Below are 288,358 nucleotides of genomic sequence, written 5' to 3' on the forward strand. Positions count from 1 at the left end.
AAGTGAAAAACGTCATGTTCCCCAAAGACAATGAAAATAGAAGTTTCCATCCAACACACTACTGGCGTGAAATCCCCAAAGGTGACAAAATGGAGAAGCCATGGCTTATGTACTCAAAAACCCAGAATGCTGCATACTGTTTTTGTTGCAAACTTTTCCAGTCTAATGTTCCAGCCACATTGGGTTCTACAGAAACAAAGGACTGGAAAAATCTGGCTAGAAGTCTGGAATGCCATGAGAAGGCGGCAAATCAACAAAGAGCATTCCATAGGTGGAAAGAGCTTGAGATGAGACTAATGTTAAAGGCCAGCATAGATGACCAGCATCAAGAGAAGATTGCATCAGAGTCTCTTTACTGGCAAAATGTTCTGAAAAGGCTCATTGCCATTGTGAGAATGCTTGCTACCCAAAACCTAGCACTGCGTGGCACTTCAGATCAGCTGTATGTGGAGCTGATGGCTGAGTTTGATGCTGTACTCCAGGAGCATCTAAGAAGAGTCACCACCCAAGAAATGTACACACACCACCAATTTGGAAAAACACTTCAAAATGAGATCATACAGTTACTGGCAACAAAAGTCAAACAGAAGATTGTGGCAGATCTGAAGTCAGCAAGATATTACTCTATTATTCTGGACTGCACACCTGACATCAGCCATACGGAACAAATTACTTTAATGGTGCGTTCTGTAACAACAGAACCTAGTGAAAATGTCCCTGCAATGGTGACTGTCAGAGAGCATTTTCTAGAATTTATTGACATTGATGATACTACAGGAGCTGGTCTGACAAATGTGCTTCTTAAAAAGCTGGAAGATATGAGAATTGCGATAGCTGACATGAGAGATCAGGGCTACGATAATGGTGCCAACATGAGAGGAAAGAACAGAGGAGTGCAGACACCAATCCGAGAGTTAAACCCTCGTGCTTTTTTTGTCCCATGCAGTTCTCATTCATTGAACTTAATGGTCAGTGATGCAGCATCAGCTTCTAGTGAGGCTGCTGAATTTTTAAATGTAAATCAAAGCATCTATGTATTTTTCTCTGCATCAAGTCACGGATGGCAAATTTTGAAGCAACATCTGGGAACATCCTCTCTGACACTGAAACCACTGAGTGCCACATGATGGGAAAGTCGAGTGGCGGCGATAAAGCCTATCAAACACCAAATTGGGAAGATAGATAATGCCATAGTTGCCATTATGGAGGATAATGCTATGACAGGAGCTTTTCGTGGGAGAACAATGGCAGAGGGAAATGGAATCACCAGAAACATACATAGCTTCAAATTTCTGTGTGGCTTAGTGTTGTGGCATGACATACTGTCATGTTGTAAGCAAGAGACTCCAAGATGTTGACCTTGATATATCTGGAGCAATGGAACAACTGGACAAAGCAAAGTCATACCTACAATCTTACCACTCAGATGAGGGATTTCAAAACGTTCTGAAGAGTGCACAGAAGTTGGCAGAGGAACTTCACACTGAAGCTATTTTCCCACCCATTCAAAAATACAAAAGAGTCACTGAAGAAGAAGACATTTTGATTATGAGGCACGGGATAATCCCATAAGAGACCCCAAACAACAATTCAAAGGTGAATTCTTTAACCAGGTGCTAGATTGTGCAATACAGTCAGTTGAAGAATGTTTCATGCAGCTCAAGGAACACAGCAGTATAGTTGGGATGTTGTATGATATTCCAAAACTCCTCACTATACCTGAAGAAGACCTACACCAGCAATGCAGGGCACTAGAGACAGTGTTGACACATGATGACATGCGTGATATTGATGCGAGTGATTTAGGTGATGAACTGAAAGCCCTTTCAAGATACATTTCAGCAGGATCAACTCCAAAGGCTGTTCTGGAATATATGTGCACAAATAAGATGACCACCCTCTTTCCAAATGCTTTTGTTGCTCTGCGCATACTTCTAATACTTTCTGTAACAGTTGCCAGTGGAGAATGCAGCTTCTCCAAGCTGAAGTTAATAAAAACACATCTATGCTCCACAGTGACACAGGAGAGGCTGGTCAGCCTTGCGACCATCTCAATAGAGCATGACGTGGCCCAGACTGTGGACCTTCAGGAAGCAGTTCAAATCTTTGCAACCAAGAAGGCAGAATTGTGCCCTTTCAAAGTTTTTGCCCAAGTGAGGGGCCATGGGGGCAACATTTGAGCTCCCCACCTCAGGTGCCAAAATGTTGTGGGTCAGCCCTGCTAATATCACTACAAGCACTGGCAACTCCTCTTCAGAGCGTCCACCTCCAGCTTTGAAGGGCCAGCCATGACATGGTCACCAAAGCCAGTACTGCTCCTAAGTGAGTCTTTCTGCTGGGAAGGAAGGGAACTCAAAGCTTAAAACACAGAGGGGAAAGGACATCCCTGGGACATTCATTGAACTGCAGAGTTGAGTGCTGTTTTCACCACAGATCCTTTGGATCCACAGGATTTGTAGATGGACTCCTGCATGCACTGCAAGCCCCTCATCTTTGAAGGGACCATCAGGCGAGCAGACAACAAGATTCACTTTATGGAGATAATGAATTAATTTTTTCCCTCCAGCTGTGTTTTCCATGGGATCATGAGGACCATGAAACCAACTATTCAGTGGAAGCACAGAACTGCAAAATACATTCCAATATAAAATGGGGTCCTTTAGGGACTCCTAGAGTCAGTGCTGCAAAGACTGCATATTGGTTCCTAGAGCTACAGAGTACATTATTAATTATTGTTATTAACATAGGAATTGTCATACTACGTCAGGCTCATGGTCCACCTAGTCCATAGTCCTCCTGTCTGTGTACAGTGGCCAGCACCAGATGCTTCAGAGGCAGATACAACAAACACCACTGTAGGCAGTTGTGGGATACCCTCCCCCACCCCGCCTGTCCATGGAGACCTCCAAATTCTGACTAGTGAGAGATTGATTTGACCCCTGAAGCATGAGGTTTTTATCCCTTCCAAAACACTTTTTTTTTTGCATTAACTGTAATAACTTTGGCTATTCTTGTTATCTATACAAACAATTTCAGTTTATATTGTGGTAGCACCCAACATATGCAAAGTGTTTGGAAAGCTATAGGCAGATGGACTCTCTCCAAAGAGCTCATGTTCTAATGCTAGTCATGGCACAACATGAGGCAGTTAAAATAGGAAGGGAAGACAGGAGTAGAGGCAGATGAAGGTTACAAAGTAAGGCCACATGATTCCTTAGTTATTATGCACATTTATTCTGACAAAACATATGTTCCCTAATGTGTACAAGACTTCCCCCAGCCCCCTAAAAGCCCCTTCAAAAGCACAGTACTCCCTTACACCTGCCAATCTGTACACTGCTGTTGTAGCCATGTCGGTCCCAGGATATTAGATACAAGGTGGGTGAGGTAATATGTTTTATTGGACCAACGTCTGTTGGTGAGAGAAACAAGCTTTCGAGCTAGACAGCACTGAAGAAGAGCTCCGTGTAAGCTCAAAAGCTTGTCTCTCTCACAACAGAAGTTGGTCCAATAAAAGATATTTCCTCACCCACCTTCTCTCTCTAACCTGCTGTTCTAGTCCACTGTCTAGCCATCCTTCAATGTTGTCCAACCTTCCTTCCCACCCCCATCCTGCCAACCTTTGGCCTCTCTTCACTTGGCAACTACATGCAACTCATCCTATGAACCCTCCTCATGCTGCTTTGACTATCAATCTCCTCCCTCAGCACAAGTTCCTTTCCCTTCCTTCCCCCTCTTCCATTGCTCTCATGTCCCAGGCTCCCAATGGGGCAGAGGCTGTCACCATTCCTATCCTCTGCATGCCTCTACAGTGAAAAGACAGCTGGCAATGTCTCTCAGGCAGAGTTCACCCTCACGAGGTGCAAGGAGAGGCATTCCTGATTCATGTGGTGCCAAGGGGATCCACTTGAGCCTTCTCTTGTCCAATCCCTCTCCTCATGAGGAGGTTATCACAGAAAAAAACTGCAAAATCTCAGGTTCTAGTTCAGCTATAAAGCAGCAGGAGAGGAACTTGTTCCTTGGGCAAGGTTCTGCACCTACCATGCAGGTGCCTGGATCCTGGCTGGGGGACAGGGGATTACCCCAGCAGAGCTCCTCTGCCCCATGCCCCACTGATGCATCTGTGCTTGCTGCGACTGAAATTTCTGGCTTCTAACAGATTGTCCCTCACCTTTGTGATATTATGATCCTAAACTATTCTGACATATTACCATAAAAACAGACTAGGAAAAGAAATAGCAAATGGTCATAGCCAACAAAGTCGGAAGAAACGGTGAAGAGCAACATTCCATAAATATGCCATTGGCTGTGGCACCTGTAAGAAATTTGTTAAAGTGGCACATGCAAAAAGTAATAGAAAAATCCACTGCACACTAATTTCCTTTTTTTCCATCTTAAATCTGTCATAATTAAAAGGGGAACGTATGCCTGAACAGTTAGCAAGGGGATGGTTTAGTTGTTTTCATTTTATAAATTTCACTTGATGCAGAACTTCTATGAGTGATCTGCTTCTTTATTTGTGATAATATTCTAGAAGCAATGATGCAGATCAGTTTGTTTTGGCTTTGGCTTGCAGTTCGAATATGACTCAGTCCTTGCAGTTTAAATAGGACCTATCGAAAGGTTTATATTAGTGATTCCAAGCAATACCTCTGATGCATCCTGGGAATTATATATAAAGCACAATTTAAATGGTAAAATGATATTACTGAGAAAAAAGACTTTTAAGAAAAGCATAGTAATTATATTTGGCTGTTTTATGGATGGAATATAATGTGATCAGTAAACTATTATGGTTTGCAGTAATTAATGTTATGTTATTTAAATGATTCACTAAAGTTGGTAGGACATAGGGTGCACATTTTTTATTTATATTAGACAATTTTTTCTTAGCATTTTACAGAAGGTGTAAACTCTGGGAATAAGAAAATACTAATCAACACTGATCTGTAGAGTTTTAGTATGTTGGCATTTATATTTTAAGAAATGAAGGAGTATCTATATCTGGGATTTTCAAAAGCACCTAAGTGAGTTAGGTGCCCAAATTCCACGGATGCAATGGAAATTGTGCATCTAATTTCCTTGGGCTGTGTAAAAAAATCCCAATCTATAAAGTACAATTTTCTGGGCAACTTTTTTTTCAGGTTACTCTGCATTGAATGGATCATATTCCAATCATATATTTAGATTTTTAGAGTGGTTATTCTAGATTTACACTGGTTAACTGAGATCAGAATCTAACCCACTACAAGTCTGATGCAAAGCCCATTGACATTAGTGGAAAGACTCCCACTGGCTTCAATGGGCATCGTGCAGCACCTCTGGTCGTAAACCCATTGTGCACCCCCACATAAGAGTGATTAGGAGCAATGGGAAGCTGACCCCCCAGACTTGCGACACAAGCAATTCTATGACACATTTCTATTATAAACTAATATTTATCCCTATTACGGTCACAGTTTCTTCCAGTAAATATTGAGTTCAACCCTAATTCAAAGGCTCTACTTTTGAGGCAAGACTTAAAGTCTATGAGTCTATGAGATGGAGATTTTGGAGAAAACAGGAACATTTACTGCACCATAAAATATGCACTATTCTCTGTCCTGTGTTACACTAGGCTACTTTTCCTAATAACACAAAGAACCTCGTTCTATTGTCTAGGCAGTTTCAACTCTTTCCACTAAGTTGAAATTTGTGAACTGAGTATGAAAACTTTTCTCTCTCACCAACAGAAGTTGGTCCAATAAAAGATATTACCTCACACACACACACACCCAGACAAAGCTATATGCATAGATACCATGTTGCTTTAGAGCTTTGGTACTATACATATATTAATGTAAGTTTATTGCACAGAATGATGAATATTTGGGATGGACAGTTCAACTTCTATGAATCTAACCTCTGGAATGAAGATAAACATTTCACTTTGAGGCTCAATTTGTCTCACATAGAAGTGTTTAACACCAGCACTGAGTGAAGAGAAATCTTGCTTTCTCCCTGCTATTGCCCAGGGTGAATTTATAGATACCAGAAATTTCCAGTTAAAGAGTTTAGTTTTCAACAGTTTACACTGCAGCTATTCGTTGCCAATTTGTTTCACCATAGAATTGAATCCAGTGTAACTGAAGACATTTCTGCCTTTGTATCTGCAGGTCTATTAACTTTGGGCAATTACTCTGCAAACAGGTGACAATTCTTCTATGGGAGTTATTGAATTCTAATGCTGAAAACAGTGCACCAATAATGAAAGGTCAGTAGAAGAACACAACAGATCAGCTTCACTCTGACTGTTCCTGTGAGATGGCTAAGAAGTACTTCAAATGAATTATTTGTTAAGGAAAATAAATGTTTGATATTGCCTGACATTCTTTAGGTCTGGAATTCTTGAAGAAAATTTTCAGTAGTATTTAAATTTTCTGTTTGGGGGAAAATTAGAAACATGAACTACTAATTGGTGGGTCAATTTATCTGGGGGGATTATTGAGATGTCTTTGTGGAATTTATTGACTTTTACAAGAACTCCCAACTAATTAGCAAACTGGAACATTGATAGATTATAAAATGCTCGCTCAACCCATTCTCATTTTTTATTCATTCAGTTTTGTTCGACTGAATAACTTCTACTCTTCAAATACATATAGTATTGACTGGCTGTCTAAGGATTTGATAACATGATTCATTTTGACAAAAAACTATTATGGTATGTCTTGGCTATATTTGACCTAGTTGTTGGCGAAGTGCAGGTTGTTCATTGAGATGGTAAAAAAACCCAACAACAACCCAAAACAAAACATAAGACACACCATTACAGGGGTGGGTTTGCAATGAATGGAGAGATTTGTTTTCCATCATTCACATTCTTAGTTCTGAAGTACAAGTTGGGATGAAGTGTAAATGTTACTGTGCCTCGAAGAAGTGAAAAAAAAAAGTGAAGAGAATTTTTCCTTACGATCTTACCTTTGTCTTAGGGCCAAATCTGATCTCTGTGCATAACCCAAGCCAGATTACATGCAGAGAAAGTACATTGGAGGTTAGGGGGAACAGAATCCCAGCTCACGGAGAGGGCATAGAAAACCCTTCTAGCCTCTTTGTGGCTGGTATTACAGCTCCAGGGATGGAGTAATGCCCCAAGCCTGATACTTAAGCCTCACAAAGGGTGTTAAGCTAATGGATTCATGTAGTTGTGGACCAACTGGACAGACTCCCCCACCCCACTCACTTCCCCTGCATGACTCTTAAATCCCCTATCTCTGAGTCCAACATAAAGTGTGCTTGAAGCTGGGCTATGCATCTCCTGCCCCTTCTGTGCGCTAGTTTCACAGTGTTCATTCAGGGCTTTTTGTAGCCTTTTCTTGAGCTAGAGGATTTTGCCCTCAAGCAATATGTTAACTCATTCTTTTACCCTGCACAACAAAAAACAAATGGTCTGAGCTCTGTGTATTTCTAACACATTTTATAATGAAATCACAGCATAATCCCCAAACAGTAACACTGCCTGTCAAATCTGCCCTCGGATACAGGCACACAACTGCCATTGAAATCAACAGGAGATGTGCCTGTGTATCTGAGGGCAAAACATGACCCCTTGACAATTATTAGACAGGAAAACAGTGCATAAAACAGCCTCTTTTTAAGGCGCTAACATGCTTCTTCAAGAACATTGATTGTAGCTTGTCAGAAACTGTGGATAAAACAGAAAATCCCTTGACTAGCTATTATTTATGGACAAGGTCTTGAAGAGGAGAAAGATTTATTCAATTTGAAAACCTTCATAGCTTTAATGGTCCACTGTAGAATGTTGGACTGGTCCTTTTTTTCCTGAATATTTTTTAGATCTTTATTTTATTTGTATTCTTTTTTCCCCCTCTTATGTAGCACAACACAGCTTTGGTCATGTTGCCTCTTTTGTTTATTGTCACATCAGTAGTGAAAATAGGGTTTATTAAATTAAGTTTCCTCTGATGGCTGGATGACTGCCCTTGCATCAACAAAAATAAATTTATTGGGAGAATCATCACACATTTTTTATTACAAAAATATCGAAATCACCCAAGGGCGCTGGAACAATTTGTATAGTGGGGGTGCTGAGAGCCATTGAACCAAACTGTAAACCCTGATGGAAACCTCTTCAAGCCAGGGGTGTGGCAGCACCGCCAGCACTTCTAGTTCCAGCACCTATGAAATCAGCAAAGTTGTGGTGTTTAACAGCAACAAAAATAGGGCTTTGAATCTGAAGAGAATTTCCCACAAGTTAGAACAGCTTTAAGGAAGGTCAAATGTTGGCTCTAACCTGCTTGGAAGTATCCTATCAACATTTAGAATTTGATCCTTCAAACCTTTATGCACATGAATAGTCCTATCAAACTCAATGGGACTACTGACAGAAGTAAACTTACTCACATGCATAAGCATTTGCAAGATCGATTCCTTAAAGACTAGCACAAATATGAAATAATGTCACAACTTTGTGCCAGGTAGAAACATCTATATACAACCCTACTCACAAAGGAGAAACAGTCATCTATAATATATAAAAATATCATCTGTAACAGTGAAGGAGACTCAAAGCCAGAAATATTATAAGGTAAGAGAAATATTTATTTTAATTTTGCACAAGAACGAGCTTATACTGAACAAATTCAATCAAGAAATAGTAAGTGCAGTAAAACAAGGAAATATAGATGACTTTCCCCATCAGAAAACGTTAAGTAGCCATGCCGGTGCATCACTTTTTTTACAATAACTTATATCTTTTTTCAGAGCATGTACTGTACATAACACATCTTAGCTGCTATATTCTTTGTTCCTGAAGACATCCTCCCTTTATTCAAATTTCTGCTAGAGTCTGCAGTGAGCAATCAAACAAAATTTGTGCAGATTCAAATATTATTAGGTAAAAATCTCTGTGCCTATTGAAGTGTTGGACTTTCAAAGCTTCAGTAGGCTCAATGATCACTTCTATTTGTCTCTCGATCTTGACATCGTTAGGTACAATGTTACAATGTGTCACTTTACCACTAACCTAATATTCTGCATAATGATGCCAGACACATAAATAGCCAGAAGTTGAGCCTGACCTCAAAGAAAGGTTTACACATCTGAGCTTTTCTCCAGTTCCATAGATTTCATTCTGACTCAGGTAATTGAAAGCTCACTCAATTCAGAACATTTCTGCACTTTAGATGGACAAAACTGATGTGATTTCAGTTTTAGCTTTATACAATTTTTGGTCTAAAGGTCTTTTTGTGAAGGAAAATTCTGTAACCAGAAACTGCTTGTGAGACACGGTTGTTAGCTTCACAGTTCCTGAAGGCACTGTGGATCCACTGAGCAACAAACATGACCATTCTGTGAGAGGGGGAGGAAGGGGGAAAGAAGAGAGATTTAAATGGTTAGTATTTTGTAAAGTCAAATTAACAATCAGAATGACCATTTGCAAATACCTGCCCAGTAGAAGAACATTTCTAAATAAATATGTAAACTGTTTATTTTTTTAGCTCTATCTTCACTTCAGTCCCATACTCTATGTAAAAGGAATCTAATGATTTCACTCACTAATCAGTGTGTAATCCATATCATAAAACTAAGACATAGAATTGAAGTCATTTCGCAATATGCTATTTATTTCACATGGATCAGGATTTGGCCTAGTGTGCTCAATAAAGATGGCAAAGAGGACAAGGCATTAGAAGTTTTATTTAGATTTGACACAGGGGACCATGAGTTTTATTTAGCATTGAATATCTCAAGTTAATACTTTCAGGCTGTAACACTGTCAAAGGTTAATCTTTGAAGTTTCCCCTCCAGATCTTAGTATAGACATATTTCTATGAACATTAGCAATTAATGGAACAGGTTGCCTAGAAAAGTGATTAAAGTATTGAAGAAAAGATATATGTTGCATTTCCACCTCTTCTCCTCAGTAGGACTCTTAATGCAGATAGTGCATATAATTTTTAAATTACTGTAAATATATTTAGTCCATTGAAGAGTAGGGCTGATTAAAGATCAGGGATGTAAGAATCATTCATTCATTTTCTTGACTGTATGTGGCAGGAGACTAGACAACCATGGCAGAAATCCTAGAGTTCACCGTCTTTACTTGTGATTTGAAATGGTTTTGTGGCTAAGTCAGCTTTAGCTGATGCCTGGCTTTCTGAATTCTTAAAGGATTTTGTGTAAACCTATTTTGCAGTAGCTTGGTTAGAGAAGCTTATCCTAAAGCTTTGACCTGCCATGTGATGTACTGCTAGAAAACAGTGAAACGAAGCAGTACAAATGAGACACACAGTAGTATGGTATTTATATTTTGTGCTACAGACTCAAAACTATACAAGCTGTGCTATGGTACTCGCCTTGTTTGCTTGGATTAGACTGCTTGGATGGAAAACAAAGCTAAAATACTTACAGTACTGTCAAAAAAGAACATAGTATTGGAAAGAATCAAAATAGGTTTTGTTCTTTGGGGAACAAATAGAACATGTTAATTATTAAGAGTCTGTGGCTCTCATTATACTGTTATGCCTTGTGATATTTGAAAATTCCTAACATAGAATTATAGAATCATAGAATATTAGGGTTGGAAGAGATTTCAGGAGGTCATCTAGCTCAAAGCAGGACCAACACCAACTAAATCATCCCATCCAGGGCTTTGTCAAGCCGGGCCTTAAAAACCTCTAAGGATGGAGATACCACCACCTCCCTAGGTAACCCATTCCAGTGCTTCACCACCCTCCTAGTGAAATAGTTTTTCCTAATATCCAACCTAGACCTCCCCCACTGCAATTTGAGACCATTGCTCCTTGTTCTGTCATGGAAAACCTAAGGATAAATGGTGAATCTAGTTTAAACAGGCACAATGACTATTTGGCATTTCTGTTTCTGACTATCCTAAAAGGAAAGGATTACACCAATGTCCAACCAGTAGTTGGAATAATGTGGAGTATACTATCTTAATTGGTTTCCTCTGTAGATCTTAGAATGGATTCTGACATGAGGCATCGTGAGTCCATGGAGCTTGGCATAGTATCTATATTACTCATATAGGATCAAATCATGATCCGAGTTTACAAGGCAACAATTGGTACCAGTAGCCCATAGCTCTGTATAAACTGGTTGTAAAATAGAGAGACCTATCTTGGACCACAAGAGGGTAGAATAGATGGGACATGTTCCATAACTGACAACCAGTGGAATTTATACAAATAAGCTCCTTCTACATGCCCAGGCATCTCAACAGTATGGGATTCTGGTCCTGTTTCTTCTTCCAAGTGGAGCTTTAGGTGGTACTCTAGTCCTATGGGATGGACATGCAGGGCTGGCACAATCCATTAGGCGACCTACGTGGTCGCCTAGGGTGCTATAATTTGGGGGTGGCGACCGCGGCAGTATTTCGGCGGCGGGACCTTCTGCCGCCTCTGTGGGGGGCGGCATTTCAGGGCAGGACCTTCTGCCGCCTAGGGTGGCAGAAAAGCTGGAGGCGCTCCTGTGGACATGGGATGATATCTGAAATTATTTGGGAGGGTTACAGATCTCCATCCCAATGGATCCTGCTCTCTCTCTCTCGCCTCCTCCTGGCTGGTCACCTCTGTTGTGGAACTGCTACTGGTCATTCTTCAGTTATACACAATAGAAAAAACAGTTTCCCTCACGTGTGTGTGTGTGTGTGTGTGTGTGTGTGTGTGTGTGTGTATGTATAAAATGGAAACACTTTATTTTAGCGTCCCTTTTTTTACTTCTTTTAGAAGAGGCAGCAGAATTCACAGAAGCTTTTCACCATTAACCTTTCTTCTTGAGATAATGTGTGCCTTACCCCTGAGGAATATAAAAGGCCCAAATAATGTGGATTCTGCTGTCATTTTTAAACCATGGAAGAGCAGAATTTCCATTTTTGCCATTACAAAACTTAAAATATTTGGTCATCACAATCCTAAAGGAGAAAATAGCATTTCTGGTAATTTGATGCTCACTCTACAAAATATATTTCCTGTCTGAGGTCAGATCTTACAGACCTTTGGAAATTATTTGACACTATAAGTATCTGCAAAGTAGCAATGGGCTGGCAGGAGTAAGATCTGCCATCAAAGTCAAAGCAAGATGTTTCTGTGGAAAGGATACATTTGTTCACTTGCTCAAGGTGAGATACAACATGGGCTATGATGCTGTGAGATTTCTGTCCTGCTGGCACATTTAAAACATCATCTGGTTCTTGAAAGCTCTGCACCACTGACAGGAGAGGCTGCAACTAAAGCTGAACATTTCACACTGCGAACTTTGAACAGTAAATGTAGAAACTGACTTCCCACTGACCAGACTAAATGTATTAATATTTATAAGTTACAGAACCACCTGGTAAGAAGGCCTCTTGGCTTGATTTTTATGCTCTTTACCTTGCATTGGCAGAGGGTGCACTCTGTGCCGTGTTTAATCCATGAAGATCCAGTGAAGCGAATTACATTAATTTCATCCAGACACGTCTTAGTGATGTCATTACGAATGGTGTCTGCCTGGCAGGGGTCAGTGACGCAGCGTGGACAACACTCACTCTTGGGGAGTACACTGAATTCACATTCCACCTCTGGACAAGGCAAAGGCCAACAGTCAACTTCACCTTGCTATTAAAAAAAAAAAAAGAACAAAAAGAGATCACTTTAGGTATTCTGTGTTGTTTCTGATGTATTATTACATGTTTCTATGACTCAATGTGTTGTCTCTTTCTGCTGGCTGATTCTCCCATGTGGCTGTATTTAAAAGACAGTGAAAAGAATTCTGATGCTCATTTCCTGTTGACAATACCAGAAATTACATAGAACGTGTATGTGTTTTAAAAATCAGTGTGTCATTTTGGAGGGGTGTGGTGTTTTTGGAAGGGTGGATTGATTTAAATCAAAACAACTTAAATCACTGAATGTAATCAATTGAAATCAGCAATCAGGAAACTTGATTTAAATAAGGATGCATTCCTTATTTACCAGATTAATTTTTTACTTGTCATTTCTGTCTAGCTCTAGTTGGATGGAGATTCAAATTCAATTATAAATGAACCAAAACAGATTTTTTTTTATTTATTAAATAAAACTACCTTAAATATGCTGGATACATAAGAAAAAAAGTTTATCACAAAGTTCATTAAAATATATATTGCATTTAAAACTAACGGATTTATTTAAAAAAGGAAGTATTATCTGTAGTTAGTGAATTGAAATACATGTTTCTGGTCATCATGTCCTTCAAGATTTCAGAACTACTAGATTTCATCTTCTCACACCTAGTTTTTATTCATAGATTGGAAGAGGAAAATGAGTTTTCCTGCTTTTTCAACTCCCTATTGGTTTCTTAACTTTGAAGGAACTGGTCATTAAGCTGCACCAGTTGAATAAACTAGAATGAAGAAAATATTCTCTCTGCACCTGCTGAAGAGGCTGTGGCTGTCAAAAGCTGGTTTACTTCAACAATCTTTAGTTCCACATGGCTAGCCAGGGACTTTCACCAGTTCAGTGGTTTGACTTTCTTTAAAACTTGGCTGCAAACAAGTACTACTTAATATTATTTCTTGAATTTAATTTAAATGATTTTAATAGGTTATAAGAGGTTTGAGCCTTAACATAGGTTGTCATTATTTCAAACGTAACTTCAAATAGGTTTATTTTTTAATAAACTTGTATTTAATTTAAATTAAAACAATGATTTAAGTTAAAAAAATCCATTTTTTTTAAATGATCAGTTTTTATCCACCCTAGTAAATGGACATATTTCTGCCTGCCCCTTCCCTTTTCATTTAAACATCTTATTTTGTCCCTGCTATATTAGGGAGAAAATGCTACTCAGACATGCTGTGGATGTACAAGCTCAATGTGCAGCTGAATGAATGCATTTTGGCTGCATAGGAGATCTGGAATGCCAAGAAGCCATGAAAGGGGGTAGAATTGAAATATGGACAGAGATGTCTGCTTCCTTGGTAGCAGGACCATATCTGGGAGAACAAATGCAGTCTCCTGTGCTCGAGATGCAACCAATGTCATGCCACTGATCTCCACCAAAGTAATCCACTGATTACAAAGGAAATAGTCCTGATTTATGGTAGGGTAAGTACAAGGATAATCAGGCCACAAGTATGTAAAACTGTCCTTGATATCATTGACCATGAGGTACTGTTGATCCACACTGGATTCTAACAGCATATAGAGGCTTGATCTAGAGTCACCCCCTTCTTTTCTTCTGAGGGACCTCAGAGGGTAGTGCCAGGTGATTGTTCATTTGCCTTCAGGGTCTTCTCATGCAAGGCTTTATAGGGTTCTGTTCTATCACCTATCCCATTCAGTGTGACTGAGCAAGAAAATGGCAGATGAAATTCAGTGCTGGTAAGTACAAAGGAATGCACATTGGAAAACAATCCCAGCTGCACATATCAAATGATGGTGTCTACACTAGCTGTTAAAACTCAAGAAAGAGATCTTGGTCTTATCATAGATAGTTCTCTGAAAACATGCACTCAGTGGGCAGCAGCTGTCAAAAGAACTAACAGAATGTTAGGAACCATTAGGAAAGGGATAGATAATAAGACAGAAAATATCATAATGCCACCATATAAATTCATGGTACACCCACCCCTTGAACACTGGCTGGTAGCCCCATCACAAAAAAGATATAGTCAAATTCACAAAAGTACAGAGAAAGGCAACAAAAATGATTAGGGGTATGGAATAGCTTCTATTTGAAGAGAGATTAAAAAGACTGGGAACGTTCATCTTGGAATAAAGATGACTGAGGGGGGATATGATAGAGGTCTATAAAATCATGGATGATGTGGCGAAAGTGATGGGAAGTTTTATTTCCCTTCACATACCACAGGAACCAGGGGTCACCCAATGAAATTAAAAGTCAGCAATTTTAAAACAAACATAAGGAAATACTTCTTCACACAGCCAAGCTGTGGAGCTCATTGTCAGAGGATGTTGTGAAGGCCAAAAGCATGACTGGATTAAAAAAAAAGAATTAGATAAGTTCATGGAGGATAGGTCCACAAATGGCTATTAGCCAAGATGCTCAGGGACACAACCCCACACTTGAGGTGTCCCTAAACTTTTGACTACTAGCAATTGGGACTGGACAACTGGGGATGGATCACTCGATAAATTGCCCTGTTCTGTTCACTCCATCTGAAGCATCTGGCACCAGCCACTGCCGGAAGAAAGGATAATGGGTTACATGGACCTTTGGTGTGACCCAGTATGGCTATTCTTATGTTCTTACATGTTAGGGAAGTGCTCATTTGGGGAGTTAGCAAAGTGCTACAGGCTTTGATGCCTCCACTGTGTAGATGACAGCTTATACATCAATTTGACTGGACCATAGTACAGTTGAGCTTCTTATCCAGTGTCTATCCAACGGTGGGGCTTGGATGAGCATTAGCTGGATGAGGCATGACTAAAACCAAGAAGATGCTGCAGGTTTGGGGAAAGAACTGAAGATGTGGCAGAGATTTTATCATTTCTATCAATTAAGTGTGCTAGCCAAAGTGTGCTAGCCATTTGCTAATTATATTTTATACTCATATATTATATTTTATGCTTATATATTTACAACTGTGTGTTATCTTCAGCTGTTTATGATCCTTTTTCATCTGTGCTTGGATGTGGACCTCATCACAATGAGGTGGCCCTTGCCATCTCAAGACTAGATTACTCCAAAGCACTCTACATTGAGTTTCAACCAACGACCACTTGGAAACTTCATCTGGTGCAGAATGTGGCTACTTGCTTAGTAAATCACACTTTTGACAGTGACATAAGCCACAACAGACTACATTATACAAGTGCTTGGTAGTCTACTGGTGTTCCAATTTGTTTCTAATTACAGTGTAAACTGATGGTTTTGCCCTATAAAGCCCTAAACTGCTTAGCATCTGGCTACACTAGAAATCTGCTTTTGGTAGGATATTGAGCAGATACAATCAGCACAGGCAGTAAAGCTAATTCTCCCCAGTATAAAATGGAAGAGGCTGACATCACAGAATTTTCAGTGAAAGGTCCTCAACTCTGGAGCGTATTGCCCCTTTGGTCTGACCCAAGGACCAGATTAGTTGACTTCCTAAGCCTATTTTCCTAAGCTTCCCCTCAGGGGTTGGGTTGAAACAGGGCAGGAGTAACCCAAAACAGGGACTTTTATTTGTTTGTGGTTGAAGATTCTTCTGGGGATATTTTTCTATTTGTAATTTTGCATAAAAGTCATAAGATGCCTAGAGTATTAGTGCTCAATGGGGCCACAGGTGTTTCAGGCTGGAGCGTGGCCAAGGGATCAGTATGCTATCCAACACCGCCAATCAAAGTATGGACTTCACAGGGGCCAGAGCTGCTTGGTTGTCCTACCTGTATCACTAGGTTTTGGTTTTGGAGCAGGATTCCATCCCTGATCCAATACCTGTGCAGGTCCCGTGAGCTTGGCTGATCTATTCAGGACTTATGTGGGAAACCAGCATTGGCCCTAGGAAAGTAGTTTGTTTACAAAAATCACATATAATGCATTAAACAGTGGTGGTTTAAGTGGTCCCCAGAGCATGGAGCTGAGAAAGATCATGTAGGAATTTGCTATAGCTTTCGCTTTATTTTTTCCCTGGAGAAAATATTAGAAAGTTACTGTTTTTATACAAATCCCATCTGGCTCAAATTTCCCTTGTTCTTCAGAATCACATGATGCTGGGAATGAAAGTAATCTTAAGAAACAGTGACTGACCCTGGCATTTCAATTGATTTTCTTGGATTGAATGCAAGTACAAAGAGTAAACAAAAGAGATATCACCTAAAACATTCATTTGGTAATTGTATGGACGTTAAAAACTATAGGGTTTTATTTTTTAGGCATTTAATGAATCACATGGGGACCTATTTTATTGCATTTTAGCAAGAGTGACCTTGAAACCTACAAAAGTTTGTCCATCTGGAATTTGTTCCCTCCTATTATTATTCATGACTGTCAGAGAAAGCCACTGGATGGACCAGGATTTACTTCTGTAGATGAAACCAAGGTAAAACACCATTCGTTTTCATCTGGGGATTGTTTGTGACAGGGAAGTTACCCCTATATTGAGCCCAATGACTTCAGTTAGACTAAATTTATGTCAGCCATCAGGAGACTAAACCGTTGTGTGCCACAGACAGAGAACAAGACAGATCAAGATGGCACAAATGCCTGAAAACCCTGCAACAGCAGGGAATTGATTAGCTACAATATGCTCAGATGATCCTTGCAGATAAGCCATCTTCCATGCTGCAGAAGAAGGAGAAAAATCCGTCAAATCCTTGCCAATCTGACCTGAGGAAAAACACTTCCTGACCCCAAAAGTGGCACTCAATTTCACCCTAAGCATGTGAGCAAGATATATCAGCCAGGCACCTCTGTACTACCTCAGAGCACAGGTCCACCCTATTAGATGCCCCATCTCCAGCTGTGGCCAACTCCTGATGTTTCAGAATCCAGAATACATCTGGCCAATAGTTTATTGGGGAAAAATATTCTTCCCTGACCCTTAAAGGTGACTGCTTGAAGCCCTGAAGCATGAGATTTAATTACAATCATTGTCTTAATGCAGAGCTGAAAGTGTTATGAGCAAGTAGAGGGCAATGCAGAGCTTCTTGCTCTCTCTGTGCCCCATGAAGGAAGGGAATGAACAATGGAATTCATAGATTCACAGACTCTAAAATGAGAAGAGACCACTGTGACCGTTCAGCCTGATCCTCTGCACACACAGGCTGTAGGATTTCTCCAAGAAGCTGGATTAAAGCTTCTTTAGAAAGATATTTAATCTCATTTTAAAGACTCCAAGTGATGGTGAGTTCTCCACCTCCCCTGGTGAGATGTTCCAATGTTTAATTACCCTCAATGCTAGGAAATTGAGTATTATTTTAAGATTGAATTTGTCTAGCTTCAACTTCCAGCAACTGAATCTTGTTATGTCTTTGTCAACAAAATTGAAACGCTCTCTGATATCTTTTCCCTATACAAGTATTATACAGAGTGATCAAGCCACCTCTCAACGCTCTCCTCAATAATTAAGCTGAGCTCCTTTAGCCTCCTTTGAACTCTCTCCAGTATTTCTACATCCTTCTTGAAGTGTGGACATCAGAACTGGAATAGTATTCTAACATCTGTCTTAAAAATGCTGTGTACAAAGGCAAGATCACTTTCTTGCTCCTATTTAATATTTCCCCTTTTATTCATCCAAAGATAAAATTAGCCCTTTTTGCCACCCCACTGCACTGAGGCCTCATGTTGGGGTGGTTACCTTTGATGACCCCTAAGTCCCTTTCTGAGTCGCTGCTTTCTGAGACTGAATCTCCCATCCTGTAGCTATAGCCTGCATTCATTGTGACCAAATGTATTACCTTGTATTAAAATACATTTTGCTGAATTGTGTCCATCTAACCCAGGGATTCAGACCTCTCCATAACAGATATCTATCCTCATTATTTACTACCCAATCAATCTTTGTGTCATCTGCCAATTTTATATAATCATCTAAATCACTGATAAAAATACTGAATAGCAATGGACCAAGAACATACTCCTGGGCTACGCAACTAGAAATGGCCCTGCCAATTGATGTCTCCTCATTAACTACATTTTGAGATCTAATTGCACTGCACTATGTCTAAAAGACATAAGAAGTGATACCTCTTAAAACTTGCATGGGACATTCTTTCAAACCAATGCAGTAAAGTGCAGCTTGGTGAGCCATTCTCAAGAAATAATGTATTCAAGTAATTTAAGCTTTTTTCACATTTGTGAATTGGTCATGAACAGACTGAGTTTTTACCAACTTGTCTTCTATTTGAAGTTGTTCCACAAATATTTTAACAAACAAATTGCAGGCTATGAACTGATCAGAAATTGCTTGTGATAGTCATTTAAAAATTCAATATTCAGAATTCACTCTTCAGGATGTGATTGGTCACTTAAGCCATTGTTTAGCCTGCAATTTGTTTGTTAAATTATTTGTTGAACAATTTCAAATAGAAGACAAGTTGGTAAAAACTCAGTCTGTTCATGACCAATTCACAAACGTGAAAAAAGATTAAATTCCCTGAATACATTATTTCTTGAGAATTGCTCACCAAGCTGCATTTTACTGCATTGGTTTGAAAGAATGTCCCATGCAAGTTTTAAGAGATAACACTTCTTATGTCTTTAACTAGATGATGACCACTCTCCACTCAAAAGAATTTTTTTTCATAGTTGAACAAATTTCATTTTGCGATTACATTAATTTTGGCCATAGGCCTGAAATTTGCTGTTTGCAACATTTGTGCAAACCAAACTTTGATTACACAAATGTTAGCAAAAAGGAAACAGAAAAGGATTCATTCACAATACATTCAAAGTGAAATCCCATTTAGAGGTTGCCAAAATGCTTGGAGTTCATTTTTCTTAGCGCTAGTCTACATTTTAAGCACTACAAGTGCTGTAGCGCATCTGGTGAAGACACTTTCCCATTGGCATAATAAATCCACCTCCGTGAGAGACGGTAGTTAGAGAGATGGGAGAAGCTCACCGACATAGTGTTGTCCACACCGGTGCTTAGGTCGGTGTAATTTATGTCACTCAGGTGAGAGGTTTATTGACACCCCATAGCGATGTAAGTTATGCTGAAGTAAGTGGTAGCCGCTTCTCAGCTCTTTGAGCTCTGGTCAAGTGAAAAATTCTCTAAGTTAGACCTGGCCTTACTATAGACTCTGCTGTTGTAGGAAGACTTACCAAGCATCGACACTGCTGACAGTTCTGCACCCAGGTATCTCCACTGTTGTATGAGAGCTCCCCACTTTGATGTAGACATTGACTGCTGAGCCTTGAGTCACATTCAGGGCAACAAAACAGGTCAACAGTAGGGTTCTCACAGTCACAGACCATCCGCCGACACATCACATATCCACTCTGTTGTTCCAAGACAGATCAGCATATAGTGATAACAGAAATCTACATAACTCTGGTCACTATACAAAATTAGGCATGTTGGTTTAATTCTAAATCACATGTTAATTTGCATGTCCTTAATTTCCTTCATAACAGCAATTCTTCAATCAGCCCTCTCCTGAGGTGATGAAATATATAGGTTTTCCTGAGACAGTGAGGGTACGTCTATACTACCCGCCGGATCGGCGGGTAGTGTTCGATGTATTGGGGATCGATTTATCGTATCTCGTCTAGATGCAATAAATCGATCCCCAAATTGACACCCGTACTCCACTTCAGCAGGAGGAGTAAGCGGAGTCGTCGGGGGAGCCGCAGCGGTCAACTTGCCGCCGTGAGGATGGCCAGGTAAGTTGAACTAAGATACTTTAACTTCAACTACTGAAGTTGCGTATCTTAGTTCGAACCCCCGCCCCCCCCCCACTAGTGTAGCCCAGGCCTCAGATTAACAGATTTTACTCAGAGTATACTAATTTTTGTATGCATGTTAGTAAGTGTTGATAGAAACTTCCAGATCAATCCAGCTCTCCTACACCTATTGTAAAGTGTTCATATTGGAAAGACTAAACCAACCCAGGGTTCAACTTAAATGCTGGTGAAAACTTAGCTGTCAGGGAGTTGCCCCGGTTTTTGCCAGCAGCGAATTTGGCCTGGGTTCTGCTTCAACATTTTCAGCACTAAGCATGAGTTTAGGGGAAATAACAGCTTCACATTGAGATTTGAGGACAATGACCAGTATTACCTTGGGGTATATGAGAGGCAGGGAGCGGGGGGAAGACAGCTTTTTTCCTTCACATTTAATCAATTCTAGCCAATCTAATTCTGGGTCCAACTACATCTCAAAGATCAATGCACAGGGGAAATCTTCTGTGCACAAATTTCATCTCTCCCACATGGCTAAGGGAGATGGGTGTCTCTGATGGCTCTATCTTCCTTTTTGCAGGGTCGCACAGTAAAGCCTCCAAGGAACTATTATCCATCCAGGGGGAAACAGCTGGGATTGAGTAGGACTGGGATAGGGTGCTTGGTGTTGGGGAGAGGCAGGCCAGAAGGAAGCACACTGATCCCAAATGGTCCTGTCGAAATCACCTTTCCTGTGACATCACCTCCATGGTGGAGGGGGCCCAAGAAAAGCGGTAACAGAGTAATTTCACTGTAATCATAGTGTTTTCTTCCCATTTAGCAATCTCTCCCTTTTTCCCCACCAGTGATTAAAAAAACAGTGAACTTTATACTAACCTGGCATGAGCAGACGGAGCACCGGTCGTTCTCCAGCACCCAAATCTGCCCATTGTGTTTGATTTTGTCATCATGGATACAGTCTCCTGTGCAGTTTTTTCCATGAGGACATCGACAGTCATACCCACCATCCAAGTTAAAGCAAACAGTGTCATTGGCACAGCTGTGCCTTCCAGTCCCACATTCATCAATGTCTGTGAAAACATGCCGCATAATGCTTTTAGACCACATTCAATTAACAAAAATGGCCTTGCTACAGCCAGTATAAATGATTCTCAGCCATTAAAGCCTTCAGCTGAAAATTAATTTGCACTCCACCAGAATAGGGAGAAATAACTCACAAGTTCACACAATGTCTTTGAAAAACCCCTTCTTTGTTTTAAAAGAAAAAAATGTTATCATTTGAAATTTTTTATATCATTTTCTAAGGCCTTGGCTACACTTACCCGCTAGTTTGGCGGCTGGCAATCGAACTTCTGGGTTCGACTTATCGCGTCTAGTCTGGACGCGATAAGTCGAACCCGGAAGTGCTCGCTGTCGACTGCGGTACTCCAGCTCGGCGAGAGGAGTACCACGGAGTCGACGGGGGAGCCTGCCTGCCGAGTGTGGACCAAGGTAAGTTCGAACTAAGGTACTTCGACTTCAGCTACGTTATTCACGTAGCTGAAGTTGTGTACCTTAGTTCGAATTAGGGGGGTAGTGTAGACCAAGCCTTAGTGAAAGTTGTTGAGCTATTTAGCAAGAACAAGGCAACCACAACATCTAAACAAGAGGCACAAGAGATAATACTAAGCCCCAGAAAGACCATTGGTCTATGGAAGCCTGCATCCATGAGAAGTAAAAGGATACTTAACAAGCAAAGCAACAAACAACTGAATTTGCTTCCAAACTTTTTTGCTAACTCTGCCTAGTGCTTTTGAGTCACCTACACATCTACTGAAAAGTTAACATGAAAGGTGAAGTCTGATCTATAGTTTCATTCAGTAATAAGGGATCACATGATTTATCTAAGGTACCAACAGAGCATATTAGTTATTCGAGTTACAGAGGCATCTGTAGAGATCTTTGTGTCTAATATATGAACAAAATGAATCTCAACGGGGATTAAGCTGAACAACTTTGACACAATATTACATTTCAAAGATTTCAGAGTACTTTAGAGACACATTTCATTAATGCACACACACACATCTTTTGCAAAGACAAACTAACGGCATACACTGCCTTGCACTTCAATGATTTTATTTAGCTTTTCGAGCTGTCTGTCTCCTCCTATAGCTAGAGGGAAAATCCCACCCATTTCTCTCAGTTTAGGATTCTGAAAAAGCATATGGTAAATAGCACTACTCAATATAAATAAATTTTGGAATGTATCTGAAAAATCAAAGGCCACATCCTTGGCTGTGCAAATCTGGGTAGCTCCATTGACTTCAGTCATAAATCAAATTTTATGACAATCTGGCCCCATGTTTTTAATTACAGATTGCACTAAAATGTGATATTTGTGCTATATACTGGACAGCAGGCCAATAAAAAAAAACAGTATAGTTGTGTATCTTTTACAATCAATCTCAAAGCCTCATACAATACTCAACTACTTTTGGCTTCAAAGATGGAAAGGGAACCTTCTCCAGATCGGTCTTAAACCCAACTCTTAAAGCAAAACAGCTCAATTAAAACTCTAGCTCAATGTGCAGCTACAGTCAAAAAAGTAACAAGATGTTAGGATGCGTGGGAAATAAGATGGAGAATAACATGGAAAGTTATATGATGCCATTATCTGAATCAATGGTGTGGCTTCACCTATTGTGGTAACTCCATCTCAAGAAGGATACTGAAGAATTAAAGGGGGTTCAGACAAGGGTGACGAAAATGATTAGGAGCCTGGAAAAACTCTCATATGAAGAGAGATTGAAAAGACTAGAATTGTTTATCTTACAAAGGAGACAAATAAGGGGAAATGATAAAAGTATATCAAATAATGAATGGCCTAGATAAGTTAGATCAGGAGTTTCTGTTCTCCCAATCTCATGACACAAGAATAAGGGGATGTGCAATGAAATTGAAAGGTGACAAATTCAAATCTGATCAAAGGAAATACTTTTTCAAAGAACACATAAATAATAGAACTTGTTGCCACAGGATGTTGTTGAGGCCAAAAACTTATCAAGATCCAATATGCGATTGTACATTTATATGGATAACAAGAATATCTGGAGTTCCAATAGTTAATGCTAACAGATTTTGGAAGAGATATTAAATTTCATGCTTCAGGGTGTATGTAGACTAGTGTCTAACTATTAGGGATAGTAGGACAGTTAATGTGGGAGACAGATTATTTCACCCACTGTTTAAAGCAAGATTTCTTGTACTTCCCTTTGAATCATCTTGTACTGGTCACTGCCAGCAAAGGATATTGGATAAACTGGACCATGGATGTAATCCAGTGTGACAATCCCTATGTTCCTAAGTGAGTAAAACACCACACATCCTGAACCTATTATAAAAAAGAAATTACTGAACCCAATGTGAACCCAAACTGGTATTTTGGCATTATCTAACTACTCTGTAAACCAATTTCCAGTCTCCTGCAACATTGGCTGCCACAATAAGAAAAAAAACATTTAAATGTTTAATATTTTAAACAAAATGATTAATTTCTAACACTGGAATTCTCTTTATTATTGTTAAGCCATTTTTATGGAGGGACTTTTTCTCGTTTAAAATGTTCTCACACACAGGGCTCCCACACTGCCAGTATCACAAATAAGTAATGTCACTTCTCAAGCAAGTTGGTGACTACCTTCATTCAACTCAAAACTACCACCTTTAATAAGAAATGTTGGGTGAAATTCATATAAGTGTAAATGAGAATATCTCCATTACAGCAAGTGGAACTCTGCCCGTTTACACCAGGTCTGAATTTAGCTCTTCATATTCAGGCACATTTCACAACTTATTCATTGGGGTGGAATGTTCCAAAGGTTTCAATGACAGTTTAACTCTGCTTCCACAGAAGTCAGTGGGAGCTTTACCACTGACATTCCGACTCCAATGGGAGCAGAGTCTGGCCAACACTGAGCGCTTCTGACATTCCTACCCTTCTACTTCTGAACTTTCAGCTTGCTGAACTCAGAAAAATGAATACCCTGCACAAGACAGGTTAAATATCCTCAGTCCAAATCAGCGGGCATCCATATTGTCATTCTAATCCACTATGAAACAGCAACATGTTCAAAATGCAGAGAGAGAAACACAAACTTGCATACATGAAATTCATATCTGCATTATTCATCAGCATCAAACTTCATTCTTTATCTGCAAAGTGCTTAAGCACAAATCATCCTTCCCTGGCAAAAGCTTACTTCAGCGTTTTGATTTTGGACTTGCAACAAACCACCATAAACCATGAATTACATTGCTGACATTTTGTTTATAGCCATAACTGGGGCACCAAACGCCATAAACTACTGAGGCTGCTGGGGACTGAACTCGGTAGCTGTTACTGCTGAACACAATGAATGGGGGGAAAGTAGTCCAGGTTGCAAATTTACAGCAATCTCAGACCTAGGTGTTATATCACTATTATCACTCCGATGTCATCTTCCAAAAACACATAAACACACTGCAGCCAGTTTACAACACAGTGCTTAGGAAGCTAGTAGTTTGAAGGGTATAGATAGGGATGTGTGAGCCTCAAAAGATTTGGAGGATTGTGTTGGATAAATCTTGCAAAATGTGAATAGCTACCCAGAGCTTAACTGAGGGCCAAATTTTGCTTACCTAACCCATGTGAGATGTTGGATAGGATGTACATTTTAAGGTCTTTCTTCTCCCTCCTCCTATCCCACACCTCCCAACCCAATCACAGCACATGACCATAAAACTGCCTGATTTCCCCCCCCTTCCCCCCCCCCCCCCCCCCCCGCTCCCAGAGGCCTCCTGTCTTTCTGTTTCATTGAGAAAGGAATCAAGGCTGGAACACCCTTTCGTTTGGGCTCTGGCTGGTTCCTTTATACAAATTTTGTAAATTCCAGGCTTGCCCAGGTCAGAGATACCTCCAAACACACTGGTCCCTTGATATAGCAAAGAGCTCCTAAATTAGAAACTTGGAAGATGGGAGCCAATCCAGCAAAAATTGCCAGATGTGCTGAAATCCAAAGATATTTCAGCAACTGGGGAAGTTCTTAACCAAATGTTTCTGGACAAAAATGGCCTTGAGCTTTGGGTCAATTCTCTTTATTTTGCAGATCCTTTCTTGTAAAGGAATGTCAGTCAACTTACACCAGAGATGAATTTGCCCTAAACTGCTCAGACATGGGCAAAACCTCAAAATAAATGGTTTTCCTTACGTTCAAATAAATGTGGGTGCTTATCTAGACTGATAAAAACCCTTTGGGTCTAAGAGTTAGTCTAGAAATCTTGTACTTTTGTGACATTTCTCTTGCTTTCTTTTTCTGCACAGGTCAGACATAGTATTCTTTTGCTGCATTTGGGATCTTCCACTCCTGGTCCTGACATAAACCCGCCAAGTGAAGAGGCATCAGAAGAAAGGAAAAAATTAAAAAAATAAAAGGTTATAAACCTTTTAGAACTTCAGTTAGAGTTCTGGTTGGAGGTTTACCTTGGTTCTTAGTTTATCTGAGCAAGTTTGTCTAACTAATACTGGGCCCAAGATGTTCAACTTTCTGTATTCAATAAATTAGGTTGTCATATCATCACACTTTGTGTTGACTTTATGTCCTATTTGAAACACAATGCCATAGCTTCAGTCCAACAAAAAGTAATGCAGTGTGATATCAGCAGAATATCTAACCTCCCTTGTTCCCTTGAGCTGTTACATATTTTAAAGTTTAGAGTGGCAACCAGTCAATTTGAGAGTGTTCCACTGTTAGTGACTGGGGGTATCAACAGCATCCAGGTATTTTGCTAATACTTGTGAATTAATTCTAATCACTTGTCCCTTTCTGAATGTATTTACTAAAGAGCTGTTGATGCCTTGTAGAAAACCCTTAAAAGCTTTCTATTTAGCAGCAATTCTGTATTTCTTTTTCCTTGGCTTCTCACTTTTATAGAAATGGGATCACTGTTGCTTAGAAGAAGTTTAAATGCTCGTCTTTAGTGATGGACACACTGCAAAAAAATTTAGTACATCTAAGTTTTAAGTTGGTTGAACAGCCAAATGTCTAGTAGACAATCACCAAATCACAATGTTAAAGCTAGAAGGCAAATCCAGTATTACAGTCACAGATAAAACCTTGTGTTGGATGATTACTGACTAAATATTTTCATGGACAATTAGTGCATCACTTGTGTACAGACAATTTTTTCCAAATCTATTTGGCATGTTCTAAAATCTGTCTGACCAGCATTGAAATTTAGCCAGTTCTTGATGGAGAAGCCCAGCCCTACAAAGTCAGTAACTTGTTTAAATAGCCAGGTAGCTAATCCACCTGGGAGTACAGGCTTTTAAATGTGGTAAAAATGCTCTGAAGAAGTGGTAAGAGGGATACTGAAAAGGTCACCCTTGCTCTTAGTGGAGCGCATTCTTTGAGTCTGCATCACTGACATTAATTCCATTCCTTCCCTTTGGGATTGACACTGCCTACAGACCTGAGCTTAAATGAAGCTGAGCAGCTCACGCTGTGGGAGCGTTCCGAGTTTATAATTACCAAATATGAAGGAATATGCACAATTTTGGTCTAAACAAACCAGAACAGAACACGCAGCCTCGTTTGTCTTAAAATAGCCTTTAGAGTAGGGGCTCATAAATGCTTAAAGACTAAGTGCTTCATACTAGGGCAGCTGCATCTTTAAATAACTGTGTACCACTAACTTGCTGTTCCCATTTGCTAGAGCCTCTGGAATGATTCTACACAGCACCACCACCACCCCCCACTCCCGTGTTTCCAAGCTTCTAATGTTATTCCTCAAACTGCCGCTTTCTAAAGGCAGTAATTCTATGAGCAGTAAAAGCAACATCATAGTACCCTGGGGGTAAGCAATGGCTTATTAGACCCCCTGAATCATCCTTTGCAATAGGACAAGTTTCTTAAAGAGGAATATTTTAGTGTACAAAGTAATTGGAGAGGAGGAACTGGCTGGATAAGCTTCATTTCTGCATGTAAAAAAATAGTTTCCTCAGTCTACTTCACCCCCCTCCGTGATGTCACTGGTGAGAGAATGTAGTGATCTTTACAGCCTGCTAGTGTATATACAGGGGTCATCTGTTTAGTAGCATTTCATTTTGGAAAATCTCTCCCTAATCACTGGATTATCCTTCCTCTCTGTTACTCCCCTTTACAGCCAGCGAGTGAAGAAAGCCAGTCCACAGAGAGGCTAGAGCCAGCTCCTTGCTCTCTTTGGGATGGAGAGTAGGGAGAGAGAAGATCCTGGCTTCCCAAGAGCAGGGACTGCAATTTTGCCTGGCTTATACTGGCTGGGCAAAGAGGATGGGAGAAGGGCTGCACACAATCTGGCCCCGATTATTACTGCACACAAGCAAGTATGAAGCCAAAGAGATTCTGTTCCTGGCTCAGCCGCAGACTTCATATGTGACCTCAGACTAGTAGCTGAATCTCCTTGTGCTCTTCACTTCCCCATCTGTGCAATAGGGAAAATGATGCTTCCTTTCTCCCATTTTTGTTTGTCTTATCTATTCCCGCTCTAAGGTCTTTGGGGCAGGGACCGCCTCTCACTGTATGTCTAGACAGTGCCCAGCACAATGGATCCCCAATATCAGCCGGGACTCTGCACATTACTGTATTATGAATGATAATAACGTGTGACCTATTAGACATTTGCCCCTTTATTGGATACTGACCTTCACATGATTCTCCACTCGGTGAAAACATCCCATTGTCATGGTAGCCGTCCCTGCACTCACAGTGGTACCAGCCAGGCAGGTTAATGCAGTTAGCACGGCTGTCACATTGAACAAAGCCATCTGAGCATTCATCAATGTCTGTTCAACAACCAAAAAAGAAAACAGGAAGTCACACAGCTGAATCCGCTACATTAGTCTGCTGACAATACAGTATCTGCTGCATTACTAAAATGGTTTTAATCAATATTATTGGTTATTGCAATATTAAGTGCATCATGCTGTGTTGATTTCCAGTACCTTACATTACATCCAGTAGGCCAAATTCTACCCTTCCATACCTGTGCAACCCCATTCCCATTAAAGACTATTATAAAGTAGCACCTATTCTCAGTGATGTGGCTAAATGATGTTAATGAGCTGGGCATAGTAGGGCAGTGGAAACAAACAGAGATATAAAATATGACCTTCATTACCAAATCCAACATAAGTTTCTGGAAATCTGGAAGGAATTATGTTTTACACCACATGCGGCACAAAGCTCTAGAAACCAGCAGAGTGAGTCTAAGGTCATAGCAACCCTGCTGAAGATAAGGGGCCTATACCAGGTCCAGTAAAGGCATGCTTGCATCATATATATGTGATGGCCAGCATCTTGGCCAAAGCCAGAGACTAAACCAGGGACTTCCATTGCGAAAAGCATGAATCTCTCCAGCTGGAACTATAAAGCTAGGCCCACATCCTCTTTGGCTTAGGCACAGAGGAAGACACATAACACACACTGACTGGTGGGTTACACACTTCCTGTGTACATAGGCAGCTCATCTCAAGCATGCGAGTAACACTTCAATTCAAATGTCAGATACTCCCCCACATTTATGCTATGACTGACCAATGACTCTTGGCCAATGCTAGTGACTGAACTGGGGACCTCCAGTACTAGAAATATGAGTTATAGTTTGAGCTAGAGAGCAAGGATGTGAAGTATGCAGCTGTAATGGACCCGGTATCCTCTGTGGACTGGTCACAAAGGGGGACCCTGCAACACACTGAGCAGTGGGTCACATACAGTGGGTCAAAATCCTGCCCTCAAACCCTGTTGGCTCACATTAATGTGATCTGTTATTTCCATAGAGGACAGCCTACTATTGTTGAAGGAGCTAACTACGAGATGTAATAAGTATCATCTCCCTGTAACATTAGTATATATCGACAGGTTTCAGAGTAGCAGCCGTGTTAGTCTGTATCCGCAAAAAGAACAGGAGTACTTGTGGCACCTTAGAGACTAACAAATTTGGTCTCTAAGGTTAGTCTCTAAGGTGCCACAAGTACTCCTGTTCTTTTTATTAGTATATATCGCCACTCTACCCTCTCATGGAAACCATCCTTCGAAAAGTAAAGTTAAAAATCAAAGTTTCCTCATCCCTACACATCACCACCAGGTTGGAGGAGCTGAAGTAGCACAATATTTCAGGGACACCTGAGAACTTCATTGCATATTCCTCATTTAGCCAACCACATTCAGCCTTCTTGTTGCATTTTTTCTATTCATGCTGAGAGCAAATTGCTGTTTGGTGTTTTATTTATATATGAAATAGACTCAGATCTACCCTTTTGTATTAAAGGGCTGACATAGTTACTTTTTACAATTATATATATAGTAAAATTACCACCATATTGACTTTTAAATTAATCCGAGTCTCTATTTCTTCTCATTAATACATCTCTTCCTGATAATAGCACACACTCTGTTAAAACTCTCTTTAGTTACTCTACTTGGGTATTCACTAACAGCATCAAACTCTAGTGTAACGGGTCTCATTCAAAAATGCTTTTGCCTTTGTCTTAAAAGGATGGTGGCCACCCTGTGTATTAGGGACTTAGAAGGAAATATCCTCTGGTTCAAAAACCAGAACATTCAACTCTGAGCATATCCCAAGACAGGAGTTCTCAACCTTTTTCTCTAAGCCCCCCCCCCCCCCCCCATGAGGCCAGCATTAGGAGGTAGCCAGCAGAGCAATTGCCACAGGGGCCCCTGCAAAACTAAGTTGCTTTGGGATTCAGCTTCAGCCCGGGCAGCAGGGCTTGGGATATGGCTTTCTGCCTGGGCTGCAGTGAGTCTAATGCTGGCCCTGCTCTCTGGTTTATTTTGGCGGATCCCCTGAAACCTGCTTGCAGCTCCCAGGAGGCCCCGGACTCCAGGTTGAGAACTGCTGTCCTAAGACACCAATACAATAAGCCCTGCCATAGTACTCAAAAAAGACAATTCTTTACAACTTTCAGCTGCTCAGTTTGTCTAGCTCTCGGCCAATACAAAGCTTCTTTATAGTGAGGAGTCAGGAGACAGAAAAACTTCAGGAGATTTCAAGAGATCAGAGAAAGATCAACAAGAATTCTGTTGCTTAGGTGAGAAAAAGCTGGTTTGTAGTCTGTGCCTTATGCCACTGCTGTTCACTCAGATACTGGCAGATCATAAAAAAAGAAAAGACTGAAACCTTGGAACTTCGCATTTCACTGGGGAATGTGCAGTTTGAGAGCCAGCTTGCTTGCCAGTACATGATCTAAGGGCTTGTCTACTCTTACCAGGGGATCGACGAGCGGTGATCGATGCATCAGCAGTCAATTTAGCAGGTCTAGTGAAGACCCACTAAATCAACTGCAGATCGTTCTCCCGTCAACTCCAGTACTCCACTGGATCGAGGAGAGTGAGGGGAGTCGACGGGAAAGCGTTTCCTGTCGACATTGCATAGTGTGGACCCCACGGCAAGTAGATCTAAGCCACGTCAGCTTGAGTTATGCTATTCTGATAACTCAAATTGCATAGCTTAGATTGACCTTTCCCTGTAGTGTAGACAAGGTCTAAATCATTGTGCTAAAGGCTGGGGATCATATGTTCAATACACGACAGCTTGTTGGGGTGGGCTGAAGGTGCAAACCCCACAGAATCAATGAAGCGGCTAGTCTAAAAGGTGGAGGGGGTATAGAGTTGTTGTTCTGACTTGATGTAAATCTTTATAGCTGCTCTAAATAACATGCATTAAAATGACTTGATGGCACATTTCTCCTATTGAAAAGTCGAATTTACTTATTGGGGATAATGGGGAGGAAAGAGGGTTATTAAGGTCAAAGTAACACAGATGAATTAAAAGAGGGCTGTGTTCCTCTCTTCAGAACAATTTATTTGTGGATCTGTATGCTTTCTAATTATGAATACAGCATTGCAGGCACGGGTTTTATGCATCTTGATGAGCTCACTTACTGATTATTCAGGAAAAACAAGCCTTGAATGACATGTCAGTTTGGTAAATTGACAGCCAAAGTAGCTATTCTGTATTTATTTGCAAACTAACTGACAAAACCTATATCACAAAAAATATTATTTGGGATGAAATGCTTTTACAGATGTCAATAAGCACGAAAATACATTCTTCCAGTTTTCTTATGGCTGAATACAAGATGTTGAGAGGAGTTATGTATGAATCCCTAACATGAAATGTACTAATGGAAGCACTCTGTTGGTCTTTAGGAGATGTCATATTCTTGACTGATTGTTTGCCTTCAAATCATTTCATTGTAACCAATGCCTGCATCAGTGTTGAACCATGCATTATCCTTTAAATGGTTTTGCAGCAAACAAAAGACACCCCAAAGTTTCTCCTTTCAGCTAACCTTTTATGGAAAAAAATTCCAATGTGTCTTCTGGTGGTTTTTAAAACATAGATTTCTTTAAGTATGAAACCAGTTCCTAAGAAACTAAAAATTTTAAACATTAATTACAATAATGAGTCTCACTGCAGCAGGACAAAATACAATCACCACAACTCTGTGAAACAAGTAGAAAATGTGGAAGGAAAGCATTCAGAAGAGTTGAACTGCTTATTTCACAGAAATTCTTCTTGACATTTGGATAAAAGGATTTCTATTTTCAAATGGGCAAAAGATGGCTCAGGAAGGGCTCTGAAAGGATCTACAACTAACATGATCTTTTTAGCAAAGGAAAAGCAGCCAGAAGTAATTTTTTTCTCTGCCATAGTGAAATGTTCTCCGATGAATCATCTTGCAGCTGCTCACTGAGAGGTATTACTTGACAAAGGAAGAAGAACTGATTGAAAAGTTTTGCCTGGCCAGTGGCTATGGTAGATCAGTGGGCTTTGTGCAGCATTAACAGCTCTAATGAGCTCCTGTTTTATGCTGTACTGGATAGGCACAAGAAAACTGAATGCTACTTATATAAGGAGGTTACCAAAACAGACATTATACTACTTCTTTTATTTAAAAAAATCCCACTTACAAAGAATGGTATAATGCAAAGCAGGGCTATGCTTGGCATGTGCTTTGTTCAGAGGGGGCTGGTGACATCTGAAGGCAGGTAGGCAAAATAGACAAGTAAAAGTGCTGCTCAGAGCCAATTTATTTTAGCAGGAATGATCAAACTATATCTTATTCGAACAAGGCAGACAAATTCCTCTTGTGTCTATGCCGAAGAGACTGTTGGTTTTGTTTTGAGGAGTTCCTTGTATAATCAGTGAGACATTTTAAAGAATATTTAATTCCACGTCTTTCACTTTGGTCAACAAAATGTTTGGATGGTGGCATGCGAAATCATGGAGTGAGGGGCTGGCTTAAAGAGAAAAAAATCTACAATCCAACATGTGTGGGAGATAGGGTTGCCAGTTTTGGTTGGATGTATTCCTGGAGATTTCACCACATGACGTAATCTTTAATTAAAGATTAATCTTCAATTCCTGGACACTCCAGGCCAATCCCGGAGGGTTGGCAACCCTAGTGGGAGCAGACAGCATTAGAATCTACAACATGACAGGACACACACCCTTTGGCTCTGTGGGCCTATGGCTGAAATCCTCATAGAAATCAATGGCAAAACTCCCATTGACTTACATGGAGCTGGGATTTCACCCTATAACTTTTTCCTTTGTCAGATACATAGCACGACATGTACCAAATCCTCCATCCTGCCAGGCTTTATGTGTGGAATTATGTGGCAGCTGGGAAAGCAATCTTCATCCTCAGGCTGGGAGCAACCACAAAGCCCACAACTGCTACTGTAGTCCAAGACCGCAGCAGCCCCAGCTCCTGCTGCAGTTTAGCTCAATGGGCAGGGGTGTGGAGCTATTTGTATAGTGGGGGTGCTGAGAGCCATTGAACTAAACTGTAAACAATGGAAACCACTTCAAGCCAGGGGGTGCGGCAGCACCCCCAGCACCTCTAGTTCCAGCACCTATGTCAGTGGGATCTGCACAGTGACACATCTGCCACTAAAATTCCTGCTCTTCTGAAAGCCATCACTCTCCTGCCCCCAGGACATGGAGCTCCAGTAGGGCTGGATTCAGCAAAATGTGTGTGTGTGTGGAGGGGGTGAAGGCTCTGCCCGTGCTTCCTAAATACTCAGCCACCATGCAGCAGTACCACATTGGCTCTACTGTCACAAAATGTGGCAATTTGCCCCCAAACACTATTTTGTTTAAAAAATCCAAATGGAACCTACCTGTGATTTTAAAAACTAAAATGAGCCAAACAATTCATTTCTGCATTTCCTTAAGTTAGTTGGATGAAAAAATGCTTCCAAAATCTTGCAAACTGAAGCTATTCTAATAAAATACACGGGTAGCTACTATGCCTGGCATTTTGGAATTACGTACCACCAGGGCCGGCTCCAAGCACCAGCTTAACAAGCAGGTGCTTGGGGCGGCCAAGGGAGAGGGGCGGCACCTGCGGCAATTCGGGGGCGGCAGGTCCCTCACTCCCTCTAGGAGCGAAGGACCTGCCGCTGAACTGCCGCCACCGATCGCGGCTTTTTTTTTTTCCAAATTGCTGCCGCCGATCGCGATCGCGGCTTTTTTTTTTTTTTTTTTTTGCGCTTGGAGCGGCAGAAATGCTGGAGCCGGCCCTGCGTACCACATACATCTAACTTCCTTTAGCATAAAAAAACCCTTGCATCTTCTAAATCACCTATATTAATGCCTCATACGCACTTGTTTGTGGCGATAGCCTGCTGTAACTCTTCTCTATTGTGTCCCTTGCTTTTGGGAAGACTAAGAAAATTCTGCTTCCTGGAGAGCTGGAATGTAATAGACTATGTTGATAACTGATAAAATCTAAGTAAAATACAATCCTTTGCAAATTAGCGACTGGTACCACATACTATTGCTGCAGTAAAGGAAATGGAGTAGCTGGCAGCCCGATGAATATCATTAGAGAATGTCCCTATATAACAGCCTTTGAAGACTTACAATGGAATCAAATTGTCTTTTTAAAGGCAGGTTAATTCTTTCATCCAACTATAAGCCTCTTGTCTGGTCAGTCTATGCTCAACACAGGATGTGGGCAGAGGGGAGCAAAGATGGATTTACACCATCTTTGCATTCCTCTTACTTCAATGGTTGCTGGATCAGGCCCCTATTTAGTGGAGTTATTCATATTTAACATTAAGCACCAAATTCTGCTCTCAGAGACAGACACAGACATCAGTGGGGTTACACAGGTGTTACAGAGCAGAATTCAGCCCTAAAATTCTTCCATTTGTAAACAACTTGTTCATCTCGATACAAACTGAAGGTCTGGCAATCCTTTTCCCTCAAGGAGAAAATACCTCCAGATATCTGCAGGATATTTCAACTGAATTTTTTTCCATTCTCTAAGTTTTTCCAGGGAAGGGTAGCACAATACCCTACATTCTTAGGCTGTCAGTGGACCCTGCCAATTAGTAGAAACACGGTAACCAGTCCACTGGTAGCTGGACAAACACTACTAAATGTTTCACATGAGCTGATGAACAGCCAACAGGTGCTAATAACTTTTAGTCACTATTGACCTGGGCTAAATGTGAAATAGCAACTCAGAGGTGAAAGTCTTTCCACCCCAGTGCTAACTCCCAGAGCCACACAGTCCCCAGCCACTAACATACAGTACTGAAAATGAGGTTCATCTGGTGAAGACACTGAAATGGGAAATCATTTCAAAACTGATCACTGCAGAATAAGGAGAAACAGCAACTCTAGAGATACTTTAAAATAGTAGAAGGTGAATCTGAAATGGTCGTTACCTTCCAGTGTCCTTTGGCTCACCCAAATACTAACATGCCCATAGATACATCAACCCACTTAAAAAGGTGGCTTTTCTGCAGAGGACGCAAAGGACAGTGAGGGTGCTCACAGCAAATAGCAAGTTCTACATGGAAAACACAATACCCAGCTTAGGCTTGTTTGACAGGTTATTTGGCTCGTCAAGACTCAGAAAACACTGAGTGCAATAAGGAAAGGACTTTGTCCCATGCAGTGTTCAATACACTCGAAATCCATTGAATAATATACCTGCTGTATTAACTCAATATTTTAGAGCACCTGGGGGAATGTTTCATTTTCCCTGCAGCAAGTTCTAATTCACCAACTTTTATATTTAAAAATAGAAAATTGTTTTTGCTGTTTTCATGTGACAACAGAGTTCTAATACTTGAAGAGACCCTGCTGTTCAATTGGACCTATGATGTGAGATCTGACTTGGATCTCTGGCCCCAGTGGGAAACTAAACAGCCTGAAACTAGTTCGATATACAGCAACTATCTCTTTTAAAACACGGTATTAGCCTTTGGTATTCCCATCCTGTTAAACCACTGCTACATATTATTCGAATATAAACATCATACAGAGGGGTGAAAAACTGAAGAATACAGAGCTGAGGTAGCTGAACTAAGTCAGGAAGATTTCAGTTTTAGAAGAAAACCAACGTTATTTTGAATGCCTCTTAAATTTGTTTTATAAAGGCCAATCAGCTCTTTTCTTCTAATGCTGCTGCTTGTACCCAAAATAACTTCCCTTCTTAGTTATTAAAAATTCTACCACCTGTTTTCTTTTGGAATCTTATTCTGTCTATCCAGTTTGCTGCAAATGTTAAAAGATCTGACACCACATTCTGAGTACGATCAGAATTTCATTCACCATATGGGATCTCAAATCAAAGGTTCCACTGAATCACAGGATTTTCCTGATTGTTACTATATGTGGACTTCCACAGTGTACTGAAAGTTTATTTATTTTTTTAAATATAAAGGATCAGATTATGGCTGGCCTGTGGTACACAGAAGAAGAGAAAAGAGAGTTATGCATTCTCACCTTGCCCCATAGCTCAGCACAAACCCCTGAACACTCTTCACTATAGCACGACAGGTACTAGCCAAGTAAAAGAAGAGTTGAAGGAAGGGATTGAAGGTACTGCTATGGTCCCTCCCCCTGCACCACACTGGGGAACTGGGCCAGTGCAGGAGGAAGTGCACCTTGAACGCCTTGAAAGAGTGGTGAAATTGCTGCTTCTGTGTATCCTCCCCAGAGCTCCAGCAGAAATTCTGGTTGAGTCATCTTAAAGCCATAATCTAGCCCAAGGGGTAGGAAATTAGTTAGAGCAAAGAATACAAATGTAATTTTCAAATCTACTTCAAACAGGCTGAATTAATACTATAGGTTTGTTCTTCACCATAAATTTCCTACTGTCATGTTGCATGAAAGAATAAACCTATTCTTAAAACAGGTCAGTTTGTACCGTAGCACGAGTATGATTGCATTTTTTAAAGTACCCTGTCCATGGAAAACTAATTTAGTTCCATTAATGAAAAAGAAGCAAAATGTGATTGAGGATGTAATACAGAATTATAGTTCATTAATTCTTCAAGTGTGTAATTTTCCAGACTCCTGATCCCCCATTGATTTCTGCACACCCCCATAGGTCCTGCTAAATGCCAGCAAAAGGAAATTCAATCGTGTTGTTATTTCATGTGTGGCAGTGGCTGCACTCCAAAATTAGATAGAAACATTCCGAAAGGGATTTTTCCAGTTACTGCTTCACCATGCAGCCCTGTTAACATTTCTTTGTTGTCAAAAATTGATCAATCACAGACTCACAGACAACTGAGACTATGACAGTTTCTCATTATGCAGCCAATACCATCAAAGGACAAGACACTTGTAACAACTGAAGATGATAATTCAGAACACCTAATTAGGCATGATGAATTGGATGCAAGCTTGAATTGTTAAAAAAAAAATCTGGTAATATATTTTTTCCACTAGGATCTGTGAAATTGGTTACGGCAGTGCCCATTAAAGAGTTAGACTAATTGATAGTACTGAGGTTCTATTTTTAGATGTTGATTAAGATACAGTTTTGCTTTCAGTTTGTGTATATTCTGTAATGCAGCAACTAATCTTCAAAAATAATTGCATGCTTCTTCTTCACTGTTAACCTTTCCTCAAAAAAAGTAAATGATTTTCCTGAGAGAAAAAACATTTTCCCTTTCAAAGTATATGGAAATAGCCATTTTTGGACTACAAACTTGTCTTTGGGATTTATATTGCTTCATTTGCATATGTCAGTCAGAGGACAAATTTACTTGCAGTACTTTCTTAAAATGCTGTCAATTAGTGGCTATTGGGAACTGAAGCCTAAAGAACTTGCATAGGTACATTATGTCCAACAGAAAGGATTTCATTTCGAAAGCTGCTGTCTGAGTCTCGTTTCCAAAGGGCTATCCTCTGTCTTCAATCCACATAGTAGAGCCCTTATTGAAATGAATGGGAATTCCATGTGTGGATCAAGTATGTGTCCCTCAGTTTTTATACAATGTGCTTGATCCCAAACATTTCAGGTTAAATGCTGGCTACAGCATACAGTGGCACATGCTAGAAATCTTGCTTCCAATAGTAGGGCCAAACCCCACTGAAGCTTTTGAGTCTTTCCATCAACTCCAATAGCCTTTAGTTCAAGCTCTAGGAATGCAAGGCAGAAGTTTCGGATCCTTTTGAAGCACTTCAGGTACTTGTCCACATTCCTCCATGAAAGGAAACACTGAGTGACAATGACAAGGTGTCAAGGGATGTGATTGAAGTTAATGTGTGTGTTCCAATAGAGCCCAATTGTGGAATGGTACTCATGCTGGCAAGCACTTACTTACATAGTCCCATTGACATTATTAATGAATATTGAGATGTCCACTTGAGTGACATGGATGTAAACCTATGGTCTGAATCTCTACAGGGAAGGCACTTTCTGCCACCATCTATAGGTGAACCAGAGGAAGAGACAGAATGAGCCAGACCTTATTTGCATGTTTGTTTCCTGCCATCTCAGTGCAAATATTTTAGTTAAAATACATTTACGCTCTGAGTGTAGGGATAATGAAATGTTGTTATCCTTACTGTGTGACAAAAGGGTAACAGAATTGTACTTAATAGGCCCTGAGTAAGGAGTCACCCTAACCAAAGCCTTAGTCTTGCATCACTAGGTAATGGGACTTGGACAGACAGAGAGGAGGGTTCCTACTTTTGGCTAGGAATGAATCCCTTGTGGCAAGATCTCTGCTTAAGGATCATATATGACATGGAACCCCCTTCCATTGTGCAAAAATTGAGCTGCATGAACTCTAGTAAGGGCCCTTCTTCCTAGCACTACCAGAGCTGGGTTAGGTTGTGGCATGTCTGGACTAGGCCTGGTACAAAGAAGGCATTGTGGCAAGAGGCATAAGGTGTCTCTTCATGGAAACCAGACAGCACTTCCACCTTTAATGTTTGGCCCTGGCCGAGTGCACTAACAGACTCTAGAACTTCACTAACTAACCACAAACCATGAGTGGGATGCAGCCAAGGGGAAAAGGAGAAAATGGTGTGTTAAAGGGATATTTACTCATTGGATATTCACACAAGCAGGTGGGGAAAACTGAGGCAAAGGACTACTGGCAAAGACAGTGTGGGGATGGGTGTTTTATTATTTGTATAAAATATTGTTGATATATTGTTGTTGTGTTTTCCCATTCAATAAACCTTTCCTTGTTTTATACACAGATTCACAGCTTGTGAGAGGGCAAGTATTGCCTGTTAAGGGCATGCAGGGAAGGTGTTTAAATTTTCTTGTGTTCGTGACTGGTTGAAACATCATTGAACCTGGTGTGTGTGAAGCCTTTCATTTAAGATAGCTTTAGGAAACAGTTAAGCTTCTTTATGAAACAATAGCAGCCTCCATCCCAATCACTGACTCATGTGAGACCTCTCAAGAATTTGAAATATATGAGAAAGGGGCTTGGTTGAGTCTTGTTTTTGTAGAGGTGTGTATGTGTGTGAGAGAGAGAAACAGGAGACTCACATCGAAACACATACAAAGATAGAGCAGATAGCCAGACACAGCGTGAATAAGCACTGAGAGACTAGCCCCGAGAAAAGCCTAGAGAGAGTGCTTTTGAGCTGCGTGCTTGCTAAAGGACCTTGGAGCTGCAAACAAAGAAACTAATTCTTCTGGTTTGATTCCTCCTGTGTTCAGGGAAACTGGAGTTTGTACATTCTTTGTAAATGCATGGGATTGCATCAGATACCTGACTCCATCATTGTCCATTTCTCCTCCTAACAGAAAGAACCCAAAGGGCCCCAAACTTTAAGTTTGGCTAAACGCTCAGCTCAAAAGGGGGTTACACCAAGTTTCTGGGTGGGTGCTCAAGCCAGTACTGTTTGTTAATTTTAAGAGGAACTTCTGGATATTTGAATCCAGCTTTTTTTGCTGCAAACAACACCAGGTAGAAAGTATTTGATTAAAAATTGAGAATTTTTAAACATGTTTACAGAATTCAGTAAATCAGCATTTCCTAAACAGTTGACATACTCTGGACCCTCAGCCTGCACAGCTATTCTTCAGTGTGAAATCAACTAGATGTGGCACAAAACTGATGAACTATAGAAAGGGCGTGAACATACTGTACTATTTTGTTTTTCTTGGCTTACTTCTAAAAATACAAGTTTGCAAATTAATTTTGGCAGGTTTTTAGTGGTAAATAATAAATATCAATTTCAACTGGCGACTGAAGCCTTAGGAATATATTTGGTGCATACAGATACCCACACAATGACAACAAGAGAGAGAAAAAAAGATTTAAGGGTGGGAGGCATTATAAACCTTATTTCCACTAATAGTAGAATGTCTCATAATTCATAAAAGAAAGAGCTTAGAATGAGTTATGAAGGCCATTCCTTATTTCCTTCATATAGGGCAAGAAATTCTATTATAATACTGTCCAGCTTCATTGTACATGTTCTATTATGCCATACTCCATTTTAAGACGCTAATAATTCAAACGTTTGCTTTTATTTCTTTTAATAAACAAATCATATGATTTCCCAGAACAAAATAATAAATAAGTATCATAGAATCACAGAATATCAGGGTTGGAAGGGACCTCAGGAGGTCATCTAGTCCAACCCCCTGCTCAAAGGAGGACCAATTCCCAACTAAATCATCCCAGTCAGGGCTTTGTCAAGCCAGGCCTTAAAAATCTCCAAGGAAGGAGATTCCACCACCTCCCTAGGTAACGCATTCCAGTGCTTCACCACCCTCCTAGTGAAATAGTGTTTCCTAATATCCAACCTAGACCTCCCCCACTGCAACTTGAGACCATTGCTCCTTGTTCTGTCATCTACCACCACTGAGAACAGCCGAGCTCCATCCTCTTTGGAACCCCCCTTCAGATAGTTGAAAGCAGCGATCAAATCCCCCCTCATTCTTCTCTTCTGGAGATTAAACAATCCCAGTTCCCTCAGCCTCTTCTCATAAGTCATGTGCTCCAGCCCCCTAATCATTTTTGTTGCCCTCTGCTGGACTCTTTCCAATTTTTTCACATCCTTCTTGTAGTGTGGGGCCCAAAACTGGACACAGTACTCCAGATGAGGCCTCACCAATGTCGAATAAAGGGGAACGATCACATTCCTCGATCTGCTGGCAATGCCCCTACTTATACAGCCCAAAATGCCGTTAGCCTTCTTGGCAACAAGAGCACACTGTTGACTCATATCCAGCTTCTCATCCACTGTGACCCCTAGGTCCTTTTCTGCAGAACTGCTACCTAGCCGTTTGGTCCCTAGTCTGTAGCAGTGCATAGGATTCTTCCGTCCTAAGTGCAGGACTCTGCACTTGTCCTTGTTGAACCTCATCAGGTTTTTTTTGGCCGAATCCTCTAATTTGTCTAGGTTCCTCTGTATCCGATCCCTACCCTCCAGTGTATCTACCACGCCTCCCAGTTTAGTGTCATCTGCAAACTTGCTGAGAGTGCAGTCCACACCATCCTCCACATCATTAATAAAGATATTAAACAAAACTGGCCCCAGGACCGACCCTTGGGGCACTCCGCTTGAAACCGGCTGCCAACTAGACATGGAGCCATTGATCACTATCCGTTGAGCCTGACGATCTAGCCAGCTTTCTATCCACCTTACAGTCCATTCATCCAGCCCATACTTCTTTAACTTGTTGACAAGAATACTGTGGGAGACCGTATCAAAAGCTTTGCTAAAGTCAAGGAATAACACATCCACTGCTTTCCCCTCATCCACAGAGCCAGTTATCTCATCATAGAAGGCAATTAGGTTAGTCAGGTACGACTTCCCCTTGGTGAATCCATGCTGACTGTTCCTGATCACTTTCCTCTCTTCTAAGTGTTTCATAATTGATTCCTTGAGGATCTGCTCCATGATTTTTCCAGGGACTGAGGTGAGGCTGACTGGCCTGTAGTTCCCTGGATCCTCCTTCTTCCCTTTTTAAAAGATGGGCACTACATTAGCCTTTTTCCAGTCATCCGGGACCTCCCCCGATCGCCATGAGTTTTCAAAGATGATGGCCAATGGCTCCGCAATCACATCCGCCAACTCCTTTAGCACCCTCGGATGCAGCGCATCCGGCCCCATGGATTTGTGCTCATCCAGTTTTTCTAAATAGTCCCGAACCACTTCTTTCTCCACAGAGGGCTGGTCACCTCCTCCCCATACTGTGCTGCCCAGTCCAGCAGTCTGGGAGCTGACCTTGTTTGTGAAGATAGAGGCAAAAAAAGCATTGAGTACATTAGCTTTTTCCACATCCTCTGTCACTAGGATGCCTCCCTCATTCAGTAAGGGGCCCACACTTTCCTTGACTTTCTTCTTGTTGCTAACATACCTGAAGAAACCCTTCTTGTTACTCTTAACATCTCTTGCTAGCTGCAACTCCAAGTGCGATTTGGCCTTCCTGATTTCACTCTTGCATGCCTGAGCAATATTTTTATACTCCTCTCTGGTCATTTGTCCAATATTCCACTTCTTGTAAGCTTCTTTTTTGCGTTTAAGGTCAGCAAGGATTTCACTGTTAAGCCAAGCTGGTCGCCTGCCATATTTACTATTCTTTTTACACATCGGGATGGTTTGTTCCTGCAACCGCAATAAGGATTCTTTAAAATACAGCCAGTTCTCCTGGATCCCTTTGCCCTTCATGTTATTCTCCCAGGGGATCCTGCCCATCTGTTCCCTGAGGGAGTCAAAGTCTGCTTTTCTGAAGTCCAAGGTCCATATTCTGCTGCTCTACTTTCTTCCTTGTGTCAGGATCCTGAACTCGATCATCTCATGGTCACTGCCTCCCAGGTTCCCATCCACTTTTGCTTCCTCTACTAATTCTGCCTGGTTTGTGAGCAGCAGGTCTAGAAGAGCTCTGCCCCTAGTTGGTTCCTCCAGTACTTACACCAGGAAATTGTCCCCTACACTTTCCAAAAACTTCCTGGATTGTCTGTGCACCGCTGTATTGCTCTCCCAGCAGATATCAGGGTGATTAAAGTCTCCCATGAGAACCAGGGCCTGCGATCTAGCAACTTCTGTTAGTTGCCGGAAGAAAGCCTCGTCCACCTCATCCCCCTGGTCTGGTGGTCTATAGCAGACTCCGGCCACGACATCTCCCTTGTTGCTCACACTTCTCAACTTTGGACACTTCAAAACATCCCCCAAAGGCATATTTAAATAAAATATTAGAACTAACTTTCTCTTCACACATTTTTGCCTAAAATTACTTTTTCTGATCTCCTACTCGAGAGAGTATAAACTGGCTCAAGCCAAACAAAACACTTCCTCCCTTCTCTCCTAAAAAAGTAAACCGGGATAAAATTAGGCTTTCTAGCATTTCAGCCTTGGAGTAGAAAAAAGTCTTTTGTTATTTCACAAATATTCTGGGAAAGCAGAGAAAAAATATAGAAGTCAGTCAGAGTGTAACTCAGAAAGAAAAACTGGAGAGAAAAAAAGACCCAAATAAAAGCCAGCAGTGCAGGCCATGCTACAGGAAGAGACAGAGGAGATGAGGTATGTATGGTTCATGGCTAAAGGAATCATGGTTCATCCACATATGCTCTTTATGAGAGTATAATTCTCAGTTTCATTATCCTTTATATACATGGAAGTGGAATGCCCCTGTTTCAGCCCTGTGCTATAGCTCCCCTCTCAGTTTGTTTTTCCTCATCCCCAGTCCCTATTTTGAAAAATATAGAAATACACTTAGTACTTTTGGGACAGGCTACTTTTACCATTTTAAAATGTTACTGATGTCCTCCTTAGCAATGATCTTAGTACTCTGGATCTCCCCAGGATATCATTTAGGCCAAGAGCTTAGCAGGATTCAAGAAATGATTAGACATTTCTACAGATAATGAGAATATCCACACAGAAATATATATATGATAACTGACTATATATTTATATATATATGATGCTTATGCTTCAGGAGCTAAGCCAAACACTAAGCAATGGGGTCTAAAGTTAATCCATAAATGTCCACTGTCAGAGACAGGATACTGAAATAGATGGAACACTGCTCTGATCTGTATGGCAATTTCTAAGTTCCTGTGATCTAATTCTCTTTCTTTTGCATTTGGGTTGCAAAAGAGATTCCTGCAGAATTCCACAGAATTCTCTGTGCCTTCAAAACAGCAGCAAACAGTTTTTAACCCAGATAAAAATGGTCAGACATCACTAATAGCAGTAATACTACAATAACACTTGTCCTACTCTATTTACCACTTATTGATCAGTGAAAAATTAGGTGGGCAAGGATTTAAAAAAAAGGTTGTCTAAAGTTAGGTTCCAAATCCCTTAGTTAGGCTCTAAAATAAATGACCTCAATAAGAGCTAAGGTGTACTCTTAACTTTGAAAATCAGGTTACTGTGGTCCCAGTCCTGCAAAGACTTATGTGACGGATTAGCTTTCAGCATACAAGCGGTCCTGCTGAAGTCAAAGGGACTATTCGTGTGCCTAAAGTAAAATATCTGTGCAAGACTTTGCAAGATCTTTGGTCCTTATTTAGGTTCATAAATAAGGATTTAGTAGCCTAACTTTGCCAATACTTGCAAAAGTGGATGCCAAGAGGTTTATATTACAACTCTGTGAAGACAAAGGTTTATAACTATCAGACACTGGAGGCTTAGAGAAATTATTTGGAAAAGACCAGTACTAGAAAATCAATAATTTAAGAAGTTTCTCATAAATGACTAATTAAATGCTTATTTAGACTACATCACTCCATTTAATATTCAAATGTATGAACAAGGGGGCACTGAGTTACTGTATTCCCACCACTGAAATCAAGAAATATTCCTTATGGAGGTTGTATGTTTACATACTCAGGAAGAGGACACTGTATTTGTCTATATTTGGTCCATATTTTGAATTTTATCTTTGCAACTATAAGTAATGGAATCTTACATTAAGCTTAAATTCTGCAAAAAGTGAAGGCAAAGACACCCTTCCCCCTCACATACACCCACATCAGAGAAAGTTTTCCACCTGGCACTGGTAAATGGATCTTTCAATCCCTTGATAACAGAAAATTGGGGAATTAAAGGCAATTAATAAAGAAAATTATAATACTTAAAATGTATACATCACTTTCTATTTTCCAAGCACTGTGCAAATGTTACATAGCCAATCCTCACAACTTCTTGCATAGCAGGCATGCATTACTATCCATCGTTGTACAGAAGAGGAACATTCACAGATAGATTGTGTCACTTGCTCTAGCTCTATGGTACAGCCAGGAATAGAACTGAGGAGTTTGTATCATCTAGTCCCTGTCTCAGTCTGCTAGACCATGTTGCATCAGAGAAAAAGAATAAGGAAGGAAGGAAAGAAAACATATGAAACTGACCAAATATCCACACACATATACACACCCCCAACACATTACAAAACTGAAGGAGAACTATGTTATTGGAGAAACTTTACACAAGAAGCTCAAACAAAATTTGAAAATAGTTTCAGGAATTACTTAAGTACGTTACTAGAAAAAAAAATTCTTTCTGTTTCTACAATGGTCAATACTGATGGTGGATGAAGATGAATACAAACGACATTTATTTTTGAACTGTTACAGACATTTCTGCTGCACAATACAAAGTCTTTAAAGCTTCTAAAACTGTTGCTTGTTTCCCTCTGCTTTCACAAGGAGAGAATCCAAGATGGCAGCTGTAATCAAGTTCACTGAGGCCACTTTAGAAAGTTTCATTTGCTTCAGAAAAATCGTATGAGTAATACAATTGAAAAGAGCATTTTTAAGCAAAACAAAATTTTCAAAGCATCTAAAGCCACCAGCTGTTGTTTCTCTTCTTATTGAGAGAAAATACAGATGGTGACTGTGATTAGCCCAGCCTCCCATAGGACACTACAGCCAACCAGAAACTAGCTAATTCATAGAAGTATAGCTTTCCCATTTGCTTATCTCATAGCTAATTTGCTGATTAGCATGGAAGACTTTTTTTTGCAGTGTTATTCATTAGCTATTTTAGAATTGGTTAATCAGTACTTTCAAAAACTTCTACAAAAAGATAAATTTTCTGGCAATATGACTAGTTGATAGCGATTCCATTTAGAATATGTTTTAAAATAATAGCACATCTCTTTTCAGTAGTAATAAGCATGGTCCAGTAGCTAGAGTACGGGAATCGAAGTCAGGAGGCTATATATTCTACTTGACTTTCTGCCCTTGACTTCCCATCTGATTCTTGGTGTTCACTCAGCTTCCCTATGCCTCATTTTCTACATTGTAAAATGGGGATAACAATGCTTACAAACCTTTGTAAAATGATATGAGCTCTGTGGCTGAAAAATGATAGATAGTAGTATTGGGTTTTGTAGGCAACACATGACTCTTGGAAACTCAGCTCAGAGCTGCTTGAAGTTTGATTAATTAATTTGGCTTATCTAAAATAATGTTTAATTTATGGGACAAAATAGCATTTTTCAGAAATTATACACTTACATTTTGGAATTTAATTTAATATCTTAAATCCCACACAGAGAAGATTACTGCAATCCAGACACAAACTTTATTACATTACCTACTGCTAGATTGTCTCAAGCACAAGAAAGAGGTGCTACGTTATTTGGAATGGGAAATGTAAGTTTTATTATTGTACATTTGGATGACTGCATTGCTATTGTGTGGTGGAGAAGCATGTCCATATACTATTGATGGAAACTGAAATGCAAGCTGCTGTGCAATTAAAATGGTCACCAAAGCAGAGAGGGAATCATAGTAGAAGGTTATGCTAGAACAGGCTTGGTAGGGCTCGTAAATTTGAGGTCAAAGAAATCAAGAAATCATAGCTCTGTGTTTTCTGAAAACCCCAGATATCTGATGGGTTCATAGGCCATTCCGTACTATTCTTCTGCAAACTTCAGGAGTTTTTTCATCCTCAGTTAACCTTATTTAAACCAGATCTAATCTGGAAAATTTAAAGAGGTTGTGCTGATCAGTACCAATTTAGGTTTTGTATTTCTGTTTGCATAGTGGAAATCACAACTGTATCAGACAGGAAATCACACAGATTGAAATTTTTTTCCTGTGAAGAAGAATTTAAAGCCGAGGATTTCCTGTACAATATCATTATATTCTACTGGCAATTTCCTTTGAAGAGTACTTTGAGACATGGTTGAAGTAGTACCAGCCTATGCAAATAACTTTAGACTATAACATAGCTTTATAGACTACATTCTGCACAAGAGAGAATTTGTTTACACCTGTATGTTGAATTTCATCATTCATGTATGCATAGGCTACAAATCTTGTATGTATACTGTCTGCAGAATGCATACATCTATATTTCTATAGGCTTTGCTAGGACTCGGAACTTTGTTCAAATCTAGCATTCATTGCAAGAAAGTCTCATTTTCCAGAGGTTAGAGGAACTTTCTGTAACAATTTCTGTGACTGACAATCTTTTTTTTCAATTTCCTGTTAGTAAATATGAAAGTAACTGTAAATCTAATGGACAATTGCTACTTTTGCTGTCAGTCATTCAGCTAAAGTTTGACAATACTGTGCCTTACACTGACAATTCAGCCAATTTATTAACTGTCTACTAAATTTAATCTGCAATGTGGGATATGCAGTATTACTGTTCCTTAATAATAATTATTGTTCCTTAAAACCTCTTCAGATTTTATGGATCAAGCACCACAAGTCCTGGAGCTAGTCTATGGTCTAAATCCTGCAGACCCTTTTTAAGGCCAAAGTATGCCCAGTTGTGAAACACTCGGTGGGGGAATGATTGAGAGAAGAGTCACTGGAAGCAATGCACAGGAAATCTCTCGCTTTTTAATTCCTGGAGAGGATTTCCTGAATTCACTGGGAGCGAGAGGTGAGCTTGGCCTGGAAACTAGAGCCAGAATACATTTGTAATAGAATGGATAACTGCAGCTGTTGTAAAGAAAAAGAATTCAGCACCCAGATCGTATGTGATTGAGACCAATAAGGAAGAGTTCAACAGAAACCATCGACATCTACAGTTTTTAAATAATTTTTCCTCCTATGAGAAATTTGAATTGTTGACCCTTTGTCCTGATTTGGGGCAAATTTATTTTTCAAAAACTTTAAATTATTTGCAGGAGTGAAATGCCCCTTTCTAGACAGCTCTACTCAGAAGTTATGCTGCCACTGTTTCATATTTCTGCACCTGGTCCCAACCCTTCCTCTTTTCTTGAATGAAAGCATCATTAACTCTCATGCAGGTTAGAACAGGAGTACACCTGGAAGAGAGTTAGCTCTTAAGCTCCATCCATTCTGTAACCCTGCCAACCTGTTAGCCTCCATTTATCTTGGGAAAGGGGGAAGCCTCTCCTTGATTTCTACCAGTTTTTGCTCCTTTATATCTGAGTAGAGGGGAATACTTTTTTTTTAATTTATTAATGGAGATATCCCATCTCCTAGAACTGGAAAGGACCTTGAAAGGTTATTGAGTCCAGCCCCCTGCCTTCACTAGCAGGACCACGTACTGATTTTGCCCCAGATCCCCAAGTGGCCCCCTCAAGGATTGAACTCACAATGCTAGATTTAGCAGGCCAATGCTCAAACCACTGAGCTATCCCCCCCTTAGCTACAGTTAATGGAAGTTTTGCCTGAACAGAGGCTGCAGAATTTGTTTCCACACTGCTCAGTGTTCTTTAGGATGTAGTCTGCTAAGTGCTCCGCAGGGTGACTTTGTAGTCAGGAAAATTTAGGATGTTTTTTGTACAGTTAAATGGCTTAGAAAAATGCATTGCACTGGATATCCTTATATCACAAAGCATCCATTGTAATTGACCCTAGTTTGACTTTTATTAAATCTTGGTATATTTCTTACTTGATGAAGGGTGCAGACATTAATGGTCACCTGTTTTATCTTTATATGTGCAGAACTGGGCATCCATTTGTCTTGAATACTAAAAAGGAAGGTGATTTATGGGAGTAAGGCTCTGAACATGTTGCACTGAATGTTACTGCTCCTTCACCCAGACTCTAGCTTAATAGAAATCCTGCTCACCCAAGTCCTGAGCTACAGAAAAATTCTAAAATGTTGAGCTGTTTGCAGCACATGCTTTCTGGGTCCCAATTTTTCTTACTGCTGGTTAAAAATATCAATATGATACTGACAGACACTGATAGTTGAGTTCTCGTTAAACCACATTAAGCCATTCAATACTTTTTTAGGAGGACAGCTCTTATTGCAATTTATTTCTTAATAAAAAATAATTTGAAGAAACAGAGGGATAATATCTAAAGATTATGAGTGTGATGGGGTGCCCCACACTGGTGAAGAAAGGGTTAAAAGCAGCCCCGGGGAGGCGGGAGAGCAAGCAGCCAATCAGAGAGAAGCTGCAATGAGCAGCAATTAGGGCAGAGCAGACCCATATATAAAGAAAGAGGCAGGGCAGAGGAGGCAGTTCCCTCTTGGGAGCCCAGGGAGAAGGAGCTGGGTCCCTGAAGGGTTAAGAGAACCACCAGCACCCTGGACAGAGCAGTGCTGGGCCAAGTCAGGGGAGCGAGGGGGAGCTCCAGCCTGACTGTCTAAAAGACTGAAGCCCTGATACAAGGGCAGAGACGGTGCTAGGGCTATAGGGAAGTGGCCCAGGGAAACGGATGGTGGGGGTTGAAGGATTGGCAGTGTGTGGCTGCTCCCTAGAGGGTCCCTGGGTCAGGACCCGGAGTAGTGGGCAGACCTGGGTCTCCCCCCGTGTCCTCACCACTGAGGGGAGTGGCCAGTGAAGGGCTGCAGTTTGTCACTGAGGCAAGTGACTAGAACCTTGCAGTCGGCCATGGAGGCGAGTGGCTGGACAGAGGACTGCTGTTCCCCCGGAAGGGGGGGGGGAATGGAATGGGGCACGGCCGGAGGGCTGTGTGCTGAGGAGGACGCTGGAATCCTTGAGGCGATGCAGGTCCAGAGCAGAAGTGACGGCGGCGAGACACCACCAGAGGAGGGCGCCCTGTGAAAAGACTGAGCTAATTCCCAGAATGACCAGCAGGAGGTGCCACAGTAGTGAGTCTCGCACTGTTACAACTGGCCACATTCTTAGCTAGCGTAAGCAAGCATAGCATCACTGACTTCAGTGGAGCTACATCAATTATACCAACTGGGATCTGGGCCCAGTTTTTTCCAGAGACTGAGGGAGGGGGAGATTACTTTTTTATAGATTTGATAAGAAGTAAAACAGAAGATGCAATAAATATTTGATTTTAAGAAAAGGAAAAAAAAAACTCATACAAGATGAATGGATGTTTCTGAATCATTAGAAAAGATTGATAGAGAGCCATTTGTTTTTTGTCTTTAATTTTTGCTACAGATTCTGAAACAGATCGGAGAAGTTTAATGTTAAAAAAAAGTAAAGACTAGTTGCTTCAGACATGAATCTTGAGTTCACCAGCAGCGGCCAGAACTTTATAAAAGAAATAAACAAAAAAACCCCACACAACCCTGCGTAACTCTTAATGCTCTAAGAGCCTTAACTGGTATGATGTTGAGAACGCTCATCTCTGTTTGAGCTCAGTGGGAGCTGAAGGTGCTCAATCCCTCACAAGATCAGGCCCTTACTTTGCTGTTGCACTTTGCAGTGACTGTTCCCTCAGCAAGCATCCCATATAATAGAAGCTGCCCACTGGAAACAAGGCTATGCAGAAAATAGCTCCAGACCTTGTTGTTTTATGCAAAATATAATATCCTGGGAGTGAGAGAGAAAGCAGAGGATTGAAAGTTACTTTGCATTCTGCATTCTAGATCAGCCAAACAAGATTTTGGCAGACCTTACTTGGTGTCTAGGACGTGACATTGCACAGTCTGGGTTTGTCCTGCTCCTGCTGGGATAGCTGGTCACCTTGTATTACACTGAATGTTTTTGCATATATTACATGCCAAAAATCCAAGTTAATTAGCCACATGTCACAACAACAGATAATTATAAAATGGTTAGGACATGATAGATGTTAACTGCTGATATATAGATGGACTAAAGCAATTCTGAATAAAGCAACCTAAGAGTATTAAAAGTGCCCCAAACAGACATTCAGATGTATGTATTCATTATTTCCTAAAGCTACTTTCTTGAACTGGAGTACAGCCAAGAAGAAGAACTGAATGAAAGCCCTCCCCAAGCATAAAGAAGGCTTGAGGGCCTTGCCAACACCTCACACTCCTCTGGTGCTGCATAAGGCAAGATGGGCAGGATATCAGAATGCCAAATTTAAGATTTCTACCTTACATGAAGGATCTGAAGGTTTCTGGCCAGTTTTCTGAAGTCAGTGGAATTAGAGTGCTGTAATATTAGTGAAAGTAAGAGGGAATTCACACCCCTTTTTCTGACTTCTAATTTCACCATAACATTATGGTATTATGGAAACTTACAACTCCAAGCCACTGTTAAATTTGTATTAAATCTGAAAAAATATTGGGACCAATCCTCAGCTGATAGAAACTAAGATACCTCAGGATCTGGGTCACTGTTGTTAGGCTCTTCACGCCGTAACCTAGCACAGTAGATGCATTCAGTAGCTTTTACCTCCATCAACATGAAACCTAGATAATGTCACCAGTGAAGATGAATTTGGTGATTTCAATATATTCCCCCCAAAATGTTCATCCACATTGTCACAGTTCCCCCTCACTTTTCTTGGGCAGAGACATGAGTCTCTATCCACCCTGATGGACATAATTCCAGGTAGCCTGTACTGTGAAGTCAGCAAGTCAGACTTGGCTCAGCAGGCCTGATTTGCTTTTCTCCTCAATGGCTAATAACAGCGTAATTGCCCACAGTTAAGTTACCACATAGCTCTTTCTATATACAAGCACATTTATTCTTAAAGCAGAAGCATTGCAAAAAGACAACATTAAAAACAATGAAAGAACATGCATGCTAATACAATTACCAGAGATCAGCCCAGCTCCCACAAGCGCTCTGGCAGATGAACAATCCTTCAAACCCCACTAAAGGGTTTATAAGTGTGGTTACAAGTTCATAACCGTCCTGGTTCAGAACAAGCACAGTCATGAAAAATGGAGTTCCTCTTTCTAGAACCTGGGTCTTTGATCTGGGAATAAGTAATTCGTAGACAATGGGTCTCTCCCCAGGGCCTAGCTTCAAAGGCTGGGTTTTTGCATAACCTGAGGAGTTACATTTGCATATACTCCCCTTACAGATTTCCTAGGAAACTCACTTAACTTTAAAAGTTCACATTGTTTCAAATAGTTCTTTGTAGCTCCGAACACTTCTCAAGGGTTACATTAGCCAGGTCTCCTCCCTACAGACTTTATGTATAATCCCGCAATAATATATAAGCATTTATATTTGTAATATAATGAACAGCTAAGATACTTAATTCAATAAAGTTTGTCTAGGATATTGCCATATCTGTCACATACATCCCATAAGCCATCTCACCATTTGGAATGACTTGAAGACTCCAACTACTAAGAGATACAGACTCCGAATAGCCAAGTTATCTTGTGTCTGATCAATATACTGGCAGAGCCTGAAGGGAAACTTCTTGCACACTGACGTCTACTAAAATCTAATAATGTCATCAAAATATTTGTACAGATATTTTTAAAATTGCACAATTATTCTTGAATTATAAGAGCAAAAGAGAAAGTAGATGTGAGTAATTTAAAGGACCCTTTCAGACACCAAACTGTTTAAAAAAATTGTGCAGGACATTCCCTGTAACTTGACATCTTTAAATCATGCTATGAGGACTTCAGTAACTCAGACAGAGGTTAGGGTCTATTACAGGAGTGGGTGGGTGAGGTTCTGCGGCCTCCAATGTGCAGGAGGTCAGACTAGATGATCATGATGGTCCCTTCTGACCTTAAAAATGTATGAGACATAATACTATTCATTTCAAAGTGGAATTACCCATTATCTTCAATGGAAGACTTAAACTTGATGGCTCTGTACTGTCCCATGAGTGTGCACATAACTGTACACTATCTGCTTTCCCTACTGCACTTTCATTTAAATGAACTTTTCCAATGGTTTTTCATACAGAATATTTATAGAGACTGAGTAGGCCTCTTACATACACTGAATGGAGAGACCATGATACCTCCACGGAAGTTCTGTTCTACTGAACTGGTAAGTTACATACAAAGTGACCAGCTTTAAGAAGGCCCGACTGCAGTGTAGTCAGCAATCTATTTCACTCCATATATCCGGGCAGGATTTAGGCAGACATGTAGTGATACTATGCCCCATATGCTGTATTCCTCAGTTATATGGGCTCTGTATCCAAGCGGTTTCAGCAAAAAAAAACATTTGTATTTTACACCATAGTCCTGTCTCTTCTCTGATCTGAGGGACTGTGATGGGGTCTACAAACCCCACACTGGGACGGAAGGGGTTAAAGGACAACACTGGGCCCAGATAGCCTTGCCCCTCCAGGCCTGCAGCGCATAGTCCAGGTGGAGAGAAAGCTTAAAAGGGAGTCACTCAGCTCAGAAGGGAGGATGCTGAAGAGGAAGAGGGACCTACCCTGAGGACTGCTGAACAAGAGTACTGAAAAGCCTCATTGTTCCCCTACATTGTTGTCTCTCATAGAGCCCGGGCTCCCCTACCAACTGCCCTTGTTGCAGGAGGGGCATAAATCTTGTTTTCACTGCCCTGCTCCAGTAAGGGAAGGGTAAGGACAATGAAACCCTGAGGTGAGGATAAGCCATGCATAAGGGTTAGAAACTGGACTTAATGCCCTTCCACTCTGGAGGCAAGAGACTGGAAACGGGGTGTGGTAACCATTAGGCCACCTGGCCCTCAGGGGACTCTACTAGAGGGTCACTATAGCAATGTAAGCAATTACTAGGAAGTTTATTATTTGGGGATTCTTTTTAAAATTTAATGTAAAATAAAGGACGTTCAACCACAAACGCTAGGTGATGCCATATTCATTTTTTGTACTTGTCAAAGTTTCCATTGACTGCAGTCAGTTCTGGGCATGGAAATGTATTCTGAAATACTGAAAGCAATGTTAAAAGTTTAAAACACCTTAAATTAAAAAAAGAAAATTCAGATTGAAATTATCATTAGACATTTAAACCGGACCTATAACATTGTTTGTTGTTTGTTTTAGTTTCATCACAGGGAGCAATTAGACCCAGAGGCCAAGATTTTAAAAAGTGACTAGTGATTTTTGGTGCTCGACTTGAGATCCCTAAAAAGAGACTAATTTTTAGTGCAGAGCACACCCCACCCTCTGAAAATCAGGCCCTTTAAGGTTTCTCAAGTCAGGCAACCCAAATTATTAGTCATTTTTCCAAATCTTGGGCAGAGTGTCTTCCTGAATCTGCAGACTTACCCAGAACTTTTTGTCTGTGCCTCTCTGTATTCAAATTGGGCCTTTGATGCTATTAAAGTATTACCCCACTTCCCTCAGACCAAGAACTGCAGATGGGGGACTTCCCTCAGGGGGCACTAGGACCCATGCATTCTTTCCCTCCCCCCAAACCCCCAGCCTTGTGGCCTTGGGGAAAGAGGCTACAGGGAGCAGCCAACCAGAGACTGAAGCTAGCAGAGCAGCTGTAATTCAAGCAGGGACTAAGGAACACTGATGGTGTAATCAGATTGCTTCAGTTTTCATTTTAAACATTCCATCCCCTGTGCTGATTGGCTGTTCACTCCAACCCGCCCCTCCCTTCGTCCATCTGCTTAGCTACTCCCCTCCCACAAAATCCACCTTGAAAGAATTTAATAAACAAAACCAAAAAATTGTGGCACTAATGTACTGTTTGCAAACCATCACTCTGTTCGTGCTGCTTGTGCATTACACTTCTTGCCACATCCCACATCTGTCTTGTCTACTTAGATTGTAAATTCTTTGGGTCAGGGGCTGTCTCCTAGTCTGTGCTTGTACAAAGAGACTGTGTTCTCAACTAGTGCCTAAACACTACTGTAAGACAAACACATAATAACAATAATAATAATCTCAAACCCTTATAACATCAATTTGGCCCACGCAGTGTGCTGGGGTTCACCAAGAATGCAGGCTTATTACTGGTGGTTGACTTTTATTTGCATTTTCTTGTGAAAAGGTAGTTTTAATCAGTTTAGCTAGTAAAATAAATTTCATTTTGATAAATTTCCAAAGAAACCTGTTTTTTTAAAATGTCATGAGTTCTAAATATGACATTGGAAAAGTTTATTGTGAGTTTCTAATACAATTTGGTACCTAGAACCTTTAATGTTTCTGCAACCAGCCATTCCAGTTCTTTCAGAAAGACTTCAGTGCTCTACAGGTTTCAATTACCATTTGTGTCATAGTTTGTTAGATTTAGGACCTACCTGGCCAGGGGCTGGCTGTGGTTCCTTTAGCTGAACACCAGGAACAAAAGATTAAATAAAAGCAGTTCTCTTGTGATGCTAAAAGTGCTACAATATTCCACCAGATTTAGCAATATAAGCAAACTTAACAGGCTCTGTAGTAGCTTTGACAACAAATTATATTCCGAGTACTGGTACAACTATTTTCCTAAAAGCTTTGAGTACTGGAATTAAAGGATTTTCGCAAAATCCCCTTGGAATAAGTAATAATCTGAATCTTTCTATTATCATGGTCAATGCACCTGAACAAATTAATTTGAAGTTGCAGTAAAGAGCAACAGTCACACATGCTAAATATTTAGTTTGTACAGAAAGCGGCACACAACTCTAGAGAGATCTTATCTATAGCAATTACCTAGGCAAATCACTGACCTGAGTTGAATTTTACTCTTTCAAACTATAGATATTAGAAGGGAGCTTACAAAAATTAGTTATAAATATCAAATATATTTTGCATTTTCTAGACCACCAAGTATTCACAAAATGTATTTTATTTGTGTGTGAGGTTTCCACACACTACGAACACTTTACTTGGATAAAAATCCCACATGGGAAGAAGTCAAACAAAGTGCATTTCCCTGAACTCTGCCTACACTGTATGATATTAGTAAGCATTCTTCTGGACGTGGCTTTGGATGCTTTTTAGGCTACTTTATCATAAATTTAGTTCTACATTTAATTTAAGTGAGCTGTTACCCACAGCATACACTGTAACGAATTTGGAGCCATGTTAAACTGCATCTCAACAATTTAATTTAAATGACTGTTTTGTATGTTAATTTATTTTCAGTAGATTGTCATGAACTGATTTATTGACGATTAATTACTGTATAAATAATAGACATCATAGGACTGATTCTCTTGTCTGATGCAGGTGCAGTTATGGAACAGTAAATTATACCTAATCCTCCCCCAAAATGCTATATGTTCCCATCCTGTTGATTACAAAAACTGCCCCAAAATCCTAAGCACACAGACCAAATCCTCCTACTTGATTTGATGCCATAGCAACACAAAAATGGTCCAGAGAAATACTCACAAAGCACAAAAAAGGGGTGTGGCCTGTGAGAGGAATCAGGGAACAGCAAAAGTGCAGTAATAACATTGGAGGTATGCACTATTGATATGTTGGAGGAAATTCTCAGGGATGCCTGGGAGCCCACTGTTAAAATTCTGGCAACAAATTAAAGGGAGAGTTGTGGCAATTTCTCTGCCTCTGACAGAGCCACCCTACTCTCTGGATATTAGTAAATGATCCTATCCAGATATGAATTACCTCTGGGACTCTCAAATATTTCCAACGAACAAATTTTGTGGGTTTGGAATGAAAAAGTCTGATGCTGGCAGGTATTTTAAAAATATTTTCTGGGCATAGATGTCCCCAGACTTCCCATAAAAGTCTAAATCCCCTCTTATTGCACCTACTGAACACTGTGCTATACTATCAATTTTTCAAGAGCAAAGGATAAAGGTGGTTTACTAAATGGTGCTGTCTCCTCGTTTAACAGTGAGAAATGGTTTTGCTTTAAATGGAAAAACAAATCAAAACATTTTCCATTCCCTCCCCCTCCTCTACTCAGTGCCTGGGGTTATCAGACTCAGTGAGGGGCTTTTTGTGGGAGCTCCTTGTTAAAATGATGGTCAGCGCTTCACTGACCTGCATGTGGGGTGTGGGAGGATAAGCATTTCAGAGAATTCCTATGCCTCTGTAAATGGTTGGTTATATGGACTTCATTTCCTCCCCAGAAACAGTACCCATGCAAAAAAAAAAAAAAAAAAAAAAGTGAGCAGCTGGGATCAGATGTGGTGTTTGAGCTGGAACCCACCTGATATAAGAGTGAGGGAGCTGCTAGAAGTTTCTCTGCTCTTTATCTCTAAACCTTTGGTCCAAAATAGTGTGAATTTGTTGACTTTTGAAGCATGATACAAACTCACCTATTTATCCAGGGTTCTAGGGAGGGAGGACACAATAAAGGCTGGTGTTAGTGGATGCTGGGTTATTATATAGGCTTTGATTTAATCTCTGGTTAACTGTTTTATAGTTAAGGGGTGAGGAGCAACAGGTGGTCAATTTTTTTGTGATCGTATGTTTAATTTACTGCAAAGACTCCTAAAACCTCGGGTAGGCACTTCTTAAATATAGGTATTGTAAAGTGAAATAAATAAATAAAATAAGAAGTGTGCCATTTAAACTTCCCTTGGCAGCTTTAAATCTATCCCTATTCCTCCTCATCTGAGAGCACAGCCAACCAGTAGTGGTGAGGGAGGTGTCATTGCACCTTGAGGGATAAAGTGAGAACGCGCAAAACAAATGAGTGACAACTTTCCAATATGAATTATTTATGATATGGATGTCCTGATCATTTCATACCAACAAGACATAACTCTTGGAAGCTGTATTCTATATTCAAAAGGAGTGTGCTGTTTGGAGCTCAGATTTTCACTAGGGAGGGCTTTTGGTCCATGACAATTCTATGTCTGAACCCAGGGCTGGCTCCAGGGTTTTGGCCGCCCCAAGCAGCCAAAAAAAAAAAAAAAAAGCTGCGATCGCGATTTGCGGCGGCAATTCGGCGGGAGGTCCTTCGCTCCAAGCCGGAGTGAGGGACCGTCCGCCGAATTGCCCCCGAATAGCTGGACGTGCCACCCCTCTCCGGAGTGGCTGCCCCAAGCACTTGCTTGACAAGCTGGTGCCTGGAGCCGGCCCCGTCTGAACCACCCAGATCTTGCCTGTTATGAATAGGAGTGCTCTGCCGTTTGGGGCTTTGAAGGTATTTTTGATGATATATACCAATCCACTGTGTTTTAAAGTGACATATAAGTTAATTAGGATCCTGTTCCAGAGTTAGAAAAGAGGTGCAAACTGCAGCTGGGCTATCAGACAATTGTACATAGCAGCATTTGTTGTCAATGTTAATATTCAAACCAGGTGACTAAATTTCCTTGGACCCTTCTAACTGATCTCTACTGTTCCAGGTTATTCATTCTACTAGCACTGAAGTCTGTGACCCCTTTGTGGAAGTCTGCTGGGCAATGGAAGATTCTCCCTGCAAAGTCAAATCTTTCAGTGGTCTGGGCTGCCATAGTGGCTCCTACTCCACCTCCCATGATGGTCCATGGCTCGGGAGTGGTCCGAGTGCAGATCACCACACCTATATCTGACCCTAAGTTATGCATCATAATTATCTTACTAAACTCAAGTAAGTTAGTAAGTAAGCTCCTCCATTCCTACAACCATCTTTGCAAAATGCTGAAACAGCAAGTTAAACTCAAGTTAAACATTTGGTAAAGCATGTTTAGGAAATGTAGGGTAGGATTTTCAAATGCACTCAGTGCTCACCTAACTCTGCTCTCAAAACTCTCATTGGCTTAAGGGGAGTGAGGAGGCCAATGCTAAGTGCTTGTGAGGCTCTCACCTTTAGTGTTTCATTAACTGTACACATACAATATGTTTTGCTGATAACATTGAAATGCTGCAAACAGTATGTCCTATAAAAGGAAAAATATCACACAACCTTATAAGCCATCTTTATATCTAAACCATTATTTTTGCATATAAACCACTACAAGTAAAAACACTGTGAAACCAAAACCATGAAACAGCTACATGAAAAAAGACCTTTATATTTTGCCCGACATCATTTCCATCACTGCAAAGCAAATGCAATGGTCAAGAATGTTTGACATTCCTAGAGAAAGATATCAACCAATGGGGCTGCAGCTATTTCACGCAGCGCCCCTCCTGTGCAGAACAGCAATATCCATTCTAGTTACCATGACAAACAATGACAACACGCAAATTTTTCACCTCTCAAATGGACCAGAACCTTTTCTGTATAAAAGTCAGATCAGCCGGTATTTTTACTAAATTGGACAATGTTTGCAAGTAGAACAGAGGTAGTGCTTCTAAAACTACCTCCTCGACCCCATGCTGAAGATTTATTGAAGACAATATAGAATGGCAACAATAGTCAATCACAGGTGGCAGATTGTCCTTTTAGTAGGCGTAGCGAGGCTAATCAATCTAAAAGCACTTTCCCTTCTACCCCGAGGCCATTTACTGTTAGAATCCATTTAAAAATTCAGTAGCCAATAAAAATGCTGAAATTATTTATTTTAATTTAGAAAAATTATTGACAAGTGCTCAAGGTGCTAAATATGAGCAATCCCAGATACTTTTGTTTGGTAAAGCACCCCACTGGTGTAATTTACAAAGACTCACATTTTAAAAGAAAGTTTTAAAACAAGGTTTTGTGGTACTGTCATCCCCAGAGATGTCAAGCACAGAAGAAAGGCTGTGAGAGAAAGAAAAACAATGGGAAGCACTGAATGCTGTCTTACCGTGAGTTGGTCAAAAAAGTCCTCAAATGAGGATAAATGGGAAGGTGGGTTACTGAACTATAATCACAGGTTGACAATAAGGTCATCCTCTACAGTCAGAGGATATACCTATATCAGAGAGCTGGAAGGGACCTTGAAAGGTCATTGAGTCCAGCCCCCTACCTTCACTAGCAGGACCAAATACTGATTTTGCCCCAGATGGCCTTCTCAAGGATTGAACTCACAACCCTGGATTTAGCAGGCCAATGCTCAAACCACTGAGCTATCCCTCCTCCTTGTTAGACAACTGGTGGGAGCTACCAAAAACTATTTGCTATGAAAAGTGAGTGAATAATTATAGAGCAACAGAATGTAGGCTAGTCAGTCATCTCTTGGTGTAAGATGTCAATATGTTACTAGTTCAAATTGGTACAGTACATGCTTTTAGGAGGCATACGAGAAAAGTGAGTCACTGAGTTTATCTACTGCATAACTGAGCATTTTCCAGCAGCAGCTCCCTCTTTTAGGAGGGACACTATAAATTTTTTTTTCTTGGAATAGTGCAGACATTGGCATACGGATAATTTTATAATAAATGAAGTTATCATCTTACCAGTTTCACAGTTGGGTCCAGTGAAGCCCTGTGGACAGGCACAGACATTGGAAGCAATGCAGGCTCCTCCATTCCTACAACCATCTTTGCAAAATGCTGAAACAGCAAAAGTAGAATGTATCAAAACCTATCAGCTAAGGGCTGCGCATAGTAACTGTGCAGGTGTTTGTAGCCCCCCAGCCCACCCCCGATGCAGCAGCCAGACACAAATGCAAACCCTGCAGCTTTTCTTAATTCAGAGGCTGTTCCGTCCTAGGGATATAAGACACTCCAAAAGGTGCAGGGAGGAAGCTTAGTTATGGCCCCCTACCACACTAGCCAGATGAGCTGGCAGGGTGCAGAAAGAGGACTGGATTGCACCATCCTGAGACATTTTAGCCTGTGCACTGCCTCCTACTTCACAGGGGATTGTCCCCTTGAGGCACAAACCCTCCTGAGGGCTTAGCGGCTCTACACTGCCTCCCAATACAGGTCTATGCCTATTAGACACAACTGAGCACTAAATCAATTAGCTATTTGATTCTTTGAATTCAGCTATTAGATCCAAACTATAAAAAATGGTAATATCACCCCAAGAGATAAAGCGCTTTAAAAACTGGCTTTACCAATTATTGTCCAAAATCTGTCCTCACATTTGCATTTGTGCCTCACACTGATGCCAATGAAGCTGCATCCATTCATTCAAGGACCACTTTCTCCAGATACAAATATTGGAATTCTGCCAGGACTCTGGGGGTTCTTAGATAGTTACAAGTGGCCTGCACCTTGGCTTTGCATCTATCTGAAATATGGTACCACCACCAGAATGGGACTGAACATCCTCACATCTCAGTAACTTCTGTGAAATGCAGCACTAGGCAGTCTAAAAGCAGCTTTGTGGCTCTGTAAAATTCAGCTTCTTTGTAAAACTAGCAATATAATCTGCAATGTTTACCAGGGTCTGACAGTGGCTGTAAGCAACCAGCTTCTCCTGGGGAGTAAAGGTTTCAGGGTCAACATCTACTGCTGTCTTTTTTCACTTACAAAAGGACATTACATACGCAACAATATGCAATTCAATCTGTAGTTCATTCAGGTATAATAGCAAGTGATTGATGGTGAATAAATTGCATTTGGTAATAGGTTTTCCTAGCTGTTGGTTACTGTGGTTATTTTGAACAGGCTACTCTGTATGAAAACAAAATTATCTTGGGATAGATACCAGAAGTATTTACTCCACCATTTCAGAGCTTGCAATTTATAAATGCTAAATTTTCAAACTACTTGGAACTTTGTAAAAGACAAAGTCAATGGATATTGGCCCATGCAATCCTCTTTGTGGAATCAGGGCTTAAATGCTAATGTTCTACAGTGTCTTCTTCAAGGTACACCAACAGATCTGTGTTAACCATTACAAGAGAAATGTTATCAAGTCTGAAGACAATGCAAGTTACAGCCCAGGGTTTCTGTTCATTTACCTTTACACATGGTACCATTTCCTGTATAACCTGGCTTGCAGACACAGTTGTGCCCACCCACAGTGTTGAAGCAGAGTGCATTTTCATCACAGCTGTGCTGGTTTGTGATGCATTCGTCGTGCTCTGAGAAGTGAAACGAATGTTATTGAATTGTGACACTACAGTAATATAAAAGCTTTAACTATATTTCCATGTAAATAAACCATAAACTCAGTAGTTACTAAGCAGGATTTGCATATTGCCAAGAAGTGGATTAAGCAGTGGGCAACACCCTGAAATTTGACATATTGCTTTCCTTCGTTATTCACTTAGCACTCAGTTCTGATCTTTGTTCATAAAAAAAAGAGTAGCTTGAAAACAAAGGTGTCTCTCCTCTTTCAGGGAAATGGAACTTTTACCTTATTCTGTTATTGGTTTTGGCAGATCAGCACACACAAGCTAGGCTGCTGCTTATGTTTCCATGTTGCTTCTAGCAAATTTGTTAAATACAGTTTAATACATTTTTATTTATATACCATATGCCTTGCTCTGGCTGTCCAATACAAAACCAACTTCTGCTTCAGGCATGTTCTAATGGCCTCAGCATGGAGCTGGGACCCACAAAATCCTGAAATTTTAATTTGGACTCAGGCACTTTCTTCTGTGGCCTTGGTAACATCACAAAGCCTGGGTTTCCAATTTGTCAAACAGGGCTAATAGTTATCTACTTCACAGGGCTGTTATGAGAATTAATCCCATTAGTGTTTGCAAAGCATTAAAGTGCTAGTTATTATAACTAGCAATTTCTTTACTAGATATAAAATTATGGGCATACAGAATTTGTTTTACTGGCTCAGACCTCTGACCCATCGAGTCTGTAATTCTGCCTCTTGTAACGACAAATATTTTGCTTGAAATGACGGTTAGCACATCTATGGTGCAACTAGCAATATTGTATGGGCAGAGGCGTGGGGGAGAACTCATCTTCTGTTTGTAAGCACCTACCATGACAGGACCCTACTCCTGAGCAGGGTCTCTGGGTACTAGCAGAGTACAAATAATAACCCTAGATAGAATACAAGCTGAGACCCCATTCCTGCAATCTTCACTGAGTTGAGCCTCCCATTGAGTGTAATGAGTAAGGACTGCAGGCACGAGTCCTGAGGCATGAGATTTAATTACCCTGATCACAGCATGGATAATTAAAAATGTTATTCATAAAATGATCTGGCTCTTTTAAAAATCCAGTTACAGTATTCGACTCTGACCTCCTGTAACAGTGAATTCCACAGGCTAACGTCATGCTGGGTTCAGTAATATTTATGTGGGATCAGTCCATTATAAAAGAGAAAAAATGTCACAACTATGCAATTAGGCACACGAGTATCAGTTGTGCTGTACTGATATCCTGGCTTTGTGTCATTATCTTAATGTTATTTAAATATAATTTAATTTCCTTGCTTTTTTCATTCCATACAACAAAACAGAGTAACAACTATGGAAGTGTAGGAAACATATTCTTTACTCAATGCACAAAAAGATCTTTCCATGCCATTATGATGGTCTCTTGGGTTGTAGGATATGTACAGCAGTACTTGGCAATTACTGGGGTCCTCATTGCAATGTACTGAATTTTGCAAGTTATCTGTCATGTTCAGCCAGGGAGTGTGCCCATCAGCACTGTTCCTTGGAGATGGTGGGGTAGGCCAAACCCCTTTGATATCATTCCAACACCCTCCACTGCCCTAGAATACAGATAAATGTATACTGGAGAAAGAGGGAAAGTCACAGGCTGCAGATCTAGAAAGGGCAGTACAAAGCAGCTGTTGGGGAGAGCTCCAAGAGGTTGTGGCAGCATCCACAGCTACTGGGACATGGAGCTGTTGTGGTCTCCAGGCCAAGGAGACTTGGCCCTAAACTACAAGTACTTAAATATATAAGTATTCCCACTGAAATCAATAGGAAATTCATGCATTTAAGAAATCAATTGGGGCCTTAGAGTACCTGGTATGATGTATGTCCTACAAAGAAATAGAAAACTACTGTACTTTTGAATGTTGCTTAGCCCAGAGATTACATTATAATGGTATAGTATGTGGACTCTTAAAAGAGATATTTTCCTTAAAATAAGAACATAAGAACATAAGAACGGCGATACTGGGTCAGACCAAAGGTCCATCCAGACCAGTATCCTGTCAACTGACAGTGACCAATGCCAGGTGTCCCAGAGGGAGTGAACCTAACAGGTAATGATCAAGTGATCTCTCTCTCGCCATCCATCTCCACCCTCTGACAAACAGAGGCTAGGGACACCATTCCTTGCCCATCCTGGCTAATAGCCATTAATGGATTTAACCTCCATGAATTTATCTAGTTCTCTTTTAAACACTGTTATAGTCCTAGCCTTCACAACCTCCTCAGGTAAGGAGTTCCACAGGTTGACTGCGCTGTGTGAAGAAGAACTTCCTTTTATTTGTTTTAAACCTGCTGCCCATTAATTTCATTTGGTGGCCCCTAGTTCTTATATTATGGGAACAAGTAAATAACTTTTCCTTATTCACTTTCTCCAATCCATGGTTATAGATTAAATAAATACTCTAACAGCTAAGTAATAGAACTTGGATGAAAAAAGATTATTTTTTTGCCTTGTCTTTTTCTGATCATATTCAAAATGAGAAAATTTTTAGCCATTTTTCTTCCCAGACCTGTGGCTAAATTACCCAAAATTGTGCTAGATTTTTCTCTTTTCAACTAATATAATACATGATTCTTATAAATGATTCTCAGAATGAGGCTTAAGGGTATGTCTACACTTGTCGGTACATTGGCAATGCTGCAATCGATGCAGCGAGCGTCGATTTAGCGGGTCTGGTGAAGACCCGCTAAATCAATGGGAGAGCACTCTCCCATTGATTTGTTTACTCCACCTCCCTGAGAAGCGTAAGGGAAGTTGATGGGAGATGCTCTCCCATCGACACAGTGCAGTGTAGCCACTGTGGTAAGTGGATCTAACAATGTCTACTTCAGTTACGTTATTCATGTAACTGAAGTTGCATAAATTAGGTCTTTTTACCACGGTAGTGTAGAACAGCCCTGAGATATTGCTAGTTTAGAAGAAAATGTGTCAGAGCAACAGGAAGATTTTAGACTCAGTTACAGAAAGAGACATTTTGTGGGGGGAAATGAGTTTTCATGTTTTATATTCCATCTACATTTAGTGCTGGTATATTATTGCTAAAACTGTTTAAATATAAGGCTCATTGACATGTCTATATGCTCCATGCTAAAGAGTGGCAGTTCTGATTGGCTGTACATGGCTTTGTCATTACTTTGGTGTATGGTGCATTAAATAAATTATTTGGGTGGAGGGTGGTAAAAATCTCATAGAAAGGAGGTTTTGTATTTTAAAATTTTTTTAATCTGTCTATAATAAAACTAATGTCAAAGCTGTCTACCTATATTTACATATAGATCATAATATAGCCTGAGATACAAGATAAGGCCTATCAGATAATACACATTTTAAAAACTGAGTACATGCATATTTATGATGGACTGTAATGGCATTTTGTTGCTTAAAAGTTAATTAATTCTCATGTCTGTTATTTTGGTTTCTTTTTCTAAAAATGTTCAATTTAAATAAAGAAAGACATTATAAGGATTTAGGTGAGTGATCTCACACACATAACAAACCATATGTTTCAAACAGCTGATGTGAACATATATCATGAAGCAAAATCAACTTTTAAAAAATACTTTGCATCTCGTCTTTAACACAGTTTCTTCCATTTGGTAAGTATAACAAATTCTACACAAATTAGAACTGTAAATACAGAACAAACATGTTATTTCTTATGGACGATGTATACCAGGAGTTAATATGTAGGCCATTTATTTCAAGCACCTTTAGAAATAATGTGGCAGATTTAACAAAAATCTAATATTCACTTCACTACACATCATTATGATGATGGCATGGTCATGCCAGCTACAACAGTAATAAAGAATCAAGGAAATAAAATTACTTTTGCAAAGAGATTTTAACGATTTACAAATCTGAATTTGCATAAATGCACTTTCCATAAAGAGCAAATGCACTGGTTTCAGTGATTACTTCTAAAGCTATATTATCTAATACATCTCAAATCCATTTAACACTAGCCAGGACTCTGCTCAAGTGCATTAACATTCATAATATCTCTGCTTTGGGAATCAACAGAAGCCTTAAATATGGTATTCATGTTGATTAAGCTGTTCCTAGGGTAATGGACTCTACAGAGACAAAAATCGTTTTAGCTCCAGAATTCAGCAAGCTTTTGCTACTACTTCACAGTGACAATAAGTGCATATGTATGTTTCCTTCAGAAAACAGATGCCTTAGTTAAAGAAATATAAAAGTGTGACTATGCAAGTTGTTTCCCTATGTTTATATAAGCTAACTGCCCAGCTGGGCCACCTTTACTGATACACTATATTTCATTTTACTTCTTTACAAAATGGTACTCAGCACTGTATTTTAGAAAGGCTTCTATTTGACAAAATGTTATTACTTTGCTCCAAAAGACAGACTACAAAGTCCTGAACATAAATAAAGCTGATAGTGACTCCTGATTGTGGAGGTAAATAGCAGGAGTTGCAAGGGCAAAAGTACTTCCTCATAGGGACAGATCCCCAGCTGGTGTAAATTGTCCTAGCTGCACTGACTTCAGTGAAGCTAAGACAATTTACACCAACTGTCTCAAGTGGCATGGAGAGTTCTGAAGAACAAAGGTAATAAATTCCAGGGTACTATATATACAAGAGACGTCTCACCCTTCCCTTCTTTTCCTTCTCCCATGCTCCTATTAACTCAACTTCTTCATTGTTCCCCTTACTCCATACTCCACTAATAAATATTTAAAACAATTAAAAAGAAATATGAGACTAATATGGCATTTGCCACTCATCACTCTGCTTATGTGATGTGACACTTTTCCATCTCCCTACTTCTACTTTCTGTATTTAGATTCTTTAGGACATTGATCCATTATCCAAGATGGTGGGAGTGTGAGAGTAACTATGTTAAAAAGGAGTTAAGACTGAGAGTACAGTGGTAATTTACCGGGATATTATAATTATCCCCAAACTAAGTATTACCAATCCAGTAAATTCAGATTTAAAGTCATACTTAAAAGAAATCCAAATGTGTTAAGGAATGGAAATGCACAAACAAGGCACACACATAGCCTTAACTCTGCCCTGTAGTGATGCCTTGCAGTAACCATTAAGGCATTTTGTGATTCTGGGCCCAGATTATGAAAATGGTTTTAAAAGACATTAGGGTTTTCCTCCCCCATATTTTCCCTTTTATGATGTCATGGAATCCCAAATGTCTCTGTGCTTTAAGAATTCCAAATATGCCTCACAGTGGAGCTGAGACAACAGGGCCATGAGAAGCCTCTCACACTCTGATGCCCAAACTAGCATGAGGAATCTTCAAAGAGCAGGGATAGCTGGGCCAAGTAATCTACCACACGCATCCAATCTCCCTCATACCACTGACACATTACAATCAATAGAATGTTCAGGATTGGTTGAGTTACCTTTGATGGCATAATGACTAGACCTGTGTGAATAATAGATTTTTCAGTTTACTGGCAATCCCCTCCCTGGCATTTTTTTTATTTTGAACCAAAATTGAAATTTTCTGTGAACTGAAAAGTTGAAAAAAATGCCATTTTGGGTTGCATGAAATATTGTTTGACCCCAAACAAAATGTTTTGTTGATTTCAAGTATTTAATGTTTTTACATTTTTAAAATAAAATTGAAGGAAATGTTGAAACAAAGTCATTTTGAAATGAAAAATTGAAACATTCTTTGGATTTCTCTGGAATTTTTTAATACGAATAATTCAGTAAAACTGATATGAATTTATGCAACATTTTGGTGTCACTGAATCTGCATTTTTTGCCAACAAGTTTCAGCTGACAAACATTACCCAGCTCTAATAATGATACTATTTGAGCGTCACCTGAACTGTTTGACCCAACCTAGTCTGTAGCCTGTGTAATCAAAACAATCACTAATAATTTAGCTTAATTAAAAGCTAATTCCTTCTTGTATCGCTCATACACAAGATTTAAATTAATTTTAACTAAATGGAATAATCCAGTCTCTTCAAACGTTCCATAATTAGTATCATTTGGAAAAGACAGATGTTACATTTCTTAAAGGACCCAGTTTTAATTAATTTTAACTCAAATTAATTAACAGTTTTACTTGTAAATTCTCAGAAAATTCATTCTATACTCAAAGAGTGCAGTAAGTTTGAGGATAATATACTGTATTTTTCATGCATAAGCACTTGACCCCCTGCTTTAAGTGTAATATGAAATCACTCAACTACGGAATCATGACGAGTGCCACCATAATGTGTTTGCAGCATAAATAATAGTAATAGTAATAAGTGATTCTGGCATGGTGTGTGCCTGAAATGGTTCTTTTCTTTGTAGCCATTTAGAGACCATTCTGCTCTCTGAAATGCCATTTGTCTGTAATTACTCAGTCCATCATTGTTCTTCAGGGAGAACAGCTGCCATTATGCTCATCCAGATGTCTGCGTCTCTTCGTTTTTATTTACTGGTTTACTTATTCTACATTTGGAGTCAATATAACAAAACACCTAGTATAGGAGCCACTAGCAAAACCTCAGGAGAAAAACCCTATCACTGGACATGGTAAAAATGCAGCAGCCATTTTCACATCCATTATCTGAAAGATTCAGGAGCTCACAAAACTCAGTACTAATGAGAACAGAAGGGGAGAACATATCCCCAAATGAAAGCTGTAGATTAAAGGGCAATCAATCGGCTGAGCAATAACAGGTCAGCAGAGGGCAGGGCGATTGGAGACTGGGAGGGGCAATGACATGGCAGCTGTTCTTGGTGGCTGGCAATATTAACTGAGAAGGGGTTCCATGAGTTGCCCATTTACAGCTTGCCTTATCTCACTTTGAGGTTAACAGAACTCATATAAATGAATTATGAATTCTGTAACATTGGTATCTCGAACAACAAAAATAACATGATCTGCTGCATGGCCCCGAAAATTGACAACACCTTGGCTGAGAGGCATCAATACAGTTCAGGGCCAGTATTGGGGTTGGGAGGGAACCATATGGAGCACCAGGATGCAAGGGGAACTTATAAATACAGAAATGCAGTGGGCTACTCATTCCTGTCCTCATACATTTTAAATAATTGCTCTATACTGACACTACCCAAATGCCATTTTCCACCTCACTGAGGGGGACTTCCAGCCCTGCTGCCTCCCATGCAGTAACATTAATAATATCTTTAGCTATCAACATGATAAAATCTTTATCTGCCCACTGATATTCTTTGTCTGAAGTGAAGAGAAATCCTAAAGCTTTTGGTCTGGTAGCGAAACGCCCTGCTAAAATATCTCCCATCTCTAACCCCACACGATCCTCTCTCCCTAGGAAAGCCTGCTTTGCTTTCTACCTCCACGAAGAGATAAGAAAACCTCTTAAGCCAGCTAAACCTAAGAGAAACGTTTCAGTATTATCTTCAAATACAGCTTTTCCATGTGAAATCTAAATCCAAATCCTCCTGAACTGTGCTCTTTGAGAATGTAGTCTAAGAAACTCGCCGCAGATTTACTGGTAAAATGTCTTGTTTCACTGTGAACTCTCACACTCAGAGAAAAGACAGGGGCGGCTTCACAGACCACAAGGCCTGCTGCAGCAGAAGGATTCGTTCACCTTCTCACTGTGTTTGTGTCTCACAAATTGGAGAAATAGTTAATCCTCATCTCGGAGTTTCTTTGGATCATGCCTTAGTGACTCTAATTTTGGATTTTATGGCACAGTGAGAGCAGGATATTTTCCAGCCTCTTCCGAACACTGGATAGCTAGTGTGTAGGTTAAAAGTTCATCTTCTTACTCAGGTTAGGATCCCTCACATACCATCTGTGACACTACAGCCCATATTCTTTATAGTAATATTATTATGATATGAGTATGGCATAATTATGATGTATTTTATGCAAGACAGATCATGTAAGATATCATTGAAAAGGTTATGATTTACTGAATATGATTATCCTACTTGAATGCATGTATCATTTTGGTATCTGAAGTTAGGAATATTGTCTATGTGGCTTCTTGGCTATTTACACCTGGGGAACGCCCACTAGGCAAAAAACTGTCAGTCTAGATGGCTGGCTGGGAATGGCCCATTTAAGTCAATGGACCACTAGGGAGAACAATAGCTCTTAGAAGAAGCTAATCACCCACCGGGAAGCTTTCCTGAGGATGCTACAAACGGCCTCCAAGTCATGGCTGCTAGGACACTATGGGGGCATGTGACCAGATCACCTGGTACTGGACTCCATCTTGGAATTCCAGTGTTTTTCCACTGAAAGGTGTTGGAAGGAACCAAAGTTGGAGACAAAGGGTTCCCGCCATATGTAAAAGCTATTTAAGGCAGGGGAATGACATCATCATGAGTTCTTCACTGACTCCCTGCCCAAAGGAGACTCTTGGAAATACCTGAGTAACAAGGACTGAACTGGGAGGGAAGTGCTGGATCCCGGCTAGAGGGGTTTCTAGCCTGTGAAAGGAATACCTGGGGGTTTTAAACTGCAAGCAAGAGCAGCTGGCCTCTTAAAAATCTCTGCAACCAGCTTAAATCATCATTTAGGGTGAGACTTTGCTACTCAAATGCAATCTCTTTAATATATTAAGCTTAGATTACGTTTTTGTTTATTTGCTAGGTAACCTGCTTTGATTCGTTTACTATCCCCTATAATGACTTAAAATCTCTCTTTTGTAGTTAATAAATTTGCTTTTGCTATATCACAAACCAGTGTGTGGGAGTTATAACTTGGGGCAAAAAGCTGTTGTATATTCTCTCTCTACATTGAGGGAGGGGGCGAATTTCATGAGCTTACTCTGTACACATCTCTGTGCAGCGCACAATGGTATAATTTTGGGTTTACACTCCAGAGGGGGGTGTGCTCTTGAGCAGCGCAGCAGTTCCTTAGCTGTAGCCTCCCCATGCAGAGCTGATCACAGCAGCCTGTAAATTCTGCAGCTGGATCTGTCCCTACCTGTGTGTATGCTGGTGAAAGAGCAAGCTTGGAGAGCTTGGCAACTTATCACAGCACCACAGTGTGAGAGGGAGCCCAGGTTGGAGGGCTAAGAGGGCTCAGTGGTACCCCAGTTGCAGGAGGCACCCCAAGGGGAACCCATCATACCATCCTTGCCCAGTCACATGAGTTGGGCTTAGGGCATACTCTTTCTTTTCTCTCGAACCCCCCAATGTAATCTGGTGGTTGCCAGAGGACCTGGTGTGTAAGCATTCTGTGGTGTCTCCCCATTCATGAGCCAGTTTTATGACTTCCTAGAGCACAGGAGAGCCCTAAAGTGTTCCCTATCTCACCCCACAACAGTTGGTCAGGGTAATGACTGAGACACCTCCACCTAATGTCAGCCCTCCCAAAACCCTATGTACAGGAGTTTGGGATTGCAGCTGGGGAATATTTCCAGAAATCCCCAGTGGTGACCTGGGTTTTGCTGCCAGCAGGAACCCACTTTTAATTAAATCCTTCCACACTAATGTCTGGGCACAGCTCAGTCTGCAAGGTCATTTACGATCCTCCTCCAACCTGCATGGGCAGGGTTCACCCATGGAAATCCCATGATCTCAACAAGACCACTAGTCTCTTGCACAGACAGACTCCCTATACGGACACAACTTTATGAGCCCTTGTTAACAAGGAAAGCACAGTCAGAGGGGCTGGTAGCTCTCCCTTCTATTCCAGGTGGGCATCAATGTCCTTTCTGGCTCTCCTCTTGGAGTCTCCAAACCCTTCACCTTATTCCATAGTGGCGTCTTGACTTTAGGATCCAGCCATAGGCATGGTGGTCTCTCCAGGTGCTCAGTCTTCAGGTATTCCTCTGTTTGTTGTACCACCTCTGCAGCACAGACAATTAATACTAGCACACCCATGTCTACATCCTCCCAGGCAGACCAAGTACTTAATTATTACTTTTGTCCATAAGCAACTCCACTGTCCATTGCTGGGGTTTGAACTAGTCACTCAAACACTGGGTAACGGTGGGCATCTGTATCCCTGAAGAAAGGGGCTCACCTTGGAACTTCTGTCAGTACCCCTTTCTTGAGATCTCCAACCAGACCAGGATAGCAACTCTGACATCTTCATGATCTGCAGCACATCCTCATCTAAGGCCCAATACAAAGTTTGTGCTCACCTTCTGCATTTAAATGACACCCAAACAAGTAGCTCAAGATGATTGCAGCTCACTGGAAGGAATGGTCACATTACTCAAGTACACCTGTGAATCAGCTTCTAGTCCTGTTTTGGCTAAGGAAGGACTGGGACTTACAGGCAGCATGAGCAGCAGGGTTAGCGAGCATCTGACGTGGCTGCTCCTAGAATTTTTACTGCAGTTTCTATAAAGCTGTGGCCCAGGCTTCCTGTTGCAATGGAGACTGGCATGCCTGTGTTGGGCTACAGCCTGGACTTGCTACCACCCTAAAAAATTCAACAGTAGGCATCGATGCCAAGAGATGTGCTGCCAGAGCCGGGGTTAGTGCTGGAGGAAGCTGCCTTTGCATCTTAGGCTACTCCTTATCAGCAGCCATCAATGCTGCACGAGAGCTGGTGGATATATCTCTGGAGGCTTTCAGTGGTCTGGCCTTATGGGAGGACATTGAGTTCCACCAAGACTCTTTGTCTGGAGTCAGAGGTGTTGGTGCCAGCTTTGGTGCTGATATTGGGGTCTGCTTCAGAGCTGTGGGTGTTGGTAGTTTCTGGCAGACCGGGCAGTAAATGAGGCTGGATTGTCTCCTAGCCTGATTCTGGAGCTCATTTCCTCAGAGTCTGATGAGTCCTTCATGGACTGTTTCAGAAGATGGCACTTCAACATCATGTCTTGTGATTTGTGTGTTCTTGCAGAAATTGATAGGCACACCTAATGTCAGCTCTGTATATCTGATTCTTCTGAACAGAATAGACAAATCAGTCCATCACAACATAGTCAGGGTTTGAAACCTGCAGGTTTTGAGTCTGCCTTGTTAAGTAGCTCTATACAGGTATGGGTTCTGTGCAGGGTCAGCAGGTATACGGGGGGAGTCTGACAATCAATACTCATTTCAAATGGGCTAATATAGATCACAGCAGTCATATGTCAAAGTATTAGAAGAGTTCTAAAAGTTTGTAGAAGACTTTTGAGAAGGTTTAGCCAAAGCTAAGAACTAGTGAGCCGGACACTCACCAAACTGTCTTGCTGAGGAAACTGAGGGGGTGTCATCGCCCTCCCAACGCCCTCATATGTGAGGAGGCTCAGGGCATACACACAGCCCCAGATACTATTTCAAAAAGCTGATCTTGCACACATGAACACCTGCAGTGGGATCCACAAAGACACCTACTCAAAGAAAAAGAACAGCTATCATTATACAGTCTTTAACCAGGACTCCACAGCCTGTTGAGGCACTGCTTAGAGAAAGAGATCGCAGTCTCATAATCACCCTTGGCTTTGCATTCAAGTTATTATTCCTGGCTCTACATCCCCTGAGATCACAGTTAGATGCAGTTTCCTTAAGGAACTCACTAGTGATTGTCCCTAAATAACAGTATCCAGGACCATGCGGGTTATTTTTACACAAACAGACACACACACTTATTTCTATATTTGGTAACACACACACATACATATAAAAACAGATTTTATTGGAGAATTATAGAAATACAGAGAAAACATACAATAAAAGTCAGCTAAACAAAAATATTGTTACCTAATACTATGAAAAGCTCCACTAAACAGGACAAAGTTACAAAGTATTGTTTGGGTCTCAAATACTCAAAGTGATCACGATCAATCCTTACAGTTAAGAAACAAGGTAAAAACAAACCAAAAATATTTTCCCTGTAAATTATTTCCTTTAGCTTTACTCACATCCCAGGATGTGTTTGGCTCTGTAATCAGAGCTCCTTCTTTGCTTTTGCCTGCTCTTGCTGTTTAAATTCCAAAGGTAAGACCTAAGTCCTGATCCTGTAAGCTGCTCTGCCCCAGAAGAAACTGCACCGACACTGAGCCCATGGAGTTTGGGATTGTGGCCTAAATTAGTGTTTACATTATATCATAACCCTGAAACCATACCAGAATGGTAACTCTGTTAAGACTAGCCATTTCAGATAATCATGTTCTCTTCTTACCCCAAGACATCAAAGAAAGCTATGCAGGTAGAAATTACATAGAGTTCAGACATTACTGCTAAATCAAACCACCATGCTTGCCTCCTCTACAGCCAGGAGCTAAGTAATAAATTCTTCTTACCAAACATTTTTACACTCCTATATTTCCAAACTTATTAAAAGCACAGGAAAAAACCTGAAGCACCAATATTCTTGATGAAGCCCACCATTCCAAGAAATCAATCCTCCGAACTCAAAAACTGCCCAGTTATGCACCATCTACCACTTTAAAACCTTCATCTTCATTATGTTTTTAAATGCACCATCACTAAGACATTGTACAGTTTTCCAGACCCCTGAACATCAAAGCTAACAGTGTGTGACAGCTGGTATGTCCCACGCTCGTCACATTCAGTGGTCTGTAACAGGGTAAATGACACAATTACCTGCTGTAATTACTGTTGCTGACAATATATTTTCCCTAGCGATTTCTTTATGAGATTCAGAGCTGCTTATCTTGTCAGTCCAATCCAAACCTTAGTTTGCATGTGATGCAGACATTAACTTCCTGAATATTTAAGAATTAATTCCAATATCTATAGAGACAGATATTTGCAATGATGAAAATAGTGTAAATATATTTTTGCATGGTTAAATAGCCTGTAATTTTAATGCTTTGCATTACAAAGCAAGTATTCATAATGAAAATATTTTTTTCATTCAAATTCTGTGGTCACTGATTTTATGAATACAGTACATTGGAAGAAGTATGCAGGGGAATGGGTCATAAGCAGGGCCGGATTTACACTTTATGCCCCTCAAGGCTCAGCATCCTTGGCGCCCTTCCCCCACCCCGCCTACAGCTGACCTTCGTGTTTTCCATAAAAAATGAAACTTTTTACTTTTAGGCACCCCTAGAATGCCAGCGCCCTTAGGCAAATGCCTACTGTGCCTAATTGGAAATCCAGCCCTAGTCACAAGATGCATAAATAAAAACATTCACAACATTTTCATTTACAAAAGTAAAACCTTATTTAAAAAAAAAATACAGCCACCCAGATTAAGTATTCTATTCCTGATTATCCTCTCACTCCTACAGTATAGAGTTACTCCTGATTTAGACCAGTGTAAATGACAGGCTAAATTCTTGTTGCATTTCATCCATGAATGTATGACAGTAGTTATGTAGACATATGGAGAATGTAATAGTTTGCTGCTTCTAGGTCTGGCAAACAGCCATAGTCTCCCACGGGTTACAGGTGGCTTGTCAGAATCTTGAAAAAAATTCACTGAAGCCTGGTAGGTAAAACAGCCTCCTCTTATTAGAAAAGCTGTTCCCCACAATGCCAATTCTTAACACAGTAGCTAAGATTTTCATAGTATCTAGTGGAACTGTGTGATTTTTTTTTATGACAAATAGTAAATTTGCCAAAAAATGCTTTCTGGGGCTCACCAAGATTATTCGTGAATTATCTGATGAATAGTCTTGAATGAAAGAAATATATAATTTGTTAGTCAAGAAATAAAAACTTCATTTCAGCCATTTCAAAATTAAACATTTTGACTACGTTTCTAAATGTTTTGTTGAGAACTTTAGCTATATTTATTAAAAAAGGTGGAATACCCGCCCAGAAAAACCAGCAAAAAAAAAGGGGGGGGGGGGTTGGATCAAAGAACATCCTGAAATTAAACTAAAACCTGATAAAAAAGTGTCATTTCAGGTCTTTGCTTCATTTCAGATTTTTTAATCTAAAATGAAATTTTTTTGGTTTTTCATTTTAGCAAGAAAAGCCCCCCAAAATTATTTTGGGCACCCAAAAGTCACTAGTAATAATAATAAAAAAAGATTTTAGTACCTTTATATTATTAAATAGCCTCACATAAATCCAATATTTGGACATGCTGGTTTCAGAAGCATTCTCCCTCCATTTACAGCTTACCTCATCAGATCAGACTTCATGCAATACAATCTTAATTGCATAATACATACAGTGGGGATTCCAATATCTTTTATATCTTAGCAGGACAGATTAACACTTCTTCCAGGTTATTAAATGGTCCCCTATATTAATATATGAAAAGTCTAGGCCTTTTCAATGTATGTAAGCTAGTCTGAGTCCCAAATTCAGTAACATTATGCATGGTAGAATTACACCAGGTATATTTATAGAAGTTAGAGATGAACAAGTCATTTTAGCCTTCTCACATGTGATGGACCACTCCAACCAGGGCCCATGCAGGATTATTCAGAACAGCATATCTTCTAATGGTTTGCCTCGATGGGTTTTAAATGTCCCCAGGGATAGAGCTTCCTTTGGGATGCTATTCCAAAACCTAATAATTCTCATTACAGAGGTGAGGCAGTGTTTGGCTCTTAATCTTTTCTCATAGATCAGTTTCTCTAGCCCTTTAATTATTTTAGTTGCTCTTCTCTTCACTTCTCTCAATTTATCTGCATCTTTCAGGTAAATAGGAGCCTAGCACTGAAGGCAATATTCCAGGTCTGGTTTCAGAAGACCTGTAGAGAGAGAAGCTTTTATTTAACATACTTTTCCTGGTCTTTCCTGCTGGCATGTCACATTGCAAACTCCCGTCTAATTTGTTGTCCCCTATTATCACTAGGTCTCTATTAGCATTCCTGTTAATGCTAATAGGTTTCTCCTTCCCATTGAACATCTAGATTTCAGATTATCATTCCTACATGCACTAGCTGCATTTTCCCAATTTGAATCTTATGTTATTTCCTTCCCATCACTAATCTCCATGTCCCTTTTCATTATATCTCTTCCATTTACATGAGTGATAGTCCTCCCTGTTCAGGACTATATTGTGGTAAATTGTGTCATGGAACAGACCACCCAAATACCCCAAGAAAACCTGCTTCAATATAGAAATAAAACACCCTCTGACTGTACACCTCTAGTTGTCACATATCACTCCACACCGGACCCCATCATCAAACAACTACAACCCATACTCAATGGGGACTCGGGCTAGAAAGAAATCTTTCCTGAACACTCACTTTTGGCCTTCAAACAATGCCCAAACCTCTCCAAACTCAACATCAGAAGCAAGCTCCCCACAGACCAGGCCACACCAACTCACAGTAGCATCCAACCCTGTCAGAACAACAGATGCAAAACCTGCAGACACATCTCCACTGCTACAGTGATCAACACCCCTCCACAACACACTTTTCAAGATCTATGGGCCTTACACATGCTTATCTCAACATGTGGTGTACCTCATGCAGTGCACTAAATGCCCCAACAGCTATGTGGGTGAAACCAGACAATCACTACGCTCTCACATGAACTCACACAGGAAAATGATAAGAGACAAAAACACCACATCAAGTTGTGGGTGAACAGTTTTCATAAAGTGATCACTCTATATCTGACTTCTCAGTCCTCATCCTCAAAGAAAATCTGTACAACATTTTCCAAAGACGGGCATGGGAGCTTAAATTCATTACTCTATTAGACATTAAAAATCACGGACTGAGCAGACACTGGATTTGTGGCTTAACTATAACCAACTAACAACTCCCCTCCCCCTAGCTGCTTCCTTGCTCCCCTTCCTTTCCTTCCTGTGACTAGAGGGGTGTTAATAGGCCACTTCACCTTGAATGGTCCCTTGAAATATGTGTTAACTACTTATGCTGAACAATCTGTTCTACCTTGTATTTAGCTGTGACTCTGAAATTTTCTGGAACCTGAAAAAGAGCTCTCTGTAAGCTTGAAATCTTGTCTCTCTCACCAACAGAAATTGGTCCAGTAAAATATAGTACCTCACCCACCTTGTCTCTCTAGATCAGGGGTGGCCAAACTGTGGCTCGCGAGTCACATGCAGCTCTTTTACCATTGAAATGTGGCTCACAGAGCCCCCCATGCCCCTCACTGTCATTCTCCAGCTACCAGACGGAAGGGGGGGGAGCTCAGGACCTCTGCCTTGCAGTGGGGTGGTAGGGTGGGGACTTCTGCCCAGTGGGGATGGGGGGTCTCGGGGCTTCTGCCGTGTGCGGCATACCTGCCCGGGCTCAGGACCTCAGCAGGTGCAGGGCTGAACCTGAGCCCCATCTGGTGCCTCCCACACGGTTGAGACCCTGAGCCCCAGCGGGTGTGCCCCAGCTCTCCAACTTCTGAAGACTGCGGTATGCCTCTTGGAGAGTCAGTAAGTTTGGCCACCCCTACTCTATAATGTGGTTAGTAAGCCTCATTTTATATGGGTTGGTGAAGAGATACTCTTCAAAGAGCAAAGTGGGACTCTCCAAAGAGATTCTGTTGACTCAGACAGAAATACTCAGGGCACCAGCACAGTACATGCCACAGGATGGGCTCCAATACCTTTCACAGCAGACAGAATTGATTCCGCCTTGCCACCTAGTTCCTCTAGATGGCAGGGAGGGGGAATTAGTCCAGGGCTCTGCCCTCACCCTGTCCTCTTCCTTGCTCCTTTTGGTAGCTGCTGTGCTCAGGGAGGACAAGCTCCAGAATTGTAGCTAGTCCCTGTGCAGGCGTGCAAGGGCAAGAGAGGTTTCCTCTAACTTCTCTTATGTATCCATGAAGGAGTGGGCACAATCTGGCCCTGGATCATCTACTAATTTCAGTATGAATAGTAACATGCAGAACTAAAAATACTTGCATTTTGGAATTACATGTGGGAATGCAGATACTGAATGAGGAGTGAGTTGGTGAAGCGGATAAGCCTGATAGGTTTATTTTGTGAGCCAAGCCATTTCAGAGAAAATTTCAGCCTAATGCGATGTGCAAGGAAGTACCAGCAAGTGTGCAATTCCTGCTGTTGTTAGTGGGGTGCACCACATGGGCAAAGCAAATAAGGCCACTAATCCAAGATGTGCTTGAAAAGGCCCTTTCCAATGTGGGAAAACATTTGTGAATCATTTTATCTGCTGCAGTGACCAATCACCTTTAATTTAAAGAAACAGTTTGATACAAGATTTAAGTGCAATATATTTAAATAAGTGAATCAAACATTATCCGACCAGAAGATCTAGCGAGGGAAATATTAGTGATAAGATTTATCCTACAGATAGGATAATCTACCAGACAGGATTAAAAATAATAAGATTATCCAATATTGGGTGGTGGTGTGAAGATACAGTAAAAGAAACAGTTTGTCATTTAGCTTAGGTCAAGTTTACTCCTTATAAACATGTTGCAAAAGACAAAGTACATAGACAACTGTCACAAGTTGCTGCAAGAGCACTTTTTCACTGGACTCACACAGAGTGTGCTGTTCAAAACAGTCAAAGGATAAAGAATTAAAAATCCTCCATAGTCATAGATGTTCTTCCCAGAAGTAATTCAGAGATTCCTATCTTTTGAAGGAAGCTACAGCCATTTTTATTAAAATGAAGCCTTTTTGATTATAATACTAAGGGGGAAAGTCTCTGCAGCTGTGGGTAAAATCAAACAATGGTACAGTGCCTTTTGTGAGTCTCCAGGGGCAGATGGTTATTTTTCTTATTTTTTTTCTCGTTACTACTGCGTTATTACTTTGAGATAGGAAATATTTTTCATCAATAATCTTGCAACTGTCTAACACTCAGACTGAAAATGTTGGTTGTTAAATTATCTGCATTCAGACACCTTCCATCTTCAGAAATTGGGCTACTTTGTTATAGTTTCTGCTATAATTGTAGTAGCTTTTATTTTTTATTTTATATGTGCAGAAAGCTGCTGCCTGGCTTTAAAAAAGCATAACAGCCTAACCTCCAACAACCTGACTGTTTCTGTTTAAAAGCTGCCCTCTGCATAGACTGGCCCCAACTTCTCTCATGGATGTTGGGCTAGATTCTCTCCCACGTCAGGCCAGCAGATCTGCTCACCTGAGGATTCTTCCAGCATGAGGAAATTCCTAACTGGCACAGAGCTAATAGAGCTGCCTCCCCTGCCACAACCTCCACTCGTAGCCCCGGCATAGTAGATGCTTTGGGGATGTTGTCAAGCTGGAGCTGGGGGAAGGGAATGTGTTTCCAGTCCCAGGAACCATAACTAATGGACATAGGTTAGAGCAGCTTTGAAGCTGCTTTGAATGGGGTCAGGGCCCAGGTTGGTAGAAAACCAGCCCCAGGATCAGGGAACAGCAGCTGTCTCCTTTGTGGATAGTAGTTGCAGCTGAGGTTCCAGGTCCTTGTCTTGCCCTAAACCCATTACTGCTCATCTAGCTCTAGCGTGCTTTTTCTCCTCTACAATATCATACTCCTCTTGGTGACAGAGCCTGCTTTTCTGGAACTCCTGATGCCTGGAGGAGACCTAATTTATCTCCCTGATTAACTGATTCTCACCTCACTTCCAATGGAAAAAAACAACAACAACAAAAAACGGAACTATATCTTCTACCCTTATCTTGCCTCACTTCTAATCTATTCACTTTTTAAACTTAAGTCTGTAAGGGCTTTCTTCACTCAAAACATGTAAATTGATGTAAATAGGAGTTTTGTATTTGTAAGCCGAGCAAGATTTAGTTTTAATTGCATTATGTGATACAGTAAAGATATAGGGGATACAGCTTATACCATAAAAATAAAACTGTATTCAATATGCCATAATTTAGCCCCTAGTTAAGAGCTTTCTGACCTCCTTCCAGCAAACTTGATTCACCTCCTGCTAGCTCAGGGAGATAGTTGCAGATTTCCTCTTCCTGAACCAGTAGGATCACTGCAACCCAGAAGGAAATCACCCTTGAAAAAAATCAGTGTATCCCAGGGGTTGATCCACAGGGTGGCCACCTTAAATTGTGGTTGGGCTCTACAGAAAGACTACTGAGGAATGTAGTGAAGCAGCACATTACTTGGTCATGCCCCTATCCCAGGCCAATGCCATGCACTCTTGGGGTGACGCTTGCTAGGGAAGGAATTCTGGGTGTCTTATATTACCACAGCCTTACTACAGATAGATTCTGGATGCCCAGTACCCTGGGCAATGCTAGCAAAAGCTGCCAGGGGGAGAATCTGGCCATAGATTTCTCTGAATGCAAGCAACTCTACAAGGTTTTATTTTCTTAAAATAAAGCTTGCAATAAAAAGAGCTAAGACAACTTACTGTAAGTGACTAGCTGTTAGTTGGTATCAGTGCCCAATAAATAGCAAGTAATTATAGCTTCCTTGGGCATTCAGTGTAATAACATCAATCATTTAGAAACTGCTTGATATTCATGAGCTGTAATGTTTAATGCTGTACAAATTTCTTTGTATTTAGCATTATTTGATCTGTACTTATAATATGTTACTGAGCAATTAAAGGAACACAGTTTTGAGCAGGCAACCAAATATAGAAAGCAATAGAATGGGTAAGAGCATCTCCCTGTTCTGGCCCCAATGTGCAGTTGAAACAAAGAGGATCCAGAATCTGGAAACAGGTGCTCCTCTGAGAACGCTGTCAGTGCTTTGCTAAGTGCCCCTGTTAGAGAGATATCGAACAGATACTCCTTGAATGATTAATAGCTAATGATTCCTTTTGACCCTCATCTAATTAGAAAAGCTATCCACCTCTGTTCACCCCAGAATGGGATCCACCTACCAAGATAATAAGAAAATGGTTAACATCATGGGAGACACTTTATGTAAGGACCCACAGATCAGCCAAGGTTGGGCATTCCCCTTCTCAACTATAGAAACTAAAATGGCTAAATGAGGGTATTGTTAATTACCTAGGCAAGAATCTTTCATTATTTGCCTATGTATAATCCTCTTTCTCCCTCCAGCCTGGCTAAAAAGAACTCCACGTTACCAAGCAAGAGTTACACCCTGCTTACTGACTTCAGCATGTTGTCACCCTAAACTATAACCTATATATTGTGTTCCTTGTAAATTGAATATACAGTGAATAATCTTTCACCCCAAATCAGCATCTGCCCATTTGTTTGCTTTGTGAGCCAGATCTACATCCTTCCATATGGGAAAAATGTCTCTTGTTCTATTGTAATTCCTAAATTTGGTGAAATGCTTATGTATAAGCAAAGACTGTCTGGAGTATGTCCTGCAAATTTAGACGATTATAAGGATCTTTTGGTTTTCATTGTAAATAATTGTTGCACTCTAGAAGTAATAGGAATTGTCTGGCACAAAGAAGGAGAAATGTTAAAAGATATAAACCAGGATATAACTTTGGGTTATTAAGAGAAATTGCTTAGAAGCGGGGATCCCAATTGACAGTAGGGAAGTGGTATCCAAACTTTTGAGGGTCGTGCCCCCCTCTTCCCCCATCTGCACCCCTCCACCCTCCTGGAGCCAGGGCTAGAAGTGGGGCCAGCAGCTCCGGGAAGGTGGTGCGGACGCTGCCAGGGGCTAGGAGGGCAAGGCTGGGGCCGCAGCTGGGGGGTGGGGCTGGGGCTGGGAATGAGCTGCAGCCAGGGGCCGAGGCTGGGGGCAGTGACAGGAGTGGAGCCACAGCCAGGCCATGGTGGGGCCGGCAGCCAGGGCCCCAGCCAGGTGCAGAGCCACACCGAGGTTGGGGCCGGCATCAGGTGCAAAGCGAGGAGCCAGGGCTGGAGCAGAGCTAGCGGCAGGGCTGGTTGGGACTTCCTCTCTACCTCCCAGCCCACCGTGACCCCCTGAATGCTTCTCTGCACCCCCTAAGGGGATGCACCCCACACTTTGAGGACAGCTGTAGTAGGGGCTAATTATGAAATACAGTCCTTGAAATCAATCAAACTTAAAATGCCTCCGATAAGAAAAGGATTGAAGAAATTTGTTGGACACCAACACCATCTACTACATACAAATGGAAGCCGCAGAGAAATGAAAAGAGCTAAAATCTGAGCACTTACTTGAGATGTGCCCAATAGGAACCAGTGGGTGGCCATTTTTAATGAGCCCTGAAACTATGGTATATAAAACTGAGATCACAATGTGCTCGGCAGATTTGACTGAACCCAACACAAGAAGCTTAAGAATCCAACTGATGCCTGGACAAGCCATGTGGAAAGGTCTCTCCCCTATCTCAGGGTTAAGAGGATAACAAGAAGTGGTGATATTTCATTTCAAAGATTGTATTTCCCTATCTGTTCTTTAATATAAATAACTGTTGGCTATCTTGCTGAGTCTATACTCTCTAGTGAGATGTCAAGTAACCATATTGCAGATTAGAACTCCTTTATAAGATGAGCAAATTGGCCTAAGAGAGATTGAAAAGAATTGTTTTAAGCAATTGCTTTTAATATTCTAAACTTGTACCTTTTGGACCAATCTATTCAAAAAGAAGTAACCACACTCTTCAAAGTGCCATAAAAACAAGTGCACCTTTGGAAGTGTGATAAATGTGTTAGGTACTAAAGAATTTAGAATTGTTGATCATAAGTAAATGTAATAAGAAATCTTGGTAATCTGCATTGTTCTTTGATATAACTGTTGAGCCTGAACTCTAGTCTGTGATAACTGCTTGCAAGACTGTATTGTATGTGTGGTACACACAACTGGTTGTGTCTGCATTTGAGTGGTGAACTGTTGATTATATATTAATGTGGTTCTGGGAGAATTAATAAATTGTTGGTTGGTTAAGAATAAGCAAGTGTCCTGATTTGAGGAATACTAGTCAAGTTAAAAGTTGACCTGAAAAGAACCCAGTGTTCAACTAGTGAGCTAATGCTCTCTGAACTCAATAAAAGGGGTTATCCTATTGGATTCTATTATATACTGGCAAATCTAGTTTGTTAGATTCCAGCTTTAAAATCTAACTGGCAGCCTGGCAAATTCTCAATTGACTCCCTTTCACATATGTCCCTAACTCAAACATAATGAGAATGTGCAGGGAGGGAAAGGGCATATTGGGGGGAGGTGGAACTTTGCGCTGTTAATTTTCAGGTAGTTTATAGTCCCTAATGGCAGCTCACATAAGTTAGAGCTGCCCCAAGGCCACTCTAACTTACACCAGATCTGTGGGGGCCAGAGCAGCTCTGGCTGGAGAATCAGGGAGATGTAAGTGGCTCCCTTATGCACCATCTACCCAGCTCTTCTCTCCTGCACCAAACAGATCTTGGTGGAGAAGAAAGTCTCGTCCTATGAATAAAACACTTAATGTTGGTAAAGGGCTCCAAACATCTGACTGCATGGAATTTCTTAAAGGGACTCTCACCTTTCGCTAGAAACAAGTATAAAGTTGACCAGACCAAGAGATGACTCCCACATAACAACCCTGTAATGTGGGTCACCCTTTGTCCCTCCTTTAATTTGTTCTTTCATACCATCATACTAACTCATTATCTTTTCATTGGCTCTCCCACAACTACTTCTGAGTTAACATCACAAAGGCATGAAGTGAGGAGTACAGGCAGCGTCCCATGTATTCTGTGGCATGCGGGACTGGAATTCTTCACCAAAGACTCCTAGTTTCTGTAGCACTCCAGTGCAGTGAGCTAGAAACTCTGTATCAGCTTTAACTACATTCTAAGATGAGGATTTCATTGAATTAAATATTAAAATGAATAATGCAATCAGTGCAGTATTCCTTATCTTGTTTATTTTGCTAATATATTCCATTTATTTCACTCTTCCCCTTCACATTTAATTTGCTTTGTGCCATATATTTTTGTAGCGACAACACATAATAGCTTTGTAGAAGTTGTCAAGCAGAAGCTGGAGGTTTTGACAGCTGGGGCTTTTAGCACCCAGGAATGCGTGGGATAAGTACCTTATTTGGATATTTGCACTGACTCTATTAGAGAAATATTGAGCAATGTTGACATTTATAATAATCATCAATAGGTTTCAGAGTTAAAGGGGAATTAAGATGAATGGAGGCACTCACTCTTTCCAGAACTATTGCTTCAAACGGTCTGCAGCCTCAATGTGTCCTTTTATGCTCGGTTCATAGTTGGAAGGTTTTCCTTCTATAGCAAAAGCTAGAAATGTATTTAATGTAAAACGAAAAGCACTGACGCATGGATTCTGGAGTCCAGTTCTGTGGCAAGGTGTGGATTCTGTGCATATAGGGCAGTTCTGGAATTGCAGAATACCTGGAGATATGAGCATAAGTAGCACCTTCTTTGTCTATCCATTGCAGACTACTCAAGAAGTGCAAGACATTAATTACTCAGCCTGAGGAATGAGAATCCTAGGGCCACCAGTGAACACACATCTACCATGCCATTCAATGTACAGTGTTATCTCCTGTGCCATTTCACTGGCCAATGATACCCTTTTATACGTCTGTTAAAAGGACAGTGCTTTTAAAATGATAAGCTTCCAATTTGCAAAATATAAGAAATCATATATTCCTGCCTGTCACATGAATATATGTTCTGCTTAACAACCCAAATCACATTTCAACAGAACTGTCCTTTAACAGGGTTGTCTTTTGAGTACCTTCCTCAAACAACTTTTTCTGAACCTATTCCTCTCCTTTCCACAATGCTGGCTGTGTTAGTCATACAGAAAACCAACCCTCTGCCTCCATATTAATCCTCCCTAGCTTCAGCTGCTGCTCTCAGCTCCTTTCACTGCTTCATTTAGGCAAAGCTGGAGGTTTCTATGCCTCTCAGCACTTTGTTAATATGTGCAGATTTATGGGATGCATCTTTGGCAAACACTGGATGAAAGTCCTCAGAGGCCTGAGGTAGTGTTAAAGGTGGCTGTGGCAGCAAACAAGACAACATCTGGGTTCCAGACCAACTTAATTAATAGGTAAGAGTCAGGAGAGCAGGTGGGTTAGTGAAAGAAACAGAGAAACAGATCCGGCTATAATTGGATAGCTGGATGCACAGTTGCTCCGAGCAAGGTTTATAGAGAGGAGGAAATGGAACCTGCAACATCCAATAAAATAAAATAAAAGGTCTGTACTAAGAACCTCACCGATAACCCAAGAGAATCCAAATGAAACAGAAATATAAGCTCCTGTGAGGAGGATCTAGCAGGTGTATATAATACCGACTTTTGCTGCTATTTTAGTAATGTAGTAGCATAGCAACAAATATACTCACTCAGAAGGATCATTCCACTTCTAGCTTTGTGAATTATTTTAGGGTTAGAAAGTGGACATTGTGCAACAGATTATGAGAGACTTTATCCTGAAAAAGGTTAGAGCTCTTTATGTGCATTAAAATAACATAAAATACAATAAAAATGGTGCCAAGTGAAGCAAATCAGAATCAAATTGGTTTCAAATTATAATGCTTTCTGCCTGTAAGCTGCCTTTTGGAGTGTTTATTATTAACAGCAATCCTGTAACCACAGCCAGCCCTCACTATTTTAGCTTGTTTTGGATTATATAGGGTTTTATACAGTTTTTAAATTACATGTGGTTGTATATTATTTTTATTATAATTTCTGATTCTGGAAGAAATCACAGAAATCAGAGCTGGAAGAGACAGATGGTCCACCGTGGCCATGTCACTGCCAATGCAGAATTGCTCCCCATTGCATTTTCTCAGGTGGTTTGCTGAATCTGATATTAAATTACTCAAGCCATGGCACTTCACTGCTTCTGTGGTCTAGCAGAACTCTCTGCTAGGAAATTTTCCCCATATTCACTCTGATTATGTCCTTTGTTCAGTTGTATGTCATTACTCTTAGTCATCCCTGCCCCTGTACAATTATTATTATTAGTCATTTATTATTTAAATGCAGACAATATGCTCAACTCACAAACACAAAAATTAAGACATTTTGAAAAGATGGCAGTTTTATAAACAGTCCCAGAAAAGAAATGACATTCATAGGAGGGAAGTAGCTAAAGTATTTGTTACTATTATTAAATGAGGCCAAAATTTTCAAATATGCCATTAACAAGGAGGGCTGCTACAGTTAGAACAGCTAAAAATTATCTGGGTTCTCGGAGGTATAATTTTTGACTTGTGCCTCTTCATAATTGTAACGGGTAAATGGCAACGATGAATGTTTAAAGTTAGATTCTTGTGTCCATATTTAGGCATCTAGTAAAAAGTGGCCTGATTTTCAAAAGGTATTGAGCACCAGCACCTCCTATTAACTTCAGATTATGTTGTATATGTTCATGCACCTCTATGGATTTAAGTGTCTAACTTTAGGCACACAAGTCTGAGAGCCTCATTCAACCCTGTCTTACTCCAGTCTTACACCAGATTTTCTCCACTGAAATCAACTGATTTACCCCAGCATAAGACTGGAGAGGTGTGATGTTGAATCAGGGCCCCAAACTGTTGGCCTCATTTCTCATGTGCAAATTAATTTTGTGTTTTTTTCTATTTATAAATTGAGAAAATAAGATCCCATTTAATTGCTCTGAATTAATTTAAAGCAATTAATATATACAGCCAGAATATAAATAAGAGGACGTTACTTACCTATAACTGGAGGTTCTTTGAGATGTGTGGTCCCAATTTGTATTCCAGTTGTGGGGGTGTGCATGCACGACATGCACCAGAGCTGGGAGGTTTTCCCTAGCAGTGTCTGTTGACCCGCACATGCAACGTGCATCTGCGTGAGCTCCCAGCCAAGGTTATAATAGGCCGTGCAGGTCAACACCTCTCCAGGGACCCTCTTACTGTTGAGTAGTGCAGTCTGCAGCAGAGGGGATAGAGGGCAGGTATTGGAACACAAATAGGGACCATCAATCTCAAAGAACCTCCAGTTACAGGTACATAACTTCTTCCTCTTTTTGGAGTGATGGTCCCTATATGTATTCCATACGTGGGTGAGTAGCGAGCAGTAATCTATGTGGAGGTGTGTGCCAGCATTCGAGAGGAAATGCAGTCTGTTGTATGGCATAGCCCACTGCAGCATCCTCAGCCTCCCCTTGGGCAATGGTGTAGTGGGATGTGAAGGTGTGAACCGAGCACCATGTTGCTGCATGACAGATGTCTTACCACAAGATGTCTGTTAGGCACGCGGATCTGGCTGCTTGCACTCATGTAGAGTGTGCTGTAACTCATACAGGCAGTGGCACGTTGGATAGCATGTAGCATTCCTGGATGCATCCGGATACCCATTTGGAGATTCACTGAGAGGAGGGGGCTTGGCTCTTGCACCAGTCAGCAACGGCTACAAAGAGTATCATGGATGCTCAAAAGGCACAAGTCCTATGAAGGTAGAAGGCTAATGCACGACGGACATCAAGGGAGTGAAGGATCCTGTCCGCATGGAAGGCATGAGGTTTGGGTTAGAAGACAGGGAGGTGAACGGACTGACTGAGGTGGAATTCTGACACCACCTTCAGGAGGAACTTAGGGTGAAGCCATAAGGAAACTTTATCCTTGTGGAATACGGTGTAAGGGGTCAGGTCAGCCATCCTGGCTGCCAGTTTGCTGACCCATCTAGTTGAGGTAATGGCTATCAAGAATATCACTTTCGTGGAGAAATGGGAGAGGGAACACATTGCCATTGGCTCAAAGGGTAGCTTCATGAGGGAGGATCATCACTCAAAGAAGAACTAACAAAACACAACACAGTTAAACCACTCACATTCAAATAAAACTCTCAGTCACATCCCAGAACCCTTAATATACCTTCTTCTTGAATGCTGGGAGAAAAGATGGGCTTTGCAGCATTTCTGGAAGTTTAACTGATCTGAGCTCAGTGGGACCGAGAATGCCCACCTTGCCGTCAACTTTCTCACAAGTAAGCCAAGAAAACTTGAGCTTGAGCACCATTATTGAATGCACCTGCTGCAGAATGTCATAGGGAACGAGGGGATCTCTCAGGCTGTAATGTCTCAACCCATTTAACAACTCAGGTCAAAAGCAACACCTTGAACTCTACTTGGAAGCCCATGGGCAGCTGCATTATGCATCAGCTTCAGTTCCTAAGCAGAGTCATAGTTATCTAACTCCAAAGTGACAAAACATAGATAAAGGTAGCAAGAGCCACATCCAAAAGAAATAGCTACATTTGTCTCTCTAGGAGCAGATAGTGAAAAGTACTCAAAGCGACAGGTGTATTTAAGAATCCAACAGTAGTTTGGGATTTAACAAGACTCCTAATCTGTGAACCTGTGTCACAACTGATAGTCACCACTCCCTCAATCAGAAGTGCTATTGCTAGCTCTTTTTTCCAGTCATCCAATACTAGCTCCATTTTATCTTAATGGAGTCACAGCCAGCTATTCGCCATCCAAGCTCCAAACTCTTCCAGTCACTGGCTTATTTGTTCCCACAACATCCGTTGGGGAGAAGAAACAGACACACACACACACATAAAGACAGGTGTCATCACCAGAGCTATATTTTCTTATGAACCCTCCCAGAGGCTTCTTATATATTATAAAATTAGGAGGGGAGACAAGACAGAAACTTTGGGGCAGAAAAACAAATGCAAAAAAACTACTAAGACCTCCTTTCTAAAAAGAGAGTGGAGCCACTAAAGTTTAACTCCGTTCACTTCCATGAGGAACTACAACCATATCAAGAAGGCATGTTCTAAAAGAAATGGCATGGACAAATAATCAACCTCCACTGCTTGGAGAGGATCATTTCCAAATCATTGCTCAATTTCTCTCCTATATCCAGATTCACTTGGACAAATTAAATATGAGAATTCCTGAGTTGTTTCTTTACAACCTTCTCAATAACCTTTGCTGGAAATGGAGATTAGACACAGGTCAATCAACATATTATTCCCTAAGTAGGGCTTCACAGGGCCTCTTTGAGACTGACAATCTCCATTAGCAATAGGAATAATGTCTCTCTGCTGGCCTTAATGAATCAATGTGGGCACATGTCCAACATAGAAATAGTAGACTGAAGTACTCTCCCAACAGTTCCAGAAGATTGTCAAATGATACAAGCTGAAACCCAAGCAGAGTTGACATTGTTATTGTATTCTGGGCACAGCATTTCAAGAAAGATGTGGAGAAATTGGAGAGGGTCCAGAGAAGAGCAACAAGAATGATTAAAGGTCCTGAGAACATGACCTATGAAGGAAGGCTGAAAGAATTGGGTTTGTTTAGTTTGAAAAAGAGAAGACTGAGACGGGACATGATAGCAGTTTTCAGGTATCTAAAAGGGTGTCATAAGGAGGAGGGAGAAAACTTGTTCACCTTAGTCTCTAAGGATAGAACAAGAAGCAATGGGCTTAAACTGCAGCATGGGAGGTTTAGGTTGGACATTAGGAAAAAATTCCTAACTGTCAAGGTGGTTAAATACTGGAATAAATTGCCTAGGGAGGTTGTGGAATCTCCATCTCTGGAGATATTTAAGAGTAGGTTAGATAAATGTCTATCAGGGATGGTCTAGACAGTATTTGGTCCTGCCATGAGGGCAGGGGACTGGACTCGATGACCTCTTGAGGTCCCTTCCAGTCCTAGAATCTATGAATCTATGAATTCTCATGATATTACTCAAAAACCAAAGCAGCAGACAGCTCCATCCAAATCCAAGCGATTACATTCAAACAAACATTCAAAACCGGACTCCTGGGAACCCTCTGCTCAAGTCTGGGCTGCAAGAAGATGCCTATCTCTGACTGTGATCCACAGTTGGGAAGTCCTCTCCTGGAGTTAATGGAGTAAGCTGTTTCTTGAGCCTGCCTAACTCCACACGAAATGGCCAAAGGAGTGGGAGGTGATGCTCACCTTATAACTATTAGCCCAGTGGTTAGGATACATACCTGAGATCCAGGTTCAACTCCCACCTTCTGCCTGATGGAGAGAAAGGAGTTGAACGGGTATCTCCCACTTCTCAGGAGATGGCTTTAACCACTGAGCTATGGGATACTCTGATGTGGGTCTCCCGCAATCTCTTCTGTTCCAGTTCAGATACATAATTAAGGAGTCATTGGAGCAGGGGCCTGGACCCTAGGTCTTACACCTCTGAGGCGGGTACTCTAACCATTAAGCTATAGAGTCATTCTTACTCTTTCTCTCTGGTCCAATGACTATGTAAGTATTTACCCAAGATGGAACAGCTTCAACAAGAGACACTGAGGGAGACCCACACCAGAATATCCTCTGGCCAGTTTTGAATGGAGCCCAATATGGTAGGCATGTTCTGAACACTCCTACTGGAATTGGCCTCACAGGCAAGTTAGTGGACAAACGCCTATCTTTCCTTGGTTTGGGGATCACGCTGGGGCTTCGGCGAGTGAGGCGTCTGGACAACTACAGGGAGACAGCAGTGCACATGGCTGGAGGCAGAAATAAAGGTGCCTAGGGAACTTTTACAGAAAAATGTACCTGCTGAGTAAGGATCAGCACCTACAGGGTTAGGTGGCACCGAGCAGTGGTGCCTAAAATTGGGACTTAGGTGCCTGTGTGTCCCTTTGTGGATCTAGGCCCAAGACAGGAGTGGGAGTAGGAGATAAACAAGCACTGAGGCTGGCATCCTTGGTGGAGCAAAGAGGGTGAGGGATATGCACTAAAATAAGGTCCATGATATACAATATATTTTGGCGGAGTGTTACAGGCCTTTCCCCTACCTTGCTGTTTTCATTCTTCAAATAATTATGAATTAGTATAATTGACTGTTATCACATTCTCAGCTTTCCACACATTCTTATCATCATGTCGATAAGCTACACTATGAAAATTTCTCTCTTTAAATCTTTCCCATATGTCAAGTCAATCTCTCCAGATCCTCAATTATTTTATTGCTGTTATCAGAATTCCTTCCCATTTGCCAACAGATTTGTGGTTTAATTTAATTTAACAAATATGCATAGCTTCCAACATTGCAGAGAACTAACATTTCATGTGTCATTCAAATTTGCTAATAAACTGGTCGAGATAATTTACTCGGAAACAATTATTAGACTTCACTATCTCAGGTTATTCAGAAAAATATGAAATGCTCCTGCATTTAGCCATAGCATTATGGCAAATACTGTTGGAGAATTTTGAGCCATGTACATGACTCATATGCTGTAAAGGCCTGATCCAAAGCCCATTCAAGTACATGATAGACCATCCATTGACTTCAGTACACTTTGGATCAGGTCCTGTATGGCTGAGATCCTACAAAAGAATGAGAGGGGTAACCGTGTTAGTCTGGATCTGTAAAAAGCAACAGAGCGTCCTGTGGCACCTTTAAGACTAACAGATGTATTGGAGCATAAGCTTTCGTGGGTATTCATGCGTCAGACGAAGTGGGTATTCACCCACGAAAGCTTATGCTCCAATACTTCTGTTAGTCTTAAAGGTGCCACAGGACTCTCTGTTGCTTTTTATAAAATAATTGAAGATCTACCATGTTCATTCCTTGAATATGTGAGGGCCCTCCCTTTACTTTGTTTAGTGTCAGATTTGGCTACCCTCACTCATAATGCCCACTGAAATGGCAGAATCTGACCATTTCATCACCTCTGAGCCTTGTTTTTGGCAGCCACATTAAACATTTTCTGAATAGGTAATTTCCAAAATACTGACTTCATCAGGGATATAATGTCTAGTTAAAATATTTTGCATTTGCTGGATCAAGTTTCTGTTAACATAAATGGGAATCTTTGCAAAAGAGTTTTAAAACAATATTTTTTGAAGTGGAGAATTCTATCATCTGCTGAGCATATCTACACATAAAAAAGTATGTGTAGCAGGGCAGTTACCCCGCTCTGGCTCAGCAAGGGTTAAAAGCCAGCCCTTGGAGAGGACTGGGGCTGAGAGCTAATCAGAAAAGGCTGAGAGGCAGCCAATCAGGGCCAGGCTGGGCTCTATAAAAGGGCTGCAGGGCCAGAATGCAGTCAGTCTCTCTCTAGCTTTAGAAAGAGATGGACCTACCTGCCTGAAGGAGCAAAGGGTACCATGGACAGAGCAGTGCTGGGGAAGGGGCAGGCTGAGCTGAGGAGATCAGGCCTGGTGACCTCCCAGGCTGTGGCCTGATAGGAAGGCCTAGAGAAGTACGAGGCTGCAGGAAAGGCAGCAGGTCCAAACCCCCCTTGTCAATGATGAATGGCCATTACACTGCAGTCTGCTCCAGTGAACAGGGGCTAGATGACGACAGGCAGTAGCCACTGAGGCGAGGTGGGTGTAGAGGGTTAGGGTTCCTCAGGGAGACCCAGTGTGTGAGGGTACTGTGGTGGGCAGAACCCCAGGGTAAGGAGCACCGTGGTTCAGGAGGGATACGGGGGCCCTATGGCAGGCGAGATACTGCCCTGCAGAGGGCACTCCGGGCTGGACAAGAGCAAATTCCCAAGACGACCAGCAGGAGGCTCTGCACCGCTGAGTCTCACTTCACTACAGTATGCAATTGTTAATAGGTCAGAAAACTCATCATCACAGTGAGAAAACTCATCATCACAGTGACTTTAAGGAGTAATTCATTCCTTTTACATAATAATGTTCAATACTTGTTGGAAGACAAACTCTGAATACTGTTTAGAGGAGCTCTTTACAATGAAGTCTCACATATTAGAAAAACAATTGCAGTACATAGCCTCAAAACTATCTTGTATCAAAAGTTGGCACTTGAAGGGCAATTTTATATACAATTTTTCACTAGTTTCTTGAAAGACTGAAAAAAAGTAGGTCAGAGGAAGAGAGGCATGATAGTACTTACTAATAACACATAATAATGTTCACGTAGCCTCTTAGCATGTGTTAGCCTATTTTGCCATTTCATTTGGCCTCCAAATTTTTTCCTTGTAAAAATGAAAGTTGCACCCAAAATTCAAGTGCCACTTGACCAAGTTAAAACAGAAAAAGAAGACAAAATCCTCTGGAAGATGCTTAGCAAAAGGTTATGAAAACAGGCACCAATTTTACTAATATTTATGTAACTAATGTTACACATGTTTAATCCCATTGAGCTCAATGTACCTACTCACAAGGATTGTTAGTCATGGGATTAGGTGTTTTTGAGGGCAACAGACAAAGCAGAATTTAATAATTAATCAGTTAAGATTTCAAATGTATTTGTCTCAAAAGCACAATATAATTTTACACCCTCGCTGATGCATGGGTACAACCTTGTTGATAACTCCTCTATGTTGGTGCAGATAAGCATTTAAAAGATATTCTGCTGAACACCATAGAGTAGGACAGGGGTTGGCAACCTCTGGCACACGGCTCACCAGGGTAAGCACCCTGGCGGGCTGGGCCAGTTTATTTACCTGCTGACGCAGCAGATTCAGCCGATTGCGGCCCCCACTGGCCGCGGTTCGCCTTCCCAGGTAAATAAACTGTCCCGGCCCACCAGGGTGCTTACCCTGGTGAGCCGCGTGCCACAGGTTGCCGACCCCTGGAGTAGGACAAGCTCAAATATCAGTTGGAAAAACAGACTTCTGGAGAATAATCTATACAGAGGCAATTCTGCCCATATTTCATTTCTGTTTTTACGTTCTTTCATTTTTATTACATTTTCATTATATTTGCATGTAAATAAAGGATCATTATTGCTTATGAGTTCATCTTTTCCTGATGCCTGGTCATCATGTGGATTCACAATCCTGAATCTATGACATTATATCCATCTCTCCAAAACAACTAATTAAGAGGTCAAAGCAGGAGATTATCACTTTGACAAAGCATGGACTGATGAACTCCAAAGCAAGAACTAACCTGTTTTCATTGAACTCCCTCTTAGAAATATGAGAAAAGAATACAGAAAGTAAATCTATATTCCCTCTAACAGTCTAAATCCAATAATCACACCCCAGATCATGCCCCTTGGATCTGTGTGAAGAGGGGAACCGCCCATGGCCACATGAAGGGAAGGAAGACAGAGTAAAATGCCTCCATGGCAGTGTCCCCCGACCTTCTGTCCAGCATCCCATGGAGAGTCCTGATGCCCCAACTCACCAACACCACCAAAAATTATACCCACAACAGCCTGCTAAGGAATCCAGTCATAAATCAAGCAACCAGAGGCTGTTTTAAATTCTGAGCATGCAGTGCAGCTTTAAAGAGGAGATTTGAAGGTAGCTACTGGCAGGAGAAACCTTGCCAGCATGGCTTCACAATATCATGGTGACTAGAAACTGGGAAGGGCAGCAAGTGGTCTGATGGCACAGTGCCTCATACAGATGGGCTTCTGTCTGCAGCGGATCTCAGGAAATCCACCTGTCTCTTCCATGGGTGGGAAAAACCCTCCACCTGAATGACCCAAGGAAAATTCTACAGTGAGAATCTTAGAGTTTGTTCCCCTATTCCCCTCCTGAAATTTTTTTCGTGTCTATTGCTAGCACTTCTCTACGACAGAATCTCTATTTTTCACACTTTGTTTTGTACATGAATCCTTCATATGCTTCATTTTCCATCTACAAATTAAGGGCTGATCCTGCATGGTGGAGGAAGGAGACAGGAGAGGCACTAGACTGATGACAGGACTGCTTATCTGGACGTGGAGTTATTTAGCATCCTGTGGGATTGGAGGTAGCACTGGCTGAATTCTTGTATTTAGCAGGGATACCATTTTTTCAGGCAAATGGCTGATGCCCTCTTCAGTTCCATAGTGTGCCAAAGGGCTCAGTATTACTACCCCAGATGGATACTAAGGCATTCAGATACTACTGTGATGGGGCACCATATAAATACCTCAATAGGATAAATCTAATAGATAGCCATACCTTTTCTCTGCCTCCCAACATAGTATCTTTTGGGTCCTGTCCAGCCATGTGAAAGAGGGTGAGAAAACACGGGTACTTGCTCAATATGCTAAGGACGGGACACATTTTTTATGTCTTGCATTTGCTTCTTATGAACCTCTTGAGCATTTGGGTGAAGATCAGCACTCATCTCCCATCCAAACTGCACAGGGACTTGCAAGCTTAGTCTCTGAATAGAAAAATAGTCCCTGAGCAATAGATTCTGGGGTGAATGCATTTTTTGACTGATCCAATCTATATAAAACTCACTACGAAGACAACTGCAAATAACAAAAATCATACATGTATGCGTTCACTACCTCTCCTGTTGTGAAAATCAATTTGGATATAGATATAATGTAACATTTCCATAAATAAGCCATGGAGAGATTTTGGCTGCTTTGGAGGCTGTTATAGCTAAATTGTTTCTTTTGTGCGTAGGACTCTGACAGAGACAGATAGTACAGATTTCTTTTTAGGTTTTTCATCTAAGAAAAAATAAATTCAGTCTCCTTGCTTCTATGCACCCGTTCTGTTATGAGCAATGAGCAACTGCTGAGTTGTGTGTGTGTAAGTTTCAGAGTGGAGAGAGTACAACATTTTACATTAGTCTGCTAACAAATGGAATTGAGATAACTTACTCATTTTATCATCAAGATTCATACCTCTGCTGCAGCCACCATGTGCAAATAATGACATATTAATGTCAAACTGTGGAATGTTTTCTTCCATATAGTTTACTAACATTCCTAATTATGCGCCACAAACAGTTTTGAGTTCAACTCACAGTAAGTCAGCTATTACATAGACACAAGTCAGTTTTTATATAACCAAAATTATCAATCATCATTATATAATGAAATGCCACAAGTGGATTTGCTCACACAGTGCTACAATAGATGGTGAAAGCTGAAATACACTTGCCGAAGTTTACATTTAGGAATCGGAGTGAGATTGGGGGGTCAGTTGTTGCTTATTTCCCATATTCCTAACATTCCGGAATGTCTGCCCTTCACTGCTTTGTTTTCTTTATCAGTTTCAGCAAGCACCAAGAATCTCCCACAGCATGAATGAAGACATGGCAAAAGCGTTAGCTACTGAAGAAAGTAAAGTAGAGCCGAATACCTGATTCAGTTGTACAGCATGGTAAATCCAAGAAAAGGTGCACTAGTGTAAAGAATGCTTATTACACTTGCTATAAGCACAAGCATTGAGAAGCCAGGACAGGATTACATATAATATAACCAAATTGTTTACTTTTGTAACCTTAGGATAGGGTTGCCAGGTGTCTGGTTTTCAACTGGAACACCTGGTCAAAAAGGGACCCTGGTGGCTCTGGTCAGCACCACTGACCAGGCCGTTAGAAGTCCGGCTGGTGCAGGCTGGCAGGTTCTGTGCTCAGCTCTGCCTGGCTCCCGAGAAGCGGCCGGCACATCCCTCCAAAGCAGGGGTGGCCATGGGCGCTCCACGCATTGCTCCCGCCCCGAGCTCCGGCTCCATAGCTCCCATTGGCCAGGAACGGCAGCCAATGGGAGCGGCGGGGGTGGAGGCAGTGCATGGAGCCCCCTGGCTGCGTCTCTGCCTAGAAGCCAGACACGCTGCCTGCTTCCCGGGAGCCGCCTGAGGTAAGCACTGCCCGGAGCCCGCACTCCTTACCCCCTCCTGTACCCCAAATCCCTGCCCCAGCCCTGAGCCCCCTCCCACACCCAAACTCCCTCCTGGAGCCCACATCCCCTCCTGCACCCCAACCCTTGCCCTGCCCAAAGTCCCCACCTGCACCTCAAACCCCTCATCCCTAGCCCCACCCCAGAGACCCACCCCAGCCAGGGCCCTCACCCCCACACACACACCCCAACCCCTGCCCTAGCCCAGTGAAAATGAGCAAATGAGCAAGGGTGGGGGAGAGCAAGCAAGGAAGGGGGAATGGAGTGGGTAGGGATGGGGCCTCGGAGAAGGACCGGGTCTTGGGGAAGGGCTGGAGAAGGGGGCGGGGCAAGGGTGTTCGGTTTTCTGCTATTAGAAAGTTGGCAACCCTACGGCCAGATCTTTGGTTGCATAACTCTAGCAACACCACGCTGCCCTAAACCTGGCAATACATAGGAAAGGGGGTTGTGACCAGGATACCCAGATTCCAAGGCAATCTTTGGCTTCTGGAACAGGTTGGCAGTTGGTACAGCTGTTGGTCGTCAATACAGTTTAGAACAATCTTTACGTTCAGATTAACCTCACTGATGCCTTCAGCTACCTTTAGGAAGAAACATGACCGTGACTTGTCACAATGCAGAGGACTGAGGTCCACCAACACCTGCCCTCCGCAGTAATTGCAGGAAATGGATCATGTATAATAAAGTCCAGCTGATCTTAATGGATTGTAAAAATACTTTTAGTAGCAATGTCTAAATTAATATTAAAATTGCAATTCCATTTACAGTTCATCTTTCCCACTTCCCACTCATATGTACAGGCAAATGCAAGGTCCCTGTACTCACACTGTGAGGTACTAGAGATTCACTAAACCTGATACAACAAGGCTAGTTCTTAGGGTGAAATTAAATTAGGGAAAAGTTGAAAAATTTTCAAGGAATATGCTTGGCCTTATTCCCATAAACACAGCAAGTTAAATACTATAGTCTTAACGGGTTCTTTCAAAAATGGTGATTACATGTATATCAGGTTCTCCGCTCTGTAATGAATACTTTTCTTCTTCCCACACTTCTTTTCTGTCGGAATAGCAAATCTTGGCTGCCCTTTTTTACCTCAAGAACCACTAGCATCACAAGAAAAAAACCAGATGCCATTCAAAATTATTTCATGATGAGTGAACTATCTTGTTCAGACCATAACCTTATAGTTACACTAACCATGAGAGCTGCTGCACTTAGAGCAGTCGGAAATTGTCTGGGTGCTCAAAGGTGAAATCTTTGACTTGCTCCTCTTCACAATCATAATGGGCAGATGACAGTGATGTACTTACCAGGAGTGGAAAGAGCTTATTTTTAAGACTGTGACTCTGTATCAAACACTTCTGTGCTTTTCTACTGTAAACAAATTTTTGTTTTATAAACATTTTCTTTCTCAAAATCTAAACATCATTTGACTGGCTAAATGCCATTAAAGTTCTCTTTAAAATATAGAACACAATATATGGAAGTTTAATGGGTTTTTCTGTAAATTGCACATTTAAAAAGTATTACTGCCTTCTATGGGGGGAAATGGTGTTTCTGAAGAGTCTGCTGTATCTAAACATAATAACCCACATTATTATCTTCTTTTCTTTTCAGCAAGTGCTAGCTCTCTCCCAGCATTATTCAGCACTGCTGTGTTAAACACATCTTGCTGCAACATAACCTGAACCAGTGTTTTTGCTATTTAGAACCCCCATAGGTTCTTAGAACACAATGAATTTCTTCAAGGCAGTCAATGTTAAGTACCTTAACAGTGGATATCAAAGAAAATCTCCTCAAAGTACATGTTAAAGTAATGATGACGTACCTTCATTATTTATGTTCACAACTCCTATCAGCTTTATAACTGGGGGAAGCAGTTCACGTGAATGCCTCAAAAATTAAAAGTTAGCATGTGAAGCACATTATTAAAAGAATAGATGGCAAACCCACTGCAGAGATAAATTCATGCTCCCATCACTATGGTAAGGCTACAGCAATCTCATATGCAGATTTACGGTCCTTCTACCTGCTTAAACAAATTGCTGTAGTGAAAATGCTTTCTGTGTCAGGAATACAGGCTAATAAAAGCATAAAGTGCTTTTTACGGATCAAAGCAGTTGACTTAAAAAGTAATCTATGTATTACACAGATTTTTTTAAAGTAATTATCTTTTCAATCATTCACTTTTAGAATACCTCATAGTTGATTGAAATGCAATGGAGGAGCCTCGTAGTTCTGCATATTTCAGTTAACTACTAATGGCTGCACTGGAAATGCTCAGAAGTAATTGAAAGACTAGAAGAACATAGTACCTCCATAGAATGTATTCCTAATAGCTTCTCTAGTTGTCATTAGCAAACATTCCACTGTCAAGAGACAGTGCCTTTTCAGGGTAATATCACAGCATCAAACAAACATATCCAGTGAGGCAAATTCACTCTAGAAGAACCTCTTGTCCCAGGGTGGGTGCTTTTAGGAAATATTTCCAAAACATTGCAAGCTGCACTGCTGATCAGACACGGGTGTGTCACAAGCAGTCACAATATCTAAGGTTCCTCTCAACCAAAAGATGTCTGGGGAGTCCTGTTCAATCCACTTCCTCCTGTTTTGGAGTTTCCTTCTTTGATCAGGATGGGCAGAAAGTGTAGAGTGGGGATGGGAGAGGGATGGAGAGAGGAAATAATTAATCTTGTTATTTCAAAAAGTGTGGTTGATTCCATTAGAAATTCTATTATACACCTCTACCCCGATATAACGCGACCCGATATAACACGAATTCGGATATAACGCGGTAAAGCAGCACTCCGGGGGGGGGCAGGGCTGCGCAGTCCGGTGGATCAAAGCAAGTTCGATATAACGCGGTTTCACCTATAACGCGATAAGATGTTTTGGGCCCCAAGGACAGCGTTATATCGAGGCAGAGGTGGACTTATTTCAGGATGTGGGACAGAGCTTGGTTTGGAGATGCTGAGAAAGACAATGTCTAATGAACTTCTAGCCAGTTTTAAAATTTGGTAGAGGCATCCAGGTTTTTTAAATTATATTTTACAGCTATGCATTTCAGCAAATCTGGGGCACACAGAGAATCCTAGCTGCAAGATATTCTCAGGTTTCAACACTCTATATGCATGAACTTACAAGGGTGACTTCAGGGACAGAATAAATTAAAGGGACCAGTGTACAAGATATATTCATTCCAAACACTAACTTCCATTTACAGGCTATATCAGTCTAGAGCAAATGAACTCCAAGAAGGTTTTACAGCACAAATATTTTCTTTTGCATAAAGAACAAATGGATTCCACAGGCTAAATAAAATATCATTTTTCCCCACACACATTTTTCTCCACCAAACGAATGTCCCACACCTTTGAATAGCATCTGCCCTATCTGTCTAATGTGGAAATTAACAAGCCCCTCCCAGGAGCCGCAGCAGTCAGCATGGCTGGGAGAAGTAATACCTTTTAAAATGTTGCTGTATTAGATTTTAAATGATCATTTTATACCCCAAATTGGTTTTTAATAGAACAGAAGAAGGTGAGAACAGAGCTGTCCTGAAGGAAGCCCACATGGAGCTGAGTCTATCCCGAGAGGAAGCTAGTGGCAAAGAGGCAAGAGTGGAAGTTGTAGAGAGGGGGCAGATCCTACACTCCAGTGGCACGAAGGAAAACAGAGTGCTGCCCTGGGAGTGCAGTTGTGGACTCCCTGATATAGGAGAATCCCAAAAGAAGAGAAAAACATGCGTCTAACACAGCACATTTAGCTCTGTGAGAGGTCATGCAAGCTCCATTTAGATGGTGGATAATGATATAGTTAATGATACAAAAACAATGAGGAGTCCGGTGGCACCTTAAAGACTAACAGATTTATTTGGGCATAAGCTTTCGAAGTGGGGTTTTTACCCACAAAAACTTATGCCCAAATAAATCTGTTGGTCTTTAAGGTGCCACCGGACTCCTCACTGTTTTTGTGGTTACAGACTAACATGGCTACCCCCTGATACTAGATAATGATACAGAAAGGCTTTGTTGGAAGTGGTAGGGAAGGGACTCCCAGTACTCTAAGGAGCGTAGGGTGAGTGTAGCCACGATGCTACACAATGTCCACTCACCTCTGTGCCTGGCAAGCTCTGCGGGCTAGTGGGAAAGCCCCATTCCCCACTCCCTCCCTCCATATTTTGGAGACTAGTGCCAACACTAGTGCATAAACCTTGCACTCAGAAGACACAAGGACTGCAGTTGTGCCCTGCCCCTGTGTTAGGGGTGCACAAACCCCCAAAGTATCCCATATTGTGTCCTATATGGAAGCTGGGCACCATCCGGCCCTATAGGATTACCATAGTGCTCTTTTCCCTTGTCAGGCTCTCTCATCCAATCCCCTTTTCCCTACAAATACAAGATAAAAAGTGTGTATTTAATACAGCAAGCTGTCTTGGTTTCTATATTGAGGAAATGATGCAACATGTGTATGACTTTCAATATGCACTAGCTTTTCTGAAAACTGTACTTCTGTAATTATTCTGGTGCTTCTTTTGTTGTATAGAATTTTCATATAAAATAACAAGTTAACTAGAACAAATTTTAGAATAGCATTTGAGGGTATTAATATGACTCTCAGTTATATTCCTTTGATAAATATTCAGCTCCTACCTGTGCAGGAGTAATCATCAATTCGTATGTATCCTGTTCTGCAGATACACATGAAAGACCCCGGTGTATTTACACACATGGTATTCTCACGACAATAATGCCGTCCTTCAGCACACTCGTCAATATCTGTGAACAAAGCACAAAGGTCAACTGATCAAATGATGCTGAGCTCTTCAAAACCACTCAGTATATGTCCTATTCGCTTCCATCAGTATTTAGCAGGACTAAAAAGTTGCTTGAACAGCAAAGCATTTTGGAAAGTTGTTAGGTTCTCTCTTCTAAAATAACTGTTTGAAGTGTTCAAACAACAGGAGCAGCGTGAGCTTTTTGGGAACAGCTGTTAGTGGAGGTACAAAGAAAATTACATCAGCTTAGATCTTTCCTAACTCCTTTTGAAATGTCGGTGTTGTTATATCTCTGATTTAAATAAAACCAGCACATATCTAAGGGCTTGAAGACCAGACTGACTGCATGGGCACTGCAGTGTCATTAATCGCTATATATTCTACCTTTGATCCAACAGGTATCCTTTGTTTCTTTACCATAGGGAGGCCAGTGATAAGTTCTTAACAGATACTGGAACTCATTAAAAGTTTTTCCTAGAAACATGAAGTCACCAATTGGTAGTTTATTAGATATGTAGGTAGATACTTAGTCAAAGCTGTGAACCTTACATACAAGCCTGAAAGGAATTTATTTATATGGAGATCTGATATGATGGAGAAATTTGTACCCTGATAAAATCTCACAACAGACTGAATACCTGCTGCAATGTTAATTCATAGAGCAATTCAAACTATTGTAGACATGGAGCCTGACTTATCTGGGGCTCACTAGGTACACAGTACTAGTTAAATTTCTGGTGGCATGATATAATGGAAAAAAGAGAATATGAAGCACAGGCATATGTACACAGCAACTTCTGCACATTATTTTATGGTGTTTGCTGCTGCTGCAAAAAAGGATTATACTAATTTGGGAGTGGTTAGTAGCACACTGTGTAATGCTATCAGGTTAAATATGACCATGTAGATCATTGTTGCTACCACTGTTATATAACTGCAACAAATCTTGTACAGAGTGTGGCATGTAAAATGTCTATGAAAAAGTTATTTGCTGAATATCATTATGCCATTTTTATGCATGTATCATTTTTGTATCTCAAGTTATGAATATTAACTATGTACCTTTATTTCAAATGTGTTTGTTTCTGGATAACACCCACAAGGTATTTAGCCAGCACCTTGTGAAGAGACTATTCAAGTTGAATGGACCATCAAAGAGCACTTAACTCACAATGGACCATGGAAGATGCCTATCTACACTTATCAGAAGGGGTAGCCATGTTAGTCTGTGTCAGCAAAAACAACGGGGAGTCTTTGTAACATGTTAGAAACTAACAAATGTATTTGGGCATAAGCTTTCATGGGCTAAAACCAACTTCATCAGATGCATGGAGTGAAATATCTATCCTGGGAGTTGCCTTACCAAGTGTGTGTGTGGGGGGGGTCAGTGCTAACGAGGCTCATTCAAACAGGGTGGATGTAGCCTATTCCCAACAGATGACAAGAAGGGGTGAATATTAACATAGGGAAAATTACTTTTTGTAGTGACCCAGCCACTCTCAGTCTTTATTAAGGCCTAATTTAATAGTGTCAAGTTTGCAAATGAATTCCAGTTCTGCAGTTTCTTGTTGAAGTCCGTTTTTGAAGGGAGACTGAAGTGCTCTCCTACTGGTTTTTGAATGTTACATAAGAACATAAGAATGGCCGTACTGGGTCAGACCAAAGGTCTATCCAGCCCAGTATCCTGTCTACCGACAGTGGCCAATGCCAGGTGTTCCAGAGGGAGTGAACTTAACAGGTAATGATCAAGTGATCTCTCTCCTGCCGTCCATCTCCACCCTCTGACAAACAGAGGCTAGGGACACCATTCTTTACCCATCCTGGCTAATAGCCATTAATGGACTTAACCTGCATGAATTTATCCAGTTCTCTTTTAAACCCTGTTATAGTCCTAGCCTTCACAACCCCCTCAGGCAAGGAGTTCCACAAGTTGAATATGTGCTGTGTGAAGAAGAACTTCCTTTTATTTGTTTTAAACCTGCTGCCCATTAATTTCATTTGGTGGCCTCTAGATCTTATATTATGGGAACAAGTAAATAACTTTTCCTTATTCACTTTCTCCACACCACTCATAATTTTATACACTTCTATCATATCCCCCCTTAGTTTCCTCTTTTCCAAGCTAAAAAGTCCTAGCCTCTTTAAACTCTCCTCATATGGGACCCGTTCCAAATCCCTAATCATTTTAGTTGCCCTTCTCTGAACCTTTTCTAATGCCAGTATATCTTTTTTGAGATGAGGAGACCACATCTGTATGCAGAATTCAAGACGTGGGCGTACCATGGATTTATATAAGGGCAATAAGATATTCTCAGTCTTATTCTCTATCCCCTTTTTAATGATTTCTAACATCCTGTTTGCTTTTTTAACTGCCGCTGCACAGTGCGTGGACGTCTTCAGAGAACTATCCATGATGACTCCAAGATCTTTTTCCTGATTAGTTATAGCTAAATTAGCCCCCATCATATTGTATGTATAGTTGGGGTTATTTTTCTCAATGTGCATTACTTTACATTTATCCACATTAAATTTCATTTGCCATTTTGTTGCCCAATCACTTAGTTTTGTGAGTTTTTTTAAAGTTCTTCACAATTCTTCATGTCTGATTTGTGTCCATTTATTCTTTTGCGTAGAGACTGTCCAGTTTGGCCAATGTACATGGCAGAGGGGCATTGCTGGCATATGATGGCATATATCACATTGGTAGATGTGCAGGTGAACGAGTCCCTGATGGTGTGGCTGATGTGGTTAGGTCCTATGATGGTGTCCCTTGAATAGATATGTGGACAGAGTTGGCAACGGGGTTTGTTGCAGGGATTGGTTCCTGAGTTAGTGTATTTGTTGTGTGGTGTGTAGTTGCTGGTGAGTATTTGCTTCAGGTTGGGGGGCTGTCTGTAAGCGAGGACTGGCCTGTCTCCCAAGGTCTGTGAGAGTGTATTTTACTGTATTTTTCACTCCATGCATCTGATGAAGTTGGTTTTAGCCCACGAAAGCTTAAGCCCAAATAAATTTGTTAGTCTCTAAGGTGCCACAAAGACTCCTCATTGTTTTTATCTACACTTAATGGACTTTCCTGAGGACATTTTAATTAGAATATGAGTAATGGCTTTTGCTATGACTAAGCGAAACATACATAGACATGTGACTTGCCCATGTGACTCCAAATTTCATCTTGTTACCTGTAATTTTCCACAAACTAGAAAAATGGGTTTCCCTTCACTTGGCAGAAGCTATAAAGGGCCCCGAAAACATCTCTATTTTGCCTCTTTCCTGCTCAAATCTCTAGACTATGAACTTATACTAATGGGAGCATTCTAACCAAAGGACTGAGGACTTTCCAATGATTTGGAAGCAACCAGAGACTTAACCAGCCAGTGGTTTATTCTATCACTGCTACAAGCCTGATCCAAGAACTTCGCAATTGTTGTATGCATTTGATTCCTTTAACCAATTTTAACTCACCTTTCTTTTATATATATATAAATAAACCTTTAGATATTAGATACTAATGGCTTAGCAACAGCATGATTATTGGGTAAGATCTGAGTTATATATTGACCTGGGTATGTGGCTGGTTCTTTGGGATCAAGAGAACCCTTTGATTGATGAAATTGGTTTTAAATAACCACTCATCATTAAGTCTAGGGTCTGGGTTGAATACAGCACTGGAATACCCTAGGAGGATGCAATTCTGACTTGTTAGCCAGTGTGGTGAGACAGAAGTTTACTTTTGTTGCTGGATTGGTATCTCTCATGGAAGAATAACCACCAGTTTTGGGGTTTGTCTGCCCTTTTCCCCAAGAGCTTGTCCTGAATTTGGTATTCTCAATTGTGACCCACTGAGACATGGTGACACACTGCCCCTGTGATACCAGTGCACAGACAAGTATCACTGAGCTGTTCAGTGCATGTATGGACCTCTAATTATATTAGCAAGCAGAGCCCCATATATTTTCCACAATTCCATGACCATGGAATTTGCCATAGAACCCAACCTTGCTACAAAATTGCACCCTAGAAACTAAGGGTTGGGGTTTTGTTTGTTTGTTTTTTAATTGTGCTTATGATCTCATGGCTACAAAAAACAACAACCCACCAAACAGAGAACAGAGCGTAAACTCATGCACTATTGTGTTCCTGCTGACAGGTCAAAATATAGACTGGAGTTATAAACTCAACTGGGTGTTGATTTGCTAGTGATGAAAAATTAAATGTCAGCAATGATAGCTACTGTACCTTACTGCTGATCCTTATAGCACTAACATCCAGCTAATATACTCATACCATAACACCTTCTAAACCTTTCCTGCTGGCAAAAGCATCAGCTGTCTGCTACCCAGCTGCCACCATCTCCTTTCCCCCTACAACTCCAAAATACTGTTTTGCATTGTCAGTACAAAGGTCTGTGGCACACTGAGCATTTAGAAGCCGAGTAAATCAAATAAATGCTACATGGATAGTGCACTGATTCTGTGTTAATTTTCATGTTTAATTCAAAAAAATCCTCTATTCTTTATTTTACCTGACGCTGCTGTAGATTTTTCCAGTTCTGAGTGTCACAGAAATCTGGGGACTCTGTTGCAGACGTTAGATCAAGTTTGCCAAAATATGCAGGGCTTCACTGTCAGTGCTGAGTGTTAGTGACAATGGGCTGTTCTTCAGAAACCCAGTGCCCCCAACATTCCTGACTGTGATACTCAGGTTGCTTTTCTTTCCCTTCCCTAGGAGCTCTGCTGCTGGAGGGAAGAGAACCATAAGCAATGCTGTGACACTGCTGTAGGGCAGCAGTTGATATTTTTATGTATTTTCATACAAAGTGCAACCTATACTTACAATCAGCACTTTCAGGCAATATGGTTTACCAAAACTAAATAAGAAAAGAACAAAAGAGACACCTCCATAAGAGCACAGGGGATGTATCTCCTCTGCACCTGAACTGAGAACAACATGGTAAGCTGTCTCCAGCAGAAAAACACAGTCACAGAAATTGAAAGGTGAAATACAAAGGAAACAAGAAAGAGCTGCTCACACCACAAATACTGCAGCAAGTGATGTAACTGATCTGAGCCCTGGGTTAGTGCAATTTGTGTGGCGAGGAAGTGGGGTTAGGCTTAACCCTGAGTTCAAACCCCTCGGCTTAAAGGGTATGTCTACATTGCAGTGTAAGTCTATCATTATAAGGCATGTTTTCTAAACCTTTACTTATTCTCGTGACTCTTCTCTGAACCCTCTTCCATTTACCAGCATACTTCTTGAATTGTGGGCACCAAAAATGGACATGGTATTCCAGCAGCAGTCACACCAGTGCCAAAGATAGAGGTAAAATAACCTCTGCTTCTATTCAAGATTCCTCCGTTTATGCATCCAAGGATTGCATTTGCTCTTTTAGCCACCGCATCACATTGCGAGCTCATGTTCAGCTGATTATCCCACTACAACCCCCAAATCTTTTTCAGAGTCGCTGCTTCCCAAGATAGAGTCCACCATCTTGTAAGTATGACCTACATTCTTTGGTCCTAGATGTATATATTTAGCCATATTAAAATGCATATTGTTTGTTTTTGCCCAGTTTACCAAGCGATCCATATTGCTCTGAATCAGTGACCTGACCTCTCCATTCTTTACCACTCCGCCAATTTTTGTGAAATCTGCAAACTTTAGTGATGATTTTATGTTTTCTTCCAGATCACTGATAACAATGTTAAATAGCATAGGGTAAAGCAGTACCTAAAGGACAGTACTGAAAACACATCTGCTTGATGACAATTCCCCATTTACAATTACATGTTGAGACCTTACAGTTAGTCTGTTTTTAATCCATTTAATGTATGCATATTAATTTTATATTGGTCTAGTTTTTTAATCAAGATGTCATGTAGTACCAAGTAAAAGCATGACAGAAGTCTATTATGTCAATATTATCTTTAACATCCAAACTTGTAATCTCATCATAAAAAGATATCAAGTTAGTTTGACAGGATCTATCTTCCATAAACATTTGATTTGCATTAATTACCCTCCTTTAATTCTTTATTAATTGAATCCTGTATCGGCTGCTCCATTATCTTGCCTGGGATCAATGTCAGGCTAACAGGCCTATACGTAACCAGGTCATCCCGTTTACTCTTTTTAAATATTGGTACAACAACATTAGCTTTCTTCCAGTCTTCTGGATGTTGTCCTGTGTTACAATAATTATTGAAAATCAACAGTAATGGTCCAGTGAGCTTTTATGCCAGTTCTTTTTAAACTCCTGGATGCAAGTTATCTGGACCTGCTGATTTTAAAATGTCTGACTTCAGTAGCTTCTGTTTAACATCCTCCAGTGATACTAGTGGAATGGAAAGAGTGTTATCATCATCATATGATGAGGCTATATCATCTGTTTTTCCTACAAATACAAAACAGAAATATGTATTTAATATTTCTGCCTTTTCTGCATTATTATTGATAATCCTGCCACTTCCATCTAGGAATAGACCAATACCATTATCAGGATTCTTTTTGTCCCTAATACATTTTTAAAATCTCCTCCTTATTGTCCTTAATTCTGCTGGCCATAGATTTCTCCTTGTGTCCTTTTGCTTTCCTTATCAATTTTCTACAATTCCTAATTTCTGATTTACTTTCATTACAATCAACTTCACTTCTCTTCCATTTGTAATATATTTTACTTTTTATATGTATCTTCACTTCTCCTCTAAACCAGGTCATTTTTTAAACCAGTATGACCTTCTTCCTCAATTGTGGGATTGTGGCTTTTGGGCATCCAGTAAATTGTTGTCAAATGATTCTCAATTATTATTCAAATTTTTCAGATTAAATTATTCCTCCCAGATGAATTGGCTCATAATTGTTTTTAGCTTTGTAAAATTGGCCCCATTAAAGCACAAAATATCTATTGGTATGGACTTCATTCTGCTTGCATATTATAAATGTGATCAAGTCATGATTACTTGTACCTAAGCTACCATTAATTTTTAGTTCTGTGATCGATCAGTTTCTCTTTATCTGTCTAAAAAAAGATTTCCCCAATGTTGGCTGCAACACTTTAAGTTACAAAATAGTCATCTATAATGCTCAGAAATTCTAAGAATGTTTTAGTACTGGCAGTATGAAACCTCTAGCATATGTCACTAAAATTGAAGTTCCCCGTGATCATACAGCTTTTATCCTACATATTATAGATAGGTGCATAAGGAGCTGGGCATCCTGTTCCCTAATGTGATTTGGTGGTCTGTAGCAGACACCACCTAATAATCTATCTTGTGCTTTATCTGTTAGGACATGGATTTATCAGCATTCAAGAACATTTTCTTCTGAGTTATCAGGGACTTGGAAACAGGTAATGCCATTTTAGACAGAGTGCTACTTCCCCTCCACTTTTGCCCACTCAGTCCTTCCTGAATAGGTTATAACCATTTATTTTAACATTCCAATAGTGTAAATCATGACACCAGATTTCAGTAATACCAAGTAGATAGAATATTTGCACATAAATGAGCAATTTCAATTCCATTTGTTTGTTACCCAGGCTCCTAGAAGTGGTGTATAGGCAATTCAAGTATTTCTTCTCTTCGTACCCTTTGGTTCCTTGATTAATTTCATTCCCAACATCTAAGTTTTTTGCTAACTGAGTGTTCATATCTTCCCTATTTTTACCCTTCCCATTTGCTATTAGTCTCACACCCTCCTGACTACTCTAGCCAGCCTGTTCCCGAGACTGGTTCCCCTTCTATTGAGGGGAGGCCATCCAAACAATACAGCCCCTCTCCTCATAGAAGGTGGATCAATGTTCCACAAAACCAAAACCCTCCACCCAATGGTGTAGTCCTGACTGGGCTGTACAGTACTGGAATGTCCCCACCAGTGTGACCTCACACACACATGCAAGGACATGCTGTGCAGAGGATGCCATTTTGCTCTACAAAAATGGGATCCTCCACGTGCCGTGAACTAGCACATACAGTGTGTGCGAGGTCACAGGGAGCAGAGGATGCCATTTTGAGAGCAAAACAGTGTCCTCCATGCAGCAAAAATGTTGGCAAGTATCAGAGGGGTAGCCGTGTTAGTCTGAATCTGTAAAAAGCAACAGAGGGTCCTGTGGCACCTTTGAGACTAACAGAAGTATTGGGAGCATAAGCTTTCGTGGGTAAGAACCTCACTTCTTCAGATGCAAGAAGTCTTGCATCTGAAGAAGTGAGGTTCTTACCCACGAAAGCTTATGCTCCCAATACTTCTGTTAGTCTCAAAGGTGCCACAGGACCCTCTGTTGCTTTTTACAAAAATGTTGGAACGCTGTTCCAGGGTATTCTGGCTCCACTACACCTGTGCTTACACCATTTACCTAGCCAGCAGTTCACTTCCGAAATCTTCTGCCTTCTGTCTTCCTTCACTTATGGGACAGGAAGGATCTCAGAGAAGATCATTTGGACAGTCTTCCTCTTCAGCATGCTTCCAAATTCCCTGAAGTCATCTATTATCTGCAAAATATCCTGCAATACACTGTCATTACTGCCAGTGTGAACCATCACCAATGGATCCTGGCTCATTGACTTCAGAAGCCTATCCAATAGAGTGACGTCTCATGTTTTGGCTCTGGGAAGGCAGCACACTGGCCTGTTGTCCACCCGTCCCTGGTAGAATGTTCTTTTGATTCTTCTGAGTATTGAATCTCCAGCAAGAATAATCTGTGTCCTTCCTGTTTGTGGGGAAGCTTGATTTTCTTACAGGTTGGGCTGAGCTGCCATCCACATGTATGTCCCATACATTTCTCTGTTTCCTTGGACCTGCTGGATCTTGTGAGGTATCTTCCATAGTTTCCACATTGAGGACCAGATATCGATCTGAAATTTCTAACTGTGTGGAATTCCTCTTGTCGCTGGTAGCCACAGTTTACCCATTCTCATCTTTCTCCAGCCATGTAGAATGCTGCCATGACCCCTTGCCTCGTGGTTATGAATTTTTCAATTGACTTGATCTGATATTTTTTTTTTGTATTATCAGTTCCTGAAAATTTTCAAGATTTCAATTTTTTGTCTTGATTCAAATTGGGGAATTAAATTGAAATCTCAAAAACTCCTGTGGAATAAGAAAATTGTTTCTCACCCACCCATTTAAGAACATGGGGAAATATTTATTTATTTGTTTGAACTGCTGTAGCACCTAGAGGCCCCAATTAGAGATCAAAGCCCTACTGTAGCTAGGCATTATATGCATATCTGATTAAAAAGTCCCTTCCATGAAGAACTTACAGTCTTAGCATCTGCCAAGCTACAATGGGGGATACAACAGAAAAGTAGGAAGGAGAGACAGAGAGAAAGGATAAGATAACTGTCAAATGTCAACCAGCAGTTACACAATATTAACTACTGAGGTATTGTGGCAAAAAAACCCAAACAAATAAATCAGCTCCCACTCTAGCATACTATATGGGGCATTAATTTATACCACTTTTGAGGGCTACAAATGAAGTCAAACTACTTTGTTAGAGAAGAAGAAAGCTCACTTTAGAAGCCACCATAATAAAAGTCTTTTTATCTCCGTTACTAATTGAAACACTGGTTTAGCCCTTTAGTCATCTTTAGTTACAGACTCACGCAATACAATGGAAAGCCTAATGCATTTTGAAACCTAAAAAAGTCTACGGAATTTATCTTAATTTTTCCTGTCAAAAGGCCCTATTAACATATTAATGGACATTCATGTCTTATTGCTTAGCCAGTTAGATCCTGAAATCAATCAGTTCAATAGGATGAATGCATCACACCAACAGTTCTATATTCTTGAGAACAATCAAATTAGAATACTTTAGGTCCGTGGTTTGACAATGGGCTACCAGTTCTGATATACTAGATACTCTGATATAGCATGACAGTGTAGTCCTGGAGATCAACATGCTCGAGTCCAAATGGAACAGACAAAGGGAAATTCTGGGAAAACTGGTAGAGGGGAAGTAGCTGAAATAAGTATTTCTATCTTTTTATTCACTTTATAAAAAGCACTTAACCCAGCTACTCTAGGGTGCATGTACAAAAATTATATAAACATATACAAATCAGAAAGAAAATATCCCAGACCCCCTATTAGACTTGCCTCCTTAGGGTCAAATTCTGCAGTGACTTATACCATGCCACCCCATACATAAGAGTCAAATTTGAGCCTTGCTTTATAAGCCAGTCCTGACCAAACCATCATCATAACCACCCCTGTTAACAAACAAAGACCCTCTTGAGGCTTCTATAGCTTTCGATTCCCTTGCCCCCACAAGGGTCAGACAAAACAGACGAGCCTTGCACCTGTGTACAGTGAAGGAAATTATTTCCAGAATTGAGGATCCTTCATGGATAATGCCCTGCCTCCCTTTTAAACCAGTAGGGATCTAGCTCAAGTGCCTCCACTCTTCACAACCGCAGAAGCATCACCTAGGGATAGAGGTGCTCTCTCAGGATTTTAGCAACGGGTAACCTACAAATGGGGACGAACAGGCTGGATCAGAATAGTAGTCCACAGAAGAACAAGAAATAATAGCATTAACAACAAACTGTGCTTTTGAGATCCAAAGATATTTCCTTGAATACCATCTAGAGTAAAGATGCAGTATAAATTAGCCTGATCAATAAAAAAACTTTTCATAGAAATGAATTCAAATATAACTAAACTTTTAGAATTAGCATGTATTACAATGTGTTCCAACAACTCAACATATGGTGTGTGTTCTAATGTGAAGCAATAACCCCCAAAACTGCAGTAATCATGCTGACACCAAAATAACCCTTTTCAGAATTGAATGGGAAGGTAAAGCTATTATTCTTTTAAAAATAACTGTGTGAATTTTAGTGCTTGTGAAAGGTTTTGGCTTGACAGCCCTGGAGAACCAAGCTCTATATTTATCCACTGAACAGAAACAGCATGGGATAGCTCTCCCACACAGCCTCATCAACAAGTCTCAATCTTGACCTGAAGGAACCGCCTCTAGGTTAAGGGTGTAATTCACTTACCACTTCTATGCAGTCTTTGGTCTCTCTGCTCAGACTGCCAAATAAAGTTACCAGTTAATATCATTTCCAGTGGCAGTGTATGTGATGTATACACTGGTCAACTGGAAACTGAAGTAAGATGATTAGGAAGTTAAGTGACAGTGTTACCCACACACCTCCTGGATGTGGTGTTCTGTCCCATTTTGGAGCAGGCGGTGGGGGGGGGGATATTAATGAGTTTGCTCTACAGCCTTAGCTAAAAGCCAGTTGGCTTTTAGCTCATGTGGTAGAGGCTCATGCACTAAGCTCCAGAGATCCCAGGTATGATCCCGACTGGGGTCTGTCGGCGTTACAACAGCACAACATTCTTTACATGTATACTACTGAGTAACCATCAGATGTTAATTTTTGCTTGTTTCAGATATTAACCTGGTTCATATTTAAACAAGCAAACTAGCTTAGAAAAGCTGTACTGTATATTCCACTATCAGTCACCTAAAAAGGAAAAAGGGTATTTTGAATCTTAGAGCATCCTAAATTTTATTTGCCTACTAACAATTAATCATTACTGGCCTTCCCTTGTTAAAATCACAGGGACATGATGGTGAAGAGTAAATATGACTGATTACTGCAAATGCAATCAGAAAAGGAGGGTGAATGGATTACAGATTTTATACCCATGCAATAATTTTTAATGTGTTACAGGTAACGAGATTGTTCGTAATCCATGCTACCCATCCCAGGGCTGGATTACTGTAACACACTTTAATTCAGACTGACTCAGAGGGTAACTGATACATTACATACGGTTCAACATGCAGCACCCCACCTGCTTTGTACCATGGATAAACCAACAATGGCACATTACACCACTGCTCTGTGCTCTACATTGCTCTCCACTGCATCTGTTCTTGTTCCTGTGCTGTTGAACACTTGCAGACTTCCCTCATTTTAGACAGGTTCTCTTCTCCAGAACTGCCTTACTCCTTGACAAACAGCACTACCTTTCTACTTTTGACATATTCCCTTCTCTTCCCTCCATACCATCTCCTCTGCTATTCTCCTTTAACCCCCTCTCCACCTGCCCTAGTGACACACCCTCCCACCTCTAGATCTCCCTCACCCTGTCAGCCCATCCTTTGCCCTCCTCAATGTCTCACTCACCTCTGGCTCCTTCCCTTCACAACACAGGCACAGACTGGTTTCCACCTAATCTCAAAACTGTCTCTTGACCCCATCTGTCTCTTCAGATATTGCCTTATAGAATCATAGGACTAGAAGGGACCTCGAGAGATCATCTAATCCAGTTTCCTGCACTCATGGCAGGATCAAATACTATCTATACTTGACAGGTGTTGTCTAACCTGCTCTTAAAAATCTCGACTGATGGTTCATCGGGTGACACTGTTCAACAGTTACTACCTCTGTGTGTAAAGTGGCACTGTTTTAACAAATGAAATATTTAGTCCAGACAAAAGAAATATTTCTGGATCACACAGACTCCACCTAGTTGAAATTAACTCAAGTATCCCACACAGGAAGTCTGTGAACACAAACATTGCTTGCCATCATTTAATGTTCTACTTTGCAAACCACATCTGCTTGTTATTTAATATCTTATCATTAATTCATACACTAGGTATACATGATAAAACAAGTAATTATATACTGTTATCTGTCAAACATGACAGCATCGCAGGAGGCTTTCCTGACACATAAAATAAGTAGTCTGATGTCACTGCATACTGCGAATAGAAAGGGCAGTTATATATCATTAATTAGTGAATTACACCAGTCAGTGCACCTTACTGCAACAACAGTTAATGATCTTTAGTGACAGTGTGTTAGGGTAGAAAATTTAAATTAAAAATTGAGTACCTGGTAATTTTTTTAACTTGTGATAGTATTTCTTGGAACTTCCTAATTATGAGCTACAGAAACAATGATAAATACAGGCAAATAAGCAAGGGTTAAAAAAATGAGGAACAGAAAAGAGGACAGAGGATTTTATATATAAAATATACCAGATTCTACCTAGGCAAATATAATATTAATTATGCTTCATCTGTTCCAGCACTCCTTGTCTGTATATTGTGTACATAATCTAGTACTACTTCAATGGATCTCTGATCTGGAATAGGACCCATATATGGGAGCAGGGCCGGCTCCAGGCACCAGCTTCTCAAGCAGGTGCTTGGGGCGGCCACTCCGGAGAGGGGCGGCACATCCAGGTATTCGGTGGCAATTCGGCGGACGGTCCCTCACTCCGCCTGGGAGTGAAGGACCTCCCGCCGAATTGCCGCCGCAGATCGCGATCGCGGCTTTTGTTTTGTTTTGTTTTGGCTGCTTGGGGAAGCCCAAACCCTGGAGCCGGCCCTGTATGGGAGTTAGTTTGCATCAATTGTCCATTAGATTGGGCAGGGCTTTGTTTTACTGTACAACTAAAGTACCCAGCATACTTCTGGAAGCTAAAAAATGTAATATTACTGCCTATTCTACAGGTATTGCTGATGCTATCTCAGATCAGTCCAAATTATATCCAGTCTCCGAAACAATGCCACTCTTATGGTAAAGAATGATATAATATAGACGTCTATATAGCTATCACTATATTTACATGTTTTATGTAGGGATCTTAATTTTGACTTCCCTCTGGTTTAACATCTGGCATTTGTGTAATTTTTTCAGTTCTTGGTGACCCAGCCATTGCATAGCAATGATTTTAGAACTATTGTAATACACTGGGATTTTCAAAGAAGCCTAAGGGAGTTGGGCATGCTACTTCTATTGAATCTCAACATCATGCAGGCACCCAAATCCCTTAGGCACCTTTGAAAACCCCAGTCCCATAGTTGATAATGTTCAATTATTATCATGTTCAATTATTATTATGTTTCAGGTTTAGGTAGTTTATATGGGAAATAAGATCTTCATTTAGAGCCTTCATAGAGCCTACAAAAGTCTTTGTTTCTCCAATAAGGGGAAGCTCTTCCATTTAAGGCATTAGCATGCCTCATTAATGGCAGCGGCTTGAGAGTTTGAAAGTTTCCAGTGGGCTCCATTCATACAAATAGCCACATTTTTTTCATCCTAATCATAACTGCAATGTCAGCCAAGGCTGGAGAGAGATGATAGAGGTTAGTCTGAAAATCCTTCATGCAAAATCAAACACCATAGGTATGATTCTGCAACTCACACCCACTCAAATTGGCCTGTCAATGAGACTATTCATTTGGACTTCAAGTGAGCAGAGCTTTTAGGTACATACTTAACTTTGAGTCAATGAGACAACTCACATGCTTATAGTTAGGAACATGCTGTAGTGCCTTGCCGGACTTCAGCCTCAGGGATGAACAGTATTAGTCCTAGCCTTTGTAAGGCACATTGCCATATTAGGATTAGCCCACTAATTCCCAGTATCATAACAGTGAAAATAAACTGCATTTATTTCCTTTGTTCAGAAAAATAAATGCAGTTTCCTTTCTTTATGTTTAATTACTTTTTAATATAGATTTTAAAATCATGTTCTGCCCTCCTGGAAAGAAAGCTTTTCAGCTAGATTAATTTTCCAGCCCAAACTGACAAGGTAATCACTCAAACGCTGCCAGTTAATAGAGATGGAAATCTCAATTCCTTAGTTACAAGTAATTTCAATGCAGCATCCCCCTACAAAATGGAATTTATGTAACCAATCCTCCCGGGTGCAACTGCAGACTGACAATCTTTATAATTTCAGAGCTCCTAGTAGGACCGAGTTCTACCTATCCTTCCTGTGGAGTATGATACTTAATGTCAATAGAACTATGCAAGCACCACAATCTTCAATAATGACTTGCAGTATTTAACGTATTTAGATAGCTGACTCTTTTAGGCTATTCGAATGTCTCCATTTGATTTTAATGGAAACATTTTATCACAGAGTTAAAAAAAATAGAGCCTGCTTTTTTCCAATCAGTTGCTAGTCTAATACAGCAGTTCTCAAACTTTAGCAACCCGAGGACCCCCATTTTGAATTAAATTTTTTTGAAGACCCCCCAAGAGGGCTTCTAATTTTCCCCGAGGGTGCTCAATCCCCACCCAGCTCTAGGCCCCGCTCCCACTCTACCTCTTCCCCCAAGACCCCACCCTGCCCTGCCTCTTCCTGCTCTACCCCACCCCTCCTCTTCCTGCCCCCTCCCCTAAGCAGGCCACATCCCCACTTCTCCTGTTCTCTCCCAGCACCTCCTGCACGCCGCTGAACAGCAGCATGCAGGAGGCACTGGGAGGGACGGGGAGGAGTTGATCAGCAGGGCCGGTGGCCCTGGACATGACTTGCAGACCCCCTGGAGTATGCTTATGGACCCCCAGGGGTCCGTGAACCCCAGTTTGAGAACCACTGGTCTAATATACAGAAAGATCTGAAATTCAACCCGACAGTTTTTTGCTGTTGAATGATGCAGTCCTGTATATCCCCTACTGATCCAAGCACAGAGTTCACTAGCGCTGGTCAGAATTTTCTGTATTGACATTTTACAATTAAATCTTTTGTCCAAAAAGAAAAAAAGAGGAAAAAAATTGATGAAATTTTTGCCAACATTTCCCTTTCTGCTACTCTACCAGTCTTGGGCTTTCTGCAGGAATCTGCAATTTCATACAGCTTGGAACACATGCTAAAATTATTTACTCTGACTCTTCTCGGTCTATAATATTGCAGTTCTCTATACAGAGTGTTTTTGTATACTTTGCATTGATTGCATGTTGAGGCACATATAAATGTTACAGATATTCTATGACAATCAGATTTCTTCTGTCTTCTGCAGAATTCCCCTTGTCATGCCACAATCCTTAAAAACTTGTTCCTATAACTAATTAGCATTCCAAAAATAATTAGTGTTAATTACTATCTTTCACAAAATTTAATTTCTCTTTTATTTGGCTTGTCAGTAGTTAAGAAATCTGATTAATAGCATTAGATTATACAAAGTTAAAATGAGGAAATGTGTTTTTTACAACATGCTTGTATTTTACACCTTATATCCAGAACAGAAATGAGATGTAGTAACTGTTGCTTAAACTTTAAGCCAGAATGAAAATGTAGAACACTAAAATGTGAGAATACTGAAGATGGTGGGAAAGTGGAAGACCTGATTGAGCATTCCGAGAAACAGCAGATAATAGTTTTGTTCAATGCACTACGTGAAATTATTAGTCTGTCTCACTTTCGTTCTAGCTCCCATTAACAGCACACATTCACAAACCCACATTACAAAATCATTGCTACAGCTGGCAATAATTGGCACCTTTCTTGGCATTCTCACCAGATAGAAAGAAGATTTGAAGATTTCAACGGACTTAGATATTGAACCACAACACTCCTAAGGCCTGTCTACACTGGAAAATTTCTCCATCCGTATCAATGGGTGTCAGCAACAGTTGCATCTGAACCAGTGCCAAACATGGTTTAGTTGTACTATAGACAATAGCAATCAGTGTTCAGACTCATTTCAGAAACTGAGGTTGAAACCTGGACAGACTTAGGGTATGTCTACAGTTACCGGGGATTGACACTGTGGCAATTGATCCACCGGAGGTCGATTTAGCGGGTCTAGTGATCGCTCTTCCATCAACTCCGGTACTCCACCAGAATGAGAAGTGTAAGGTAAGTCGACGGGAGAGTTTCTCACATCAACCCAGCATGGTGTATACACCACAATAAGTCAACCTAAGCTACGTCGACTCCAACTACATTATTCACGTAGCTGGAGTTGCGTAACTTAGATCAACTTAATCCCATAGTGTAGACCTGCCCTTACACAGGAGCATCTAAGATCAGAAAATGTCCCTTGTTATCTGGAATCAGGAGACTTTGTTTTCATTTATGCCTATATATTAACATTAAAATGGCCCCAAACTTGGCTAATACAGAGTTCAGGTTGACCAGTGGTGCCTTGTACCCTTCCAGCAGGTGAACAACAACTAAATTTAAACCACTGAAAACCAGGAAATACAAAGTTAAGGTTCATAACACCCCAGAAACATAACCTTATCTCCGCTGCCTCCCCCACCCTGCCCCATCCCTAGCAATAGCCACTGGGAATTGTTCAATAAGCTATGCAATAATCTGGAGTCAATGTGGTCATTTTTTGAAAGGGCGGACCAATATTGGGGGCACAGATATGGGGTGTTTTGAGGGACAGAAATAAAGCCCCTCCAACATCCTTCAATTCACATCTCTAAGCCCCTTCCTTTCCATCCCACTCTTCCCAGCACTGTTCCAACACCCTCCCACATTTCCAATCACTGTTCCAACCCCTTATATTTCCTCCAACTGCTCTGAAACCGTTCCAACTTCTCTAACATTCCACCTGTCTCACCTATTGCTCTGACCACCCCCACAGCCACCTGCTGGTCTGAGGCCCCATGCCAGCTCCACAGTCCTCCTTGCCATTCCATGTCCTTGGTAAGCCTGGAGGGCCCATGAGGAGGTGGGGTCTGAGGAGAACATGTGCCAGCTGGAGGCCAGAAGGGACAGGAGAGTGGAGATGTAGAATCCCTGTTCCAAATCTGGGCCTAATATGTGAGGACAGGGCTTTACATATCCATCTTCAGCACAGGAGGCTCAGAGAACTGTGAAATGGCCCATTCATCTCAATGAGATATTCACAGTTGAATGACAACACCCCTTGGAGATGAATGCAGTCTGAAACAACAGCTCTGAGAGGAGTGAACTGCTCCATTCATCTCACTGGTTTGTTCTCATTCCCATTTAGTATCCCACTTCACACAAAGGGGGGCAGGGAGAGGGGATCAGACCATCCAGAGAGACAGCCCCACCCCGCAAGGTCCGAGCTTACAACAAGGGAGTGAAGCGTCAAGGGAGGGGATCAAATCCCACATAGAGGGGCAGAGCCCCACACACCCCAGCTCACACATTGTAGCGGTCCCTGCTTTCTCATTCTCTCCCTCCCCTCTTTGTGTGAGGCACATCCCCTTCCAGCCTGCAGATGTTGCCCTGAGAGATGAGGCTACGAATGGGAGGCATCACTCCCTATCATCTGGCCTGGCATGACAACGGGAGCAGGGGAGTGGGTGGCTTCAAACATGAGGGGAGAATGTGGGGCTGACAGACCCTCCCATCCCTAATTCCCCTCACTGCCCCTGGCACATACACACAAGTACTCCCACCTGGCCTCCCAACCCTTCCCTTCCTCGCTCCTAATCCAGACCTCAGTATTATTTTCACAATACATTTTAATTTATAAAAGATTAAAAACATTAATAAAAGATTAAATTGTATATATTCTTTAACAAAACTAAATTCCTTGTATCATTTCTTAATCACAATAACAAAAAAATCCTCTTTCTGAAAGTGAAGGACTAGACTCAGATGCTGACAAACCACTGAGCAATCCCTCCCTCAAGGCCATGGAGAGAGTAGCAGGACTTGCTCTTGCATAACTTAAAGCTCTACTCAAGACAATAGGTCACAAAATGCTGTTAAACAGAGGTCTCTGTGAAATAGAATTGTACTCTAATCCTGCAGATTCTTATGCACATTATTAATTTTACATGTGAATAGTACCACTAAAGTCAATGGGACTACTCATTAAAATAAAATTATATGCATTATTGTTTGCAAAATTGGGCCAAAAGAATCAACCCCAAAGTCCTTACAACCTGAGGGCCATAATCCTACAAGAACTTATGTGACTAGTCCCACTGAAAGTTAAGTGTTTTGTAAGTGTTTGCAGAATCAGGGCCTTCATGAGAAAGGCACAGATGGACGGCAGGAGAGAGGAAGGCAACATGAAAGCAGAGTGATATTTGGCACATATCTTGCTACAGCTGCGATGTTTTTATTAGAATTTTATGAGCATGTTAAAATTTGAACTATAGAAACTGCCTCTATCTGGTAAGTGGGGCATTGGTTTTAAATCAGTGGGACTGTTAAAATAGTAAGTTTTTACACAATGTGAGTAAAGGTATTAGAATCTGGTCAGTATTGTTTACTTACTATATTGCGGGGGAGGAAGGAGCTAATGGCAAAATAAAGTCCCCACCAAAAGCTACATTAAAATGTGTACCAACTAAAAGCTATTCTAATGTGTGACTTTTAGGTTATCGGAATATCTGATTAATGAAAAGAGAACAGATTTTGCAGTGGAAGTATTGCTTCAAATTCAAGAATTTAGCCATATTAACTTATAACTGACACTGATCGGGGATTTTTAAAAAATTCTTAATTTGAGAGAGAATTATTTTAGCTGATTAATATTCTGCAAATTAAATTTGATGCATTTAATGGGCCCATCACTTTGAAAACTTGTGAATTAATACATTCTTCATGCAGTAATACACTATACTTTATACAGCTGAGCATCTTCACAATGGGTTACCTTCACAGTAGGCATTGTCCTCTCGAAGGGCTCTGAAACCATCTCGGCAGCTACACACAGCCCTGTCCTCTAGGTTTCTGCAGACAGAATGCTCCATGCAGTTATGTCCTTCAGAACAAAAGTTATGGCCTGTATGAAAACGAAAGTGATTGTTAAAAATAGGCTTGAAAGGATTCGATTTGTACCAGTGTCAGTAAACATCGATTTCACCAAACTGATGAAAAAATATTTCCATCCAAAATCATCAAAATTTACAGGCAGGCAAAGTAAGAAAAATGCAGCTTGAGAACTTATTAGAGTCCTACCTTAATGTGTATAAAATGGGAGACAGTGGAGCTGGAGCAGAGCTCCACTTAGGTAGCTCCACTTACGTTTTTTAATCTAGATGTCTGTCATTAAATATTTATTGTCACACAAACATCCACCACCACCCCCATAATTTCACACAACTGTTAACATTTAAAACAAAGAACTAAATGCTTAAAAATAAACATCTACATCATCCGTCAAAATTATATATAAAAAAAAATATAATTTTCAAGCCTAGTTAAAAAGAATCCAAAGATAAAACATCTTCTCTGTTGAATATATTCCAGTCTTTTCTCAGTTAGGCTACAGAATCCTACTCAGGAAACTATTTTTCTTAGGAGACACACAATTTACCTTGATATTAGGCATGCAGCATCTCAGGGGAATAGTGTAGGTACAGAGCTTGTCATCTCTTGGCCTTAAGTTCAACTCCAGGTCAGTGATGAAAAGAAGCTATTATCATCTGATGTCTGTTAGGTAGCATATTTAAATCCCTTTACCTTCTTTTTGTCAATGGTTATTTTTACAGGAACTTCAACTTTTTTCTTCATTTTTCTTATTAAAGTTGGAATTTATAGAAGTTGCTCAGTAACTCAGCAGCCCATTTACTAATGGGATTGCTTTCCTACAAGCACTTATTGTTCCCCAGGTATATTTGTAAAACCCATTCATATTCCCTGAAAGCTTTGGCTAACATTAACTTATTTTGCTTTTTTTGTTGCCCTTATCTTTTCCCTTCAAGCCTTAACTGACTGAATATTCTTGTATAAGTGCTACCTCTTGATATTTCAATGACGTTTCCTTTTTAATCTCATTGTTAGCAGCTCCTCTTGAAGTCACACTGGCTCCTTGTTTCTTGCATTCCTCTTTTTAAGAGAGATTTTTTTAATGTATTTTTAATAAGAGCTTCTAGCTTTCTCCCAAATAGCAGATTTTAAATGAGTCTTCCCATTCACTCAATAGATTTCTTAATTCCCCAAATTTGATTTCCTGAAATCCAACACCACTGTATTGCTATACTTGGTGAGTCTGTTCTTTACTGTGATGAATTCAAACAGGTTATGGGTGATTTTAAGCTTCCGTATAATTTTCACACACTATATCAATATTTTGTACAGTTGGGCTGCACTACCTTTTCTCCTTTTTATTAGTGTTGTCAAGAGATTAAAAAAAATAATCATAATTAATCGCACTGTTAAAGAATAATAGAATACCACTTATTTAAATATTTTGGATGTTTTCTACATTTTCAAATATATTGATTTCAATTACCACAGAGAATACAAAGTAGACAGTGCTCACTTTATATTATTATTTTTATTACAAATATTTGCACTGTAAAAAATAAAAGAAATAGTATTTTTCAATTCACCTAATAAAAATAATGTAGTGAAATCTCTTTATCATGAAAGTTGAACTTACAAATGTAGAATTATGTACAAAAAATAACTGCATTCAAAAATAAAACAATGTAAAATTTTAGAGCCTACAAGTCCACTCAGCCCTACTTCTTGTTTAGCCAATCGCTCAGACAAACAAGTTTGTTTACATTTGCAGGAGATAATGCTGCCTGCTTCTTGTTTACAATGTCACTGAAAGTGACAACAGGTGGTCACATGGCACTGTTGTAGCCGGCGCTGCAAGATATTTACATGCCAGATGTGCTAAAGATTCATATGTCCCTTCATGCTTCAATCACCATTCCAGAGGACATGCGTCCATGCTGATGACGGGTTCTGCTCACTAACAATCCAAAGCAGTGCAGACTGATGCATGTTCATTTTCATCATCTGAGTCAAATGCCACCAGCAAAAGGTTAATTTCTGTAGTTTCTGCATCAAAGTGTTGTTTTTTAAGACTTCTGAAAGCAAGCCTCACACCTCATCCCTCTCAGATTTTGGAAGGCACTTCAGATTCTTAAACCTTGGGTCAAGTGCTGTAGCTATCTTTAGAAATCTCACATTGGTCCCTTCTTTGCGTTTTGTCAAATCTGCAGTGAAAGTGTTCTTAAAATTAACAACATGTGCTGGGTCATGATCTGAGATTGCTATAACATGAAATATAGGGCAGAAGGTGGGTAGGCAGATCAGGAGACATACAATTCTCCCCCAAGGAGATCAGCCACTAGTGTAATTAACAAATTTTTTTTTAAAATGAGCATCAGCAGCATGGAAGCATGTCCTCTGGAATGGTGGCCGAAGCATGAAGGGGCATACGAACGTTTAGCATATCTGGCACGTAAATACCTTCCAATGCCGGCTACAAAAGTCCCATGCAAATGCCTGTTCTCACTTTCAGGTGACATTGTAAATAAGAAGGGGTCAGAATTATGCAAACAAATATAAATGTAAATGTAAACAAACTTGTTTGTCTTAGTGATTGGCTGAATAAGAAGTAGGACTGAGTGGACTTGTAGGCTCTAAAGTTTTACATTGTTTCATTTTTGAGTGCAGTTATGTAACCAAAAAACAAAACAAAAAAAATCTACATTTGTAAGCTGCACTTTCATGATAAAGAGGTTGCACTTCAGTACTTGTATGAGGTGAATTGAAAAATAGTATTTTTTTATCATTTTTACAGTGCAAATATTTGTAATAAAAAATATGCGAGCACTGTACACTTTGTAGTCTGTGTTGTAATTGAAATCAATATATTTGAAAATGTACAAAAACATCCAAAATATTTAATACATTTCAATTGGTATTCTATTGTTTAACTGTGATTAAAAGTGTGATTAATCGCGATTAATTTTTTTGAGTTAATCGCGTGAGTTAACTGCGATTAATCGACAGCCCTACTTTTTATTATTATTTTCAGTGATTTAATTGCTCTAGACTTGTTAAAAAAATCAGTATTAGGATTAGCCAAACAGTAATCTTTCACTATTCTTTTTTCAGTTCCTGCTTCCTTGCACAAGGCTCCTATAGTACAATGCACAGAACTGATCAGGGTTCAGGAGGGACCTAGCCTGGTGTGACAGGAATGGCTGAGTAGTGCAAGCTGGGGTGAGGCTGCCACCAGGAGAAACCCAAACCTGTCAATATGTAGCAAAGACCTATATTCATGCTCAATAAAGATCTCTCTCCCTACAACTCCACTTGCCTGCTGCATCATTTCTTGTTAATGAAACATCCCCCATCTTCTTCAACTTTTCAATAATGTTTATGTTTGCATTTAAAATAGAAAAAAATTAGAATCTGCTTGGAGGGCATAGTCAGAGGTGTGGAGGTCACTGCTGTTTTGGCCTGGGGGAATGGGGGTGTCTCTGCATGCATGAGCCCAGTCTGAAGGTATAAGAGCCAGGCAGACCAGAATCGGAGGAGCAAAAAAATCCACAGTATAGGCAGAGAGAACTTTGAACTGCTGATATGATAATGATACTAACTTCATGTCTCTACCATGGTAACTGAGGCACACTTTTTTTAAAGGACTACAATAATACCCTCCACGGCATGGTTTGTTGCAGTAGTGTACATGTATTTCACAACTTCCCATTTATTTTTGTTTTTTTAAACTACCACACTGCTATTATGTGAAACAGGAAATTCAGGAGCAAAAATTCCTACATTTTAAACAACATTAAGGGCCATTCATTGCTCTCAGCACATCTCACAGCTCCCATTGATACTGATGGAGTGCTGTGCACATCAAGACCCTATAGCTGACAAACAGCAGAGGCCACCCTTTGTCCTATTTTTTTCTTCCTCCCTCACAGAAGTCTGAAATAAGGACAAAGTGTCAGCCTTTAGTTTTGAATTTCCTGGCTTTTATCAGTTTGTATCAGAACCTTAGCATTACAGAATAGTAAGTGTACAATTTTCCACTGATCAATAGATCTCCACAAACTACAAACCAATATAGGAGAATATGTGCTGCAGATTAATACTGTATCAAAGTATGATTTTAAGAATAAGATCCATAGCTCATGAGAGACAAGGCTAGGATGATCCATTCAGGATTAAAAATGTTCAGAAACAAGCACTAAATCCATCAGCTATTAGATTTATTGAGCTTGTATACAGGCTCAATGAGTGCAGATTTTTTTTTTTTAAGATTTACTGTAAATTTTTACCAGGAAAAAAAATCCCTTTTTACTGTGATTAGACCTCAAGACCTTAGCACACTTCTGTTAAGTTCTTTTCTTCCATTTTAGTCTTATCTCTCTTCAGGATGTCATTAATCATATTGTTTCTGTCTGTGTAGCATGTACGACTTGCATGTCTCCAATATTCCCCAAATCAATGTATATCTAAGCCAAGCCAAAGAGTGTGATGGCTTGTTTCCTGCTAGAACTCAGTTGATCACAGTTTAGCTATTGGAGAAATAGGAACAGACTTTCTGCTTTGAAGATGCAACTGCTCACAGCTGGGAGGTAACCAATATTACCCAGTATTATAACAGTACAGCACAGAGCCCTGGGCAGTTCCTTACATCTCTATCCTTGCACTGAAAGTCCAGGCACATTCCATCTGTTTGGCCTACGTGTAAAAATTTAAGAAGTGCAGTACAATATAGTTCCCAAAGCTTTTGATTCTATATTCAGAAGGCAATCTAAAACTGCTAAGAGGGGGAAATGATACAAATTTACTCTAATTTTCTATAGATCTGCAAAGCACATGCCCACTGCAGAAGGGCCTTTAGGGATGTGTGTGTGCACGCGCATGCATAAATGAAGCATTTTAAAATGGTGACATCAATCATGTATAATCCCTTAGGATTTCTCTTTTGTATGAAATACAAGAATGCTGCCAGCCCCATTCAACAAAATTTACATTATTACACCTCATTCAAACAAGTTTTCAGACTCCTTGATGTGTACATTATCTATTCAGTTTTACAGTATCTCCAATAATGAAAAAGATGTTTTTTCCAAAACTATAAAAAATTAATAAAATGATACTGCACATTACATTGAGCACAGGCAGATCCTGCTATTTTCTTACCTTTACAAACTTTGCAGCAACTGTGAGACAAGGAGATTTGTTGAGAATCTGGGCAGTTCAAGGTTGGGCAATCCGATTTTGTAGTGCGCTGCATTTTGTGGTCCTATTAAATTAAGGTAATTATTCAATACTGGAGATAACAAATGCAGCTGAATAATGCCTTTATTTTATTTATGCATTTAGATTTATAACAGACAGACAGCAAAAGGTGCCTATCTCAAACTCCAGGTACCTTTGACAATTTGAAATCACAACTAAACTTAACAAAACCAGCAGACACCTCCACTATATAGCAGAAACCACACCTATTTAGTAAATGAAAAATAAGGAAACATTCCTCATCCTTCCCCAAAATTATCCTCACGCAGCTTCCCTGTCCTCATAAGCTTCTCCAGAAATCATGCCTATAAGGTCAACAAATTAGTTCTCTTACAGACTGCAGGGGATCAAAGCCAGGAGGACTGCACAAATAATGCCATGCTAGCAGCTTCCTTTCTTTTACCTTAAGGGATCTCTAGCCTGAGTACCCTGTCTGATCTCAACTGTGGCCCTATGGCCCAAGGCAGAGGCAGTGGTATCTCATGAGGAGAGTGTTTCTTGAATAGACTGGTGCCAGGCCATTTAGCACTTCAGAGGTCAAAACCAGTACATTAAATCCCGCCTGTATATCCACAGGCAGCCAGTGGAGATCAGACAGAATAAATGTAATATGCTCATGGGTAAGATACCCGGTTTAACAAGCAAGCTGCTATATTGTGCTCCAGCTTTAGTTTCCAAATGGCCCCAAGTAGAGTGCATTGCAATGATGTAGTCTTGGAGACACAAAGGCACAAATCACAGCAGCACAACACCTTCCTGAAAAGCATTCAGAATTTTTCTTAGAATATAAAGCTCTGTGTGTGGATAGTGCCTAATGCATTGCATATACTATTGTTATATAGTTGGTGTTTCATTTAACATTATTTTCCTAGGACAAAAATGAGGATGAGAAAATAACTCATCAGAAACCACTGCTCAGTCTTCACTGACTGATCTTCCCAGATTCCATGGCACATAACCAAAAGGAAACCCGAACCTGTAACAAACTAAACTAGACCTTGAATGATACTGTATGTCACACAAAACACCCCAAAACCACCTAAAAGTGTGCGTGCTGAGCATTGGCCTTTATAACAATGTGGTCTATTGCTAAATGTGACTGAAATGTTGCAGAGCTTCTTTGTTTTTTCAGATTTGAATGGGAAAATGTGCCTGACTGCAGCAACCAAGAAAAAAAAAGGGATTTTCCATGTTTATGCACAACAAAATCCAGAAGAATAAATTCCCTAAACTGCCCTGATAACATCAACACTGGCCTGCAAGCAAAAAATCAGTACCTATGCCATCACTCTCAAGTCTCTCTTGAGCAGATGTCTTTAACTAGATTCTATTATGTGTAGAAATATGTAGGTAATAAAATAGCATCTGCCTATGGGTCCCCATTTTATCTACACATCTGACAGTATGTAGATTTGTTGCTCTGAAATGTCATTCCTAGTGTTGCTTTCTTGGCAGCAATAAGTATTTCAGTGCTTGAGATTCAGAATGTTTATCACCAAAGTTGCCATACAACATTTCTAAGAGCACAGTGAGAGACAAGTAAGGTGGCCAAATATGTACCCACTACCAATGGCAGGTAGAGTCAAGCCGGGTGTGCTGCCTCACTGTTCGCTAATAGGACCTCATAATTTCTAACTGCAATAAATACAAGGCAGCACCATGCAGACTTTGATGATTGTTATTCATATACACATTGATCACCAATAAGGATTGTGTTAAAAATAGCAATTCACAGTCCTAAAAACTGTAGGGCAGATTAAGCTATATTTCCAGAATTACTTCAGACCTTATTTCTCTAGCGGCTGGTTTTGCACCTCCCCCAGCCCCTTGATTTCAATGTGACTAGTAGTGAGATACTCACAAATGACTAAGTCCATCAGCATGTATCCCTTCATCTATAGACCTAATTTCTAAAATAGATTTATTGACAAATTATAATCACCAGTTCATAAAACTATAGTAAAGTGGCACAGAAAGCAACTCTGGCACAATATCCTGCTGGAGGAGGTGACAGTGAGGTCCAAGGACAGATGCACGCTTTCCAATAGAGGGAAAAAGGGTCTGGTAGATTCAGGGGAAGCACCAGCCACGGCAGTGAGGCTGAAGTATTATCTGCCACATTTACCTGACATCCACAGCTTTAAGGAGCTGGAGCTGAAAGAGCCTTTGCTCCCATTCTCTTGGACAGCAGTTTCTTCCAACTCAGACCTTGTGGAATGTATATTCTCTTGTATATGGCAGTTGGACTCTGAGACAACATTACAATAAGCCAGAGGTGAAAGTAAGCTGGTACACCCCAGTACGGCATACCGGCAAGAGCCGGTGCGCCGTACCGGGGCGGCTCGGCTTCCCCAGGCAGCAATTTAAAGGGCCTGGGGTGCCCAGCAGCGGCTGGAGCCCCAGGCCCTTTAAATTGCCACCAGATCCCCGCTGCTGGAGCCTGGGGTAGCGGCAGTGGGGCACCGGGGATTATTTAAAGGGCCGGGGCTCCCGCTGCCTCTACTGTCCTGGGCCCTTTAAATAGCCGCCAGAGCCCCACCGCCGCTCCAGCAGGCTACAGCGGCTATTTAAAGGGCCCGGGGCAGTAGCGGTAGCCGAGCCCTGGGCCCTTTAAACTGCTGCCGGAGCCCCCGGCTGCCGCTGCTACCCCAGCGGGGCAGGAGAGGGTACTTACCGGTACAGGGTGGGCCAGGGCTGGCTCTGATCCCTCCATACCCGCCCCTTCTGCCCAAGGCCCCGCCCCTTCCAGGGGTCAGACCTGGCCCCAACCCAACCCCATACCGGTAAGTCCCTATTTCTGCTTTCACCCCTGCAATAAGCAGACAGGTCTTGCCTCTCTTTCCCCCACTAGAAAAGCGCACACAATTCTTCAGCTCCACCCTGAATCATGCATTTCTCTAGCCGATAGCAAGCTCCACACCTGGGGAAGCACAGCAGCATTCCACCTTGGTATCTCTTTGTGCACTTTCCACCTGTAGACGCACACTGTAGCATTTTGCCCTTAAATTGCATTTCTGCTCTCAAAAGCGACTGAGTTAAAATGATATTGTAAGGCTCAATGTTTAGTGTATCTGACTCAATATCCAATACGCTCCATTTACAAGTAGAATGATAGATTACCAAACTGCCAACCCTCTAAACACAACCTGAGATTTGACAGTCAAGTGGCATTCTTTCCTTCTCATACATCATTGCAGGCAAGAAATATCCTGTGGGCCAAATTCTGTTCTCATTTACATTTGTGTAACCCCCTTGTAGCTGAGCACATAATCTGGAGAAAATAGGGCTGCACTGATACAAAAGAGAGCATAATGTGGCTTGCAGGATATTTAATACTGATGATAGTGTATAAGAAATAAAAAAAGAACCCAGCTCAACTGTGAGATCCCAGGTTGAATTTTCAGGGCTGGCAATTAGAAAAAATATTGATTTGTAAAATTTGATGTGGAAATCAGCTGGACAAAGTAAGCATGGAAACCCCTTGATGCCCTTTTAAAAGTCACTTTTCAGAGTAGATACATACACATTTTTATTCATCAGGACCTTATAAGACATTTTAAACAGATTTATTGAAAGAAAAGGGTCCCATCAATGGTGTTCTTACCTTGCACTCAAAAAGAACACAGTCCCCTGAATTTGAATACACAGTTTCTCTCTGTCCTTCAAAGTAGGTTCTGCCTTCAAACATGCACACCGCTATAGGATAAAACAGAACAACAATTTGAAAAAAGAAGAAAGTTTTCAGTAGTCTGGCTATAAAATTGGCTTATTTTCTTAAAGCTAAGTATATTTCAAAATTAAGTGATCAATTCAACTACAAATATATTCCATTCCAGGACACAGGAGTTTGGACAGGAGCAAAAAAGAACAGAAAAGGAGAGCCAAGAGAAGAGAAGGCCTCAAAAGCTAAGGAAGGAGAAGGTGTCAGGGAAAAACAGAGCATGGGAAGCTTGCGAGAAAACAGAGGACAAAATAGAGGCTGCAAGTCTTGGCTAGGAACAAATCACTGATGACCATAGTAAGAGCAGTTTCAGCCAAGTGCAGAAGGTGGAAACCAGGCTAGAGGGGATTTAGAGGAAGGTAAGTCAAGGTAGACAGTCTGAAGTGCCCATCTGAAGAGCTTACAGGTGAAAAAGAGAAGGATGATAGGATAGTTGGATGGAAAGTCTAATTAAATAGAAGTCTACCCATCTTACATATTTCTGTATGAAGGAGGCAAGATCAGCATCATGAATGCCTTATTAAGTGCTAGTATCACAGGACACAGGATGTGAATGAACCAAGTGCTCCTTGTGATCCCAGTGATTGTGCTAGTATCCCAGTGGTGTTCCATATATTCATGTGGTATGTCTGCTAGTGTCCTGGGAATAGCCTGATTCAAACCTTTTAAATTATTGATTTATTTTTTTAAAATAACCAGGGCATATTAGAATAAGATGTTAGAGAGCCATTTAGGGGCCTGATCCAAAGTCCACTGAAATCAATAGAAAGTTTCCCATTAGCTTCAGTGGGTTCTGAATTAGGCCTTAAAACATCTAATCCATCTCTTTGACAATGCAGAATTGTTACATACAGAATATTTTACAATGCTTTTTCCAGTCCTCTTTAAATGATTTGCTTGAGGGTGCTTCCAGCATTTGTTAGCGGAATAATCTCCCCTATCTAATAGATTTTACTGTGAGGTAGTTGCCTTGCTTTTCATCTTAAATGTTCCTTTTCTTAATGCCATCCCAACCCACAAATATTTAGATTCCTTACAACCCCAAATAATTTCTCTCCATCTGTGGTGTATGTTTCATGCAAATACTTAAACAGTTTAAAAATAAAACAAAACACCATATGGCCCACTTCTACACAAAGGTGTTCTCTAAGAACAATCCCTCAAAGGCGACTCAGAAACAAGCACACACATTGTACCAGCCCATTAAACAGGTCTAGAGTGTGTAAACCATATGCACTAGATTGCATTTTGCGTGCTATATAATCTAAATTATAATTATTTTATTTTTACATATTATATACTTATCCCCAAGACCATATTATAGGGCCTGCTCCAGGCCTTCCAAAGTCAGAGGGTGAAATCCTGGCCCCACTGATGTCAATAGCAAAACTCCCATTGGCTTCAGTAGGGACAGCATTTCATCCCACAGGATTTTGACTATTCCAATAGAAACAGAATTGAGCTCACAACATCCAGATGTAAGTCTCCTCACTTTTGTGCTATTAAAATCTCAAGCCTGATGTTGGATTAGCATATATTTATAAGAAATTTCATAGCTGTGTTACTGATCCATCTAACACATGAATATGTGAAGTATACTAAAGAAAGGGTGACTGCCCTTTGTATGTATAAGTACATTAATGTTAATTAGAAAATTATTAAAATAATGTCATTGTAAAGGCTTTCTAAATTTTTTATTTACAGATGAATGCACTTCATCACGGAAGACTGAAAATTGAAATCTCATCATTTAAACTTCTTTTGTTGCATTACAAACTTAAAATAACTGATTTTTATGTACTTTCTTTTTTGTTGAAATACAGCAGTTAGAAATGTCAAAGAACTAATTAGAAATACATAAGAAGTTTCCAAAGAAGTGTCATAGGATTCATTTTTAAAAATATGTAATATCTGTTAAAATCGGCTGAAGGCTGTTTAATGTATGTATCCATTTGTATTGATTATAAATTTTTAATTGAAGTTTCACACTAAGAAATATGATCTTCAGTGTTAATTAAAGATAATATGGAACTGAAAATTAACCACATCAATTTCTAACATTTTCTTTTGTGTTAATAATAGCCAAGGGAATATTTATTTTAGGATAATAATTTGATATAACATATAATTGCAAAAAATTGCACGCTTACTGAGCCCTCACATGTCTGAATGACAATCACTGTCAAGGAAACATACCCAAAGACATATGCTCCAAAGCCTAATGTTCATATTCAGAGTATGTAGGAGGTTCATTTTCAGCACAGTACACAAGGAGTTATCTGCAAAAAATTCCTCCCATTGAAGTTAGTGGGGGCGGCACATCTAATGTCTCACTCACTACATTCAAAATGAACATATATTGTAGGTTTCCTTTGAAACCTGCTGAATACTAAAATTTTTAGTTGTAACACTGGTTTCCTCAATTTCCATACGGGTAAAACACAAAAAGTAAGAGGATATTTCATGGACTCATGCAAACTTCTGACTGCTAGAAGCTGGGAGACACAGGATGGATCACTCGATAAATTGCCTGTTCTGTTCACTCCTCTAAAGCATCTGGCACCAGATACTGGGCTAGATGGACCATTGGGCTGATCCACTATGGCCATTCTTATGTCTAGAGTGGAAAGAATGCCTGTAGAGCTCGTTATATTCCCTTTCCTCCCACCTTAATGGTCCATGAAAGAGAAAGATAAGGATCAGGTGAGAGAAAAGCGGGGATTTGGGGAATAAAAGGAAGATTAAGAAAAAGGGGACATTGTGGTTAACATTCTCCCTCCTCCTGCTAGTTAAACAGCATCTGAGGGATTCTGTTCAGAGAGGTGGGGTTTGTTGGATGAACTGTTGGACCCTCAAGGTTCTTTGGTAATTGGACATGCCTGGTGAGTTGTCACATGAAATGTTGAGGCACAAAAGGTTCCACAATATTTGGACAGTTCCCTTCAATGAAAACTAGGGTGACCAGACAGCAAGTGTGAAAAATCAGGACGGGGGTGGGGGGGTAATAGGCGCCTATATAAGACAAAGCCCCAAATATTGGGACTGTCCCTATAAAATCGGGACATCTGGTCATCCTAATGAGAACATACACCTGAGGAAGAAGAAGGTGAGGAAGTTCTTGTGCAGAGCACCAGCACCTAGATTCCTGTTTCTCTCATCCAAGCTAATCCAGCCAACAGGGCTTCCACAGCAACAACTGACATGCACTTCAGAGGTACCAGTTCCACTGTCTCAGTGCCAATTTGTCAAGGCTGATATCAGAGACATTGGCGACTATGCCAATTTGCCAGTGAATAGTCTTCTCTCCAACTCCCTCCACAAAAGCCTTCATCTCCTTCCCTTTCTTCCTCCTATCAGTCCTCTTCCTCTATCCTTTGGCTGGCCACCCAGGAGCCCAAAAGATGCAGCATTCTCGGTGTGTCAGGAGTGACACAATGGGGTACATTCTTGCCAGGTTGTCATTATATTTAATGAAACTCCAAAGGCTTGTCCCCTTACGTGAACATTGTCCACACTCAGAAAAATGTGATGGTGCCAGACTTCCCACTCTCCACTTTCCTCAGAAGGCACTTGGACCCTACTTCCTTGTCAATGCAGTGTCACAGCATGTTTTTCCTTCTTCCTGCCAGCAGATGTCACAAGCTTGTAGGTGACCCATGATGATGGGGACTTTGTATTTCTATTTAGCTTAGGAAGTCCACGAACATGAACATCTGGACCATAATTCTGTAACTGCAAAGTCCAGTAAAGATTTAACTTCTACCTGGCTAAACACTTCCCAGGAGATGAGTGATTAGTTTGTCATTGGTAACTCTTTGGACCATATCACAGTTCATCTTCTAAACTCCTCCTATTCCAAGAGACTATTGTATCACAGTCAGTAAATTACCTGATGGCTGATTGTTCTGGGACTTGATAGCTATTGTCTGTGTGGGATTCCATCTGTCATTGTGTGGGATTCTATCACAGATAGCTATTGTCTGTGTGGGATTCTATCAAGTCCCAGAACAATTACACCACAGATTAATTTGTCCCACTATTTAACAGCATTAACCACCTCCTCTCCCCACCAACCTCCCCAAGCCCCTACCTAAAACAAAACTACTTCAAGCACAGCTTTCTAGAAAGGCAGAAGAGCACGGAATCTATGAAGTCTATTAGGGATTCCTCATTTCTGTTTGTACCTCATACCAGATTATATTCAGTATGTTATTGATAGCTCATTGTCAAGCCATCATCTGTCCTCCATAATACCTTTTCCCTCCTACTGGCCTCAAGATGATGCTATCCCTTCATGTGCCTTTTAGCACACTGTTCTTTGGTGACAAAATAAGAAATCCAACTAACTCTTGCTATCTTTGCTATCCAGGTCACTGTGAGGTACGTGTGTATATTTCCCTGTCTGGTTCTTCTCTGCCAATGTTATGACTTCCTCTTTGGCCTCTTCTTGGTGACATTCTCCACTGTGCAGTCACCCTGCACAAGGTTTATGCCCTTCTTAAGTCCAATTTAAACCCTATTTGGAGGACTTAAGTGATACCTACCCCTTGTGCTGGCCTTTATCCCTGGGAATTTACACAGGGGTCTATTTCATCCTTTGTGAATTTCTATCTATCTAATGCCAAGTCACTATTAAATTAATGTTCTCTTCCTTCTCTCATTTATCCGTTGCAGTGTTTCATACAGGCTCTTCTTTGCTCACTTCCTGGGTATATGATGCTTTGTCAGAGTAGCTAGTGAATCATGAACTTTTTCCATTGTTATTCTATGCCATTTCCCTCAACAACTTAAAGTGATTCTAGATTTCAAGATGGAAAATTTGCTGCTAGCTCTTTGAGTTAATCATTGTTGGACAACAGTGAAAGTAGGCTTCAGCAACTTCAGTAGAGAAAATCTGATTTGAAATTTCCTAAGGATCAGAAATTGAATACTATTTATATCTTGCTTCTGATTAGTCGCAAAAACAGGAGAGACTTTCTCCATTATTTTGAAAATGCCAAGTGGTTGGTCTAGAGTATTTTTATGATCATCTGTAAGTATCTGCAATGTGAGCCATATCTAATAATGCTAATAGGCGGTTTAGTCACACTGATGATGAGTCAATCTAAAATACTAGAGATATCATTACACAAATGTTTTTTATATTCTCATGGTCCTTGCCTACTATGGAGAAATTATATAATTTATCTTGCCCACCTGTTCCTAAGAGGAAGTCTCCTAAGCCATTCCTCTTACCCCCAAACTGAAGGCTCATCTAAGTATTCTTTGTGTCATCTTTCACAAACCAAAAAGCAATTACATCGTTATCTCTAAAGGAGATGCTTGCAGAAATGTCAACTGGGCTGGCGCCTAGAAAGTACTGTTGGAGCCAGCACAGTGGAGATAGATGGATCTGACAGATGAAGTAAAGCTTTTACATTAGACAGCAGGATAGAGAGTTTGGGAGAGTGAGTTTGCAATTGTAGGAAACCAATTTGGAGATCACATGAAGTAAAGTGAATGTGTGGCTGCCTGTAGTTAAACAGAGACCCAGGCTCTCAATGATAGAAGAGTAGTGGCTAAAGGTACCTGACTAATCAGATAAAGGCAGAGGCAGAGGCAGATCACATTCCAGCAATACAGTGAGTCTATCTATGGTACTTATATAGCACCAACCACCATAGTATCTCTGTGCCACACATTCCACAGCCAAATATGCACACTGGAGTTGAAAGGACAGTAAGTTAGAGTCCACTAATATGGCAAAGTTTATTTATGTCAACAAATAAGCCTCTTCTGAAACAGGATAAAAAGATCTTAAAAATAAAAGTAAGCCACGAAACATGTAAATACTTATAGCCTCCCTTTCAGTTAAAACATATTTTATTGAGACATGTCACAACAGTATGAAAAGCCAACAGGAATATACCTGTCTCTCCAGCAAAGGGGAATAATTTTCATGAAAGCCTCCAAAGAAGCCTTCAGTGGAGGTGTGAGGCCTTGAGAAGTAACAACAGTTGTGCTATGGTAACAGGTATACTCTTATCTTAATTCAACACTATCATAAATGGGAGATTGAAATGGATTCCTCCCACCACTTCACACACACAGTGGTACTTCTAGGGTTACCATATTTTGAGTGTCCAAAAAGAGGACACTCCACGGGACCCCGCCCCCGCCCCCCGCCCCAACTCCACCCCTTCCCCACAGTCCCCGCCCCAACTCCGCCCCCTGGCGGGAGGAGGCGCGGCCCAATCTGACCCCCCCCCGGCGTCTCCAGCCTGGCTCAGCTCGGGCCCTGGGGTGGCGAGCACCCCCGGCCCGGCCCAGCGCCCCCGGCCTGGCCCCCGGCCCAGCGCCCCCGGCCCGGCCCAGCACCCCCAGCCCGGCCCCGGCCCCTGGCTCAGCACCGCCGGCCCGGCCCCCGGCCCCTGGCTCAGCACCGCCTGCCCGGCCCCCGGCCCCTGGCTCAGCACCGCCGGCCCGGCCCCCGGCCCGGCCCCCGGCTCAGCACCGCCGGCCCGGCCCCGGCCCAGCACCGCCGGCCTGGCCCCCGGCCCGGCCCAGCACCACCAGCCCCGGCCCCCGGCCCAGCACTGCTGGGCCCGACCCGGCCCCTGGTCCAGCACCCCCGGCCCCGCATGTCCCGATTTTCCCGGACATGTTCGGCTTTTTGGGATTTCCCCCCGGACGGGGATTTGAGGCCCAAAAAGCCGGACATGTCCGGGAAAATCCGGACATATGGTAACCCTAGATTGGGACAGCTCACTGCAAGAGACTATTCCAATATCCTCATACAAAAAGACTGGGTATGTGTAAGAGGTTTACAGCAATAGGAATGGGAAACTATTTGCTTTTGAAAATGTTTGCATTATCTATTGTGGCACACTTTGTTTATCCAGCATCCATTCACACTGAGAAATCACAGTACACTAACTCATCGTCTTTGTTCATTTCCTAAAAGCCTGATTCTGCAACCTTTATTCAGAAAGAGTAGCAGTTACTAGATAGTGGGGAAATTTATAAGAATGTTCTGTTTTCCCCCTGAAAATTATGTTCTCAATGAAAAACCAAAAAGTAAAAAAATGCCATTCAAAATTAGCTAACAGAAAAGAAAAAGTTGACTTTGGGGTTTTTGCATTACCAAATCTGTAAATAAAATTTTATTCAAAATAAAAGTTTTCAGTATTCATTTTTATTTTAGCCAAAAAAAAACTTTTTTAAACAAAAAGTGATGATAAAACATACTCTAATCATTGCTTGTACAATTAGTCCCAATGGGGATCTCTCAAATAAATGCTATTCAACATGAGCAAGAGTGGCCTGTAATGATTAAAATGCTCAAGGAAACTATCATAACCTCTTCTGCATTTTGTATAGCACCAAGAATACTGTCAGCATTCAACAAATAATAAACCCACAAAATTATATATGGTCCTCATATCTGTTGATAAGGCAGCACTAGCTCATAAATGTTGCTTTTACAGAAGAAAACGCTATCTTTACTTAGGGAATTTGGAGAAAGTATTTGATATAATCTTCTCTGTAAAAACATTAGGTTGTTATTATCCACATGGCAACTATAATGTGGGTTGAAAATCTCATCCAAATGATTGAATATTGACAGACATGCATGACTCTGATTGGCTTTAGGAGATTATACCATATTGTACTTGCTCAAACAGTACTGGGATTTTTTTTTTTTTTGGCTTATAAACCCAGGATTTTGAAAGCTTGGGCATGGCTAATCCAATCAAAATCTCAATTGCCAAATAAATTGCCTTGGCCATCCAATCCTCAAAGCAACTTTCACAGTTGAGCATTGAGACAATGAAATCCAATACCAAAGAAGAAATGTTAGAGGCTACCAAGAGAAAAGAAACAATTAATTCCATTTTATAACTATTGTATTCTGGTATACATGCAAGGGCTCATGAATAATACAACAGCTAGCAAGGCCAACTGAGCACTGATAGAGATATCATTACACTAATATTATTTCATGCATACTTAAGTCCCACATGATGGAATTAGCCATTTTAATGGAGGAGACCCTCAAAAGTAGCTGACTTGGTTGTACTTTCTCAGCGGTGGCACTGAGTATTGGATCAGAGATTGACAGCTACTGGCTGCAGGGGAGTTTCTGGTTATTTCAATTCCAGCTACTCCTAGCAGGTATTGCTGAGGGGAATTGCAGAAGGAGCCTCTCTGGGGAATTTTGTGGATGGAGAAGTGGTGTAAAGGCAAAACAATAATGCACATCTCACTAGCATATCTTATAAGTTCCTCACTTGTTTAACACGTAAATACATCATTTCAGGTAGGAAGCCTCCAATGTGAGAATTCGCTAGCAACAGGCACAGTTTAAGGCAGATATTAGGAGTAAGTGTTCAATTGAGTTGGGAAGCTAATAAAGGACGGCTTAAAAACTTGTATACTTTTTATTATTGTAAAGGGAAAGTATAAGAAATAAAATAATGATCATGTCTCATCATTAAATTATTTAAAAGAAAACAAAGTTTTCTTCATTCTCATGTCTCAGCTGATGGTGCAGAGGCATGAAAATGATTACAGAGGATAAGCAACCCATAGAGAGAGGATGTAGCATCTTCTATTTAGGCTATTTCCTTAGTAGGTGGTCTAGGAGGACAGAGCCCCCTAGACGCCAATGAAACTGCAATTGTTAGTGGCTGTTGCCCTCTCCCATGAGGAGAGATCTCCCATTCAATATATTTGGAAGCTATCAGAAGGGCTCGATTTAGGCACAGATTGGGTAGCACATCAAAAGTGACAACTAGGTCATGGTTTCTCCAAAACACTTTACCCATGGGCCTGGATGCAAAAGGAAATTGACTAGCACTTTGCTCCCCCATCCCTATCTCTTCTCCCCTTCTCTCTTTCCCCTATTTGAATCCTTCCTCTTCTTCTCTCCCTGCCCTGAACTGAAATGACGAGAGTAATTGGCATGATCATAAACTCTGCAGACAACCCTACTGAACGTTCCTTAAGCAAATTGTAAGCATTACTTTAACAGAGAGTAGTTTTCCATTTAATTTTAGGAAGTCTTGTAAAACTGAAAACAGGGTAAACACATGTTTTGTCAATCTTGATTAAATTCAGTTATGCAAAACTACCCAAATTAGTTCTATATTCAATCTCAACATTCATTATCAAATAGCACATAAGCAAGAGGGAATCAAAATCAAGCACCACCAACAGAATCAGACTTTTAAAAAGCAGAAACATTACATAGGCTTTTATTTAGCTCTAATTCTGAGCCCCTAGTTCTCATGATTCCCAGAAGTTAGAAACCAGTGTTATTTAGAGTACTTTCCAAAATATTAGCTTTCTCCTGTAACTACAGTACCTACATATCACATGTAAATGGTAAGCCAGTTGAGGATTTGAAATCCTTAAATGGGTAAAAGACACTGGGCCAGATCCTCACAAGCTATATACTGGAGTAGTTCCAGTCTCCTAAGTAAAACTACACCTATGTGCACCAGCTGAGAATCTGGCTCAACTACAAAAACACAATAAACTGGAATTTTTAAAAGTCTGTTAATGATAATAATCCTTTTTCCATTTGCAATGGTAGAATATTTCGGTGGGCAATGCCTTATAGTCCGTGACACTGCAAACAATTACACGTGTGCACCTTATCTACATTAGTACTCCCATTGAGTTCAATGAGACCATTCACATATGTAAAATTGAGCCTGTGTGCTCTGGGTTTATATTGTATGCTTGTCCATGGGAGAGTGGCACTATTTTTTCTTATTGATGCATGACAGCCAGCTTATTATTTTTTCCCCAAGAAATATATTTGTGCCCTCCTTTTCTCACTCTGAACTGCCTTTCTACAGCAGTCGAGATTCACAAAGCATATTTTAACTGTGGTCTATTAATGTTAAACCCACAGAAGACAGAAAGTACAATTTTCCAATCCCAACATTGAATATGTGAGTTGATGATTTTTATTCAGTGCAAGAGTCCATATTAGTTCATGGGTTTTGTTGCATTTTTACAAAACCTCAGGAGTGTGCCAAGGATGTATTCTGACCCTGGCACTATTCTGTCAAGCTATCAGTGTATATTAGGATTGGCTGCACCACACATTGGAATCAAGGTTGGACAAAAAAAAAAAAGTGTTCACCAACCAAGTCTACACTGACAATGCTGCCTTGCTTGTGGAAAAGTCAGAGGATTTCAGCCCCCACCGTCCAAGCTCTCCCAGTTACAACCCAAATTATGGGATTGAATGTCTCCTGGCAGAAGATCAAGATCTAGAACTCTAGAGCTGAGCCACCATACCTGCCAGTGCAGGTGGGATCGAGTATCATGGAGAGCACTGACAAGTTCAGCTACCTAGGCTGCAAACAGGTTCCAATTGTCACAGCAAACCAGACGTTCTTTGATGAATATGTCTCACTACCTCCTGCGTGAAGTCCATGTCCTACCTATGGAGGCAAAAATGTCTTTGTGCTGAGACAGAGTTCAGGATCTATCAAACCTGTGTACTACTTATACTACTATATAGTTCAGAAACCTGGACCCTCTTACAGGCAGACTTGGAGCAGCTGGAGACATTCCATATGCAGTCTGCAACAAATCCTGAACATAAAGTAAATATTTGTCAATCTCTCAGAGATCTGCCCTTGCTTCAGTCACTCATTATATTAAAAAGCAGCATTGCATGCTCTTCAGTCATGTTGCCAGGATGGACAAAAATATCCCACAGCACTGCTCTCAAACTCTCCATCAATGTGCAATGGGGTGCATGTCCTGATCCTACCTGGCACCATCCTAGGGGCCACCCAAGAGATTCATTGATTCACAAGATTGAGCCAGACCTGGGAACTTCACTACATGATGCCTGGTGTGACACCATCAACTATGCGTGTTTGATGATAATGATTATAGTACAGTACTAAACTATAAAGACTGACAAATTCGCTATTGTTTCCCTAAACAATGGTAATGCCGTAGAAGTAAATATCCGAAAGACAGGTTGTGAAGAAGGGAAAGTCAGGTAGTAGAAACAGCCCTTGCTAGTTACCGATCATGGACCAATCTTAAGCTTTAGAACTCAGAACCTGCTAACTGGAACTGTGTACACAGACAGCTGTGAAAGCAGTCCAAGAGAAAGAAATTTAACTGGACTATGTCTCACTAGTTTCTTTGGCTCTCCTGTTTCTCTGTATCCACCTGTTCTCTTTTATCTTATACTAAGATTATAAACTCTCTAGAGCAGAGACCATCTTTTAGTACTGTGTTTGTACAGTACCTAGCACAATAGGGTCTGTGACAAAGCGCTGTCCTTGGGCACAAATTCTGGTAGCCTAGCATGGCCTCCATGTACACAGCCCTCAGTTCCTTCTGAGTGGTTGCAATCATTTACTCAGACCTGGGTACTGAGAACAAGATACCCCCTTTATGGGGTCTCATTTATTAACCTCTTTACAGGATACAAAACCCCTTCCCATTAGCCCCCAAGTCCAACCCTTCTTCTAATGCCAACAAGCATCTGCCCCCAAGTTCAGGAGTCTCCAACACTCCTCCTGGAGCTGGATTATAATTCAGGCCAGGTGCAGTCCTCCATCAACTTCTCTCAAACTGACTCCTTTTACTCAGTCTTTTCACCTGTCAGCTTGGAGAGGTCAACAGACCTGGTGCTAGTCTCTCTCGTGCTGGAGAAGACAGCATATATGCTGCCCTCCTTCCCAGAGCTTCTCCTGATAGTCTGGGTAGGGCCACCTTTAGGCATATGCAGCATACATGGTTGCGTAGGACACCCAAAAATTTGGGACACCATTCCCCTTGCTGGCCGCGGCTGGAATCCTTTCTTCTCAAACTCCCTACCCCCCGCCACCCCCCGTGCTGGGTCAGCGGGCTTCTCCTCGCCCCCAACCTCGCCCTCTCCCTCACTCGCTCCTCAGCCGGCTGGATGAGGGCTCCAGCCTCCAGCTCTGCCGCCCCAGCCCAGGGAAGCCCAGAGCTGTGTGGACGGTCACTGGCGGCGCAGCGGCCCAGCCCACCACCGCCCGCAGCGGAGTGCCTCCCTGGACCCTGCCTGCCTGAGCTACTCAGTCACTGGCGGGGGCCGGGCCAGGGCCAGGGCCAGGACAGGAGGAGTTAAACTTTCACATGAGTCAGCGGTGGGTGGGGAGAGCAGGGCCAAGCGGGAGAGAGGGAAGGAGGGGGAGACTTAACGTGACAGTGCGCTCACTGTCTCTCACACTTCCCTAACACACACTGTCTCTCTCACACACAGACTGGCTCTCACACCCACATACACTCTGCCACTCACGAGTCACAGTCCCCCAATACAGATTGTCACACACACACACACAGTCTCATACTCCCCAACACTCACTCTGTCATACAGTCCCCCAACACACAGTCACATGCACACACACTGGCTCTCTCTCAGTCTCTCTCTCTCTCTCTCTCTTACACACATACACACACACACTTACACTTGTATTATTATTGTTGTTATTACTGCTTGATACTTCCTGTCAAAATGCTCGTGGTGAGCCAGGAGTGGCTAGAGGCTGCAGGAGGGCCGTGGGCTCTGGCAAGATGCAGCCCCCATGTGCCAGCGCGAAGCCTGTTTGAGCTACTGCCGCAGCGTCTGCTGCATATGAAGCTCAGTGTGTGTCAGCAATGGGGGGGTTCTGGAGGTCCGGGGACAGGGGTGGTGGCTGTGCCCCCTCAACACACTGGGGTCAGCGGTGCCAGCTGGGGACCACCTTCAGTAGAGCATAGGGGCACCAGTTTAATAATACTGCGTAGGGCCCCATAAATCCTAAGGATGACCCTGAGTCTGGGACAGAGTGGAGCCTTGATCCACCCTGCACTCCAAAGCTCCTGGTCCTGGGCTCTTAAAGGAATGGTAGCATGAGTCCAATTCACCCTCCCCCACAAGCACTAATTGGGACCACCCCCGGGGATCACTTCCTCCCTCCCAGTATCTGCCTCTGTCCCTTCCTAGGGCTCGTGTATATCCAAACTCCCAAAACTTTAAAGGACCATGCCATGGAACAGGCTGAGTTGGTAGGGCTGGCTCCTACTACCTTTAAAGAGATACACCTGACCACTCCCTGTTATAGGGTACTGATGTATGTCTGAGGCTCCAAGATGCTACCACAATAACAATAATATGACAAGTACAAATATTGTTCAAATGAACTCACATGTCCTTGAATGACATTTTTCAACTTAAAGACCTGATGATACATCTGTTTGGTTCCAGATCAACCCTGGAATGCTGTACGTTGCTTTCTAAAAGCTACAAATCTGTGTATTTGTTTTGCAATATGACCTTCAGTCTTCAGAACAAGGAATAAGCACAGAGCCTTCATTCTTCAAGGGCGAGGAACTCTTCTTTTCTTAAAAAAAATGTATTTAACAAATAAAGCATCTTGAACTCTGTTCAAATAAACTTATCAGGGGGTAGCCGTGTTAGTCTGTATCTACAAAAACAAAAAGGAGTCCGGTGGCACCTTAAAGACTAACCGATTTATTTTGGCATAAGCTTTCATGAGAAGACGTGGCCCAAATAAATCAGTTAGTCTTTAAGGTGCCACCGGACTCTTTGTTGTTCTTGCAAATACACTTAGACAAGATTAGACTAGAAAATGTGAAGTTTATTAAAAAGAAATAAGAACAGGGCTTTTGCAATCTATGATCAATTGTCAGCAAGAGGGAAGACTGATTGGGATTCAATTTAAACAGCCCTGGTAAAAAGCTTTCCACCCACATGAAAAAATGTTGTGCAGTACATAGTGGACATTTTAGAGCAATGTAACAGAAGTCAGGAGGATTATTTTTATTTATTTGCTCATGCTTTTAAGACTCAGTCCTGCAGTTTTTTTACTCAGGCAAAAAACTCCATATGACATGGCACACTCACCACAGTGGCACCTCCTACTGGCCATTTTAGGGATTAGCTCCGCCAGTGGGTGTGCCCTCTTTTGTTGGTGCCTCTCCTGTCATTGTCTTTCTGTAGACCTGTGTCACTCCAGGAACCTCAGTGTCCTCTTCATAGCTCCAGCCGTGTCACCAATTGTGTTTTCTCCTTCCAGGGGTGGGTATCACTGTCATTAGTCTAGCCACTTCCCCAGTGGCTGGTGGAGGGGACCCAGACCCACTCACTACTCCAGATCCCAGCCCAGGGACTCTTTAGCTGGCAGCCTCCTGCTGCATCTCTAACCTCTCTACACACTGCCACAATTCCTTTGGCCTCTTCCCCACAGCATCAGTACATTCTTTGCCATCACCTCCGGGCCTTCAGCTGTCCAATCTCAGCAGACAGCCAGGAGTTCCCTCTTGCTCCCCATTCCCTGCTAGCAGCTGCTCTGTCTAAGGTACTTACACTTCTCTCAGCCCCTCTGGGACACAGTCCTCACTTCCTGAGTGCCCAGCAGCCACTGACTGCCTCTGGCCCTGCAGCTCCTTTTATGTGAGCCCTCTGGGCCCTGATTGGCTGCTCCTTTCAGCCTCTCTCTCATTGGATGTTTCCCTTGTAGCCTCTCTAGGCCCTGTGGAGGACTCACCTCCACTGCTCCACTGTAGGGCAGGGCACGGTTAATCCCTTCTACACCTGTGTGGGGTGGACATCCCATCACACTCCCATGGAATAATGTTCAAGGGTCCATGTCAGGAACATGGACAGAGAGCTAGGCTTAACCACATGGAACGGATAAAAGGAAGAAGATTTGTGTGACACTCTGTATCCCAAAGCAACTCCCACTGCACCCCTAGATTTACCATGGTCATGTAATTATGATATGTTTGACCAAAGTATGCCTTGTGAGGTATCATTTTAAAAGTCTTGATCTGTTGAACATTAATATCCTCTTGGATTGTATATGCTATGATTGTATGCAAAGTTATGAAGTTTTGCTATGTGTGTGTTACTGAAATATGTTGTAAGGTTGGAAACACCCACAACCAGCCTTCCAGGTACAACAGTGGAGAAGCCAGACAGCGTGAATGGCCCATTAAGGGGAATCCACATTACCAAGGACTATCACAGGATCTGTATACAATGAAGACTTCTCAGAGGTGCCACAGACAATGGACACTGCTTGACTCACCTCATAGGAAAAGATCTTTCCAGCAAGCTGGAAGAACCTATAAAGGAGGGGAAGTGGCTTCATCAATTGTCCTCACTCCCCTCACAACTCAACACCTGGGAACATGTCTGGAGAACAAAGACTTTGAATGGGGGAAGTTGTCACAGGCTGGAAAGGAGAATCCCAGCTTGTGTATTAAAGGAACTATACCATAAGGGTGAGACTGCTTGATTCAAATCCTGTCTAGTTTATAGAACTCAAATTGCGATTTTACTTTTATTTTTTTAGGTAACCAACTTTGATTTGTACACTTACCACTTATAATCACTTAAAAGCTATATCTTTGTAGTTAATAAATCTTTTTTACATTTTACCTAAAACATTGGGTTTTGGTGGAAGTGCAAAGGGAAATCTGCTCAGGAACAAGCACTAGTGCATGTCCTCTCCACACTGAGGGAGGGGCAGACTGGGTAATAAAATTATACTGGTCAGGCTTCTGACCAGGGCAAGACAGTACAGCTCTGGAATCCTAGGCTGGGGAGTTGTGGGGAATTGGCTGGAGACTCTCTATCGTCAGTTCATGAGTGGCTGGCAAAAGTATTCATGGAACTCAGCTGGCTGTGTCCCTGCCGTGGATGTCTGTGTAAGTGCAGTACCTGGAGGGGTTTGCAGCTTGGCACAGCATCACAGTGTGAGAGGGAATCCAGGTTGGTAAGACAGAGGCTCAGCTGTATCCCAGTTTCAGGTTTCAACCCGGGGAACCTGTCACAATTTGGCAGGGTATTGTAATGATGGGAAGGAATGATTAGAAACTAGCATGTGATTCCTTTATTAACCAATAACACTTATTAACCCAAAACTCAATAACATGAGAAGTTTTTGAATATGCATCATTCCCGTACCAACAACTCTATATATATGGAGGTAAAATACCTAATGGACAATGTTTAAGTCTATAATGATTTTTATAATTTTATGATTTCCTACCCTGGTTAAAGGCCTGCAACTGTATAGCACAGCATACTCTATGTAAAAGTTGACATTACCTCTGTGTTTATACTAGGAATTGACTTTCTGCTGATTAAGATGTACAAAGGATTCATTCAAAGTCATTTCTGCAGATAGAACAGCGCAGAGCATCTTGATGATACAACCTACCATTCTACAAGTCTGTAAAATCGGACTAATAGAGCAGAGGTAGGCAACCTATGGCACGGGTGCCGAAGGCGGCACGCGAGCTGATTTTCAGTGGCACTCACACTGCCTGGGTCCTGGCCACCGGTTCAGGGGGCTCTGCATTTTAAATTAATTTTAAATGAAGCTTCTTAAACATTTTAAAAATCTTATTTACTTTACATACAACAATAGTTTAGTTATATATTCTAGACTTCTAGAAAGAGCCCTTCTAAAAACGTTAAAATTTATTACTGGCACGCAAAAACTTAAATTAGAGTGAATAAATGAAGACTCGGCACACCACTTCTGAAAGGTTGCCGACCCCTGTAATAGAGGATGCTACAATTTCAGGAATGCATGGAAGTAATCTGCTCAAAACTAGAACAAATGTCTACAACCAGAAATCTGTCTTTGTTATGGGGGCAAACCTGAATATAAAATGTCAGACACAAAACATACATCTGAGAAAGGCAAATGTGAGTCTAATTTAAAAGAGGCAGCTTAAGAAACTGAAGCTAGAGCTTAGATGTCTTTCTCAAGGGAGAGATAATATAGGGTGAATCAGAGTAGTTCATCATTCCCTAGCTACGGAGAGCGCAAAAGTCCACTTGCTACGATAATAAGTATTTGGGTGCCTTTTTCAGAACAAGCTAGAAAAAAAAAATCTTATTTTCAGGTTCAGAACAGGGTAGAAACTTCCCCTGCTAACAGATACCAAGCTTTTCATCCCCATTTTATTACATCAGGCAATGATGTCCACTGTAGCACAGTTTTAATGCCATGATACATAAGTAGGATACAGCAATCACCACAAGCCAGCTATGAAAATTTACCAGCCCTAGCACAAAATCTTCTCACTCTATCCCCCTATTTGCCATGATGATTGACAACGTAAAACAAAAAAACAAAACAAAAACAAAACAATCAGTAAATGATATTTTGATATTTTACTCATCCATTAAGAAAAATTATGTATAACAAAAAAATTTAAGAGTGTCACAAAATTCCACCAATTAAATAACTGGCTAAAATGCAAGTTGGGAAACCAGAATTAAAAATTTCAATACACAATACTCTTTCCAAGATGGAAAGAGGCAGTGGGAAGTTACTGCCAGAATTATTACTGGGAGCTCAAACTTATAGTCAAAATTTATGCAAACAGATTTTCCAGATAAAGTAGTAAATTTGATAGAAACAGTATATAAAAGAAAATTCTAGTCAGCTATTTTAAACTGCCACCTAATTTCCTACACAAGTGGATAGCACGTTCCTCTTAATGCAAATAAATACAGAAGGCAAGAAAAAAAGGAGATGTCAAAATGACTTCTAAATGGTCAGAGGTGCAGAATAATGATGAGAGAAGAAATTTGGGAATTATTGTAGCCTTCAGCCCAATGCCCAACTGCAGTGAAAAAAGCAAATATGATGGCAGGGTACATCAGAGATGTCAGGAGAGTTTTTAAGTGCAAGGGTAGGAAGACAAAGATCATTTTGAAGGGAACAGACACAAATAGAACTGAGGAATGTATGACAGGATTGTCACTAAATGTCCTAATCGCTTTACGGGTTTAAGTTTTTATGTAATTACAAGCACATGTGTCATGTTCTAAGGTTGCCTCAGTTAGAATTTTGGGGTGCCTTATTAGACTGTTCATATAATGAGATGTAGGATAACAAAGCAATGACAAATTAATGTCTGACCTGTGATAAGAGCCCCACCTAATTCCAATGCAAGAAATCTTGGATTCTTTACTAAACTCATCATTAGATGCTCCTGGCGGTATTGTTTATATCATTATCTTTTTTAAAAAAATTATATTATTCTTTGTTTGACCCATTTTCCCACTTAATTTTTCAACCTTCTCTTATAATGTTATGTGAGTAAGATCACACTGTTGTATTTTATTTTTCAATTTAGTTTTATTCTCCCGATTCCTTCTATTTTTTTTTTGTTTCCCATTCTCTAGGAGCTGTTGGGCCACTGAACATATGGCTCTTTTGAAAATGACACCTTGACTTTTTACAGTACCTCTCCTTCTATGCTCCTCTCCCTTCCTCCGAGATCGCCCTGTCCTGTGTAGCAGTTCTGCCATCAAAAAAGCCTGAGACTGCCATTGTGCTCTTTTTTTTTTTTTTGCACAAATTACATAGCTCCCACAGAGTCCTAAATCTGTTTTGATCGTCTAGCCCATCAGATGCTGTGATGTGCTCTGATGCTACACTTTGTTATTTCTTTGTGACCTTGATGGATCTTTTCAAGCCTTTCCGTTCTTGGGTTTTCAGGTACAACCAGACTCGTCCTTTTAAGAGCACACAGTCCTCTACAGATCATTGTTGCTGGTATCACAGGCATTGTATTCCAAAATACGAGCTTCCAAGCATGTGCTAGAATATCTAGTACAGGTTTCTGAATTGGCAGTGCACTCCCTGAAATAGCACTTATCAGCAAGAATGAGCATCTTGAAATCACACACACACACAAAATGTGATTTTCCTACATAAAAAGTTAACCATATTTTTCTTACCACTTACAAGACGAGAACTATTGAAGTACAAGTAGTGACATCCTGGAAAGATTGCAACACTATTGAGATGCCTACTCCCAGTACTATGAGTGCCAAAATATTCATATCTAACATATATGTTCAATTTTATTTGCACTGGAAATAATTTGCTGCAGAGATTTTATAATTTGTGAACTCCCTGGTGAGAATGTAATGAAAAGGAAAGGAAAAGAGCTAAAGTTCTACACAATAATAGGTTATAAGGGAAAAAGATGCCTACAGCTACTTTTCAGTGTGAACATATTTTAATTCTCTAATGGTAATATTACCAATATTGTATTTCAGTTTGTTCTTAACACATAGGATTGCTGTACATGAATGCAAAGATATTTTAATGAATAACAATATTCTTAATTTTATTTTATTTTATAATTCATTCCTTAGGCAGACAAAGAGACTAAAATTAGGTTACTTACCATTAACTGGAATTCTCCTAATACAGTGATACATTGCCCCCAGATCTACAGTCTTCCAGTTGAGTGCCATTCTGTGCAGATCCCCCAGAACCATTAAAAAACAATTATCTTAGGAGAGAGCCATGCACTCTCATACATGAAAGCTTATAGAGAGGCACATTGCATTTACTTGCTCAGTTCTTGCTTGTTCAGGACACTGAGACTCTGAATAAAAGGGGACGGAGGAACAAGTAAGGGAGAGTTGGACTGTGTGGAAGCAATCTATTCTGAGAATTCCAGTAACTGTAAGTAAGTTATGTTTTAGTTTCCAGAAAGTTGCCTCCACAGTGCAGGAGACTAACTAGCAATGGGTTTCCTTCTCAGGAGGAAACTGTTGAGTAGCTAGTGGATGCGAGACTGTACCATTGCTTTCCTGATGCAAGCAACTCATCTATTTTATAAATTCAAAAAGTAGTGCTCATTCAAGGCATAAGCCAAGCTCCTAGTGGTCCCCTAGTGTTTGGCAATGGAAACAAAACATGATTGATGCAAAATATAGAAGTTGCTACTGCCCTAGATTAATAACCCATGCCAGAATCTTAAGACAAGAAATCAAAGCTAGAATGGAGGAGTTAGGGTCATATGCTTCTTTATACCTTTATTCTCCATGCCAGCCTAAGCACATAGGACTTGATCCAAAGCCCACTGAAATCGAGTGGCATCTTTCTATTCACTTTAATAGACTTTGGGTCAGTTGCATATTAGACATACAGTACCTTTTTAGGATAGCTGAATTTTAAAGGCTCCAGCAAACGCCTGTGGGGAATCATGGGGAAAGTTACATGAAAATGAATAAATATCGAGGACCAAGTTCTATTTTCAAGTTACACCCCTGTAAATCTGGAGTAACTCCATTGATTTCACTGACCAACATAGACACAGTCATATTTTCCCCTCAAATTTGTTTCTTTTTGTTTGTTTGTTTTTAGTCATTTGTACTATTCCTAAATTAAGAACAAGTCCATTTCGCTTAAGACACTAAAACTCAAGACACAATATTGCAGAACACTAGTACAACCTGGGTAAATATCCAATAGAGTATGTTGTGACAGTGTAATTCATCTCTGTGGGACTACCTGGTACATAAGGCATTTATTTCTGTCATTATCACGTAGTACTATCATTGTATATTATTCAAAGGCTTGAGGAATCAGGTCACGTGAGTCATTTCAGAATAGGTTACCTAGAGAGCTAAAGCTGTAGGGACACTACTCTGCCAAAATGCTAAGTTGCATTCAGAAAGTATGCACGCCGAAAGCAGGAGTCCACCATAAACTCAACTGTTCCATTGAACAATCTAGTGACTGGTATGTCTAGCACTCTTTTGCTGATACTTTGAAAGTATTGTGCCCAACTTCTCTGCTTTTTCAGAAACGTATACGAGAAGAGTAGAATTTCTTCTCTGTTTACATTGGTATCTTAAAGGGACAAATATAAAGATTTAGGACTGAAGACCAGCTGATCCTTTGCAATGGTTGAAAAGCTTATGTCCCTGACTTTCTACAACATCCATATTTTTTAAAACCCACAACATTTGAATGACTGTAGCATCACTACCAGAGAAACAATAGACCAGAAAAAAAAACATTTGACCCAATGCAGCTTCTCCATATTTTTGATCTATTCACGGTCTCACCAATGGCCTGATCCAAGACCTACTGCAGTCCATCAAAAGACTCCCACTAATTTGAATGGGCTTTGGATCTGGCCCTATCTAAACTATTCTTGACTATCTGAAATGATGATGCATCAAACACTTCACTCAGTGGTCTATTTCCCCTTTCCACTAGACTACATTACTAAGACTATATTACAGGTGACTGGGAGGCAGCATGCTCTGGACTGAACAAGGAGCTGGAAGTCAAGAAAGCTTGAATTCATGGTCTGATCACATAGTGTGGGAGAATGACCCCTTACAGCTTTCTCAAACTTTTCAAATGAGAAGCAGGTATGTAACCATTGTTTTGACAATATATATATAGCCAGATGGTTTTCCAACAAATATTTAGAGTCATAGAGTTTAGGGCCAAAAGGGACCACCTGATCATCTAGTATGATTTCCTGCATATCACAGGCCACTAACCATCACACACACACACCTGCACACCAATACCAATAACCAGAATTAGAGCAATGTATTACTAAACTAGTGAGTGCCAGAGGCAGAGAACAGGAGGGACCAAGATACAGCAATGTCTTTGGCACAGTGGAGTAGCTCAATGAGAGTAAAGTGCTGGTATGATATGCTGCGATTGCTATAAAAGACATTTAAGACAAGATTGTGGGGCTCTAGCAGCCTGGAGGGAAGGGAGCAGCTGAGGAGAGGGATGGTTGTCAGATGGGGAGAATGGGTCTTGTGCTGTGTGAACAGCATCAGCTTAACTCCACAAAGTTTTGGGACCTAGGCAAACGTTCACGGATGTGCCAAGAACCTCAATTTATACTTCATTGCAGTGGGCTTTGGGTTTCAACCCTAATTGTCGCCTGTTGTTCAAACGAAGGCCACCGGTTCTTTGCAACCCCTCTCTCGTGTTAGTATAGAGCAGTTTGAGAAAAGGACTCTTGTGTCAAAGACTAAAGCAAGGAAACATCTTTTAATAATTTATACTCATGGAAAGGTTTAACATTCTTTGACATTATGATTAAAATTAACAAGCCAGGTTTCCAAAACAAAATCCATCCATTTTATAACAACCATCACTTCCAACTTTCTCTTTTTAATCATGTCCCCTGTATATATCACCCTTGTCTTGGTTAGCAATAAAAGTGTAACGAGAAGAAACACAATATTACATGTCTTACAGTTACCTACAATGCTAGATAATAGTGTGAATTCAACTACATTGAACAATAATTAACAATATCTTAGTTTGTATTAGAAGAAACAAATACATGGAGAACCATAGTGGGAGCTTCAAGACTAGAAGATTATAGGCTCAATCCAAAATTCATTAACTCTGTCGGAGTCTTTCCAGAGATTTAAATGGCTTTGGATCACAGGTACGTGCATAAACTCCTACAATAGTCCCCCTGTAAGTAGTCATTCAAATAAAAGGATAATGGGAATGGCAGTATTGTCTTCTTGGAAACAAGTACTCAGTAATGAAAATTACTTCTGTGTCAGACACTTCTATAATCTTAGAAACACAGAAGTACAGAAACATAGGGCTGGAAGGGGAATCTCAAGAAATCATCAAGTCCAGTTCCTCCCTACCCATCCACCCATCCACCGCCCTAAAGTAGGACCAAGTAACCCTGTTTTTAAAAACCACCACTGATGGGAATTCCACAACTACCCTTGGAAGCTTATTCCAGAGCTTAGCTATCCTTATAGTTAGAAAGTTTTTTCCTAATATCTAACCTAAATCTCCCTTGCTGCAGATTAAGCCCACTACTTCTTGTCCTACCTTCAGTGGACATGGAGAACTATCAATCACCATCCTCTTTATAACAGCCCTTAACGTATTTGAAGACTTATCAGGTCCCCCCCTCAATCTTCTTTTCTCAAGACTAAACATGTCCATTTTTTTAAACCTCTACTGACTGGTCAGGTTTTCTAAACCTTTTATTGTTTTTATTGCTTTCCTCTGGACTCTCTCCAATTTGTCCACATCCTTCCCAGTTTGACAGTGAATCATTGATAACTACTGTTTAAGTACAATCTTTCAACCAGTTGTGCACCCACCTTATAGTAATTTCATCTGGACCACCTTTCCCATATTTTCTTATAAAAATGTCATATGGGATGGTGTCAAAAGTCTTACTAAAAATCAAGATATAGGTTGGTTTGGCATGATGATCACTTATAGCTTTAAAATCTACGAAACAACAGCTATGTTAAAAATGTATTTGCTCCATGAAAATATCACACTGTAAGTGACACAATACAGTGTTTATACCTTGAGACATAGGACAGTTACAAGAGGACCTATTGCCTCAGCTAAATAGAGAAGGGCATTGGCAGGCCTTTTGGGATTCATTTAAAATAAATAAAAACAAATTTCTTGTACTTTCTCAGTCAGGACCATGAACCCAAGTGTTATTTTATAGGTAGGGAGAGGAGTTTAATCTTTCTGTATCTACTTTGGGGTTTTATATCTGTGCCTATCAGTATAGTATGTGAGCACCTTCTATAAGAGGTAGGGAGTTAATAATCTGAACATCTCTCACGTAACACCTTCTGAGTCAGGATAAAAACTGCATTGGGAAAAGGGAAGAAAGTTGCCCTTGCTCTCCTGCTCCATGCAGCTCTCCATGGGAGGCACCCATTGATCTAAAGAAATATGCTTCAGTAGCCTGACTGGGCTTTGTGCTGAATAGCTTGCCTATGGCTGAAACAGAGCCACATTTTCCAATTTATGTGCCTCAGAAGACTGCAGATCTTTTCAGCTCATTAAGGCTAATAGAAAATAGAAAACTAGTTTGCATATGCTATTCTTCCTACTGTTGGCAGCACCTACATTCACACAACAAACATAGGCATCGACTCTGTGGGTGCTCCAAAAAAACCAGTGGATGCTCAGCACCTACCAGCAGCCTTGTGGATCAGCTCTTCCTCCTCCCTTCCTGCCTGCCGCAATCAGCTGTTCAGCGGTGTGCAGGAGGCGCTGGGAAGGAGAGGGAGGAGAAGGGACAGGAAGAGAAGGGGGAGTGGTGGCGCAGGGGTGGGACTTGGGGGAAGGGGTGGAGCGGCCGAGGGATCTGGGGCAGAGCAGGGGTCCAGAACCCCTGGGGAAATCACAAAGTCGGCACCTCTGACAACAAACACAATGGACCACGTTTACTTCTGGTGCTATTCCATCAGAACTAGAGCTGTTTTAGAGTTGGTAAAGTGTCCACAAAATGAAACCAATTTAATGAAAATTTTCAGCAAGATTTCATGCATTTAATTCTTCATGGATTGGAAGTTTAAGAAAAACTGAAAAGCTGCTTTTATTGAAAAATCCAAACTTGTACATTTTTAAAAGTGCTCCCAAAAGAGAAGCCTCACCTGTCTCCTTTCCACTGAGCTATGTGGCCTAATGGGTTAAGTACAGGGCTGGTCCTAAATTCCACCTCTCCTACCAATAAGGCTAAGCAATATTTTTGTATACAAATAGCATTTTAGAAACATTTAGTTGTGAGGTATCACTATTAGACAGATGAGGAAACCGAGTATCAGAGACATAGCCAAGATTACACAGCAATTAGTGTCAGAACCAGGTAACTCCCGGTCCTATTCCTAATCCATCAGATTCCCCACTAGAGTCACTGAAATAGTTCACAAACCTGTAAAACACTTAGCAGTCTGCCATCTTAAATCCTGTACATATCCAGATTTCACATATGCCAGGTAGCATTAAGCCAGATCCTGGCCCCTGCTCACACCCCTTGTACAGTTCCCGTAGGTCACAAGATATGGAAAGCTATGCTAATGAAGTAGTGGATGGAAGAACCCCGCCTGGTGTGTGACAGAATGGGAGGCAAGGCTGCCATAGATGCCCTGCTCCACTCCCCCATCGAAACATAACAAAGGCACTCCACTCTTGCCCTTCGCACCACCACATGGCCAAGCACAGTGACTACAGGGCACTAGAGCTTCAGTAACCTCCAGGCACGAGTTGAAGGTGCAGGAAAGAAATAGGGACACAGTCTACTTAGCATTTGCATGAGTGTGCCAACACCACAAGCAACTCCACAAAACATACCTGTGAAGCAAATACATATTCCATATGTGTCCTTTACCCTCCCTCCCCATTCCCTGGGGTTTACCATCACCAGGAACAGTCTGACTTCTGGCACTCTGGCTTGTTCAGTCTTATGATGATTAGGGTCACAAACTAAGCCCAGGATTTCGTCCAATTTTGATATACAATAAGTTCCATGATATCAATTTTCTTGTGGTACTGTTTCATAAAGCAATGTAAGTGTTAACATTACTTTACTTTTCCCTGTACATGTGAAAATTTCTCTTGATGAAGATTATCAACTTAATAATAAATAAAGATTAATTAATAAAAAGGAATTTTAAAAAATGAAAATGAGAATACAGCAAACAAAATGGAACCTATAGTTATATGTTCATATCCCCAGAGTCTACATTTCTGCCTTTCATGAAATAAATTGAAAAATGAATTATTAACTTTAAAAACCAAGATGAAATAAGAGATCATTTTATGCTCTGTTCATTTATTTCCGCTACTTTATTAGAAATTGCATATGTGTGTGTGTATTTGGATGACACACTGACTGAACAACTGAATTAATGGTGCAAGAGGCGCTGGATTAACAGCACTGGAAACTGAAGGCATCTATTACATTAAATACACACAAAAAGGTAATGATGGTGCAAGCTTCATCATATTGTGGTACCAAGCATTTCAACCATTACCAAAAGGTCCCACTTTCTGTAAGACAGGCTCATTGTTCATCATGCCCATTTAGCTCTTGCCCTCTCTGCTGAGCCTGCCAACAAAAATACCAACTGTGATGTGGACACTTGTCCATAGGAGATCAACAACTCATTTCACATATTGTAGCTGACCAAATGTCTTTCAGTCTCTATCAACATGGGCAAAATTTGAAATACTGACTTAGAGTTGGCAAGTCTCATATCCTATTATCAATTCCCTGAGCCGTCTACTCCTCACAGAAATTCTATGTTGCTGATAAAAAAGTATATTTGAATTCCAATTTCCTCTCAATTAGATTTAATCTACTAGAATAAGGTAATAAGGCTTTATAAAATGGGATGGTCTTTGTGTAACTTCTAACAAAATTAAATATAAATGAACTGTGGGAGTAAGATCAATGGAGTACAAAATGTCTTCTTGAATTTTCCTTACAGCAAGTCATTCTAATCAGCTGTGAGTTCTTGCACACTGGGTAAGAAAAAATTATACCCAACTGTAGGGTACCAATGAAACACATAGGACAACCTCAAAAATTCTAGAACAAAGAAATACATGCACAGTTTAATGTACAGAAGCTTAAGAAAAGGTTCTGCCATTGCTTAGTATAACTAAATGCTGTATATGTGTCCACCAGGGACATAATCAACCTCAAGTACTATATTAGCCCTCCCATGGATTTGATTAACTTAAAAATTCCCCTCCACAATCCTGACTGCAATCATCCCCAAAATACAGTGAAACCACAGGCAAACCCCTATCTTAAGTGATCACTTTAAATTATCCCCATGCAGTATCCAGTAGATTTTTGTATGACCTTTTGTGAAAGAACATCTCTAGCTACCGATTTTTTTCTGGTCTCTTCGGTGGTTGTTTAAGCCATGGTCTACTGTTTCCTTAATTGCAGAACAAGAGTCTTAAAGCAGATCACTATTTCTAATGCTGTAATGTTATTTTGGAAGTATATTCTTCTAGACTGGAATAGTGCTGAAAAATGAGTTCAAGGCACAAGTATTCTGAGCATTTTTTCTCTCAGGTGCTTGGCTGACTGGTTCTTGCTCACATGCTCAGGGTCTAACTATCGTCATATGTGGGGTCAGGAGGGAATTTTCCCCCAGGTAGAGTGACCAGATATTTAGGTGTTTGTCCTGCGTCCCAACCGATCTTTGGATCATGGATACGTGCAGCACTAGGGGTTTTTTTGTTGTTTTGTTTTTTCTCTGCTGGCAGCACTTGGCTTTTTTTTTTTTTTTGCTCCGCCGGTGAACACCCCCCACCCCAATGTGTCCCGATATTTTCTTCCTCTCATCTGGTGACCCTACCCCCAGGTCAGATTGGCTGTGATGCTGGGGGGGGTTCACCTTCCTCATAGCATGTGGGTGCAGGTCACTTGCCAGGATTATCTGGATATGTCTCATTTAATCATTTCCCTGGGGGGCCTTGAGCACAGGTGCACCTCAATCCATCCCATTCTCTGTCTGTGGCACATAATAATCTAGTCTTCTGTGGGTCTCATTTACTTTGGTCTGATTTCCATTGTTGGGTTTAGTGTGTGGGTGCCGGGTGGTACTGGTGGCCTGTGATATATGGGAGGTCAGACTAGATCAGTGGCTCTCAAACTTTTTTACTGGTGACCCCTTTCACACAGCAAGCCTCTGAGTGCGACTCCCTTTTAAATTAAAAACAGTTTTTAATATATTTAACACCATTATAAATACTGGAGGCAAAGCGGGGTTTGGGGTGGAGGCTGACAGCTCACAACCCCCCGAGGGGTCCTGACCCCCAGTTTGAGAACCCCTGGACTAGATGATCTGGCAGTCTCTTCTGGCCTTAAACTCTTTTATGACTTGATGTATCTGCATGTCTAGCCAGCCAACCAATCAAATAAGACTGCATTCAAAGATGGGGATAGTGGTGACTAAGGCTTGTTGACACAGTTTTTGTCAACTTTCTTTTCAGTGGAAAATAAGATTTTGGTTTAAATGAAAATCTTCACGGAAAATGTCTGCTTTTTTTTAAATGTTTTGATTTTTTGCCAGAAAACTGAAACCTCCAAAACCAACATTTTTTGGCTGAAAACTGAAAAAATTTCAGTAGCTAGAAAATTTGCTGTTTTCCAACAAAGCTGAAATTTTCCACAAAAGGTCCCAAACCAACCATTTTGCAACCAGCTCTATTGGTGACATCTCTTTTGAAAGGTACATACATCTTCCTTTCAGATTTCAAAGTATATTATTTGACAGAAAGAAGCACCACACAATAAAACTTACGTTGGCATTCTTTACAGCACTTGCCATCCACATATGCAGGAGCAGAATTCAGTAGACAATCAAAAAATGGGCAAATCAGTGCTTCGCATTGCACAGTACCATTCTGGGAAGAAGAAAAAAAAAGGTTTTAATATAAAATAAAGTTTTTGTGAAATACATGAATTTATAAGCGGTTTCTTAAACGTGAAAAACTCCTCAGCAATACCAAAATAAGTCATATTTACAATGTTTCTCTTAATTATTATTATAAAGAAAGATTCAACCCTAAGTCTTTAAAAAATTATTACTCCAAGTAGGCTTTTTATATGAGTCTGATGTGTTCATTAAGATGAAAGTAGTTTTGCTTGGTAAAAAGAAATCTTAAATCATTTGGCGCATAGACATTCTGCCAATCAATTGCAAATTGGTAGATTAGTGTGAAGTATAAAAGCCTCAAAGAACAATACTGTGCCTTACAATTTTCACATGAAAGACTGAATTCATTTTTAAAAAGATAATATCATAGCTGTATGAAAAATCTGAGACAAAAACATAGCATGTATTTAACACTTTATCTCAATCACAGGCATGTTATCTGACTATATTGGACTAGGTTTGTTACTGGTAGTTTCTTCTACTTACAACTTCTACTACCTAACAACAAACTGTTAAAAATTGAACAGGTAATTTTCCCCCCAGAAATTTGTGGAACAAAAAGACAATAAGCCTAAGAAAAACAGTTCAAGGTATTAAAGACTGCAGCACTTCAATCTAGGGCTTTGGGGCCTACTCAAAAGTGCACTGCAGTCAATGGGAGTCTTTCCATTGATTTCTAATGAGCTTTGGATCAGGCATTAATGAATGTTTTAAAATGGATGTGCATTAACCAAGTCATTATAATTTGGTACTTGCAAAGATACATGCAATTAATTCTGGAATTTTGGTACCTGAGGGGGTCTTCCATCCACCTTAAAACAAACCTTTTTTTATTTGTGGTATAATAGGACATGCATACAGCACTGACATTTTACATTTTATTACATGTTGATCTAGATGTAACCAAAGAAGACTTAATGGAATCAGGAACAAGGGATCCATTAAATCATCTGCTAAGAACAAAGCTATATTTAAGGTATCCGAAAAAAAACAGGGAATTAATTATCCAGAAAAACAGTCTGTAATACAATACTTGGGGAAAACTTGATGGGATAAGCATATTGCTTCCAATATAGTTCTTACTTTACCTAGCATCCTCCTAAGCATGCAAGAAAAATGGGGCAAAACTACATATGCTGATCCTGCTGAAAAAATATATAAAACATTTTTAATACACTCTGGTTCTTTAGAAAAACAGGTTTGCTAGCACTTGATTGTTGCTACCTTGAGAAAAAACGGTTACTCACCTTTGTAACGGTTGTTCTTCGAGATGTGTTGCTCATATCCATTCCAATTAGGTGTGTGTGTGCCACGTGCACGGCCGTCGGAGAAATTTTACCCTATCAACACCTGGTGGGTCGGCTGTGGAACCCCCTAGAGTGGCGCCTTCATGGCACTCAATATATACCCCAGCCGACCCAGCACCTCCTCAGTTCCTTCTTGCCGGCTACTCCAACAGAGAGGAAGGGGAGCGGGTTTGGAATGGATATGAGCAACACATCTCGAAGAACAGTTACAAAGGTGAGTAACCATTTTTTCTTCTTCGAGTGCTTGCTCATATTGATTCCAATTTGGTGACTCCCAAGTCTTACCTAGGCGGTGGGGTCAGAGTGAAGCAATGTAGACTGCAGTACTGCTCTACCGAAAGCTGCGTCGTCTCTGGCGTGCCGGACGATGGCGTAGTGCGAGGCGAAAGTATGCACCGAAGACCAAGTCGCTGCCCTGCAGATCTCTGATGACGAGGCCTGGGCCCTTGTGGAGTGAGCAGTGAGGGGCGGGGGCGGTACACCGGCCAGATCATAGCAAGCACGGATGCAGGACATGATCCATGAAGAGATCCGTTGAGAGGAGATGGGGAGGCCCTTCATCCAGTCTGCCACTGCAACGAAGAGCTGGGTCGTCTTCCTGAACTGCTTTGTACGCTTAATGTAGAAAGCAAGGGTCCTACGGACATAGAGGGAGTGCAGCCGCTGCTCCTGGCGACTGGCATGCAGTTTTGGATAAACTGGAAGAAAAATGTCCTGGCTGATATGGAAGGCCGATACCACCTTGGAAAGAAAGGCCGGGTGAGGTCGAAGCTGCACCTTATCTTTATGGAAAATGGTGTAAGGCAGTTCTGAGGTAAGGGCTCTCAGCTCAGAGAAACGCCACGCCAACGTCATAGCAACAAAGAAAGCAGTTTTCCTGGAGAGGTAGAGAAGGGAACAGGTGGCCAGTGGCTCGAACGGAGACCCCATGAGTCTGGAGAGGACCAGGTTGAGGTCCCATGTGGGAACATCAAACTTGTAGTAGAGATGGTCCAGGCCCTTGAGGAACCTGCCAACCATGGGATTGGTGAAGACAGAGCAGCCATTCGCACCCGGATGAAAAGTCGAGATGGCCGCCAGGTGAACTCTGACAGAAGATGCTGCCAGGCCCTGCTGTTTTAGGTCCAGGAGATACTCTAAAATGAGAGGCACGGATGCCTGGAGAGGGGGCGTGTTGTGCTGAGTGCACCAGCACGAAAACCGCTTCCACTTAGCCATATATGTGGCCCGAGCACAGGGCTTCCTGCTGCCCAAGCGTACTTGCTGTACAGATTCCAAAGAGAGAAATTCTGAAGGGTTTAGCCACACAGCATCCATGCCGTGAAGTGGAGAGACCGTAGGTCGGGATGGTAGAGGCGACCGTGATCCTGAGTAATCAGGTCTGGAAGAAGAGGCAATGGGACTGGAGCATCCACAGAGAGCTCCAATAGCGTAGAGTAACCATGCTGTCTGGGCCACGCCAAATCACTCGTGCCCTGTCCCTGTGCACTTTGAGCAAGACCCTGTGCACAAGGGGGAATGAGGGAAAGGCGTAAAACAGTCGACTCGTCCACGGGAGCAGGAAAGCATCTGTGAGAGAGCCCGGGGAGCGGCCTTGGAGGGAGCAGAAAGCCGGGCATTTCCGATTGCTGCGGGAGGCAAACAAGTCGACGTGGGGAAACCCCCACTTTCGGAAGATGGGGTGGATGACATCTGGTCATAGCGACCACTCGTGGGAGCAGATGGAACTGCTCAGGTGGTCCGCCAGCGTGTTCTGGACCTCGAGTAGAAAGAACGCCACCAGGTGAATGGAGTGGGCTATGCAGAATTCCCACAGTCTAACAGCCTCCAGACAGAGAGGGGAGGAATGGGCCCCCCCTTGCTTGTTGATGTAGAACATGTCCGTGGTGTTGTCTGTGAGGACCACCACACAGCGACCCTGCAGCTGTTCCTGGAAGACTTGACAGGCCAGATGTACCGCCATTAGCTCCCAGACGTTGATATGAAGGTAGAGCACGGACGGGGGCCATAGGCCCTGCGTCTGAATGTCCCCAAGGTGGGCAACCAAGGGGGCCATAGGCCCTGCGTCTGAATGTCCCCAAGGGCTGACACATCCGTGACCAGGAACAAGGAGGGCTGAGGGCTGTGAAAAGGGACTCCTTCACAGAAAACCCGGGTACCTAGTCAGCAGTGGAAGGAGGCCAGGACTCACTCCGGGATGGTGACAACCAAGTTCAGGTTGTCTCGACCTGGGCAATAGACTGATGCCAGCCAGGCTTGTAACGGGTGGAGTCGAAGTCTGGTGTGCCTGGTTACATATGTGCAGGAAGCCATGTGGCTGAGAAGACTCAAGCAACTTCTTGCCAACAAGGTTGGGAAGCTCTGAAGGCTCCGGACGAGGGCCACTATAGCCTAGAAACGAGCGTCCAGCAGGAGAACTTGTGCCTGCACGGAGTCCAGAATTGCCCCGATGAATTCTATTCTCTGAGTCGGTTCTAGTGTCGACTTTGCCACATTGAGAAGGAGGCCTAATCGACTAAATGTGTCCATGACCAAGCGGAGGTGGGACTGCACCTGTTCTATGGTGTGTCCCTGGATAAGCCAGTCGTTGAGGTAAGAGTATACCTGCACCCGCTGTCAACCAAGGAAGGCCACCACGACCGTCATACATTTGGTGAACATTCGGGGAGCCATGGAGAGACCGAAGGGAAGGGCCGTGAACTGATAGTGTTCGCGGTTGACCACAAAGCAAAGAAAGCGTCTGTGCGCTGGATGAATCGCTATGTGGAAATACGCGTCTTTCATGTCAAGGGTGTCATATCAGTCTCCAGGATCCAGGGAAGGTATAATGGTGCCCAAGGAGACCATGCGGAACTTCAACTTTACCATGAACTTGTTGAGTCTGCGTAGGTCCAGAATGGGCCGAAGCCCGCCCTTTGCCTTAGGGATTAGGAAATACCGGGAGTAAAACCTCCTGCCCCTTAGCTCCTTCAGAACCTCCTCAATTGCCCCCATGGCGAGGAGCGTCTGAACCTCCTGACTGAGGAGTTGCTCGTGAGAAGGGTCCCTCAAGAGGGATGGGGAAGGAGGGTGGGGAAGAAGAAAATTGGAGAGAGTATCCCACTTCCACCATGCGGAGAACCCAGCGGTCCATGGTTATCTGAGACCAAGCACGGAGGAAATGGGATAAACAATTCAAGAAAGGTGGGGGTAGGATCCTGAACGAGGTCCGGTATGCTGTCCTCGGGCGTCCCTTCAAAAGGCCTGTTTTGGGCTGGACGAAGGCTTGGTCGGGCCCTGGCCTTGTCCTGATGTGGGGGTTGGAGGGCTTCCTCTGCCATTACATCCCCACTGCCTATAGAAATCCTGCCTCAGTCGAGGAGGATATGAGCATTGTTGTGGCTGCTGAGGCTTGAAGGGTTTCCACTGGGTAACCAGTGTGTGCATGTCCAGGGACTTCATTATTGCCCTTGAGTCCTGAAGGCTTTGTAGCCTTAAATCTGTCTTTCCCAAAAATAGGCCCTCTCCATCAAAGGGGAGGTCCTGTAGTGTTTGCTGAAATTCTGGTGGTAGACCGGAGGCTTGCAGCCAGGAGAGATGCCTCATCACGATCCCTGAGGACAAAGTACATGCAGCGGAGTCTGCAGCATCCAGCGAGACCTGCAACGAGGTCTGTGTTACTGTTTTGCCCTCTTCCGCCAAAGCCCCAAACTCCTCTCTGGACTCAGGCGGTACTAACTCCTTAAACTTCAGCATGGAGTTCCAGGAGTTAAAATTGTAATGGCTCAGGGGCACCTGCTGATTAGCGATCCTGAGCTGAAGTCCCTCTGAGGAATAAACTTTGCGCCCAAACAAATCAAGGCGCTTGGCATCCTTCAATTTGGGTGCTGGGGCCTGCTGGCCATGCCGTTCTTTTTTGTTCACTGACGCCACCATGAGCGAACAGAGCTGTGAGTGGGTGAACAGATAATCATACCCCTTCGAGGGGACGAAGTATTTCCACTCCACTCCCTTAGCAGTCAGGGGAATGGACGCAGGTGTCTTCCAGATTGTTCTGGCAGTGGTTGAGATGGTCCGAATAAGGGGTAGGACCACCCTTGATGGAGCTTCCATGGACAGAATATCCACCACGGGGTCCTCCACCTCTACCACCTCCTCCGCCTTCAGGTTCATATTCCACACCACCCTGCACAGGAGGTCCTGGTGGGCACCGAGGTCTATCAGAGGGGGACCCGAGACTGCAGTGCATGCCACCACCTCGTCAGGTGAGGAGGAGGAGGAGGCCACTGGGGAAAAGAGGGTAATGTAGGGCCTCTTGCGGAGCTGGGCCCAGCTGTTCTGTGCCAGCCACCTCAGGATCCGAACCAGGAACCAGTGTTGGAGGAGGTCCTGTAGCAGGGAGAGAAGCCACCAAGGTCTCCTGCCTCCAGCGTGGGCCGACTGGCGGTAGCTTCTGGCACTCATGTCTCGAACAGGGCTGATCGGGAAGACCCAGACAGAGCACCTGGGCCTGGTGCTATGCCCAGGGCGTCCAGAAGGGCCATTGAGTGGGCCCTTGAACGGGACCTTGCTCCTGCGCCTGCCAATGCTCAGCCCCTGACTCCAGGCGGCTATGGTCCAAATGGCGGTGTTTGGAGAAACGTGACCCCGCCTCCGATCCTGAAGAATGAGAAGCGGAAGATAAGGGCCATGGTGGTGCCGAGCGGATCTGCGCCGGGTAGCATCAACGAGGCGATGTCGAACAGTGCCATGACGCTGGGGAGCAGTGCCGGGACCTGGACCAGTACTAGGATCTGGAACGGTGCCTGGATCTAGAGCTGGGCCAAGATGATGACCAGCATCGAGAGCGGCGTTGGCTCTGGGATCTGCTCCTCGACAGCGACCGGTGGGCAGATTGGTACCACGGCCAAGACCGATGCCGGGAGTCGGAGCGGTGCTGCAAGTACGACCAGTGCTGCGAGTATGACCGGTGCCGTGAAGGAGGACGGTGTCGGGACTGCAAGCAGCATCAGGACTGCGAGCGGCGTCGGGAGCGGTGCCGAGAGCGGGACCGGTGCCACGGCTCGACCAATGGTGCTGGTGGGTGGATTAGGGCCAGCTTGCCCCGGGACAGTGCCGCATGTACAGGAACCAGTGCTTTGGCATGAGGCTGAGGGGATACCGATGCCATCATGGCAATAAGATCCCATGCAGCCGCAAAGGTATCCGGAGTGGACGGCAACTGGACTTCAACCACGCTGCATGTCGGGGAGTCCAGAGGCACCAGAGTCAATGGTGCCGAAGCCATAGACTGTGCCCCTTGATGCTCCCCTGCGGGACGCTTCTCCATGGGCGGTTCCAGAGAGGCTGGTCTCTGAGGAGGCGGGCCACCCTTTTCAGCTTCTGGTGCCGCTTCTGGCCAGGAGAATGGGAGCGTTGCCGGGCAGATGATGTCAGAAGCTTGCAGTGCCGGGTAGCATTGGTGCCGCGGGTCTCGGTCAGAGTCCAACCATGGTGTAGCTCCTACTGCTGCCGCCAGGTGCTGCGCACCAAGGGGCTTGGTGCCAGATCCTGGCGTGCCGCAGGAGACTGAGAGCTAAGGGCCGCCTCCATGAGGACCTGTTTTAAACGAAAGTCCCGCTCCTTCTTAGTTCGGGGATGAAACCCTTTGCAGATCCTGCACTAGTCTGCTTGATGAGACTCCCCCAGACACTTCAGGCAAGAGTCATGGGGGTCGCCTGTTGGCATGGGCTTAGAGCAGGAACCACAGGGCTTAAATCCTGGAGCCTTGGGCATGAGCCCAAGAGAAAAATTGGGAAGGAGGAGGAAAAAACCCCAACCCACTAATACTAACTATAATTATCAACAACTCTAACTATTAACTATAAACTATGCTAGGGAGAGTGGAGAGCAGCAAAGCAGGACTCCACAATTCCAACGACCATCACGGGCGCTAAGAAAGAACTGAGGAGGGGCTGGGTCGGCTGGGGTATATATCGAGTGCCATGAAGGTGCCACTCTAGGGGGCTCCACAGCCAACTCACCGGGTGTTGCCAGGGTAAAAATTCTCCGACGGACATGCACGCGGTGCGAGCACACCTCATTGGAATCGATATGAGCAAGCACTCGAAGAAGAAACTGTGAAAGTTTCATCATTATATTGTCTCATTAAAAGTGTAGTAGATAAAGAGGACATCAAGGTCCCTGAGTCTCTACTCAAATTGTAGCCATACCATGCAAGTGCAGTTCTTACAGCCATCTGTCCAGGATTCAAATTCTCTGTAGGTGGTACCCTTCATGACGCAGGTCCTTTCACAATAGCACTGATCCAATTTAGTCATCCTCTGCTCAGCTCGGGACAGCTGTACACATTTCACAAAGATGAGTTATTACATTGGTAAACAGTTTCCATATAATTAAATAATGATCTAACTGCCATCTACCATCCAGGATTGCAGAGTGAAAAAGTACGTGTGTGAAAATGCAGTCAGATGATGACTAAGTGGTTATTGTGAAATATTAAATGATTCCCCGGGCTGAGGGGGTGGGGAGCTGCCGCGGGGGGGGGTGTGCCTCAGGGCGGTGGGGGGAGCTGCTGCAGGGCCCCCCACCCCAGCTCACCTGTGCTCCGCCTCCTCCCCAGCACGCCACCCCCGCTCTAATTCTCCTCCCCTCCCAGGCTTGCGGCGCCAAACAGCTGATTGGCGCCGCAAGCCTGGGAGGCGGGAGAAGTGGAGCAGCAACGGCGTGCTTGGGGAGGGGCCATACCAGAGGTGAGCTGGAGTGGGGAGCTGCCACACGGCTCCCCGGGGGTGGAGGTTCCGCAGGGGGGGCACCTCAGGGCAGAGAGGGGGGCAGGGAGCTGCCGCAGGGCTGGGGGGGGCGCAAGGTGGAAGTTTCACCTAGGGAGCGAAACTTCCTTGCCCTGAGTAATTGATATGATCATCAGATAGTAGATGTAGATACTGCTTGAAAGTCCTCAGCCCCAGTACTTTCATATTTTTGACCTGTTCTTTGAACAGCTCAGGTTTAGAAAAGTCTTAAACCAAAAAAATCCTGCTGCAACAAGCACTGTAAACATGGTAACCTGTTTCATTCCAGTTTTACAAAATCCTTAGTCTGACAGATAGAGCTTGCATATTTATAAACCCTTGTTCAGGAAAGTTGATGGTATTTACTATGAAAATGTGCAATTGCATGAAAACATTGAAATGTAAGAAAGCTCTCTGAATGTGTCAAGGCTGTATCCCCACTTTGAACTTTAGGGTATAAATGTGGGGGCCTGCATGAAAACTTCTAAGCTTAACTACCAGCTTAGTTCTGGTCCGCTGCCACCATTCCCAAATGGATTCCCTTCCCTGGGAAGCCTTGAGAAACCTTTCACCAATTCACTGGTGAATACAGATCCAAACCCCTTGGATCTTAAAACAAGGAGAAATTAACCATTCCCCTCCTTCCTCCCACCAACTCCTGGTGGATCAAGATCCAAACCCCTTGGATCTTAAAACAAGGAGAAATTAACCCTCCCCCCTCCTTCCTTTCACCATCTCCTGGTGAATACAGATCCAACCCCTTTGGATCTAAAAACAAGGAAAAATCAATCAGGTTCTTAAAAAGAAGATTTTTAATTAAAGAAAAAGGTAAAAAATCATCTCTGTAAAATCAGTATGGAAAATAACTTTACAGGGTAATCAAACTTAAAGAGCTCAGAGGACCTCCCTCTAGCCTCAGGTTCAAAGTATAGCAAACAAAGATAAACACTTTAGTAAAAGGTACATTTACAAGTTGAGAAAACAAAGTAAAACTAAGACGCCTTGCCTGGCTTTTTACTTACAAGTTTGAAATATGAGAGACTTGTTTAGAAAGATGGGGAGAACCTGGATTGATGTCTGGTCCCTCTCAGTCCCAAGAGCGAACGACTTCCCAAACAAAGAGCACAAACAAAAGCCTTCCCCCCCCGCCAAGATTTGAAAGTATCTTGTCCCCTTATTGGTCCTTTGGGTCAGATGCCAGCCAGGTTACCTGAGCTTCTTAACCCTTTACAGGGAAAAGGATTTTGGAGTCTCTGGCCAAGAGGGATTTTATAGTACTGTACACAGGACAGCTGTTACACCCTTCCCTTTATAGTTATGACAGAATGGAACATCTGTATTTTTTGAGAGAGACCTGAATTGAAGCCTATGCCCCACACCATGTCTCTGAGTAACTGTTACCTTAGCTGATGTTTTGGCTAAAATGTCCTGTAGCTCCATGATTTTCTGTACAAGTCCATGGAAGTCATTACAAGTTGGGCAGGCTGGAATTACAAACACTACATTTGTTACATTTGTCAAATTGTATATACAATAGGTTCAATCTATACAAGTTACAGCTGAGAACCAATATATTGGAGCTCAAGGTTTTAAAAGAGCTTGCAGGACAAAAATTAAGCAAGAAGCACACCTTTGATTCTATGGTGTAAGAACTAATAGACTTACTGCGATTAAGATCTGGGCACTGAGAAATAAATCCTTGAGGCATGACAAGTAGTTGCACATCTTGCATTATGCCCTGTGTGCAAGTGGGGATAGAAAAGAAAGAAGAGTGGGCATTATTTTTATCTGTCAAAATAATATTCCACAGCAATGTTCACCACATAAAACATTAGAGCTCACAAAGAAAAACTGCATGAAAAAAGCACTGTTTATGAATACAATACTTCTTAGTTGCACCCACTGTGGTGATGGGAGAGCAAAGATTAAGTAAAATAGATAACTGTACATGTACACACATAGTGAACCATTTTTAAAGGCATACGATTAAATGTCAAGATGTAATTAAATGACAAGAGTCTGGTTGTTTTGAATTCATTGTTATTTTTAGTTACCCATTGAAGAAAAGCTTGAAAATGACCTTTAAAGCAACTTAAAAAATTATTTCCAGTTTCAGGGTCTTTGAAACACTGTTTTAAATAAAATGCAAATATTCACTGAACTACTGTTGTCAAACAGAAGTGAAGATTAAAGAAACTTGAGTCATGAAAAACAGATTCAGACAGGCATTTCATGATTTTGATATGGATCTTTTCATATAGCATACCTAATTCAGAGAAGCAACATATCTATTACACAGCTACAGAGGAGCATCTTGACAATTTAGGGGAATAGGACGTTTAGCATGAAATTCAAATATACCAGCTGGAAATGACCTGTTTCACCCAGAAGGACAGATCACATGTTTACCGGCAGAATTCACACACATCCTTAGTCATTAAGATATAATTAGCAGCCACTTTGCTGCTCTCCTAAAGCAAAGGCCAAACGCAATTTAGAAATGAACCATCCTATCACACACATTGCAGATATCCCTTTCATCTACCCTTCCTTCCATGCCTTACACTGATCTTCAAAACTCATTCTTAAAAGAAATGCAATGAATTGGCAATGAATTACAACAGGATTTATAGCGCTATGAAGAAAAGGTATCAAAACACTGTGGACTCAATCCTAATTAAAGGCCAAATCCCACACTGATTCAGCGGGAACAAGTTTAGGTTCAAAACCAAATAAAACCCTAGACCAGGATCTTCACAAGTGATCCATGATTTTGGGGGCCTCATTTTTCGGCTATCCAATGTGAGACTGATTTTCAGAAAGTGCTCAGCATCCACCTTCAGAAAACCAAGCCCCTAGGCACCCAAACCCACTAGTCATTTATTAAAATCTTGGGCTACAAGTCTGAAGAGATTTACAGTCCACAATGCTATGTTCAATATTTTTGTTTTCAGTTTAACCATTTGTATATCATATATTGAACAATCAATAAAATCAACGTATTTTGGATGGATTGGTGCTATTATTCCTTGCTGAATTTCATTTAATTTGGCTTTTCTCAGTAAGGAAAAAATCTCATGGTATTTTGACTCATCTAGACTTCCTTGACAAACAACTAAAATAAACCAAAAGGCAACTACAGATGGTGTCTTTCATTTTACACCTTGATGTGTGTGCATGTTCCATCACAGTCCGAGACATTTCAGAAAATGGATGAGTAGCATGTAAAGGCTTGAAAAGAAATAAATACATGATAATCTAAAAACTGTATTAGTCATAAGCAGAAAATACAGAACATTAAGTGAGTTTTGGAGCAGTATAAGCAATTTTGGAAGGGCTCACTCACCCTTGGAGCAACCCCTTGAGTCAGTGCGAGCTGTTGCCACTATCTTTGGCTCCAGCACCTCCTGCTGGCCAGCTGCCTCTGGCCCCAGGTCTTGTGGCTCAGCCCTCTGGCCAAGACAGCTAAATTCAGACCCCTTCTGGGTATCATAAACAAGCTCTCACAAAATCCAAAGAAAACTGAATAGTTCTCCTACCCTCTTTGGCTATTGTGGTCTTTTCTTCTCTACTTACAAATCCTATCTCAAGGCTTCCCTCGCAGAAGCCTACATTGCCCCATCATGTGCTGTTCCCAATCTCTCTGTCTATGTAACCTAACCCTGGGCTTCGCTCAGTCAGAGAGACCGGTCTTCTCTGCTGTCTCTCCCCGCAAGTACCTCTTTCAGTCTACTTATTACGACTCAGCTCCATTTCCCCTCAGGTTGGGAGCCAATTAGCTCCTCTCCTCCCCAAGTACAAACCCTGACTAATTGGGCACTTTTGCCAGCCTTGCAAGTGATGGGATTAAGCCCCATTACACACATCTCTCAAGGTAGTGCCCATCAGGACTCTCTCTCCCCATCACTGTATGGGGCCCAGGGGCGGCTCTATGTTTTTTGCTGCCCAAAGCACGGCAGTCAGGCAGCCTTCAGCGGCATGCCTGCGGGCGGTCCATAGTCACGCGGGTTCGGCGATTTTTCTGCAGGTGATCTGCCGGTCCCATGGCTTCGGCGTACCCGCCGCCGAATTGCTGCCGAAACCGCAGGACCGGTGGACCTCCCGCAGGCACGCTGCCGAAGGCCGCCTGACTGCCACCCTCACAGCAACCGGCAGACTGCCCCCCGCATCTTGCCGCCCCAGGCACGCGCTTGCTGCGCTGGTGCCTGGAGCCGCCCCTGACGGGGCCCTGCAGTTGCTTCCTCTAAGTAGTACTCAGATAAACAAACAATTTTTATAATCTAGCATGTCTTCAGAATGTCCTTTCCAGTATTCTCTATCTTGGAGTGTAACTGCAGAGCCTCTTTTGCAGCAGTTAATCTCTCTTGAAGTTCCCAGATCTGTTTACTCTCCATGGACAGTCCGGCCTCTTGTGATTGCCCTTTGGGTGCCGGGTCAGGGTCCACAATTGAGGCAGCTTCTCCTGTCTCCTCATTCAGAGCATCCATTCCCCATGAACCCACCCAATCCAATTTCTTTTCTGCAGGGGCCTGTTCTTGGCTTTTAGAGGTTGGGGCACCCTTTCCACATATTTCCATGGTTCTCAGTGCAGCCAGCTCCCATTTGTGTTGCTGCCAACAATTCTTTTCATATGCCAGTTCTAGTCTTGTCCAAATCTGTTCTTGCTCTTGTTATGTGGCCTTCTCTATTATTTTCTGTCATTAGGGTTGCCAATTTTGTTTAGATGTATTCCTGGAGGTTTCAATCACATGACAAGCTTGAATTAAAGATAAATCTTTAATTCCTGGAGACTCCAGGACAATCCTGGAGCATTGGCAACCCTATCTGTCATGAGGTTTTCACCTCCTCCAGCTCTTGGTTTGCCTTGTGCAATTGTGTTTCTAGGGCCTCTAGCTGGCTTGGCGTCTCTTGTTCAAATCTCTCAACTACATTTCCCCAGTCCTTTGAGTACTCGGCCCTGTCTCTAGGCCACCCGGCACAACAGCCTGTGTCCAGATGAGAGTTGCCTTATGGTTAATTTGTTCATGTGATATCCTTTCTTAGAGATAGGGATAGGGCTGGGAAATTAGGCCAGTGTCTCCCTACAATTATGGGCAAGGAGAGGTTTCTTAATATACCAACTCTCAGCTTGTACCTCTGTTTTTGCAGTTGGGAGTCTACTCCCTCAAACCAGTGTCCAACCGCACCTGGAGTCAATCAGTCCTCTCATTTCACATCTAGACACATTAGCAGTTCTGGTAAGCTGGAGCATGCCCCCTACTGAGGGAACATGCCAAATTGTAGACTTTCCTGTAGTAACAATCCAAATAGCCACACTCCATGAAAGGGTAGTCCTTTCTTTTGTGACCTGGTTGACCACACCCGAAACACACCACCATATTCTTCTGACAGATTCCTGGGTGCTTGGTGATGACTGAGGTCCCACTCCCTCTTCTGGTTTCTTAGGTACCAGATTACCTAAGAACTTCTCTCCACATATGTCTCCCTTGCCATCTCAAAATCAGGGTTCTCTGTTACCCTGCTTTCCTTGGAATAGTCCCCTTGAACTAACCCCTTGTTTGGGTGGTTCAGTATTATCTGCTTCCATATAGGCCTCTGCTCTCTCAATGGCCTCATCAGTAGAAGTCAAAATCTCCAGACCCAACTTTGGGCTCTGGCAGACAAGATCCTTAGACATTGTTCTAATGTTACACCACCTTGTCTAAAGAGAGCATGTCAGGGTGTAATCATCAGGTGGCCAGGCCCCGTAAACGCTGTGCTGCCACTCTAGGGCATATCCCCTGGGGAAAGGCTCTATCCTAAACCAATGTTGGTATGTTTCCAGGGTCAGCCCCAGCCAAAATGGCTTCTTTCACAATTCTGTCGGACCTACTCGTCAGACAAAGCTCGGTAGGTCACTTGAGCTTCTCCCGAAAGGAATGAGGACAATCAAGCTGCCCAAAAGGATTTGGCCCACCCTGCTGCAGTTGCTACCCTCTCAAAAGTGCTCAAGAAGGCCTCTGGGTTGTTACCTGGGCCCAATTTTGCAAGGCCGGGAACCGGTCTGGCAGAACTTTCTTCTCCTGAAACTACCCAGGGCCCTGGGATCCACTTCTCTAGGCACTGCAGGAAACGTTCTTGCTGAGCCTGTTGAGCCTCTTGCTATTGTTGTTTCCCTTATAATAGACACAACAAGAGAGCATGTGTCTGCTCCTGTTGCACTGCCAGCACGTGGAAAAGCTTCTCCACATTCCCCAACTGGAGGAAAAAAGGCCTTTGTCTGTCCATCTGCTCCCCACTTTTAAGGTAGTTGGTATCTCCCTCCTTTCTCATAAGGTGGGTGTCTCCACAACCCCAGGTTTGGTACCAATATGTGGCAGGGCTCACTCACCCTCAGCACACACCCTTGAATCAGTGCAGGGTGTTGCCACTCTCTTCGGCTCCAGAGCCTCCTGTCGGCCACCTGCCTCAAGCCCCATGTTTTCTGTGGCTCAGCCTCTGGCCAGGTCACCTAAGTTCAGACCACTTCCAGGGTATCATAAAAAAATCCAAATGAAACCGAGTAGTTCTCCTACCACCTTGGGCTATTGTAATCTTTTCTACTCTATTTACAAATCTTATCTCAAGGTTTCCCTTGCAGGAGCCTACACTGTCCCTATAGTGTGCAGTCCCCGTTCTCTCTGTCTGTGTACTTTAACCCTGGGCTACTCCCAGCCAGAAAGACCCGTCTTCTCTGCTGTCTCTCCCCCAAATTGAGCTCCTTCCATCTACCTATTACAGCATAGTTCTGCCCCCTCTGGCTGGGAGCCATTTAGCGACTCGCCTCTCCAAGTGCAAAGCAAGACCAATTGGGTGCCTTCACTAGCCTTGCAGGGTTGGGGGTTAAGTCCCATCACAGTAATCTTTAATTATTTGTAAATGATTTTGTTTACTTAAGTCAAGAATGCCACTTTTCAGTGGATTCTGCCCCCTATGGACTTGGTCACCTCTCAGCCATTTAACAAGGAGATTGGCATTTAATATAGAGAAGGAAAAATATACTGAATTTAAAAAACAGATACAGGGCTCAGTTTTCAAAACGGAGTGCCTGATGGGACATCCATTCCATATGTCAAACCCACTTGGGATTTAAATCCATACTTAGGCATGGAAAACATGTGTTTACACATCTAATGCTGATTTCAGCACCAAAGGCAGGACTTGCATTGAAAATTAAAATCATAGTGTTTTATCCAAGATTTAAAAATTAGCAAGGCAGATTCAGTCAGGACACAGTGCCCAGGATCCAAAGTACTCTAGCCTTCAGGGCCTCAAGTACCAGAACATCCTTGTGGAGACAGGGCTGCCAGGTGTCTGAAACATCTGTTCTGCATGGGACCCCCCCAGCCAACCTCTGAAATGGGTGAGATCAAACCATGGACAGGGAGTATGGCCAAGGAGTCATCGAATATGAATTAAGCATGACCATAAATCTTAACATTTTTCTAGTCCAAATGCAAAAACTTACTTCTTCAACCTTGCTTTCCCATATAGCAACATATAGTAATATAGTCATTGTAAAGTTAAAATGCAAAATAAAACACCTGTAACTATTCTCCCGGGGGAAGAAACTTTGTTCTCTTTACTGATGTTAATCACCTTGTTAATTTCTAACCTTGGAAGATGCTCAGAGGTGTAATTTAAGAACCTAAACACAATAGAAGGATAATGGCATTGAGGACCATGTATTGTATTGGAGTAGATAGCTCTTTCCTCTGGTGAAAAATATTCTGTGACAAAAAACATACATCTAACTGTGCAACAGGCAATACAATCCCTATTCTGTTGCCTCTGAGGAGCCCCTTTCACCTTAGTCATCGATCATGCCCCTCTTAAATGGCTAACTGGCTCTCTAGCTTTACTTATTCACAGTATACCATAATTTGGCAGCAGCCCAACTGAACACAGATTTCTTCACTCATGGGGATTGTGGCTCCTGACACACATGCAGTGGATATCACTTTGGTGTAAGGAAGTGTGTGACAGGATGCATGATGGTTGTGGTAACTTATTTTCAACTCTAACTAATAAAGATTGGCTCCTGATGACAATTCCTTGCTGATCACAGCAGTTTCATTCCAGATGAGTAACCCCACCAGCTGATTCAGCACATGGTCCAGGCATCCTCCTCTGTGGAACCTTTTACAGACTCCTGGTAGCAAGATAAACCTTACTTGTCTCAGGCAAACCCCTGGGAGGAAGTTGGTGGAGTGAGGATCCTCTCACCTCCCATGAGGGTGAATCCCTCTGGAGCACAACGCCCCGCATTGGTGCTGGAGGATGAAATTTGCCTGCCCCTATGACAAGGATTATGTTCTGCTTAAGGGAACTGGACCAACAGCATCCTCACATGATAAAGCCTTTATGTACCACAGTATTTAAAATATTTCCACTGCTTCAGATATGGAGGGAACACTTGCCATTTTTACCTATGTTCAGTCTTTTCCTCTCAGGGAAAGCCTACCTTAAAATAACCATGTGCGTTATTCCGCTGTCCCAACCAAAATGCTGTACCCAAAGGTAAATCCATGTAGGGCTTTTCCACAACCCTTTCATAAATTCTGTTAAGAAATAATAGAAGAAATAAACCTCAAATGGTTATCATTTCATTTATTACTGAGCAGGAATGCTCCAGACTACTACTTATTAATATGAAATATCACTCTTCACTTACCTATTACAGTCCACATGTAAAATCAAGTGTGAGGCACTGATTGCTAAGGAAAGCCTGTGCCACTTATCATCTGCCAAAATGTACGGAAACACTTCTGTGTGTGAGTGATGGCCGCCTGAACGGTAATGCAACCTGATTTCATTTCGATGTCCACTGCTCTCCAGTTCCAAGTACCTACACCAAAAACGCAGCATTGAGTCATTAAGCATTCATATCAGGACAGGAGAATGCAACACTGCATATAATGTGGTGGCTGATTATCATATATGAATGATTAACAAGAGGAAGAAACCAAGAGAAGGAGGCCCTCAGTCAGAGTGAAAATAGAGACTCTGCAATGTTGGTCTTGTATTTTCCTTTTAAATAACTCTTTTAGGAGCAGAATGCAGCCTTCATGCAAGTGTGTCAGATCTCAAGCGAATAAGAAGAATTCCACTAGCATCATCAAATTAGATCTCTTCTGTTGCTCTTTAAACACCAATGTGTTCCTTAACATAGTACCATTTTTCTGTTATTAAAATAATCTGATTCAGAACCACACAAAATCCAGCACACTATCCTCAGATAGTGGGCAGAGTATCCTGGAGATATACAGGCACACTAAATACAATGAAGACAACACCAAGTGCTGTGAGTGGAACTATTACCCATCATCAGGATTACTGGGGTAGTAATAAGCAAGCAAGAACTGAGGCTGGATATTGCCTTCTTGCTTTAGGATATACTGTGACATCCCTTTGCATTATTCATAATCACAGTTTTTGCCAAAGAACTGGAGGTGAAGAAATGCTAGGCCCTTCTGAACTCACATACGCTTGGTACAAAACAGCATTATATGTATACCAAAGTTGGGTGAATTTGAGCACAGACAAGCTGGAGATGCAGCTGTAGGTGGATTTAAAAGCGCCTCATGGTCCAACCCATACCAGGATAGACAGAGTTACTCCCTGCCTATCCTGAGAAGTAGGCCTCTTCTAGTACGCAAGCAACTGCCTGACAAATCATCCTGGGAAGGGCAGGGCTTGCTCACTCCTTGCTCAGGTCCTATGAAGCCCCTTATTGCTACACCCTGCAAAAGGGAGCTAAGGGTGGAATGATGATGATGGTGGGAAGGGGCAATCAAAGCCTGAAAAGAGGTTCTGTGTATGCTGTACCACCAACACATGTGTTTTACGCAGCAGTGTGGGAGTCAAGTATATATTTCATTTCCAAGCCAGAAGTAACTGATCTTACCAAACCCAGACAAATATCAATTACCAAACCTATGCAAATGTATGACCCCTTTAATACCTGCTGCAGATCCACAGCTACTGGCTGGTACAGGCCACACCACTAGCAGTAGGAGTAAGAGAAGGCCCAGGAAAACCTTCCTAAACTCATCAGTCAGTATTACCTGCCCCACGCATTCAAAAATCACAAGCCAGGTTTAAAAATTGGATGTCACAGTATATCCTAAAGCAAGAAGGCAATATCCAGCCTTGGTTCTTGCTTGCTTATTATTTAAACATCATGAGATTTTTTAAAAGAATAAAATTTGGAATTAATTTGTTTTCTGGGTTTTGAATCTTTACTGTTCACATTTTCAAGCTTTTCTCTGAAACCATGAGACCTAGAAACCTTTTTTTTAAAACAAAATCTGGGATTCTCCAATAACCACATAAATCCAGGAGCTGTTGCTTTAAGGAAAAAAAACACTAAATATCATGAGAGTTGCAAGAAGATGACAAGAGCTGGCAATCTCCCTTTTTTCTGTACAAGATTGATGGAATGGTTGTGGTTTGATACCATGTGTGTGGTTCTGTTTGCTTGTTTTGTTCTAATAAGACAAGTATTTTTCTAAAGTATAGGAAGGATAAGGAATTTAGTTTGCAAGGTGGGTGAGAGGAGACAAGATAAGTGAGTAAAAATAATCTTTTACAACCCCTGTTTCAAGGGAGGGGCTCAAATCACATCGCTCCTTTCTTTTAGCTTTTATAATCATTAAATGTGCCCTGCAATAGCATCAAAACAGTTACCTTTCGCAAAACTGGCAAAAGTCATGTTCCCCTTCCTCCCCATAAAGAGTATTTCAGCATGTTCTAATCTCTGCATTAACAAAGCAGTGAACTGACATCAGCAATCAAATTTACAATCTACAATAATTTACCTCCTTGTGGCCCAACAATCATTTTTGCATTGGCAAGAAACGTAAACTAACTGAAGGCTCGGCTGCAAAGAAAACGGGCAATAGTGACAGGGCATCAGTCAACCTAACAACCTCCTTCATAACTCATGCTTAAAGGATAAAAATAAGGTCACTCCTGATCAAACGAAGAGGTTGAACATATTGTACAGCTCTTCCAGCAACTGATCATAGATCTAAACCTGAGCGAGAGAGATAGGAATATGTTAAAAGATCATCTCTTAGAATGGATAAGCATCTGATCCTGCTCCCTTGGAAGTCAATGGGAAAACTTCCTTCCATGGAAGGATGAGCAGGCCAAGTGCATAGGAACTTTAAAAAAATGAAAAAATAAGTATATTAGTTGTAAAATAAACAACTATTTTGCTGTTTGGTGTATTGAGGACTACATTGGAATTGCAAGCTATCACTTTATACTGCACCCTGTCTATACTGCATCCTCCTTATGGCGGTGAGTAGAATACATACACAGCATGCCACCCAAGCACGGGTATAAATAGCAGCGTAGACATTGATGCACTGCTTAGGCAAGTAGAATAGACATGCCACAACCTTAGGGTATGTACCCTGCACGTCTCTCTACATGCCCAAGCAGTGCCTCCCCTGTCTACACTGCTAAAATTGCTGCCTCCTTGCTGCCGGAGCCTTTCCCCGCTGCCAGAGACTAAAACTGACATGTACATGCTACATACCGCAATGTGGTCACAGCCTGCTTTTCACTGTGGCATGTACCCACTTACCCTACATGGTGCTGCCAGTGGTGTGAGGTGTACAGGTACCTTAAGAGTGAGAGGGTTTCTTGGCCCTGCTTGCATGCTAGGGGGCTCTGTAAGGAAATATGCAATCAGGGCCTAGCATCAGTGTGGAAAGGGCCAGCTTAAAGCAAGGTTGTGCCATAGAGCCTTAGGGGGGCAACATGTTTTCTCTTTCTCGGTTTTTGGGTTCTGGTGTGTTATCATTCTGAATTCTAAGAAATAAAGTAGCTTTATATTGCAATTGCCAGTAACAGTATTTATGTTTTTTAATCCAATTTCTTTGTGTGTATGCTGTGAACATAACACTTACATAGATGGGCTAGAAGAGGGTTTGCTGGGGAATATTTGGGACTTGGAACTTACGTGAAATTTTTGGCAAGTGATGGGCAGAAAAAAGAAGGAAACATGGGGTCAGCTCACAGCATTAAAGCAAGAACTTTTGATGGGATAAACCATGAGGTTGGAATTTGGATGTGCAGCCTTCTGGATAAAACATGAACTGCAGTTCAGGACTCCTGGTTCTATTTCCAATTCTGTCACTGATTCACTGTGTGAACTATAGGTAAACTCTCTGTTTACTAATCCATAACAAGAGCAAACCACTATTTATCTGCCTCACAGCAGGGCCTAATTAGTGTTTTTAAAAGCTCTTGGTGATTGTTAAACAAAAACTATGCTGCTGTATCTAAATATAGACGATTATCAGTTTCCACCATCTTGCTGTTATTTTTCATGACTACAAAAATAATAAAGGCCCCAGCAAAGTCTTCCAGTGAGTAAACACTGACCAGTAACGACAATGTAACTTTAAAAACGCAGTTTATAATCCAGCTGGAAACAAACATGCTATCAGCAAGGGTAAAAACCAGCCGTACAAACGATCATTAATTTACGAGGGTGAGTCATGGCACCCAACATGAGGGCGGGGAGCCACTGTCCTCCATCTTGTCATTATCACACAGTTTATCTTAAAAGTTCAAAAATTAAAAAAAAAAAGCACCATTGAGAGAATAATAGTTTATTGTTCACAAACAATGTATAGAGGCATCAGGGAAACAGTGACAGAAGCAGCTGAAACAGCACCACCTTAAGCATGAACTAATGTTATGAAACTGAGACACAGGGGAGGTATTGGGGCGTTAATCATTTTATCTCATATCAGATTCACCACAGAGTGGGCCAGATCCTCAGCTGGTCTAAGCTGACTTAACTCCATTGAATTCAATAGACCTATGCTGATCTACATCAGCTGAGGTTCTCTAAAGTATATAAGGGATAGAATGTCCTCAAGATCAGGGGCATCATTTCAGAAAAAATTCAGGGGGCCTGGGAGCGGGGGTCAGTAGTGTCAGCATAAAGAACACCATATGTGATTATATTATATCCTGCAAAGTTGGGGTGGCAGGAGTGTAAGACATAATGGAGCATACAGCTCTATGAAAAGTCAGGGGGGCAAGGGCATACCAAGGTGGTGGGGAGGGGACTGCCCTCCCTTTAACCCATAGAAAATGATGCCCTGCTCAAGATGAGCAAATATAATTAATGATGGAAATGTAAGGCCAAATTTTGCACAGAAAGAAACCACAGTAATTTCTGTTAACTTCAGAGTGAGTACATGTGATTAAGTGACGGCAGATTTGGGCTGTGATTCTCACAGATGCTCTCCCACGCTTATAGAAAAGTAAACTAAACCTCAGCAAATCAACTTGGATAACGGGTAACAGTGACAAAACTATTCTAAATGTCTCTGCTGTGCTAAGCAGTTCTAAATGTGTAGGGGAGGAAAATGACTGCTGGTAAGGGGGTATACATTTCCATTCTGTGAGCCAGCTGTTCTCCAAGGCAGATTTACTTCCAGGGAGAGCAGGAGGCGGTTTGTACTGCTGGCCTCTCCCAAGGATTCTGCTGAAGGAAGGCTCCATAGGAGCCTCATCAGCTGAACTAGTGCATCCCTTTTCCTGCACCCACAGCCCAGATTCATAGATTCTAAGGCCTAAATCAATGGATCTCAAACTTTTGTATTGGTGACTCCTTTCACACAACGAGCCTCTGAGTGTGACCCCCCCCTTATAAATTAAAAACACTTTTTTTATATTTAACACTATTATAAATGCTGGAGTTGAAGCAGGTTTTGGCGGGTGTAGTCTGATAGCTCGTGACCCCCCATGTAATAACCTTGTGACCCCCTGAGGGGTCACAACCCCCAGTTTGAGAACCCCTGGCCTAAAGAGACCATTGTGATCATCTGGTCTGACCTCTTGTATAGCACAGGCCAAAAACCGCCCTAAATAATTCCTACAGTAGATCTTTTAGAAAAAACATTTAATCTTGGTTTTAAAATTGTCAGCAATGGAGAATCCACCACAACCCATTGTTCCAATGATTAATTACCCTCACCATTAACAATTTACACCTTATTTCCAATCTGAATTTGTCTAGCTTCAACTAGCAGCCATTAGATTTTGTTATACCTTTCTCTGCTAGCTTGAGGAGTCCATTACTAAATATTTGTTCCCCGTGTAGGTACTTAGGTTATATCTACACTGCAATGTAAGCCCAGGGTTAGTGGGACTTGAGTCAGCTGACCCTGCGTTAGAGAACCCAGAGCTTGATTATCTACATTGATTGTTTACCTTAGGTTAAGAATTTTCTATCCCAGGCTTTAACCTGGGGCTCAGATGCCCACCCTGCAGCATGCAGTCCCAGACTCCATAGTACCCACCTGAAATGTGGCCAGTCTAGCCCTCTGACTGTGGTGCACTGTGGGAAAACTTGACTGTCCATCCTGCACATTACAGGATGTCTGAACAGCCAGCCAACACATCCTGCCACGCAATCATTTTGGTCAGTGCAATCCCAGCTACCAGAGCCAGCAACATGGAGGAGGCACTTCTCTTCCTTGCACTTTAACTTCTGTGTCAGGAAATGGGCAGAGCTTTCGGAAGGTGCTGGTGGACATTTCGGCAGTGTTTTCTGGCCCATCAAAGGCACCTGACATAGCTTATGATGGAGCAGGAGGAGTACCCAGGCAAGGCAGACTCAAACTTCTGGGACAGGTCCACAAGTACAGACTGGTGGGATCACAGTCATGCAGACCTGGGATGACCAGCAGTGGGTCCAGAACTTTCACATGAAGAAAGCCACATTTCTGGAGCTTTGTGAGCAGCTTGACCCAACCTTCCAACATAAAGTCACACATACGAGGCCACTCCAGCAGGCCAGAAGCAGGTTGCTATAGCCATGTGGAAGTTGGCTACCCCAGACTGCTATAGATCCATTGCAAACTAGTTGGGTGTTGGAAAGTCGACTATGGTTAAAGTGGTTGCAGAGGTTTCTGAGGCAATCAGGCATGTGGTTTACCCCAAAGTGGTAGTCATAAAAGATATTGCTGAAGTAATTGCTGGCTTTGAGAGAACGGGGTTTCCAAACTGTGCTGGGGACATTGATGGGACTCATTTGTCCTCCTCAGGGAGCACATAAACCACAAAGGACGCAACTGCATTGTTACGCAGGCCCTCATGGATCACAGAGAGCAATGTGGGTTGCACTGAAAAGGTTCATGATGATAGGGTTTTCCACCAATCAGGAGTCTACATTCATGGACAGGCTGGAACACTATTCACAACAAATGACACTATCAATGGAATTACTGTCGCACCACCAGCACATTTCTGAACAAAATGTCTCAGACTCATAGACTTTAAGGTCAGAAGGGACCATTATGATCGTCTAGTCTGACCTCCTGCACAACGCAGGCCACAGAATCTCACCCACCCACTCCTGTAACAACCCCCTGACCTATGTCTGAGCTATTGAAGTCCTCAATTTGTGGTTTAAAGACTTAAAGGTGCAGAGAATCCTCCAGCAAGTGACCCGTGCCCCACGCTGCAGAGGAAGGCAAAAAAAACCCAGGGCCTCTGCCAATCTGCCCTGGAGGAAAATTCCTTCCCAACCCCAAATATGGCCATCAGCTAAACCCTAAGCATGTGGGCAAGACTCACCAAATACACACCCAGGAAAGAATTCTCTGTAGTAACTCAGATCCCACCCTATCTAGTGTCCCGACACACAGGCCATAGTCAAAGATCAATTAATTGCCAGAATTAGGCTATCCCATCATACCATTCCCTCCATAAACTTATCAAGCTTAGTCTTGAAGCCAGATATGTCTTTGGCCTCCACTGCTCCCCTTGGAGGCTATTCCACTCTTCACTCCTCTGATAGTTAAAAACCTTCGTCTAATTTCAAGTCTAAACTTCCTGATGGCCAGTTTATATCCATTTGTTCTTGTGTGCACATTGGTACTGAGCTTAAATAATTCCTCTCCCTCCCTGGTATTTATCCCTCTGATATATTTATAGAGATAAATCATATCTCCCTTCTTTTGGTTAGGCTAAACAAGCCAAGCTCTTTGAGTCTCCTTTCATAAGACAAGTTTTCCATTCCTCAGATCATCCTAGTAGCCCTTCTCTGTACCTGTTCCAGTTTGAATTCATCCTTCTTAAACATGGGAGACCAGAACTGCACACAATATTCCAGATGAGGTCTCACCAGTGCCTTGTATAACGGTACTAACACCTCCTTATCTCTACTGGAAATACCTCGCCTGATGCATCCCAAGACCGTATTAGCTTTTTTCACAGCCATATCACATTGGTGGCTCATAGTCATCCTGTGATCAACCAATACTCCAAGGTCCTTCTCCTCCTCTGTTACTTCCAAGTGATGCGTCCTCAGTTTATAACAGAAATTCTTGTTATTAATCCCTAAATGCATAACCAACCACTTTTCACTATTAAATCTCATCCTATTACTATTACTCCAGTTTACAAGGTCATCCAGATCTTCCTGTAGGATATCCCGGTCCCTCTCTGTATTGGCAATACCTCCCAACTTCGTGTCATCCACAAACTTTATTAGCACATTCCCACTTTTTGTGCCAAAGTCAGTAATAAAAAGATTAAATAAGATTGGTCCCAAAACCGATCCCTGAGGAACTCCACTAGTAACCTCCTTCCAGCCTGACAGTTCACCTTTCAGTATGACCCATTGTAGTCTCCCCTTTAACCAGTTCTTTATCCACCTTTAAATTTTCATATTGATCCCCATCTTTTCCAATTTAGCTAATAATTCCCCATGTGGAACCTTATCAAATGCCTTACTGAAATTGAGGTAAATTAGATCCACTGCTTTTCCTTTGTCTAAAAAATCTGTTACCTTCTCAAAGAAGGAAATCAGGTTGGTTTGGCATGATCTACCTTTTGTAAAACCATGTTGTATTTTGTCCCAATTACCATTGACCTTAATGTCCTTAACTACTTTCTCCTTCAAAATTTTTTCCAAGAGCCTGCATACTACAGATGTCAAACTAACAGGCCTGTAGTTACCTGGATCCCTTTTTTTCCCTTTCTTAAAAATAAGAACTATGTTAGTAATTCTCCAGTCATACAGTACAACCCCCGAGTTTAGAGATTCATTAAAAATTCATGCTAATGGACTTGCAATTTCATGTGCCAGTTCCTTTAATATTCTTGGATGAATATTATCTAGGCGCCCTGATTTAGTCCCATTAAGCTGTTTGAGTTTGGCTTCTTCCTTGGATGTGGTAATATCTACCTCCATATCCTCATTCCCATTTGTCATCCTACCATTATCCCTAAGCTCCTCATTAGCCTCATTAAAGACTGAGGCAAAGTATGTGTTTAGATATTGGGCCATGCCTAAATTATCCTTAACCTCCACTCCATCCTCAGTGTTTAGCGGCCCCACTTCTTTCTTTGTTTTCTTCTTATTTATATGGCTATAGAACCTTTACGATTGGTTTTAATTCTCTTTGCAAGCAGGATCGGCTCTAGGATTTTTGCCGCCCCAAGCAAAAACAATTTTGGCTCCCCCCACCCCATTTTTAATTACCCCACCCCCGGCCCCGCCTCAACTCCGCCCCTTCCCCAAATCTCCAGCCCTGCCTCCTCCTCCCAGGCTCTCAAGCCTGGGAGGGAGGGGGAACAGCGGCGCGTGAATCAGCTGTTTCGCGCGCCACGGCCGCTTGGGATCTCCCCCTCTCTCCCAGGTTTGAGAGCCTGGGAGGGAGAGGGAGATCCCGAGCGGCCGCGGCGCGCGAAACAGCTGATTCACGCGCTGCTGCTCCCCCTCCCTCCCAGGTTTGAGAGCCTGGGAGGGAGGGCGAGTAGCGGTGCGCGAATCAGCTGTTTCGCGTGCCGTGGCACACGAGCGGCAGCAGTAGCAGCGGAGGTGAGCTAGGGAGGCCGGGGCACATTTTTAGGGGTGGCATTCTGGTGCCGGCCATGCCGCCCCTAAAAATGTGCCGCCCCAAGCACCAGCTTGTTTTGCTGGTGCCTAGAGTCAGCCCTGTTTGCAAGGTCCAACTCTACATGGCTTTTGGCCTTTCTCACTTTATCCCTACATGTTCTGACCTCAATAAGGTAGCTTTCTTTGCTGATCCCCCCCATCTTCCACTCCTTGTAGGCTTTCTGCTTTTTCTTAATCACCTCTCTCAGACACTTGCTCAGCCAGCTTGGTCTACAACTCCTGCCTATGAGTTTTTTTCCCTTTCTTGGAATGCAGACTTCTGATAATTTCTGCAACCTTGACTTGAAGTAAATCCAGGCCTCCTCTGCCTGGATTTTGTCACCTATGGATTGCATGGACTACCTCTAACTGAAATGGACTAAATTTGGAAATGCAACACACTTCCCCAAACACACACACAGAGTTCATTGTTTGCAGGTGGCTCAATAGACCATAAAATGGTTACACAGCAGCATACTTACAGGCATGGCAATGTAAGATTATTACTTGTAAGAGACAGGAATGGCCCTAGCAGAAATGTGACCCTTTTCACTAAAAAAACACTTTAAAGGTGATCTTTACTGTTTGCATAGCCCGGTCGCCTTTTTGTGGTGGTGGTGGAGAAGAATACAATCCATCATTAATGGATACACCCTGCTAGCTGAGTTTCTCATAACTTTTGCATTGGTTCACAGAGCAGAAATCCCTCCCATTACTATATTAATACACATCAAAATGGAGCCAGACTTTACTGACTTTAGGGGCAGCTTCTCTCCCATGTGTGTCTGCTGCAGGCTCCACAGCAAGCTGTTTCTCAGGGGAGTGCATCAGCTCCTCTGAGTATGGATCCAGAATGTGCTGCTGCTCCAAATCCTGTTCTGGAACCACTTTCAGCAACAGAGTGACTTAAGTGTCCAGACTCAGTGCCTGCTACTGGCTCCCATCAGTCCCCTCCTGGATTCTGGGGCCAATAGGTCACCATCCTGGCTGACCAGGTCATCATGCACCACTGTTGGCTCCATGCCAGTGACCAGCACCCAGTCAAGTTCCTCATAAAATAGGCATGATTTTGGTGAGATACCTGATCTTGGGTTTTCCAATACTCACCCTTGAACCACTTAATCTGCTCCCTGCACTGGTTACCAGTCCAGTACATTTGCATAGCTGCCAGCATTTTCACTATTTGCTAGTATGCCTGATGACTGCTGGTACTCTTAATAAAGTCCAGTTTTGCTGGCCTCACACTAGAGAGTTACCAAAATCAGGCTGTGCTCCTGTGACCATGAAGCAGCAAGCTTTGCAAAAGGCATGTTCTGTTCAGTCTCCACTGCAAACACAGAAGGGTCTCTGATGGCGCATCTGCAGCTCAATGGGAAGTCATGTTCTGATTATCCACCACAATCCCCAAATCTTTTTCGGAGTCACTGCTTCCCAGGAGCAAGTCCCGTATTCTGTAAGTGTGGCCTACATTCTTTGGTCCTATATGTATAGATTTATATTTTGACATATTAAAATGCATTTACATCGCTTTGAATCAATGATCTCACCTGTCCTCTTCATTATTTACCACTTCTCAGATGTTTGTGACTTCTGCAAACTTTCTCAGTGATGATTTTATGTTTTCTTCAGATCACTGATAAAAATATTAAACAGCATAGAACCAAGAACTGATCCATGCAGGACCCCACTGGAAACACCCATTGATAACATTCCCCATTTACAATTACATTTTGAGACCTATAAGTTAGCCAGTTTTTAGTGTGTGCCATGTTAATTTTATAATTTCCTAGTTTTTTTTAATCAAAATGTTGTGCGGTACCAAGTCAAATACCTTACAGAAGTCTAAGTATATTACATCAACACTATTACCTTTATCAACCAGACTTGTAATCTCATCAAGAAAGATATCAAGTTAATTTGACAGGATCTATTTTGCATAAACCTGCAATTATTTGCATTAATTAGATTACCCTCTTTTAATTCTTTATTAATCAAGGCCCACATTATCTGCTGCATTATCTTGCCTGAGATCATTGTCAGTCTGACAGGCCTATAATTGCCCATGTCATCCCATTTACCCATTTTAAAAATTGGCACAACAACATTAGCTTACTTCCAGTCTTCTGGAACTTCCACAGTGCTCCAAGATGTATTGAAAAATCAACATTAACGGTCCAGAAAGCTCCTCAGCCAGCTCTTTTAAACCGCTTGGATGGAAGTTTTCAGGACCTGCTGATTTTAAAATGTCTAAATTTAGTAGCTTCTGTTTAATGTCCTCCAGAGAATGAAAAGAGGTTTATCGTTGCCATATGATGAGACTATATCATCTGTTTCCCCCCAAAATATGGAACAGAAATATTTATTGAACATTTCTGTCTTTTCTGCATTATTATTGATAATTCTACCATTTCCATCTAGTAATGGACCAATACCATTGTTAGGATTCTTTTTGTTACTAATACGTTTTAAAAATTCCGCCTTATTGTTCTTAATTCTGCTGGCTGTAGATTTCCACTTGTATCTCTTGGCTTCCCTTATCAATTTTCTACAATTCTACAATTACTAACTTCTGATTTATATTCATTAGTATCAACTTCCCCTTTCTTCCATTTGTTGTGTATATATTTACAGCTGCCTTCACTTTCCCTCTAAACCACAATGGTTTATTAAAATGCATGGTCTTCTGTCTCAATAGTGGGATTGTGGCTTTTTGGGAAAAACTCATTAGGTGGTACCAAGCCCTAGCAGGAAGCTTTCAGTGGCAAGTATTCCTCTGGAAGACTTACCACCACTGGAAGCTGAGTGTATGGTGGAAGTTATAAAAGCCAACAGTAGACTTGGATGCATTTTAAAATGGGAGATTTAAAATGGGGGAAATATTATAATAATACTCAGTCTCTAGGTCTCTCCACTCTGGCTAACTGTGTCCATCGGAGGTCGCCTTATCTTATGATATTACAAAGGAGATTGAAAAGTTTCAGAGAAGGGAAATGGAGATGGTTAGAGTTATGGTGAGACTTAAAGATATTTAAAAACTAGGATTAGATAGTCTGGAAAAGGGAAAATGCTGGGGATGAGGGTTTTTTAAAGTTGTTAGGAGCATGTTATCTACTGACTAAGACGAGTCCTGCTCCTCTATAAAAGTCAATAGAAATTTTGCCATTTACATCAATAGAAGTGGGATATGAGTGCATCATAGGTGGGGAGACTCTGGCACCCTCTAGCAGCTGACCCACAAAGGATAATAGCTATACTATGATTACAGACAGTTAATAAAAATTCTACTTTAGCTCAAAACACTTTAGACAAATATTTTGAAAGCCTAAAATTCCTGAGTTCTAGCCCCATTGAAAATAATTAAGTCTATCGTGCATAGATTCATACCAGGGATTTCCCTGAGTTATTCATATACATACATAATGTATAGTTAAAATCAATCAATTTACCCTTTTGACTCTGTCCTGTAATATGAAGAAAAGAGGAATATTCAATGAAAGGAAAGGCAGTAAGTATAGAATAAATAAACTGAAATACTGATCTACATTATTGAAATATTCAAGCTAGATTTTGAAATGGGTGGGATTGTGACTATTGAGATCTGTTATTATGCAAACTAAGGTAATGATAAGAGTAAGCAAATCTTATTCTTCCAGGCATAGGTTGCTTGTGAGGTTCTAGAAGGAATCCACACCACCACATTCAGCACTGCACAGTTGGCTAAGTACATCAGTTCATTGTATTCCATAATGATACATGTGGCATGATAATGAGGCATTCAGGATGACAAACCCTATTTTCCAATTAGTAGCTGGCACTTTAAGTGTTATGAAGGATTAAATATGGGCTTCGCTCACCTGCCCCCCCCAAAACAGATAATGCATATAACCAAAACATCCTCATAGTCTAAATTCTAAATGCCAAGTATAGAAGTAATATCTCATTAAAGTCCTTGTACTCATCTCTCACTACAATGTCACTTCGATTCAATGGCTTTGCCCTTTTCCCTGTCCTGCCTAGAGCACTATCCAGGGAAGAAATTACTTACAGTGAAGAAATGACTGACAGTTTAGCAAGACAGAGAAGAATATAATAATGGCCTTAGTTTTAATGGATAATTTCATAGCACCTAATGCAAGTGCAATGGGAGGAATGACGACCAATTCATTTTCTGCACCTATCCCTTGTTTATGGCATTTTTATCCTGGGACCTTGAAGACTGAGGGACCTTTGAGTGTTTCATTCCTTTTCTTTTCATTCCTCCCCACCCACCCCATTTACCAAGATGTTTTTCCTCTCTGTTTCAGAGTAGCAGCCGTGTTAGTCTGTATCTGCAAAAAGAACAGGAGTAATTGTGGCACCTTAGAGACTAACAAATTTATTAGAGCATAAGCTTTCGTGGACTACAGCCCACTTCTTCGGATGCATATGAAATCACAGCCAGTGTGGAACCGGCTGTCCAACACTATCTGTGATTTGGGGGGGCGTGTCATAACTATAAAGGGAAGGGTAACAGCCCTCCTGCGTACAATGCTATAAAATCCCTCCTGGCCAGAGACTCCAAAATCCTTTTACCTGTAAAGGGTTAAGAAGCTCAGGTAACCTGGCTGACATCTGACCCAAAGGACCAATAAGGGGACAAGATTCTTTCAAATCTTCGTGGGGGGAAGGCTTTTGTTTGTGCTCTTTGTTTTGGGGGTTGTTCGCTCTTGGGACTGAGAGGGACCAGACATCAATCCAGGCTCTCCAAATCTTTCTGAACAAGTCTCTCATGTTTCAAACTTGTAAGTAAACAGCCAGGCAAGGCGTGTTAGTTTTTATCTTTGTTTTCTCAACTTGTAAATGTACCTTTTGCTAGAGTGTTTATCTCTGTTTGCTGTAACTTTGAACCTAAGGCTAGAGGGGATTCCTCTGGGCTCTAAGTTTGATTACCCTGTAAAGTTATTTTCCATCCTGATTTTACAGAGATGATTTTTACCTTTTTCTTTAATTAAAAGCCTTCTTTTTAAGAACCTGATTGATTTTTCCTTGTTTTTAAGATCCAAGGGGGTTGGATCTGTATTCACCAGGGAATTGGTGAAGAGTCTCTCAAGGCTACCCAGGGAAGGGAATTAGCATTTTGGGAGTGGTGGCAGCGGACCAGATCTAAGCTGGTAGTTAAGCTTAGAAGTTTTCATGCAGGCCCCCACATTTGTACCCTAAAGTTCAAAGTGAGTGGGCTGTAGTCCACGAAAGCTTATGCTCTAATAAATTTGTTAGTCTCTAAGGTGCCACAAGTACTCCTGTTCTTTTTTCCTCTCTGTGTATTTTTACTATTGCAGTCCCACTGGCTCAAATGTTTCCTTCCTAAAGCCATCTATCCTGTCTTGCCTTCCAAAATCATAGGGCGAAGGGAAGAGAATGTTTACATTTATCATATCAATTTTTTTTAAAGTAGAAAAAAAATGTACAACAAATATAAACTCTTCTACTCTCTGTGATGGCCTTCCCATGCCAAAATTTCCCCATTGTGAGACAGAGATTAGGATAAGCAAAAAGCCAAATTACCACACCAACAGTCATAAGAAAAAAGAATAATCAGATTGGACACCACATAGCAGATGAAACCATGTTCTGGATCATTACATTGATGGACTGTAAAATCCTTAACAAACATCATATCCACCACAATCTCTCCACCACCGAGAGGACAGCTATACAGTTCCTGAAATCTAATGAGCAGACAGTGATCAAATCAGCAGACAAAGGGGGCACTATTGTAGTTCTCAACTGAGGTGACTACTTAAATGAGGCCAACTGACAACTCTCCAACATCATCTACTATAAAGAACGCAAAGAAGACTCAACACCATAATTTTCCCAGGAATGTAAGGATATCATGAAATCCTTCCGCAAATAATTCCAAGAGAAACTCTGCAAACTCATCCCCCATGAACTCACTCCAGGGATCTTCTACATACTTCCCAAGACACACAAACAAGGGAACCCAGGCAGGCCCATCTTATCTGACCACGGCACTCTTGCTGAAGGAATATCGGGACTCATAGAAATGATCCTCAAACCACTCACCATACAAAGGGCCAGTTTCCTCCAGGACACAACAGATTTTCTCCAGAAACTTGAACATTAACAACATTTCTTGTACAGAACACCATCCTTGCCGCCATGGATGTCACCTCCCTATACACCAACATCCCTCACAACGACAGCATAACTGCCTGCCTCAAATAGTTACAAGACACTGGACAACCCTCAGATATCCATCCCAAACACAGCGCCAAACTCACCCATTTCATCCTCACCCATAACAAATTTTACATTCAACAACAAACATTTTGTGCAAACCATGGGAACAGCCATGGGTACTAGGATGGCTCCCCAATATACCAACTTCATGGGCCACCTCAAAGAAGAATTTTTGGACACGTGCCACAAAACCAATGATATACCCGAGATACATTGATGATATTTTCATCTTCTGGACAGACAACTTAAACATAATAGATTTCCACCACAATTTCAACCTCCACCATCACCACCATTAAAATCTCTCTGAAACACTCCCACACTAGCATCAACTTCCTGGATACTATGATCAGCATCAGCAATTGAACCCTACAGACAACTATATACACAAGAAACCCACGGATCACCACACCTACCTTCATAGAACCAGTAACCACCCCAAAACACACCAAGAAATCTGTTATCTACAGCCAGGCAATCAGATACCACAGAATATGCTCCGAAGAGAAAATCTGGGATATATACCTTACCACACACAAAACTACCTTGCTAAACAAGGACAATCCACCAGAGAAGTTGATTGCATCATAGATTGGACCACCAGTAAGAAGCTGCTTCAATACAGAAATAAAACCCTCTCCAGCTGCACACCCCTAGTTGTCATCTACCACCCCACACTGGAACCCATATGGGGTACCATCAAACAATTACAACCCATATTTGATGGGGACCCCATCCTGAAAGAAATCTTTCCCAAATCCCCTCTTCTGGCCTTCAAACAACCCCCCAACCTCTCCAAGCTCATCATCAGAAGCAAACTCTCCACAGACCAGAACACACCAACTCAAAGCTGCACCAGACCCTGCCAGAACAACAGATGCAAACCCTGCAGACATATCTCCACTCCTACAATGATCAGCACCCCCCACAACACACCTTTCAAGATACATGGGTTCTACACATGACTACACCTGACCTCATCCAGTGCACTAAATGCCCCAACAACAACTATGTGGGTGAGACCAATCACTACACTCTCCCATGAACTCACACAGGAAAATGATAAAAGATAAAATCACATATCACCGGTGAGTGAAAACTTTTCACAAAGCAATCACTCTATATCTGTCCTATCAATTCTCATCCTCAAAGGAAATCTGCACAACACTTTCAAAAGATGAGCTTAGGAGCTTAAATTCATAACTTTGCTAGACACTAAAAATCATGGTATTAATAAAGATACTGGATTTATGGTTTATTGTAACACATAAATCACTAACTCCCCTTCTTTTCCTATGACTATAGGGGTGGTCTTTGAATGGTCCTTTAAAATACGTGCTGACTACTTATGCTAAACTATCTGTTCAATCTTGTACTTAGCTCTGACACTCTGAGTACCTTTCCCATTCCTGAAGAAGAGCTCTGTATAGCTCGAAAGCTTGTCTGTCTCACCAACAGAAGTTGGTCCAATAAAAGATATTACCTCACCCACCTTGTCTCTCTAATATCCTTGGACCAACATGGGTACAACACTCTCACTGTAACCATCCTACATCATGTGTAAAATTTCTCAGAGTTCCAGACAACATGGAATAAATCTTTCAACTCTTATTCAGGCAAACCCTCCCATTAAAGTCAAGGTCGTTTTGCTTGATTTTAAGGAATGAATAAGGACTAAAGGCCTCATATGAACACTGCGGGACAGATGCTCAGATGATGTAAATCAACATATCGCCATTGGCTTAGACAGAACTATCCCAATTTACATCAACAGAGGGTCTGTCCCAGTCAATTAAACTGAAGTTGCTAGGAAGGTGTTTATAATGTGGTTGCATTCACCACCTAGAATAATTTACATCCTGTTGTCAAAATTTGTTTTTTCCATTGTCAAGAAGTATAAACTAACTGAAGGTTAGACTGCAAAGGAAAATAGGCAATAGTGACAGGTCATCAGTCAATTTAATAACATCCTTTACAACCAGCGGTTAAAGGATAAGGTCACTCCTAACTTGATAAACAGAATATAAAGCAAGAATCTTTCAACTGACTTAAAAACATTTCCACCCAATCATGGATGCAAACATGATTAAAAGATTTAAGCATAGACAATAATCTCAGAAACCAAGAAAAACAAGGGGCTCATTCATTAATGGGTAGAAGAAGGAACTCATCCAAACTGACAGTGTCCATAGTAGACATTTTTTTGCTCATAGGATCTTCTTCAGCACCACAAAAATAAGAATCAGTATGAATGAAAAAAGCAAAGAAATTATCCTTTTAAGACACCTTTTGAAGAGATATACAAACCCAATCAAAATGAAAACTAGGTTGGCCCCAGTCGGATTCTAAATTTCTAGGTGAAACCAATGCAAAAGCAACAGATAGCTTTTGAACACAACAGTTTGAAGGCTTCACACTTGCAGCACATAGACAGCAATTGAGATTTACTGATAAAATAATTATGGTACAATACAACATTCCTGTATTTTAGCAAAGAATACCAATATGCCAAAGGCTAGCAACATAGATTGTTTTGGAGAACAGAAATGGACTAGTCCTTGTTGGCATGGGGTAACTAACAAATGGCTTTAATATTCTAAGAATGAGCCTAAGTTATTGCTTATTCAGTGCCTACCCTAGAACCTATTAGAGTACTGAATAAAAACAAAGAAAAACACAGCACCCAAAGATGATGCGAATGTTGAATCTTGAGAGCTTTTCTCTTTCAATGGAAGCCAATGTCTCTGTGATAGCAGAAGAAAAGACACTACACAATGTGATTTAGAAATATAGGCAGTATCACACTGAAAAAACAAGGAACCTTTAGTTCTTGAACCATGTTACAGAGGGCTAAATGATACAGTGACTTAATTATTTTATTATGAATCATATTTATTATGGTAGTATCTAAAGACCAACCCTATTGTACTACACACCATACAAAACACTGCATCACAGACAGGCCCTGCCCCAAAAAACTTACAATCTAATTAGACAAGACAGACACAGGGTCGGGGAAGAGATATAACACACAAGCAGCATGAACAACACAATAGTCGCAAATGTCATGTGAGTTCCATGGTTTTGGGGGAGTAGGTTTACTTCGGACAGGATAAGTTAAGCGGAAAGAAAAGTGTAGAGAATGGGAAAAGGAGAACAAGACAGGGGAGGGGAGGATCAGAGGGGCAGGTGTGGAATGGAGCTGAGGTGAAGAAAGTGTGAGGAAGGGGAAGACAGAGATGGTTGGAGCAAACAGCCAATCACAGTGCAGGACAGAGAAAGTCCAGTCAAAACTGCAGCAGTCCCTTTTTTGGCTGCTTCTGCCCCTACTGGCTGGAGTCTCTGTATTAATGCTCTGGGTTCACCTCTGGCAACCTGTGTCCAAATATGGATTAATCCACAGGTGAAATCACTTTTGTGGTCTCGGACAATTCCCTGGTGGACACTGAAACAGGTCTAAAAACACTACATATAATGGCACAATTCAGTACATGTGGCAGTATACAGTCTGGAGAGGCCAACAACTGTGAAAACAGAAGTTGTTTAAGGCAGGAACGAAATACATTGGCAGAGATATACACTGAAGCTTGGGGAATGCCTGGCTTCGCTATTCCACTGATTTTAGTGCTTCATCTCATGGTATTAAAAACGTTAAATGAAGAAAAGAATGATTAAACTAAAATCAAATGATTCTATCCATTAAGGCCTTCAATATGCAGAAACGAGATAAATGAATACATTTGTAGCGTTTGTCCATATAGCCATAAAGTGAGGAAAAGGCTTATTACACCTTCTCATTGTGGCCAATTAAATGAAAATCTATGATGGAGCATTGGGACCTAACCTATAATAGAATCCTGCCACTGATTAAAATTATCAAATTGCTGATTCATTCATCAGGAAGAAGCTGAAAGATGAATTAAAAAGTCAGGTGAAGAGGCAGACAGCAAGGCAGACAGCAAGAGCTCAGCAATCAAATTTAACAGTGCCTGTATTCTCTTGGACTCAGATTTAAGGGATCACTTGGCTCAGGGGAGGAAGATGGCAACCTTCATGTGTACAAGATGTGTACATCTAATGGAACAAACCAGCAGACCTCGTTTACATAACAACTGGCTCCTACAGGGATCTATCTTTGCACTCTTTAATATTTATATCAATGACATGCCATTGGCCCAGTCATGGAAATTTGGATATGCAGATGATCTTGTGCTCACCATCCAAGCAAACACTTTCATCCAAGTGGGATGCATTCTCACAGATCTGACAAAACTGGTGGAGTACTACTGGTTATGGAAACTGACTAAAACCTCAAAAAATAGTTGTCTTCACATTCCACCTGAGCAACCACCATGCAAAGAAATACCTCAATGTCACTTACTGTGACATCAAACTCAAGCATGAGGATTTCCTGAAAGATTTTTGGGTGGTTCTGGCTCACAGCCTCACATACCACCAATATCTGACAAAGACCGCTGCCAAGATAAAGGCTAGGAACAAAATAATCCACAAACTAGTCAGGATCAGCTGCTCACCCATTGTTGGCAGTCACCTCGGCGCTCATATTCTCAACAGCTTAATATTGTGTACTGACAAGGGTAGGTAGTGTACATATGAAACTTTTTAACATGCAGTTGAATGCTGCTATGAGAACTCTAACAAGCATATCTTACCTCCATCCCCTCCAAAGAGAAGCAGCAATAATACAAGAATACAACTGTGTGATACTAAACCCAGACTTGCCCATCTATGACAATCTCCAACCCTCACCCCCCAAGATGCCACTTTAATTTAGAACTCCTTTTGGTTACTAACCAAGGCTCTCAACACCTTTGGACTATCACTAAAAGACAAGTGGTGGAGGCTGTGGGGAAACAACAGGGTCAAGAATCAAGACCTGATTATGGATCCCACAGACCAACCACCCAGGTTCACCATGCCACTTAACTTAACTGGATCACAGCGAATGGCATCAGAACCTAATATGGGTGTTGCAATTACCTACTACACAAGTGGAAAATGAAGAGTAGGCCAATATGTGAATGTGGAGAAGACATCCAAATAGGGTGACCAGATCACCCAAGACAAATATCGGGACGCGGGGGGAGGGGGGGTGACGCGGGGGGGGGGAGGAAGCGGCCATGGCGCTCCGCGGCTGCAGCTCTGGCGCCCCCGAACCCACCGAGCCGGGGCCTGCTGCGGGGACCCAGCAGCGCGTATGCTGCGCCCAGGCCCTGGCCAGCGTCTGGGCTGCTGCCCAGCTGGTGCTATCCCGCGGCGGCCCCGGAGTGGGGGCAGCAGGCCCCAGCCCCCCCGTCCCGCAGGGGAACGAACGGGGCTGGGCTGCCGATGCCTCCACCCCGGGGCCGCCGCGGAATAGCACCAGCTGGGCAGCAGCCCAGACGCGACTGGCCAGGGGCTGGGCCCAGCGTACGCGCTGCTGGGTCCCCGCAGCAGGCCCCGGCTTGGGGGGTTCGGAGGCGCGGCAGCTGCGGAGCGCCATGGCCGCTTCCTCCCCCGCGGCAGTGGGAGCTGCAGCAGCGGCTGCTCCCGAGTCCCGCTGCCCGGGGGGACAACAACAGCCGCCGCCTGGCCCCGCGGGTCACCCCCCTCCTCTCCCAACCACCCAACTGAGTCCTGCCTGCTCGGGGCCAGGCCGGACTGTTACTCACCCCGGCCCCGCGCTTCCCCTGCGTCTCCCGGGCCTCCCTCCAGCGCTTGTGAAGGGAGGGGGAATGGTGAGCCCGGGGAAGAGGCGGGGATTCGGGGAGGGAGCCAATCGGGGGAGGAGGGGGCGGAGTCGGGGCGGGGGGGGCGAGCACTTCCGGGCTCTAGGCTCCGGGGCATTTCCTTGTTTGTCCAGTGTCCCGACCGCACGTCGGTCGGGACGCGGGACAAACAAGGAAATATCGGGACAGTCCCGATAAAATCGGGACGTCTGGTCACCCTACATCCAAATCATGGAACATCTAGTGAACCGCTGGCCCTCTAAGGTCCTTCTCTGGAGGAACAGCCTTGATTCATTCCACGTCACCAGAAACCATAGTGTGAATTACAAGCTTGGATGTCAACCTTTAATGTTGCTTTTCAAGCTGCTACGTGAACGAAGATGACAACAACTTTGGTCACATCATTCAAAATATTTAGTCTTATTGTAAAATAAAATCAATTTTCAGCAGTGCATGTACAGTCCAGATTATTTCCTCAGTTAAAGGCAGCATTTGCAACTGAAATGTCTTAGATACCTATAACAGTACATGAATGTTCACAAAGACAGGTATTTAGCTGCCTGGAACTCAGCTATATGATTATAGCTCTGAAATTCTGATTTACTGACACTAAAATAGCTTTTTTCCTAAAGTACCACCTCTGAACTGCATCCAAGGTTGTCATTTTCTGAACTCTCCAGTCATTTCAGGTCAGTGGGAAAAAAGGACTAATCATGGGTGCAAGAAGGGAGATTAGAAAGTAACAGCTAACAGATATTTTTAGATACTTCCGCTTTTAAATCAGCTTAAACCAATTTGAAAGTAGAAAATATCAGACAAAACATAGTCACCATAGAAGGGGAAGGAAGGGAGAAATTTAAACACTGAGAACTTCAATTGCCAGCTAAAGGAAAAATGAAAACGTGTCATTCCCTTTAGCTGACAAAACAACAGAAGATGACCATATGCCTAATACATTCCTCTGAAAGCTGTGATTAGAACCTGACATGGTGACAGCCACAAAGGACAGCCACATCAAGTATCCATGTCTCTGATCCTGCATTCAGATCCACACAGGCCTCTGCTTGTGTCTGTATGAAGCCCCCCTGATATCTATGGGATTGTACAGGCTTAAGGATTCATCCACATGAATCCAAATGCAGGATGGAGGTCCAAAAGTGTGGTCACAGTGGGAATGATCCTGTCTGGTGCTGAGTGCCCTTAGTTTCCATAGTGTTCAATACTAGATGAGGGCAGTCAGCATCTCAGGAAGTATGCAGAATCTTGCAGGACTGGACCCACTCTAGAAGTCCTAAGAAGTGGCGCCCTTCAAAATAGTACGGGCAAAAGAGAAAAGAAAGAGTTGAAAACAACACTGGACTGGATATGAGGGAATAAATCAAGGAAACCATCTAAAATATCTAAAGAAAAAATAAATCATAAAATCAAATGGTAATAAACAATTGGGGCAGATTCATAGCTGGTGTAAATCAGCATATCTCTAGTAATGTCACTGTGGCTACACTGGTTTACCCCAGCTGAGGATCTGGACCTATGTGTGTTAGTGTGGTTTATGTTTAGAAAAAGATATCTAAACATCTTTCCTAAATTATTAATACAGAAAACATGACTTTCTCTATTCCTTCACATTCTCTTTTCATTTGCCATCTCAATGAAAGGCAAAAGTTTGTTAAAAAATTGAATTGTTGTATAAATTAAAAAAAAAATGGACAAAGCCACTTATGTTGATTAACTGATTATTTCCCTTGGCCATCTCCAACTCCATTCTCCCTTGCCAGCCTGCAGATGTTCTACTCTGATCTCTGCAAAGAGGTGAGTGATGGTACAGAATTTTGTAAATAAATGAAGACCGTCTGGGACTGATTCTCCTCTGCCCTGGTTTGATGCCAGTTTAATTCTTTTGACTTCAATAACCATCTTTTTACAGCACCTAGCACAATAGAGTCCTGGTCCGTGACTTTGACCCCTAGGCACTGCAATAATATAACCCATAATTAATAATCGTAATCATAATCTGCAATATAAAGCTAGTGGAGTGGAGAATCATGTCTTACATGGTTACTTCTTCTTCCAACTATGAGCGTTTTTATAGATTCATAGATTCTAGGACTGGAAGGGACCTCAAGAGGTCATCGAGTCCAGTCCCCTGCCCACATGGCAGGACCGAATACTGTCTAGACCATCCCTGATAGACATTTATCTAACTTACTCTTAAATATCTCCAGAGATGGAGATTCCACAACCTCCCTAGGCAATTTATTCCAGTGTTTAACCACCCTGACAGTTAGGAACTTTTTCCTAATGTCCAACCTAGACCTCCCTTGCTGCAGTTTAAGCCCATTGCTTCTTGTTCTATCCTTAGAGGCTAAGGTGAACAAGTTTTCTCCCTCCTTCTTATGACACCCTTTTAGATACCTGAAAACTGCTATCATGTCCCCTCTCAGTCTTCTCTTTTCCAAACTAAACAAACCCAATTCTTTCAGCCTTCCTTCATAGGTCATGTTCTCAAGACCTTTAATCATTCTTGTTGCTCTTCTCTGGACCCTTTCCAATTTCTCCACATCTTTCTTGAAATGCGGTGCCCAGAACTGGACACAATACTCCAGCTGAGGCCTAACCAGAGCAGAGAAGAGCGGAAGAATGACTTCTCGTGTCTTGCTCACAACACACCTGTTAATACATCCCAGAATCATGTTTGCTTTTTTTGCAACAGCATCACATTGTTGACTCATATTTAGCTTGTGGTCCACTATAACCCCTAGATCCCTTTCTGCCATACTCCTTCCTAGACAGTCTCTTCCCATTCTGTATGTGTGAAACTGATTTTTTCTTCCTAAGTGGAGCACTTTGCATTTGTCTTTATTAAACTTCATCCTGTTTAACTCAAACCATTTCTCCAATTTGTCCAGATCATTTTGAATTATGACCCTGTCTTCCAAAGCAGTTGCAATCCCTCCCAGTTTGGTATCATCCGCAAACTTAATAAGCATACTTTCTATGCCAATATCTAAGTCATTAATGAAGATATTGAACAGAGCCGATCCCAAAACAGACCCCTGCGGAACCCCACTCGTTATGCCTTTCCAGCAGGATTGGGAACCATTAATAACAACTCTCTGAGTACGGTTATCCAGCCAGTTATGCATCCACCTTATAGTAGCCCCATCTAAATTGTATTTGCCTAGTTTATCGATAAGAATATCATGCGAGACCGAATCAAATGCCTTACTAAAGTCTAGGTATACCACATCCACAGCTTCTCCCTTATCCACAAGACTCGTTATCCTATCAAAGAAAGCTATCAGATTGGTTTGACATGATTTGTTCTTTACAAATCCATGCTGGCTGTTCCCTATCACCTTACCGCCTTCCAAGTGTTTGCAGATGATTTCCTTAATTACTTGCTCCATTATCTTCCCTGGCACAGAAGTTAAACTAACTGGTTTGTCGTTTCCTGTGTTGTTTTTATTTCCCTTTTTATAGATGGGCATTATATTTGCCCTTTTCCAGTCTTCTGGAATCTCTCCCGTCTCCCATGATTTTCCAAAGATAATAGCTAGAGGCTCAGATACCTCCTCTATTAGCTCCTATTATGACAGAGAGCGTTTGCTAAAAATTGTTTAAGAACTTATGGCCTGTTAAAGACAAGTCTCTGTACAAGGAGGAGGGGGCTGCAAAGAGAAATTAAAATCTGATAGTGAAGAAGCAGTAATCTACATTTATCAAGAATAAATGTTTCCTTTTAACTAATACATTCAATTATCTTTATTGTCATCCATAAAAAAAATAAAAACCATAAAAGATACTTAATGAGATTTAAAGGTGCTAGCCTTAATCTCAATTTCATCAATACTAAATTAAGTCATTCCTCACTTTAGCATAATTAAACAAGGCAAATATCACTAAGATGCATTGACAATATTTTTACTTCCTAATATTGTGAACAATATATATTATAAGCTTTAGCAAACATCCAATTTTATGTTCACAAATTCTACTCATTTATATTTGTGTTGAGCCCAATCCTATGCTCATTGCAGTCAAAGGAAAGACTCCCATTGACTTTAGTGGCCATTGAATTAGGTCCCATCATTTAAGAATCCATCGTTATAGCTTCCTGACAGCAAGATCTATTAGGCTGTAGAATATTCTCCCAAGGGAAGTGGTGAAATATTTAAAACTAGACTGGACAAAGCAATTGAAGATATAATGTATGGAACAATCATAGAATCATAGGACTGGAAGGGACCTCGAGAGGTCATTTAGTCCAGTCCCCTGCACTCATGGCAGGACTAAGTATTATCTAGACTATCCCTGACTGGTGTTTGTCTAACCTGCTCTTAAAAATATCCAATGACGGAAATTCCACAACCTCCTTGGGCAATTTATTCCAGTGCTTAACCACCCTGACAGTTAGAAGTTTTTCCTAATGTCCAACTTTTGCAAGTGTTACACTGTTGACTCATATTTAGCTTGTGATCCACTATGACCCCCAGATCCCTTTCTGCAACACTCCTTCCTAGACAGTCACTTCCCATTTTGTATGTGTGCAACTGATTGTTCCTTCCTAAGTGGTGTAATTTGCATTTGTCCTTATTGAATTTCATACTACTTACTTAAGACCATTTCTCCAGTTTGTCCAGCTCATTTTGAATATTAATCCTATCCTCCAAAGCACTTGCAACCCCTCCCAGCTTGATATCATCCGCAAACTTTGTAATGTACTCTCTATGCTATTATCTAAATCATTGATGAAGATATTGAACGGAACCGGACAAGAACTGATCCCTTTGGGTTTCCACTTCATATGCCCTTCCAGCTTGACTGTGAACCACTGATAACTACTCTCTGGAAACCATTTTCCAACCAGTTATGCACCCACCTTATAGTAGCTCCGTCTAGGTTGTATTTCCCTAGTTTGTTTATAAGAAGGTCAAGTGATACAGTATCAAAAGCCTGACTAAAGTCAAGATATACCACATCTACCGCTTCCCCCTATCCACAAGGCTTGTTACTCTGTCAAAGAAAGCTTTCAGGTTTGTTTGACACAATTTGTTCTTGACAAATCCGTGCTCACTGTTATTTATAACGTTATTATCCTTCATTGGCCTAGATGAACTAACACATCCTTTTCATTATAGTTATTATTTAATTATCCAAATGTGTGCTAGGCAACTCCTGAAACAAACATAAGACATGATTGCTATCCAGAGAAATTTTGCAAACAATGATGGACATGATATATGAGGAGGTAATAAAATGGAAGGGTTGGGAGAGAGAACAGGAGGCATATTATTGAAGCAAAAGAGCCTAGCTTACAGTCCTTGGGTTACCTGAGAGGGAAAATTAAGGCAGGGCACCACAGAGCCACCCCAGGCCATGAGGAAGCACTCAGGAGACAGCTGGTCCTGCTACAATGGGGGAGACGGGTAGTTAATAAAAAAAATGTAAACCTCAAATTAGTTCCAAGTTTTGGGACTGTTTGAAAAGAAGGGGAAGGAGAATTGCCCTTATGATATTGAAATCTGATCCCTTGTATTTAGTAATATACCAGTTTTCCAATAACAGTAATCCTATTATGAAAGAGTTTCCTTTATAATCAGCCTCTTTACAATCATATATATAGGACTGTTTCATTTAATAGCACAACTATCAAGTAGGGAAGTATTACTAATATATCAGAAAAAAAATTAATGGTCTACACACACTGGAGGGAGAGAACATCTGTTGCTGGGTGATGATTAATTTATTCAGGAAAAAATTGCAGGTTTTTAAAATTCCTTCTTACCCTTTCATAGAACCAGAGGTTGGCTAGCTTCAGTAGCTACAGCTGCTACAGAAAATATAGAGAATATCCCTTCTGTATCTCAAACAGTGATTATACTATCAGAAAGAATTAAACCTCAAATGCTTCATGTCTTTCAAACCTAAAAGGTGTTCTTTACAAACTACTGTGCCAGTTTTTATAGGTGTATGTCCATAACCAAGAGGAAATTTTTACTATCTTTAGAAACTTATGAGTCAGCTAGTTAAATGTTACAGTTACAGGGCCAGATCCGGAGCTGGTATAAATTGGTATAGCTCTATTGACTACAATGGAGCAATGCTTATTTACACCAACTGGGTATCTGGCACATAATGTTATGACCAACAACAGCGAAATGGCTTTTTATGCCCTTAGCAGCAGGAGACATTTAAAGAGTGACAGTTGTTCCACATTCTGTTGGCAGATTTAGATTTGTGAATATCTATTAATTTGCATACTGCATGTTGCCTTACACTATAGCTGCTTGAAAGTGATCTTCTGCACAACAAATCTTACCGTCGTTTTCTTGAGCTTATTTTTCTGATTTAATTAAGGCATGTATTTAAATTTAGTAGTATATGAATAATACAGAAAATATAGGTGGCAGTACTTACCTATGATCTAAATGATGAATAGAAAGAATAACACCTGAATTTAAATGGGCTTGTTTTAGAGTCACCAAAACTGTGAATTCATATTTATTTCTTAACTTCTGAAAAAAGACTTCAGCTGTCTCTGGGGATGCTTTTACATTTCTTGAAGTATCTAAAAAAGAAACAGAAAATCATTGAGAATAGACTCTGGTTTTAAATAGCACTCTAAATCCACAGAGCTTACAAAATAATGAGTTACATATTAGTAGTACAGTGACAAATGGGCAAGAACAGCCATCATATTATGGTCAATAATAGCTTACACACAGCTCTGGACAGCAGAGCCTGTTTTAATGAAAGAGGATATATTTTCTAGGACACAAGTGCTATCCCCTGGTCTTTTTAAGACAGTACCCTAGGCTCTTGTACTTCTCCATAGATGGACAGATGGTTCCTTTAATATCTCATCCAAAGTACGGCGCCTCTAACAATGCAGCTCTCCTGCACTTTACCACAAAAAAAGTGTTGACACTGGATATGAGCCTAAGCTGTCTTGTGAGACCTGAACCCTGATCTTATGGCTTCTACAAAAATGAGCTTGCATGGTATCAAAGGACAATTAATTTTCTTTTAAAAAAGCAGCTCTTTGCAGAAGGTTTACTCAATTTAAAAGGTTTACTATCAACGGATTAAAACAGAACTTTCTAAACCTTTCAATATAAAATTTGTAAAGATCACCAAAATTAGTGTTCTCAAAAAGAACAGGAGTACTTGTGGCACCTTAGAGACTAACAAATTTATTAGAGCATAAGCTTTCGTGGGCTACAACCCACTTCTTCGGATGCATATAGAGTGAAACATATATCCATATCCACTCTATATGCATCCGAAGAAGTCGGTTGTAGCCCACGAAAGCTTATGCTCTAATAAATTTGTTAGTCTCTAAGGTGCCACAAGTACTCCTGTTCTTTTTGAAGATACAGACTAACACGGCTGCTACCCTAAAATTAGTGTTGGGCATTTTGCTGATGTGCACACACTTGTGAGTGTATGCTTGCCAGAGACTAACTGTAAAAATGAAATTGTTAAGAATCCAAACACAAACAACAACTGTACAGTGTGGAGTAGATCATCATTCTAATTTGCACATAACGTTAGCAGAGTACAAAGAGCCCAACTTTGAGTCCCACAGAGCCAAGATGTCACACGATCAAAATGAGGAAACAATTCCCAGGTTTTTCATGTATAATGCATTATACTAGGGAAATATTTAAGATATGTATTTTATATAAAGAATAAATTCATCAGCGTGTGCAATCAACCATGTCAAATCTAAATCAATTCATAAGCTTCCTGTCTTTGTGTTTTGACCAACCAGCACTAATGCAATGACATCAGCAGTAGACGACCAACTGGAATGTAAATGCTGACTTTTCAGTTGGCAATACTGGAAGCTTACAACAAGCTTACCTCATTATTCTGGAAACATGTTTTTAAGCTTTAAGAGGTACCTATAAAAGTTGTACTCTGCATCCCTAAGCAAACATGTTTATTAGTTTGAAAATAAATATTTTGTAAATGTGGATAGAGGAGATGCAGAAATGTATAACCCACAGAAATCTGAGACAAACTTATCCAGGTTTTTACACCAAGGCTAAAATTTGATCTGTTTTTCTTTAACATGGTGGCTCCAAGAGACAGAAAGTTTCCTTTAAAATGCCTTTTTTATGATTTCTTGTCTTTTCTATTGTGGCTTATATAACACCCTGTATGTAGCAGACATCCATGGTATTTTAATGAAACTATTAATAAATTATGAAGCAGCTCAAATGAAATTACATCAAAATGTTCATTTTTAGCCATGGGACACTAGCAAAATGGAGTGACATAGGTTTGCATGCTACAAGATGGTTTAACTGCATTAACAGTTTCTAGCAATATAAACAATTTATTTCCAACAGATAGATTGGGGAAAAGGAAAGACACACATGGGAAATTTTCTCCATCCACTATCACGAATTCTTAATGCACACAAAATTCCTACTGAATGCACTGGGAGTGGAGGGTACACAAGAAATGCAGGATAAGACTGAAGAACTAAAAACAAAACCCCAGCCTAAGGTTAAACCAACAGAATCATCTATCAAGATGCAGAAAAATACAAACAGTGAGAGTTTTCAGAAGGGGAAAGCATCCACCACCCTATCTGCAGTTAATGGCAGTTGTGAGTTCTCAGAAGCTCTGACAGTCAGGCCAGTGGTTTTTATGCTTAGGGGTCCATTATTTTAGCATTAACATTGCAAATATATTCCAATCAGGACCGGGGCCTATTTAGTGCCACACGCCATACAGACACATTTTGTTCTGTGTTTCTCTAATGCCGAGCACAATGGGATCCTGGTCCACGACTGGAGTTCCTAAGCAATACAAATAATAAACAAGAATCTCTGACCTGAAAAGCTTACAAGAAGTCTCAAAGTAGTGGAGTAAGCTGCAACTCAGTGTGGGTGGCAGAAGCAAGCAAGACCTGAGTGAGTTCAAACCAGAGAAAAATTGTTCTATTAACCTGGAGTGGATGGAAATTGTCTTTGGTATCTAAATTTAATTTATTAAACCAACTGTAGTAATGTTGCTTGTCTCTTGCCTCTAGCACTTCTATAGACTTCCTGCAAGGTTTATGGGCCTGGTTTTGCTCACTGGAAATTTTGCTATTAACTTCAATGGAAGTATGATCAGTCACTCTAAATCTGAATTGATATTTTTGTATATAATAATAAGGTATAGAACAACATGCAATCCTAGTATGTGCAGTCCAATATTAACTATGGTTGACTGACAGTGTTCCAGGCCTTCCCGTATTGCTCTGTTTTAGACAGGGGTTGCACTGTGGTCTATTGTTGCATCGGGATGTTTGAATGCACAATAACTAGTAAAATCTATTAGTGTAAATTATACACATAAATACTTCATGCAGGGAGGGCAGAATAGTTTATACAGTTGACATTTCAAAAAAACAAAACTTTTATTAAAAGAAAGAAAAATATTGGTGAAATCAATATAATGTGCACATTAGGAGAGAATATATTATGGATGGGGAAACCTATTTTGAGACCAAAACTCCAAGTGTTATATGTGCACATTTATACACACAACTGATTGCCTCCACACATGTAGCTGCACACACCCATTGCTCCAGATGATCAGGCCTTTTGTAAATAAACAAACCATGGGCATTGAGTGTAACTGCCTGCTCCCATGCTTTGATCACATGCCCTTCCACCCTGGATGTGCAACCTATGTTGGGAGGGTAAGGCACAGAGCACACATAAACAGCTCTATGCCAACCAGTGGGGGAATCCTCAGTTGCCTATTTAAGGCAGAGGTACCACTCCTGTGTGTGCTACCCAAGTAGGGCAAAGGGACTCTAGTGTGAGTCAGTTTCTGGCCTCCTTATATTTGCAAAACATGATTCAGGCACATTACTGAAAAAGAGTTACACCCAGTCTCTATAGGCTTTCATCACAGCTTTATACTTGAATCTCAAATATAGACAAAGGAATTCTCCGCTGGACCTTTGTGCTATTGCACACTTTTTGACCTTATTAGGACACTCTGAATACCAACATGTTACAGTGACAAAAATCAAATTTAACTCCCAGAATATGAAACTGCCAATCTCCTGGTCACCAAACACCATTACTCCGGGCAGGTCTGTTTGTGCTGATTACACTGGAGAAAGTGCCTGTTCTTTTGAAAGTAATATATAAGTAATGAAGTCTCACAAAACACAGTGTAGGCTTAGTAATGCAGGGGTCAAGAAGGACTGCCATTCCATGGACAATATGGCAAAATGGGCCAGTGGAGTTTTCATACTGCTCCTAAAAGAGTCAGGATATTGGACCCAATTGGACCAGTGCTCTAATAGAATAAGGCAAATCTTTTATTTAGATTACCCTTAAAATGTGAAAGTCAGTACTTGATAGATTACTTTGTCAGGTATCAAAATTAACTGTGTACCAACATTTATTCAACATGACAAGTACATTTTTATGAATTAATGAAAACCCCTTATTATTTGCACCTTTTCAGACGTTCACAATCCCCAAATGTCTTAGAGCAGTGGTTTTCAACCCATAGTCCACAGACCCCTGGATGTCCACAGACTATGTCTAAGATCTCCAAAAGGGTCCGTATCTCCATTCAAAAATGTTTAGGGATCTGCAAATGAAAAAGTTTGAAAACCACTGTCCATTGAAAACCATAGAAGAATGAACTCTCTGGTGTAATCCAGATTAATAATTTGTGATGTCATGTAATTTACATAGGAGATTTATGCTGCACACATTTTTAGTGTAGTTCACAAAAATCTACTTAAAGCAGAGGTATAAATCATTGGAGTCTAGGGCCCCAAAGTATGTAAATTGTAAGAGCTATCAGTTTGTATGAGAAAATTGTTTCAGATAGAGATACCTGAATAGAGGACTTAACTTTATTATAATACTACAAATGCATTTGAGAGAGATTTGAACCCCTCATAACAATTCATAAATCCATATGTGTTATTAACACTCAGTTTTCAATTTCTACAAGAATAAACTCTATAGTGACAATGAAAAAAAAAAGGATTCAATTTCATAGTCTGCTACATGTCTCAGATTGTTCCATTTAGTGGCTACAGCATGAAAATGTCCTGTAGTAAAGGTAACAATGCCCATGGAGAAAGATCTATTACTAGAGTTGAGAAAGCCCAGTTGTCAAAAGTACCGAAAAATGATGCAGTTAGCAGAGATTTTTTTTAATAAGCAATATTAATCCTGGTCAATAAACAAGGCTGGCTCTAGGATTTTTGCCGCCCCAAGCAAAAAAAAATTTGGCGGCCCCCCCTTTTTTTTGTGCTCCCCTGCCCCCGGACCCGCCCCAACTTCACCCCTTCCCCAAATCCCCAGTTCCGCCTCCTCCCCCTGGTGTGCTGCATTTCTCCCCCCACCCCATTGCTTCCTTCAGGCCCCCCGCGACCTCCCACCCTAGCTCATCTCCGCTCCACCTGCTCCCCCGGGCACGCTGCCACTCCGCTTCTCCCCACTCCCTCTCAGGCGAGGGAGGGGGGAGAAGCGGAGCAGCGGCGCGTTCAGGGGAGCAGGCGGAGCGGAGGTGAGCTAGGGTGGGGGGCACAGGAAGTAACAGGGGGTAGAGGAACCTCTCCCACTCCAGCTCACCTCCGCTCCACCACCGCTGCCTCCCCCGAGTGCCTGCCACTCGCTTCTCCTCTCTCCCTCCTTCCCAGCCTTGCTGCGCGAAACAGCTGTTTCCTGAGCGGGGATACTTTTTCACCATGCCCCGGAGTCGGCGCCTATGATTAAATGGGCCGCCCCAAGCACCTGCTTGTTTTGCTGGTGCCTGGAGCCGGCCCTGTCAATAAGGATGCCAATTCATTAACTGTATAGGTAGTTTAATGCCTTTTTTCCCCAAACCACATGCAATATAAAGGTGGGACCAAGTACCATATTACTGTTATGGCCCAATCCTGCAAGGTGCTGAGCAGCCTTAACTCCCACTGAAGACAAATGTTAATGAAAATGGAGGACTCTATTCTTCACAGGGGGTTCTCAGGGTCTCTAAGGATCAGGCCCATGAGATGTAGAGATGCTATTTTCTGCTCTATAACTGAAGTATTGAAGCCCAGCTGACCAACCCTCAGTAATGCCAAGAAACTGCATACAAAATGTTTAAGGACTAATAACCTACTGCAGATGCTTCCTTGACTAAAATAAAAATAGATAATTATTAAAATAAATAGGTAGCTGCACCTAACAGATGGTATGTCTTCAGTTGTTTGGGGTTGTTGTTTTTTTCTATTTGGAGCTAAACTTACAATATGCACCTAACTGCTGAAAGAGAATTCTTGCAAAAAAGTCTTTTAAGGAACACTTGCTAATGAATCAAGCTCTGTGTTTTCAGTGTAATGTGCATACAATCAGCTTTTAATAGCGATAAATCAATTCTGCACCTAAGTGAAAATTTGCTGAACTATCTGAATTAAATTCTAGTGACTTGTAAGGGAAGGAGGAGGGCTGCAAGGTATAACAGTACGGAGAATGTAATAATGCTAGTTTGATTTTGTACCATCTTCCAGTGCTTGGTGGAATCAGTAACATAAGCATATATTCACATTGTGTCATTTCCTCTTCTCATTACAGTATTTGACTAAGAACGTTTTGACCGAGGATTTTTAATCCTTCTGTCTGCAAAGGACACAGGTATCCAGCACTACATTTACTTTACATCGTTCTTTAACCTAACTAGCTGATTTGCAGGGTCAGGTTCTTTTGATAAATGAGGTAGAATGGCAAGCCAATCAACATGCAGAATCTTTACAAGGTTGAAATAACAGCACACACTCTCAAGTGTAATACTGAGCATTCAAATTCATGAATCTCACTTCTGTATCAATGATGGTAATGAAACCTGAAAATGGAATAAAATGAACCAACTTGTATTACAGTAAAAGACTGCAATATGATGGTGCTCATTTGATTCTGTACTGGGAATGTTTTATTTTTTAAAAACTTGAATTTTTATTTGAATTGATGCATGAAATACTAATTCGTAATACAGCATGAGCTACCAGTCTTTTACAATTTTTCCATCCCCCGCCATCCTCTCCCATCCTCCACTAATACGTTCCCAAATGTCTGGCATGTAACAAAGTGTCATATAGAAAGGCAAAAACTAGAGATTGTGTAATTTTTCAAACACACTTGAGCCTAATTTAATTTTTCAAAACCAAAGCCAGGGGAAGTTCAGCTCAAAAACCTGTTTCATCTACAAGTAAGGGATTTGGAGAACTGGTTCCAGTTTTATCCCATCTGTAATATACGTATGTACTAATATACATTATAGCATACTAATATACTAATCCTGTAACCATTTTTGAAAGAGAAAGTAGTTAAGGATATAGAGGTGAATGGTAATTGGGTTAAAATACAACATGGTTTTACAAAAGGTAGATCATGTCAGACCAACCTGATCTCCTTCTTTGAGAAGATAACTGATTTCTTTAGACAAAGGAAATGCAGTAGATCTATTCTACCTGGATTTCAGTAAGGTATTCAGTAGGGTTCCACATAGGAAATTATTAGGTAAATTGGAGACGATGGGGATTAATATGAGAATTGAAAGGTGAATAAGGAACTGGTTAAGGGGAGACTACAACGGGTCATACTGAAAGGTGAATTGTCAAGCTGGAGGGAGGCTACTAGTGGGGTTCCTCAGGGATCAATGTTGGGACCAATCTTATTTCACATTTTTATTACTGACCTTGGCACAAAAAGTGGGAGTGTGATAAAATTTGCGGATGACATAAAGTTGGGAGATATTGCCAATATGGATGAGGACAAGAATATGATACAAGAAGATCTGGAGGACCTTGAAAATTGGAGTAATAGAAATGGGATGAGATTTAATAGTGCAAAGTTTAAGGTCATGCACTTAGGGATTAGCAATAAGAATTGTTGCTATAACCTGGGGACGTATCAGTTGGAAGTGACAGAGGAAGAGAAAGACCTGGTTGTATTGGTTGACCCTTGGGGCAGAGTGCCCCAAGGGTCGGTCCTGGGGCTGGTTTTGTTTAATATCTTTATTAATGATCTGGAGGTTGGTGTGGACTGCATTGTCAGCAAGTTTGCAGATGACACTAAACTGGGAGGCCTGGTAGATACACTGGAGGGTAGGGATCGGATACAGAGGGACCTAGACAAATTAGAGGATTCGGCCAAAAAAAACCTGATGAGGTTCAACAAGGACAAGTGCAGAGTCCTTCACTTAGGATGGAAGAATCCTATGCACTGCTACAGACTAGGGACCGAATGGCTAGGTAGCAGTTCTGCAGAAAAGGACCTAGGGGTCATAGTGGACGAGAAGCTGGATATGAGTCAACAGTGTGCTCTTGTTGCCAAGAAGGCTAACGGCATTTTGGGCTGTATAAGTAGGGGCATTGCCAGCAGATCGAGGAACGTGATCGTTCCCCTTTATTCGACATTGGTGAGGCCTCATCTGGAGTACTGTGTCCAGTTTTGGGCCCCACACTATAAGAAGGATGTAGAAAAATTGGAAAGAGTCCAGCGAAGAGCAACAAAAATGATTAGGGGTCTGGAGCACATGACTTATGAGGAGAGGCTGAGGGAACTGGGATTGTTTAGTCTCCAGAAGAGAAGAATGAGGGGGGATTTGATAGCTGCTTTCAACTACCTGAAGGGGGGTTCCAAAGAGGATGGAGCTTGGTTGTTCTGAGTGGTGGTAGATGACACAACAAGGAGCAATGGTCTCAAGTTGCAGTGGGGGAGGTCTAGATTGGATATTAGGAAACACTATTTCACTAGGAGGGTAGTGAAGCACTGGAATGCGTTACCTAGGGAGGTGGTGGAATCTCCTTCCTTGGAGGTTTTTAAGGCCCGGCTTGACATAGCCCTGGCTGGGATGATTTAGTTGGGAATTGGTCCTGCTTTGAGCAGGGGTTGGACTAGATGACCTCCTGAGGTCCCTTCCAACCCTGATATTCTATGATTCTATGAGCACAGGATCACTGTGAACCACAAATGTGATGCGACTGTGAAAAAAGGCTAATGCAGTCCCATCAGGCACAGTATTTCCAGTAGAGACAGGGAAGTGTTAGTACCATCATACAAGGCTCTGGTGAAACCTTATCTGGAATACTGTGTGCAATGCTAGTCTCCCATGTTTAAGAAAGATTATTCAAACTGGAACAGGTGCCAGGAAGGGTTATTAGGATGAATTGGGGAATGGAAAACCTACCTAAGAAGAGGAGACTCAGATAACTTGGCTTGTTATACCTAACAAATGAAGGCCGAGGGGAGATAGATTTGCTCTCTATAAATACATCACAGGGATAAATAACAGGGAGAGAGAGGAATTATTTAAGTTAAGTGCCCATGTGGACACAAGAACAAATGGATATAAAGTGGCCATCAACAAGTTTAGGCTTGAAATTAGGTGAATGTTTCTAACCATCAGAGGAGTGAAGTTCTGGAAGGGAAACAGTGGGGGCAAAAAACCTAACTGGCTTCAAGGCTGATCTGGATAAGTTTACGGCGGGGATGGTATGATGAGACTGCCTACAATGGCATGTAGCTGACCTGCAACTGCTAGCAGCAAATATCTCCAATGGCTGCTGATGGGACACTAGATGGGCAGGGCTCTGAGTTACTACACAGAATTCTTTCCCAGATATCTTGCAGGTGGGTCTTGCTGACATGCTCAGCGTCTAACTGATCGCCATATTTGAGGTGGGGAAGGAATTTTCCCCTAGGTCAGATTGGCAGAGAACCTGAGGGGTTTCCAACTTCCTCTGCATATTGGGGCATGGTTCTCTTGCAGGTTTAAACTAGTGTAAATGGTGGATTCTCTGTAACTTGAAGTCTTTAAATCATGATTTCAGGATGTCAGTAACTCAGCCAGAGGTTAGGGGTCTATTTCAGGACTGATTGGGGGAGGTTTTGTAGTCTGCAATGTGCAGGAGGTCAGACTAGATGATCATGACGGTCCCATCTGACCTTAAAGTCTATGAGCCTAATACATATAGGATGACTTTTTGACTCCATTAAAGTCAACGGCAAAACTCCTATTTACTTCAATGGGACTAGGATTTCATTGTTTCAAAAGCGTCCACTGATTTTGATTGCCTCCATTTTTAACCAGAGACACATAAGTGAAAATGTAGGCATCAATAACAGAAAAAAATTAAAAAGAAAGCAAAACTAAATGAACAAAGTGAATTGAAACCAAATCATTGCATCCGATAAAAGCAAGGGGGAAATTTCAGTTTGTTATGCAGAACTGGTGAAGTTCCAATCATCCTTGCTTTGCAGCTTTCTCTAGTCTGTTGCCTGGGGACTGACCATTTTAGCTTGATTTATTAGTTTTCCTTTCTATTAATTTTATACATAGTTTAAGAGACAAATTGTCAACTGTGACACAACAAAAGAATAAAAAACACTAGACAATATAGTACAATATGATAATTGACTGGGAACAACCACCCAACCTCGGGACAACAGCAGTTACAGTTCCTCAGGATGGGGTTTGCAAACCTGAGACTGTCCCGGGCAAATCAGAGCTGTTGGTACATTAGGCATTCAATGTTAATCAATAATAGTGTTTCATATCTATGCTGGAGCATGCTGCAAAACAGGTGATGAAATATGAGGGTGAGAAGGACTATGCAGTGTTCAGTCTCTGAACATGCCCACTGTAAACTAGGTTTTTACAGAAACCTGAGGAAAGTCATGCTAAGCTGAGGGTTTGTGTGGCGCCTTTTCTCAAACCCGATTCCTGAGTGTGTACTTAAAATAACCATCCTTAGCATTTTTTGTGAGCCTGCAAAACAATTTTGCAGCTCCTACCCTTTGAAATATACTGAGTCCTCTCAACCATGATCATGCCTCTGGACTAGCCTTACGATTTTGGATAGGGTCACTTAAATGACTCTTTGGAGCATATCTGTATTAAACTAACTCTTTTTTATACATGTCGAAAGGTACATTTGTTTCTCTACCCCTAGTCACCTGCTGCAGAAGTGAAGGCCAACTGATTTTGAGCAATTGCCAGCATTTAAACAGCCATTGCCAGGGATAATTCCCCAAGTAAATTGCAGGTCAGGGGAATGCTGTGTGCCTTCTAGTAAACTTTAGCATATACACTGCACTTCACAAATGCCTCTATCTGGTCACTACATATTATTATCATCCCCATTTTAGAGATGGGGAAACACAGGCTGAAAGGTTAATTGTCTTGGCTCAGGCCACAAAAAGAGTACATTTAAGTGTTAGGATTAGTATTAAAGAGTCCTCTGTTCCCCCATTTCAGGTGTAATACAGTACCAGACCACAGACCACATTGTGATTACTTAGATACCCCCATCCTTTGGCCAAACGTCACTTTGGCCTGGTCTACACTATGAGTTTAATTCGAATTTAGCAGCGTTAAATCGAATTAGCCCTGCACCCGTCCACACAACGAAGCCATTTTTTTTTCGAAATAAAGGGCTCTTAAAATTGATTTCTGTACTCCTCCCCGACGAGCGGAGTAGCGCCGAAATCGATATTGTCATTTCGAATTAGGGTTAGTGTGGCCGCAATTCGATGGTCTTGGCCTCCGGGAGCTATCCCACAGTGCACCATTGTGACCGCTCTGGACAGCAATCTGAACTCGGATGCACTGGCCAGGTAGACAGGAAAAGCCCTGCTAACATTTGAATTTCATTTCCTGTTTGCCCAGCACAGGAGAGCACAGGTGACCACAGAGAGCTCATCAGCACAGGTAACCATGCAGGCTGATAATCGAAAAAGAGCACCAGCATGGACCGTACGGGAGGTACTGGATCTGATCGCTATATGGGGAGAGGATTCAGTGCTAGCAGAACTTTGTTCGAAAAAACAAAATGCCAAAACTTTTGAAAAAATCTCCAAGGGCATGATGGAGAGAGGCCACAATAAGGACTCAGAGCAGTGCCGCGTGAAAGTTAAGGAGCTCAGACAAGCCTATCAGAAAACAAAGGAGGCAAACAGTCGCTCTGGGTCAGAGCCGCGGACATGCCGCTTCTACGCTGAGCTGCATGCAATTCTAGGGGTGGCCGCCACCACTACCCCACCTCTGACCGTGGATTCCGAGGTGGGGGTAATCTCATCAGCTACACCTGAGGATTCTGCGGATGGGGAAGAGGAGGAGGAGGACGAGCTTGCGGAGAGCACACAGCACTCCGTTCTCCCCAACAGCCAGGATCTTTTTCTCAGCCTGACTGAAGTACCCTCCCAAGCCAGTACCCAAGACCATGACCCCATGGAAGGGACCTCAGGTGAGTTTACCTTTTAAAATATAAAACATAGTTTAAAAGCAAGCGTTCTTTAATGATTAATTTGCCCTGAGGACTTGGGATGCATTCGTGGCCAGTACAGCTACTGGAAAAGTCTGTTAACGTGTCTGGGGATGGAGCGGAAATCCTCCAGGGACATCTCCATGAAGCTAGCCTGGAGGTACTCCAAAAGCCTTTGCAGAAAGTTTCTGGGCAGTGCAGCCTTATTCCGTCCTCCATGGTAGGACACTTGACCACTCCATGCTAGTAGCAAGTAATCTGGTATCATTGCATGACAAAGCCTGGCAGCGTATGGTCCCGGTGTTTGCTGGCATTCAAGCAACATCCATTCTTTATCTCGCTGTGTAATCATCAGGAGAGTGATATCGCTCATGGTAACCTGGTTGAAATACGGGAATTTAATTAAGGGGACAGATGTGGCCCTTCCTACTGGGCTGTTTGCCTGTGGCTGAAAAGAAATCCTTCCCTGTAGTAAGCCAAGCGCGGGGGGGAGGGGCGATTGGCACTGAGCTTTTCACGTGTGGCTAGCAGGGATCTTCCCTGATACCAGCCATGCGGTGTGGGGAGGGATAAAGCGATCATCCCGGAGAATTGGAGGGGGGGGTTAGTTTGTTTTCTGCTGCTGAAGGTTAACAGGAAAACCGCAGCATTCAATGAGCTTTGCTTGGTATGTGGGAAAGGAGGGCGCAGAAGCCGAAAGACAATGGCTTACCATGGCCGCATGCAAGCCGAATTCTGTTGCCCGGACCTGCATCTGTGATCTCTAGCAGCAAAGCCACAGGCACTCAATATTAAGAGGCAAAATGCGACCTTGCACAGAAATCACATGTGCTATCTAATGTGAATAGTGTTGTTCACCATGAAAGAGTATAAGCATTGTTCTGTAAAATGTATCTTTTTAAAAAATTCTCTCCTTTTTTCCCTCCCTCCAACAGCTGCAAATTTTTCAAGCCTCCCTCCTCCGTCCCGAAGGCTATCTCAGATAAGGCATCGGAAAAAGAGGACGCGAGACGAGATGTTCGTGGAAATCATGGAATCCACCCGCAATGAAAGAGCTCATCTGAATGAGTGGAAGGACACAGTTTCAAAGTATAGGAAAGATGCCAGTGAACGTGAGGACAGGAGGGATCAACGTGAGGACATGAGGGACCAACGTGAGGAGAGAAGAGACGCTCGAGATGAGTGGTGGCGGCAGGAAGATTAGAGGAGGCAGGATGCAACGCTGGGGCTGCTGTGTGAGCAAACAGCCATGCTCCGGCATCTGGTGGAGCTTCAGGAACGGCAGCAGGATCACAGACTGCCGCTGCAGCCCCTGTATAACCCTCCCTCCCCCTTCACCATGTTCCATAGCCTCCTCACCCAGACGTGTAAGAACATGGGGGGGGAGGCTCCGTGCACCCTCCCATTCCACCCCAGTGGACAGCCCAAGCAAAAGGCTGTCATTATTTTAATCTTTTTTTAGTGGCCTTTTCCTTCCCGCTGATCCTCCTCCCAAACCCCACCCAGGCTACCTTCTCAGTTCTCTCCCTCTTTTTATAATCAATTAATAAAGAATACATGATTTTTAAACGATAGTGACTTTATTTCCTTTGAAAGCAAGCTGTGATCGAAGGGGGTGGGTGGATTGCCTACAGAGAATGAGTCAATAAAGGGGGTGGGTTTTCATCAAGGAGAAACAAACAGAACTTTCACACGGTAGCCTGGCCAGTCATGAAACTGGTTTTCAAAGCTTCTCTGATGTGCCACACTTCCTGGTGTGCTCTTCTAATCGCCCTGGTGTCTGGCTGCGCGTAATCAGCAGCCAGGCGATTTGCCTCAGCCTCCCACCCCGCCATAAAGGTCTCCCCCTTATTCTCACAGAGATTGTGGAGCACACAGCAAGCAGCAATAACAATGGGGATATTGGTTTGGCTGAGGTCTGAGCGAGTCAGTAAAGCACGCCAGCGACCTTTTAAACGGCCAAATGCACATTCCACCACCATTCTGCACTTGCTCAGCCTGTAGTTGAACAGCTCCTGACTCCTGTCCAGGCTGCCTGTGTATGGCTTCATGAGCCATGGCATTAAGGGGTAGGCTGAGTCCCCAAGAATAACTATAGGCATTTCAACATCCCCAACGGTTATTTTCTGGTCCGGGAAGTAAGTCCCTTGCAGCAGCCGTTTAAACAGAGTAGTGTTCCTGAAGATGCGAGCGTCAGGAACTCTTCCTGGCCAGCCCACGTTGATGTTGGTGAAACGTCCCCTGTGATCCACCAGTGCTTGCAGCACCATTGAAAAGTAACCCTTGTGGTTTATGTACTGGGTACCCTGGTGCTCCGGTGCCAAGATAGGTATATGGGTTCCATCTATCGCCCCACCACAGTTAGGGCATCCCATTGCAGCAAAGCCATCCACTATGGCCTGCACATTTCCCAGAGTCACTACCTTTCGTAGCAGCAGCTCAATGATTGCTTTGGCTACTTGCATGACAGCAGCCCCCACAGTAGATTTGCCCACTCCAAATTGATTCCCGACTGACCGGTAGCTGTCTGGCATTGCAAGCTTCCACAGGGCTATCGCCACTCGCTTCTCAACTGTGAGGGCTGCTCTCATCCTGGTATTCTGGTGCTTCAGGGCAGGGGAAAGCAAGTCACAAAGTTCCATGAAAGTGCCCTTACACATGCAAAAGTTTCGCAGCCACTGGGAATCGTCCCACACCTGCAATACTATGCGGTCCCACCAGTCTGTGCTTGTTTCCCGGGCCCAGAATCGGCGTTCCACGGATAGAACCTATCCCATCAACAACATGATCTCCAAAGCGCCGGGACCCGCGGTTTGAGAGAAGTCTGTGTCCATGTCCTCATCCTCACCACTCTCGTCGCCTCGTTGCCGTCGCCGCCTCCTCCTTGCCTCGTTTTTCCTGTCCTGGTTCAGCATAAACTGCACAATAATGCATGAGGTGTTTACAATGTTCATGACTGCTGTCTTGAGCTTACTGGGCTCCATGCTTACCGTGGTACGGCGTCTGCTGTGTTCACCCAGGAAAAAAGGCGTGAAACAGTTGTCTGCCGTTGCTTTCATGGAGGGAGGGGTGAGGCTGTACCCAGAACCACCTGCGACAATGTTTTTTGCCCCATCAGGCACTGGGATCTCAACACAGAATTCCAATGGGCGGGGGAGACTGCGGGAACTATGGGATAGCTATGGGATAACTACCCACAGTGCAACGCTCCGGAAATCGACGCTAGCCCCGATACATGGACGCACACCACTGGATTAATGTGCTTAGTGTGGCCGCATACATTCGACTTTATACAATCTGTTTCCAAAATTCGAATTCTGTAAATTCGGATTAATCCCATAGTGTAGACATACCCTTTGATGTGAGAAGAGTTTACACTGGTGGGGCTACAGCTTAGAGCCACTGACAGCATGTGAGACAGCCTATCTATCCCACACAACTGCAAATTGGCTTTCATTCTCTCAGAAAAACAAAGGATTCATTGTCACACCCCAATGGTCCCCTCCCTCAGGGAGTCCCCAGGGAAGGCAGATCAGCATTGTACGTGGCTAACGCTGTTGCAAGCATCGCAAAACATTTGGGGGGGGGGGGTAAAAGGTGTGTGAATGAGGAATGGAAGATTCCTTTGCAGGAGTATGAGAGGCCAAAGGGGGTGGGAAGAAGAAAGATAAAAAGTACAGAACGGGTTAACTCGGCACTTTAGTTAGCTCTGTGTGAAGATAAGATGCTGACTCCGGCCCAAGGTTATGGGCTTGATGAGAAATCTACAGATGCCTGGTCATGAGAAGAGGAGAACTAAGTGGAGCAAAGCTGCAAAGATAGCAGCAAAAACAGAGAGAATGAGGCGGCAACGGTGAAAGCCAACAGAAGGGAAAACAAATTCTCCGGAGCCGGTGTGTTTTGGGCAGCCGAGAAGGCCACAGCAAGCCGACTGGGACTGGTACAAAGAGCATCAGGCACAGAGGGTCCTGGACGACAACACCCCCAAAGGAACCCAGGACTTAAAAACCCTCCCGAGAGCTGGAGCAATTTGGAGATTACAGCAGATTCTTGGATGACCTGGGCCCAGGGCAAGAACTCCCATCCACCCCTCCCCTCTTCTTCTTACGTTACACCCAGGCCTGGCCAGCTTTGGGTAGTGCATGTGTGAGTATGAAAGTGGGTTAGGGCTTGGGGCTCTAATGCTTTCTTTCTTCCCCTGAGTGACGTGGGAGCGTTCCCAGCACTCTCTGCTGTATTTTATTATTTTATTAATAAAGATTTAAAATTTAGACACTTGGTGTGCCTCGTCATCTCCTCCCCAAAAAAGATCCTGTGGCCCAGCCTGATCAACTATGGCCCAGGCAGATTGGTAACGAAAATCAATTACCACACAGAATACAAAGTGTACAGTGCTCACTTTATATTTATTTTTATTACAAATATTTGCACTGTAAAAAACAAAAGATATAGTATTTTTCAATTCACCCAAGACAAGTACTGTAGTGCAATCTCTTTATCATGAAAGTTGAACTTACAAATGTAGAATTATGTACAAAAAATAACTGCACTCAAAAGCAAAACTATGTAAACTTTAGAGCCTACAAGTCCACTCAGCCCTACTTCTTGTTTAGCCAATCGCTCAGACAAACAAGTTTGTTTACATTTGCAGGAGATAATGCTGCCTGCTTCTTGTTTACAATGTCACTGAAAGTGACAACAGGTGGTCGCATGGTGAGACCTCTGGTCCTCTGGAATGGTGGCCAAAGCATGAAGGGGCATATGAATGTTTAGCATATCTGGCATGTAAATACCTTGCAATGCTGCCTACAAAAGTGCCATGTGAATGCCTGTTCTCACGTTCAGGTGACACTGTAAATGTAAACAAACATTTTCTTAGTAACTGGCTGAACAAGAAGTAGGACTGAGTGGACTTGTCAGCTCTAAAGTTTACATTGTTTTGTTTTTGAGTGCAAATACGTAACAAAAAAACTACATTTAAAAGTTTTATATATATAAAAACAGAATGGAACATCCAACCCTAGTGACTGGTTTACAGCAGCATATTTTCATATATATACTTTCAAGGCTCTTTGCAAGTAAAAGGTGAGAAACATATTTTTAGAAAAAGGTCAAAACTGTGATTGTCCTTTATATTTCTAAGTTTCCAAAATAGAAGTAGGTGGCCTTGGCTTCCAGGGCTCTAAAGGCTGACTATGCTTAATGGACATTACAGACATTAACCCTCCACACTTTTATTGCAACTATTAAATCCTACCTAAGAGTCAAAGGAAATAAAGACTCAGTCAACATACACTGGCAACTAGTGCCCAGACTGTATGGACTCCTGTATGCTGTGTTTCTTAATGAACACAACAAGCAACTAGTATGCAAGTGCAGGGATTACAGTCTTACTGAGGTACAATCAGGCCAAAATAGTATATTTAAATTTGTACAGTGATACAATCCTTCACTGTAGCTATGTCATTATATAGTATATGATCTGTAACAGAGTGGGTGCCATTAAATGTCAATCTCTAATGTGTTAATGAAATTCCTCGGAAAGGACAAAACTCCTTGGCGTCTGCATGTGATAGGATGAGATGTGGAAACCCCACACTGGACGGGTGGGGGGGTGGAATTAAAGGATAATTCTGGGCCGAGGTAGCCCCACCCCTCCAGCCCTGCAGAGCATGCTCCAACTGGAGAAAGGGCTGACAAGGAAACAACCCAGTGCAGAAGCAGGGGTGCTGGGGTGGAGGACAATCTACCATGAAGGCTCCTGACAAGGGTGCCGGAGAAACCTCCATGAGGCAATAATAATGTATGCTGAGCCTGGTTGGGGCTGATAGTTTGGTTGCCTTTTCTTTTTACCTTATTATGGACTGGAAGCTGGTGGAGAAAAGCAGACAGTAGGAAGTGACCCAGGGAGCACCTCAGCGGGCACCTTGCCAGGCGCTGTTAGAGCCCAGTGGAGAGGGCAGGCCTAGGCTCCCCTACCACTGCCCCTACTACAGGAGGGACCCAAGCCATCTGCTGACCTCATTGTATCTCCAATTAAAGGAGGGCCTGAATTGCAAGACCTAGCCACTGGGAGGTGGCACTAAGTGTGCTAATCACTAGGCCACCTAACCCACCCACATACATTGCACTATGATTTTTATTTTAATTACCAGTTTTCCATGGCCCCACAGTCTATGTTCTGACAGTCTTATTAATAGCTAGTGCAAATTTGGAAGACGCTTTCTTTTGTTTGCTTTCCTCGTTAGATAATATAGAACGTCTGTCATATTTCCTGCAATACATGGCCAGTAAGCTTGTTCATGGGTTGTTTGGGGCTGATGCCAACCCAAAAGTCAAGCCATTATTCTGGAACAAGGACTTAGAAGTATTAGTGATAAGCAGGATTTCTGTTTGTTATAATCATCCTCTAATTCCATTTGGAGGTTGTGACTAGTATAGATAATTTTTAACTCTTGAAAGCATCTAGAAAACTGTTTTGAAAAACCTTAAACCTGTGGAGAAAAATCAAACTTGTCTTGGTTTGTACTGCTGCTGTTAGCGGCATATGCACTACGTTATGCTCTACTCTATATTACCACATGAACACATTGTATCAAGCTGACCTAACAATAAACAAAAATATGACATTGAGCAATGCTGCTAAGGCTAACACGCAAACTGAAGACATCAAGGAAAATATCCCATTGTCTTACAGCACAACTAGGACCATAAAAGGACACAACACACAGAACAGTTGTTAAAAAATGTATCTTATTTCCTAGCCTGAGTTTCATATCACAGATCGGGGTTACAAAAGGCTATATCAGGGGTCGGCAACCTTTCAGAAGTGGAGTGCCAAATCTTCATTTATTCACTCTAATTTAAAGTTTCACGTGCCAGTAATACATTTTAACGTTTTTAGAAGGTCTCTTTCTATAAGTCTATAATATATAACTAAACTATTGTTGTATGTAAAGTAAATAAGGTTTTTAGAATGTTTAAGAAGCTTCATTTAAAATTAAATTAAAATGCAGAGCCCCCCGGACCGGTGGCCAGGACCCGGTAGTGTGAGTGCCACTGAAAATCAGCTCGCGTGCCGCCTTCAGCACACGTGCCATAGGTTGCCTACCCCTTGGCTATATCCATCACAAGGCAGGCGTTGGTATCCTTTTTGAAAGAAAGAAAGAAAGAAAGAAAGAAAGAAAGAAAGAAAGAAAGAAAGAAAGAAAGAAAGAAAGAAAGAAAGAAAGAAATCAAAAATAATAACCATAAACTAATAAAGCCAATTATTACACTGCACAAATAGGAAAATTTAAATTCAAGGTCTCCAAAGAGATGAGAAGATTATGATGAGTTAATGTACAAGCGTCACTAAGATTCAGAGACTAATGGTTTCTGATCACCCAGTCACTTCTTGTTCATCTAACCATTTCTTCTGTTGCAGCCTATTTGGCTGCCAAGGTGGATTTAACACCTGAAGCTTGTTTGTTGCTCTTTGTGTTTTTTCATTGTCAGCGACCACGTGGGTATGTGTTACTTCTGTCAGTAGTATTCTGAATATCCTAAAGAAAGAGTCTGTGTTCTCTGGTTTTCTGCAGATGTTTCAGTTCTTCCTATAGTACTGACCTTCACAGATAGTTATAATATATGACACTAGAGAGGATGGTATAGCTGTTATTTTGGTAGGTTGACAGCTACTTTCTGTTTGGAACTAACCCCTCACATTTGCAATGGCAGTTATTGTTATAGTATCTGTTGTGTGCAGATTTCCTGGTATGTAGTTCTTTTGTAACTATTTCAGGGTTAATTGACTGGTTCCACAAGCTTGTTAGATACTAGGGCTAAAGTTTTTCTCCTTCTTCATCTAAATTGATGAATAAAGTGTTAATAGAGACTAATAAAGTGTTAATGGAGACTGATCTTTATTTCCTGGCCCCAAACACATGACATGGCTTATAATTACTAAAAGTTAAGGAGGGTCAGTAGCTATTGACTTGGAGGTGATCAAAAACCAGAATTTCCCCCTCTGCTATTTCAACATTTGTTTTCATGCCAAACAATGATAAAAAGTTGAAATATAAAACCTTTTTGTGGAAAGAGAAGGTTTGAAAAATTTTGATTTACAAATGCAGAGGGAGAGATGTCTATGTGTGATAGGAGATGTAGTCCAGCTAGGGAGCACAGCCCCTGGGAAGAATGGGGACATCAGGGAACCAGAACTACAGCTCCCAGGAGACACTAAACTAGAGATTAATATTGACCAAACACAAACTATTTAGTTTTGATTTTTTCTGATGGAAAATTGTGCCCAAGTCAGATTTCAATGAATACCCATTTTTCTAGGAAAATGTTTTATTTGACATTTTTTTTACCAGTCCCAACGAATACTATCATAGGTACTAAAAGTAATGCTCAATCTACAACCCTAGGATGAACAAAGGTTAGAACAGCAGCTTGAACTTTGATTTTCTTTGCATGTGTATGTTTTAGTTCATTATGTCAGTTTTATGTAAAATACTTTTAAAGTAAACTCTAAAATACATGAAAATTATGGGAATGATTTTCAAAGGCACAAAGGGAAACCCTTTGATCTTAATCAGTGTTGGGCATTTAATTCCCCTTTATATCTTTAAAAATCTACCTCTATAGTCACCCCACACACACACTATGCTCTAACGGATCCTTCAGCACCATGGATTTATATAAAATAGAACTGAAAAATGCTTATTAGGTCAGCCAGTCTGTCCCCACCCAATGCACTAAAATATGACTGTAACCTAGCTTATAATTTTCTAGAATTTTTCCACTCTGCGTTTACAAGAGCAAAGTGATGGGGACTTCCATCGTTTCCTTTCAGTGACTAAGCCACAATGTAATATAGCTCACTGTCAGGAAGACTTTCCTGAATTGTTATTTGAAATTTTCTTTCTTAATATCATTACATTATTCTTAGTTTCACCTTTCAGAATACTAAATAATTCCTTCCTTCTTGGGATTTACAACCTTCTAAAACTCGTAGACTGTTATCATTTTACATCATAGTCATTGCTTAGACAAGCGATATATATTTAGTTCCTTTAATCTTTTTTAGTAAGTCAATCCTCCTTGCTATATAATCATTTTTATTGTTGTCCTCTGCACTCCTTGCTTTATATCAATGTCTTTTTGAGATGGATGAGCCCAGAAATGAATGCAAATTGCAGGTGTGGTCTCAGTAAAGCCAACAATCAAATTCCTGCTCCATGACTGGCTGCCTCTGCCCTTGCAGCAAACCCCCTCCCCCCAGACCTCACATGGTCCATTATATTAATCTGTTTATACCCCAACTTTTAAAATAAATTGTATTCAGGAAAATTTTAAAGAGGATTATTGACCAGAGAACCTACTTATTCCTCTTGGTTCTTTAAGACTTTTACAGGTGATGATGTTTGAAGTCCAAATGATATTAGTTCCGGAGATAGTAATTATAAGAACTCCCTTGAATGGTCCATTATGCAAATACGTATTTAAAGAGTTATTAAAACACAGATTTCAACCTCAAAGCCACAAAAGTTCCTTTGGAATGTTTCTGGTTTATTACGTATTTGCCTTTAGGGACTTTTACAATACAGTCTATGTTGTCGAGGCTGACATGAGCCTTCTTTATGATGAGTTTTCTTGCCACCATAAACTGTAGCCGCTGTGGTCTAATCAGGTCAAATTTCACTAAAAGAGTTCACAATTTATGGATCACTACAATATGGATTGTAATAGCTCCTTTGTAAACATGACAGTCTGCCCTCAATATTTTGCTGCTGCAAATATATGTTCAATCTATATGCTAAAACCCTCATGAACATTGTTTTCAGAGTTCTGTTCTATTCTATTCATGTTTTATGCTATGCTACCTCTAGCCTTCCATTAAGACTAGCATCTGTCAACAGTTGCTGGTTGGGTACAAAATCCACTTTTCTAAAGTCATGTTACACAGCTGTCTCCCAACTCCTCAGGTTCAGCAAACAGACTAAAGCGGTGCAGTGCTGAACCAAAAAAGACATTTTTGAATTACAGTAGTACAAAATAACATTTGAAACCACTTTCTATTTTTTATCTGCAAGCCTACACATTAAAATACTTTTTTTTCAAGTTTAATAAAAATACACATATTCCCAGGCTGAACCTTAATCATGTTATGTTAGCAACAAATTTGGTTGTTATTTTTAGGACTATTATAATCACCTGAAATATCCAAATAAGCGTTTATAATGGAAAAGCAATGTAACTATTGCTACCTCTAACCGAAGAGTGCCACTATCATATTGGAGCCCCCTTCACATCGTATTAAGTCTATTTTTTTAGGGCAAAACCATTAGATACAATAGTGATGGGCATATTAGCATATCTTAGAGCTTGAGATAAAGCTAAAGGGGCATTTAGATAAAACAGATGGACCCTGGAGAAGTGACAAGGACTCACTTTCAGATCAGGGCACTGAAATATTTTCTAGTGCTTCATGACATACACAACTCTCCCTTGAGCTTTTAACATGACAGAATTGGCTGCTGTGCTGAATTTGAAACCTGAGAGATATTGAAACATGACAAACCATAGGGATCTGAAGAGTAACCACATGAAAGGGGAGTTTCCCATGACAGCCAAATATAATCTCAAACTCTTCTATACTGGCTTTAAATACATTATGAGCTCAACTCTTTACCTGCCTGAGAGACACAGGAGGCAGCCAAATTCTTAAGTGTAACACTTCCACACGGAAAATATCTGGCCTGTGTGAAGTAAAACACTCTGTGACAGATATTGCAACCACATGAAGTATCTTTGGGGACCACTTTATTAAGTTTATGTACAATTGTGTTCTACTCCATGGGGGAGGATTACCACAAATCCTCCAGAAACTAAAAACAGCAGGTTATTAAGGTGAGTCATTGAGACCAAACAACTCCAGAAAGGTACCACCCCCGACATGTATCATGATCAATGGAACTGGAGTTAGAGAATCCAGGTTCCCTGGAGGGACTGTTATTGAATGGACACCAGTGGAACAGGGAATGCTGGGAGCTAGGCCACATGGAGAAAGCAATGCACAGGGTTAATAAATGCCATGCACCTGTCTCAACAGGTGGGGGAACTTGATGGGGCTGGTGGTGAAAGGGGGACAGTCACAGCAGCAAAGGAGGGAGACACTCACTAAGGGACACTAGGTAGATACTCCCCCCAGGAGTCTCTGGCACCTATTGGCTGTGGGGGGAGGGGTGTTGATTGGCCACATTCCCCAGCTCTCATGATCTAACAAACCATGGGGGCCTGGGTTAAGAGAAGTAAAAGACCTGGAATTTTGGTGATGGATCTCAGGCTCATGGGATAGGGTCAGACCTTGTGGCCCTTGCAGGTCAAGGTGAGTCCTTGTGGCCCTTGTAGGCCGTGGTCCCCACCCCCTGTCCCCTCATGGGGAGGAGGGTGCTGGGACCCAGAGAGAGCTGAGTCCTGGGTGGAATGGGCTGAGGAAAGCCTACCCTGAGTTATAGGTTATACGGTAAGGAGTCCTGTAACCCCCACACTGGAACCAATTAAGTGCCTGGTATAGGAGAGTATGGGTGATGGGTGGGTAGCACCCCTTCTCTGTGTTCAAATTTACCAAAAGTTGTGGCTTGACGCTTAATTCTGTGCGTGTATCTGTCCTCATTTTGTCACTGTGTCCACATCAAAGTTCCATTTGTTCTATGTAACCTGCATTCAGCTTCACTCTTTGCTAATGAAACACTGAAGAGGTTTGCATATACTGTTTCAAACTGGATATTCCATAGACTCACACAAAGAAAGTGATTTTGGTATAAAAAGGTGAGCTTGAACTGGCACAGGGCTTTCTTTCTGAGCCAGCAAATGGACATGAACTTTTGTCCAAAGGGGCCTCAATCCTGCTACCAGGGCCCCCATAAGACTGATGGGTGACTCCTGGTATGTTTAGTGTGCATTTAAATCTGTTTATTGGTTTTTTTAATGTTCTGTCTGTGATGCTTTTTCCCTATGAATAAATGTGCTTGCTCAGAAAGAGCTGTTTGGATTACTGGTAAATCACATTTATCATGGCCCTCAGAGAGGAAGCAAAGCCCAGGTGCTGGCCATTAGGCAGACTGGCTTGCTGGAGATAGTACAATGTAAGACAAAGGGCCATGCAACCTTAAAACCCCTGCTCAGAAGGGAGTGGGACATAGGTCCCTGACCAGAGATAGGTGGTGGCTGGAGGTCTGAGACCTGACTGGGCATTCCTGAAGTAGACCATGAAGGAGGAATATAAGTACAGTCAGCCTGAAACTGTGACAGATTCTATATTCAGCAAGCAATTCTACAGTTACCTTTCCATCCCGTGTCTATGGGCAATATGAGTTAAAAGTGGATAGGCAGGACTGGACCACAGGAATGTTCAGGCACCCTGTTCCTTATATCATACCTGTGCTTTCACACACAGCAGACACTGGAGTTGGGTGTGGGTAAGGGGAAGAAAAATACATTCAGGCACTGACCCAGAGTATCAGGTACTGTGCAGGAAATTCCTACGTTCTCCCTGACCAGTTGAACATGATTGCTGTGAAAACCCACAAAAACCCTTACATAGCTGGTCAAAGCTGTTCTCTGGTGACCACGTGTTCAATCAGAGATAGATTACAGAAAAACAATTACACACAGAGTGGCAACACCTCACCCACACGTTGCCATCTCTTTGCTCTGGGAGTGTTGAGCAGCAATGTGGAGGCAACGCATTTGACGGGTACCAGATGCACAGAAGTCTCTATCCCCTGTATCTCATTGTACATAGTGGATCAAGATGTCATGCATTATACCGTATGTAAAACAGATGTGATTTTGCTGTCAACATAAGATATTTTACTTCAGCTGAGTCCATTGTGTCCTGCTACACTTTCAACAGAGGTTGTTTGGTGACTGCCATCTATGCTTATCTGCTACTGACCAGCTGCCTAGGTGTCCTGTCACATGCAGAGAGATGCCCATTCCACTTGCTGGCCTTCATTCTTCTGACTGACTCAATAGCCTCCCTCATCAATTTAAGCAAGAATTTACACTCCCACTTGAATATACCGGTACTGAGTGCATGTATTTTCCTACACTGCATACTTTGGAGCTATGTGCCATACTCAGCTCTCTCTGGTTTTCATGCAAATATACTGAATTGAGCCCTATGTGTTTAGAGATACAATCAGCCAAGTTAGGAATTTTCTTCTTGAGATTCTATTAAGTTGGCATGTGGGCCTTCTTCAAGAACAGGGAAATGATGTACAATAGCAATTATGATTATTTTATAGCTGTAAGTGAATAGCTTTAGCCAACAGTTATTGTGTAAATGGTGTGTAATTCTTTACATTAAACCAGCTAACAGAATTGCTATGGAAAAAAGCAGTTCTTAGACAAAAGAAGGTTTGTCCAGATTGTAATCTGAGTCCCACAGATTCCTGCTCATATTCCTAAAATTAGAAGGGACCCATTCTCACATTCTTATGGGAACAGTACCTTCCTCCATGAGTAGTCCTATTAAAATCAATAGGGTTACTTGCAGAATTAGGTATTACTCATTCTGGCAGAATCAAGCCCCAACTGATTATTAAGGGAATTGATATGGTACTACGGCACCCTCACTTCTGTACTGTAAGTATTCCTAGAATTCAACAATGCCTGTTACTTATAGGTATACAATTAAACAGCAGTGGTAGGAGAAGTAACTGAAATTGAATTAATTACCAGATTCTAAACTATATTAACCCTCCTGTCCCCACCCCCTCCACAGACAATGGAAATGAACTCCACTGAATACAGGCAGAGGTACAAAAGAGAGAAATGCCAGTCCTACTGCATCATCTCCTCCTTCCTCAAAGCTGTGGAAACCACAAAGGGTTAGCTACTCTCTTTGGCATCATATCTCCCCCGCCCACCCTAATCACACAGAATTTTGGCAGGTAAACTATTGTGTCCATGTCAGCATAGACTTATCTGCTTTCTCCCCCTACGCTGCACAAACCCTACCTTTCCTCCCACACACAGTGTCCTCCTGCAGGAACCATGCTGTTAAGGAACTGGAAGCAGGGCCGGCTCTAGGTTTTTTGCTGCCCCAAGCAAAAAAAAATTTTGGCTGCCCCCCACCCCAGCCCTGGGCTCTCTCCTCTCCCCCCCGCAACTGCACCCTCCTTCCGCCGCAGCTCTGGGTCACTGGTAATTCGCTCCCAGGGCGGGTCACTCAGCAGGAATTTTGGATGTGCACAGAAAAGAAAAGTCAATTTCTGCTTCCATGGCTCAGAAGTGGAAATCCTCCTACGTGCCTGGTACTGTATCTAAAGCTGCCCAGTCTAGTAGAGCCTCCCCTCCCTTACTTTTAATTTTAAATTCTAGAGGGATCCACGTACCTCCCTTGCTAGGCTTCAGATAGAGAGCGGCACTGTCCATTTAGTCCACCCAATTCTTTCTTTGGGGGAGAGCCCAGGGCTGGGGCGGCAGGAGGTGCAGGTGGGGGCCAGAGCTGGGGTGGCAGAGGGTGCGGGGCAGGGGGAAAAGCCCAGGGCTGGGGCAGCAGGAGGTGCGGGTGGGGGCCAGAGCTGGGGCCGCAGGAGGTGGGGGGGGGGGAGAGCCCAGGGCTGGGGCGGAGAGGGGTGCAGGTGCGGACCAGAGCTGGGGCAGCAGAGGGTGCAGAGGGGGGGAGAGCCCAGGGCTGGGGCAGCAGAGGGGTGCAGGTGCGGGCCAGAGCTGGGGCGGCAGGGGGGGTGAGTGGGGGAGAGTCCAGGGCTGGGGCAACACAGGGGTGAGGGGGAAGCCCAGGGCTGGGGTGGGGGGCAGCAAAAAACCTAGAGCTGGCTTTGTCCCTACCATTCACAGCAAGCTGCAGGTTTCAGTTCCATACTCCTTCCCCCTCCCTTTCCTGTTACTAATGGCCGAGGGAATGCTGGGAAATGTAGTTCTTTCCCTGCTCCAGGCGTGGCTCTATCGGCAGGGAGCTAACCAAGGAAGTACAGCTCCCAGGGCTCCCTGTTGGTTCTCAGCTCCCATGCTGGATTCTTGCGCCCCTGCAAATATGCCGCCCCAAGCAACTGCTTGCTTTGCTGGTGCCTAGAGCCGGCCCTGACTGGAAGGGCCCAGGGAGAGCCAGGAGTTAGTACAGAGGCACATAGCCTTCACACTTACAGCCCTAGCCTCCAGGGAGAGCCAACCCCCTGCTACTTCCATAGAGACAAACCACAATCTCTCCAAAACTAGAAAGGGAATGATACTACAAGTACAACCTTGTGAAGTGCAAAGCCAGAATCAAATCTTCATGAAACCTATTTCTACATACGTGAAAGCTTATTTCATTTTAAAGTTTCTTTCTAACTCATTTATTTGGCACTGAGAGGAGCTATAATTACAGACCAAAACACAATGCTCCTTCTGACGGGAAACCCAGGGACACATAATAAGTACATATAAACTGCAATAGTGTACTGCTAACCTTTATATATACTGAGCTAGCTATCCATATAGTCATGATGAACCATTGTACAAATTGGCCTATTTTAGTTTTATTTTTTGGCCAATTCAAAAGCCAGTAGTACTAAAGTCATTTCATAATTCATACTGACAGATTAAATCTGCTCTTTTGTGTTTTATACCACATGTCATTCTTCATCGGAACCTACCATATACTGCCACCAGGACCATTTCTGCTTGTCAGATATATCTGGGCTTTTTCTACAAACACTTAAATGCTAAATATTTCAACCGAAGAAACTAGTTGCTTTTCTGAATGAGCTCCGAAATCCAGCATTCCAATCACAAGGGCTTGTCTACACTTACTGGGGGATCAACGCACAGCAATCGATGCATCGGCAGTCAATTTAGTGGGTTTAGTGAAGACGTGCTAAATTTACCACAGATCGCTCTCCCGTCAACTCCTGTACTCCACCAGATTAAGAAAAGTAAGGGGAGTCAATGGGAGAGCATCTCCTGTCGACATCACGTAGTTTGGACCCTGAGGTAAGTAGATCTAAGCTACGTCGATTTGAGTTACGCTATTCACGTAACTCAAATTGCGTAGCTTCGATCAGATTTCCTCTGTAGTGTAGACAAGTCTCTCTACTCTTTCGTATTCTTTTTACATTTATCTTACATAAAGTTACTACAGCCAAAAACATTCCAGTATTTATTAACTGTCTGATTGCACTTTTCTGTCAGTCCTCTTATTTTCTCTTTCCTTTGATGGATATATACTTTCCTTAGACTTCCCTCCAATAATAACACAAACATCATGCAGCACCATTCCTTGATTCTCTTTTTTATATGCCTATTTTTACATGCTGTAGAGTGATCTGTTCACCCACTGAACGTCTCCTGTAACTTGATGCAAGAGGAGTCCATGATGGACTGTCTGGTCATTGGTGTTTGTGCAGCACCCAGTGCAAAGGGATTGGGGCTTTTGGACACCAGATGAGTATAAATGATACAGACCCTGAACTTCAGAGACAGATTGATACAAAAGTATTACTCACAGTAATGGTTTAAAGAAACTAAGTTACACCTACTGTCCTTATTTTGGTGCTAAAATCTGAGAACACAATTTTCTATTAGCAGTGAAAACAATTTACTTCAATGGGATTATGTATGTGTGTAAGTATTTTACTGGACTCTGACAAGCTCAGCATTTGGCAGGATCAAACCCATAATGTTCAAACTTTTCATTAGTCTCTAATCCAGGCTGTAGTTGTCCATTGAATTCCTAAGATAAAGAAGGGCAGTTCAAAATGCAACAAATACTCTTGCAGTCATGAAATTCTGATTATTTGCAGAGAGGAAGGCTGCATCTTCTTTCGCCCTCCTTGATCTATGGAAACTATATCATACTGTGTACTTATAAAGGAAGAAGTATAATTAATAATAATATCTGGCATGTATATAATGCCTGCCTCCTAAGGATCTCAAAGGCCTTTATAATGAACAGTGAAGATAGCACATCCACTAACAGCTTGTGCTGTAATGTTATCTTATTGTTCAATTGCTGTTTTGTTTTGAAATTATGTTGTTATATCTGATTGGCAAGTGATTCCATGGGAAGTTTTAGGGCAGGCCTACACTTAAAACGCTGCATTGGTGCAGCTGCACCTCTGTAGTGCTTAAGACGCTCCTACGCCCATGGGAGAGCTTTTCCTGTTGGTGTAGTTAATCCACCTCCCCAAGAGGGGAAGCTCTCCCATTGACATAGTGCTGGGAGGATTAGGTCAGTATAACTATGTAGTTCAAGGGTGTGGATTTTTCATACCCCTGAGCAACACAGTCTGTATATAGTCCTGCCTGGGGTACCAGAGTTGTTCCTTGCAATGTCCCAATATGTCCTTTGGTTGCTATAAGCGAATATTACAACTGATACTTCAACATGGCAAAAGCACTTTTGCCTGAGAAGCAATTTACTGATTATGCAGATGAGACTGGAATTTGCGAGTACTTGACAGACTTTGAGCTAATGATCACTGTGATCAAGTGCACTGATAAGAAAACAGCATAGTACCTAGGTGTTTTAGATGGTGATGTCAAAGCCTTTTACCAGCAGATTCCTAGTGTGGATCATGGATCTTATACACAGTCATGCAAATATTTATAAGACTACTGAGGGGGGATTGCCCTTTCTGAAATACTAGGAAGACACAACATGTGATGTACCTCATCCAGTGCACTAAATGCCACTATAACAACTATGTGGGTGAAACCAATCACTACGCTCTTGAATTAACTCACACAGGAATATGATAAAAGACAAAAACACCCTATCACCTGTGGATGAACACTTTTCCCAAGTGATCACTCTGTATCTGATCTATCAGCCCTCATCCTCAAAGGAAACCTGCATAACACTTTCAAAAAACGAGCCCGGGAGCTTAAAACGCATAACTTAGCTAGACACTAAAAATCATGGTCTTTATAAAAACCCTGGATTTATGGTTTATTACAAGAATCTGTAACTCACTAACACCCCTTGGGTAAAGATGGTCTCGTTCACCCGGTGGTTAACAGGCCACTTCACCTTGAATGGTCCCTTAGTTTAGCACAGGCGTCAGCAACCTTCGGCACATGGCCCATCAGGGTAATCCAAAGGCGGGCCACGAGACATTTTGTTTACATTGACCATCCCCAGGCCAGCCGGTCGCAGCTCTCAGTGGCCACGGTTCCCCATTCTGGGCCAATGGGAGCTGCGGGAAACAGCGGCCAGCACGTCCCTGCGATTACAAATGTGAAAACAGACAATGGAGTTAGTGGAGTTTCCTTAAAGGTATGAGCTGTTAATTCCCAAGCACAGAGTGACTCCTTTATACCAGGTGCAACTTGGTCGGCTGAACTGCAACACTACATGTTTCCTCAACGCAGCCGTAATTGTCTCAGTCCTTTTATCCTTCAGTGACTGCACCACCATATACTTTGAGGTGTCATATACAACCAGCAAATATCGATTTCCAGCTGGTGTTCTTGGTTGTTGGCCTTTCAAGTCAACCTGTATGAAATCCCAAGGTTTACAAGATTCGGGCATTTCCTCTAAAAGAGTTTTTGCCATACTTGTGTTTCTGGTTGCTTGGTGACTGGTATATATCCATATTTAGCAACACCATCCTTTTTAGAAGAAGACTTTCCGCCATTTTCTATTTAAAAATGTGTGCTCCATCAGCAACAGTGAAGTACTTACAATTATGGTGCAATTACATTTCTGCAGTGATGGAAACCCTTGTAGCTACATAGTGCTTGATCTTGATCCTTTTGAAGTCAATGGCAAAAGTACCAATGACTTTAATAGTGCAGGATCAGACTGACACAGAATAAAAGGGTCTTAGTGGCTGTGAATTTGGAATGTCGAATTATTTTTTAACCTGAAATTGTATATGGTGCAATCTAGATTCTACTGAAGGGACCATGAAAGATTGAAACTAGATTCATAATCCATTAGTAAATTATATCTCCTGGGAATATAGGTGCCTATGAGAATTAATTCTGAAAGAAAATTTTATCTGAATACTTAATTAGGACAAAAAAAAAATCCTGTGTTAAAAATTGATTCAAGAACCAATTCTGCAATCTCTTCTCAGGCAAAACTCCCACTTACATCTAAATGCCTTTTTCTCCAGGTAAGGATTGCAGGAGAGAGACCACTATGTTACATTCACTTTTCCCTTTTGTTTCTTTAATTGTCCTGTGACTGTTAGCTATTCATGCCTCCACTGTTCTGAAATGTTTAAAGATAATGATACATTCCGCATTCAGTTCTTTTATGCTTTTTAAATAGATGTAACAAGAATATTTATTCTGAATAGGATTGAATTAAGGGCCTGATTCTGCTCCCATTCAATTTTGCCAAGAACTTCAATAGGAGGAGCAACACAATTAACAAATAATCAATAGAAGCTACACTGATTTACACCAACTGAGGTGTAGCCCAAAGACACTCTTGATAGAAAAAATAGCAAAATCTCATGTAGTTAAGCTATATGAAGAGAAGAAGAGAGGGAAGAGAGACCCCATAGAGCTAGTAAAGAATCCAGGATTCTTTCATTCTGTTCATTTAACCACTTCTGTTATTTGGCTCTTTCAGAATATGACTAAGGATTTAGGTCTCTGACTATGGCCCTGGCAAGGCTGAGGAAAATAAAATCAATAATTTTGCATTCAGCAAATTCATATATAGGAAGTAAAGATGGTCTCGTTCGCCCAGTGCTTTATTCTCTAAGACCAGAATGAAGATGATTAAATAGACCACTGGTCTGATACTTGCATTTAGGAATATAGGAATTGCCATACTGTAAGAAAAATGTAAGTCTGTCCATCCAGAGAAGACTGTCTTTATTGTAAGAAAATCAGTCATGTAGCCATATAACAATGGAAAAAAGTATCCAATCCTGCAACGCGCTGAAGGCTTCACAGGAGATGCTGAGTGCCCTCAGCAAACACTTTAGACAAAAGTATTTTTATTAGATATAATAAGGGGACTAGGGAGAAGAACCACAATAATAAAAAGCCTGAAAGTTTAAGGTCCTATCGGTCCCATTTGTTTAGGGTCCTTGACCTTTAACAGAAGCATTGTATCTGATTAGATTGGCAACACATCCGGGAACTACATTGCAGTTACACAAAGAGAAAGGCAGTAGTTAAAAAACCTCCAGTGATTTTTAGTCACCCTCATAATCTGTTTCTCCAAACACTGGGAAAATATACAATAAAATGGACTATTCTTGAAAATGGCCAGTCCTATTACCATTGAAGTTAATGAGAGTTTTGACTTTTTTCCACAATGAAAACAGGATGGGGCCTTAAAATGGAATAACTAGCTATACATTAAAACTATCTTAGGACTTAAACCATGGAGCCACACAAACATGTTGCCATTCTAAGAACTATCCATTCATGTAGAAGTCGAAGCTCTGAAATAATGAGCCCATTTCTGTTTAAATACAGCATGTGTCAATTCGCTCCTTTTTGAAGGCCTATTCCGATGCTTCAAAGTTAATGATCATAGTGACACATGCTGGCTGTAGCAGGGAAACACACCACTATGGAGATTCCCCTTTAAAAAGCCCTTCAGTGACTATTAGATTTTGGATCGATTATCTTATTAATGCAAAAGTGACAAAGAATTTCTATTCCCACATTATACCTCTCTCAAATTACAACTGCTCTCTCTGGGTAGCACTACCTCTTGCCTGTTGCACCAGAAATCGTTTCAGAACAGAGTAAAAACTCCTAACCCAACAAATGATGCGAACAATCAATCCTCTATGTTTTAAAACTGCAGAGTGATGCCGGGCTTTATTCTCACTCCACCATATGTTGAACCAGCTTCCCTGCTCCTGTTTAGCCACATTTAAAAAGCACATTGTAGCAGCTTTCAGATGACAGACCTACTTTCAAACATCCACCTTTCAGGATTTTTTTTTTTTAAATGAAGGCTGAGATTTCTTTCCCTCAGAATTTAATTCTGGTCAGCAGCTTGATTTAAAATCCCATGACATTTTAAAACTATAATTAAAAATTCATTTGAAAATTAACAGGTATAGACAAAATAACCCAACCCAATGAGTTCAAATGATCTTTTTATCATTATTATTTCATTAAAAATGAGAACTAGATTACACATTGGTTTTATTATTTTGGAATTAAGACCTGAAATTTATTTATTCAAACTGTGACAAGACTACTGCTTCTCTCCTTTGGCTGTCATAGGAAATAATCAGATTTTTTAAGACCTGGCCAAAATTCATTCATTCTTTCTCTCTTACAATGGGTGCAACATTACAGTTCAAAGGGGACCCTTTTGTTCCCTGCAAATGTTCATGTTTTTAGCCCCTTGCCTCAAGTCTCTGGACTGTTCATTTCAGCATTTTGGTCTATTCACATAAAACTTTCAGTGAGTATTTTCTTAGCTAGAACTGGAGCTTAGTTTAGCGTTTTCCAGCTAAATCAATTGCCCCCAGCTCAGAAGAGTGTGTTGTTATTATTCATTGCTCCCCACGACTCACAAAATAAGCCATCTGCCATCATCGTCCCTGCCGTACATTAATTAAGTTTCCATCAATCAAAAAAAAAACTGGGCAAGAGAGTGAAAGAAAAGCAGGCAGGGAGAGAGAAAAAAATAAACATGATGCTTAAAGAGCAGAAAGCAACCTTGCTGTTAAAAATGGATCATCTGTGCATCATCCCTCAGGAATAGCGTCAGCCATCAAGCTAATGCAAAAGTTCAGTCAAACACATTTGCCAGCAAGTTCAGAAATTATTCAAATGGCCTTGGTTGACCCCAGCCTGGAGTATAGGAAAGATGCTCGATACCTTGGAAGAGAAATGCTTTGCTCCCATTGTGCAGCCCTTGGACCTGCAGCACTCCAGCTATGGAATTTCCCAGCTGCAATTCTGACAGCACGTCAATCTGCAGCGAGGGGTCCACACCAAACCCTAAAACTGACCCAGAAATGATTAGTTACTCCATTTGCCGAGCATTTAACTTTTCGACAGCGTGAAGAAACAACAAAGAGAACAAGTCGATTAATCCCCTAGCTCCTTCATAGCCTAGTACCTGTAATCAGCAGCGCCTGGGAGAGACAAGCACTCAGCCCGACTGACATGACCTACTTTAACATACATCTCGCCATAAAGTTCCATTTTGACTCAAAAAGCTACAGGAGTTTCCGCCAGAAAATTCATGTGAGTTCCCCTCCCAGACTGCAGTGAAGAGAGAGATCGCACTGGCTGCTCTAATTCCATCTGTTTCTTCCTAGATTTGGGGGAGAGTTGTGGGATTTGGGAGATGGGGAGGAGGGAAGGTTGGTTGGTTTTTCCTCTTAATCTCTCTGTCTCTCTCTTTCTTCGTGCTGCTTTTCAAAATTCTGGGCTTCCACTTACCTGACCTCAGACAGAGGAGAAAGCAGAAGGTGCTTAACCAACTCGTGGACTCCATGGTACGGAGCTAGTCAGTCCATATTCCTCCTTTGAAAGCTGTTGGGAGCAAAATCTCAGAGCCACGCACCCGAGCCGCCTCCTCTTTCAATAGAAAGCTCGGACCCAACAGGCGAGCGAGCAACTTAGCCTCCCCAGTGCGCACATCATTCCTGAACCCTGAGCAGCCGCCGCCCCAGCCCGGAGCCTGCTCGCCCCACGAGCCAGGTGCTGCTGCCTGAGCACACGGTGAGGCGAGCGATACAAGCCAGCCGGAGCCGACCAATGGAGCGAGCCGGCGGAGTGAGAAGCGCAGCCCGGTCCCGCCGCCAGGCAGAGACAATGGAGAGCCTAGCGGGCTGCGAGAGGATAAATTGCTCCTCTGGGGCGGGGGAGGAGGATGAGACGCTCCTGTGGCCCTTGCTCCCACGGGTTCTGTCTCCAAGCCTCGCCGCCGTTACCAAGCGCAGCTCCTGGGCTCACGAGCAGCTGGCGCCGCCGCCTCCCCCTCGCGGGCTCCCGCTGGAGCTCCAGTCTCCTCCCCAAGATCGGAGGGGGACACTCGTGGGGCGGCGGGGGGGCTGGGCGCCCTGCCTAGCCTTGGGCCAATAGCTGCAGGCAATGGGGGTTGTCCGTCCCCCCCCTCCCCCGCGTCTCAGCTCCCCCAAGTACGCTGCTAGGTTAATGCCGGGAGCCCCAGACTTCCCGGGTGCTGCCTAAGATGGGGGCCCTCCCAGCTGCCCCATCCACCCCCTTAACAGGGATCCTCCCTGTCCAAGGGTGGGGAGCCCCAGCTCCCATCATCAGAAAGGAGCTAATGGGCAGAGAGATGGGGAGCCTCAGTTATCCCTCAGCACTCCCCACGTAGGGGCTAATGGGCAGAGGGATGGAGTAATCAGTTACCCCTCAGCACCCCACCCCCATCTAGAGCTAATGGATTGAGGGATGGGGGGGCCAGTTATCCCTCAGCACCTCCCCCACCTGGTGAATCATGGGCAAAGATAGGGATACCAGTTACCCCCCAGGATACCCCCAACCTAGGGGCTAATGAGCCGAGGGATGGGGAACCCCAATTACCCTTCAGCACCCCCCCACCTAGGGGCTAATGGGCCGAGGGATGGGAGATCCCCAGCATCCCCCCAGCTCCCCTCTCTGCACCCCACTGGCCGAGGAGCTAACAGGCAGTGGCGTGGGATGGGGGATCCCATCAATATAGGGAACATCGGGATGATCTCCGTGCACCTCATTAAGGGGAAGCCTGTGTGGGCCCCTGGTGTGTAGGGCAGGGAGAACGCACTTCTCCCCTGCAGAACCCCACTGGGCCTCTAGCTAAGGGCAAGGCGGCAGGCAGCCCTGCCTTCAGCAAGGGTGGGATTGTGGCTTCCTGAATGCTCTGGAAATAGCAGGTGGCGTGGGGGTGTGAGTGGGAGCCATAAGAAAGAAGTAGGGCCGGTGCAACCCATTAGGTGACCTAGGCAGTCGCCTAGGGCACTACAATTTGGGGGGTGGCAACCGCGGCGGTATTTTGGTGGTGGGACCTTCCACTGCCTCTGGGGGGGCGGCATTTCGGGGCGGGACCTTCCGCTGCCTAGGGTGGCAGAAAAGCTGGCAGCACTCCTGGAAAGAAGGTGCGGGTTCATCCTGTGTGAGGAGCAGGAGCTGTCCTGGAGGGGCCTGGCCCAGGCAGGACGGGTGAGGCGCTGACATGCCTCTTCCATGACAGCGTGCGAGATTCAGAAAAGTCCATTTGAACTTTTCTAATGGGAACCCTTCTAGAGAAGCGAAGCTTCTTCCAAGGTGGGCTGCTGCAGCAAGAGGGACACTGGCAGGGGGCTCAGCATCCCTCTACCTCAGGTTACAGAGGGGGTGAGGCACATACCCCGCATGCCTCCCAGGGAAAATTGTGTGGAAGTTTCCTATTAAAATACCCTACTGAAAAGTCTCCGAGGTGTGAGAATGCTGGTGAATAACAATCTCACACCAAACAACGCAAACTGTCATTTCCCCATTGGACGAGGGCTGCTGATCTTTTAATAAGCTCTTGTACCACTTACTGTTTGATAGTGATGCTGCTTTACCACTTTATTTCATGTTCTTGTTGGGAACCAGTGTCAAAATATTAAAGTAAGAACCCTAAGTACTATTCCAATATATCATTTTTTAGGCTCGGGTGAAGTCTTGGATTGATCTTTGAGCACAAATAATAATAATAAAAATCAGACATCTCCAGTAATTAAATAAAACTTGCGTATGAAGTGGCACATCAGCCAGTGCAGTGATCTTTCAGTGTAAGGGATAAACTGGTATCCAAACTGGATTGCCAGAGGGTAATATTACAGATGAGTATATTACATATGCTCCCCCAACAAAACTTCCACACGTGAAGATAGGTATGATGAAGTGCCTACCCCACCCAGCTGTAGAGGGGTTAATTATGCCCTGCCCCAGAAAAAGCAATGGAGATGAGTCCTCCAAACGGCCCAGAGATGCTGCGTGAAGCACAGCCAATCAGGGAGGAGTTGCAGGAAGCAACCAATCCGGGCCTGGCAGGCTCCGATAAAAGGGACCAGCAGGGCAGAGTACGTCAGTTGGAGGGCAGAAAGAACCATAAGCACCTTAGACAGGAAGTGGTTGGCTGCTGGAACTGAGCAGCTGAGTACCTTGAGGTGAGGGCGAAGAAGGTGCTGGGGCCATGGCGAAGTGGCCCAGGGAAATATAGCAGCATTAACAGGGGTTACAGAGGAGCAGCAGAAGGCTGCTATTCACAGGGTCCCTGGATTGGGGCCCAGAGTAGTGGGCGGGCCTGGCCCCCTCCTCTCACTCACCACTAGGGAAGTGGCTGGACTGTTGGACAGAGATACACACCCCCACCTGGCAGGGGGAAACACAGATAATGACCGACCTGGAGGGCTGAGCTGCAAAGAGGATGCTGCGGTTCTGGGAGCTGAGAGAGGAGCCATAGGCAGGAGCAGAGAAAATGCTGGTGCGCAGCCCATGGACATGGGTGTCAGCCTCGAGCTAATCCCCAGCATGACCAGGAAGAGGCACCAGTCTGGTGATGAGGGCCGCACCTTGTGACAACAAGATTTTTGTTGGCCACTGCCTGTAGAAGGATGAACCTTAAGTTCATACAAAGGTTCTGTTTCCAGCTCAGAAACAAACTTCCCTTGTGCAAGATATTTACATTTCCACATCTTTGTTGCCACATCTCTAAGTGGGGGTAAGAACAGTTATTTGCCTTTGTAAAACTGTCAGTGAAAGAAAAAAGTGCAAAATATTATTAGTTTATCAAATCTTACAAACTCTCCACCATTTTATGATTGCTGCCAATGTCACATTCATGTCTATGGCATTTTACAGTCATCTGTGACATTTTTTCATGCCTAAAAACCAGCCTTTTACTAATCACAAAATAGCACCAAAGAGTATCGGGGGTTTTCCTTTTTGCTCAGAGGTCACCATGGAAGTCAATGGCAAAGCTCTCATTGAGATCAGATCCAAAGCAGTGAAAAAAGTAAAGTAATGAGAACTGCTCACATCAAGGGAAATCCACTCCTCTTCCATGAAGCCTGAGTAAATAGGTTTTCTGAATATGCAGTGCAGGAGGGTTGGAAAGGTGAAATCCAAACCAAATCCAAAAGAGCTGTAGCACAACACCCATTTGGCCTGTACTACAGCCCATACAACCTCTAATACAGTCACAGACCTTCTGCCCTATTTGCTCAAGGTATTGGTCCCATTGCATCCACATTGCATCTATATTCAAATGTATATTTCACTTAATCTTCAAATCACAGAATAGGTCCAGTGTGGGAATCCTGATGATTTTCAGTTCACTCAAGAGGACAGAAAGAACAGCTGCCTGGTAGTGAGTGTCCTGTGGTCATGGTCATTTGAGACTCTCATATCCTCATGGATGTCTCTTACTCAAAGCCTTGAAATCTCATGTCCATTTTATCAACCATGTTATTCTCTCTGGTCCAGCAATGATCTATCTCCATAACTGGTCATACAATACACCAGATCATCACCCGAGGAGTAGACATAAGAGTCACTAATATTCCTTCCCTATCCTAGCAAGATCATCACCTCCTCCACAATGAAGTCAAAGCTCTGCCTCCAGCCCATCGAAGCGAGGGAACAACACTCGTGGCTTGACTCTGGAGACATGAAGCCGACAAGCTTCCAGAGCAACCTAAATGAATATGCTGTATAGCCACAAGATCTGGGAGCTGATGGACTAGTAAGACATTACAACCACTGGTTGCCCAAAAGTATAAGTGCACTGGCTTCTCTCTTCCTAACGCAATCGCTGTGTTTGGTATATTAACTGAACCAGAGCAGTACAGAGGAAAGAAATTTAGAGTAATAATGGTGCAAAATGTAAACCAAACCCAACACTGGTGCTAGCCATGCTGGTGAACAATCTCCTTTTAACCATGAACTATGCTTATATATTTGAATCTGCTAGTAGCCTTTGAATGTTCCATCATGAGATGTTCCTGACTCGAATGAGAGACATGGCAGAAGTGGGTGGAGTCACACTGTATTGACTTTGCTCCTTTCTGTTGGGTAGATTCCAGAAAGTTACGATGGGTGGCTACTCCTCATCATCTCACCTATATGTGGAATCCCACAAAACTCAATCCTCTCTACCCTTCCTAATCAATATATATGTTAAACCTATAGAAGAGACTGTAAGAAATATGGAGTCCAATGCAAACACTACACAGATTATGCCTCACCGCATTTCCTTTGCATTAAATGTAGTCAGAGCCATAACTCAATTATCCCAATAAATAGGAAAATAAGCACTTAGAACAGGAGATTTTGTCTGAAACTAAATCCAGAAAAGACAGGTGATGTTGGTGGGTAGAGAGAAGTGTTCTGAAGAATTGGCCAGAGCTGTCACATACACTTCTATCCATCTGATCATCAACTTCCCTCTGATCATCATAGAAGTGCATGGTTCTCAACATCTTCTTGGACTCATCACTATCTAAACATCCAGAAACTTTAGTGAAAGTAGACAAAAATACTTGTTTCCATTTTCAGTTGGCCAAGAGGATGTTCTCTTTCTAACTGGATGCAGTCCTGGCTATGGTGATTTACATATTCATTACAGACCGGCCAGGGATGAAAGTAACATAAAAGACTTACTGGTACAGGGGCCCGGCTCCAGGCCCCCAGAAGGGGTGGGACCTCAGGTGGAAGGGGCGGGGCATCGGGCGGAAGGGGCGGGGCTAGGGGTCAGCCTCCCCCAGCCAGCCTTTCCACGCTACCCAGCCCACACCACCCAGGGCTCCGGTGGCAATTTAAAGGGCCCGGGGCTCTTCCTCTGCCACGGTAGCAGTGGCAGCAACCGGTAATCCCGGGCACTTTTAAATTGTCAGGCCTCGGGGCAGCTGCCCCTTTCCACCCCCCTCAGCGGCTCTGGGGGGGGGGTGCAAAAGGGGCAGCAATGTTGGCTGTGTACGGGCCGGTACCGGCAGCCACTTCTTACCGGTACGCCGTACCCACCCGTACCAGACAACTTTCACCTCTGATCCAGGCTTAACTACTGTAATGCACTACAACTAAGTATGAAAGTGAAGGCTGGTCCAACATGCAGTTGATTTTCTAGTAAGTACTACAGGCTGATGAGAGCACATCATTACAATGCTTTACATACTACATAGGCTCTCTGGCCAATATAGTTTCATCTCAAGACCCTGGTCTTAACATTCAAGGCTGTCACTGAGCTTCAGGGCTGTCCCATGATATCTTAGGGACACCATCTCTCTCTGTGAACCAGGAAGACAACTATGATGAACAGGGACACTAGATCTAATATTGCTGGTGAAGCTGGAACCAAAAATATTACTATTTTTAGAGTGAAATTCAGAGATTCTAAAGCCAGAAGAAACCACTGTGATCATCTAGCCTGACCTCCTGTAAGACATAGGCCATAGCACCTCCCTGAAATAACTTGTTTGAACTAGAGCATATCTTTTAGAAAAACATCCAGTCTTGATTTTTAAAATTGCCAATGATGGAGAATCAACCATAACTCTTGGTAAGTTGTTTCAATGGTTAATTACCCGCACTGTTAAAAATGCATACTTTATTTCCAGTCTGAATTTGTCTAGTTTCAACGTCCAGCCACTGGGTCTTGGTATACATTTGCTGTTATACTGAAGATCCCATTAGCAAATATTTTTCCATGTCCAAGTACTTATAAACTGTGATCAAGTCACCCCTTTACCTTCTCTGAGGATATGTCTCCACTGGAGCTAGAGATGCAATTTCCAGCTTGGGTAGACACAACCATGCTAGGTGTGATCAAGCCAACATGCCAAAAACTGAAGTATATGTAAAATCCTTCTCTTTGCTAAACCCTTTCCAGATTGTCAACCCATTAAGAATAGCCTGGAATAGCTCTCCTGAAGAAAGCACTCTGATACTACAGTAATGGACACAGTGTAAGTACCTAAGATGCTCTTCATGAAGGTTGTCCCAGTGACTGGAAACTTTCTGAGTTTGTACAGACACACAGTTTCCTCTTCCTTCTGTTAAGGAAGGGGAAGAGAAGAAACATAATTTGACCCATTACAGAAGGAGCAGGGGTGTTCAGCACTCGTAACATGTTGACCATAGAAGATCTGTGCATAACTCAGGAATCTGTAAGAGATCAGGGCCACCAGTGAGAGGCCATGTGCCTTCACACTGGCTCTACATTCCCATATCAGTGCACTTCCCAGTTGTTGCCACCAGAACTCCCTCTCCTAGTCCTCATGAAGGGTTCACGGAGGGGAGGAGAAGCCATTCAAGGGAATGTTGATTCAGTCAGTGCTATCTTGAGCCAGTTGGCCCCATGAGCTGGGTAAAGAGTGTGTGGAGCAAGGATGTGGAACGTGGCTAAAGAGACTAAAAGTCATCATCCCTCTTGGAAGGTGGGCTCTATACTGGACTGCTGGGACCAATGAGGAAACCACAGACGGCCCACTCTGGACACTGTGCTCTACTATGTTTAAATGAAAATAATTAAAGTGTTGAATACAAGAGGACAGATCCTCAGATGGTGTAAATTGTGAGCTGTGACAGTTTGCACTAGCTGAGGATCTGCCCCATGCTCTCTGTACCATACTGAGAAGAACACCGCAGAAGTGTTGATGGTGAAGAGAATAACTATTACCCCTGCCATGTTCCCACTCAACCCACAGATGCCTACATCTGCAGAGCTCCTATGGTAGCACTTCCACAAGCACAGACTAACAGAATCATGCCACAGATCCAGCTCTTCTACTTTCTTCCCCTCCAGTTGGCAGAGATGGAGAGGAGCAATTCAGCCTAACTTACACTGAAATGGGTGCTGTGTAACATGACTGAATGGAGGACAGATTTCTGGCAAGTTAATGTTGCATTTTATGAGATCTTCTGGATAAAGGAAAATGTCAAGATAAATATTGACCAGTAACTATTAGATCTAGAATTGTTTAGAATGTACTATCTGAGAAACAGATTATGAAATTTGTTTAAGTTTTCTCAGCTTGCATGAAAAATTAAAGTTAGAGAAACTTTACAAGCATCAGACTCATGAACAACTTCACTGCAAAAAGAAACTCATTAATTGTGATATGCTAATAAGATGAACTGAAAAAAAACTCAAAGCATGCAGATGACAACATTGCATTAGGAAAGCACTACATTTTTACTGCAGCTCAACTGAGTCTATTTATTTTTAAAGAAAAACATAAATATTTTATTCACTGTAGTTTTAGCCACGTATTCCTACCCCTGAATCCAGAGAGTCCATGTGAGTTTAAGAAATATGTAGAGTTTTCACTGCTGACCTACTTATAAAACAGTGATATGCCTTAGCTTGCGTTCTCTTTTTTTTAAGACTCTAAGAAACTATGCCTCTAATGTTGCAAAGCATACACAGTTGTGTATCCAACACCGTAAACTGGAATGCTTTAATGCAGCATTTATACAGAAAAGGATTTGTAAAACATGATACTACATAGTTTGAAGTGGAATGTTGCAAGTAGTCTATTGTCACAGAGAAGCGGTTTTTTTAATTTGGTGTAAATTTGATGCTGCTGAAGGTGAGGGTCTTTATGGAATCAAGTTAAGGAAATGGCAGATGGATTGTGCTCTGGGAGCTTCTACTCATACACCTCAGTCTGGACCTTTACCACCTCTGCTATTATAGCTGAGGATTCCCCCTCTCCCAAAGCCCCCCGCACAGAAACTGCCACGTGCAAATTGTGAGAATGTTTTGCGATGTGGAAAAATGTCATATGGGACTAAGGTGAAACCACCAAACCCATTTTCACTTGTTTTCTAAACCAGGGTTTCAGCTAGAGAGGAGCAAATCACAGGTGCTCTTCTGTTCTGTTTGGATTAGCCTCAAAATGTTTAGATCCTTATCCACTCCTTATGTGGTCTTCTTCACTATCCCTCACTCCAACTTCCTGATCGGATTGACACATAAACCTTTGTCACCCTCTCTTCTACCAATATATATATACGTACAATCGGTTGACTTCCTGTCATCACCCCAATAGTACCCCAGTTGCGTGCATTTCCTTGTATCACTCTCAATTTTCCCTCAGACATCCTTGTCTTCCTAACTCCCCAACTGCTTCCTGGTCTTTAACAACCTCTCTCTCACACATGCACACAAACTTTTGCTGATATTCCTTTGCAAGATGTCAGGCTCTCAGTCTCTGCTGGGTCAAGGCTGGCAGCTGGATTACAATCTTGCATGCAGCAGGGTTCCCTGCTCAAGAATGCATTGTGTGGCTCTGACTAGGGAAGCCCCAGAGAACTCATGATTTAAATAGAGCTCTTGGCCTGGGCCCAGCAGAGACTGTCAGACTGGATAAGATTTGAGACATTATCAGCACCGTTAGAAGGTCTGTTAGGCATCAGATGCACACCTCTCAAATGTACATCAACTTGAGGGGCATTTCTTATTTTAGTTCCAAAGTTACCTATGTTCCACACATGTTTACCCTCACTTTTAACATTGAAAATTATTTACATCAGAAATAAAGATTCATGAAACTCAGATTATAGATATTTACAGCAAATGAATAAATCTCACATCTCTTTAAGCTTCCTAACTTAGTTTTTGTGTGTCCCTCATTTTGGGATGTGACACATGCTGCAGCCTAAATTTAGGCATTGGTATAGTCACAGGTGGAAAAAGAAGCATGTGGGAATAGAGATACATGGGAGTTCCTAAATCAGCACAGGTGGATTCATCAGAATATAGAAAGCAGAACTAAACTAAAAGGGGGAGATGAAGATATTTTCAGGATGTATTTACATAGGTTCTTGTTTGATTCAGGGCCAATAGGGAAAGGCTGAAGGTTCAGGCTAGGTTTTATTTTCCCTCAGATTTGAACCCTGATCTCCAGAAGTGAAAGGTGACCATACTAACCTAGCTTGCTACATTCCACTGTGCTTTATTTTCTTAAAGCAAACTTGGCCATGCTACATTTGATAGATACAGTAGAAAGGCTTTCCGGCTGGTAAAGTTTATACATTATGGTGCCTAAAATTTCTATTTTTAGAAAAGGTCAGCTAGTTAGGAGATTTGACATTATACTCCATATGTACAACTGTACCAAACAACAACAGGGATGGTTCAAACAGGTTTATGATCAGGATTTAATTATTTCGGTTTTGTTAACATTTTCAAAGTCCAGACCTAGTTTCAAAATAAGACTTGCAGAAGGAATAGGCACTCAGATACTATGGTGATGAGCACACTGTAAAAACCTATCTAGAAAATTAACTTAATCAAAGTATACATCTATTTTACAGGTTTCAGAGTAGCAGCCGTGTTAGTCTGTATCCGCAAAAGAACAGGAGTACTTGTGGCACCTTAGAGACTAACAAATTTATTAGAGCATAAGCTTTCGTGGACTACAGCCCACTGCTATTTTACTGTATTCTAATTTTGCTGTCTGAAACATTATAGTTAAAGAGGAGTCAGCATTTCTATCCTAAATGTTTCCCCTGGTATTATAACCTTGGTATATAAAATCTCTACTCTGCTGGGATGTATTTAACATTTTGTACTTAAGAAAAAAAATCTATATGATCATTCTTGGAGCCAAATATGGTCTGGTGGTTAAGTCAATAATAGAGGGGAGGTGACATTTTTTCTACTCCAACTTCCTGATCCAATGAGGGAACTCAGTCATGGTCTGCAAAGTACCGACATGGGGAGAAGATTTCTGACAGTAGAGAGTTCTTTAATCTAGCAGACAAAGGCATTACAGGATCCAATGTCTGGAAACTGAAGCAAGACAAATTCAGACTGCAAATAAGGAACAATTTTTTTAACAGTGAGGAATTAACCATTGGAACAACTTACCTAAGGATGTGATGGATTCTCCAACGCTTGAAGATTTGATAGCAAAACTGAATGTCTTTCTAAAAGATATACTCTAGCTCAACTAGAAGTTATGGCTTGAAGCAAAAATTATTGGGTGAAATTCTAAAGACTGTGCCTGGGGTGGCAGAACCAGGGGAGCAGTGGGAGCTAGTGCCCATGCAATGGAAATATTGTGGGGGCTGATCTGTGTTTCTGCCCCTGCATGCAGTTCCCTCTAAACTCAAACACACGGGAGGTGAGAAGGGGAGGTGAGAGCAGGCCCAAGAGGGGCTGAGGCAGCTGCTGTGGAGCCCAGACGCATGTAGTGAAACATACCTAATCCCACCCCTGTTGAGTCTCAGTACTTCCTCTAACTCCCCATGCAGAGTATCCATCCCACTCTCTCTGCTACCCCTGACACCCCAACCTCCCCCCTCTACCCTAACTCTGACTCCTCCTGCTCCCCTGGCAGAGAACCTCCACTCTGCCCCCCAACATTCAAAACGAGCTTGTACTGCCTCTGGCATGTCCTTTCTGGCCTTAACATTTATGAATCTATGAACTGAAAAGCCCATTGAAGTCAACTGAAAGACTCCACTTGACTTTGGCTCAAGCCCCAATTTTGGATCCCATCCAAACCTTGCAACAGTTCATTCTCTAGCTCGTCCTTATTTGGAGCCAAAGAGTGGCAAAGGCACGTAGTCAGGGATCCATTTTCGCCCAGAATGTAACACAGCAAAGAGTCTTCAAGACCTTATGCAGATTATGTCTGACAAAAATAATCTGTGTAGAGGGCTGTGGCTCTCCAGAATACACAGAGTACACATTAAAGCTTGTTTTGCAGCAATGATATGCACCCATTTGCGAGGCAATTTAGAAGAGCCAGATTTTGGCTCTTGTATTATACACACAAAAAAAGGTTTAAAATGTGGTTTTGACCTTACATAACTCAAAGGCTGAAATTTAACACTCTCTGCTATGGTCTAATTACTTCTGCAACATTGGAAAAGAACATATCACAGGATCTGTTATGCTCTGGATAACAAATAATAGGCTTTTCAAACTTGATATGCAGAATTTGTAGATCCTAAGACATATTTATTTGGTAGTTTGGAACAGCTTCAGTGATTAATATCTATTCAGGTAGTCATCTGTCAGACAATAAGACCTTTACAAAAAGTCAAGCCAGGAGTAACATGGCAGCAACATGAAACTTGGATTCCAAAATTACTTTGTGTTTCTGCTGTCCCAAGAGTGACAATTTAGGCACACTGCAGAGGTGAGGGAGGAAACAGGAGGATAATGTTTGTCATGCAAGTACCTCCTCTAGCTAAAAGGAAGAATGGTTGTCAGAAGAGACAGTATTAGTGGGCATGGATGCTCCAATCTGGATCAGACTTTATTGGGTTAGTTCTATGGATGTGACAACATATGTATATTTTTGTAAGAATAAAATACCAAAAAACTAGTATTAAACTTAATCAGATACCAATCCTAGATTACAAAGATACACTATGCATTTAAAAAAATAGTGTTATCTTGGCAGTGCTTTCAAAGCCACATCACCACAAAACTCCATGACCTAGAATAGCATAATAGCCATTAATCTCCTTTTTCAGACAGGGGGAAAAACAGAACTAAGGAAGACTGTGGCCCAGATTTTAAAAACAAATGTCTATGGTTAGGCTCTTAAGTCTATATTTAGGCATTTAAATAAGTGGACTGATTTTCAAAAGTGCTGTGCACCCAGCATCTCTTATTGACTCCAGTAGCTTAGGAAAAGATCCTGAGTGACTTACCCAAAAGTCCCACAGCAAATCAGTGACAGAATCAGAACTAAATCCCAGGAGTTCTTGGATCCCAGCTTCATGCTCTTAGCATTAGACCCTGAGTAGCACTAGTAAAAAGTGTCAAAGGTTGAGAATGCTTTGCATCAAAATTTCAAATTTCAGTTAAAAAAAGAGAAATATTTCCACAAAAATTACATCCTGTTTTCAGCCAGCTCTAACCATGACACATTACTTGTTACTTATTGTGTCCCAACCAGTGGAGAGTCTCAAACCTTAACCTACCTGATTGTCTGCTTCAGTGCTGCATATTCAGTCATGGGGCTTAGAATCGTAATGGCACTAGGGTGACCAGATGTCCCAATTTTATAGGGACAGTCCCAATTTTTGGGTCTTTTTCTTATATAGGGTCCTATTACCCTCCAGACCCTGTCCCGATTTTTCACATTTGCTGTCTGGTCACCCTATGGCACAGAGGGCTAACAAATATCTGTATTGTATCAGAGGGGTAGCCGTGTTAGTCTGGATCTGTAAAAAGCAACGGAGAGTCCTGTGGCACCTTTAAGACTAACAGATGTATTGGAGCATAAGCTTTCGTGGGTGAATGCATCTGATGAAGTGGGCATTCACCCATGAAAGCTTATGCTCCAATACATCTGTTAGTCTTAAAGGTGCCACAGGACTCTCTGTTGCTTCTTAAATATCTGTATTGTTACCCAATCTTCAGTATCAGATGGTTGGTGTAAAAATCCAAATAGAAGTTGGGTATTCTTCACACCCCTAACTTAAATAGCTAAAGACAATACAGCCTCTAAATAATAATAATAAATTATAGACCTAAAAACAACTAGCAGTTTATTCTTCTCCGGGTGAGGGGTGAAGAGACTGGGGATGGATGTGACAGAGTGAATACACAATGCATGGTTACTTGCCATACCGCCATATGTTCAGAAATTAAGTACCATTTGAGTTGCTGACCCACAGATGAGTAAGAAACAGAAAGATGTACAGATAGAGTGGGACGGGCTTACTCAGAGTGAGAAAGCCAGTATTGCATTGCAAAAAGATCAAGGAGGAATGAATGGGTAATTTTCCTTAGAAGGAAACCCTTTTCAGCAATAGATGGTATAGGTGATCATTCTTCTGACAGCAAGAAAGTCTTTTAGGGTGAAGGTTGGACTGAACTGTGCTAAGCAAGCCAGTTGCGGAGGTTGGGAACTCAGGAATATAGATATCTGGTTGTAGGATGACCATGAGTAACTCAGGTAATATGTCTAGTAGGAATAAAGTGTCAGATCTCATGAGTAATGTAGATAGCCTTTTAGAGAGAGAGACTGACAAATCTGTTATCATACACACTCCAGAGCCAAAAAAAAAAAATGCAAAATTGAAAGCATACTACAGACCTCTGGATCAAACAGTGATATAGTGCTGAGATGGATCAGTTGGAACAAAATCCATTAGCACAATAATGAAAGTAGTTGAATCAGGAAGTAGTTAGTGTGGTTACAATGCTGTAACAATGATCAAAATGAGCCAGATTTAAATGAGTAGTCCCATTGAAGTTAATGGTATTACCAATATATGAGTAAAGGGGATCACAATCTGGCATTATATAGTTAAGTTTACATATAGTGAGAAAATACTGCCTCTGAATGTTTCAAAGGAGGATTTTTTTCTTTAACTGAAAAACTTATTTGGAATGAAAGGGAAAGTTAGGAAATTATTATCTATAATTTCAACAAGGAAGTCTCACAAAAGTCTCTCAAAGAAGGGTCACAGAAGGTCTGTATTTTTCAGAAAAAAACAAAGGAAGGAAAAAACAGTATGATTAAATGACAAGGTACAGGAATTCATCTGGGTCCTCAATGTATCCTTCAGAAACGGAAACCCAGCTACAGCAATGCTAATAGAATGGAACATTTGGCAGACAACATCTAACACAGAGATTAAAAGGAAGCTAAGAGGACATACAAAGAACAAAAAGTCAAAGATATTAAGATGAAGAATAAGAAATTATTTAAGAAAATTATTTAAGTAAATCATACATAGGAAGCTAACTACAGTAAGTATATCTGTTACACTGCTAAATGGTAAGGGGCCAAGCAAACAGCATAAAGATACTTCCGTGAAGCTAAATGATTTATTTGGCTGTCTTCTCTACAGGAGGTTGGGATGAATTTTTACCCTGAAGTTACTCAAGTTACAGCTAGTGATGCTGAAGCCCTAATGGATGAAGAGCTATTAAAAATATTGGTGATGGAACAACTTAAGAAATTTCAGTTGTAATCAATCACAGGATCAGATTATATTTATCTGAGGTTCTGAAGGAACTAAAGAATGAAACACAATAGCTGGCATACTATAATTTATCACTAAAGATATGTAATTTATCATTACAACAGACATTCTCCTGGATAAGTGGAAGGTGGCCAACATTGTACCAATCTTTAAAATAGCTCTTAAGGCTGACCCTGGGAAGTGAAGATCAGAGAGGCTTAATTCAGTAACAGGAATAATAGTTGAGTAAATCATTGAAGGTAATTATGAAACACCCACAGCAGATAAGTATGAAAGAGAGGAAAATTCAGTATGGGTAAATTGCAAGTCACCACAGATAAACTGATATCCTTATCAGTGAGGATAAATTGTGCCTCCAAAACCTGTTAAAATTTTATAGAAGAGTTAGCAAAATATTGAATAAAAAGAATCAGTGGATATGCATTTAGAGAGACATTTCAAAGGTATTCGATAATATCATTCACAAGAGGCTTTTAAGGAAACTTGGTGACCCGGGGGTAAGAGATAAAGTCTTTTTTATGGATTAAAGGGAAAGAGAAACGGACAGGAATAAATGGCCAGTACTCAGTATGGAAAGATGTTAATAGTGGGATGACACAAGGAGTACTACAAGATTAGTATTGGGATCAATTTCACCCCTCCCTCTAGCCCCATATATTTGTTAATGACTGGGGAGAGAGGATGAATAATGAGGTGGCAAAACTGCTGACAACACAAAGCTATTTAAATTGGACAAAACTAACTCCTGGATGATGTAACAAAACTGGCAACAGGGTGGCAAATGAAATTCAGTGTATCCAAATGCAATGTAATAGATATAGAACAAACTATTTAAACTACTTGTATACATTACTGGATTCAGAGTAAATTACAGTAGAATCTTGCTAATTCACATTAATAGCTTGGAAAATTATGAATTTTTGTTATTAATTCATAAGTGAACAAACAAAAAACTCCACAAAGCAGGCATCGTGTATTCTGTTCATCTATTTTTAAAATATTGACTTTCATTTTATTTTAATACATCATAATGTATTAGTGATGCACAGTTAATATGCAAAAAGAAGAACAGGAGTACTTGTGGCACCTTAGAGACTAACAAATTTATTAGAGCATAAGCTTTCGTGGACTACAGCCCACTTCTTCGGATGCATCCGAAGAAGTGGGCTGTAGTCCACGAAAGCTTATGCTCTAATAATAATAAATTTGTTAGTCTCTAAGGTGCCACAAGTACTCCTGTTCTTCTTTTTGCGGATACAGACTAACACGGCTACTACTCTGAAACAGTTAATATGTTCATTTGCCATTGCTAGGAGTGGGGGTTGCAAAGTGTTTGCCTCTCATAATATTTCTGAAGTCTCAGCAGGCAAACAATTCTGAAGAGTGGGCCAACTAATGAGTTTGGCCTTCCTTTACCCACACGCAGATCCAGATGGCTCCTGCTGTGGGGAGTTCTCAGATGCCTTCATAAAAAACACAGACATGGGCCAGAGAGTGAGCAGAAAGCAGCCTTCCCAAATTGAAAGCCTGACCGTCTCCAGATATCCATGTGCAGAAGGGTGCTTCTGGATGGAAGGTGGGGTGAGACACAACCATAACAGCATTTAATCTCGTTCCTCTGATCCTGGGTGAAGCCAGGGAGCCATGAAGGGGGAGAAGGAAGGAAGGGAAAAGCTCAGAACCAGGCCTGGATAGGGGAAACAAGTTAATTTACATTGGGCCTAATCCTCCCTTTACTTACACTGGTGTAAATCTGGAGAGACTCCACTGAAGTCAACAACATTACTCTGGTGTAAAACTGGTATAAGTGAGAGCAGAATCAGGCCCTTAGTCTCTCCCTCAATTTCTCAGAAGCTAATACTTTTTAAAACCATATCAACCTCTGAGTGGAATTCCCTGCACTGCATACCCAGGGGCAGCAGCAGGCAAAGGAAACTCCAGTTGAACCAAATGTGTTTATGTATGTTGGGGAAGTGATAGGTGAACAGGGTAGGACAGGGGGCCACATAATCAGAGCAGTCAGTTCTGAAGCATCCATCAGTGTCCTATGTTGGAAGACTATTTCTACAAATTTCCATGGCTTGTATGATCTATTTCAGCTGGTTCAGACAACACAACCAAACCTTCATTCCTCAGAGAAGCCCAAGCCATCAAGGCCCCAATCCATAAAAGCCAGGAAAAAATGCTAATGTGGTATATAGAGCTTAAAACTCCATGTTGTGTGTGGCATACAGGTTATTCTGTGCTGAGAGCTGTGGTAATCACTTGAAACTTGAAGGGTGGGTCTTTAAAGAGAGTGGGTTTAGCCCCACCTGTGACTAATTAGCTGCCTCCCAGGTGACGGGCTGCCAATTGGGATCAGGTGATGATCTACTCATCATCTGGTCCTTAGCTAAGATCTATAAGCAGGTCAGTTGGCCCTAGGAAGGAGGCCAGAACTCTTTTGGTTTAAGAAATAAACCCATTCTAGAGGAAGAGATTGAAATTCTGCTACTGTTGCTGGGACCCTTATTTCCAGCCTGGCCAATGTGTTGTCCCACTGGCTCATACTCACTCTTTTTTATGGCTCTGGATGAAGCACATCAGAGATTTCACCACATGTGCCTTCTGTCTAACAGAAAGTCTCTATCCATTGTACACCTAATTCCCTATACAAACATGTACTGACCTCTGTGGAAATGCACCTACATTCTAAAAACTGGAATGGCAAAGGAATTTGATAGTATTACCAACACCAGCAATTTTACTGTGTGTCTTGCAATATATAGTATTTTTCCTTGAAGCCCCAGGTGCTGGAGTCAAGCAATTGCAGAGAATCTCAGCTTTCATTTTAAAAAAAAGTGAATAAAAGCTTGAACATGTGACCCAGGTCAGAAACCAAATCACAAATAAAGAGAACCCAGAATGTATTATCCTTAAATATGCATGATTCTTAAGCCAATTTCATGGTTTTGGGGTCTGACTCATGATTTTTGATTGCTTGAGGTTGTCAATAATGTGGGAAGTGGAGGGAAAGAGGACCAGATTGCGACAGGCCACTGTGAAGATGTGTAGTGGGAGAAGGGAGAGGCAGCACACAAAAAGCCTTTTGCAATTGCAGTCCCTGTGCTCTGGATTGCAGAGACTCTTCCCTCCGATTTCCCGGGGCGTGCCTGGCATTCCAAAGACGTGAGGAGGGGGGGAAAGCCACTCACCACCAGACTTCAGTCACGCCAACCACAGCAGGCTTCATCATCCCAAAGGACTCTCTCCCCAAGCTCCTGAAGTGGTGCTGCAGCTCATAACTTAATCTGTGACACACTGCTTAAAATGGTTACCATGGATGCATCTTTGGTAGCAAATCATATATATTCATCTGCCATGTTTACATTATCCTCCTCACACAGGTGGAGTATTTATTATACACATTAAGATATTCTGAGAAGCATTAGCTGTGGCTTGAACACTTCACCTTAATAGTGACAATACCATTACTGGCCTATGGTACCTCAACAATAAAGCAAATTTGTGGTAGAAGGGTGGGACCATTTAACGCCAAAGCCTTTATACTACCAGTTACGTTTGGGCTCAGAGGAAAGTATTAAGATATCTATTTTGTTTTGTCCAGTTTTTGATATTTATTAAATAACTTTCAGTAAATCATTTAAAAAGACAAGTTAGCATACAGTAGGCAGCACCATAAGAGTATATAGATTTCTGACAAAGGAATAACACGGTTAGATCTTGAAAAGAACTGGTAACTAACAAAGGGATCATCCAAGTATAAATAATAGGAATAGGAGCCTTCCATTATTTTCAGACATCATTTTCCAAAAGTAGTTTACTTTTCTTTGTTTTTTTCTCCCTGGCTGTTAATAACACACGTGTGTAGTTTTCCAACTGAATACTGAGTCCATGTGGATGCCATTTCAGCTTAGTGTTTACAAGGTTATGGTAAATAAAACAACACAGAGCATTAATAAGGAGCAGAATAACATGTAATGCAATTCTGAAGAATTCACACCACTGTTATTCATCTTCTGTGACTAAATAATAGTTGAGGTGTCTGAAAGGACAGATGGGAATTGAAAGCAATGCACTTGGAAGAAAATGGAGATTACAACTATCCCTCCGATAATTTGAAACGTATTCTCAAGCTTCTTCAAAAATAAATGCAGAGCTCAAGGTCAGAAAATACATTACTTAGAATCAACCATTAGAATGCAGAACAGCCTCATAACAGACTTTGCTGTCTGCAGAGATCTTGCATTTGTCTTCATCAGTAGTGCAGTATCCCAGTACTAAGAGTGTCTTGATATAAAATATTAGGACTATATTGAAGTTACTTATTGATTATAGCTACAGTGCATGACTAGCTACTCTATACTTATTATACTCCAAATATCCTGTTCTGGAATACACTGGGCCTGGTTTAACATTTGTGATGGATTCTTGGGGCTTTGTCTCTCTCTCTCTTTCAGTTGTTCTGAAATCCTGTTCAGGAATTTGGTGGGAAAATTTTTCCAGGATGTTACACATCACTCCTCCCCCACACTCCAAAATGAAAATTAACTGGGGTTCATAAGAGGAAGGCAAGTGATCTTCTGTTTGTCTGTCCTCACTCTCGCTCTATAATCTGATCACCACTCTCAGTGCATTATCTCCAGTTCTAATAGTAGCCTATATGGCTTTCTAGTGTGCTGGGCTCCCAAGCACAATGGCAACAGGAGCTATACCTCTCAGTAGATGTTCATGGTCACCAGGAGATTTCCTCCAGTAGATAGCAAAAGTGTGGCTTATCAAAGGCAGCAGGTTGGCATAAGCAGCAAAATGTTAACAGGAACAAGATTCTCTTTCTTAGGAACTGCTTGTTTGTTTAACAATGCTAATTTAAAAAAGACAGCCTTTATGAGCTAGATCAAAGGTGTGGTTTAGTCCTGCAGTGAGGGAATTGAGTTTTGTATCATAAAGGAGTAATGGTTATGTATGATGTAATATACTTAGACTTCTGTATGGCATTTGACTTGGTACTGCATAACATAATTTTGATTAAGAAACTAGAATGGTATAAAATCAATATAGCACACATTAAATTGATTAAGAACTGACTGATAGGTCTCAAAATGTAACTAAACCAGGAATCACCATGATGTGGGTGTGTTTCTAGTGGGGTCCCACAGGAATTGATTCTTGGCACTACACTATTTAATATTTTCATCAATGACTGCAACTGGAACAGCTTCAGCAGAAGAGATTGAGGGAGTCCCACACCAGAATATCCCATGGCTTAGTGGTTAGAGCAAACTCCTGGGAGGTAAGAGACCCCTGTTCAAGTCCTTTATTCCCCTGAGATAACTGAAACTGGGTCTTCCACATCTGAGGTGAGTGCTTTAACCCCTGGGCTAAAAGTTGTAAGATAGACACCACCACCCTATCCTCTTCCTCATGGTGTAACTCATTTTCACAAGAAATGACTTGAATACCTAAGCTGTCTGACTTCAGGAGAGGGGTTCCTGGGTGTGGATCACTAGCAAAGATAGGTGCCTCCCTGCAGCCTGGACATAGGCACCAAACTCTGTGACAGGGACAGGGCTTAGGACACCCCCCTGGCCTCAGCATCTCCCATTAGCTAACTTAGACAACTCTCCACCTACCTTGCTCACTTTTGGGGATCACATTCTTAGGTGCCTCTCTTTCCCCATGCATTGCATAGGGAGCCTAGGCACCTAACGCGGGCTTTGTGGATCCTAGTGTTTTCCAGTGATTTTCTAGGTGCCTAGAAGTTAGGCCCTGCAATATTGAGTGTTGCAACTCCTATGTCCCTGTGTGGAGCCAGGCCAAGGAGCTCAATCTATTGCTCTTATCAAAGAGAAGGTCAGACTTGATCAGAGTTTACAAGTACCTACATTAAGACAAATTTAGACTAGAAATAAGATACAAAATTTTAACAATGGGGTTAATTAACCATTGAAACAACTTCCCAAGTGTATTGATAGATTCTCCATTATGGGAAATTTTAAATCATCAAGATCAGATGTTTCTCGAAAGGATATGCTCTAGTTCAAATGGGAATTAATTCAGGAAAGTCCTATGGCTTGTGTTATGCAGGTAGTCAGATTAAATGATCACAAGTGGTCCCTTTTAGCTGTATCATCTAACCCTATAATCAGTCACCTGTCACTTCAAGTTTATATTTTAAGTTGACCATTGAGTGGAACAGAATCTTTTGCATTTCTATAATTTAAGACCATTGACCTGTAAACAAGCATTTCCATTATCTGGCTTGCACCAGTGGAATGACAGCCTGTCATGAGATTTCTTACATTGCAGTTCTTATCTGTCCTTAATTTAGGGATGGCATAAGAGAGAAAAATGTGTGGATAAGCTTCTGCTGTTTCTATGGCTCTTAGATTGGCAGCTGTCGGAGATGAAAGATGTTGGGAAAGGTGGTTTGTGGGGCTGTTTGGGTTTTGTCTGTAACAGACTACTAGAGATCACAGTTGTAGGTTTGGAACTTGAGCATCCAACATGCTACACAATATGGGCTACTTGCTGGCACTTGAGTAATTAAACAGAGGTTGCACATGGGTTCCAGTAGATCTGAGCTGTTTACAGTGAAACTAAGTGATGGATGGACGTCTAGCAGTAAAAAGAAGTGGGCATCCCCAGAAAATGACAAGGTCTTTTTATTCAGTTTGAGAGTCCTAAGCCACATGTTGTGGCATTCCATAGAGCTGTGTTCACCACTTTGTGTCAGTGTTTCTCCTAAGGCAACAGGGGTCATGAGTAGGATTTGACCCAAGCTATCGGCCCTCAAGGAATGGAAGAATAGAAGTAAGATTGTTCAGGATAAGGACATGCTCACGGGAAGAGTTTGTGATCTGTGCACCTAACTGGCCATGTGGAGCTTGCCCCAATGCATTAAAAGATCAGTAGTGCACTTTGATCTACTGCTGCAGGAGAACAAGTTGCACAACAGAACTTTTAGCATCTGGTAGCAGGAGCCACATGGCCAGTTAGTGCACAGCAAGCTAGTCTGCTGTAGATTTATACCTCAGCTTTACATATGAGTCCTGAGATGACTCAGGAGTCCGATCCTGGAACCGCAGTAGGTACAGGCATCTTGTGGCAGGCCAGCTGCCAGCTGAGAGAAAGTTCTTTCTTTTTCCTTCCTTCTCTTTCTCTCTTTTCAGCTTTGAGGGCAAGGTGCTTATCCTCCATCAGGCAGTGGCCCACTTCGAGGAGATGGTGCCACTGGGGTTGGTTGGTGGCTTGCTCCTCTCAGCTTGTGATGTCCACATCAGTTTTCTTAAGATACTCTTTCAGTGTGTCTTTTTAGCGTTTCCTCTGACCACCACGGGATCTCTGACCATAGGTGAGCTGAGAGTAGAGGACTTGTTTTGGGAGGCGAGAGTCTGGCATCCACACACAATGTCCAGCCCAGCGAAGTTGGCGCATGAGGATCGCTTCAATGCTGGTGACATTGGCTTCAGTGAGGATGCTAGCGTTACTGCAGTGATCTTGTCACTTGATGCAAAGGATCTTCCTGGGGCATAGTTGGTGGTTCCTCTGCAGACTCTTGAGGTGCTGTCGATAGGTCACCCAGGTGTCGCATCCATAGAGGCACGTAGGAACAACAACTGTCTTATAGACATGGATCTTGGTGTCCTGCCATAGGTCACTGTCCATGAAAATGCAGCGGCGCAATTTCCCAAAGGATGCACTTGCACAATGGATCCTGTGCTGGATCTCACTGTCCATTTTTGCATTTTGAAAAAGTTGGCTACCGAGGTAGCAAAAGTGCTCAAGTGAGTCCAAATTTTGATCCTCAATAGTGATTTGTGGTGGGTCATGTGCAAGGCCTGAAACAGGTTGATAGAGCATTTTAGTAGGGCTGTCAATTAATCGCAGTTAGCTCATGCAATTAACTAAAAAAAAATTAACTGCGATTAAAAAAAATAATCACGATTAATCCCACTGTTAAATAATAGAATACCAATTGAAATTTAAATATTTTTTGATTTTTTCTACATTTTCAAATATATTGATTTCTATTACAACACAGACTACAAAGTGTACAGTGCTCACTTTATATTATTATTTTTGATTACAAATATTTGCACTGTAAAAATAAATAGTATTTTTCAATTCACCTCATACAAGTACTGTAGTCCAATCTCTTTATCGTGAAAGTGTAACTTACAAATGTAGATTTTTTTTGTTACATAACTACACTCAAAAACAAAACAATGTAACACTTTAGAGCCAACAAGTCCACTCAGTCCTACTTCTTGTTCAGCCAATTGCTAAGAAAATAAGTTTGTTTACATTTATGGGAGATACTGCTGACCGCTTCTTATTTACAATGTCATCTGAAAGTGAGAACAGGCGTTCGCATTGCACTTTTGTAGCTGGCGTTGTAAGGTATTTATGTGCCAGATATACTAAACATTCTTATGCCCCTTCATGCTTCGGCCACCATTCCAGAGGACATGTTTCCATGCTGATAATGCTCGTTAAAAAAAAAATGCATTAATTAAATTTATGACTGAACTCCTTGGGGGAGAATTGTATGTCTCCTGTTCTGTTTTACCTGAATTCTGCCATATATTTCATGTTACAGCAGTCTCGGATGATGACCCAGCACACGTTCATTTTAAGAACACTTTCACAGCAGATTTGATAAAACGCAAAGAAGGTACTGTGATGGGTTCAGTCACAGAGAGCCCCTTGGGACTGTCACCTGATGTGCTGGAATTACCTCTGAGCCCGTTTTCCACTGCCAGCTTGGGACTCCAGAACCCTGTCTTGTTGATCCAGACACACTAGTCTGCTGTGACACAGACCCAAGTCTGGTCCACGGCCCCAAAGCTGCAGACTTTAACCAAAAACTGCTCAGCAAGTCACTTATTTCCAGGACCCAGACACCCACTTCCCAATGGGATCCAAACCCCAACTAAATCCGTTTTACTCTGTATAAAGCTTATACAGGGTAAACTCGTAAATTGTCCAACCTCTATAACACTGATAGAGAGATATGCACAGCTGTTTGGTCCCCCAGGTATTAATCACTTACTCTGGATTAATTAATAAACAAAAGTGATTTTATTAAGTATAAAAAGTGGGATTTAAGTGGTTTCAAGTAATAACAGACAGAAAAAGTAAGTTACCAAGCAAAATAAAACAAAACATGCACGTCTAAGCCTAATACATTTAAGAAACTGAACACAAGTAAATCTCACCCTCAGAAATGTTCCAATAAGCTTTTTTCACAGACTAGACTCCTTCTTAGTCTGGGCCCAATCCTTTCCCCGGTACAGTTCTTGTTAGTTCCAGCAGGCATCTTAGGTGAAAAGCAGGAGATTTCACATGACTGGGACCCCCTTTGTTCTGTTCCACCCCCTTTTATATCTTTGGCATAAGGCGGGAATCTTTTGTCTCTCTGGGTCCCCATCCCTCCTTCTAAATGGAAAAGCACCAGGTTTAAGATGGATTCCAGTATCATGTGACCTGGTCACGTGTCCTGTGAGACCTCATTCTTCATTACCCATGTCGGTACACAGGAAGGCTTGCAGGTAAACAGAGCCATTTACAGCCAATTGTCCTAGTCAATGGGTGCCATCAAGATTCTAAACCACCATTAATGGCGCACACTTTGCATAATTACAATAGGACCTCAGAGTTAACTTCATATTTCTAGTTTTAGATACAAGAATGATACATACATACAAATAGAATGAACACACTCAGTAGATTATAAACTTTGTAATGATACCTTGTAAGAGACATTTTGCACAAAGCATATTCCAGTTACATTATATTCACATTCCAAGCATATTTTCATAAAGCATATGGAGTGCAACGTCACAGGTACCAATGTGAGATTTCTAAGGATAGATACAGCACTCGACCCAAGGTTTAAGAATCTGAAGTGCCTTGCAAAATCTGAGAGGGACGAAGTGTGGAGAATGCTTTCAGCTGTCTTAAAAGAAACTACAGAATTCGAACCACCAAAAAAGAAAATCAACCTTCTGCTGGTGGCATCTGACTCAGATGATGAAAATGAACATGCGTCAGTCCACTCAGCTTTGGATCATTATCGAGCAGAACACGACATCAACATGGACATATGTCTTCTGGAATGGTGGTTGAAGCATGAAGGGATATATTTAGCACATCAGGCACATAAATATCTTGCAATGCCAGCTACACCTGTTCTCACTTTCAGGTGACAATGTAAAAAGACCTGGGCAGCATTATCTCCTGCAAATTGTAACCAAACTTGTTTGTCTGAGTGATTGGCTGAAGTAGGACTGAGTGGACTTGTAGTTTCTAAAGGTTTACATTGTTTTATTTTTGAATGCAGTTATTTTTTGTACACAATTCTACATTTGTAAGTTCAACTTTCATTATAAAGAGATTGCACTACAAGGCTTGTATTAGGTGAATTGAAATATACTATTCCTTTTGTTTTTTACAGTGCAAATATTTGTAATCGAAAATAAATATAAAGTGAGCACTGTACACTTTGTATTCTGTGTTGTAATTGAAATCAATATATTTGAAAATGTAGAAGACATCCAAAATATTTAAATAAATGGCATTCTATTATTGTTTAACAGTGCAAATAATCGCAATAAATTTTTTTAATCACTTGACAGCCTTACAGTTTAGTCTTCTCAATATTGAGTGAGAGTCCTAGACTTTGGTAAGCTTGTGCAAGAAAATCCAGTATGGAAGGTCATTCTCAGTGTGCGCGAGGATGACACAGTCATCAGCATACTGAAGATCAGTAATGGACTCCATGAAGACTTTATACTTCAAGTGGAGATGTCGAAGATTAAAGAGCCGCCCATCCATTCTGTATTGAATGTCAACACCATTGGGAAGGTGACCTTTAACGAGGTCCAAAATGACTGATAAATAGATGGAAAACAGGGTTGGGATAATAACGCGTCCTTGCTTAACCCCCGTTTTGATGATGAAAGATTCTGTCTCAAGGCCATTACAAAGAACCAGGGCAATCATCTGATCATGGATAAGCCTTAAGACCTTAATACATTTTGGAGGGCAGACAAATCTGGCCAGCACCTTCCACAGGGCTTCGCAATTGACAGAGCCAAAGGCCTTTGTCAAATTGATGAAGGCCATATACATGTCCTGATTTTGCTCCCGAGACTTTTCCTGGATTTGGCAGACAATGAAGATCATGTCGGTTGTCCCATGGAATGATCTAAAACCACACTGAGATTCCAGCAATATTTCCTCAGCAAGGGTGAGTAATCAGTTTAAGAGGATACAGGCAAAAATTTTCCCTGCTGTAGATAGCAAGGCAATGCCTCAACAGTTTTCACTTATCTTCTTTCTTAAAGATTGTAACAACGTTAGCATTTCTCAAGTCTTCTGGAACCTTCTCATTCTTCAGACAACGCACACTAAGTGTCCGTATACACAAGTCATGAGAAACCCAGTGTTCTACCCAGATTAATCAGGTAGGAAAAACTGAAGCTATATAATGTTAAATCCTTCTGTAGTCACTTATTAAAAATAGAAGAGGTGGTGAAGAAAAATTAGTCTAAGATGTGAAGAAAGTAAGATCTCTCTGCAGACAGGATTCTAAAAGGAACATTTCTTCATAAAAAAAGACTATAAAATGTGGCATTTGCATATTTAATCATTGCTTTTTAAAGATCTTTCCACTTCTTTGAAATTTCAGAGCATAAGGAATTTGTCAGTAAAAAGACTTGCAAGAAATTATTTTGTATTGAATTTGAATACATTACAACTTTGATTCTAACCTTTATATAAAGAGAGAATGTTTTGGGTGTATTCTCATTTAAAATTAACAGATATACATTCTATACAGCCAAGTGTTTAATTTACTACAAGGACTGCCACTATTTTTAACTCTTTATTTTTAAAGTCTTTAAAACTGTGCTGACAAGCATAGTCATATTCATATGTACACAATTTTGTTCCAAGTATGTTTTAAAAGTAGATTTGATCTCACATAAAAAAAGTTGTGAGTCGTAGAAAGATTATTCAAGTCACTGAAATGTGCCAATATTCTTATTAAAATATGCTTGGAAGTTAGTAAACTAGACCTGAAAGTTTAGTGTGACTTGTGCACCACATTTCAAGTACATTGTTTATTGCTGCAATGCACAAAAGGCAAAGAGAACTTGTTTTAGATACCATAAGGTACTTTTACATAAAGTAACTGTGCCACCTTGTAGCCTGTTTCAAGTGTGCACAGTGTAACTTTCTCCTTTGCTATCTATTCCCTATAGTCATGGTAGGAACAGCTTGCACCAAAACTGTCAGTTTTTTAACAAAAAGTCTGTCAACATGCAACCCATATTCTGTGGGAAAATGTCAGGGTTCATTTTCCTGATATGCATGTCATGCACCTTTTTCATCAAACATTTATTTTTAGGAGAGCAGAAAAAAAGCAAGTTTTTTTTCTTCGCAGAGGGGAAAAAAGAAAACAAAATGAAATTAGTTAATGTTCTACATGACTTACTTTCTTGCTTAATATTTTTGGGTACATTTTATGCATTTTACACTAGTTTCTAAAAACATTTATAGTAATAACCTCACAATATCTATGTAAAGTCAAAATCTTTGTATCATAAATCTGTTGTCTATCAACTGAGTGTCTACATTGTTACCCATTGTTTACCTCATTTTATCATCTGTTTAGGGCATTTCTGAGGTCGTGGAAATGTATGTATAAAAACAAAATAAAAATGTCTATGCTTTTAAAAAAGGCATGGATTCTACTACATTGCCCATTTGCATTCATAACCTATATGCTAAAAAAAGAAGAACAGGAGTACTTGTGGCACCTTAGAGACTAACAAATTTATTAGAGCATAAGCTTTCGTGGACTACAGCCCACTTCTTCGGATGCATCCACGAAAGCTTATGCTCTAATAAATTTGTTAGTCTCTAAGGTGCCACAAGTACTCCTGTTCTTTTTGCGGATACAGACTAACACGGCTGCTACTCTGAAACCTATATGCTGTGACTCTTACATTAGAATAAAATGTATATTACACATCAACTGTTATGAAACCATGAAATCTCACTGATAGGCATAAGGCAACTCATTTTCTTCTGTTTTTATCTTGTTAGATCCTTTATCTATTTAAGGATCTAAATAGAAAGGTTCCTTAAAACTACTTCACCATTGACAATGCAGAGAAAATTTTTCTGTTATAAATAAACAAACAAACTGCTTTATACACCTTAGAGGTTGTAGGGGATGGTCATGCTGTAACCAATTAAAAAAACCTGAGATTTTAACATCCCAGTGAATAAGATCTCATTGTTTTGATATTCATCCAGGGACTCTGGAGAGCAAGAGTGAAGGAAGCACAGATCCGTAGAACCATAGAAACTAGAGTATCAGGGGGTAGCCGTGTTAGTCTGTATCTACAAAAACAACAAGGAGTCTGGTGGCACCTTAAAGACTAACAGATTTATTTGGGCATAAGCTTTCGTGAGTAAAAACCTCACTTCTTCGGATGGCATCCGAAGAAGTGAGGTTTTTACTCACGAAAGCTTATGCCCAAATAAATCTGTTAGTCTTTAAGGTGCCACCAGACTCCTTGTTGTTTTTATAGAAACTAGAGACAGACTAGGGATTAGCCACATCTTGAGAATCCTCTATTTCCTGGACATCTAAGTAGAAGACCAATATGACCCCTAGTTATTTGTAATGCTGAATGAGATGGAAAACTGATCTTATGCTCACCACCAGCCTTTCCTATTCCAGATTCATGTTATGGGTCATCTTTCAGTTGTCAGTGATATTTTATTCTAATTTTACTCAATCTCTTTTCAAGGGCTTAATTGCAGCCTTTACCATAAATACTATTGAAACGAGTTCCAAGATCCAGTATTTCCTTAAACTGCAGTCAACAAGCAAGAAGCAGTTTCAACAAGCTTCAATTCAGAGGACCTTCCCTTTTCTAAATGTAATTCCGATGCCAGGCCAGGTTCCAAAAAGTTCTCCCTGGAGGCCACGTCTCTTAGAGGAGAGGAAGGTCCATCCAACTTATGTTCTAGTCAGTGTTGCCCCAAGTCATGAATATACCTGTTCAGTCACTATCGCAGTGCAGTAGTCTTTCTGAAACCATTCTATCTGGCTCGCTGGAGGGACTAAGCACTACCATCTCAAAAATCTTCAATGTTTCCAAGTTGAGTTGAAGAGAAAACAAATAAACAAACCTTGAAGTCCCAGAGAAGCTAATGTTAAGCTAGTTTGCTCTTCCAGGTCACCTTGGAGCTCACCTTTTCCCAAGTAACTTTCTGGTAGTTCTTTTTTGAGAACATTGGTGCAGTATTCAAAAGTATCTGAGGGTACGTCTACACAGCAAAGAAGACCCAAAGCAGTGAGACTCAGTGTGACAGGTTGGATCACAGAAACCACCCGATGTGCCAAGACTATTTCTACCCCTGCTTTTCCTGCCAGCTCGGGACCCCAGCACCCTGTCTTGCTGAGCCAGACATGCCCATCTGCTCCAACACAGACCCAGGGTCTGAATTACTTGCCCCAAAGCTGCAGGTTTACCTGAAAGCAGCTAACAGAAGTGTTCCTGTCTTTAACACTCAGATGCCCAACTCCCAATGGGGTCTAAACCCAAATAAATCCGTTTTACCCTGTATAAAGCTTATACAGGGCAAACTCAAATTGTTCGCCCTCTATAACACTGATAGAGATATGCACAGTTGTTTGCTCCCTCAGGTATTAATACATACTCTGAGTTAGTTAATAAGTAAAAAGAGATTTTATTAACTACAGAAAGTAGGATTTAAGTGGTTCCAAGTAGTAACAGACAGAACAAAGTAAGTCACTAAGCAAAGTAAAATAAAATGCGCAAATCTATGTCTAATCAAACTGAATACAGATAAGATCCTCACCAGTTCCAGAACGCTCCCTTTTACAGACTAAACTCCTTTTAGCCTGGGTCGAGCAATCACTCACACCCCCTGCACATTGTCTTTTGTTCCAGTTTCTTTCAAGTATCCGGGGGCGAGGGGGGGGGTGGAGAGGCTCACTCTTTAGCCAGCTGAAGACAAAATGGAGGGGTCTCCCAGGGGTTTAAATAGACTTTTTCTTGTGGGTGGAGACCCCCTCCTCACTCCTATGCAAAGTCCAGCTCCAAGATGGAGTTTAGGAGTCACCTGGGCAAGTCACATGTCCATGCACGACTCACAGTTTTTACAGGTAGCATCCATTGTTTACATTCTACCTTGAACGTCCTCTAGTAGATTTCTTATGTGGATTGGAGCATTCCAAGATCCATTGTCCTTTAAGTGTTTCTTGATTAGGTACTTAATTTCAACATTCCTTTCTCCAGGAACTGACCAAATGCTCTACTAACGTTATTTAGAAATCAAGCCAGTACAGAGCCAACATTCATAACTTCGAATACAAAAATGATACATGCATATAAATAGGATTAATACATTCAGTAGATCATAACCTTTATGGAGATATGTTACATGGCATATGTAGCATAAAACACATTCTAAGCATATTTCCATAAAGCCTTATGGGAGGTACCGTCACACTCAGAGTCTGAGTAAACTGACTCGAGCTCCTGGGTCTTGGACTGCAGGGCTAAAAATAGCACTGTAGACATTTGGGCTCAGGCTGGACCATGGGCTCTGATACCTGGTGAGGTGGGAGGATCTCAGAGTCTGGGCTCCAGCCTGAGCCAGAACATCTACATTGCTATTTTTAGTCCCACAGTGTGAGCCCCGTAAGCCCAAGTCAATTGATCCAGGCTCTGAGACTAGCTGCCATCAGGGGAAGGGGGAGTTGCTGTGTAGCTGTATCCTAAGCAACCTGGGAGCTAATATCTTATTGACTTTCTAAGTCACCTTGGCACTTTTGCAAATTTTACCCACTTATGTATCCATTTTCTTTAAAGGTGGAGACTGGTCCCTCCCTGAGTGACTAAGTGTAAGCAGGGTCTGAATGAGCTCTCCCCTGGCATCCAGTGATGAGCTGGAGAAGAGGACTTCAGGAGCCAACCTTGTGTGCATGGATACAGTCACCCTGCCTAGGTGCGCAGCATGATGGGGATGCTTTGCCCAAATGATCACTTTTGGCTGGTGTTGGATCACAAGTCACTTTGTTATTGGGGGCAGGGGTACTAAACGGTTGTTATCCTTGTTGTTTGAATCAAGGGCAGCAGAACTGTGCTTGACATACTCTGATTGAGGAACTCACCCTCAACTAAGCTGCACTCACTAGGCAGGGGACCTGGGTGCCAAAGCCCAGCGGAGTTGAGAAAGGGTGGGGTCAGGTACCTGTACCTGGTGGTGTGGGCCCTGCCTAAGGGTCCTAGACATCATTTGACCTTTCCTCTCTCCTCATTACGTAAGAGCAGAGCTGATTAAGTCTCAATTGAGAGTCTTGTCGCAGACCAATAGAGCTGAAATCACGATAACCAGACCTAAGTGTTAGGGATAGTGTCTCTGATGCAAGAGACTACCCAGTCTGCACTAGCAGTGAGGTTCACCCACTAACAGCTAAAATCACTGAGCTGTGTGAAACGGTGGGACCTCAGTAAATGCCAGTGGAGCATCTGGCAGGGCAGCTGACGGAGCAGTGAGTGGCCAGCAGGGTGGCCGGTGGAGCGGGACAGCCAGCGGGGTGGCTGGCAGGGCAGTGTGACTGGTGGGGAAGGGTGGCTGATGCTGGAGTGAGTGCCTGAACTGCACAGTGAGCAAGGTCCCCCCACTTCCCAACCAGGGTAGGAGGTGAACTCCGCAAATGCACCTCTGAACTCTGGGTCTTCACTGACCCAGGACAACTGTGAGTGGGGTGCGGTGAAGTGAGGGGCACATTAAAGGAAATTTTGGTTACTGGACTTAAGAACCTGAAGCAAAAGGATACTACCCAATGTACTCTGAGGTGGGTATTTTGCTCATGGTTTTATGCTTATGAATCCAGCTTGCAGCGTTTTCCCAAGTTAATGCCGGGTTACATTCCCTTTTTTATTAAAAGTTTCTTTTCTACACTCAGACTCTGTGCTTGTGAGAGGGGAACTATTGCCTCTAGAGGTGCCCAAGGGGTGCTGTATAATTGTCCCAGGTCACTGGGTGGGGGCTTGAGCTGGTTTTGTGTTGTATTGTTAAAACCCCTACAGAGTGAACCCAGCCCTTGCTGCTGCTGACTCCAACTGGCAGAAGGGTTACATTAATGAAAAACAAAGTGGAGGAACCAGGTGCAAATCAGCAGATTTTTTCTAGAAGCTTAGATAACCACTGGCCATGTTATACCACTGTGTAGTACCATATGCCTCTAAGAAAAAGAGCATATGAAAATCATTTTGTGGAACAAAAAAGAGAGAACTAAATCAGTAGAGCTGATTAAGAAATTTCCTAATTTTGAAATTTTTCAATAGAAAAAGGACATATTTGGGGAAGTGAGGAAATATCACTTTTCAAACAGCTCTATAAATCAGATATTGGGAAGAGAGAGAATTGGGCCAGACTCTCAGCTGATGTAAATTGGCATAGTTCCATGACTTACACCAGTTGAAAATCTGGTCAATTGTTCACAAGGTGACTAGCATCTAGGAGAAACATTACCAACATGTTACATGTTTATCTATTTTGAAAGAACTAAAAAAAAAAAAAAAAAAAAAATAAGCTTGGCCCTTCATAGTTCAAATACTGCAGGACCCATGAATGATAATCACCTTGTCAACTGAATTAATCAAATATTTTCTGATTATGTCCATTGAAAACTTTATCTTTCTAATATGTTTAGATTAAATCGTTTGTTTGCTTGCAGTTAACTTTTGTGACTGCACCTGTGATCATTTTTGTCATTTAAGAGTTTTCTCTAAAACTACACTAGTTAAACAGGGATTGGTCTGGTGGGAGCAGAAAAGAGGCCTCCTTGAAACAGGATGTAAGAGGTGGTTCATCAGAGCTTGGTCTAGCCTGGTAGAGGCCACAGAGAACACAAAGGCATGGTGTTTTGTGAGGCCATGCTAAAGGTATTACAAGGATGGCCATAATCAACGCAATAATGAACTTGCCCTTATTGCAAAACAAGCTTGTTAAACAAAAAAAAAAAAATCTATTAGGAGCATAAGTAAAGAAATCATTTGTGAAAAGAAGCACATCCTTATTCAGACTGACAGTGTACTTCCAACTAAGGCATTTTCTCTTCACACATGTTCACAACTACATAAACACATAATAAGTAAATAAAATAGCTAGGCTTTCCAGAGCTGAATATGGAAGCCTTTCATATCTGCTTTGACGCAAACCTTCACATATAACTTATATATGCAAGGGACTTTCAAAAGGCATCAGAGTACCCTGGGGAGAGGACATCCTTTTGAGGGTATGGCCATAAGTTTATAAAAACCTACAGGAATTTTCAGATTGTGTAGGGGAGAACTTTGAGCACTGCAGGGCATGCCTAAGTGGCTAGCCCCTAAAATGCACTGCTCTGTAGTGCTGCTGAGGGAAATGGCCAAGGTGACTGCTGAGAGAGTAAAGAGGACTAAGTCCACAAAACACAAGAATGGTGTGTAATGCTGAAGTGATTTGTTGCTAATAAGAGTATACAGAAGGTGTTTCCAAAAGAAAGTCACAGAATTGTGAAGATATGTATAACTCATAAGGTGAAAGATGGTTATCATCTACCTTGCAGCTTTGGATCATTCTCCTTGAGGTCTGCTACAAGGTTACCCCGCTCTGCTGGGTACCGAGACATGTAGGGTTAATGAGGCTCCCATTTCTGGTAGTCTCAGGGGTGCATTTTTTGAAGGCAGATAGCTAAGGGAAAGGTGCTGTGGTGGAGTTTTGGTGCCACCAGTAGAACATAAGGCAGGCTCCTGAGTGGGGGCCATATCAGGTAGAGAACACTTATCTAAGAGTTTGGAGAGCAGTGACTAACCAGGGCCCCAGTATAGAGCTGTGCAACTTTGTATCACAAGGCATTCACACAAGGGGGCTGAATTAGTCTTTACTTGCGTGATCACATACTGTTTTTCCCCGCAGAACCCCTGCCTTGTTCAGTGCACAGACCTGTTCTGGGGATGAATCAGGATTGTCTACTACTTCATAGTGAGATTTCATTTAATAAAGTTTAAGGCCATAAGGGACAATTACATCATCTAACCTCACCTCCTGTACATCACAGGCTATTAAATGTCACCTAGGTACCCTTATATTGAGGCCAACGACTTTAGTTAGACTGAAGCTATTTCAACTCTCCCAAGGCTAAACTGTTCTGTGTCACTGGCAGAGAACAGGAGAGACCGAGATGCTACCAATAACTGAGGCCCCTGAAATGGCAGGGAACTGATTAGGAGAGATATGCCCAGAAGATCCTAGCAGTTGAGCTGTGCCCCGTGCTGCAGAGGAAGGTGAAAAATCCTCACAGTCCAATCTGACCTGGGGAAAAATTCCTTCCTAACCCCAAAGTCCAGCAATTAGTTTGATCCTGAGCATGTGAGCAAGACCCACCAGACATGCATATAAGACATAGAATTCTCAGAGAACAGGTCCCCAAGTCCAGTGTTCAACCTCCAACTTTGGCCAATCTCTGATGCTTCAGAAGAGGGCAACTCATGCCAGACCCTATCCCCTGGAATATAGCTGGTCAATTTCGCATTGGAGGAAAACTTTCTTTCCTGACCCTTCAGGCAACTGGCTGAAGCACTGACACATGAGAGTTGATTGTCTGAATGCAGAGCTTCAAATGTTATGAAAATGTTGAGAGCAATTCAGGCAATCCTGTTCTCCCCATGGCTCATGAAGGGAGGGAGTGAACAGGGGGATTCATAGATTTCAATACCAGGAGGGATTACCAAGACCATCCAGCTTCATAGGCAGTAGAATTTTTCCCAGAAGTTGGATTAAATCATATCTTCCAGAAAAATATCTGATCTCCTTTTAAAGACTCCAAGCAATGGCAAATCCACAACTTCCCCGGTAAACTGTTCCAGTATTTAATTACCCTTGCTGCTAGGAAACTGAGTTTCATTTCAAGTTGAAGATGTCCATCGTTAGCTACTGGATCTTGTTATGCCTTTCCTACCAAGAATGAAGAGCTGCCCACTATCAGATATAGTTTTCCATGTGAAGATACCTATACACACTGATCAAGTCACCTCTAAACCTTCAATAAGATGAATAAGTTAAGCGCCTTAAGCCTCACATCATAAGACTTGTTTTCTAGCCTCTGGGTCATTTTTGTGGTTCTCCTTTGAACTTTCTACAGTATTTCTATGTCCTTCTTGCAGCATGGATGTCAAAACTAGGTACAGTATTCTAGTAGTGGTCTCACCTGGGCTGCTGAAATGGCAAGATTACTTCCCTACTTCTGTTTGATAGTCCCCTTTTTATACATCCAAGGATTACATTAACCCTTTGGTCACAGACTTGCACTGAGAGTTCATGTTTAGGCAATTATCTACAGAGACCCTTAAATCCTTCTCTGAGTTACTTTTTTTTTTCCAAAACAGTCTCCCTGCCTGTAGGTATAACATGCATTCTTGTTCCCAGATGTATTACCTTGCATTTGGTTGTATTACATCTCATTTTGTTGGATTTGACCATTTAACCAGGCAATTTAGATCACTCTCTAACAATAACCTGTCCTCTTCATTACTTGCTACCTCACCAAGCTTTGTGTCATCTGCAGACTTTACCAGAAAAATATATATCATTGTCTAAATCATGGGTAAAAATATTGAATACCATTGGACCAAGAACCAATACCTCCAAGACTCTGTTGGAAATGGCCCCACTCATTGATATCTCCTTATTAACAACTATATTTTGAGATCTGTCAGTGAGACAGTGTTTAATCCAACTAGCGAGTGCCCTGTTCATTCCATATGATTAAAGTTTCTTTTAATCAAAATGCCATATGTTAAGTCAAATGCCTTGGGGAAATCCAAGTATAGTTTATCAACATAGTTGCATTTATCAACCCAACCTGTAATCTTCTTTAAAATAAAAAAAGAAAATAGATTTATTTGACAAGAAACCAGCTGACTGGCATTAGTTATATTTTAAGACTAATTCTTTGTTGATGTAGTCCCAAATTAACCATTTCATTAATTTACCTGGGATTGACATCAAGCTAATAGATCTATACTTCTCTGGGTCATCCTTTTTAAATAATGGATAACGTATGCAGTCCTCCAAACCTTTGGAATTTCCCCAGTTTTCCAAGATTTATTAAAAATTAACAGCTAGTTTCTGTCAGGCTCTTGGTTGTAAGTTATCCAGGCCTTTTGATTTGAAAATGTTTAATTTTAGCAGATCCTGCCTCACATCCTCCTTTGTTGCAGATGGTAAACTTTCTAATCCACCTACAACATCATATGGGATGGATACATCCTCCTGCTTCATTCTAAATACAGAACAGAAATATCTATTCAACATTTCTGCCTCTTCTACATCATTATTTTCAATTTTACCATCTGCATCTCACAATCAATCTATACCTGAAATAAAAGGGTTTTTTTGTTTTTGTTCCTAATATATCTGCAAAATGCCTGCTTACTGTATTTTACCCTACTGACTATTGATATTTCATTGATTCCTTTAGCATCACTTATCAGTCGCCTATGTTTCCTAGCTTGTAACATATGCATTGCTATCTACTGTTAGCCAATATCATGCATTTCTAAACAGTTTTGCACTTATGGTAATATTGTATAAACATGAACTACATTCCCAGCATCCTTAGTACTTATGCTAAAAGAAATTGCATTAGCAGGTGAATTGTATATGAACTCTGTTCTCGGGTATGTGTCGGAACTGTCAGGGATAAGATGTATGTTTTGGTAAGGCTTGCCAAATTGCACCTTGTGCTGGTACAGAGTGATAAGGATGGTTGGTATGATGTCTTTGTGACTTGAAAAATATGTTCAAAACAAAGATAAGAACCTGGTAAGAACACTGCATGTTGCATATATGTATTCTGGCTATATATGGATAGATAGATAGCCAGAAGCCCATGATTTTGGAAGCAGTTTGAATGCTGCAAGTCTCTGCTTCTCAAATTGAATTGGTAAAGTATTAATCCTTCCCTTTCTGTGTTGTGATGTTTTGTCTGTTGATTGAGCCATGGTTATTTGATGTCTCATCAATAATTTAAATTAAATTCTAACACTACTTCCCCTTCCCCCCCCCCCCCCCCATCTTCATATATTGACTTTATTTTGCAGCTGGGAGCCCCGGGTTGATTTAAAGGCCCTGGGGCGCCCAGCCACAGCCAGTGCCCCAGGGCCTTTAAATCTTGAGAGGCCCCGCCTCTTCTGGTTGAGGCTATGCCTCTTCCGGATGAGGCCACACACACCCCCAGGACTCCGGCAGTACCGATAAGTCCTGTAAGTTACTTTCACCCCTGGCTCCAGGCCAATGGGAGCTGCTGGAAGCGGCGCGGGCTGAGGGACCTACTAGCCGCCACTTCCAGCAGCTCCCATTGGCCTGCAGCGGTGAACCACGGCCAGTGGGAGCCGCGATTGGCCGGACCAGCGGACGGGGCAGGTAAACAAACCGGCCTGGCCCGCCAGGTGCTTTCCCTACACAAGCGGCGACCCCAGTTTGAGAAACACTGTTTTATATAGTCCAAAGCAGAAAGAAAAAGTGATCATGTAACAAGGAAGATGTCATTTATCACTAATGAGCCTGTGAATTTTTTGGTGCTATGTATTTTTTTTTTTTTTTTACTAACACACTCCTTGAAACTGTGCAATTGGTGTAAACTAGAAAATATTAGCCATAACTTTGTGCCTTGTAATTTTATGAAAGATAATCTTTCTGCAATCTCCTTCATAAAGTTTAACTATCAATTACAGAGCACTGTAGTCTACTATAATCATTGATGTACACATTGTACAGCTCATATAACCTCAGTTATTGCTGTGCTAGCTACTGATGGGAATTTAGCTAAATTAAATGTCTTTGTTTTCTGTTACCAGATACACTTGTTGATATTAGAGCAAAATGGCAAAACCCAAATATACCAACAATGGCAAAAGTTTTTCCAATATCTAGGCAAAAGTTTTTCCAACAGTGTAATATCAGAGTGGTAGCTGTGTTAGTCTGTATCAGCAAAAACAACGAGAAGTCCTTGTGGCACCTTAGAGACTAACAAATTTATTTGGGCATAAGCTTTCGTGGGCTAAAACCCGCTTAGTCATATATATACTGCTTACTGTATTTTTCACTCCATGCATCTGATTAAGTGGGTTTTAGTCCATGAAAGCTTATGCCCAAATAAATTTGTTAGTCTCTAAGGTGCCACAAGGACTCCTCGTTATTTTAGTGTAATATCATACTCTTACAATAAACACATGCAACTACCCTTTTTCCTGTAAAGGAATTATAGCGTCATTGCCTGGCTAATTTCTTACTCTAATTATTAGTAGAATTATAGTAGTACTCAGGGGTACAACCAAGGAGAGGCCCTCATTGTGTTAGGTGCTGTAAATATGCACAGTAAGAGACCATCCCTGATCCAAGAACATTTGTGCTCTAAATAGACGAAACAATGAAGGGAGAAAACAAGAGAGGATTATAATTTCCATTTTACAGATGAGGACCGAGAAACAGGGAGAGTAATTGACTTACCCAAGGTCATGCAGGGAGTCTGGCAGAGCAAGGAATTGCACACAGCCTCTTTTATGTTCCAATCCAGAGCATTAAGCACAAGACCATCCTCATCCTCTTTAAAAAACATCTTCTGCAAGAGAACGTTATAATAAAATGAAATCATTTTAGTATATTTTATTCTATTGAATAAAGAATATATTGGGGTTCCTTAATTTACTGCTGAATACTGTGGGGCAGCATGGGGCTCCAGTCGTCACTGTGGCAACCTGGATTCAACGATCTCTGCCCTTTGTATCATCACTGGTGCAACCCGGACAACTCCAGTTTCCAACCTTCTGATCCCAGCTGGCATTGCTCCCCTGGCAATTAAACATGAAAGCAGGGCCCTGGTTGTAGCCAACTATAAAGACAGCTTATTTCATAATTTCATCTCAAACCCATTTCAGCAAAACCAGTTAAGGTCAAGAGCCCCTTTTTCTGGCATAGTCGAGTCTCTCAGTCAGTACATCAGACACAACCTTTCTAAGAAACAGCAGCAACAGCTGGTGCAGGACTATGTTTTGAATCAATAGCACAGTTCTTGGCAGGTAACGGGATGCAGATCTGCATTCCCTAGTCTATCCAAATCAGCTCTCACATGCACCTTAGAACCATCATGTGAACCAAGATATCCTTCTTTGTTGAAACAGGATACACTGTGGTCATAGGTATTTAACTTACATGTGTACCATTGAGGCTTCTTGAGCAACCTGTCCTGCCCCTGTGAAGCTCAAGAACAAGCAGCATGCCATCTGGTTATGGACTGCCCTCTTTATCATCTTGATGGTGGATAGATGTGCTTGATGTCTCTGGATGATGCTGCCATGATAGCGCAGCTACATGCCTGACCCAACAGCTCATTGTTTGTGACATCAGAATCCATAACCCAGAAGATTTACTTTAGTTATTATATAGTTACTGTGTTTGTTGTATCTGAAACCTACTGTGATGCTGGCACTCCAAGTGCCAGCACACACCAGGGTTCCCATGTCTCAATTGAACACTGACAAATACGAAGCTGGCATCTGTCTGGCTCACCTGAGTGTCAGTATTGCTAAAATAGGTATTAGAATTATAAAAGAATGTGTTTAGACTTTATTGAATGCTTGTGAGTTGCTGCATGCATTAATGTCACTTATAACATCTGTATCCCATATAGCAAGGTAATATTTGAGGGGTTGTATTGTGAAACTGTGTGACATGTAAATCACCAGACAGGATAAAGACATTAGTGTGAAGGGTTGATCTTCACAAAAATTGTTACACCCTTCCCAAAAGGTTATCCATTGATAGCAGACAGACTATTGTGGGACATTACAACTGGAATTTCCCAACATACCATCAACAAAAGGACAAAAGATTTTTTTTGTTCTGCCCTCCTCCCCACAAACGTGAGTCACACAAGTGGATTCCTCCCATCATCTGAGTTTGCAGCTCAGAGCACATAGCAGAAGGGAAATAAAAACCATAACAAGAAGGAATTGATTATTTCTATGCTGCTTGGGCTCCGGGGGGCAAGGTTTTCTAGGCATAAGCAAGAGATCCATAGCAGCTTAGCCCGGGTTAGCCCTAAAGGACATATAGCATTTGCTGATTACAGAAGCTTCTATTGCCTTCAGAAACTTAAGATTGTAGCTCATTTGTGTACTTATGTTTACCTGCTTTAACCTTATAAATAACTCTCTGGTTTCCTTTTCCTATTTAATAAATCTTTATAACATTTATTATAGGATTGGCTACAAGCATTGTCTTTGATGTGAGATCTAAGGTGCAAATGACCTGGGGTAAGTGACTTATACTTTGGGACTGGGAGTAACTGAATATTGCTGTGATTCTTGGTGTAAGGGAACATCTATAACAAAGGTATGCTCAGCTGCATGGTGAGATAGATCTGAGTACCCAACGGGACTGTCTGTGACACCATTTTAAGGCTGTTATAGTGCCCAAGGAGTCTACACTTAATAACTGATTGGTGAAAGCTAAATGTAGAATTCACAACCAATTTGGGGTTTGTGCCCTGGTTCCTAACAATCTGCCCTGAGGCTGTTATTCACGCTCTTGAGTCACTACAGGCAGTAGATATAATTAAAATAAAGATTAACCTTTCCAAATATTCTTCCAGGTGCATTTGAATAGATACAACGTAAGTCCGGCTCCTGGAGCCTTCAGATCTAGAATTCACAGCCAAATTGTGGAGGAATCATTCTGACCCATAGTCAAGGGGTATAATACACACATTTGAGCTAATAGCTCCTGTGACAAAGTTCCTCCTCTATCTTGGTGGGTCCTGCACTTATTGGCGGATTTTCTTGCCTCAGAGATTCACCATGTGGGTTGGGGAACAGCCCAGACACCTTCTCCTCTGGAAGAACCCACAGTCCAGGTCAATTGGGAGGTTTGGGGGGAACCCAGGCCCGCCCTCTACTCCGGGTTTCAGCCCAGGGCCCTGTGGATTGCAGCTGTCTATAGTGCCTCCTGTAACAGCTGCATGACAGCTACAACTCCCTGGGCTACTTCCCCATGGCCTCCTCCAAACACCTTCCTTCTTCTCACCACAGGACCTTCCTCTTGGTGTCTGATAACGCTTGTGCTCCTCAGTCCTCCAGCAGAGCAGAGCACACTCTCAGCTCCTTGCACCTCTTGCTCCCAGCTCCTCACACTCACACCACAAACTGAAGTGAGTTCCTTTTTAAAACCCAGGTCCCCTGATTAGCCTGCCTTAATTGATTCTAGAAGCTTCTTCTTAATTGGCTCCAGGTGTCCTAATTAGCCTGCCTGCTTTAACTGGTTCTAGCAGGTTCCTGATTACTCTAGTGCAGCCCCTGCTCTGGTCACTCAGGAAACAGAAAACTACTCATCCAGTGACCAGTATATTTGCCCTCTACCAGACTCCTGTACCCCACTGGTCTGGGTCTGTCACACTCCCCATTTACTATTCATCCTTCTCTGCTGGGATTCCTGATGCTCCTCACAGAATTAATCTCAGCTGGCAACTATGTGGACACTTCTGGGCTAGTAAGAATATGAGTGGGGGAAAAAACAGCATTATATCTGCAGTTATTTTGCATCTGTTTTGGGGGGAGAGGAACACTGGCAAAGAGGCCCAGATTTTGATCTAGTCTGGTCTAAAATCTTCATTCAGCAAAGTACTTAAGCACAGTACGTCCAACTCTATTAAGCAGATAACCTAAGTGTGTGATTATAATTAAGCACATGTTTAAGTGCTTTGCTGAATCAGGGCCTAAATTACTCAATCATTAATATGATATTTGAGAATATACTTGACTCCAAAATTCCTCATGTTTACCCTGGGCAATTTGCAAGGGGTAAATCTGTTTAAAAAACTGATTTTCTGCTTAAAAGATTAAGTAACACATTTATATTTACTTCTGCCATGATTACCAATAACAATAGTTAAAACAGTCATCCAAAGTTTTTTCTACTAGGATTTTAAAGTTGTCGCTATAAAATCTACTAGAAACAGCCTCTTCATAGTGTTGTTTCCTATGTATGCTTTGAAAGTTTGTATCTAAAAAGTATATTTTAAAAAAAAGTTGTGATCCTTCCCTTACAATTATCTACAGGATTATAGTGCCATCTTGTGGGAGAAAATCCTTTTAAAATTGTAAATAAATGCTGAACACGATTCGTGAAAAGATGAAATAAAAACAAGACTTAAAAAACCTAAATAAATTGTATGATGCAAACCTCCAAGATGTTCCAGCTCCAAAATCCAAAAATATTCATGTATTATTAGTGCAGCTCCAGAAGCTGGGCAAAAGATTAGAAGTTGTTGAGTAATTTATTTTAAAGAATCACAAAATTCATTTAAGTGTTCAGTGAGTTATCTGATTAGCTCTAGTCTTAACCCTTAGTCCACCTCCCACTGCACTAGCCTTCCAAATGTTAAGAATCTCCTAGTACAGTACCTTCCAAACCAGAGTTATGGTTTATAAGTGCAGAGACAAAACATGTACAGCAACTATTTCAAACAGATATTTGTGATAATCTGAAAACATTTAATAGCCTTCACACTTAATATGTATTTCACTAACATCTAACTGAAAAAATATTGTACCAGCAGGCTCAAAAGCAGTGAAAATTTTTTATCCTGTATTTTAATTCGTACTTCTTTTGTAATTACTTGTATTTGTATTTCAAATGAGGATAGAATTTGCTATCAGTGTTGCTGGTGAATTAACCATAACAGAAAGGGAAATAATTGCAACATTACACTTGTCCATGTAAAGTTCAAGGGAAAAGTGCTTGCCCAAAGGTGATATGATGTTTTTCTATGTTAGCATTTTTCTGTGTGAGTTCATTCAAGGGACTAGCGTGGGTGAAAGCAGACAATCACTGTGCTCTTGAATGAACTCACACAGAAAAATGATGAAAGACAAAAATACCCTATTACCCATGGGCGAAACTTTTCACAAAGCGATCACTTCATATCTGACCTATCAGTCATCATCCTCAAAGGAAACCTGCACAACACCTCTAAAGATGAGCCTGGGATCTTAAATTCACAACTCTGCTGGACACTAAAAATCACAGACCAAACAGAGAGAGTGGTTTTATGGCTCATTAAAACAATTAACCTTCTAACCTTCCTTTCTCCTGCAGAGCTGTTAATTTCCCCACTTCATTTTAAATGGTCTCATGCAACACGTGTTAACCCCATATGTTTAATAATCTGTCCCACCGTGACACTCTGGTCACCTTTTCCAGACGCAAAGAAGAGCTCTGTGAAGCTTGAAAGCTTGTCTCTTCCATCAACAGAAGTTGGTCCAGTAAAAGATATTATCTCACCCACCTTGTCTCTCTCAAAAACAACAAGGAGTCTGGTGGCACCTTAAAGACTCAGGCTAGGTCTACACTACCCGCCTGAATCGGCGGGTAGAAATCGATCTCTTGGGGATCGAATTATCGCGTCTCGTCGGGATGCAACAATCGATCCCCGAATCGACACTCTTACTCCACCAGCGGAGGTGGGAGTAAGCGCCGTCGACGGGGAGCCACAGAGGTCGATTTTGCCGCCGTCCTCACAGCGGGGTAAGTCGGCTCCGATAGGTCGAATTCAGCTACGCTATTCACGTAGCTGAATTTGCGTATCTTAAATCGACCCCCCCACCCCCGTAGTGAAGACCTGCCCTAACAGATTTATTTGAGCATAGGCTTTCGTGGGTAAAAACCTCACTTCTTCAGATGCATAGAGTGAAAGTTACAGATGCAGGCATTATATACGGACACATGGAGAGCAGGGAGTTACTTCGCAAGTGGAGAACCAGAGTTGACAGGCCCAATTCAATCAGGGTGGATGTAGTCCACTCCCAATAATAGATGAGAAGGTGTCAATTCCAGGAGAGGAAAAGCTGCTTCTGTAATGAGCCAGCCACTCCCAGTCCCTATTCAAGACCAGATTAATGGTGTTGAATTTGCAAATGAATTTTAGTTCTGCTGTTTCTCTTTGAAGTCTGTTTCTGAAGTTTTTTTGTTCAATGATAGTGACTTTTAAATCTGTAATAGAATGACCAGGGAGATTGAAGTGTTTACTTACCGGCTTATGTATGTTACCATTCCTGATGTCCGATTTATGTCCATTTATTCTTTTGTGGAGGGACTGTCCGGTTTGGCCAATGTACATGGCAGAGGGGCATTGCTGGCACATGATGGCATATATAACATTAGTGGATGTGCAGGTGAATGAGCCCTTGATGGTGGGAGGTGCTGTAGTCATAATGAACAGGTCGGATTATGAACAGGAGGCTGCCAAGCAACTCTCCAAGACCACATTCTACAGGCCACTATCCTCTGATCCCACTAAGGAATACCAAAAGAAACTACACCATCTGCTCAAGAAATTCCCAGCTACAGTACGGGAACAAATCTACATGGACACACCCCCAGAACCCCGACCAGGGGTATTCTATCTGCTACCCAAGATCCATAAACCCGGAAACCCTGGACGCCCCATCATCTCAGGCATTGGCACTCTTACAGCAGGATTATCTGGCTATTGGGACTCTCTCCTCAGACCCTACACTACCAGCACTCCCAGCTATCTTCGAGACACCACTGACTTCCTGAGGAAACTACAATGAATTGGTGTTCTTCCTGAAAACACCATCCTGGCCACCATGGATGTAGAAGAACTTTACACCAATATTCCACATGAGGATGGACTACAAGCTGTCAGGAACAGTATCCCTGATGAGGCCACAGCAAGCCTGGTGGCTGAGCTTTGTGACTTTGTCCTCAACTACAACCACTTCAGATTTGGGGACAACTTATACCTTCAAGTCAGTGGCACTGCTATGGGTACCCGCATGGCTCCACAGTATGCCAACATTTTTATGGCTGACTTAGAACAACGCTTCTTCAGCTCTTGTCCCCTAGTGCCCCTCCTCTACTTGCGCTACATTAATGACATCTTCATCATATGGACCCACGGAAAGGAGGCCCTTGAAGAATTCCACCTGGACTTCAACAATTTCCACCCCACCATCAACCTCAGCCTGGACCAGTCCACACAAGAGATCCACTTCCTGGACACTACAGTGCAAATAAGTGATGGTCACATAAATACCACCCTATACCGGAAACCTACTGACTGCTATACGTACCTACATGCCTCCAGCTTCCATCCAAGACACATCACATGATCCAATGTCTACAGCCAAGCCCTAAGATACAACCGAATTTGCTCCAACCCCTCAGACAGAGACAAACACCTACAAGATCTTTATCAAGCATTCATAAAACTACAATACCCACCTGGGGAAGTGAGGAAACAGATTGACAGAGCAAGACGGGTACCCAGAAATCACCTACTACAGGACATGCCCAACAAGGACAATAACAGACCACCACTGGCCATCACATACAGCCCCCAGCTAAAACCTCTCCAGCGCATTATCCACTATCTACAACCTATCCTGGAAAATGATCCCTAACTCTCACAGACCTTGGGAGGCAGGCCAATCCTCACTTACAGACAACCCCTTGCAGTCAGGCTAACCCCTGATACTTGTCTCTCTCATATCCTGGGACCAACACAGCTACCACAATACTGCAAACAACAATGAATACTAGAATGCTGACATTGTACTAGCTGTTTTGCAAACACAAGTGTTGTCTGTGATCATAAATCAGATACAGTTTATCTGATCCTCCATTATCCAGATCTCTGTATTAACCAAACAGCCAGCTCTCACACAGGAATATGGGAAATTGATATCACCTCCATGGCAACACTACTGTAACCATTGTGTCTTTTCAGCCTTTTAAAATGACTGTGATTACTAAACAAAAATGTGTAGTGCTGTCATTGAATGCTAAAATAGATTATTAATAGATTTTTAAAAAAGGAGAGTCATTGGCAAAAATAGCCAAGATTATAACATTGGAAAAAGCACAGTATTGGATTTCAAACACCATGCCAAGCAAATTCTTATATATAGCATGAATAACTCTGCATCCCAGAAGATTATGAAGCAACCGAAGGATGCTGGTCTAGATGAAGCCCTTTATCGGTGGCTTATAAAGGCGAGGGAGAAAGGCATTCCTGTGTGGTCCTTTACCATGCGAGAAGGCTAAGAGCTTAATTGAACTTGAGGAGGGTACAGATGTTTCTCTGCTAGTCAGGGATGGTTCAGACAGTTTAAAAAGCATTATGACATCCAACAACTAAGTCATAAGGGAAAAGCTGTCTGCTGATTTGGGAGTTATTTCTATCAAAAAATTGTAAGATATCTTAGCCAAGCATAACTTGTCACCGGAACAAGTTTACAACTGTGATGAGACTGGTTTGTATTGGAAGATGTTGCCATCAAAAACACTTGCTGCCAGAATGGAAAGATCTGCATCTGGCTACAATCAGAGCAAAGAACATTTGACAATCCTGGCCTGTGCTAATGCCAGTGGCACATGCAAGTTTCAATTAACTGTCATTGGTAAAGCAATGAATCTGCATGTGCTTAAAAATGCAAACATGAATGCTTTGCACGTAATCTACAAATCACAGGGAAAAGCATGGATGGACAGTGCTTTGTTTCATGATTTGGTTTTATAAAACTTTTGTAACAAACGTATGGGCGCATCTAAATTAAAGTAACATCCCACCGAAAGTTATCTTACTTCTGGACAATGCACCAGCTCACCTTGATGAGAGAGAAGTTACCTCCCAAGATGACCCGATCTTCTGTTTTTTTTCCTCCCTCCAAACGTAACATCTCTTGTGCAGCCTATGAACCAGGGCATGCTGGAGAGTCTAAAACAGCACTATAAATAATAATGGAGATATCCCATCTCCTAGAACTGGAAGGGACCTTGAAAGGTCATCGAGTCCAGCCCCCTGCCTTCACTAGCAGGACCAAGTACTGATTTTGCCCCAGATTCCCAAGTGGCCCCCTCAAGGATTGAACTCACAACCCTGGGTTTAGCAGGCCAATGCTCAAACCACTGAGCTATCCCTCCCCCCAGAAGCATAAACAGAATCTGCTTAATCAATTACTGATGTCTGATGAAGCAGCTGAGAATAAAGGCAACATGTTGCAGCACTGGACAAAATCAATATCAAGGATGCTATATAAGGGGTTGCAGAGGCATGGGAAGACATCCCCACAACAACCTTGCAAAAATTGTGGAAAAATCTGTGGCCTGAAGTTACTGCTGACACTCAGGAAAGTGAACTTGCAGCTGCAACAGCAGCATTGGCAGCTGAAGAAGAGACCAATGCATTTGTTGACCTCCTCCACAGACTTCCTGACCACAGAAGTTGATGATGACATTGTAGATTGGCTTGAAAATTATGCTAATGACCTTATCCATCAGTTACTGGATGGTGCGGAAATCAGACAGACTGTACTACATGCTGACACCAATGATGAAGCTCAAGATTCTGCCAAGGAAGAATTGACGGGAAAACATTCTCACCAACAGCAGGAAACCTCTTCCTTCCATACTTGGAGCAACAGCCTGATACCGACCCCACTGAACTGTTGTTGATGATCACAAAACAAAGAGGAGAACTTCTCATCTAAAACAATGTAAACTGTCAGATTTTTTCCAGTCATTATAAATGTGAGTGCTGCTGTTTCTACCGCTGTGCTGTATACAGTACTGTATTTTTATTTGATACTTTATGCATATTATGTATTGCTATTGTTGTTAGTTGTCACCATTAGTATTGCTGTCGTTGCAATTTAAAATGATCATTTCTGCATTTTTGAAAACTGCTACTCTTTACTAGAAGTAACGGTTCATGTACTCTGTAAATAAAGAAAAGAGCTATGATTTGATGTTTTGTAATGATTATCATTTTGCATTTTTTTAAATATTGTACTGTTTGTGATGTTATGTGTAAATAAGCTAAAGAGAGATGGTGCCTTTTATAACATTAACCAGACCTTGTAGACAGTGCCTATAATGTTCAGGGTTAATGAATAAAGTGTGTAAAAATGATCAATGCAACTTGTTAAAAACTCATGTTGGTCTTCCTGTTAATAAATTAACAAAACATTGTTTGCAACAACCAATGGTTTGTATATTCTGTTAAGTAGATAAGAAGAGGGGATATGTTTTGATGCTTTTCCAGGAAAGGTCAGCTAGTTTAAAAGCAACTCCTCATCTTAAAATAACAGATAGAAAGCTCTTTGCCCCATCTCCTGATTATCCAAATGTTTGATTATCCAATCTGGTCCCTGTCCCAATTAGATCAGATAAGCAGGATTTTATTGTAGTTAAATACTGAAATACTGTTATTTTTGCTATTTGATTCTGGTAAAATATGAGCACCAGGTTATTTAAATTTGGAAGTAATTCTTGACCTCCCTACCATTCTCTAAACTGTCAAGGAGGTGGGGGGGTGAAATATATAGATATGGCAACCCAGAACTTTTTGCTAGAGCCAAACATAACTAGAACTTTAAAAGTTTTAGCTCTTTTCTATTTCTATTGTTTGAGTAGGTTCTATATTTGGCCAGATGAGTTTGTCCATCTCTAAAACTCATACTGAACTGCTCTCCCCCTTCTAGAAAGAACCTGTAACATTCATTTACATTTGAGTTAGTGCATTTGTAGTCACAGTAAAGGGGGGGAACTGTTTTGTTTACTAATGTCAAAGTTCATGTTGAGTTCAGTTATTCTTCCACCTGCCTTAATATCTGATCCAGCTTCCATTAAAATCAGTAGAAAAACTCTCACTGACTTCCAGGGTCTAAACAAACAAGCTGTGGTAATATCTGGGAACTTCTCCACTCTCACACACGGTTCTGCTCTTCACTGGGCACTGAACGTTTCCTCTGACTTTTTGGCGTGTTCTGGTGGCCCTCTTTTCTGCAACCTCTTCCACAAATATCTTTGCAGGGCCCAGGAGGGGCCCATCTGCTCACTCTGGGGTCCTGTGAGGCCAGCCCTCTGTTTCGCAATCCACAAAGATCACCCTGAGGAGAGCTGGTTGCTTGCCTATCACTCCACTCCCATGCATCAGGACATTAACCAAAGGAGCACGACTGGCACCATAGAGTAGATGTTCATCCTGTTCCTCATGGACAGTAATATTTTGTAGACTGCTCCCTTCTCATTTTTGTAATATAATTTCCTGGGTCTCCTCATTATCACTCTCACTGATACTCTCCTTAATTAACTTCAATGTCATCATGTCCATTAAGTGGTTCAGTACTATTACCAGACTCATCAGTAACATACTAACATCTCCTTCAACCAGTCCCACAGCATCTGGTCCCTGCCTTTCTGATGACTTGATCCCCCTTAAGTACTTGAAATTCAATGTTTAATGTAATATCGCATGTGTCTGATGTTTGAAGGAATAATTGACTGACAGGTGGGTGGATAATAAGGAGGATGCTATTTAGTCCTGGTCACTGCTCCTGCCTATGTTTGGCCACAACCCCTTGAAAAATGCTGCCTCAATCTAAAATATTTTAAGAGAAGAATCACATCTGATACTACTACTGACTCCCTTCATTATTTTTGTTTGGTTGGTTGGCTGTTTTTTTGCTGGTGTTATGAAACATTTACCTGTGCGAAGACAGAAAAAACTCTGACCTCCAAGATAGAAGTTAGAATGGAAGGCCAGATTTTCAGCTGCTGTAAATCAGTATAGCTCCACAGAGCCAATTTATATCAACTGAGGATATGATCTGCGGTTTCTATTTAGACAACTAGCTGAACCATCACTGAATGAAGAAAAAGTTTTTGCCTTGTCATGGAATCACAGTCTAGGTGCTCTGGAACTGCTCTCAGTGAAGTCAGATAGAACTCCAGCAGATGTAAGCAGGGTCTGAATGAACTGAATGAATTCTCCTGACAGCTAGCTGGGAGGAGGAGAGATTTAAGGGGCAAACTGTATTTACATGAACACACCTACTCTGCTTAGCTATCCAGCAGATAAGAGTGGTGTTTCTCAAAGTAATCAACTTTGGCTGGTGTTGGGTTACAAATCACTTTAGTACTGAATGCAGGGGTAGTGAAAAGCTGTTATCAATGTGTTGTCATTATTGTATGAATGAGGGGGAGCAGAAATGTGCTTAATCTGTCCCAAATGAGGGGGTCACCCTCAGCAGAAAGGCCCTCATTAAGCCAGGGGCTTGAATGCCAGAGCCCTGTGAAAGTAAAAGGGGTGGGGACAGGTGTCCCAGCCAGATGGTCTGATCTCTCCCTAGGGATCCCCAGATTGGTTTAACCTGTTCCTTCCCACTGTTCAGAGAAAGCACTAAATAGGCTTCATTAGGGGCCTCTTTGTTATTTTAAATGCTCAATCAGAGCTGAAATCCCTTGTGGTGGGACCATGTCTGCCCCACCCGCTAAGGACTAAAAATCACTAAGAGACTGACCAGCAGCAGAAGGTGACTGATGGGTGGCCAGCAGGAGCAGCCAGCAAGAAGGGTGGGTGGCCAGTAACAGCAAGTGCTTAGAGGGCAGAGAAAGCAAGGTGCCTTCTTCCCCGGGTGGGAGGTGAACTCACACAGATGCACCTCTGAACCCTGAATCCTCATTGACCAAAGACAACCACTATGAGTGGGGTATGGTGAGGGAGCAGAGGGGGACACAGTGAAGGAACTTTTGGTGGTAGAACTCAAGAACATGAGGCAGAAGACACTGCCCCATGCACTCTGGGGTGGGTGTCCTGCTGACAGTTTTATATTTATGAATCCTGCTTGTGGCATTTTCCCTAATTAATGTCTGGTGACTTCTCTCCTTTCATTAAAAGCTTCTTTTCTACTTTCAGACTCTGTGCTTGAGAGTGGGGAAGTATTGCCTCTCAGAGGCACCCGGCGGGGGGGTATAATTTTCCCAGGTTACTGGGTGGGGGCTCGAGCGGGTTCTGTGTTCTATCAATGGAAAGGAACCAGGGCCGGCTCTAGGCACCAGCAAAACAAGCTGGTGCTTGGGGTGGCACATTTTTAGGGGCGGCATGGCCGGCGCCAGAATGCTGCCCCTAAAAATGTGCCCCAGCCGCCCTAGCTCACCTCCGCTGCTGCTGCCATGGTGCGCGAAACAGCTGATTTGCGCGACGCTACTTGCCCTCCCTCCCAGGCTTTCAAACCTGGGAGGGGGGGAGACTCTGAGTGGCCGCGGCGCGGGCGCCGCTTCTCTCCCTCCCTCCCTCCTAGGCTTGAGAGACTCGGGGGAGGAGGCAGGGCTGGGGATTTGGCGAAGGGGCGGAGTTGAGGCGGGGCCGGGGGAGGGGTAATTAAAGAACCGGGGGGGGGGCAGCCAAAATTGTTTTTGCTTTGGGCGTCAAAAATCCTAGAGCCGGCCCTGAAAGGAACCCCTAGATATTGAACCCAACCCTGGTTGCTGCTGGCTTCACCTGGCAGAAGGGTTACACACAGTATGTCTCCCCTCAGGGTGTGACGTTATTGACATAAATTGGGACCATATAGATCATTGTTGCAACCAAGGTCCTGTAGTGGCACCCAAATCTTGTATAAAGGGTGTCAAATGGGGTGTCTAAGACAAGGTTATGGTTTACTGGTTATGATTATGCTGTCTATATGTGTGTATCAGTTTTGTAGTTGAAGTTATGAATATTGGCTCTATACTATCTGTATGGCAAACTTATGCTATGCTTCTGGGTGACATCCCAGACAAGCTGGGATTAGCTCTGCCTAGCCTGCTTGATGGCCCATTAAAGACCATCAGCTATACAATGGACCCATTGAGAGAAGGCAAATATGCCTTCAGACTCAGCAAAGTATGCAGGGACTGGCCCAAGTGACTCCAGGCTCCATTTTGCTGTAATTTTCCACAGTAAGAACAAAAAGGTGTTCTTACACCTGGAAAAGACTATATAAGGCTGATGCCTCATCTCCATTTTGTCTTCAATCCTGCTTCTTACCTCTGGAGGGACTTTGCTACAAACTGCAGCTCTGAACAAAGGACTGAGGACCCATCCCAGCTGGGGATGTACTCCAGAGACTTGATTTGAACCTGCAGTTTATTCCATCACTGCTACACGCCTGAACCAAGAACTTTGCCATTACTGTATGTAATTGATTCCATTTAACCAATTCTAACTCTCATCTCTATCTTTTTCCTTTTATGAATAAACCTTTAGATTTTAGATTCTAAAGGATTGGCAACAGCGTGATTTGTGGGTAAGATCTGATTTGTATATTGACCTGGGTCTGG

The 288,358-nt window shown here is 41.8% G+C and overlaps 1 protein-coding gene across 10 annotated transcripts; it reads right to left on the reverse strand.

The window, feature by feature from the left end:
• Nucleotides 1-8,580: 8,580 nt before the first annotated feature.
• On the reverse strand, nucleotides 8,581-237,362 carry NELL2 (neural EGFL like 2). 10 transcript variants are annotated; one of them, XM_008162490.4, is made up of 20 exons: nucleotides 236,576-237,362; nucleotides 236,006-236,134; nucleotides 202,330-202,480; nucleotides 174,692-174,865; nucleotides 174,482-174,578; nucleotides 167,665-167,737; nucleotides 167,401-167,498; nucleotides 165,421-165,549; nucleotides 157,788-157,890; nucleotides 129,755-129,846; nucleotides 126,052-126,154; nucleotides 120,800-120,928; nucleotides 101,321-101,446; nucleotides 61,355-61,477; nucleotides 59,898-59,993; nucleotides 28,028-28,168; nucleotides 21,205-21,398; nucleotides 19,753-19,929; nucleotides 12,393-12,617; nucleotides 8,581-9,351 (listed from the first exon to the last, which is right to left on the reverse strand). In XM_008162490.4, exons 1-20 carry the CDS (start codon nucleotides 236,628-236,630, stop codon nucleotides 9,301-9,303), a joined length of 2,466 nt encoding a protein of 821 aa, XP_008160712.1. In that variant the 5' UTR covers nucleotides 236,631-237,362; the 3' UTR covers nucleotides 8,581-9,300. The 10 variants fall into 10 exon arrangements, with proteins under 10 accessions (XP_008160712.1, XP_023956368.1, XP_065413679.1 ...); XM_024100600.3 differs by having other exon boundaries at nucleotides 167,401-167,483; nucleotides 236,576-237,339; XM_065557607.1 differs by lacking the exon at nucleotides 19,753-19,929 and having other exon boundaries at nucleotides 167,401-167,483; nucleotides 236,576-237,265.
• Between the last annotated feature and the right edge of the window lie 50,996 nt (nucleotides 237,363-288,358).

The sequence above is a fragment of the Chrysemys picta genome, chromosome 1 (genome assembly GCF_011386835.1).
Source record: "Chrysemys picta bellii isolate R12L10 chromosome 1, ASM1138683v2, whole genome shotgun sequence".
Classification (NCBI taxonomy): domain Eukaryota; kingdom Metazoa; phylum Chordata; order Testudines; family Emydidae; genus Chrysemys; species Chrysemys picta.

What these genes read in the sequence shown, in the direction of transcription:
- NELL2 (XM_008162490.4), bottom strand. Translation starts at nt 236,630, where the DNA reads ATGGAGTCCACGAGTTGGTTAAGCACCTTCTGCTTTCTCCTCTGTCTG. An exon ending in GGACAATGCCTACTGTGAAG is followed by an intron (nt 101,447 to 120,799) that starts GTAACCCATTGT and finishes CTTTGTTCACAG; the next exon opens with ATATTGACGAGTGTGCTGAA. An exon ending in GCTCCGTCTGCTCATGCCAG is followed by an intron (nt 19,930 to 21,204) that starts GTTAGTATAAAG and finishes TTGGAACAACAG; the next exon opens with AGTGGATATGTGATGTGTCG.